The sequence below is a fragment of the Netta rufina genome, assembly GCF_964035555.1.
Source record: "Netta rufina genome assembly, chromosome: 10".
Lineage (NCBI taxonomy): Eukaryota > Metazoa > Chordata > Aves > Anseriformes > Anatidae > Netta > Netta rufina.
The window spans coordinates 19241093-19529450 of NC_140133.1; the positions used below are offsets into that span (position 1 = coordinate 19241093).

A 288358-nucleotide genomic window follows, 5' to 3' on the forward strand; every position below is an offset into this window, starting at 1 on the left:
TCAAGCCATGGCATGTTGGTCAGAGAGAGCCCCGAAATACTAAATCTGACCTATCTGTACCTGCCTGAAACCGCTTTTGGAGGCAATAAGAGACTTGTCCTAAGCTTCCTCTGACAACACAGCACTCAAGGGCAGCAGCTCCGTGCTCCTTGAGGTGCCTCAAGCGAGCTGGCCCATCCCTTGCAGCTGCTGCTGCTTTTCCCTCTCCTTTGGACCAGAGGCCCAGGGCATTGCAGTAACTCCCCTCTGTCTGACCACTGCCTTCACCAAGGGCCCCAAACTTTTTGTAAGGTCTGTTTGCTTTCACAATAGCATGAACCAAGGATTTTTTTTACAGTATGGCTGTGAGTATGAAACCATAACTACCTGTATTATATATAGAGTTCCTACAGTCAAAGAAGCCTGAAAGGTTCTTGATGTTAGAAGGCATACTCTTAATATATTTTTCTATATGATGAAATTGCCAGCAGAGACCACTAATTCTACACCTGTGCTCAATCCTGACTGCTGAAATCAAGACGAGGGAGCACAGCAGGTTGCTGGCAGCAGGGCTGTGCTTGCCACAGGTGCCAGCTCTGTCTTTTAGCCCTTGTGGTCCCCGAACCAGCTCGTCGTGCTGTGATGGATGCTAGCTGTGCTTCCACCCAGGGCAGCTCTGTCAAAGGCTTTTTGCTTCGTTGTTGCGCTGCTCTTGAGAGGGAGGAGAAGGTGCCAGGGGCCTTGACGGAGAGACAACATTGGGACCCCTCTGGGCATTAGGATCCCTCTTGGTCAAGACTGGAGCAGGAACCCTCTTCATCCCCAAACCCAGCCCAGCTCTGTACCAGCATTTTACCTCACAGCACCCCCCCGCCAGCTCCCCTACGCCTAGAACAACAGCCGGCATCGCTCTTTGGCTACCTTCCTTCCAACTTTTTGCCCAAAAACAAGCTTTCCCCTTTCCCCCTGACACAGCCCCGCTCCCCACCGCCCCCACCCCAGCCTTGAGGCTGGAGGCAGCCGCCCGCGGGGCTCCCTCCTCCCGGGGCGGGGGGGGGGGGCTCGGTGAGGACGAAGGAGGAACCCCCGCTTCTCCCAGCCGGGCACCGGCGTGAGGCGAGGCCGGTTGGGGGCCGGTTCCCTCCCTCAGAGCCGCGGCGGCCCCGCCTGGTGGCGGCAGGAGGAGGAGGAGGAGGAGGAGGAGGAGGAGGAGGAGGAGGGCGGGCTGGCGGGGCCGCGCACGGGGACGGCCCGGGCGCCATGTTGGAGGCTTGCTGAGCCCGGGTTGTGTGTTTGTGTGTGTGTGTGTGTGTGTGTGTGTTTGTGGGTGTGGGTGTGTAAGGGCGGCTCTGTGTGGGGGTGTTTGTGTGTGTGTAAAAGCGTGTGGAAGAGCCTGTGAGAGACCCGGCTCCTGCGCGGGGTGCGGCGGGGCCGCCGGAGGGCAGCGGCGCCGAGCGCGGCCGGGGGGGAGAAGCCCAGCGCGGATCATGGATGTCGAGAGGCTGCAGGAGGCTCTCAAAGGTGCCGCCGGGGCTTGTGGCGGGGGGAGCGGGGTCCGCACGGGGGCGGGAGGCAGCGGCTGAGCCCTGAAGGGGGAGATCTGGGGAGCCCCTGCCCCTTCTCCCTTTCCTCGGGGTAAGGGCCGGGGGCTGCTCCTGAGGGGGGAGACGGGGGTCCGGGGGCGGCCTGTGGGGAAGGAGGGGCTGAGATCCTGCTCTGGAGCCCCCCATGAAACCCCCACGAAGCCCCCAGGGGCTGGGCGAGGGGCGAGAGGCGGCAGGGGGAGGCCGGGGGCCCCCCCGTTAGGCCCGGGGCTGCCCCTGCCTGGGGCCGTGCCCTGCGCCCCCCGGCCCCGTGCCCAGCCCCTCGGCACCCCCAGCCCCTCACCGGCAGCCCCCCAAGCCCCCGGGCCCTCGGTGCTCGCCGGGGGCCGCTCCAGAGAAGTTGGCGACCAACTTCTGCTGCTCGGCTGCGCGCAGCTTCTCCTGAGGAGAACGCCCGAGCGCGGCTCAGGCTGGGGGAGTTGGGCTGGTTGTTAAAGCAGTTACTGTGGGTTTTAACTGATTTTTTTTGTTGTTCTGTCCTGTTTTCTTTCTCCGTTCTTCTTCTGTCATCCCCACGCCAACAGACTTTGAGAAGAGAGGGAAGAAGGAAGTGTGCCCAATACTGGATCAGTTTCTTTGTCATGTTGCTAAGACTGGAGAGACCATGTAAGTGACTTCTTGGCGATCCTCAGCTGTACCTTGTAGGATTCCTGCCTTTTAAGTGAGCGAGGTGCTACCTGGATTCTCCTTTTTGTGTCTGCAGCGTGATTTTTGAGCTAAACAAGCTCGCCTTGGTTCTCACACTAACTTTGGCCGGGTTAGTTTTGTGTGCTGGTAGGTGGCTTGACCCCAGAGAGGGGATTTCTGTGCAGGCCATGCTGGGGGTACCTCAGGTTTTACTGCTCCTGCCCCACACGGCGCAGCTGCTGCTCGCTGCGTTTGTGTGACGGGTGGGGGGCTTCGGGTGGGAAGTGAGCTGCTGCCTGCCGGCTCTGCAGCAGCCAGCAGCACGGCGTGATGAGGCTCCGTGCTTCCCTCGCAGCTCGGTGTGACGAACACGCAGCCTCAGCCCCTTGGGCCAAGGGGGGAGCCGCCAGGAGGGGAAATCAGGCGGTGTTTTCAGCTGGGGGGGCACCAAACTCACTCCCCGCTCAGTGCTGGCGCTTGTTCGCCTTCCAGCCTGCCGTGACCCTTTGCGGGGCCTTCCCTTTCCCCTCCTTTTCCCCTCTTTTTCCCTTTCCCCTTCCCTTCCCCCCCCCTCCTGCTTTGCCCCCCCCCCCCCCCCCGCCGCGCCGTGCTCGCCCCGGGCCGCCCCGGCCCACTTCCTGCGGCTCACTATTTGGCAGGAAGCGGGCGGGCCCCGCCGGCTGCAGCGTGCCTGTGCTCACTATGTGGCAGCCGGCCTGCCTCTGCCCCCGCGGCCTGGGGACGGGGACAGGGGACAAGGGACGGGGACAGGGCCAGGCCCTGTGCGGGCTGCCCCCGCCGTGGGGCTGTGCGCTGCCTTCTGCAGCCCCTCCAGCCCGTGCCAGCGTTGGTTCTGTTGCTGGCCCTGTGCGAGCACCGAGCCCTGAGCTGCACTTTGCTCTGGGAGCAGAGGCTCAGGCCCTGGCGCTGGGCCTGGTGCCGTGGGGCCTGCTGGCTGCGCCCTGTGCGCCCGCCCCGCTGCCTCCTCGGGTCCCTGTCACCCACAGAGCCTTTATGCTCGGAAATGTTTTTCAGGCTGTTGTTTTTTTTCTTGTTTCTGCCACCAATACGGGTATTCCAAAGCGGTTTTAAAAAGTAGCTGTAAAAGAGCGTGTCCTTTACAAAATTCCTCCCCGGGTAGAACTTGGAGTTTATTTAAACTTCGTTTTATTTCCGTTGGGAAAATCTAGATTTTTTAAAAAAATATATTGTTTGATTATTACAAACTGTGGCTTAAACCTCAACATAAGTCAGCAGGCGCTCCATGCAGGCCCTGGCCTTTTATGTTTTCACTATTTTCTTTAGATTTTTTTCCTTTTTTTTTGTCTGTACCATTTTTGCAGCGTTCTCAAACCTTTCAGTTACATTAAATTGTTTTTAAAAAGCGTCAGACATGAGCAGCAGCAGCGTTCAGTGTAATCTGGAGACAGACATGGAAATGCTGTTCCAGTACATTTGATTTGCTTCCCATTACCTGTTAAATTCTATTTCTTCAGATAATATGCTTCTGTTTGCAATAACGTGTTGTGCGTCAAAGTATCAGGAGGAAATTAGTAAAAATTAAAATCTCATCGTGGACATTCGTGTAAAGACTGGTGGCTGGTAATACACATTTATAACAGCCTGCTGTATTTTTAAGCTAGTACCTCTTGAGCACTGTAATAGAAGTGTTGTAAGTGTTCCTGAACACAGAGCTACTAGATGTGTCAGTTCAAAATGAGCTGAATAGTCTTTATTTCATGTTATGCAAAAATAATTTTATTTAATAGAAATCCAAAACAGTAAGGAGTGGATTGTCTGGGAAGATGAAGTCTAAGAACATGATTTGTAGTAATGTTAGTTAGGATTTTTATGGATTTCAGAGCTCAGTTTGGAAAAAAAATAGTGATTAAGTTGGGTAATTGCACAGTTTGCAAACTTACTGAAAAACAATGGGTCTTATTCAGCCACAGCCTGTTCCTAGAGTAACAAACAAAAAAGTACCCACACAAGTGAGGACCAAGGCAAATAAGGACAAGTGAAACGTGAAGTATTTTTGCTTTGAGTTATTGTTTCTGGAGGCGTCACGTAGTGCTCGGGGAGGTTCGCTCTGCTCTGTAACTTGCTCTGACGACTGCTGGTTGTGTTTTGTGGGCTCCATCCTGGGTCAAAACACAGCGTTCTCACTCCCAATACCTTTTCCTGATGTAGTTGCAGTGCACCTTGTAAAATAATTGATAAACTTAGGCTGAAAGGATGCTAACAAAGTAAACAACCATGATTTTTAAGGTTCTCCCAGCAGCGCGATCACGGCATACCGAACTTGCTCGACAGACTGGAAGCCCAGTCTGACTGCTGTAAGGCCACGGGTGCCTCCCTGCCCCTGTTTGTTTCAAGGTGCTTATTCACCTCCGGGAGTTAAGAACAGGTACATGCAGGTTCAGGTTAGGCTGTAATTTTACCCTTGTTTCTCTTGGCAGCGGTCTTGGCGAATACAGCCCTTGTGTCACTGCGGCGCTTGTGCTTGTTCAACTGTTTATGTAGCTGCGTGGTAACCCAGAGCAGGGAAGTGCTCGCAGTTGTAACTTTCTTCTTGGCACTAGGGCTCGTAGCAGGGGTCAGTTCCCAGCCCCAGCTCGTCGTGCCCGTGTTGGCTGGTATGGCAGCACCGCAGCTGCCAAGGCGGTGCAGGGGAGGGACAAAGGGTGAGAGCCGTGTGAGCCAGCAGCGCAGCCGTGATAAGGCTCTCTGGAATATCTTTACGTATAAAGCCTTTTCTATTTACACTGAAGATTTGGAATAAAAATGTTGCTAAATTTGGTCACCAGCGTAAGCTTGGATGTTTTATCAGTACCTTGCAGTAAAAGTGCGATCATACAACCACCTGTGTTAGATTCATCCGTTTGAAGTCTCAGACTATCTTCGTGTGCATAGTTAACCATTCACCTCATTGTTTGCGAGATTATGAGCAGCATTTACAAAAGCCAGTCCAAACTTCCTTTGTTGTATCTCAACAGAAGCAAAAAATGGATCGCTTGACTGCTTTGCAGTAGTTGGTTGCTTGACTACTTTGAAAGTTTGGTTTCTTCACAGTTAATGTGGTAAGACTTGAGCCTCAGGTGAAATGTAAGGTATACAGCTCAAGCCTTTTTAATCCTGTGTTGAGTTTTAGGATTTTTTTTGAAGGAGTTATATATTCCTTAATTGACGTGACTTTACTGAGACATTAGCATGGGTTTTCCTTGGCGAGACCAAGGAGAGTCAGGGGAGGATCATTACAACGTGCTTTTCTATAGATTGTAAAGGATCAGCATGACTTGCAAAACCAAATAAGGGGAAGAGATGAAATTTGTTACTCTTAATATCTCCCTGTATCTGAAAGACTTCTTTAAAAACAGGATATGTTTTTTTGCTTTTATTTTTTGCATAAAAATTACTTTTTATCTTTCTATCTATTATTTTTAAGGTATAAACAGCTTTAAAAGGTGGTACAAAAATTCACATCACTGCAACACTAGAAGCAGAATACAAAAGTGAAGTACAGTTTTTATGAAGAATTATGACAAAAATAGAAATGAAAATCACTGGCCAGTGTCTTGTCTCTAAAATGTTCTCTTACCTTTTAGGAAGTTATCTTGGATGTAAAATCACTCTGCCCCTTCAGGAGCTAAAAAACATTTATTTTCATCCTTCATGAAGAGAATCCAATTTGTTTCTTACTGAAATTTTCCTTTGTTTCTAAAGCTAAAAATAAAATGTAGAAAACAAATGAGATCAAAAAATCATTTGTCAGTTTTCTTCCTGAGTTTCCCCTGTTCCTGCCCTAGGGCAGGCAGCTTACAAAGCACAGCTTTAACGTCTTTCTGGAATGCAAGGTGTAATACAGGTCCTTACTGACAGCGAAGGAGTGCAGAAAGGAGTAATAAGGTACCAAAATCTGGAGAAGGGCAGTGTATATGCAGCAGTGATGAGCTAACATAGTTCTCTGTTTAAGCAGAGAATACTTGGCCTGGCCAGAGCGTAGGGTAGTTACCCCAGCTCGTGCCCTGGATGCAGAATAAAGCCATCCAAACACACTGACTGCACATTCCTTTGTGTAGACAAATTCTTTCCTCCGAGTTTTCCTAGAAGATGTGAAATCCCAGTCCGTACCTCCTCTGAGGCTGAGGAGACAAGTTGTCACCTCACTGGTTCCCTGGAGGGTCAACGTAACTGCGGTTCTGCAACGTGTCTAGGGTGAAGCTAAGTACGTGTGGTTGTAGAGCAAAGAGGAGCACCTGCAGTGTGGCCGTGGGCTAACAGAGTTGGACAGGGTGCTGCAGGGCAGCCGGTCTGACCCAGGGGAGCCAACTCCAAGGTCAGACCGGGTTGCTCAGGTTTCATTTCAGGTGCCCCAATGTGGCACGGCCTTGCTCCGTTCTAGAGGCAGGATTTGAGGTTCAGACCCCCCCGACCGCTGCTCTGGGGGCCGGCTGCCCGCGGGGCCTGGAGCTGGTAAGGTGCCGAGGTGCTGCGAGAGACGGTGCTGAGTGTTTCGCTGAGGTCCCGTGAAGCAGCTCTCTGCTGAGTCGTTCCGTCACAGTCAGTTCTCTCCAAGGTAACATCACGGGGCCTTTGCAGCCCTTTGATGCCATTTCACGTGCCCTGCGTAGGGAGCTGTATTTTCTGATGGTTCCTTTCGAGTGCAGTTCTTCGACTTGGGTCTCTCCAACTTTTATTTTGTTATGGCGATGAAATACTTGCTCATCTGCTGAAGAGGTGCGAGTGGAGATGGTAGCAGTGAATGCACACGGGAATAAATTCCTAATAAATTCTTAGCTTTAGTGTTTTAGGGATGTGTTCTGACCTTTTGTGCAGTAATTTGTTACAAATATGTAAATGTTTATAGCCATGTTTCCTTTAGCTTATTTAACATGCTGAAGTCTGATTTTCTGCGAAGAACGTTGGGCTTTATTTAACTCTTAGTTTTGTTGCTTAATGTGTGAATGATAGATTTTTTTTTTTTTTTTTTTTTAGTAGTTTGGAAATCATGTTCTGATTTGGAAGCAAATCATTATCTAGAAATCTTTAAAACTAGTGGGGGAATATAATTCCTTATGAACTCTTAAAAATGACCTAAAGCGATTCTCAGTTTTCTGCTGTAATGAACAAGGTAGTATGCTCTGAGAGGAGCCCGTGTGCCGTTGTGAGCGTTGGCCTCTTCCATTTTCCACGGTCACCAGTGAGGCGAGAGGTGTGAGTAAACTTCCTTGTGTTGCTTCCTGCTATTATTCCCCATCAAGTCCCACTCCACTCATAGTGCATTTTCTTCCTTGGAATCCGCTCGTGCCCCCAACGGGCTGGAAATCTGGTTGAAAAGCCTGCTGGTTGTCTTCCTAAACGATGAGAGACAGGGAGCTGAACCCAACCTGTGTTATACCATTATGTGTACATCAGGTGTGCAGTCGGGGTGCTTCACAGAAATCCTTGCTAGGTAGATGAAATCCCTCGCTCCTTCAGGGACTGTGTGCTGTTCTGTTTTATTTTAAATGCTGCCACCCCTTACCTGTTGGGAGTGGGGTTTGTAGTGCAGAGGTCAGACTCCCAGTGTCAGATTTGCATGATGAACTGACCCCAACAAATTCAGTCTCAATGAACTAGACATGAAAGGAGAAACAAAAGGCTAGATCCTCATCGTGCTGACTTTCTGCAGTGGCTGGGCTGTTGTAACTGCAAATACAACTATGTGCAAGCAGATTTTCCTTGGTGCATCCATCGTCGTGTTCTTAGCAGCAGGCTTTGTGCAGGCAGTTCACTGCTGCTTTGCACAGAAAGCCACCCCGCCGTTATTCTGCAGCACTTAGCACAGTTGCATGTGCTTTTGACCATCACCTTTAATTATTTTCTGTTGTCTTTCTACTCAAGCTCAGTCCTGCACTCCTTATTCCTCTCTCAGTTCATACCTTTACCTCTTAGTGCTATTTCATCACATCTGCAGTGCCTCTTTTATCTCTGTTTTCCAGTGAGCCTCAACTCGACTGTTTTGTGGTGGCTTTGCTTGTTGTTATTTGATGTAAGCACTTCCCGAGACCACTGGGGATTGTCCTACTCTATATTACACTTTGCAGAAGCAGGGATGTTTATTTCTGGTTTGGTCCTGTAACTGATGAGCCTCGCTCCTCCTGCCTGCAGGTTTTGGGAAGGCTCCTTCTTGATGGCACCCATTGTGGGGAGGGAGCAAGGTGCTGGAGCCTGCAGGAGGGAGGGTGCAGAGCAGTCTGGGCGGCTCGGTGGTGTGGTGGTTTATCTGGTTTGTGCCTAAATGAGGCTGATGCTGCTTTTCTGCAAAGCTGATGTGCTGGGCAGGTCTCACAGGTTCAGAACTAATGCTGCCTGAAGACAGCTACGAGGTTTCAGGAGGAGTTGAGCAGCACCCTGGTAAGATGGCTGTACCCGATGAGGCTTTACGCTTGGAAGTGGTAAAGCGGTGCAAAAACACCTGCTGGCTGTTTACTGGGTCAGAGGGAGATGGCATACTCTGTCTCAGCCTAGGCTTGGTGTGGGAGCCAGAGTGCCTCGTGTAGAAGTCATTTGGGTGTCTTCTGTTCTTGGTTTTGGAAGGAATTAGCACCAGAAGCACAACTCACTTACACTGCTTCCAGGCCTGAGTGAGGTCTGTGTTTTTGTGGGATGAAGCACAAACTGACGAGCACTGCGCTACAGTGCAAAGGAGGTTCAGCTCCAAAAGCAGTTGTGCAGGGCAACTTTTCCTTTATCTGTTTTCTGAGCCTTATTGCTCAATACAGTCCAATTTTGATAGTATTATCTCAGTGGGATCTGCTGCTTTTGTGAGCAGTAACCTGTGGATCTCTACACGTCGGTCATTTGCAAGTTACACTTACTGGGTAAGTTACAGAATTTTTTATTTGCTCATTCTATGCAAACTTGTGAAAGCTGGAAGGATTTCAGTGCCCTGTATTACTAGATATGCGGAATTTAGTTTGTTTATGGAAGGGGTGATACATATGTGATTATCCAAATATTAAAGTTACATTACTCAGAATGATTTTACTTAGGAGGCAGCTTCTATGGAGATAGTAATTTTAGGTGCAAATTCAGGAAGACTTTAAAGTACACTTCGGTTGTTGCATAATAGTTTGCTTAAATTTGACTCCTGGCCTTCTGCTGAACAAGTTTATTGAGAAAGTGCAATCTCTTATGTTCCTGTACTCCCTGCATCAGTTTTACACTCCTGTCAGTGTGTTGTGCCCTTGCCTGATGGATCGTTCTCTTGCAGAGTGTCTGTTGTATGGGGTGCACTCTGAAGTATGGTGTGGGAAGAATCTTGATGATACAATGCACAGCATCACTTCTGAAACGTGCCTTAGTGAACATTTATCTTAAGTGAAAATTTATTTGAAATAGAAATGAGGAAAAGCTGGGAACAATGCAAGGAATTGTTAGCATTGACATCATTATGGTTGTCTAAATTTAAACAGAATGTCCAGTCGTGTTAAAGGCAGGTCTGGGCACTGTATAAGTGGTTCTCAGGAGGTATTTTGACACACGGACAAAGACTGACTGCTGTTGCTGCTCTGCTCAGCCAGTGCTGCTCACATGCAGCTGTGGTTATTTGTGGAAAGCAGCTGAATATTGGCGTCCTTGGGCTGCGAGGGACTGGCACTTGGGAGAGGGAGAAGTCGGGCACACCCCAACTGCAAACCTCTGTGCTAGGTTAAAGAAGAACAACGAAAATTCAAAAATGGGGTCACTGAAATCGTGCCTTTTTGAAGCAATTATTCATGGGGTAGACTGCTGTAGTGATAACGGAGTCCAAGTCTTGAAAAAGAAAGTAGCTAAGTCATAAATATGTTAATATACGCTCCGTGCTGCTTAGATGGCAGGACTTTGCTGGTTTTTGATGCTCATCCGAAAGTCTGGGTGCGTAAGACTTGCAGCACTGTGTAGTTGGTGAGTACTTCATAGGAACATCGATATCTGAGGTAATCGTTCTACTTGTAATAAAACTTGAGATTTATAATAAATTTTATGTGAATATGTGCATAACTGAAATTACACGAAGGAGAAATCAAAGCAAGGTCAGAATTTACACAGTGCAGAAACCCGTAAGTGGAATGTTTTAGCAAATATATCAGTTTATTCCTATCAGCCAAAGAATACTTAAAATTTCAAGTGAAAGAGGGAAGTGTAATGAAAATATCATCTCCTTTTACTTTTATCTTCATAGATAAGCCACTGCCTGTGGCTTGTGGAAGTTTTGGAGGCTTGCAGTTACTTTGTGTGCATTGCTCTCAACTCTGCTCTAAGGGATTTGTTTCCTAAATGAAGAACAATCAATCAATTTTTTTTCCTCTTGTTCTGTGGTCATTTTTTTGCCTTTAAAATAAAAAAATAAGAGGTAGTTTGGTTTGTTTGTCTTTAGATAACTGTATTACGAAATACACTTTCCCGAGACGAGCAGCTCAGGCTTTCTGTTGTGCACAACAGCTGTATTCTGTTGGAGTCAGTTGAATATTTATCAGCAGAGATCAGAATTAGTCCCTTGATGATTACAGATAGCACTTTAATGCCTTCGTCAGCTGTCTGTTTCCACAGCTAAGTTTTAGTCTCTGTTGTTCCTGGCAATAACAGTAGTAATTCGTAAGTAGTAGAGAGGTGAGCGCTCACCACCAGGGTAGGTGCACCTCTAATGTATTCCCCTTTCTGTGGTTCTGGAGGGAGCTTGTCAGGCTCACCAAGAAAGAAGGCAAGGGCTGTATTTAGGCTGCCAACAATGAGTGAATGGAGATGGAACAATACCTTTTGTGCTTGTGGGAAATAGCAGTTTTCCCTCTTTTGAGCTCTTCGGTATTTTTTTTCCCTTTAAAATGAAAGGTAAAACGAGGTCAAACCCTACTGAAGATAACGTGAGAGCGTTTTAATTTTACAAGAGTTAGGAGGTGGGGGTGCTGGCTGGACACTCCCCCATGAAGAGCGTTTGCCAGCGTTTTCCTAACAGCAGTGTGCAGCAAAGCACCATGTTCCAGCACATTCACAGTGCCCTATCACCTACAGCTTAAAGCCTACTGCTCATTCAGGAACACCAAAAAATAACCCAGCACTTTGGGAACTGCCCTGTTCCTTCTGCTCACGCTGTTTCTGTTTTGGTGCACGTGTCCCCAAGGCTGTGGGAGAGCACGCCATGAAGTTTGCTGCTGGCACAGGGGTTTAAATTGGGTATGTGATTGCTGGGAGCACTTCATTTTCTGTGCTTTTTGGCTTTTCAAATAGTTTCCTAGAGCAGAATAGGAAAGGAATTAACTTGTCTTGGGTGAGAATTTAATTTTACTTCTGACAGCACGGGAAGATTATTGTGTTCTGCAGGGTGTCTTCATCTTCTATGAGCTCTGGAGCAAAGCATAAAAGAGAAGAAAATTATTGAAGTTGGCAAGTTATTTCACTTCAAAAAACACCTGTTTCCTACTAGCAAATCTCAGTGGGAATGTAATCTAAATCAACAATAATTGGGGGAAGCTAATATGAGAGAGATGTCTCTTGTTAGAAGTTAAGAGAAGTCCTCTGAGATTGCCTGACGGTTCTTTAATTCTGTGTCTTGGGAACTTTATGCTGAAATCAGTTGAGCTGAATAAGAGGGGTTTGAGTGCATCCTAAATACAGCATATTTAGGATGCCCACAATAGAAGAAGGATGGAGAGGGAAGTGCTCCTCGCTTCTGCCTGGTACTAGGCTGTGATGTTTCTTTATGGCCTGTTCAGTGAACAGAATCGGTAGTGGATCCGCTTTGGTTTTTCTGTGCATATTATGTACGTGCTGGTATGTAGCATCTCTCCAAAACATCTGGCATCCTCTTAAAATTTAAACCAAGTGAATTTGCAATGAACTTCAGCACTGTGTAATCTGAGGACAGCCATCCCACCGGGACTCCTGGGATTCTTAATGTTTTAAGTACGTAGTTAAGTCTCCAGAAGCTTAACATCCCTGCAATATAATGGTGTTATTAATTACACCTATAATCTGTGAAGCAATTCCAGCAAGGTTTATGCAATAATTGCAGCACCTTCGTGCCAGGGGGTAGCCCTATTTCAGGCAATACTGAGTTCTTCCTCCTCTTCTAGTTAATTTTAGGTGTTGTCCTGACTTACCTTCCATGGCTCTTACGGAAATTTGTAACTTAAAATCCTGTAGAGCTTAGAGAAAGTGTGTAAGCCATGTGTAACAGCTTAGTTTTCAATCTGATGCGTTAATAGAGGTGCAGAAAAGGGAGATATGTAGCTTTCTGTAGTTTTCTTAGGCACTTCTGGAAGCTTTCACTCCAATCTACATGTAATATCCAAGGCATGTAGCACTGGTGGGGATCCCCTGAGTTTTTATGTATTTTTTTCTGAAAGCAGCAGGGAGAGCTCTGTGTGCCTGGAAGAGGCAGGGGCTGTGCAGGTGCAGCTGCCCTCCTTGGCTTGGTCTGTGCCCTGTCAGTCTGTGTGTGTGTGTGTGTGTGTGTGTCAGCCTCTGCACTGCCAGACTTTAGCCTCTCCATTTGAGTTTCCCGGCAGCCTTTCAGATTATCTTGCTACTTGCTTTTTAGTATTTGTCAAATCGTGCCTGAACAACTCCGCTGAACGTTTCAGTCTTCCTGCTCTTGTTGAAATTTCGCATCTCCCGAAGTGCCTGTCCCAAAGGGCAGCAGAATCGATGACAAAACTTGTCCAGCGCTAGGAAGCAAATAGCAGCTCGTTCTCTCACCTCCAAAACCTATCTGAATACTGCAAGCTACTGACAGGTGGTTCTCCTGTCTGACTGTAAGCAGGGCAGTACGGGGGAAGGCTGCTTTCTCAGGCTGATCAGCACAAATATTTTAAGTACGTGGGACATAAGGGAGTTGGGGGAAGTCTTTTTGCATTTTGGCTGCTTCCCTTTCTCCGTTCCCAGAGAGTGGGAGTGATGGGATTAGATTATTTCTGTGTAAAATGCAATTGTGTTTTTGCTGTGCATGTTTGGAAGGATGAGTTCTGCACAAATCGTGTTAGCAGAGAAGCAATCTTATCTTGCAAGGAACTTCGTGCTAGTAATTCCTTTAAATCAAGGCCCAGCATCGGATTACTCGAGCTGCTTTCTGTCTGAGGTCACCTCTGTCCCTTGTGCTGTTTATCAAATAGGTCTGGTGGATTTTTAAAGCTGGGTGATTGGCAAACTTGTGTTGCTCTGTGGTAATGGATTACTTCCAGCAGATAATCACGTAGTTTAAGGCCAGGTGTGAAATAGTTTGCTTTTATGAGAGAAATGCTATTTGGGGTTCTGTTCTCCTTTGTTTAAGCTCGGGTGCTGCGAAGTTACATCCTTTTGTAATTCTTCCTTCTCAGTGCAATGGACATCTGCTGCCTCATCAGCTTGCAGTGAACAAGTATGTTATTGTCCTGCTGCTCTGTTGGGTTGGCTTGCACTCCTTTGTGTCGTTCTTTATAGGACTTAAACTTCTTATCTTTACATAATTTGTCCCCATCAGGGGGCTGGGTGTGTTTGCAGGGGTGTGAGGGGTGGATTTTTTAAATAATATTTTATTTCTTCGGTCTCTTTTTGTCTCCCCCACTGATTTTTAGCCTTTTCTCATGCTTCCTCTCAAGCCACACGTAAATATTCTCAAATCTTGCTTCTGTTTTTCATGTTATTGCTTCTTGCATCAGTTGCTGCCTACTTTCCTGTTTAATTTCTGTGAAACACAGCTGAGTATCTTCAAACACGGAAGTCTTTTCCATCCACATTTCTCTGTTATCTTTCTAATGTAAACTGCAAGGTCAGGGGCTCCGTAATGGTACAATATTACGGTGTGAAACATCTGGTAGTACCTCGCAGTGTAATTACCAGCAAGCCTAGGACAGAGCATCTTGTATTTAAGGGATTTGCAAGGACAAACTAAATGGTTGCACTGGGTTAATTTCTATGCTTTCATCTGTGACCTGACTATTACACTATTTTTTTAAAATTTAAAATTTTTGAGTGTATAATATCAGCATTTGCACCCCTCCTGGGAGGGTTTGAGATGCGTGGCCCTGCTGCGATACAGGTACTGTACAAGCTGTAGTTCTGGAAGCTGCCTGGGATTGCTTCCTTTCAGCCTCATTCTTGCTTCTGGTGGCTTCTTTCCTGGCTGCCTGTTTTGTTTAATAAAATCACTTTCCTTTTTTCCCCTCTAATTTTCTCTCTGTCAGAGCAAAACCTTTTGGCTGACGTGAGGGAAGGCTGGCGCAGGAGCTGGTGGGAGGGGAGCAGGAGGAGAGGAGGCTTCCTTTGAGCAGAAATGCCAGTTTGCAATGATGTGGAGTACCTGTGAAGTTGCAGGCTCATTAGCCCAGGGGAGCTGTCTTTGTACAGATATAATCACACGGGATGACCCAGATCTTGTAGTGAAGGATGCTTTAGATGTACATAAGGTGTATATAACTTAAAAGTTGTTCCTTCTCTACAATGTGAATACGCTGTACCAAAGCATCTTAGGATAATCTTGTTTTTTGAAGTATTCCTCCTGAAGGTTTTTCCACAGATCCTTCAGTGCTCACGGGGAGATTTTTGTATTTGCAAATTGCTGTAAAAGCTCTCAGAAAAGTTGGTAGCACAAAATCACAGGTTAGTGGACAGGAAAACCATGGTTTAGAAGCCTGGGTGTGCGTTTAGGAGAGGCTGTTTCTGTACAATGCTGAGTGGGAAGAACAAGTTTTTATAAACAAGTCTGCTCAGAAGAATGCATGAATAGTGTTTCTGCCATGGAATTCCTTCACTTTGCTTTCCTGACAGAGCTTAAATTGTTTGCCAGTTATTTTCCAGTGTATAAAACTTAACGAGGTTGTACATAAAGCTCTGTGGAAGTTTTGCAGTTCCACTTGGCCATTAACTATAGAAGGCATTTAGCAAACTTTGCTCATTTTTTAGTGTCTCCCATTTTAACAAAGCAGCTATAATAGAGATCTTGTGTAGTAATGCCAGAGTTATGCTCAGGGAGCACGTGAAACAGGGAATATATGTCCTTTTTTCCTTGAAAACCGATATTCCCTCTTTCTTTATCTCTTCTCGTTACCGTTGTCTGGCCAAGTGCCTGGTCTTTGCAAAGCACTGGGATAAGCCATTTGTAATCTTCGCTGTTGTGTTGTCTAAGGTAACAGACTTCTACCCAGCATTCAGGAACCGATTGTGTTTCCCCATACGTGAGCTGCAGGTGAGTTTCAGGAGGTTAGGAGCAGCGGACACCAACTCCTACTTATCAGTTTCAGACTGGTGAGACAGGAGAGCTAACTTTTCTCCTCTGACACTCATTTTCAATCACTTTCACTGAAGTAAATAGATAGTAGGGAAAAAAAATCTACTGCCCCTGCAGAGATGATGCTTTTGTCAAAAGGAAGTTAATTATTTTAACAGTATTTTAACCCCTTCCTAGTGGCCTGGCAGACACAATGTTAGGCTGGACGAGGTAAGGAAGAGGGGAACTGAGTTCTGGACATTCCTTATCCTAGGTTAAGGGTAGAAGAGCAGGGCCTAAATGAAACCAATGGCCTGCACTGCATCCCTCAGGAACCATCTTCCTGCCTGCTAGGGATGCACTGTGCTGCCCTGCAGGACTGAATGCTGCCTGTGCAGTTGAAGGCTCTGGAGCTCTGTTATTTGGGGTGTAGATGGCACTTCTACTGAGTGGGCAGAGTTCTCCTGGAACTTAATGGTACTGGGATAAAAATGTTCATTGGAAACCAGTTGCATAGATTGAAAATGATTTTTGGTGGGAGCATGTTTCAGTGCTCATGGGACCATCCTGGGGTTCCCTGAATGTCCAAGGGGCGACCCTGAGCTCAGCAGGCGATGCTCCAGAAGCAAAGGGAGCTCTGGGCCTGTGGAGCAGTGGGTTACATTGCTCTAGCCTTGTGATCACAGAGGCAGCTGTGGTTTGTGCCACTGGATTTAACCAGTTGGCTCTCCTGCTGCCAGCAGTGCAACCACAGCAGTGTTGAAAAAAAATCATTTTGAGGTAGCCGAGTACATGGCTGCTGCCAGTCTGCCTGGAGCTTCTGCTGCTGAGGTTGCCCTGCTTCCAGCAGCAGCTCAGGGTGAGCTGATCCCTAACCTGCTGCTCCTGGCTGTAAGCTGGGCCTCGTCACCTCATCGGCAGGCGTTTATCATTCATTTGGTCTGAAATACAGGACGAAAGATGCTTTTTAGGTCAGTATTGCAACGGTCAGATCACAGGGTATTGCAGCAGCGGGTTCTTAGCCTTTCTATGTAATAGAAATACTAATTAAATACTTGAATTTAGAAAAAAAATAACATTTTTTCTAGACTTCTTTACAGGGGTAAAAGGTTGCTTTGTTTTCATAGAGCTTCAGCACTGGGAAGAGGAGGTGGTGGATGCTGCCTGCAGGCAGTAGGTTCCCATTTTAAACATATTTGCTGTTTAGTGTTGGGTTATTTCAGCAACACGATGCTGATGGGTTAATCGTCTATGAAAAGAGGTGTTACTATTCAGCAAGAAATAAATAAAAATAAAATACAGCTTAAGTTGAAACTGAAAAAATACCTGAACAGGCTCATCAGAAGCCGTAGCAGAATAGTGGAATCCCTTTTCATGAGGCAAGTACAGCTCTTGGGGTGCTTGGTAGGAAGTAATCCTTCCTTGGCATCAGGTTATTGACAGCTTTGTTCTGCCTGTGCTTTGTGATGTGCTTAGGTACTAACCGTGTGATTTGGTGTGAAAGCTTTGGTCTCACGGTGCTAGCACTGTGGAGCTGGAGAGCTTTTTCATCTCAGCTTTGCAGGAGTCGTGTCTAATACTGCACGTTTGAAATGTTGCTGCATTTTGTATTTTCCTGTATGATGCTAATTGGAGCAATAATCCCATGAGAACCAGTGGTTCTAGTTAATCTGCCCAGGACATTCCCTTTTGGGACCTTACTTCCTTCTATTTTGCTTTCTGGTTTTACAGTCATTCACCAAGTCCTGCGTTCCCCTCTGCAGCAGAGTGCTTAATGATTTCCTGGAAGGAGAAGGAAGGTTTGCCTTTCCTCTCCAGATTTTCTTCCCCCATTCTTGCCAATTTATTACTTCTAATGAAAGACCAAGGCTTTGTCTTCCTATCTCTGGGTAAATCTGAGCTAAATTTTCCTGTTTTCATCTCATGAGCAAGCGGAAAATTCAGGTGCAGGTCACAGGGCACTGTTGTTTGCTGGATTCGCAGAGATGTGACAGTGCCCGTGTGGTCGGAGCCTGTTGGTTTCAGATCACACGTGGATAAATGTCATCCGGTAGCTGCGAGAGCTCCTGCGCTGCGTCAGCGTGGACGGACTGCAATTGGTAGTGACCGAAGGAAACGAGCTGCTGGCACGGTGCTCCCCGCGCCGCTGAGACGTGCGTCAGCGGTAGGAAGCCCGGAGTCACTTCTGGGGCTGCTGCGGGCTGCTCGGTGCGGAAGGGCACTCAGATATCCCTACTCTGCTGCTCAGGAAACCTATTTTCTTGCAAATGTCATTGTATAGAATCCTATAAATGGCAAAACTGGAAGTTGTAAGGCAGAAGGTGGTTGATACAAAATGGTGGTTGTGATACAAAATGTATTTGCCTGTCCGAGAACAAGAGGTCCCATGAAATGCTTTGAAGGTGCGTGGATACCCAACAGTTGATTACAAAAGGCCCAAACCAGAAAGGTTTATAACAGAAGGCAGACAATGCTGGGTGGTTTCCAGACTTGAAACTTTTTTTTTTTTTTCTTCTGTAAGCTGAGCGAGAACTTCAGGCTGTGTGTAGACTCTCTGGTAATGTGATGTGCACGTACCCTGTGCAACTTGAGGTTGGAATTGTAATGGTTTGTGAAGGAACTGGCCCATCCTGTTACCTTGTTAATGGCAATTAACTGGTATAAGATTGTTTTACTGTAATTATTTAAATAGTTATCGTGCTTTAAATTCAGGAAGAAAAATAATACTTCCTTAGTCGCCACATTTATCTCAGGATTGCCTTACCAGCCTGAATTTTGTTTTTACAATTGTGAAATTACACCGTTTTCCTGTGGTTTTGGGGCTGACTTGTATACCTCTTATTTCTTGTGTCCTATGCAGGGTTCAGTGGTCTCAATTTAAAGGTTATTTTATTTTCAAACTGGAGAAAGTAATGGATGATTTCAGAACCTCAGCTCCTGAGCCAAGAGGGCCCCCCAACCCAAACGTGGAGTATATTCCCTTCGAAGAGATGAAAGAACGAATCCTGAAAATTGTCACTGGATTTAATGGGTATGTAACATTTGTTGCCTAAAATCAGGATAAGAAAAATACTTCCTTAATTTTTACCCTTAGTGTTCTGCTTGGTGACCATTTATTCTACTTCCTTAAATTGATGAGCAGAAAGAAATTTTTACCTTGGAAATATATTGCAGCAGTTTCAGAACTTTCTCTTATTATATATCTGTATTAGATATATGATTTCTATTAATCTATATCTATATTAGAATAATTTATAATATTTGAATGTAAATATTGATGTCTTGTGACATGTCAGTCATTTCAGTTTTTCAGCACATAGGCAGGTTTGTATTGATACCCTTCAATGAAGCAGGATAGCGTTACCTGCACGTAACAGGTAACAGGAGCTGTTAAAGTCAGGTTTCTTTCAATGCATTTTAGAATATCTAGCTGGAAGAACTCTTTAAGTGTCCAGTTCTTAATAACTGTGCCAGTTCAGTAGGCTTTGAACAACTAAAGCTGTGGTAGACACGGTGTGACAAGGAGGCGAAGTGAACCTGGTTTTGAAGTGTTAATTCCACCAGACTCAGATTTATAGTTCAGGGGATGCTTGTCGAGAGATGTGTGATATTCGATCTGTTGCTGACTGTGTCTTGAGTGTGTACCCTTTGTTGGTTTTGTAATCCTGGAAGTTTTGTTTCATTTTAAATAAAGCTCCTGATTTGTTTTTTGTCAAGGGTGTCTTTTATTTGCTGTATTGCTTTAATAGCCTGCGTAGTTATTTTTCTTGTTTCTAAACTGCATTATGTACTTACCATAAGCTGAGCCGTTCTGTTCGAGTCTCGATACTTGTTTATGAGAGACTTATTCTGCCTTTTTCTCAGCTTGTCAGTAAATGGTCATACTGTAAGGCTTACCTCCTTGTCGCTTCCTTATTTCAGTTTTGGAGGTACAGCTGACACGTCCTTAGCATGTTATTTTGATGTTAGCTGAATAATTTTTACTGTCATTGTTCCATGCAATGTTATGTACTTACAATGTAAGCATCTTTTATAAGTCAGACCTGGTTCCCTTTAAAAAAAAAAAAAAAAGTTGTCTCAGGTTGCCCTTATATAAGACAATCCAAAGAATGTAAAATTGAGTGTGTTCTCTGCTGCCCGTTATTTATATCAGGCTGCTTCACTGGAGGAATTTAAAAATAAACCTGTCCTTTATGCCAGTCTGTCTCTCTCCTGCCTCCCCCAGCTTTTATTAATGCTTCACTGCCCCAAAAATCTGTAATGTTCTCACGTTGAGACAGCTCATGAATGGGCTGCTGTTATCTGCTGTTTTTCAGAAGAGCACTAAACAAACCTCTGGGTGACCCAAGCGTGCAGCTTGCTCTGTGGCTGTGCTGTTCTCAGCTGGTGCTTGAAAAGTGTGCCACTTCCTCGTTCTTTCAGCTAACCACCTGCTCTTTGAGGAAGCAAGCTGTGTACATCAGCTGCCTTTAAGAAAGTCATAAATTAGGATGTTCCACAGTCTGGGGTTGTAGAATAGTCCATTAGTGAATACCACAGTTCCTACAGGAGGATATGGATGTGAAAGTTGAATCAAGTGAAGGTGTGTCCTGAGGGTCTCTCTAGATGAAGGAAGAGAGGAAACTCTTTGTGTTTTAACGTTACCGTGTCTTACCGGACTTAGTGTAATGTGCTTCTGGGGCCAGGCTTTAGAATTGCTTTGGAGTAGCAGGTCCTTGAAAGACATGCTCTTTTCTTTATCTTTTGCTCCTAAAGCAGAAAGTTCCAAGGTAAGGTACCCAAGATCTCAGATGGCAGAGGCGTCTTCATAGCACCAAAAAAAAAAAAAAAAAAAAAAAAAAAAGGAAAAAAAAAGATATATTAAAAATGATTATTCAAGGTCTCAGTTACGTGCTTTGCATTCTGGCAGGTTCGTTCTGCTTGCTGTGTTTCCTCAGTACCACGTTTAAAATCTGTGCTATGTCCACTAATTGTCCTTCATTTTGAGTAGGAACTTTTAGTTATAACAGCTGAGTTCAGGATTTTAAACTTAGGGGGTCCGTGCCTCCCTGTTACTTCTTGACTGCTGTCTGTATGAAGAATTTGTGGTTTGAAATTCATTCTGAACAATCTGGCTAGGAAGTGCAGTTATGAATGACTTCATGGGGAATTTTAGGCAGTTACCTTAGGAAGGCAGGTAAGGGCTGACGCTCACACATTGCCCTGCACCAGGCATTTTCCAAAGCGTTTGAGAAGATCAGCTCTCACATTGCCCACAAGCTTTCACATTGGTGTTTACATACGTATTTGCACCAATTTTGGTTACTTTTATTTTAAAATCATAGTTAAACTTTTTTTTAAATTTATAGATTTATATTAAAGACTTTACAATTAACTAGAGGTGAAGTTAACTTTGGTTGGGTTTTGCAAACTAAAGCATATACAAATGTTGAACAAATGATATGCAGAGGTGATACCGTGACACTTGGTGCCATCTACTGCTCGGTAAACAAAGTTCAGTTTACTGTGGAAGATTCTGGAGGAAAATGAACTGGTTTTCCCTTTCATTTGAACGTTTTATAACTGAGTAAATTAGGGGTGTGACTTCAGGCTATGCATTTTCTTGACTATTTCCCAAGAAACCAGAACTCTGTTGATGTGCAAAACTACTTTGTCTTTGTCTGTACTCCAAGTGCCCAGTTAGATGCAGCTAAATAGGAATTAGCCTGGGAATGATTCTTCAGAATGTTTAATGTGTTTGGTTGGTAAAAATAACTTCAAATTCTGTATATTGTTGTTTCTCTGAAATAATTTGATTTTGCACAGACAACTTAGTCTACTACAACTTTACAAAGACACTTGAATTAGGGACTTTTAAACCCAAAAGCACAGTCACCATCAGTGAGAAACAATAGCTACAAGTAGTGCTGTGCCTGCATGGAGAGGTTAACAGATCAGGTAAATTTGTGTGTGTGACTGAGTCACAGAGGTGGGAATTTGGTTAAAAGAAGCTGAGCATTCAGCCTCACAGAAGCTGAGCATTGTGAAGAAGTTGGGTGTCAGAAGGATTGCTAGCTCACCAAACACTGCTAAAGAGCAGCAATGTTTGAATACTAAGGCAGCTTTAGTGAAATTAAGAATGAGAGGAGCATTGGCAAGCCCAAGAGCTTTCATGTAATATACTGAATGAAAAAGAACCTTTATTCCTGGCTTGTTCTTATCAAACTTTGGGGTTGGGAAAGAAACAACTTAGGGTCAAATAGGGAGGTGAGGTGTATTTTGCTTGTGTGCCAAAATATTACGTTTCTGCCATTTGTCTTACTTGCTTTTAAGCAATCGTGTCAAAACAAATGCTTTAGAAATGGCCTGCTTTAGCATTGCTTTTTGCAAGTATTGAACGTATTTAATGCTTTGTCAGCTGTATTCTAACTTGCCACAGCTGACTGATGGAAATCAGTCCTGACCATCTTCCTGTTCCTAGAAGTCAGGTACAGATAAGCTGGTGTGGTGTAACTGGGGCTGAGAGCAAGGCAAGGCATTGGCAGGGTAAATGTGGGATGCAGTCTGGGTTTTTTTCTGGTAGCAGCTTTTGAGCTAGGGCTGAGGGTGATTGCACAGTAGCATATACCCGTACTGCTTTCAAGCTGAGGGTTGTGGCTTCCTCAGTGACATAATACCCAGTTCTGGAAAACATGATCAGGTTGTTGATGCTTGGTCACTCTATTTCTGCTCGCTGCTTGCGTTGAAGTGAACTGTCGTGTAGTGTGAGGAATCACAGCTGTGCTGACATCTTCACTGACCCAGTGGTAGATTTGTGCATCTTTAAAATGTGGCTTTTTAGCTAATGGGATAAGCTTGAGGTGCTGTGTTAGCTAATGAAACAGCCTAAAGATGCTGTGTACCGAGTTCCTTAGAAAATAATAAAAGTTTAATTAAAAAAAACAAACAACCACAGTGTAGTGCTGTATGTATATGCAAATGTGTATTGGTAATGCTCTGGATTTGGTGTATCAGTCATGTTCTCAATCAAGAACTGGTGCTTAAGTATTATTGTATCAAATATTCTTTGAAATGTTAATGGCTTCGATTTCACATAGTCAATTGTAAAAATATATAAACGTTCATTATTTTATTGAATCAACCTGAAGTATTTAATTATTTTGTCAGAAGTCATAGAAATCTGTTAAATTGTGACATTGTATGTGAATTTTCAGTGAAAGTGTATGACATCTCAGGTAACTGATTGACGTATGTAAATATTGCTTGCTTAAAAGGTCAGTTTCTCATTTAAGTAGGAGGAAACTGAGTGCAAAATTGTCAGAAAACAGCGTGAATGTGATGCTATGGATCTGTGTAACTTACTCGAAGTTTAATAATGATTTTATGGAGGTGTTCCATGATAGATAAATATCCTGTCCAGTTGTGGTAAAATACAGTGTGTGTAACAGCTAACGTTAGTAATTCCACCATTTAATGCTTTTTCTGTAAATGTATTTTGTAAAACATGAAATAAACTACAAGTTGAGATTTTTTTTTTTTTAGTTCTAGCGTGTATGACTCAAATTTATTTTGAATCACTTCCCATTTTTGTTCTATTTGAGTTACCTAATAAATGCAGTCTTAAACTACTTTACTGTTGATGATCTGGTTTCTGAATTTAAATACCACTTTCCCTTTCATCGTTTTAGTGGATTGAGTTGTGGGATGATGCCTTTAGGATGCTACTTAAGAGTTGTCATGGTGAGCATAGAAGACAGTGCCTTATCTCACTGTGTGAAATAAGGGAAATGAGGCTTTGAGTTACTACCCTATATTGCTAATAACAAATTTCTGTACTATTTTCTTTCTGTCCTCTCAATAACGGGAGGAAAGCAGTAAAGTTTTTGCTTCCTAGCAGTCATACTCATAAAAAAAAAAATTAAATTGTTATAAATCTATTTCATTGCAGCATCCCCTTCACTATTCAGCGACTCTGTGAGTTGCTGACAGATCCTAGAAGGAATTACACAGGAACAGACAAATTTCTAAGAGGTGTGGAAAAGGTATGTATTTTGCTGACAACATGCAGCTCAACAGTCACCATTTAAATAACTATTTAAATAACTTTGGAATTACTACCAAAAGTCTGTTGGTTTCCTTAAGGTTCACAGTCATGTAATAGCTAATAGCTACTCTTAACCATGTGAGTTCCTTCCTTTATTTTTAATGTTGTAAGAGCAGTTTGAAATAACTTATTTAAACTTGAAAATAAATTTCAGGAATGTAATTGATGTTTCCTAATTACTGTGCAATACTCAAGCTGTAGTTTCTGGAGGGTATAAGGTCATTTTAATACTGAGTCCTAACTAAAACCAAGCAAATAATCAGCTGAAATAATCTGAATTTTTTGGTTTGATGCTTGCTTCCACTTTCGGGTTCGGGTGAGATCAGGAAGAGAGGAAACCTCCACCCAGTGTCTTTTGTGTCAGTATTGAAATCCTCTTGTATAGAGGAATGTATCTTCATAAAAGCATACAGATGGCAGTTACTGGTCTATGTTAAAATGCAGTTCCACATAGGATTTTCTTGATAACAAAATTAGCTTGAGATTCCTACTTAGACTATTCAGTCAAAAAAAAAAAAAAAAAGTTTAACTTTTAAATGGAGCTGCTTTCACTGTTATAGGGCATACAGTCAGATAAATTCTTGCAAGTTTGGCAAAGGAAGACAGCAATAAAGGATGAAACAGGGATTTCACAAAGCAAAAATCAGCCAGAGTGAGAGCTGTGAAACAATACTTCAAATTTTATGGAGATCCTTCATTAAAGTTAGTCTGGGTTAATTTAAGCAGTCCTGCAGAAAAGGTTGCATTGATAATTTGACTAAGCATTGATTAAAAAAAAAAAAAAAAAAAAAAAAAAAAAAGGAACTTGGCTCCTTTTAAAGCGAGGTTTCTAGATATTAAAACGGATTTTGTTTGCAGTGCCATTCAAGAGGAAGAGGGGGCTAAGCAAAACACGTTGAATTAATCATTATTTCTGCCCATTTTTTTATGCAGAGGCCAAAATAATTTAGCAGATGAAATATGGCTGTGCCAAAAATAGCTAATAATGCTTGCATGCTTTTCAGTATAGGACTTGTGCAAACAGAACATTTCTTCACCAGTTCAGGAGTTTTTCAGCATTTGAGAACATTTTGTTCCGATTTCCAAGGATATACCAGTTAGAAATTACAAACACTTGGGCCTGGGGGTTAGTGTGGTTGTCTTGTTTTGACCCACTTAGGAAAATACTGGCTTTTAATGTAACTGTGGTCTGATCTTGTTAAAGGGGAGCCAAGATGGTTTTTATGTTTTTAACATCTTGATATCTCTAAAGAAAAATTATCTGAAAGCTACTTCAGCAGATACGACCAATATCCTGTAACCCTTTAAGTTTTGGACTGTTGTCAGGTACAGAAGTTTCTGTTTCTGAACTCTTAAAATGTGTATTTTTGTGTATTACAGAATGTCATGGTTGTCAGCTGTGTATATCCATCTTCAGAGTAAGTATAATCTCCAGTTTCTTGGAACTTCAGGATTGCATTAGTAGCCAGGAGGATGTGTGTCTGCATATGGAATGTATTTCGCTTCCTGACAGTAGTTGAATCCCAAAGTGCAACGTGCAGAGTTCAGTTTTCAGTATCAGTAGTTAAGCCAACAGTAGTGGTAGTGATCTGCAAGTGTTACGTGTAGTAGTTTGGAAACATTCCTTTATTCCTAACATTCTGATTCTTACTTTATTTAATAGGAAAAATAACTCAAATAGTTTAAACCGGATGAATGGTGTAATGTTCCCAGGAAATTCACCAGGCTACTCTGACAGGTAAGTTTAGCTTCAGGAGTTACATTTTTCAGGATAAAAGCAAGGTTGTTATGGAAATGGCTGGCTCAGATCCCTTATTTTTGCCTATTCTGATCCTGAATAGATAGGCTCAAAAATGGAATACAATACGGAATACGAGTGAGGGAGAGGAGTCACGGGGATACGTCATGTTCATTTTTAATGTTTTTTGTAACCTTGTGTAGAATTTTCTTTAAAGTTTTGGTGATACTTGTTCTATTGGAGGCAAGGCATTTTATTTATTGCAAAATCGGAAGTTACACTCCTCCACCCAGTTCTTTTAAGAACTAGATTATAGCTGCTCTTTGTTGGGAACAAATTCCTTTATTAAAAGGATGGGGTTTATTACTACTGTTGTTGTTATTAACTTTGTTATTATTTTTTTTAAAGATCTAATGTAAATGGTCCTGGAACTCCCAGGCCAGTAAACCGACCGAAGGTTTCTTTGTCATCTCCTATGACAACAAACGGTTTGCCAGACAGCACGGAACATAAAGAATCAAGCTTGCAGCAAACGGACGATAAGAAACACAGGTTTGTGAGGAGCAATGCATTCCAAGTTTTTATTATTCTCATGTTTTTTCACCTGCATTTGAAAAGCATTTTAAAAGGGAATGGCCTTCCAAGGTATGCATAATTAAGCCATAACAGAAGAATGTCTGCAGGAGGATTCTGTTGCGTGCTTCCTGCTGTTTGGGCTGTCTAGGTAAATAGTAGCTCAAGTTTTCAAAGTTGTAGTAACGCAGCTTGTAAGTGTATGGCATATATAGTAAAACTGTGGAGTGAATAATAGAGTTCAGAAATGGACAGTTACCATATTTGTGCCAGGATGATGAAGTCTAACCAGACACGACATTTCATAAATGCTTGCCATTAATGCTGACAGTAGGAGCGGTGTGTAATTTAGACCCTCCAGAGCAGTGTGATTGCTGTTTTCATCAACAATCAGGTGAAGCTGGAGTGATGATTTTGAGGTTTTGTCATGTAATGAAAGAAGCAAGTTTTACCGTTTTCTTGTAAAGTGTTTAATTTGAAATAGCTGCTTTAAAAAAGAAGTGTAACAAGCTACAGAATGTTTTTTCAAAAGCAACAACAACAAAAAAAAAGAAAACCAAACACCCTACAGCTGCTTTTGTTGTTTATAGTGAATCACCAGCATCTGAATCAGAAGGTGCTCAGAGCAGTCCTGTAAAAAATAAGCACTCTGAAGATGACCCTGCAGAAGCAGAAGAGCATGAGGTAAAAAGACTTAAATTTGACAAGGAAGGGGAAGCCAGAGATGCACCTAATCAAACTGCTTCCAGTGAAGTTTCTTTAGGCATGGGGGAAGAGACAGAAACATCCTCTACATCTCAGGATAAAGAAAAAGATGCTACTTGTGCCAGGCAGCACTGTACAGAGGAAGAGGAGGAAGGTATTTCACATTTCTTGTTACATTTGTTTGGTGCATTTTCCAAGAAGGTTGGATTTTCTTTGCAGGAAGCCAGTACTGTTGGGATTGCTGATTGTCTGTTGTTCTGCATTCTGCTTTGTTGTTTTTTTTTTTTTTTTTTAACATGTTCTCCCAAGATTTCTTTTAATATTTATTTTTATGGATCCTGTATTTGTAACGTGTTCCTTTAGATGACGACCGATGTATACTTGAAGCAGTAATGTTTTCAGCATTTCCAGAAGACTAATTCTGAGGACAAATGAGGAAATGTGTGGAAGCAGTAATTTATTTATTGGTTTTTAAACTGTCTTTTTCTGCTGAAGTTTTATTAAATGAAGCTACCTATTTAATCCACAATATAACTTTATTTTATGGTATATTAGTACAGAGTGGCTATCCTGATGAGGTTGGCTGATACTTTAAATTTTTAATAAGAGCTGGGATTGTCACTTGGTCTTGTCTTTGTCTGTGTTGTAGAAACTTTGCTCAGCATAGCCACGAATAGAAAGTAGAAGGAATAAAATTTTCAGGATAAAAAACTGCCCTTGTAATACTGTCCTTTTGCTGTTTCTAGAGTCCTTCATGTCTCCCAGAAACTCTGGTCCAGACAGAAAAGATCAAGAAAAAGACACTGAATCCTCAACTGTGAATGAAGAGACCTCTGAGGAGAGCAATCAAATGGAGGAGTCCGATCAGTCTCGATCAGAGAAGGATTCACATTCAGACAACAGTGAAATTAGTGGATCTGGCAGTAGTGGAGCTGACTGCAGTGAAACTGAAGAGTTAGGGTCGTATGCTAGTGAAACTCCAGAAAATTCGTCAGAGACCCCTATGGAAAACAGTGAGGAAGCCACAGAAGTTGCAGATGAACCTATGGAGCAAGACTAATTTAAATACACTTAGATGCAGTATTTTCCATAAGGCTCCGGTTTTACACTGTATAAATAATTTTATGTAATAAAGTGGACCTTTAGTTTTACAAAAAGAAGCAGGTTGTAAAATAAACTTCTCCATGGATTGAACCTTGAAAGAGTTGTACATGATAAGAACTGTGAATACCAGCTCCTTCAGGTCCTGCTTACCGCTGAACTTTCGTTTGGTCAAATCAGTGGTTTGTGTATAGTTTTTTTTATTTAGAATAAAAGTTTTTAAACTGGAAGGTAATTATAATTTTGACAACTTTTTTGGAAATTACCACACCTAGTTGTATGTAAGCAAGAAAGCTTTTTGTCTTGTCTTTTTCTGACAGCTATAGCAGTTACTTCATATTTTGGTTACAGTTTCAACATTTAACATGTGAACTATGGGGTTTCATGCTGGTTTCCAGATTTTTATTTGAATACACACTATGAAACCTTACGTTGTGTGTTTAAAATGTGTTACATTTCACACACACATATGCACGCATGCACACGTACGTGTACCCTCACTGTTCTAAGGGGGAAATGTTATATTTTTCTGTTTCTATACAAGATAAATACAGCAAATACTTTTTCTATAGGAAAAGACTAAGTTCACCTCTCAAGGCACTTTGTTTTGCCTCTGGGGAAGAAAAAAGGCAAATGAAATCTGGCCCATATGAAACCCTGGAAATATGAACGTTGTTGAAAACACCAGAGTAAACACATTCCAAGAGAACTGTTCAGATTACAACACTTTTGTATACTTCTGAGGTGCCTGAGTGAAAGGATTTCATTTATTTATGAGAAAATGTGCTTTATGTTGAGAACGTTGTAATCAAAACATTAGCTTAAACTTTTTGTAGAAGAAATGTTTGAGAGTATGGTAAGAAAGTATCTCGGAAGCAATTAACAGGTACTTGCCTTCTTGAGTGCTTCTCAAAGCATTGTGAATATTACAGAGAAGTCTCAGAATTACTCTAAGGTATGCAGATGGCATTGGTATGATCACATCACTGTATTGGAAGAATTAATATATGACAGTAGTTATGTACCTGAGCTAAAAATCTAAAAGGTGTAGAGGTGCATAGAAATCGCCATGATTTGTATAACATTTTGGAAGTGAACTAAATATTTTTGAACATGCTACTTTGACAGCCAGTGTTACATTTTTTTCAAACCAGCTCAAAGCACAACTACTGCTTTACTTTCGATATTTTCCAGTTCCCATATTTAAAGACATGCAAGCTGCAACCTCCCAGTCACAATTACTGGCTGCCAAATTTATACCTGTTTCTTCAACTGTACCTTTTTGATATTTAGGATTTTTAAATTTCTGTAAAGTAGATTTTTGTAGATTGTAATGAGTGCTCACTGCCATTGTGAAACGGTATATAATTGTATAATTTCTGTGTGTAAACTGAATGCTTGGGCTTTCAATACAGTATTCATATAAAGCAATAAATATTAATGTTATGAAATACCTGAGTACATTTTTATCAGAATTGTCCCTTTTTGGTTTTAAACGCATATACCTGAAGTACAAAAATGACCTCTAAAATGCATGCTGATAGTTTATTGTACTACCTGATATGCTTTGTATCATTTAGGAGAAATCTAGGTTTCGATTACTACCAGAATAATTTGGCTTGGTTGGAGTATCATAAAGTTGTTTCTTGCAGACTTTATCTATCAAGTTCTAAGCAGACAGAGGATTCAGGGAGACGCTTGCCAAAAAAAAAAAAAAAAAGAAAAAAAGAAAATCCTACTGAGATTCCCTTATAGAAGGAAAATTGTACTTTGAGTCATTTTCACTGTGCTGAAGGGTTGGATGTGTATTATAAAATGAAAGGACTGAACCAAAATGTTGGAATTAGAGAAGTTCAAAAATGTAGTGACATTTTACATTTCTCATTCATTTCTTGGCAGGGAATATTTTGCCAGTGAGAACAAAATTTTAAATTTTCTAAGCTTAGAGATTTCTGAATTTTTCTTTAGAATGTTTATTTGTGGAGATATTGTCAATAAAATTGTTCTTAAAGCACCTGTGACCCACTGATAAGTTTGTTTCGGCAGCACTAGTGCCACAGTCATAAAGACTTGAAGAACTTTGAGGTATGGATCCATTTGTGTATCTGCCAATATTACTTATTTTTGTTCAATAGCTAATAAAAACTGAAATAGTGATTTAATGTCACAGTAAGCATCTTAATACTAAATATGTACCTACATTTAAAGGCTGCATATACTATTTTTTTTTCCCCAAATTGTCAGAAGCACTGTGTGCCACTAAATATACAGGCAGCTGCTTCTCAGGGTGAGTGGAGCCGTGGTGTTGAATCTATTTTCTAAATCTGGGTGCTTAGTTTTGTAACTACATGTACAGCAGGTTTCTGTATACAGAGATTTAGACAGACTCGGTCATTCTGTTTCCATTCATGAAGGAAGTGTGTGGTTAAACCCAAGAAACCACAGAGCAGGTGCTTTATATTGTTCACAGGTGTATTTCCTATTTAAAAACAAAACTGTTATGTGGAGTTAGAATATAAATGTGATGGAGTTTACTTCTCAGACTGCAAGGTAAAGGTCAGCCCTCACCTGGGCTTTTGACAGTAGAAAACAACAAAACCCACAGCAACTTACTTAGAAAAGTTCATTTCCTGAAAGTATCTGTGATTTCTCTGTCCGCCTTGATTTCTAACCCCAGGAAACGCTCTGAAGTTTTTAGTACTCATAGCTTCCCACTAGAGCATATATTTGGTGTTTTAAGTATTAGGATGCTTATGGTGTTGTAGATACTAGCACACTGAAGTTAAAATGTTCAAAAAAGTCCTGGAGTCCGAGTCCTTCAGTGAGGGGAGCAGAAGTTGCTGCAAATTGGGGCTAATTTATTCTGCCAGGCCCAACCTGCTGGTGGCTGCCCCGCTGCTGCCTGGCGCCCATCCCAGAGGTGGCCGGGGTCCTGCTGGGGCCATGGTGCTGCAGGAAAATCTCACAGGCTGAGGTCAGAACAAAGATTTATGTTCTTGTGCACGGCTGTCTGAGTTTGCGTGAAGTTCTGAGGCCAGGATTAGCACTTTTTTGTATAGCTCACAAGGCCCTGGACAACTTTGGATTGCTTTTTTAAACCTCCTTGGGTCTGCAGCTAGCTTGAACAAAGTGTGTGTGTATATATATATAATTTAAAAACTGTGTATAGAATTTTTTTTAAGGCTAAGATAACCTCTACCTGTAGCAAAAGTCTCTGTTACTTTTTAAAACCTCTTAGGAGGAAATATTCCTTGCTGGAAAACTGACTTGGAGTTGCACTTCAGTTTATGCATAGCCTAAGGGATGCAGAAAACTGCGACCTGAAAAATATTTCCTGTTCTGCTTCAGTCTGTGAGCAAGTTTAGGATTATTTATGTCTATCCTCCGGATGGGCCCGGGCAGGGCCCCGCCGGCTGCAGCCACGGCCGGCGCCACCTGGCGGTCCGGGGCCGCTCCTCAGGGCCCTCAAACACGGTCATAAAACAGAATTAGGATAATTACCGAGTCCCTGCGGACCCCCACAGGGAGAGGCAGCCCCCGGGACCCCGCAGCGAGGATTTCACCGAATATTTAAGATAAATTATCCTGGCAGCAAACTAAGCTGATATTCCTCTCCCACACTAGCGAGAACAAGGCTGCTGACAGACTTCCTGCCAACAATTCTCCTGCGTGCTGGAAATCCTATTAGTTTAGCCTGCCACCCCAGTTTTCTGCCTGCGAGACTAAACAAACCCCATCCTTCCAACCTTCCCTGGTATTATGTGTTGTTCTGAGCCATTGCTCTTCTCCCAGTTGTCTCCCCCTTCCTTAAATTGCCAAATCCAAATCAAGACACAGGATGCCAGCTGGGGCCTCCCAAGCACTGTGGAATAATGCCTCCCCTGTGTTGTATATATGTCTCCAAGTGATATTTGACTGTATTCAATTTGTGGTCCACCATAATCTCCAAGTCATTTTCTGCCCAAGTTATTTCTGAGCCATGATGTCCTGTGGTGTGTATTTGATTTTGCCTTAAGAGTCCTGTTCTGCTCTTGTCTCCCTTCAGCTGTCTTCCAATTTTTTGTACCCTTTCTATTTTTTTTTAGATTTCTTTGAATTCATGTTTCATAAGGTCTTTATAAGTGCCTCTCACTTCATTGTGCTCTGCCTGTTCTCTGGGATATTTATGCTACACCATGCCGTCTTCTCTGTAACACAGCTGAATCCAGAGCAGATACCTGCAGGAATCAAACTGACCTTAAACCGTGCTGGGAATAAGGATAATTAAAGGGCTGATGAAGGCAGAAAGTCTGATCTTTATCTTAACAATTGAGCTCTACTTTTGCATCATTAGTTTGTATTTAATCAAAAAGCACAGTAGGTTGTGTTAGGGCCTTCAGTGACAGAAGTGCATGTTGGTATTTGTGTAGCAGAAGCAGGGCTCACTCTGGTGGGCTATGTGTGAACTGTGGCAGCCAACAGCTCCAACTACAGCCGTGTCACTCCTGCTGCCCAGGCCGGTCTGATCCCGCACTGTGACACTCAGGTTTTCAGACAGTTTTAGCTCCATTCATCTCTCACTGTCACCAGCGTATTGTAGCAATCTGGTAGAGAGATGCCCTGGGACTGCCTGACAGCAGAGCTACCAATGCTTGTGAAACGGGCCTTTGCAATGTGCTTGGTGATGTGACATCAAATGAACAGAGGTAGGCACTAGAAATGTGTCGAAGTCAACACAAAAACGTGTCAGCTGAGAGGTGCTTCCAGAGGTGTCCCAAAAGTCTTCAAGGTCCACATGTTAATGTTCACATGCCTCTGAACACTGGTCACAGAAGAGGGATGAGGAAAGGGAGCTCAAAAGCAGGATGGGGAAGAGGGCTTTTCTTGTGCAGTTGCTTCTCAGTTCTCCATTTCTGTGCAGTTAAACGATTCTGTTTTCTATCGGACACCCGATAAAAGGATTCAAAACAGGCTGCAGCCTGGCAAACAGCACTTCTTGAAGTTTTTAAATAATCCTGTGGAAAATAAAAGGAGTACAACGAGACACCCGAGAGAGGAAAATGTGGGGTTGCTCTCTGGAACACGAGGGCAAGCAGGAGGAGGAATGTGAGGACCTGAAGGCGAGAGGCCTGCCAAGCCCCGCTCCCTCCGGGCCAGGCGCTGCCGGCAGAGGGCGCTGCGGGCCGGGCGCGGCGCCGCCATTTCCTCACGGGGGGCAGCCGGGCCCCGGGGGGCTCCAGCGCGGCGCTGAAGGCGGCCGCTGCCGAGACCCTGTCAGAAATTACCCTCTGAGGAATTAAACCGACTCCCCCCCGATCAGGGGTCGGCTTCCGAGCTTGTCTCGTTTATTTATTGATTTGGCTGTGTTTTTTTACCTCACAAACCTGGGGCGCTCGTGCCGTCTTAAATCTTGCCCCAAACTTTTAAGTTTCACACCTTTGCACACTTTTAGCCTGCACCTTCCTTCCAAGTGAAGGATAGGCGGCCTCGGTACTAACCCATGCCTCCAGGAGGTGGAGCTTTAGAGTAAATAAACGCTCCGATGCAGCATTTACAACACAGAACATGTACCGGGATGGTACAGGGGTACCGCCCTGCAATGAGCATTTCGGGGGGTTTTGCTCCTTCCCAGCCCACAGGTGAAGGTGCTGTGTCTCAGGCTACAGCAGGGTGGGAATTAAATTCCTCTTTCTTCAAGCTGGACCAGTCCCGGCAAGGATTCATCAGCAAGTGTGCTACAGGAAACTGAGGGAAGGGACACGGTGCGCCACATCGGCACCTGTGGTCTTCCTCTTGACAGTCCCCCAAATTACACAAACCGTTGCAGCAAGTGGAAGGGGTCTCGTGAAACCACTTTGAATAACAGAAAGCTTCTCAGCACGAAGTGCTGCCAAATGAAGGTTATGATCTATTCTTTCTGCCCACAGTGCTTAGGAAAAGGAGTTAGGGATTTAGAAGACAACAGAGAAAGAGGCCAGGTGCCAGGGTAGTTGTAAGTGATGCAGCTGATGCTGTCCCAAGATAGTTCCTTTTTTATCTCTTATTTTCCTTACCTAAAGCATTTTCAACTCTAGTTTCAGAAGAGATGTGATAAAGCTCAGTTGCTTGAGATGTTTTAGACAATTCTGTTCTCTCAGGTATTTGCCTGTCAGGATTGTTTTTTTCTTTTCCTGGTGTTCTTCATAAACTATTTCATCGCATTTCCCCAAGATATACTTAAAAGTTTCCTGGTTCTTCTAGCATGCATTTTTAGGTGCCAAATCTTTCCCCTTGGAGCCACTCCCCTCACCTGTTTCATATTTACTTTTATCTTTGCTTATAAATCAGTCCCAATTACTTTGGGTGCTCTTTTCTGAACTTGTGGGTCTGTGTTCTGCTTTAGTACTAACTTGTACAGATGCTAAGGAGGCAGGCTAGGTTCTCTGTCAAGGTAAATGACTGTTTATGTGTAAGACAGAGAGCGACTCTTACTTTCCACCGGCACCAGTTATCTCCTTGGGAACCTTAGCGAGGAAGGACTGTCTGTGTTTACATGGGCCTCACTCCATGCAGTTTCCACACCTAGGACCCTGCCTTCAGATGTGATGGTGCCAGGACCTCCTCACCCCACACCAGTCCCAGGTGAATGACTGCGCTCCATGTTTTTTTCTAGGAGTGATTCATATAAATCCAGAACAACCTGGGAGCAGGATGTTGACATCTGTCATTTCCCAACTGAAGTAACTGCTCTGATTGCTGGGCTTTTGGGTGATGCCCAAACTTGCTCCTTTTTTTTTTTTTTTTTTTTTCTTGTTCTAAATGCATGCAACTCTGATTCTCCGGTTGTATAGGGAATAAATTAAAATTGTGTGGAAAATACACAACTTTTGTTACTACGAGGCATTTCTTTCTATGTAATACTGTAGTTTACAACAAAATCTACTTTCAACAACAGAAGAAATGCCTTGCTTTGTTGGTGCTCTAGGAATATCAGAATACCTCTGTACCTCTCAGAGTCTTATCAGCTTCTCTCTACTTCTGTTCCTTTGATTATTTATTCCTTTCTACATTCTCTTTGACTTTCAACTCAGTCAAAGAGCTGTGCTTCATGTACCAAAGGCCCTCCTCTTCAGATCTCTCTTTCTAACTGCAGGTCTTGGCTGCCTTGTTTAAATATATGTACTCAGAGGGGTCTGTGTGTGGCAAGGACTAGAACTAGGTGCAGAGTCTTTGTTTGGAAATCTGGCTGTTACGCTGCTAAAATAGAAGTCTTGGCTATGTGATCCGCGCGTTGTTCTCTAAACACAGCAGTTCTGCATTACTGAGGTACTCCTGCAGGACTCCGTTGTTTCACAGCCCTTGGGCAGGCTTTCTCAGAGTAAATACCCTCTGTAGGCACATTTAGCTGTCTCGTGTCTTTGTGTCTGAACCTGGAGAATTATCAAGTTATTCTGTAGTTGCTAAGTTGCTAGCTTTTAAACATGATTTTTTTTTTTCTTCCCATCCATTTAAAATGTTTACAGTGGAAACGTCAACTTTAATATTACTACATTCTTGCATGATTTTTGAATAATAAAATTAACTTCCAATTTAGGAACATAATGAAAAACATTAACCTAATCTTTGCATTTTTTTCAACATCTCTGTAACAGGGTCAGTATTTTTGTAATGCCTAGCAGTATATCCTCAGGCACTTATAAAATAGGCTAGTCACAACTTTCTACAGTAATACAAATAAAGCTAGAAAAATAAAATTGTTGATGAGAAAGCAAAGACTTTGAAAGCAACCCTTTTCTTCACATGAGTATGTAGAGAAGATCTTCACTCCTACCATCTAATTTTCATCAGCTGGGAGTGTGCCTGCCAGCTGGTAGCGATAGAAACTCGTCAGCCTCACAATACTGGAGAAGGATAGAAAGAGGCTGGGCTTCTGCAAAAAAAAAAAACCAACAAAAATTTCTCTTGTTTCTGTAGTGGTAATGATGATGATGTCTTGTCCTTGACCTTCTTAGTGAAAATCAAGCTGCTGTTTTCCATTCAATGAAACCTGCCTTTTCTGTTTTTGCCAGAATGAAAGCTGTGAGCTGTGGTGCATTACTAAAATGGCTGGGATGCTGGACCGAGCAGGTGAGAGATGTGGGTTTGGAAAGAGAGATGGGAGTAAGACTTCTAATAACAACACTTTGTAATCCTGGGCACAGGGTTGGGTGCCTTGTGACCAAGGGGGGATTTTAACTGTAGGCCTCATCTCCTTGGTCATGGGGCACCCTGTGGGAAATGAGAGGAAAGGTGCTCTGACGAAAAGCATCTGCTCTTCGCTGAGGCTGGGGAGGTGCACCCTGCTCTAATGGGAAGGAGAAAAGAAGTATGGCTCTGAAATGACCCCAGCTGAATTGGGGCTGAGTAGTTCTGGTCTGGCCAGACCTTCAGATCACAGAGAGATCAACAGCCTTCCCCTCAGTGTTATTTGAAAATGGCCTGTTGTGTGTTAGCTGTTTGGGTGTAAGCCACTGCTGTCTTTTAGGAAGCTGCAATAGCTTAAGGAGTGCAACATCTTGAGGGAGCAGTGTGGCTTTGATCAGCTTTTGTTAATGAGAGAAGGAACACAACTAGCACACTTGCTTCCAAACAGAAGTATATTTTCCTCATTGCTCATGAGTCATTAGCAAGCAATTTTGCAGTGGTTTCTCAGGCCCAGCACAGGATTGTTGTGTTACCATTGGGTTATGCAGAAAGTAATGAGGTGACCTTGGGGAAGTGGAGTACATTTAAAAAAAATAATAAGGTATGAACCATGTGGTTCATGGAGCTTAAAATAAATGTTTTGATGTTGTGCAGGTGAACTGAAAAGCACAGGCAGAGGAACAGGTGAGCTCTCTTGCCAGCCATCTGGTACATCTGTGATCTCCAAAAGAGCCGTGCAACAAGTGTCTGAGCTCGCTGTATGTGACCTGGTACGGCTGCACAGCCAGGAGAAACAAGTGTCCAGCCATCAGGTGTGATAGCACGACCTACCCTGTGTGCTCCCCAACTTCTGCTGCTCCGTGTGCCTTCCTGGCCTGGGCAAGTACCGTATGGATTTGTTCTTTTTATGTGGCATTTTGCTGTCAGACCTGGCTTTGATTTTAGTGTTATTTTTAACTGTGACTTTGGTTGGTTCCTAGCATGTAGGAATAAATAACCAGGTTTTGCTCTTTCCAACTGAGCTGTGAATAAAACAGCTCATCTGGGATAGCAGCAGCTTCAGCTTGCTTGTACATCCTGAAACAAACTGGGTTTGATCTGTGAACCCTAGAGGGGTCTTAGGTGTGAGTCCTGAATTCTTTTTCATGGGGTTAATTAAAAAGTCTGAGAGAAGTCAGCCAACCTCCTGTGGCTGAAATGATTTCCCCATGTAGCACCTTCTGCAGGGATAAATCTCTGTTGCAGATGTATCATTCTTCTGCAATTAGTGGCAGATCGCTAGCTGCTGCGTCTGGCACTCCTGTGCGTGCTCTCTGTCTGAGAATGGAGCTGAAACCACACGAGCTGCTCACATGAGGCTCTGGCTGCTTTCATGCCGTAGGTATTTGCACTCGTGGGTGCCTAATGCTGCTGTGGAAACTTGCAGGGTGATGCCAGGCACTGCTCAGCTGCACTTCTGTAGCAGTCTGCTTGGGGCTTACACTGCTACATTAGTGAATTTCTCTTCCTCCAGCAGGCTGCTTGGTAGAGAGAGTGCTTTAGGCAGGAGTCCGTGGGACACGTGTTGCTCTATGGTCTCTGCCCTTTCCCACCAAGCCCTGGAGTTCTCCACGCACACAGAGCTGGAGAGAGCAGGACAGTCAGCACTGGACAGATGTTAAGAGCAGCTGGTAGTAAACTGACACTTTGAGTTAACACTTGGAGTGATCGATGGACAAAATCTGAGAGGTCAACCGTAAGATCTTTGATCAGACAAACTCAGGAGAAGGACACACTTGACAGGAATGCAGGATTAAGCCCAGTAAAAGCAGTTTCTAAAACTTTATCTTCCTAGCAAACTTCTCTAATGCAGAACTCTGAGTCTTGACATGTTTTATGATTTGTGATTTGTTCTGTAATACAGAGCAAATTCTTTCCCCCTTTATACAGCTGTATTTAAGAGAATTTTATACTGCAGCCTCCTGGTTTTAGAAGTGATAATATTTATTTGATGGGGAATTTGGCTGCCTGTAGCAGCGCAGCCTCCCTTTTGCTATCTAGCTGCTATGCACAGCAATGCCAGTGCCAGGGGTTGTGCTCCTGATGAACTTGTGTACATCTGGTACTTTTTAAGCCTCTGGGAAGACTGTGAAACTTTTTTTTTTTTTTTTTTTCTAATGGCATTATTTAAACTAAGAAGTGTAAGAGAAACTTCTGATGTGGAAAGCAGTGAGACAATAAAAGGGGAAACTGGAAAAGGGGAGAAAACGCGTGTAGATCAAATAGTTTGTGGTGGAGTAGGAATCCAAACCTCTTACTTTTGAGGAAAGAAGGCTTTGCTTCCCAGAACTGGGAGAATAAAATACTGTTACAGCATTACCCTGTCCTTAACCGTCAACTGACACGAGGCTGTTCAAAGGATCTGAATTTGTGTGTGGTGTTTGCTAATCTAAACCTACTGCAAATGGATGAAAGAGCTGGTTAGCTTCTTGTGTGAAAGGTTACTCTGTAGCTGAAATTGCTTTAGGTGGCTCAGCTGTATTTTGTCAATAAAATGTGCCATCAGTGGAAGAATTGGCAGTAAAGTAGCTTCTGCGTGCTTAGCAATGGAGAGCACGTTTGAAGGGCAGCAGTAGAGTTTTTGGTAGATGCAGTCAGCAATTGTATCATTACAAAGTCTATTTTCTGGGATTTAGAGTTTGAATGTGTTTAATTGCAATGGGCTGATATGATTTACAGCTTGGATGTGATTTTCTTCATCTATTTTGGCTACTTTATAGTGAGCTCTGTGCTGCATATGAGTTGCTATGCTAGAGGGAGTTCGGTGGGGGGAAGAAAACAATGTGTTCCTAATATATTAATGTGTGTGCTAGGAATGCGCCCTGTAATGTCTCTGTAAAAGTTTATTGAACGTGTGGGGGGGCTTGGCATGGTGCACCATGTCAAATCTTTTCCATTTCAGGTAGATGAGACAGAAGGAAGGCTCTTGCCAAGCAGTGAACTTCTCAAAAACTCAAGCAAGTTTTTGCCTTGGCTTCTGTCCCCAGCTCAATCCCGTGGGCCAGGTTGGTCTTCGGTGTAGCTCTGCCTTGCTGGGAGAGCTGCCTGACAGTAACGCTGTGGGCTGATGCCTTGCTTCATGTAGTTATTTTTTAGAGTGAGAAGGGATGGCATTGAATGTAAGGGACTGGAAATCAAGAAGTCTGTATCTGCTTCTTTGTTCGGACATAAACTTTCTATGTGTCCTGGGGCAAGTTATTTATTTTAATTGCCTGGTCCTGCTTGTCCTATTTATTTGGGCTGCATTGACAGGAACCTAAAGGCTTTTCTGCATGGTGTGGCTAGTGCAGTGTAGCCTGATTTTAGGGTGGGGTCTTCTGGTATGATAGGACAAGTGATCAAGAGCAGTGTTTCAACAGGTCTGGTCTTGTTTGAAAACTGGCCTTTAAAATCAGATTGTCCCACTAATTCTCTGTCAGTTTATGAAATGCTGTCATTAGGTAATGGAAATATTAACAGTAATTTAGCTGGGCCACGTGAAAAGTGCAAATGGGCCATCCCAATGGTACACGAGGGCGTTTTGTATAGAGTAATTCAGGGTCGCACTCGGATACCATTTTAGTCATTCTGCAAAGGGTTTGGTGGGACACCCAAGGGTGTTGGCCAGCAAAAAAAAATAAATGAGTAAATGGCTTTTTTTTGTTGCTTTGCACTGCTGTACAGGGTGCAGAGTTAAGATGACCCCTTGCTAGCTCTTTTTCACAGGAATACAGATGTGCCCAGGCTGTCGTGACTGTGGGTTTGCTGATCACTTCTCTCTGCCGTGGTGGGCAGTGGGTGACTTTGATCAAAAGGGATGTATCTGGCTGTGGGTGGATGTACTGTTCCCACCTCTGGCTTTATCTGCTCTTCCTGCTGTCTCTGCTGAGAGCAGCAGCAGTTCGGATAATCTGTGATGGAAGATTAGGTTATTTAGCATTCTTAGACTTAGCTTTTTATTGAAGAGTCCTGAACATGGGTGTACTCTAGGGTATGCCATCCAAACATCAGTAAGGGGAGTGTTTGTGAAAACTGCATGTGGGTCTGAAACTGTTCAATTCCAAGCAACTTAAAATAAGAGTGATATCTATTTAGACTGAGGAACTGATTCAAGGAAAATGGAGAGCCCTGAAACAAATCTGAATTGCATTTTTGCATGGACCTCAACAGGAGATAAACAGATTTCATTCTTCGCAGTTTACAGGTGTGGTACGACACATTCCTGACGCGATACATACTTTTTATGATTTTCCTATTGTTGCAGTAGAGTGTTGGCTTGGTAGCTTAAGGACTGAAAGAATTAATATATTTGGTTTATATTCATGAGGTACCTAGCAGCCTCAGCCAGCAATCGGGGCTCTTTCATATAACATTATGCAGGTTTCTAAAAGAGTAGTAAAAAGCCTTTTGACCACGCTATGCAGTTTATCAGTTTCCTACAGCTTTAAACCCAGAATGGTTCTGAGGGCATGTGTTCAATGAAGGTTTAAATCAAATATGAGTGATATAATGTAGGAATATTAAAAGAAAAACTAGTTTGATGTCAGCAGTTTTGACCAATGTAGAATCATTTTTAGCTTTTCTACAAAAGCAGCAGCTGGTTTAGTACTCTGGGGCTAATCAGAAGATGGAACACACTCAGAAAATGTGGGCAGGAGAGCTTTGTAAGTAAATATTTCCCCTCTCACAAGGCAAGATGTTTATTGTTTAACAAACATAATGACAGGAAAGGACTGACTCTCCTAAAATCATGAGATGTGTTTGCTTAGTCTTCGATGTACCACAGAAGTGGTGATAAAGTAGGTGTGGGCAGAAGGAGGAACGGGCACGTTACTTGTGGCTGAAGCACCAAACTGCTGGAGGAGCGTGTCTGGGTGCTTGTGGAGAGCCATGCGTGTGGGTCTGTGCTCAGCACGGGGTGCTCCGTGGCGCCCCGGGGTGTTTCCCCACCGCTCAGGGCCTCTCCCTCATGGTGTTTGTGGCCCAGTCTCAAGCCCTTCTCATACTGCTGGCAAAAGACCCAAGCCTGGGCTGGAGGCTGGTCTCAGTGGTGTTCTCCTGCCTGCCTCTTGAAAGACACCAAAATGTTTCTGGCCAGAGGGACCCTGGCTTTGGAGCTTGTGATGAAAGGTGCTTTGGTTTTAGCTTCTGTTTCTGTGGTGGTCTCTCCCATTAGATTAAATAAAATAGGAATTAAGGAACAAGATCTAGAGCTCAGGGTTTGAACATCTCAGGTGAAGGTCCTTCTAGCTGACTGGCTAGGGTAATTTGTCTTGTGTGTGTGGAAGGGTTGTGTGTTCTTTCTGGTCAAGTGAGCCTTACTCGTCTAAATTTAGACAGAAAAGCTGAGGATCCATCAGACTGACTCTGGGTTTCATTCAGTGTATCAGGATCTCCTGCTTCAGTGAGTACGTGCACCATTTTTTCTCAACCGAAAGGTGATGCAAGAATATAAGCAAGAGTCCTTCTGTGATCCAGGAGGAGCTTTTTGGCCCACTCTGCAGGCAGGTCTTGCTGGTTTTCATTTGTCCTGGAGACAACGCTGCTAGAAAGATGAAATTTGGTATTGTGGAGCTCACAAAATAGATTTTTTGGCTATATCTGTTCCTGTTGCTCACTTAATTATAGGACCTGAATAAGTGTATCTTTTGGTATAAATATTACTAATGTTGGCAGTAATCGAAGGTGAAACTGGCAAATGTATCTACTAAGCCATTTCACCAAGTAATCATTTATGAACATAGCTCTATTAATTTGTTTAGTCAGATGCAGAGAAGCAATAAAAGTGATTGACTAAAAACAATTAAAACAGTAAAAGTAAATTGTTGTGTGCATTAAAACCTGCTGAGCCTGTCAGATGAAAATTGTAGGTTTAAATGTGAAAATTAAAGCTATTGATTTTAGCTGGTATGTATGCGGCTATCGGAGTCCTAATTTGTTGTAGCTTTCTTAGCTAAAAGTTGTTGAGAGAAGAGTAAAGATAATCCTAAAACTCATTCCCCAAAAGACTTAAATGATCAGAAGGGCATATATGATAAATACTTGTGTTGTCTCAGGAAGATGGGAGGGTGTTTTTTTTTTTTTTTTTTTAGAAGACTTATATTAACTGTCAGTATCTCAATGCTGCAGAACTGAATATAAATATTTACCAATACTGGTAATTTATTGCACTTCAAAGGAGATGAAGAATGAGACATTGACATGAAAGAAAATACAGCATTGATACAGACTAGATTACAGGGCTTCTCGCCTAATTTATGTGTATGACTTTATTGTCATTTTATTTTTATGTGTTACAGTAAATCTTGCATTCAGTGAACTATTATTTTTTAGTATTCAATTAAAATGATAGCACAAAAAGAGTGTCATATCTAGACAGGTATTAAGGGATAGTGCTGGGGAATAAGACTGCAGTCTGTACCTGAGGGCTTCAGCCACTCAATAAGGGCGACTGTCAGGAATCGCATGAACCAGGGCTTTAAACAAGCATTATGTGTGTTGACTTGCCAGTGTTAAGCAATAGGTCAGAGTATTATTCCCTTTTATAGTTTCTTTAGGTCTCTTATAAATCACCCCGTTACAGTGTAAGTTGTAAGTTGACGGTTAACTCTTTGATCAATAGAGATTTTTAAATTTTGCTTTGGGGAGCATAAAGCACATCCTCCAACAGCTCTTATTTTTTCTCTTTAAGAAGCAGACCCTAAGTTCTGTTACCTACAGACTCTGTGTCAGTGCAGACTAAATTCCTAATCCTGAAAGCACAAGGAAAAGACAATTGTGCACAGCCTTTTCTATGTTTCTGTGGATGGAAGCGATGCTCACAGTCATTGAATCACTATGTGTTTCTGGGGATGCTTGGAGGCTGGGACAACAGCAAAGAAAAAGAAAAGTTGGTAACTTTTTATATATGGAATAGCTCTAGAAAATGCAGAAATGCTGTCCCACCTCCCCCCCATGCAGGCTCTGACTTTTGCACTGGGATAAGCGAGTGATGCAAGTTCAGTAGCTCTTCTCAGGAAAGAAGGAATAATAAGAAAGAAGGAATAGACTCAAATTATTGGGATGACAGAAATGAGGAGACAGAGGGGAAATCTGAACCTGTCTATGTGCATGAGTGGCACAGTTCACAGACAATGTGTGTCTTGAAATGGGATTTTTTTAAATGAAAAAATTCTGATACTAGAGCTGATTAGTTTGAACACTGTGGAGAACTTAAGTTCTTGGGAGTCTGTTCTACCAGATGAATGCTCTCGGCACATACTTCCAGTAGATAACACATCAGAGAATACAAATAACTTGCAGTCAGTAGGCAGCTAGTTGAAGTTTCTCTTTCTGCTTGTCAAAATAACTCCTTCTGTCAGCATGCAATAGGGTAGGCAAGTCAATAGTGGTGTTACTGAAATGCTATCAAGGGAGAATTAGACAGCTTTCATCTGTAAGGCTGTTGTTTATGGGCCTACTGTTTAAAATCACTGTTTACCAGTAAGAATCATGTTTGTTTTCAGCTGGAGCAGACTGTGCTGCTTGAAACAAAGGGGAAGAGCCACATACATCTGCTCCCTTACGCCATTTGCAAGTAGATGCTGTTCTCCAGTAAGGTGTAAGTCCCCCAGCACTGCAAGGCTGTGTCATACCCTGTATCTGTTCCATCATGTGTGTGAGTAGCCAAGGGCAGGGAGAGGGCCCCACAAGACGGTTAATTTGCTTCAGTTATAAGGAAGCTGTCAAAAGGGGTGTCACTTCTGGGCTCTGTTTCAGCAAAGCTCACAAGCATATGCTGAAGTGCTTTCCTGAATCAAGCTCTAGCAGAGAAGCATGTCAAAAGTATTTTACATCTATCCATGTAACTGTCATGCTAATCTTAAACCTTCCAGAAACTTCTGTGTAAAGTATATTTTCTGATAGCAACTCACAATTTGAGGGAAGGGTTCATAATGTTTTTCAGCAGTAGACCCCAAGATAAGCAAAACTCATTTTCCCATTTATGACTTTTAAATTGATACTGCTTTCCTAGAAAAATAACAACATACCAGATCCTCTATCAGAATTAATATAAAGCCCTTGTGGCATGTTAAAGGAACAGTCTGTATCATTAGTGTTTGTATAAAACATCACCTTGCATCCCCAGAGCAGATTGCCTCTTAATATTTGCATCATCTCTCACATGGCCATTACCTCTGAAGAATTTTCAGTTGAAGCAGAGATTGTGAGGATGGGGAGCTGCAATGACTTGCACAAGAGGCCACTTACAGAGTGAAAATTAAACTCAATCCATTTTCTGCTACAGCCTACGTTTCCTTTGTTCTAAATTCTTGGTAATGCTGCAAGTAATGACTGGGAAATGTGGTCGTCAAATGCAAAGGAAAAATAAACAACATTCCAGTGTTTGGAGCAGGTCTTCTCACTGTACTTACTGCAAATGGACAGCTTACTCCAAAAGTAGTTGTATCTCACTTCCTCTTAATGAAATAAGAACACCGTGCAGACAGTGGTCCTTCTAGATGATAAAGGACAAATGTATCAGGACAAATACAAGCACAAATGGGCAGTAGTTTGCATAAGGCCGCTGTAGCAAAGTAGTGAGACGGTAGCAGATGTCTTGACTGCGCATTTTTTATATAAATAATCACTTATTCACACCAATTTTATTTTCAGCAGCATTAAAACTCAGCGTGCTTTATGTTTAGCATTATCACAGGAGGAAACTATTCCCTTGATAGCAGAAACCTAGTGAATTTTCACATAAGTACCATGCTACCATTTTGCTCCTTGTGGAGACTGTAGCATTCAGCAATTCCAATTCTGCTGGGAACTGTAGCGTGGCACCATTATAGCAAATAATTTGAGCAGTTATGTTTCTAAGTACTGTTACTGGCAATACCACGCTGAGCATTTCAGGCAAAGCAGGTGTGTTTTTTATTCTTAAACCAGAGATAAGAGTGTTTTTTTTTCATTTTATAAAGACATGACTCAATCAGGACCCACTATGTAAATATATTTAAGTGAAGGTTGGTTTAATAAATAAATAAACCAGGGTTTTGTCTAACCTTTAACACAATCGTGTGTGTGTGTTTGTGTGTGGTCAATGTGAGACAATTTCTCTCTAATATTATCTCCTTAGCAAGGATTTAAATTGAAAGGAAGTCCACTGAAGATAAAATAAATAATTTCAGCTTTATTTCAGTATGCATTTAGAGTCAAGTCTTGACTGAAAGCCTACCAAAATCCATAGGATGCTGTCCCCTGATTCCAGTGTAGTTTAGCGTTGTGCTTTTAAGGCACCCCTCTATCTGTAAAGGGAGGAAGAAGGTGACATAGGAAGCTCCCATCTCTTCATACGAGAAGAGGAACTGTGCAACCAAACCCCAGGATATCATTGAAATAGGTGGCACTGATAATGACTATCAGTAAGTGTGCTATTAATATGAATGCAAACTCTTAAGGCTTTTGCAGAGAGAAATGTCCATCCTGAGCAATGAGAAGAGGTAGAAACAACCGTTTTGTTTATTTATTTATTTATTTTCCCACCTAAGTGGCTTGCTGAAGACTAGTCACCCTGGTCTACTGCAATGTAGTGCTTTAAAATGTGAAGCTGAAATACCTTAATAACATCTTGTATTATTTATCTACATTTAGTATGTGTTTATAGACTTTGGTCAGGATTGAAGAACCTGTTATTGTAGGTACTGAAGAAGCTCGGTTTCAGTTCCCTTTTCCCCTACGTATTTATGTTCTTTGTTACTGAACATTAACATGTATCTTCGACTGCAGTTTTAAATGCCAACTCTACTCAATATATATGCAAATCGCCGTTTTCAGAGGTAGAATTTTGTATAAATTAAATAGATAATTAGTAATTCAACTTCTGCTATGTAATACATTATGCCATTGAACTGCTAAACAGATTTTGGTTTGAAAAAACAATAAAGACTCACAACTTCTGGCAGCATGCTGTGAAGCAGTATAATGAAGAATCATCTTAAACATACAGCCCAATTCATACTGAGGACATTTTTTTTATAACGATTGGAGCAGGCCCTAAAACCAGGTTATGCATACCATCACCCCTAAAACTTGCTGGCTGGTCTTAAACTCCTTTGGGATATTGAGTGGAGGGTTTCAACATGTGATTAGCTGTAATTTACATGTTAAAATCAAACCTGAAAGCAGGGTATTTTTATTTCTGTCAGTGTACCGTATGGTACCTCAAGTTGGGGATAAAAGATGAGGTATTACCAAAGCTGCTAAAGTAAAATCTGCACAGGAGCTAGTAGTGTGTCGCTGTTTCGACAGCACATATTGAACTGATAAGAATGCCCCTAGTGCGTCCTGCCCTGTCCTATCCTATCTTGTTTCTTTCAGTCTGGAGGGTCCCTTGGACCCCTGGAGGGACTGTTTTTGTGACTCAGATGAAAGTTGTTATACTCAGTGTCCTTCAGGTTTGATTCACTGTGGCACTGAGGACTGGAGAGGCAGTCAGAAGATGTAAGACCACCTCTGCAGTAGGGGTAAACTCCTGTTCAACAGCTCTCCATTGGTTTAGGTTAGTGCTCACTTCAGTGCTCTATTGACTGTTCCAGCTGAGCATCTGGTTTCCTGTGAGTTGCACCTCTTGTTATCAAAGGGGAAAAATAAAATAGGAATGTTGCTGGGAAGCTGCCTTCCCAGGTACCAAACCTCTTTATCCCACAGTGCTATGCTTAAATCTGAAGATTGAAATGTGCACTTCTCTTGAATTGGAATATTAATCAGGAGAAATGCAGGCAAAGCTGGTTTTCTGTGTCATATCTTGACACTTGGGCTGAGCGCCATGTTATTCTTTATTGTCTTTGGATTCTCTTTTCAGTCATCTCAATGTACAATGGGGAAGCTCTATTCACCCCTGCTTCCTTTTACAGAGTGCATGCATTGGGACTCATCTCACTGGAAAAATGAGACCGCTTCACTGAGTTGCACTTAGTTTTAGTGAAAACCTTTCTTAATTATAGTTTTGGGCATAATATCAAAGTATAAATCAGTCCAGATCTGCTTGAACTAAAGCCCGAGTCTGCCTGGAGAATTTGCTAACCTTAGAAAACACAGTCCAAGTTTTATATATTATATTGAAATCTAAACTTGCTAGGATTTGGGCATCTTTACAAAAACTTTGTCAAGCTCCAGTGAGACACCTCTTTCAAACATTTCATTTAAACTCTATGCCATGAAAAGACTTGAACTGCATCTTTCTCCAGGAAAAAACACCGCAGCTATTGTGGTGTTTGGAATTGGATGTGCGCTTACAGGAAGGATTTACAGAGGAGCACGGTTTGTTTTACCTCATGGCTAGAGGAAGAAAACACTTGTCAAGTATTCCAGTTCTAATTTCACATGTGTTGCAGTGGATAAATACAGTACTGCCAAGAGAGAAAATTTAATAGGACTTGATGTAGAGCAAGATAGCATTTCAAGAAATGAGGAGCCGTGTTTCTTCTGGAGGAATGCCTGTGGACTGGGGGTCCCTCCACAGGAGTGAGAAGATTTACAATTAAGTAATGTAAACTTCAGGTTGATTTCATGAAGTTCTGTGGTTGTGCAGTGCTTCTACAGAGAGAATGAAGATGGAGAAGGAACCCAAAGTTTAATGCAGGTGTTCCCAAGGACTTCACTGCTTTGGGATTTCACCTAGCATCTCCTGATCTTGTGATGATGTTGTGATGGCGTTCAGAGGACCCATTAGTCTTCTGAAGTACATACAGACATACTGTGGCAGAGGTATTGATGCAACCCAGGTACAGCTGGCCGTTTTCACCACCAAGGCACACAGAACGTTGACTCATTTTGAGTATTTTGTGCATCAGAAACAAATGGTGAAGTCTGTGAAGAGCTAGGGAAGATTCCACCTCCCCCTGGTAATACATGGCCCTGTACTGGTTAAAAGCAGTTTGCCTAACTGTTTTGTAACAAAAAAGCTTGAATACAGAAAGGCAGTTGTTGTAAAACATATCTCACTGTCATTTTCTGCTGGTTAATTATTTCACTTCCTAGCTAATATTGGAAAAAGTTATCTTAGAGAACATGGTTTTATTTTTCCAAATCTAAGATTAGTGATTTTCTGATATCAGTTAGTCATTCAAAATACGCTGTATGTTATAACTAAGCTTTTATTTTTTTTTAAATATTTTTGATGTTGCAAGTTTGAAAAAAGCCTGTATTTGCTAAATGAAGTTGGTTTTATGTATCCATATAACATCAGTGTCTTAATTACTACAAATGGATAATGAACGCTTCCCCATGTATGAGAATAGGAGACGCATGGAGTGACTGTCATTAGGAACAATTGGATTTTCTCTTGATAAGTTGGTAAAAAAAAATGTAAAAAGTGCAAATAACTGCTATCTAATATGCCCACAGGCAATACCAGAAAGCATGCACCAAAAACGTTTTTTACAGAATTGCTTTCTCTCCGTTAGAGTTGAATACGGTGGAAACTGAACACCCATTCATGCATGAGTTGTAATACCATTTTTTTTCTCTTCATTCTTTATGAACACTTTGCATTAAGGGTCTGATACATAGTTTTCTTGCTGACAAGAGCAGAATATTGGCACAGCAGTGGTTAGGATTCATTTTTCCCTAGTGAGAGACAACCTCTTGCCTTCAGGCAGTTAAACCAATAAACCAACCCTGTGTTCCACAGAACAGAGTCAAAACCAGGAGGAGTTGCTTCACACCGAAAGAACAAGACTAAGAAATCTCTTGTGATCAACAGAGAAGAGGAAAATTTGCCTTTTTGTTTCACAAGCTTGATAAGAAAGAAGCAAATCATGGCCCTTGCTGGCTGCAAATGCCACCAGCCAAGATCCCAGTTTTTCAAATGAGTTAGAAGAAGCTGAGTTAACACTGCTCTTGATTTTTTTCAAGAGCACAAACAGTTCCACTGGGGAAAGGCTGGAAGAAGTAGTTCTCTTTAGCTTTGATTTGGGATTTACTTTTAATTAATCAAGAACTGGATTCCACCCCCAATGAAAGGACAGCGTGTTGACCCCAGCTCCTGGTTTTAGCTCAAACATCTTTGAACAGTTAATGTAAAATTTCTTCATGTGTTCGGAGGGAGGAAAAATTGCAGCTTATGGGCTCCAAGACTTGGTCCTAGAGAGTCAAATCATTAGTGACTGGAACATTCAGAGCCCTTGCAGCTTGCTGGAAGGTGACGTGTTTGGTGCATGATCAGCAGGGCTCTGTGTTGATGTGGTGGGAAGTGGTTCCTTTTAAACTCTTCTCTTTGCAACTCATATTTGCACATCCTCTTCTCATTCGAGATGCGGTCACTTTGCGTCATTACTATTCTCAGCTGGAGCTTTGTGCTGCCCCTTGGCACAGCCTCTCACCATAGGCCCTTGGGCCCTGTTTCAGACGTCCAAGGCCATTTAGCCAATAGGAAATGTGAAACGCAGGGACTGCAGTGTGATTTAGGCTCTGTGAAGCTGGGCTTTTGTGTTCACCCTACCTTAGTTGGCTGATGCTTGTCAGCTAAAATGTGCAAACAGCACCCCCGGGATTTTGTGAATCCACAATAAAAAAGATACATTACTGAAGCAGATACTCTTATTTTGACTGGAAGCAATTAATGCTTGGAGGATGGTATTTCCTGAGCACTTTATTTTGACACTATTCTAATGATTTTTGCCTTTCTGGTAAATCTTATTTTTACCCCTTCTTCCCTGGACTCTTGGTTACCTGTTGCAATTGTTCTCCTCCAGGCTTTCTATGGTATTGGTGGTGATTCTCCAGTGGAACAAAATCCAGATATTTACAAGGATTTGGTATACTTTCAACAGAAATTGAAAACCTTCCTTAAGAATAGAATACCAGTTCATGAAGCAATTAAAATAAGCCTTAAACACAGAGGGAAATGAGAAAAAAATATTTTTGAGTAATGCATGATCATCATTTTAAATTGAAACCAGAAGGAATCAACTTCTCAAAGGGTTGCTAAGAAAGACAAACACCCAGATTTTCAAAGTTGTTTCCATGTAGAACCTAGTGGTACTGGGAATTTAATATCTTTTCACATTGCTGTTGTCTTTGTTTTAGGGTTTAATGGCTACTTCTAAGTGGTGCTTGGCTGTCTACAGTTTTATAACATTTCAGATCAGTAAATTTTTCCACAGGAGATGCACAGCGGGCTTTTGTCTGTTATCACAGCCTTAAAAAAGACTCTGTCAGCTGGACCATGAAGCTGTTCTCTAGGGCTGTGTGGATCTAATGGAGTTTCTGCCTTTCTAAATCTGCATGGATGCTGTGAAGATCCACTCTTGATCTCACATTGCTTTTTTAATGCATGACAAAAGCGTTATTTTTCTGTAGAAATGCCCAGCAAAGACCTTTGAGAATTTAAGAACTGTGAAGAAATGGGGGAAAAACAGTGCAGTCCAAATCATGGGTTCCCTACCAATTTATAGAGAATTTCAGCCCTGCTGGACTGTTCACTGAAGGCAGGGTACCATCAGAAAGGCCCAGGGAAAGGGGAACAAGACAGCAGAGTGTGATTGTGGCTAAAGGGTTGGAGGTGTAGTCGTTCTCACACCCAGTAAGGAAGCACTGGGAGTGCTGGGCAACCTCATCCTCATGCCCAAAGGGGCAGATGGGTTGCTTCAGCCCTGTTGTTATCACTGTAGATGTGTCTGTGTGTGGTGGTGTGCTGGGGTAGAAATAGCTTTGTGCTTTGCTGTTCTGTCTCCTCCGGCCTTACCGTGCCGTTTGCCTTTTTTCATTCATCAACATGACGAGTAGATCTTCTGAGGACGGTGCTGAATGTGAAGGCTGCTCTGTGAATGGCTGCACTTTGTTCTGCTCTTGCATTAGATTGTGAATCTTCATTTTGTAGAAAGCTGCCATGCCATAAATTGAGCAGAAGGCAACAAAAGATAAATTAGCTGTACCATCCTGTATATGGAAGATTTCATGATATATTCTTCCCCATACAAGACTCCCATCATACCTACCTCTTAAAATCAAGCCTGGTGAATAATGGCTTAGCCAAGCAATAAATACATAATGCAATGCCACCTTTGAACCTTGTAGCTTGTGTGTAGGTCAAAGATTATATGGGTTGTATTCATGATTTATGCTTTCAGTCTTCTGATATTTTTTAGACCATCTTTGCTTGTCTGCTGGTATGACTAATTATTTAATTATTCTATTTATTTTTAGGAGGCCACAGTGATCCTTCTGGTACAACTACAAAATACATATATTTTTTCCTGAATATAAAGTAATTCAAACTGTGTAAGACTCATGGTGTTGAACTAGGCAAGCTTATTCAGAAAAATGTGAATGTTTATGTGAATAAATATGTCTATTTAGGTGTCTATCTTCAAGATTAACACACTGTTGAAGAGAAAACTTGTTTTATTATTGGTAGCAGACTTAGCAATTATCTATCTTAGCAAATAATGTAAACTCACTTCCTAATTGCTGCAGAACCATAATTATACAAAGAAATCTTGACAGCTTCCAAATTAATTTCTCTCACACTGGTTGATCTGAAAATTTAAGCTTTACTGATGAATGATGACTACGCATCTCAGAGAGCTTCCAAACTTAATGCTATTTGATGTTAAAGTGCATCAATCAACCCTTAAGCATAACTTGACAAAATAATTTGATAGTGGCAAATGCTTGTTTTCCTGTCTCTGGCTTTTGTTGATTCTTTGCTGTACCTGAGGCAGAAGCTTACCTAGCTTGTGGCAAAGAGCTTTCTGACTTGATAATGAAAGCAAATGTTGTCATTAGTTCCCCTCTTCTGTGTTCCTGCCTTCTGGCTTGCATGCTGTCACTTTCCTGCAAATAAAAGCACGTGAATTCTTCTTTCTCCTTTGTACAAAACTGCATTTTTATTCTTATGCATTCAGACTGAGCAGCCACATTTAGTGACAAGTGAGAGAATTCTTTCTGCTGCCTCAAAGCAGCTCCACAACCTCCATTCAAATGCTGCAGATGGGTTGGTTCCTCTTCTTAGTTATTGCCCCTACTCTGCAATAAGAAGCTAATCGCACTGCAGTGCAGAGCAGTAGGTGCTCTTGCCTTGGTTTAGTTCTAGAAGGACTGCTGTACTGGGGTGGCGTTAGCATGTGGTACCAAGTTAAGTTTTTAACCTGCTGCCTTTAAGACGTGTGACCGAAAGGTTTCAAAGCCATGCTGTTGGTCTGTGTTGTCAATGACGTGTTAATCTACTAGTAGCTATTTCAATTAATATCGTTTTTACTTTGTGTTTCAGTTCTAATTATCTGGATTATCCCACCTACTGTCTGGGAGCTCAAGCATGGCTCGTCTGAAGAAAACCTCAGAGAACAACAACAGTCAAACGTAAGTGGAACTGAATATATACAGTTAACAATCAAGTGTAATTGCAAGGAATATTATTTGGATTAGATGACTATACGCCAGCCCCAGGGCACTGTGGCAGATGCAACGCAAGGTCTAATAAACTATAGGTCCCTGCTGCCGGTATTACTCTATAGGAGTAATAATAACACTGTGAGAGTGAAAACATCCATCAAAAGCTGACAAATCTGACAAAGATTATACATACCCACGTGCATATACTAAAGATGCTAGTTAAATCTGATGGAACTGCTAATAAAATTTCTTTAGTGGTTTTAATGAAACATCATTTTGTGCTTATTATTCCTTTCATGTGAAGTTGCTTTTAAGAAACAATCATCTGAGTGTTATTGGAAAATGTGCTTGTAATTGCAAAAGTAAATACCAATATGTTGTCTGATAAATCACAGGTACAATAGCTCTATTCAGAGAGGAGCTCTGACTTAAAACTTTAAACATATAGAATATACATGTGTGTTTTTAACACAGAGACTGCTTTTCTTGCTGTGTATTCAGACAAATGACTCTTGTTTCAGATTGTGGGTGGCCCAGTTGCAAACGTACGTGTTTACTTTTAAGAACTAAGAAAAAAATGGAACATGTACGGATTATAGAGCTTGTGTGGGGGTAGATTTTTTTTAAAGTCTCCAAACAAATACCAAGAAGGACATTCCTTTGAGGTGCCTGCCTAACACTGCTGTTAATGCCATGAGTACCCTATTTAGAGGTTGATCTCTTTATTAGAGCTGGTAGCATTGCATATAGGATACAGCCCTGACTTATGATTTAGGCAAGCATGACAGCTTTGGCTATACCCCAATCTGCTACATCATCATTCTCCCTCCTGTAAAATACCCATTCAAATCAAGTATTCTAATATCTGTTGGTGAAAATAAGTATATGGGGGGAAGCCGTACACATCGCTTAATTTTTATGGCAGGATCTAAAAAGTGCCAGGTGTCCTGGTTAAGTAAGTACATAAGTACAGCAAGTTGCACATTACATGTGATTTTAAAATGTTAATGTGAATTAAAGAAAAAGCTCATGGTTTACCGCAGATGTACCTGCAGCCATCCATTCTCTAACTGTATTTATTCTTCATTTACACTGAACACACAACTTCAGAGTTCTGTGATGTTTCTGGCTTGAATTTTGAAACTGAAGGTAAAATGTAAATGCTGTAAATTACTCATGTTGTGTGTCCTCCCCAAGGCTGGAAGCAGGTGTGTTTCACTGTAACTTGCATCCTCACAGGTCTCTGCCATGCTTTCTGCTTTTGATTGCGTAGTCTTTTTTTCTCTCTCTTTAATTCTTTTTTTTTTTTTTTTTCCCTGGCTGGGATCTGTGTGTCAGACGTAGCCACTGGCCCACTGAGCAGGGATACCTGGGTTGCTGTGAAACTGTGCAGGAAGTTTGGACTGTTTTCTTCCAGCCAGGGTCTCAGACCCTGCTGCAAAGCATGTGCCCCCTGTTTTGTGGTTTGGGTAAGGCATTTCTCTCTTGTCATCAAACATGCTGGCACATAATCTATATGGTTAGGATTTTCCTAACCATAAAAAACCACCTAAAACCACCTTTCCTAAAATCACCACAGCATGTGATTCGTTATTTCAGTGCAAAGCAAGGACAGGATTTTTCAGACCAAATCTGAATAGCTATTTTCCTGATGACAGCAGTGGGAAGCCCAAGGAGGCTGGGCACCAATGTGTCTATGCCTCATCAAAGTCAGTGGAAGTTGAAAGATTGGGGTTAATTCATTTGGAGCCTGCTGCACAAAAATTGCACTCAAATTTCAAGCAAACATCCTGTTTACATTCAAGTGCAAATGCTAACATCTTTGTAAACCTGTTGCAGGTGCTAAAAATTAGCATCTGCTCCAATGGAGTTACTGACATAAATAAAAGAAAATCTAACCTTAAGGATTGCTTGATATTACCTTAGAAACTGGGTTTGTTCCTTTGGAAATGGATGCTAATGAGTAGCCAGACAAACTCCCATTTTTCTTCTGTGCAGAAAAACGTCACGGTTCTGTTCATGAAGGTGTGTTCTTTGCGTATCTTATTAGACATAAATATAGCCTATGACCAATAATACTAGTGCCAGATTTCGTTGTTTTTTCCCAAATGTGTGTATTCACAGTTTCTGAAAAGGGAGGGTTTGTTTATGTTGCATTGTTCTGCTCCAAGAGCCTAATATATTAAACATTTTCCCAAAGGATAGCAGTGGTCTTTAATTAACTTTTTTTCCCATATGCCTATAATATATCATTATACAATATTTGGTCAGTACCCTGCTCTTCTACTCTTGTGGAGGACTTATTGGTTCTCATTTCCTGGGGGAGCGTTATGAGTGCAGACAGGAAGAATGCATCAAATGAAAAGTTAATTGTGTTTAAGCTGTGGGTGAGAGAGAAATAGGAATGAGACTTCCATTCCATTGTGCCTCTATAATAAGAAGAGCTAAATATACAGTTTCCTAAGCTACTAAACCAGGAAAACAGAAAAAATACCTCAGTTACAGAAAGGACAAAATACAAAATATGTGATTAACCACGGAAAGCTTCACACTTCAGTTTGAAAGCTGTGTACAGGATGATGGACGTAAGCACGTGCTGGTGTTCCTAGTGATTTCTTCATCGGGAAGGAAAAAATCCTGCCCAAAAGCCTCTCTGATCCTGTTATCCCAATTCTGTCGTGCATGAAAGCAGAGATGATGAATGGCATGGAGGAACTTAGGCATTTATAGGTTCATCGTAAATCATTGCAGTATTTGATGGTCAGCCTGTGGGCAGTTTCATGCCAAATCCGTGGCTGGCATGGGTTCTTCCAGAGGAAACCAAATGGGTCACATCTGAGCCTAGACTGTGAGTCACTTCCACTGTTCTGAGTGCTCCAGACCCAGCTCCGTGGCTTACTCATGCAAAATCTGTTTTGTGCAAGGACATGAGTTCCCAAGTGGGTGATAACATGAGAAATAGCAGCTGTTTCAGCGCAGGATTTCCAATATCCTTCTCATTTGAGATGTCCCTATTGCTTATAAGACATTTTCATTGGAAAAGCTCCAACTGTCAGCAGCAATTTACCCAGCAAGGGTCTGTTAGTTTCTGCCTTAATATGGTTAATGGGGCTTTGTGAAACTGGGTCTTCAGATATCTGCTTGATCAAGGTGTTTTTCCGCTGGTTTTGGTGAGATTTTTCCATAATCTCATTTTTGAGTTTAAGGTTTTATCTGAACTAAAATTCAGTGGAACTTGCTGGGTCAAAAAAAAAAAAAAAAAAAAAAAAAAAAGAGGCATGGCTTCTGGTTTAGTTTTGTGCTTTCTGCCCAAACCACTTGAAATCCCTTGCACTGGGATTTCAGGACAGCTTTAGTCCATGTTTCTTTGAAATTTGGCCATAGTTTACTCAAAGATTCATAAACCAAAGTAAACGTGGCCTGAGTGTCAGGTTTGTAGGGGCAGTGAAAGTGTGTGATGTTTATCTAGAATTTGTCACAGAAATTTTGCCTGGTCATATTTCAGACTGGAATTGTAGGGGCAAGGTCTGTAGAGTCAGAGCTTCGTTAACTTCTAATCAATGGAACGTGGAGTGTGGGAGAAAATGGGAGCAGAGAGGGGAAGGCAGACCAAAATGCTACCGTATGATATTTCATTTGAAATTTGATTTGAATATTGCCACAGCCTATGAAGTGCACAGACTACCATTCATTCAATAAGGGCAGCTCAAAACCCTTCCCAGTAGTGAGCGTGTGTGTTCTTGTAAATCAAAATAATTAACTGGTGTGCTGGGATCTAACGTGCCAACTGCACATGGCAAGCTACATCACCATTGAGGCTTTATTGCTTGGATGTTTCTAGTCTCTAGAGATCTTAATTGAGGTTTCATTGCACTGTTCACACACTTAATTAAAAAAAAAAAAAAATCATCCCCTATCCCATGAGTTTAGTCTAGTGTCCAGATTCTGCAAATACCTGCGAGATTTTAACTTTGTTAATGGGAGTAACTTTGTTGAAAATTAGTGAGATCATCGTAAATGAAACAAAAATCAGCTTATTATGAACTCAGCTGCTTGGGGAATACTTGTATGTGCTATTTGTGGTAAGACCAATATGCTGCTGCTTGTTTGACCAAGACAAGTGACTGGTAAACGTTCACTTGGTAGCAACTGATGTACCTGGTCACAGCAGGATCTGAGAAGTTCTGCCCTGTATTCCTTACTATCCGCTCTGCATTTTGTTATCGGTGGGACATGGCAGAACATGACTGATGCATGGTAAGAGTGAAAGTGACCTTAGCTCAGGAATCCTGACAGACAATGCAGCCAAATAAAAATAATTTTTTGAAAGTAGCCTGGAAAAAAAAATAATAAATCCCATGTGCATCAGTTCGCTGCTTTTTTCGAGAATGCATTGATGAAGTCCTGAAATGCAGTAAACCTTCTCTCTCCTCCAAGACAATGGTTTCATTTGGAGTGTTGCTGTGCCTCACTTTAACAGGGCCCTAATTTGAAGACAAGATATCTAGTAGAAGCACTCAGGCTGTTTGTACAGAACACATTAAAATTCATGTAGAGGTGGGATTTTTCATTGAAATGGACAAAAGTAGGCAACTCTACCTATCCACCCTACTACTGAGGAAACTGAAATATCTCATTTCACTTCTTTGTAAGCACATACACACAAGCTAGTAATTTTCTTGGATGTTTTTATGAGATAAAAATTTCCTCCATAGCCTAAACACAAATATAAAATTGCTGCTACACTTCTAATCTTGGTGACAGCATGTTATAAAAATCTCTTCTGACAGCTGATGACATTAACTGTGATTAAAATAACTGGCAGTGGTTTGATGATGAGCTATAAAGGGGTGTCTTTAACTACTTTCGTAACCTTTATTCTTTTAACAGGATGCTGTAAGATCAAATTCAGTATCACTACAACTGAAGTATACAGTTTCAGGCAGAATTAAATAAATATGATCTCAGCTCATGTTTGTTCATCTTAGAAGATATCATAGGGTTTTTTATTCACATTTTTGAATGGGATTGTTTTCTCATGTAGATGAAAGAGATGCTTGTGAGATGAGCACAATTCTGCATGGATGATGGGGGAAGGAGAATCGTACACATTCTTTGATTTATGAAGATCCGTAACTTATGATGCTGATTTAATGGCCAGTCTTATTCAGGTCTTATAGGGAAACTCAAGCTATCAGCTTAAGTACATGGTATGGATACTGGATGTACAAGTTCAGTAGTAACTAGACGTGTACCTTTTTGCCAGTTGGATGTCATGAGTGCCATGGAAACTAAGACTGTTGCCACTCGTCCAAGTAAATGTGGTGTTAACGTTATGCTGAGCTCCGTGGGCTGTTGTTGCTTGGGCTGTCCCTAGGCAAGCCCGCCTGTCAGCAAGGCAGTTGTGTTGATCAATCTCCAGCGCTTTGCAGAGTTTGCTAGTGGTCAATGTTAAAGTCCCAGTGGAGGTTAATTACTAAATATGTTTCTTCCCTTGCTGGAGATTTATAGTGTTTTGTGAGAGAACGCCTAAGTCTTTGGAGAATGGTGAAATGCCAAGTGTCAGTTTTGTTCAGATCCCTTACAAGATGAAGATTCATAGTGTGGTGCAAATGGTACTTGAAGTCTCCTGCTACACATGTGCCCGTCTGCAGCTAAATATCCCTCTAGAGGCTGGCAGTCCAGTTGCTACCCTGCTGATGCAGCTCGTTCCATCTGTCACTGATGCTTCAGTAGTTATTAAGTGGCACATTCAAAATAACAAGGGTCTGAATCTAGTCTGACCTGTCTAGAGTTTATCAGAACTCCTCCGGCTTCTAAATTTAAAATTTTTAAGTTTGGAGAGAGAGGCTTTGTCCCCTGCTAGGAGACTTTGAGTACTAAACTTAGTACAATAGCGGTCTGAAAGCAGCAGAGCTCTTACTGTAAAGGAGTTTGTATATTGGTTTCTATATGGATTTCTTTCCCAAGATTTTTAATCTCAAGGAGGATTTAAAGCATCTGAATCTTTCATTCTCTTAGCTCTGGTAAAATATGAAGGTCTTTATGCTGTGGCACACTGCTGTTTTATTGCAAGTTATTCTTCACTAGACCTCAGGAAGCAGAAGAATTGCTTTCAAAGAGCCTAATTTATGGTCTAATATTTATATAGGACTGATTCACAAGTAATTAAGTGTCTGTGCTTGTATTGGATTTCCTTTTAAAGAGTAATAACTTAAATCTAAAGCAAACACTGGAGCTTCACCCATTCCAAAGTCTGAAAGTGTTTGTTTTCTGAAGTAACCTAGGGATGACACTTACTTCCCCATGTAAAATAATGAAGAAACCTTTGACTTTTTGAATATAGAAGAACATAGGAACACTTATTCTAATGTTCAGCATGTTCTAATGTTCAGCAGCCACCGTGTCCCACTGCAGTGCTAATGTTCTCAATGCTAGCTATGTTATTTGGTACCTCCATGAGAAGCTGAACTCCAGTTAGAAAAACTCAAGTTAGAAAGGCTGGCTGTGGCTGAGTTTGGTATTCCTTAAATCCTACCCTTGGTACTTTTTCCCCTCCAAGTTACAAAATCCAAGCACTTCTCTTGTGACTCCTTTGTAAAATCTACCAGACTTGACAGGCATTCCTTTAAAATGGCAACATGAGAGCAACCAGGGCTTCTAAATAAACCATTGCAGAGCAAGAAATGCCGAAGGCTGACCTGTGGCTTTCCTATCCCTGCCTGCTGTAGACTTTGCAAGTAACTATTCATGTCTGTTGGACTAATGCGGTGCCAGTGTCTGAGTTCAGTCAAGAAATCTTTTGTTGTCCTTCATGATTCCATTGCCTTGGCTCCTTCTTCATTTTTATGTCAGAGGGGAATGGAATATAGCCAAATGAGGGCATTTTTTGAATTTAGTGTATTGTGCCATCAATCAATACCACTTTCCTGTGTTATTGCTGTATGCTATTGGGCTTTTGCCCTTTGAATAGATAAAAAGCAGCTGGATTATTTCTAGTGTGTGCTGGAAAGTACGTGATAACACTGTGTATAATGAATGCAAAGAACAAAAAAATCATCCTTCTGAAACTGAAGGCAAAAACTGTTAACTTAGTAGCCTGGACCTGCTGCTATGTTCTGTGTATTTTTTTGTATTTTTTTTTCCTTGTAGAATTTTTCAGGTTCCCTTTTTGGGCTTCAAAAGCATTTAGGGCATTTTCAACCTGAATATTTTCAGTTCCTGTTACCAAAATTGATAATTAAATGGTATTCTTCATCTTTTATGTATCTATAAAGGTGAGGAAGGGTATCTAAGGGGAGTGAAAAAGTAGCATGACACAAAAGCACAAAGGATACAATTTGAATTTTCATTCCATGATTAAAAATATTTCTCTCTAGATTTACTTCATTTAATGTTCTACAAACTGTTGGCACTTTCTTATTCCTTGCTGTACAAGCCTTTTCAGCACCCTGGACACCTGATCAGCCAACGCCTGTACTTCTGCCAAGTTGTTCAGCCTGTGAGCTAAGCTAGCTGCCCAGTTCAGGTATGCTCATTCCTGGTGCATGCACACTTGCCATTTACCGTACAGGTAATAAGTTTAGAAACATGAGATTAGATTTAGTGTGTTCCTGGGTTGTGGATTGCTGCACCCTGAACATCTTCTGGCTCCTAACTTGCACATTAAGTGGTGCCCTTTGTGGGGCATGTGTGGTGGTTGCGCTCTGCCTTTTTTGTGCAGAGTCCTGCTCAGTGGAAACATTGAGTCAGAACAGAGCTTCTGGGCACTAAAGTAATGCTAAGAGTAAGCAGTGAGAGAAAACAGATTTGAGTATCTGTGCCAATTATAATGCTCGAAGAATACAGAAGCAGTGTAATGGTTTGGGCAAGAAAGAACAAAGAAAACCAGCACAGCAAAAGCCAGAGGCCGTTCCTCACCACGTACCTTAGCTCTGCCAACCCTTAGACACACAGATGTGATAGTATCTCTGCATCCAGCAGGCTTGTTCATTTTCCTGTCTGTCATTGCGTTTGTTACTCTTCTGGCACTGTTCACATTCTAATGATCATTTTGTTGATCGTTACCCAAGATCAGATATAGAGTGAGAATAAAAAGCGATGTTCAACCCTTTGAATGTGGTTAGGGAGAAATCCTTAATCAAACATTAACTGAAATGGTTGAATCTGATATTAGGAAAGTGCTTCTTAGAAACTAAGTTTTAGGGGTCTGTCAGACATGATGGGGAAGTGTAATACCAGTGGTGGCTTTAAAAACAGACAAACAAGATCATGAAACAAACATAACAGAACAAAAACCACTAGGGTGAGGAAATATGTGGAATTTAGGGTAAGACAGATCCTCATATTTGGAAGGATTATGAAGACTGGTCATGTTTTATCTTTGCTTTTTGTGGCACTTGCAGGCAAGGGTCTTCTTTCTGTTACCCACAGTGCTGCTAAATGTATAATTACACGTGAAGGATGTTCCTCCTGTAGGTGTCTGAGATAATAGTTCTTGCTGCTATTATTTAATGCTGGGGAGAGCTTTACTCTGTAAAAGACCTCTTACTAGCATGTTTTGCTTAACTTAATCTTTGTTACCAATTTGCTGTCCTGCAATTACTGCAGAAAATAGTACCTTGAAATTTGCTAAAAGCATCTCTTGCTATAAACTATCTCTACACTGAGAGCTAGCACAATTAGCACGGAAACAACACACAAGCTAAGGGGAATTATAAAAATTTTGTAAGAGGGTAGTGTTATCTGGCTTGCACATTTTCCTTTCAGATAATAGTATCTAAATCCCTGTCTCGGTGTATTTTTGCTAATTTTAGTAATGTCTTGAGTGAAGATTATTTTACTAAATATCCTCAGTCTTTGAGTATGAAATTGAAGATCGTTGTGTTCCAAATCCAAGTTGGGATGCTACCAACATGTGAATGAAACGTTCAATAATACTTGAGTTGTATTGACTTTTAATTAGTTTTAGGCTTTTAACTGCCAGATAACTCCTGAAAACGGAGTTTCAATTCCCAAGCTACTGAAATGATTTTCAAAACTGTGTTTTGTAAGAACATGAACTCAAAACTCATCATCTAAATACTGTAGAACGCTTGGAAACCTGGACAGCGTTGTTGGTGAAGATGATTTTCCTCCTTAAATCATATTAGGAATACAGCCAGAGTGAAGACTGATATTCTCAAAAGTGCTTGAGGTAATCACATCCCCCTGAAATTCAGTAGGAGTTGGGTGCTCTAGGGTACCACGAAAACCTAATCTATGGCTAATTACTTTGGTGCTGTTGATAACTCAGTTGTTATTTTTAAAAAAATCAGCCATAATAGAATATACACTGGTGTTAAGAAACTTTTCCTGGGTAGAATGAGTCACGTTGTGGCTGTCTCTAGCAATGTCATTGAGGATGAGGTAAGGTAGAAAAAGGTCTGAGTTTGTCACGGAGTGGTGGTTCTGCGTCTTTAGTGTTTTCATGCTTTTCAGGTGATTTACTCCTCCGTTGGCAGAGTGGGCTGTGGGAATGAAGCCAGTGCAATTAAGCATCTCCAGTGTTATATTTCTTACATAATCATAGGACTCTGCCATCTCTTCAGAGCTGTTATAACCTACAAACTTTATTTCATCATTCTGGCTTTTTTGTAATTAGTATTATGGTTGCGCTCTCTGGAAAAAGCTAATCAGTAAAGCTTGGGAAGTCGCTTACAACTGCACCAACAACTCACCTATTATCTTCTGACCTCTGAGTGACAAAATGGTGATTTCATGCTGGTTTTCAGTATCACGATCTTGGATGTCATCATGGTAGCGTGATTGCCATGGATGATTTTCTCATTGGCAGCCACCTGTCTCTGTACCTTCAGATCAAGCTCAGCAGAGCTTTACTTGGATACAAAGAAAAATTAATAGTGCAGGATAATTTAATGGTTGTTTGGCTGTTTTAGTTATGAGTGATAGCATGAAGTACATTATCAGCTCTCCTTTTCCTAGTGTTACTTTTTCAAGTTACAAAGAATAAATAACCGTTTTTTTTGTCAGTTCTCCGGGTTCTAGCTGCAACCTGTTTTGAGGCTGCAAATCTGTCTGGACAGGCCACTCAGACAAACCAGTTTGTTGTCACATGTAAGGTGTGAAAAGGCTTTGTGGGTTACAGTGCCAGGGAGATGGACTGTTCAGGTTGAGTTTCTAGGGGAGGATAGATATATATTTGAGAGTCTTGCTTGTTGGAGCGCTTTTGAGAAAAGAAACCAGAACTTGAAAAGAAGAGGGGAGGGGAAAAAAAAAAACAAAAAAAAACAAAAAACTATATCTTTCATGGAAATCAGTAAGGAATAACTTGTGTGAAAAAACAATCTCACAGTAAGTTTCCGTACAGAAGAGCACACATGTATGGGTTGATGTGTAGAGGCTATTCATTTGCAAACTGCAGTGTTTGCACAGCTTCCATGGCTCTCAATGTGATCTTGAGAAAGTTTAGTTTTCACCACAGTGGTAAAATGGTGTGATCTGTCGTTCATTCCATAGTGCTTTATTTAACAATTTACAGGAATTTTAAATTATTCTTGGCAAACACAAACAGCAGATTAGAAAGGCCATGATGGGGCCAGAATGAGATCTTTGGAAAAACAAAAAGATTTGCACTCTTTCCTCTTTATGCAAATAACCATGATATATACAATAAAAAATTGCATTGACTTAAATGTTGAAGTATACTCCCCATAATCTGGGATTTACAGTAAGAATCTGCTAGTTGTGGGTATTAGGCTCAACCTGCTAAACTCAGGGGTGATGTTTCTCAGGAATTAGGGTTGCTGCAGTACACAAGAGGCTGCAAAAGCTAGCTTCTCTAAACAGCTCCAGGTTCCTGAATATTTGGTTCTATTTCTGACACTGCTGAAAACGCAAGGTGAGCTGATCTGTGATCTCAGCAGGCGAAGGGAGGATTTGGGTTACGTGTCAAATCATTTTGTCCTGTGAATCATCAAATTCTGCGTAGATCCGGATCGTGGGTTGCGCAATGCAATTACTCAATTTCTGGCATCCAAGGATGTTTCAGAAAGGTTAGAATTGCACAAAGAGGTTCAAATAGAGTCTTGAAGGAGGAATAACCTGTAAGAAGGGACGTTAGTTCCAGAATAAAGTAAAACTACACCAGCCACTTGGGCTCTTGCAAAGACAAAGGAACAGCTTCTATCTGCCATGGGTTTCCAGGAGGGGAATACAAACATTCAAGCTGTGCACATGTAGCAAGTCACCATGCCACTTTGGGAGAGGGAGATGAATGGTTTTATAGCTGTGTTTTTCTGTTATGTTAACATTTTTTCCAAGTTATTTCCCACTTTTTGCTGGGCTGCATGCCAAAGGTGCTGCTGCACAAAGAGTGGAGTTATTAAGATGAGATTGCCAGTACAGCATTTTGAAAAGAGAATGTGCAGAGTGAGACATATCTAATTATGCCCATCAGCAGGTACTTAGCTGCAGTGTGTGTTTTACTGCTTCTGTAGCTCTGCTCAGGATCTTGGACAAAAATCAGGCTTCTTTGAACAATCAATATCCTATGAGACTTAACATCATGGTATGTGTTCTCCACTAGCTGTGGATTTCTCCTGTACTAAGTTCATTTGCTGACCTCTAATTTAATTTTCTTGATAGTTCAACTGATTTTTTTATAAAGAATTTGTGTAGACCACTTCTTGTGTCAGCTCAGAGGTCTGAGATTGTTTACCTGTTTACATCTTGTTCACTCTTTAAATACTTCTTGTCTTTGAATGTCTTATTACTTACCCCATAGCTTCGTTGCACCTTCATTTTGGCCAAGACAGCCACGTACATGTGGCCTTTGCCATAAATTTTGCTTCACGGATCAGCAAGAGGGAAGTTAAAATCTGCATGTAACCACAGTGTTCTTAGCATAGGTTGCATTTGGGGTCTGGCATGTCATTTTAGAATCCAGCCTCACATTCAAGACTGCCAAGGAAATAGAGGTTACTGCATTCTTGGGTGCATTATTTTCACTGTTACAATCTTTAGGTTCATATAGATATAGTCCAAAACCACCTATGAAGGAACAGAGACAAACATTCAAAGTCACTCAGGTAGGCATTGAGGTAACAGAAGTAACAGCAATGCAACAGTATAGTAAGAGTTACAGTAAGAGTTTTCAAGGCAAGAACAAGTAGATAGTTTAGCAAAGCCTTGACCAAAGTGCTTTTAAAAAAAAAAAAAGCATGTTGGGGAGGGGGAGAAGTTTGCTAGAGGCTCGCTGTACAGAATTTTGGTGCAATGTGCCAACCAACATGTCTTTCCTTCAGGTTTATTTAGTTAGCCTCTTCAAAGGCTGAAGATTGTTTGAGATGTTATTTTTGTCAAGTGGTTTGTTCTGCTCTTCACTAATTAGGATCCTTTCCCCTTGAAGGATTTTTGCTCCTCTAGAAGGAGAATGGCAGACGTGGCTTGGCTGTCCCTGCAACATCATACTTGACCTTTGGAGAGGCTTTTGTGGTAACTGCAGCTTCTAAGTACCTGCCAAATCTTCACTCTTCAGCTTCTTGGTCCCTTGAGCTTCTTACTGCACCTGGTTTGCTGTTACTGTGTGCTTTGCAGCAGTGTGGTCTGGCTCTGTGAGGGGTGTCTGGCAGAGGTAGTTCTTGCTCTTTCCTGGAACCACGCGTTGTATCCTTTTTCATAGGCATGCTCTAGTCTGTATTTCTGTTGTGAGAAGCAGTACCAGGCAAGTTCACCTTGTGTTTGAAGTGCAGGCTATTACATCTCCTAGTGGCATTTGGTTTTGCAAAAACTGACCACTTCTAGAAATATGAAAACACAGGTGTGTCTCCTCCACAAGAGTGCCTTTCTGATGGAGGAAAGAGTGGTGGCTTCTCTTAGTCTGGTAAACTTCTACCATGGTTGGTCATGTAGGAAAACATGCAGGTAATTAAACACTGGAACAATCAGGTAACGTGTTCATGTGGGGGCTTTAGATCAAGACAAGGTTTTCCTAAATAATTGCTTAGTTTTAATTTACAGGCCTGGAAGAGAAATGACTGCAAGTTATTTGGAACGGCCTAATACATGGCAACATCGGGTTTTGGCTGTATAAATGTAATATCTCAGTATTATTAGAGAGGTATAAAATGTCTGTACAACATCTTTTATTTAAATAAAAAAATATTTCACATTTGATTCCAGCATAGATGTATCACATGGACAGTGATACATTTTTCATGCCCAATGCATTATCTTTGTGACTCTGCCATATGAGATCTACATGAATAATATATCTAAAAACTACAGAGAATATAGCACTTCTTGATGGAGAATTGCATAAGAATTTTCCTTTGTCTGTCCTGGATAATGTATAACATAACCATTCAGTTGATGAATGACCTTAGGGTTAGCAGGGTTTGTTGAGTAAGTTGAAAATCAACGAGCAATAATTCCCCCCACCCAATGATCCATGAGTATTAAATCTTTCGGTTTAATTATGCTATGAGTTGAAGGGAGAAAACGCACACAAAGAAATCAAATGAGGTCTGTGAGGCATTATCTATCCGTTGGCAGTCAGCGAAGGAGGCTCTCTGCTGTGTTTGTCAAAGAAGGACGTAGGTACGTGTGCTTGTAGGTGTATGTAGATGTTTAGCAGCCTGTGTCCAAAGGCTACTTCATGTTTCATATTACGTGGGGAAGACAGTGAAAAAAAGATAATATGGTGGGCTGTGAGGTACAGAGAGGTTGGGTCTGGTGTACCTGAGCCATGGAGAGAGGTAACCAGAAGTATCACTACACACACGTCGTACATTCTTCTTTCCTCAGTGTCTGTTGATGGACAGGGCAGAGGACTCAGTGGATTCTTGCCTCACCCCCTCCAGCCATTATATAACCCCGGTAACCTCCTGTTCTTTCTAAATCAAAGTTTAGGAGGGTCCTCAGTCAATCACAGACCACTCCGGCAGATCAAGCTGTATTTGCAATAAAGAGCAACTTTTCCTTCTCTTCAGCGCAACAGAGGCGTCACTGAGCCTAGTTAGAGAGGATGTCTGCGTTTGGCTTTCATTGTGCTTTGTCATTGCAAAATCACCTTGGGCAGTGAGATTTCCCTGGGGAGAGCAAGTATATTACCAGAGCCCTGGGGATGCTATAGAAGGACAGGCATTCACAGAATCACAGAATCACAGAATTTCTAGGTTGGAAGAGACCTCAAGGTCATCGAGTCCAACCTCCAACCTAACGCTAACAGCCCTCCACTAAACCATATCCCTAAGCTCTACATCTAAACGTCTTTTGAAGACTTCCAGGGATGGTGACTCCACCACTTCCCTGGGCAGCCTGTTCCAATGTCTAACAACCCTTTCAGTGAAGAAGTTCTTCCTAACATCTAACCTAAAACTCCCCTGGCTCAACTTAAGCCCATTCCCCCTCGTCCTGTCACCAGGCACGTGGGAGAACAGGCCAACCCCCACCTCGCTACAGCCTCCCTTGAGGTACCTAAAAAGAGCGATAAGGTCACCCCTGAGCCTCCTCTTCTCCAGGCTGAACAAGCCCAGCTCCCTCAGCCGCTCCTCGTAGGACTTGTTCTCCAGGCCCCTCACCAGCTTCGTCGCCCTTCTCTGCACCCGCTCAAGCACCTCGATGTCCTTCTTGTAGCGAGGGGCCCAAAACTGAACACAGTACTCGAGGTGCGGCCTCACCAGAGCTGAGTACAGGGGGACGATCACCTCCCTCGCCCTGCTGGTCACGCTGTTCCTGATACAAGCCAGGATGCCGTTGGCCTTCTTGGCCACCTGAGCACACTGCTGGCTCATATTCAGCTGACTATCCACCATCACTCCCAGGTCCTTCTCTGCCTGGCAGCTCTCCAACCATTCCTCTCCCAGTCTGTAGTTCTGCTTGGGGTTATTGCGCCCCAGGTGCAGGACCTGGCACTTGGCCTTGTTGAACTTCATGCAGTTGACCTCAGCCCATCGGTGCAGCCTATCCAGATCCTCCTGCAGAGCTTTCCTACCCTCGAGCAGATCGACACACGCACCTAACTTGGTGTCATCTGCGAACTTACTGAGGGTGCACTCGATGCCCTCGTCCAGATCATCGATGAAGATATTAAAGAGGACCGGCCCCAGCACCGAGCCCTGGGGGACGCCACTAGTGACTGGCCTCCAACTGGACTTGGCTCCATTCACCACGACTCTTTGGGCCCGGCTATCCAGCCAGTTTCTAACCCAGCGAAGCGTGCGCCAGTCCAAGCCAAGAGCAGCCAGTTTCTTGAGGAGAATGCTGTGGGAGACGGTGTCAAAAGCCTTGCTGAAGTCAAGGTAGACCACATCCACAGCCTTACCCTCATCCACCCAGCGCGTCACTCTGTCATAGAAGGAGATCAGGTTCGTCAGGCATGACCTGCCTTTCATAAAGCCATGCTGACTGGGCCTGATCGCCTGCTTCCCCTGCAATTGCTGCATGATGACTCTCAGGAGGATCTGCTCCATGAGCTTTCCTGGCACTGAGGTCAAACTGACAGGCCTGTAGTTTCCCGGGTCTGTCCTCCGGCCCTTCTTGTAGATGGGCGTCACGTTTGCTAGCCGCCAGTCGATTGGAACCTCCCCTGATAGCCAGGACTGTTGATAAATGATGGAAAGTGGCTTGGCCAGCTCCTCTGCCAGTTCCCTCAGTACCCTTGGGTGGATCCCATCCGGCCCCATCGACTTGTGCACATCTAAGTGCCGTAGCAGGTCACCAACCAGCTCTTCATGGATAATGAGGGCCACATCCTGCTCCCCATCGCCTTCCACCAGCTCAGGGTACTGAGTATCCAGAGAACATCCGGTATTGCCGCTAAAGACTGAGGCAAAGAAGGCATTGAGCACCTCCGCCTTTTCCTCATCTCTTGTAACTAAGTTTCCCCCCGCATCCAGTAAAGGATGGAGATTCTCCTTAGTCCTCCTTTTTGTGTTGATGTATTTATAGAAACGTTTTTTGTTATCTTTAACGGCAGTAGCCAGATTGAGCTCCAGATGAGCTTTGGCCTTCCTAATTTTGTCCCTGCACAGCCTTGCTACTTCTTTAAAGTCCTCCTTAGTGGCCTGCCCACTTTTCCAAAGCTTATAAACCCTCTTTTTCCTCCTAAGATCAAGCCACAATTCTCTGTTGAGCCAGGCCGGTCTTCTTCCCCGCCAGCTCGTCTTTGGGCACGTGGGGACAGACCGTTCCTGTGCCATTAAGACTTCCCTCTTGAAGAGCGCCCAGCCTTCCTGGACCCCTCTGCCCTTCAGAACCATCTCCCAAGGGACTCTACCAACCAGTGTCCTGAGCAGCTCAAAGTCAGCCCTTCGAAAGTCCAATACAGCGGTTTTACTGGTCCCCTTCCTGGCCTCGCCAAGAATAGTGAACTCCACCGTTGCGTGGTCACTCTGCCCAAGACAGCTCCCGACGATCACGTCCTCCACCAGTCCTTCTCTGTTTGTGAAGAGAAGGTCTAGCGGGGCACCACCCCTGGTAGGTTCACTAACCAGCTGCATCAGGAAGCTATCTTCCACGCTCTCCAGAAACCTCCTAGACTGCTTTCTCAGGGCTGTGTTGTGCTTCCAGGATATGTCAGGGAAGTTGAAGTCCCCTACGAGTACAAGAGCTGATGATAATTCCATACAGAATGGCCGTAACACAGCTAGCCAGGCCTTTATTCGCAGCTAGCCAGGCCTTTATTCGCAGTTATTATTTTTTTAAGGTGTTAAATTAGCTAATATCAGATTCTGCATTGGATTTCTGTAGCTGGTCACTTTTGCCTGAAATACCTGGGGCAGGCTCAGATCCAGACATGGCTTCAGAACTTGGCTTACCTGAAGCTGAGCATCGCGGGAGACCTCAGTGATGTGCAGCCAACAGAGAACAGTGATGCTTAGGAGCCCCATCTCTAGAGGGTCTGTGCCAAAATAATTCCAGCTATTAGCCTAACGCCAGTTATCCTGAAGACCACAAAAAATAAGCTGAATGGCTCAGATTTGGTTGACACACTGAGTAGGCTCAGATTGAGGCAATGACTCTCTTGCGGAGAATTACTACAACTGATCTGTGCTCTGTGCGGGAGCTTGGCTGAAGGACACTGACTTCCTTGGCTGGGTATTTGGCGAGGGTGGAATGGAAGTGCTACGGGCCAGACACGGATGTCTGGCCATCTGCACAATTTTGCCGTGTGCCAGTTGCTTGACTTAGGCTGGGCTGTCGGAGCAGGTGAGATGTGAATATCAGAGCTAAGCCTCCTTGTTTCTTACCACTGCTCTTTCACCTATTCCCAGGTGGCTTCTCTGTATGACTACGAACTTCAGGCCTCGCTGCCGTGTTTTGTAGTTGTTGTTTCAAGTGTTGGTGACCACTTATTCACCACACAATTGTATTGCTGTGCTCAAAGAGGTTGTAAACTTGGAGCTGGTAGTTGCAGGTGTCTTACTTGCAAGTGACTCAAAGAGATGAACGCGATATTTTAACTCTGAACTGACACTGGAAAGGATGCTGGGGATAGGGAGGAATGCACCAAAAAAAAACCCCAACAAACTCTTTTTAAAGTTCTGAATTAAATATGAAGTTGAAAGCTAACTACTTCTGTTCTCACTGAAGTGGAACTGCTCCTGTGCTTCAAGTAACCTGGTTGAGGTTTTATTTTTTATTTATTATTTACCTAATTGCTCTTAGGACCCATCATTTTGTCACCTGATATCCATGTTTCTTGGTTGGGTCCTGATTCTATATTTCTCAAACCAAAAATTAAAATTTGGTGCCCTCAATATATACAAAATGTAGTAGAAACAAATAGAGCATCCGATCAAGTTATTTTTGTTTAAATGTATCATAGATAACTGTGTCCTTCAGATTATTATAGTTGGAAGCATTCAAATGGCTTGATAGCCTTTTCATTAGTGTGCTGCTAACTGCACAGTTCAAATGAGAAGCAAAGTCTAGGCTGCTTCACCTTTGGTTTTATTACTTAATTTGTACCTTCATGCCTTTAGAAACTGGTGAAAGTGAATGGTGTGCAGGCCAGTGTTTAAGCCAATATAAAGTTTTTGTATTGGGCTCTGTGAAAGCAGCTTGAAAACACTTCTGTCTGGATTAGGTATCTTATGTTGAGTTGTAGTGATATTTCCATCTAGTATTTCATGTATGGTGCTTATTTTTTTGCCTTCTCCTTAGTCAAAAATAAAATCCTAACACAAATCTAGAAATTTATTATTGTAACTTGTAAAATATTCTTTGTAGCTAGAGACGCTTCTTGCATAAAGTTTTCTTTCAAAAAGCAGGAAGGAATGATGACTTCTATACAAGACTGGCTTTTTTTGTTTTGAGCGAATCACTTGATTTTCCATAATTGCCATGACTCCAAAGAGATGTCTCCTGCCGAACATAGAGCAGCCAGTGGCTGATCAGCGAAATTCAGCGGGGCTGCTTAATGAGGGGTGAAGACAATACGAATGCAAATCTCGTGAACAGTTGCTTTTTCACAGTTGGTAGGCTGCGTTGCAGGTGCATTTTCTTAATGAGGGTTAATTTGTCTCATATTTTAATCTGACAATACTTGGCATTGTTAGTATATAGGTTTACTTAAAGAAGTAAAATGAAGCTTTTTAGTGTAAGATTGGGATTTGATTTAAGTGAACTATTAGTGCTGAATAGCAACTGACGTTACTCAGAACCGACCTTTTACTCACATTTTTATGAGCTCTTGATTTTTTTTTGACAAATCAGAGAAAAGTAACTAAGACTGTTCTTTTAGTGGTGTTTTTTGTTTTATTTTTATTTGTTATTTACAAATTCTGAGTGTCTGAGACTGAGATAAAACTGAAAAGGCTGTGATTGATCAAGATTTACTGAGGAAGAACCAGGAACAGAAATGGTGTTGAGTACCACAGAAAGCAGTAAAATGGTCGGGTAGTGCTGTTCCCAGTTAATAAGTATTCTCTGACACTGAAACACATGGCTCAGTTGAAGAAAGCCTCACTGTGGTGCACAGCTTCCCTGCAACTTTTCCATTTGGGCATGGGGGAATCTGTTCTTTAAATTGGGATGCTGAACCGAAGGAAGTACAGCCCTTCCCTAAAGAGGAAGCTGTCAGATGAACCCAACCCACTTGAATTCGCAAAAGCAAGCTTTACAAATTTTCTCTTGGATACCCCTTGGTTGCTGCTGTTACTGGTTAATAAAAGGCACCTGTAAGAATAAATACCCCATCCTAGTGGCTCACAACCAGAGGTGTGTGCCTGACAGTTTGTTGGTGGCCTGACTTAGCTGTATTGAGATCACCCTATAAAATTAATTTTGTGCCTCTAAAAAAAAAAGGAAAGCTGCACTGGGCACAGGCAAAAGGAAAGAGTAGCTTTTCTGCAGTTGCTTATTAAGCATCATGCGTAAATTATCCATTGTTATCCTACTGTACTCTGTAGCCTTTTAAATCTCATATGCCTCTCGTATCGACTTGTTTTCATCCAGTATGAGCGCTCATGAATGCGGGATGCTGAAGTACTAGGTCAGAAATCAATTCCATCCTTCTGAAATATTACCTCTATGCCAGTGACTTCTGCTTCAGGGAATCTAGTTCAATATCCTATCTTACGCTCATATAGATTACTTCTTTAGCTTCCTTATATCTGGAACATGCAAAGGGATATTCCTACTGTTGTAAAGTAAATAACACCAAAAAATCAATGTGTGAAAAAGGTCCTTGATATCTCTGACAATTGGCAAAGAAATTTAGAGGTTTTTTTTTTTTTTTTCTCTCACTTGAGATCTGATCCTGGTGAATAATGGCTGAAATGCACCGTTACCATGATATTTATACAGTAAGCCAGTGACTTTAGTTTGGTCCCTCACAGCTAGGCACGGAACCAAAAGGGGTTTGACCTCTGGCATCAGAGCTGGGAGGCTCAGCAAAAAAACACTGAACTGCTTCTCTTGCTTTAGACAGCACTCCTGGTTCAGCACGTCGGTGGTATGGGGCTCTGTTTCCTCTGGCATTTTCCATTTCTTGGCAATTCTGTATCTATGTGATTGTACAGGGATTTCGTGCTCCAGCCCCATTTAGCAGCTGAAGGTCTCAGTTCAGCACAGAGACCTGAGAATAGTCCCAGGCAGAGTCAGAGCTTGTGTGAAGACTAAAGATAAGGGGAGTTTTGATCGCTGTGCAGGGATTAAGGTGGAGGAGGCTGTTTAATAATGGTGAGATTTTGGAAGTGTTCAGTGCTGCTGTTTTGCAGAGATTTGTCTTTTTAGCTTCAGAGCTCCTCTCCTCCCCCAGTCTCCACTCCCAGCAGTTTCTATGGTCTGCCGCCACGAGTTGGAGGCTTAAAGAGCTGTGAGACAGCAAGGTGCAAAGGTACTCGCTTTTAAACAAGAATTATCTACCAATTCCAATTTAACTTAAAAACCCAATAAAACAGAGCAGCAACATTTATGAATTAAGAGCAGTGAAGTGCTCTGCCTGTGCCCGTAGCAGTGATGTGCACGTGAGCTGAGCACCGAGCTGGGGCTGCGCACCAGGGACTGGCAGGGTGCACCCAGGGGTGCGAGGAGAGGGCCCAGAGGGCTCTGGGCTTATAACAGAGCGGCTGCATTCATGTCCTGCCTCCAGCTTCAATGCACCCCGATGGGATTGCCCTGCATCAGTGCAGAGCCAGCTGGGTCGGGTGTTTTGGTAACACACTTCTCTTTGGGATAGACAGACCCAATGCTCACGTGGGGAATCAGCAGTTCTACAGAAGCTAGTTTTGTAGACTCCCAAGTACTGTGATAAGTTAATTTATTTCTGTCTAGTCAGGAGAATGATATACACAAATCTCACTTCTGACTGAAATCAAATAAAACTCATTACTCCCCTGCAGCATTTGGGATGCTGACAATAATTTCAAGAAGCAGATCCATCAAAACAAGAGCACGACTCTAAAATCAGATTATGAGGAGTTTCCTGCTCAGAATGGTACTGGTGCTCCAAACAAAACAAGTGCTTTTGATTTTTAAGCAATTGGGAAACGTGGGGTAACTATTAAAGTACTCTCATTTAATTTCACCTGGCTTTGAGATATGAGTTATAAGATATTTGTCTAACCTTTACTTTTCAGATGTAAGAGCTAATGTTGATGCATCGTATCTGTGTTCTGAAAAATTGATGTATCATATATTATGGGCATGTGTAAGAGTTGATGCTTCAGGTACTATACTTAGCCTTAATGTTTCATGTAACATTCTTAAGCTACATACTTGTTCTTTATTTTGATTAAATTTCCAATAAAACTTGCTTGTGAATTGTGATTTTAGTAGGAAGTTCCCAGAGCTTATTTGATGTATTACTAATAGCACATATTGCACGCTGGGCTGCCTGACTGCTCATAATCTAGCTTATCTTGATTAAATGTGGAGTCCAGAGTTCTCTTTTAACAAAGATCTGTCTTTCTGAATTACAACCTGCTTAGCTGTTTTCTTTACCTTCTCATTTGAAGGAAGCTCAGATGTGGCTTAGTAAACAATGACAACATTATCTGTAATCAGACACCTGTCCATCCCATTACAGCTGTCACTTGTCATATTTTTCAGCCCTTGTATGGGAAATGTTGGCACTGCAATGCAAGGAGGGGAGGGCAGCATGTGCTAATCTTTTTATTAACCCATTAATAGATGGTGTGCCAGCCGGCTGATCAAAATACTGTGCTTTGGAGATCTTCACAAACATGGGGCCATGGCAGAAGACATGGAGGTTATCTTCTGAAATGAAGGGGAGTTTGGCTTTGTGCTTTGGTGGCTATTGAAGTTGCTGTTATAGTCACCATATACACAAATGGATCATCATTTGTATTAGGCTATCTATTTTATTTTATTTTTTAAAGCAACTGCTTAGGGAGATACAGTACCAGATTTTTAACCCAGCCATTTTTATTGTTGGTAATAGGAGTTTTTATACCCAAATCTGAGGAATTTGTTCCTGCAAGTCATATTTCTGCCATATTTTATTTCCACTGCTGTTGTGGACCAAAACGTGAGTTACTCAGTGTTACAGTTCCTAACTGAGTTGAGGGGCTGAGTACTATGGGTTTGTTTTTTACAAAAATGATATTTACATTCAAAATAAAGAATTCCCAACCAGCTCTTTTCGGGGTAGTGGTAGGGTCCGACTGAGCCTTGCTGTTGTCGTGTGCCCCTTGTTTCCCTCCTGAATTTCTCCACACCTGAATGTTTTTCTGGCTGATGCATCCTCTGGTACTCGGTGCTTTTCCGAAGCATCAACTCTACGGTGTCACGCGCTGCGAGACAACTGTTACATTGCTTTACCTCATTGAATGCAGGAGGTGCAATAAGGCTGTAAATCTCCTAGATGACAAAACATAAAATTTACATGGAAGATCTAATCAATCCTGTTCCGTCCGATAAAAAGAAGGGTCGCTAGTGGGTAGTAAATTAAGGGGCAGTATAAAAGTTTTACCTGGACGTGTTAAATCATTCGACCGTCTCAGGCTTATGTGACTGTCTTTGTTAATAACTACAGTGCAGATTACCTGCCGGTGGGTTATGGAGGGAAGGTCAGTATTTGCCAAGCCTTTCCCATATAAGTGATGTCTTTTGCAGATCCTCGTGGATTACTTTTGTCACTTTTTGTGATTACACAGTTTTTCATCGGGTTATTGTCAAAGTGCCGGGCAGCGAGGCGGTGCTGCGTGCCTTTAGCAACAGGACACTGCAGGAGATAGGCGAAGGAGGGCTTTCTGCACGGTGGAGGAGAGAAGGCTGCTTTCTGTTTGGCTTTCCTGAATGCACAAAGAGAATCACTGAGCTGTGGAAACGGATGGTTTATCTGTACATACGAGTCTTTGTCACAAAGTCTATTTTGAACTCTGTGCTGGGTGTCTTCTGGTAGCTGATATATATATATCTCAGTGTTTGTTTTTTGTTTTTTTTTTTTTTTGGTTTTGGTTTCCTAACTTTGGTTGCAGAAATAGGTTAAAGAGTGTCGCTGTCTAATAGGCTTGTTCCCCCAGTTGTAACCAGTGCCACAAGGCAAGTCCCCGAGCTCTTGCTATGTGTGCAAACTCACAGGTGCAGGTACGTGCAATGTGCTGCTAATGGCTGGAAGCTTGCTTCTCAGTAGATCTTGTTTATATTTCTCCCTCTTCACTTCAGATTGAGTTGTAGCATTTGCCCTTGCAATTGTATTGAAATCCTCACTGCAACAGACTGTTCCCTGCTGAGCCCAGGCTGCGTGTGTAAAAGTAAAGCAGGTGGTGAGCGTGCTGTGACTTGGAGGGTTTAGGCAAAGGATGGATTATGTATTTCGTTGAAATTTTAAGCTCTTCCTCCCTTCTTCTCTTTCAGAAGCTAAAAAAAAAATAAATCAGATGAACCCTAACACTAAACTCTTAAAGCGTATGTCTGAAAATCTCTACTTCAACTCATCATTTTAACCTGGTATTTTAGAGAGGATTTTGTTAAAACCCGAAATCCAACCTGAAGATTACTGATGAGGAAACCTGCTCATTTAAAACAATGCTGTGTGTACAGGGGCTGTATGTTACAGAAAGACCCAGTGTTTTGGGATGCAATTAGGCTATAGCAGTTGAGGAGGGTTAATCCAAGCATTTATCCAAATCCGATGCAGAGTGACCCATCAGAATAAATAAGTTCTTCTGTATGGTATTACTTTTTGACTCAAGGAAGCTTCACAGATGCCTGGGAGTCAACAGCCTTCTGAGTTTGCCAGTATTTGCAGAGCTAATTTAGGCCTGGATTATCAAAGTAACTCACAACACTGACTTAACTCTGTTCCTGCTGAAATCAAGAGGGATAGGCCAAAGCTCTGTGTCTTCTGAAAAAATCGCTGCTGGGCTCCACCTGCCTCCATCCACCTGCAAAAAGAGAGCCATCGTGCTGTCTGATGGGCAGCTTGCCTGGAATTGGTGGTTGGGTAGTGCGTTACAGAAAAGCAGTGTGCTAGTACTGCTGAGAAGAGATGTAAGGTTCACTTTAGCTATCAGAGTAGACAAATTATTCCAGTTTTGGTGTTTTCAAGGTAATTTGGGCAAATTATTTTCATTGGCTCTGCAAACTGTGGAGTAAATATGTTATTTTGACCAATTTACCTGCAGAAAAAAGCAAGGAAGGAAGACCAGAAATTTCAGAACAGTGGGGTTTGTGCTGTCTGACGCTGTGAAGGCTCAAAGCAACGTGAATGACCAATGCCACCTTGGGATAGGGAATGAAACTCTGGCCCAGCAAAATGCAATGGGAGAAACCACTGTAGCAGTGCAGCATCATAATTTTCTGTGAGGCTGCATGAGGAGTTGTTCATGGCAAGAAATCAGGCAACCAACAGCTTTATGAGCTTTTTTGTTGCTGCAGGCAGGAAGAAAGTGTGCTGCTTGCCCTGCTGAGGTGAGAGCTGTTAGAGCTCTGCCGGGAGGTGTCAGGGATGCAGCAGGAGGATTATCCTCCTGGGGCTGTACCTTGGGCCACAGCCAAACAGGCTGATGTGAGGCACGGCCATGGTTTGTCAGGAGGATGGCCAGGGTTCCACTGCACAGATCTTAACTTAATTTGGGGTTTGCAGCAGAGCGTGCCAGCAGGAGGGTTTCACTGGGGATCGATAGGAAAGATTTGGATCGCTTTGGGGGCGTTTTGCTGCAGAGGAAATGAAAGCTGTGTTTCTAACTTCAACAGTGTCGTCTGCTTGAAATGTCTTGTGGGAGAAAAAAAATCATGGAAAAGTAGATAATTTTATATATATATGTACACATATAAAGCAATGTATTTGGAAATTCACTTTTTTAGACATCTGCCATCATTTTTAAAAATATAAAGATTAAAATATTGAAATTAGAAAAGATAAATATTTCTTTGTGCTTATGTAGAAACTAAAACTGAGAGGTATAAAGAGAGTAAATTAGCTTCATCAGCTACTTTCTCCATCCCTTCCTTACTCGCCTTCATCCATCCATTTGTTTTGGGGTGGGAGATGCCTCACGTTGGCTGCTTTTTTTTGTAACAAATCAAGGGGAAAGAAATGAGCACCTACAAAACAACCAGCTGGTGCCAGGTCAGGGCGATCGTGTCAGCTCGTGTCATCGCCTTTCCTGGAAAATGAAAGCAGTCAAAGTGAGATGCTCCTTGGCAGCTTGTCTGATTGATCTGCGGCATCCAGTTGAATTCTGGCCTTTTACTGACCTGCCATCCCCCCGCAGCAGCACTGGTGTCTCGGGTCAGGAGCAGGCACCAAGCAGCGATGCCAAGCCATGGCAGATAATTTTTCAGGTGGTGGCAGCTGGTGGGCTCCTTGCCCCCCTTTGGCAGTTGAGCTGATCCCCCTGGAGAGGTTCATAGGGCCGTAAAGGGGACGGGCTGCTCTAGGGCTTGCTGGCTGATATTAACACCCAGAGCTCTCTTTTCCTCTGCTTTCCCGTTTAAATAGACTGGTATTAGTGTCGTAGCTGTGTTTTGTGCCTGGTAGCACTGTTACAATGAATGATCTGTCAGCGTTTTCGGGAAAAGGTGTTAATTTCAGGCAATTACAACTCAGCAATAAAAACTTGCTTCAAGCAGGAATATGAAATACAAGTGCTTAGTAGTGGTGTTAATATTTATGTGCAATCTCTCATAGCAATGGTTTAGCAATTCAAAAGCGATTTGAGCTTAACTCCTGTGTTTGACTGCACTTCAGAAGCTTGCTTTTCCTACTGGCTATGCAGGCACCAGGTTTGTTTTGTGCTAAGCATGGCAATCTGTCTACAGGGGACCCTCATCTGAATTAGCTGAGAATCCAAAATTATGGGCACCAGCAGTCACAGCAATAATTAACAGTTCAGTGTTACGACTTGTTGCAGCCTTTATCACTGCTGTATCTTCCTGCTGTGGCTCAATGAGGATTTGTAGAAAACAAAACATAAACACGAACAACACGAGCACACGCTCCATGGAATAAATCCCGAGCTATCCCCTTTTTTGCTCCAGTGAGGAGTTTGTTTGCCTGAGACTGAGATTTGCTTTCCTTGGGAATTTGCCAAAGGCCTCTGTACTTATTCTTTAGTTTGCACTGCCTTCTCCAAGTTGGTAACGCTGACTGGCTGTTGCTTCATGTCAAAACTGCAATGTTTTTGCTGTATTCTTTTACAAAAATTCTAATCTTTCGATCTCTTGCCATTTTGAAGAAAATGGTCTGCTTTACCTTGACCGTCTTGTAAACGCTTCCAGGGGTGGCAGCAACGCTGGGTGACGCGTGTGGTTCATCTCCCACAAGTCTGTAGGGTTGGCAAAATTTGCTGAGAAGTCTCTTGGCCAAATCACATCTTCCAGTTTTGCAGATGACTATTTGGGGTAACCTCCGAACTGCACAGCAATCTTTTTCTGTAGCCATACGTTTTCCATCAGAGAAGCAGCTTCCAAAGAGCCACACACCCACAGGTAGCTGCTCTGGCTTTGATGGGATCAAAATCCTGTACAGATAAATGCCCATGGGGTAACTGGGGCTCTGGAGGCTGCTCTACATCTGTGTGGCCTCTACCAAACCTGGGGTTGGAAAAGTATCTTGTAACCTTGTATATTTTTGTACTTTTTTCCTTTTTTTTTCCTCTGAACTGCTTGGCACATTCCTTTCTCTTTACCCTTTCCATGTAGTAAATCGTGTTCTTGCTGACAGCTGTGGTAATTGCTTTATGTAGTATGAAAGTCTTCCATTCTCTCTCTCTTTTTTTATAGTATGCAACCTTCCACAGCTAAGTTTAAAAGGACAGAAAAATTCATGGTGTTTGCAATAAGAGCATGTTTTATGCTTGCCTGCTGCTAAAGCAGGGAGAATACTGCCCTGATATGGAAATGTCAGGGGCATAGACCCGTATCTAAGGCAGTAAATGTTTCTTTTATTTCTTATCCTACTTTATTCGGGTTGATATTAATTTTAATCTTTTCTTGGCATTTGGAGCAATAAAAAGGGCAAAAATCCTGAGGCTTTTTTCTTATGTGGCTTTGTGCTTATGAACCAAGCCTTCAGACTTCAAATGAGGCTTAGGCCCATCCTGCCTTCGGAGACAGCTGGGAGCTCTTACAAATATATGGAAGCATGGGGACAGCGCTGGCTGAAGGCGTTGTCTGGTGAACTCATACAGAGCCTGCCCACTGTGGATCAACAGAGGAAAACATTCAAAATCACTACATAAAAATCTACCTTCCAAACTCCTCTTGTGCAACTGGCCAAGTGTGGTCTTAGTGCTGCTTTGTGGTTTCAGCTGCAGCCCCCCGTGCTCTGTAGCAGCCCAGGAATGTGCGTTGGCTGCAGGCCCCAGCACTTCTGTGTAATGGGGTGACAAGGATGTGCCCTCGGTGAGCAGCCCCAACCAGGACAGGGTTGTGCTTCATGTCCTGTGATGTGCCACATCCCTGTTCCCCACCACTTCTGCCAGAGGTGGGGACTCTCCCTGTCACGAGCAATGTGGTGGCATAAGGTTTGATGCACTCGTTCCCTTTCTTGATGATTCGTTTTGAAGCTGGCCCGACTTTCACCTCCAAGCCCAGGGAAAAGCCATTACGTGCTTTCTGGTCTTCAGCTCGTGGATGGATTCGTGCATGGTGAGATTCCAAAGACTTCGCAATTGAAGTTCAAATTAAGGAATATGTGGTGCTTGGCACGGGTACATACGGCTGGAAAGATAAATTCAATTGTGTTTAACTGCTAGACAAATTTTCACAGCCTTTGATTTAATCACCGGAGCATTAACAAGAAGGTTTGGCCCAGTGCTTCCCTATTTAGCTGTGCTATTTGGTTACTAGACTGGAACAGAAAACAGCAGGTATTGTCATGTTAGGGAGAGGCATCCCACAGCACGTTCTGCCCTAGAACGAAGCCTGAGCAATGGAGAAATAGCAATTTCTTGCCTGATCAAAGACTGCTTATAAAATCGGGCCTGCTGGAATGCAAAAAAGTTCAGTATTCATCTCTTAGGAGTAGATAATAAACTGCTCTTCTGACGGCGAGAGTCCCCGTGCTGCTTAGGGCTTAGCACACATAAAGTTTTCCATGAACACACTCCAACCTGCGCTGCAGGCATGGCGCTGGATGCTGGGGCTCTCTACAGGACACCTCCCTCAGCAGCTGTGAGCAAGACCCAGCTCTGTGTTGTTCGTGCTCTACTACTGTATTAATCATAATTATACGGTAAATAAATATAGAAATAAATAAATATTTACATAGCAGTGCCAATGAACATAATTTTACTGCCAAAGTTTTTGGGAAACATTTAGCCAAGACGCTGCTATATTGCATCTTGAGAGGAAAAGGGGGGGATGTGGAACTTTTCTGAAGTGATGTTTCCATTCAGTTCTGTACAAATAGGCCAAAGAAATGCATATTCCCTTTCTGATATTACTGCAATGAGATTTATATGTGAAATAAATATTCATAAATCTTTGTAAGGGTGCCTACGTTATTTATGGTTGGTTTGGTTTGGTTTGCATGCCATATTGCTCTCTTCTGTTAAACAGTTTTTACACCATCAGGCTTTTCCCATTAATCACTGCAGCCTGTGCTCGGTTGCCCCGGCTGAAGAGCCATCTATTACATTCCAGCAGCCACAGCCAAAGTGATCTAATTTGTCTGTTGGTGGTTTTATCCAGTGGTTCATAAACCCATGGCTGTTATTGCACTAGTAAAGATAAAGTTTTGATGTATCAGACTGATGTGTTTGCCATGTTCCAGGCAGCGAGGGGTTGGAGCTGCCAGCTGCGAGCACCAGGTTAGAGGTAGCTTCAGTCCCTAAATCTGATCCTGCCTAGCCCAGACCTCTTCACCTCGCCATTGCAGACATGCAGCTCTTTTGTATTCCTGTGAGTCTGTTCTAATATCTTGCTTTTCTGTTTGCCTTTTCTAATACTTCAAATAGACCCTTCTGTGGGCCTTTAAGTGCTATGATATCTAGCCTTGCTTTATGATGAGCTATAGATGGGGCACTAACTGACACATGCACGCACAACAAGACACATCTGGCATCATTGTGTGTGTGTATGTGAGCTAGAGATGATTAAGGAGTAAAAACAAGTGTGGGTGAGGAAGCCCTGCAATTCTGCTTTCCTCGCATACAGCTGAGAATGTCGATGGGTCTATTTTGGTAGTCTCAGGGGAGATTGAGTTACTTGCCTCTGTGAAACCAAGCTGTTGGAAGGGATGGTGTAGCTGTGAAAGGTTTGTCCCTTCATCCCTCTTTCCCCAGCAAAGTCCTGATACTTCTCTTCACCTGCGAAAAGCAGCGCACGCGAGCTGTAGTAAGGATCCTGCCGCGTTAGTTATCCTCTCAGCAGCGAACGGGTTGTCTGATAATGAGGTAATCTACAAATACCACATCCAAGGGAACTTTTGTGTGACTGAATAGCCAAAGCGATTCATTAAAAATACATGAATGCAGATGGCTGTAAAGTAAGAAAGTCACAGCTGTTCGTTCTCGTACGATTCTTGCGAGCATATTTTTAGCTGAGGTGCCTGAACCACCTTCTAAAAATATGGGAGGGGGAGGACAGGAAACCTCCTGTCTTTAAGAGAAAAGCACAACAGGAGCCATGTGGCTGTAATTCATGTGGGGTGTTGCTCTGAAGCCATAAAGCACAGCCATGTGCTCATACCCCAAAAGGGCATAATTATTTCATGATAACAGTTCTCCCTAGAGCTGCCTTGCTGGTATTATAAAAGCATTTATTGTGGAGAAAACCTATATTTGTGGTCCTGGCAGTTAAGAATATTGAACAGTAGTTGCAGCTGAGATAGTGACTCACAGAGATTAATGCAGCTCCTCCAACTTCTCATTAGCTGGACACCGCTCCTTCCAAGCCACGGGGAGAAAAAGGGAAATCTTCAGAAAATTGCAGGTGAAAGTACAGAACAACTTCGAGTGCCTTCACGCAAACAGTGGTGTTTGTATAAGGTCCAAAGAGCATCAATTCACATTTTTCTTTTAAAAGGCCAAATTGTGGATCAAGCTCCTTTTGCTCACAGGAGCTGCATCAGTGCTCTGTGGGGTGTTCTGTGTTCATCTGCTCCTGGGAGAGGGAAGGTGGGCAAAGCCTCTTTGTGGTGGGTAGAGAGCTTGCCGTTCTTTAAACAGCACATGAATACACCATCAGCACATGAGACACCATCAGATTTTGGGTTTGAACATCATCTTCTGCATGGTGCTTTCAGCCACGTGTTTCCAGATGTTGACAGCCCATTATACAACACTGGTTCGGCTGTTGTGGTGCTAGAGGAGAGTTGTACTCTGGTCTGAAAACACATTTCAAAGCTCTGAAATTATCCTCGTGCAGCTATTTGGGGCGAAGAATTTGTATGCACATTTCCTGAAGTTGTTTTGTGTTAATTCTTCAGCTGTCACTTAAGCAATAACATGGCTTTGGGAGTGTCCAACAATTGTAGTATCTCTGGGAGGCTGCCTGGCCTTCAGCTTTCCATACTTAAAATTTATTTGTAAAATTTTCTTCAACACAAATTATAATCACAAAATGGAAAAAGAGGACGTGGCAAGCTATGTATTTTTCTGTTTTAATACTGGCAATCAAGACCTCCAAAAGAAGAACAGAAGAAAGAAGTCTCTGTCAAAACTACCATTAGGGCAGCGTTGCTGTTAGGAATGCAGTTAGGGGTAGTGCAGAGTGGGAATTCTGTAGTCGTGGTGCAAGCGTATACACTATTCAGCTGAAAGATTTATAATGCACATGAAATATAAATAAAAACAGGTTTGCAGCATATAGTAGCATCAGTGTGATGAGCCTGTCAACACAGTGTTCTAGCAGGCAAAACATATTAAAGTCGGTCTGAAAGAAACTGCTTGAAAAGTCCAGGCCCTTGTCCAAACCCTCCTAAACTGCAGCTAGTGTGTCACGTATAGGTTTTGTTTGCTTGTGTTTTTCTTCTCCATTTCATTGCTGGTAGAAGAGTAATATCTCTCCAAATGATTTATTTTCAAGAAAACAAAGGCCAGCTGCATCTTTCCTAAATTTACAAACACTTAAAGAAAAGAAAATCCATTTATCTCCAGACACCAGCTTTCCGTAGTCCCTTAATTTATAGGATTGTCCATTAAATGGCTGATTAGCTTTGTGTTCTTTATATGTGCTTCAAGAGAAGCAATCTCTTTAAAGTTTGCAGAGATTTGTGTTTGCCTGCTATTATCCTTAGTACTTCACTTGATTATTTTTATATACCCGCTCTCTTGTTCACTCCATTTATTGCCAGCCTAACCATGTCACATGCCTGGGGAGCTGCTGGTGTGCTCAAAGTATTTAAAAATGACTGCATGCTTGATTTCTTTGTGTAAGCAAGGAAACTGTTTAATTTCCAGCTTTTTAAACCCCCTTTTCCTCAGAACCTCCCTCCTCCCCTGCCTTCTTCTGCTATTTCCTCCCTTTCAGGAGGAGATGGAGCACGGTGCAGCAGGGCCCAGCGAGGTGGTTGTGTTTATCCGTGTAGCTCCTCTAAAATCACCAGCAAAGTCCTGGAGATCCTGAGGTGCCAGAGTTTTGGAGGTAGGCACGTGTTGACCTCTTGCAATATGACCCCAACAGCAAGTTGCTCAAGAGAGGGACCTCCCGCAGCCTGTCCTGCTGCCCCCTGGTAATTCCTTCAGTTGCTCCCAAAGCAAGCACAGATCTTCCCTTCCTTCCAGAGGTAACCACTGGATCTGCCCAGTTCTTCTGAAGGGAGCACAGCACCAAATCATGGACAAATGTGTCAAGCAGTTACTGTACATCACTGTCCTAGTCACCTACCCCTTAGTGAGGCTGCCTGCTAGAGTTAGTTAAGAGGTTTGGATATAAATGCAGAGCATCTGTGCTCGCCTGAGTTGTTGTAAAGTTGTGCAGGAGGCTTGAATCCTGCGTGTGTCTTTCACCACTGGATTAAATTGCCCTTCCATTCTGGAGGAGGTGGAATCTGGTGTGGTGCAGCAATTGTTTTTGTTTGTTTTTAATAACCAGCTTTAAAGCAATAACAGGCACATAGTGTCAGGCTGATATATTCTGGTTTGATTTCAGGCATTACACAAGGGAATAGACTATTTCCACATCTCCCCCTAGAGCTCTTTAGCAACTACAGCAGCAATAATAATAACAATCTGGGTTATTAAAAAAAAAAAAAAAAAAGATAAAGAAAAAAACATCCAAACAGTTCCCTTAAGGAGTAGCACAAAGCCATAGGCCCATAGCGAAGGTCCCTAGGATGGGGCGCCTCTGCTCCCTCTGTAAGAGCAGTGCACATCAATAGCAATACACACCAGTGTTGCATGATTACCATTTCTGATGTTGAGGAGAAATAAGTTTTCTTTCAGGTAAGGAAAAATATTAGGCTTTTGACCAGAAAGGTCTCCTCTCTACCCTTGCCAGTGTAAGAAAACCCATTTTTACCTGAGCTTGTTAGAACGAGTGTTGAGAGAACTTGTGGAATTGCAGTGTCAGACCAATGCCCAGGGTGGCTGCCTGCAAAAAAGCAGCAAGTTATGCCATGGGGGCTGGATAGGTCTAACCCGAAGTTACGGGCTTGGAGGCTTGAGGAAGAGGAATGGGAAGTGTCAATGGAGGGAACAGCTGATGCCTTTTTAATGGGAGAAGGGTCAGTGGGTTGGCAGCAGAATTGATGAACTGCCAGTGTAATATTCTGCTTGTAGCACCGAGGCTATGCCATGCACTGTGTTTTAGGAGCATGGTGCCTGTCCTCAGGAATTGGCACAGGCTTACCTCTCTGCTGGGTGAGTCTCAGGCATGCCAAGTTATATATATTTAGTTAGATCGTTCCTTTTCTTTCTTTCTATGTTTCTTTTTTAATCTAAAATGATTAAAAAGAGAACCTTTAGGCTCTTTTGTGCTGGAATCTCAAGAGGATATGATTTTGGATTTGCTTAGGTGGTTATCAGGTGGTGTGGTTGTCTGGTGAGAGAGAGGAGTTCAGTAGATGGGGAGCAGTGCTGGAGGGAAGAATTGGGCAAATCTTTTGTGCTCTCTCAGCATAAGTTCGTGTGAACGTTTCATCAGAGCAGAAACAGCAGAAGTGAAACTTCTCTCTTATCAGATTGGATGAGGGTGGTAGTGTTGCAGAAATGTTGAGTGTGTGACCTTATTTTTTCCATTCAGAACCAGATGTGGGCATAAGGCTTGTGCTGGGAACATGTCATCCTCTGAATATGCAGCTAGGTGGGACATGAAAACATCTTCTGATTTAAGTTTTAAGCTGTCATCTGCATCTGTGATTCCATCAGAAGCATCAGCTATTTTTGTATCAGTAGTTATCATGATGTATTTCATTGATTGCATGTTTTTGCCTTGTTTTGCCTGGAAAGTATTGGGTTGACTTTTTCTCCTCAAGGTTTTTGAGGCAATAGTCACCGAAGAGTTAAAAAAGCTGTATTTTGCAGTGAATACATGGTGGGTATGGCTGCACTGTCAGCGGAGAGTTATGCTAATGGAAAGGACATAAGAAACAAACCTGAAGCATGTACCTTAGTGGGCATGGTCAGTGGTTAATCGGTGTGTTAACATGCACGGTGGTACAATTCAGAGCCCCTAGAAGGTCGCCCTCTAAGAGTACGTCCACTTCTGGGCATTTTGCCTCATATGAAAATGTTCCAGAAATGCAGGTTGCACCTAAAATAGCCAGTGCAATTTTTCAGATGGAGAGAAGCAAACAATCTCTTTGTTTCTTTTTCATTTTCACCTTCTCCTTGTTCTTCAAAACAAGGCATTAATCAATGACAATAGAAACTGCTACTCTTAGGGCTGTCAGTGTTTATAGCTCGGGGTTTAATAGCAAGGACATAAATATATACTTTTCATTACAGTTTTGCTGTTATTTGCTCATCATCCGCAGTATCTGATATTATCATAACTCTTTGGTTGAAGCTATTAAAGTTATGGTTTGCAGCTCACACTGGCATGAAGCAGACAGAGAGCCATAAAAGTGGGGGAAAAAAAATAGATTGAGATTCAACTATTAGGCAGTATTGGTCATTTTCTCACTATTCACGTAGCAGCAAATCTAATCCTGGTAGCTTGTATTTTAAACCCTCTTCCTTCTTCATCCTGCACACCTCCACCCCCCAGGAAAATTTCTACTCTTCAGGTAAGCTGAAATCATGTTTGCCATTGCAAGTGCAGGAAGATGTTTGGCTCATCATGGCCAAGTATTACTAAGCAAAGAATGTTTGTATTTCTGTTAGACAAAAGAAGAAACTCGATTAGGGCTCAAAGAAGAGCTGACTTGAAGCTGTGGTTGCCATGAGTCATTGTGGTGCCCACCCCAATTCTGGGCTGTGAGAGCAAGGATCCCTTGGAGCATTTGTTTATGAGAACATTCTCCAATGGAAAATCTTCACAGGGAAGCTTTCCATCTCCCTGTAGTCAGCATTGGCTGGGAAATTCCTCCAGTGGGTCCCTACCCATGAGCTTTTTGTCTGCGTTTGGAGCACTGCTCGCTGTCAATACTTTGGCCTGTTCACAAGTGAGTGGGTAGAAAGACAATGAAGCAATAAAACTTGTCTGCTAATTAAGGATGGCCAATGAGAAAATAAAGCCCCAGCTGAGACTTGTCAGGATAGAAAATATCTGAGACGGTGACTTCATGAGTATAAATCATTCATCTTCTGGCAGAAAAACTTTCCTTCAGCTACATCTTGAAATTACCAGCAAGAAATTCTAGATCAAATTGTGGTCTGACTTGTAACTATGCCGAATCTTGTGCTGCTGGGCTCCTTTAGGATACATACTGGACTTTCTAACATACTGGGAAGAATCCTCAATTACATGAGCCTGATCAAAAATCCACTACCTTTACTGGGTTTTGAATTAAATCCTAGGGACTCCTAGCTATTTCATACTCTGTATTGGTTTAAATTTCTGTTCACCCACTAAATCCTAGAACGCAAATTTACAAAGACTAGAAATGCTCTTTCATCTGTCCCCCTTCTGAACTATTCACTCAGATGTTGGCAGAGACTTATTTTTGCTGGGTTTCCCAGCTTTCTGCTTTCCAGGCTTATCTTTAAATAGCCTAATTCTGTCAGGGTATTTTAGGATTTGTTTTAGTCTCTAAGATTTCACGTGACTTTCAAACAAAATAAAACATCCTTAAAAAGAAGGCTTTATACAAATCTGGTTGTATTCCTTTCCAAGAAGTAGCACAGAACAAGTTTGATTTTGTTTTCAAGTAGGGTATTATTCACTGTAAGCTACTCACTGCTTGTAGTAACTCTGCTTCAGACAAACGAGCCAGAAGTGAATGCATTTCCCGTCTCCCTTTCTGGCTGTTCACTTGCTGAATGGTTCGCCTTCTCTTCTAATAACTGCCTGCTGAAACTTGTTGGGTTCCCTGTGCCCGTGGTGGGTGAGAGTGGACATTGGCAGCTGAAATCTGTGGAAGTGTATTTACGTGTATCTGTAGCATGAGTACTGATGTGAACAGAGTTTTTCAACAAAATGTTTTTCTCACGTAAATGGCAAAACTGAAGCTTTAGGCTGGGGAGGGAGGCACAGCTGTCCCCAGCTTTCACTCGGAATGTTTTAAGATTCAGGAAGGGCTTTCTAGCTGGAGAGGAGGGGAGGATGACCTGTGAAGAGCCTGAGAAATCTGAAAACTGAAGTCTGAATTTCCAGTTCGTGTTCTGAATGAGGCATCCCAGGGGGATCCTGCAGCCCCTGCGCAGACTCTGTGCGGACAGGCTCCTTTCACACCAAAAGTTAATGCTGTCTGGGGCAGAGGGACTATACAGCAGTCCTGCAGGGAGAGGACTCGTATGGATCTGGTTTCAATCCTTGCTCAGCCAAGTTCTGTCTGCTTTGGCCTCTGACCTGGAGTTCCTCAGGGGCCCTTCCCTTCTCCTTAGCTTACTCATGCTGGGCACATACCTGGTTCAGCAGGTGCTGTTAATGTAAAAATGAACACAACAAAAGCCCCAAACCCACTTTTCTTTCCCATTTCCCTTTTCTTCCAGCAGGACTGCAGCCCTGGGTGGATTCACCCGTTCTGGAGGGCCCTTGGCTCTGTGACGTGCCGCTCAGCTGCAGCCCAGGGGCTCCCCACTGCTTTTCATATGCTCACCCGCGGTGTTACTGCAGAATTTGTGTTTCAGGACCACTCAGAGGATAACGTTTGCTTTGAAAGACACTAGCAATGTCTCAGAAGGGAGATGAAACAGCTTGCTGTGTGTCCTGGCACGTGTGGTGATACTCCTGGGGTCTGATGTGTCAGCAGTGCCCTTCTCTTCGCTCCTTTCTTCATCCCTAAGAAAGTAGTGAAAGGGTGGAACCTGTGGTGGCCTTGTAAAATAACCAGCTGTAGTGTTTCCATATGGCCTCTGTGAGTAAAGGCCTTTGTGTCACAGTTTAAACAATCTTATTTCTGTAGCCCTGTGTGCGAAGGAGATGTTTGGTTGTGCAGGGAGGAGCAGACAGCGACGGGAGCACGGCACTCACTGGCAGCACGGGAAGGCTGCAGATGCTTCAGTCCGTGGCAGTGTTTTTGTAGCTGGCCGCCTCCTGTCCTGGCGGAGCTCCTCTCAACATCTGACCGCTGGCTGATGGTCCTGAGACCTCCCACAGCACCACTGCTCCTGTCAGCCACAGCCCTCAGTCAGCCCAAGGTGGGGAAGGATCACAAGCCAGAATGCCGACCCTGTGGGAGGCTGGCAGTCGCTGCCTTCCGTAAATGTGTCCTTCGGCACTGCTCCCCTGCTAGAGACCGACTTGAATGTCCTCACAGAGAGGGAACAGAGATCTTCCCTCTCACTGTGGGTGCTGATTTCTAATCCCTGATAACCCTTCCACGTGGTACAGCCTCATCGGGCACAAATTGCTCTGGAGCAGCCAGGAAAGTGAGAGAGGCCTGAGAGGGTTTAAGGTGCTGGTCAAATGAAAACTGAAAATACTGAGGAGAGTATCAGGAGGTAGTGTGCTGGGGCCCATTGCTACTGCAGGCTGGCAGAATGGGGAATCTGGGGCTGAAGCAGGTCTCCTCTTCCTGCAGTGGAGAGGGCAAAACTCTGAACTGCAGTTTTAAGGCAACCTTGTCTCAGATGTTGGTGATAACTTGAGGTTTAAAGCTGAGCTGGGAATATACAAGCCCTTTGGCAGGCACTTGTTATTTAGCAGAATTACTGCATTTTGGGCTCATGTGCCCCTGCTGATGGCACTAATCTCCATGCTAGGAGACAAAGTACCAGCTGTGCCTGGTCCTATTTGTACTATTTTAGCCACATGGATGTTCATCCATTTAATTTGGAAATATTTCTCTGCACTCATCAGCAGCCACATGCAGGCAACCGAAATTGCCACATTCATTCTGACTTAGTTTTGAAAACGACAGATGCTACATTACTGTAAAACATGGTGAAAGGGTTTTCTAGCTTTGTTTTTTTTTCTCGTTTGTCTGTGAATGTTTGATATACAAGCCATTAATGCTGATGAGTGAAGCTGCTTTTCTTCAGCGAGGTCTGCTCCTTCTCCTATAAAGTCAAGCAAAACTTCCACTGGGGGACCAGTGCCATTTGTGCTTAGAAAAAGGACTTAGAAACTGCACTGGGACTCGGGAAGGAGAAGAGTTGGCATGAGTGACTCACAAATATGCGCAGATGTGTTATGTGGCGGTTATTACTTTTTCTTAATAATGTGACTTTTTCTGCAGCCTGAATAATTCAAATGAACGATGCTGTTGTGAGCATGCCTAAAGGCATGTAACCTCCTCCGTCCTCTAGGTGTGTGGTATGTGTTCTACTTCCACTGCAGATATTTTTAAGGGCAGAAATACGAAAACATCTGCTAAACCTCCTGTATCAAGCGTGAGCCTTGCACAACTGATTCTGATTTGATGCCTGCTCAGGTCTGGGGCTGTGTCACAGAGCTGCAGCGTGGTGCTGCAGCCACCTTGACACGAGCCAGCTGTGCTCGGGGCACTGGTGGGGACAGGGACTGTGCTGCTTGGCTGCCCACCGGGGCCCCGGGACCCACAGCACCCTGCTCATGCAGGCACTGCCTGGTCCTACACCCCAAGAACCACTCACACAGCCTCCCACAAAACCCGAGACACTGCCGTGGTTTGCATTGGAAGGTGGTGATCTGGGTGTTTAAAGACAAGTCTCAAGACTTGCAAGACTAGGACGTAAGAGGCTGCAGTGTGTGTCACAGTGATGCTTGCAGAGAAGAGAAGCAGAGCCTGTGCTGAAACTCTTGACCCTCTTTTAGTGGCTGCTTCTTTGTGCTTCTGGCCTTTGCCTTAGGTCTGCATTCCTTGTTTGTTTGTTGTGTTCAGCAGTGCTTGATCATGTGTTTGAGTGCGGGATTGCATTAGCTGATCTCCAGGGGTTCCTTCCTGCATCAACAGAGGCACAGAGAGATGCCTACAAAGACTTCTGGCAAGACTCAGTGAAGCACAACTTGTAGTTGTGCTGATAAACGCTGACACAGGAGAAAGCCGTGCGGTTGTCTGTATAGGAGGGATCCGTCTTTCCTTCCTAGATAGCTTTTGATGACTTTGGAATGGAAATGCTGAAAAAGGCTCATCAGGTTATTACCAACCACCATGTAGTGCTTGCCTCTGCCTTGAGTTCGGGTTGTGGAGAGAAGCCCGTGGAGTTTCTCTGAATGAGAGCTTAAATGCAGTAGAGCAGAGAAGCCTTCTCTGGAATAGCTTTGTAAAACTGGCTTTGCTTTTTGTTACGCTTGGCATCTGTGCTTGCTGGATCTTATGGCGTAACTGAGACTTGTTTCTTGTGGAAATTATTTGGATGTGACCTTCCTGCTTTTATTTTGGCTGCTACCTCGAGCCCTGAGGACTGGTAAGTGGTGGATGCTGACATTGAACTGGAGCTAAGCAGAAATTTGACAAAACTTGGGTCCCTTCAATTTGCAGCCTTTAGGTTTGCTTTTATTAAACAATTATAGTTGGATTTGCCTTTTGGGGAGTCTTTGTTTATGGCATTCTAAGCTAACAAAGCCCAGCTAAGCCAAAGGCTGGATTATCGGAAATCAAAGCAGGCTCTCCTAATGGGGACAATGGAATCCCGCCCGGTGCGAGCTGCGCTGTGACACCTGGGAGGCCCACGCTCCAATATGATAAAGTATTTTCTTTGAGAGAGGGTCACCAGAAGTTCACTTTTACAGAGAAGTTCTTATTCTCGGTTAATGGGGCTCCCTGTTGCATGGTCCCGCAGTTGCCTAACATAAAAAGGATGGATTGTCAAAGAAATTACTTGTAAAGCTCCTCCCTGGCAAACTTATCTGAAAGGACAGACCGAGTGCTCTCCTGGCCCAAATGAGCGGCCCACGACCCAGCCACCCAAGCTATTGTGCCCTTTTGCACTTCTGCAGTGTAGGATTTGTCAGCAGTTTGGTTTCAAACCTTTGTTCTGGGCCTGTGCTGTCCTTTAGGGTTGCATTTTATAATAGACTCTCCTACCTGGCTTTCACAGCAAGCCATATAATCTTTTAAGCCGTGGAAATGAAGAGATTTTCAGTCCTTTGGGGATTTTTCTAGCTCCAAAAGAGCAGAATTATAATGTAATGTGAAATATTATATGCTGATTATATCATACGTGAAATGGACTTTCTGGTCCTTAAGATCTAAACACAAATTCAAAACATACAAGCAGAGCCAGGTTTGGCTTTTTGTGTGTGTGCTTTATGTATGTAATTTCCTGCATATGTAAGTGATCCCTAGTCATAGCTGGGCCCAGGCCCAACTGAGAAACGGCAGTGATTATTCGTTCTGGTCCCTTTCCGATGTAGCTGACTCATTTTCCCCAGAAAGGGGAGAGATGGAAGTAGGACGTGAGAAATGCATGACCTAAGGCCAACATCATCTGCTGGGAGGACTAGGTAAGCTGGTGGGGCTTATTTCAGCTTGACTTTTCGTGGGTAAATGCAGGTGCTGGGAGAAGATACTGGAGAGGTTTAGTTATCTTTTTAAAATTACCAAAAAAGTAAGAATATCACACCAGATTTTTATTTGGGCTTTGACTTCAGTGGAGCTACACTGACTTTTATAATATTGGCATTGTATTTCTGTAAATTGAACCGCTAATTGGAGCATTGTTATCAGGCTGTTGTTTGCATTATTCATTGATTTGATTAAATCTTATCCAAGAAGCATTCTGCGTTGCAGAAGATGACACAATTTTTCATATTGAACTCGTGGAACTTGGTTCCCATTTTGGACTTCATCAGTAAAGAGCACTGTGACTGTGATTAGATCCACAACGTTAATATATTCATTTAGGTAACAGAACTTGGATGAAATATTCAAAACCAGCAGATTGAATCCAGTAGAGTAGGCAAGTGGCTTTTCAATTCATTTTGTTACTGTGTTTTCCAGCTAGTTTTCAAAGTAGGCGATTGCATCTCTTTATGTTACAGAAATGAGGGTGTTTCCAGTGTTTTGGGCATTTTACGATTCCAGGAAGAAGGTTTAGGACCCAACTGAGAGGAGGAGTTAACACAAGAACTCTTCTGGGCATTGCATGCTGTCTTGCAAACCTGGCCATTAGAAGGTTTATGGCCAGCCCTGCACCAGAAATAGCTGCATAATTTATTAGCATGGATCTGCTGGAGCTTTTGGGCAGGCACAGCTTGGGAGGGCATTATGTTAGCAGGGCTGCGGGATGATTAATGTCTTTTAAACAGTGACAATTAAAAGGTATTTAGGTAGCTTTCCCCATAGAAGCCCTGGACTCTAGTACTGCTTTGTGTCCTGCCGGACGCTCAGAGAAAAGTGGCATTAATTCTGCATCTCTGCATTCGAACAGCGAACGCATCTTCACTGAAACCTTGTGCTGCTGAGCTGTGCTTGTGCAAAAAGCTGCCACTCTTCCAGATTTAACTCTGGCTGGAAGCTCATAGAAATGGTTCTGATAAAGAGAAAAGCTGCTGGGATGAAAACCCAAGCCGAATCTTTGCTATTTTGTTACATTAAAGAATTTACTTTTAATAAAACCGGAGGCCTCTTGGCTTTATTAAAGATACCTCTTCAGTACCTTGGGCTGGAGGTACAGCATCTGCTGTGACAGTTTCTGCCTTTTGTTTTTTGACTTCTTTCTAATTAGTTTATGTTCCAAGATGTCCTTAATACAACAACTGATTTAAAAAGAATTGGAAATAAAACAAAAATAGGAGTTTAAATCGCTTATGGCTTGCTTTGTATGGCTTCCAGGCATTTGAGCAATTTTGCTAACAAGTATCCTGTAACCTATTTCCAAAGGCCACTAGTAGATAATTATATTTGGTTAATTTACATACTTTCAGTTTATAATCCTAATTAGTTCTCCAACCAGTATTCCCTAGGCAATTTGGAGTCTTACCTCATTTTATTTGCCATCCCTAATGTGCAAGTTCTCTTCTTTTAATTTACAAAAAAACGCTGTTAGGTTTGGTTCAGGGCTTTCCCATTTCAGTGCACATCCAAGCTGGGTGATTCCATGCTGATTTAAACCCTATTTGCAAATAAGTATTTTACATTTTTATAGATCTTACATCTGGGAGACATCCTCCAATTTAGGGAAACTGCCCTGAGTTTGACACGGAGCCTGTTTTTCTGGGAAGAATCAGGCCAAATTTGGCATCAAGCTGTACGCAGGGATTCCTGCTCAAATCTCTGGTTTGCTGAGGGGGTGTTGGTGTAGGATGGGGACAGAAGCACCAGGTGTGTGACGGCAGCATGCCAGCCAAAGCAGAGATGGGTGTGGGTGGCAGGAATGAATGAAGGCTGCGTGCTGGGGAGCCTCGGGGAGCTGTGCACACAGGCTCTGTAAGGAGACAAAATCTCCCCAGCTGCTTGGCAATTGCTTGTTCTCCTTTCGTGTATTTAGGCTCTCTCCCTGTCCTACACCGGGCTTGGCTGTCACCCAGGAGGAGATTACACTCAATGAAGTGGCCAGGGAGGAAGGGAAAAGGAGGAGGATGGAAATGAGTATCTGTACTTCCAGGTGTAAATGAGAAACACTCCCTTTAGCTCATTCCAGGCTCAAACGAAGTTCAGGAGGTGCTTGGAACCAGCCTCCCCAGCACAAGGAGCACACCCGGGGGTCCCTGCAGCAGGCAGAGCAACCGGGGCTGAAGCTAAGGGTCAGCCTCCTGCCGAGCATCGGCCCCGCTGAGGCTGGCTCTGCTGCTCTGCAGAGGTGGCTGAGAAAGGCTGCCAGGTGAAGCCTCAAGTAAGTCAGTTCTTGTTATCTTTTAAGCACTGAGGTACCTCCTATAAGACAAGTTTTTAGAGAAGCTGTTATATGACGTATTTCCACTTAGGCATCAAAGGCTGCTTTCTGGGCCGATTCATTTCACTGTAATGAGGTCAGGTTTGGACTCACTTTATAGTAATTTCCACTATTTCCTTGCGATCTATTAAAAGAACCCAAATCTCCCTTTTCAGTGTGGCATTAAGTACTTCTACAAGGCAATGAAAAAGGGTGTGAGATAAGGTAACTAACGAAGCTAGAAAAAGTTTTGCATAACTTTTGCCCAGATTTGCAGGATAACTGATGGATTCTGTGAAATTATGTTAATTAACAAACCATAATACTACAGCAGACGTGATTTTTAAGTGACCAAAATAACAAATGCTCAGAGAGGAAAAACTCAAAGGTATCAAAGTAATTCTTGGCCAATAATTTTATTTCAGCATCTTAACAGAATGCAAATCTTATACTGTTGATGCTTTGGTATAATTTCTACACATTCCCAGGTACGTTTCTGCTGTTACACACATGCACGTAATGCTCAGCATTTATCTGACTGATGCCTTAAGAACCCGTTACCTGTGAAGTTTTTCCAGAGGAGCCTATTTGTATGAGGAACAACTTGATTATTTTTCCTCATTAGAGCATTTCAAATCCTACTCTAACATTTCCAGGTAGAATAAAGACAGCTTAAAGGCCTTTTCATGCCTGTTTAGGGATTGTGATTCCACGCTAATTATAGCTCTGCCCGTCCATGTGGATTTCTGAGCTTTAGAAGAACCAATATCCTGCTAAGGGTGCTCTCCTTGCAATTGGGATGAACAGAACAAAAAATCAGAGTAAAGCCGATGTGAGACAGAGATAGGAAGCACCTTATGTTGAAGGCAGCGTGTTGTGAATATCGTACATTATGCTTTTCCTTCTGTGCAACTTGTGATGGTAACCAGCTTCTAGTATGTCAAGTGAATTCCTGGCTCTAGCAAAGTCAATAGAAAATCTTCCACACACTACAGCAAGACCGGTACGTTGTCCCAAAGGTAAATATCATTCAAAGGTAAATGTACAGAGGATTACTGTTATGAGTGTCAGATTTCAAGGGGCAGTGATGATTTGCAGTGGCTTATGACATATTTTCCTGTATGTAAAATAGCTGACTGTGGAATATGGTAGATATACATTCAATGCTAATTCAGTGCTCAAAGAGAATGGGGGAAAAACCACACGTCTGTTGCTTGCTTCCTGATAACTGGCAAAATAGGCACTGAGAAGCTGTTAATTTCTCCCCTTCCAGCTTTTCACCTCTATCATTCAGGTTATAGTTTTTGCTCATATAGTTATGGTGGAAGAGTTCAGAACAGAGATTTAGAAGGGTTTGGGTGAGAGCTTTTTGTGGCAGCAAGCAAAAAGGAGAAGGGGTGAAGAATCTGGGAGCTATTGATAATGAGTCTAGTTTACCATTTATCCATCAAAAAATCCAATTTATATTTGAATTCTTAATTAGAAATAGAAAAACAGAAAAAGAGTAAGATGCCTTTCTGACATTTACTCTGTATCCTTTTCCCCATCTCTTCTGTTTTAATTTGTATGTTTGATTTAAATCATATATTTAATTTATATATTTGTCTCTTTTTAATGCAAACCCATGCTGTTGTTTGTAGGTCAGTTTAATAAATCATGAAACAAAACAGAAGAGTTGAAGTCCTGTTTTTTTTTTCTCACTTGCAGGTCATCTTAAATGCCTTGTGAGTTTATTATCTGCATTGCTTCATTCTACTTTTCATGTTCCTCTTACTTCCCTCTTGCTTCTTCCCTCTATGTCTCCTTCCCTCAAGAACACCTCCATCCAAAATCCCCCCGAGGTCAGGATGCAGATTTTCCTGCTAGGTGTGACTCAGGCAGGCAGTCCTGGCAGCGCAGGAGCTACGCTCCAGGAAAGGAAACTCAGCATGGCGAAACCAGAAGGGAGTCAAAAGAATGTAAAATTGTTTGAAATATAAAACAATAATTTATTTTACTTCATTTTACTTGTTAACGTTTGTAGCTAATGATGATTTCATGAAACTGCTTTTATAATTCAGTACATTCAAATCTATAAAGCAAACAGTTACTACCATGGGCTTTTCAAATTCCACAAACTGTCTTATATAAACAAATTAGCTGTACATGCACATTTTTCAATAGGTTGCAACATTTGCAAGCATGCTTTAAAATCCTTTAAAGCTGCAGTATACTGTACTTTGCTTCAGGCTTTTCAGATGAAACCTATATACTTTCTTTAGAAACCTTAAAAGGAAAAATGTTTAAATGTTGATCATAACTCTAAAGACTGCTGTTTGATAAATGTTAAATATTACAAGAGAATGACTCCGTTAGGAATTCAATAATTCTGAGTTTAAACCTTGAGCTAAATATTGATAAACAGCACTTGGTGTAGAAGTGAACAACAGCAAAATAGTATCACAAAATATGGTTTCACAAAAAATACATATGTGCAGTTGCTCTTGTGGGGTTTTTGCATTTTTTTAGGCAAAGAAAAGCACGGGTACCTTTTATATGAATATAGTTTAAGCAAATTACCTGTGTAAGTATGGTTAATACATTTCTGATAGTTAAACGCTTTATGTAAAAGGTAACAAGTAAAAAAGTACAATCAGTATTCCAAAAAGCACTGCTAGTATTGCCTTTGAAGGAGATGGGCAAACTTTCTCTCCACTTCACGGCGGAGATCCTGGCACCCACAGTTGTAGAGTTCAGTATTTGAACTATAAACTCGATGACCGTATCTTATATACAAAAATCTTGCCACATTGAACGAGGCATTGATTTCTACCCCAATGGTAGCGTTTTATGTACATAACTTAGCAATGGTGATTATACAGTAGTCACTGACAGGAAGGAATTGTACACTCGTGTGCCGTCCGGTGACTTTGTTCCGTGGGTAAGGAGTTCCTGGATTGTCATCCAATTGTCAAATATTTTTTTATTTCTTTTCTTCATCATTTTTTTGTGGCTCAGTTCAATGATATTCATCTCTTTCTTTTCTTCTGCACCTTGCTGTTCCTTCAAACAATCTAGCCTGCTCTGCATCATGAACTCACGCCTCCTCCTCTGCTCCTTCGCCTTCACTAAATGCTGCTTGCGCTCTTCCTTACTCCAGTACCGGCCCATCTTCATTTCACTTATGGCATCGTCATCGGTAGTCATTCCGCTGCGCTCTTCCTTGATCTTGATGGCACGTTCTCTCAGCAGCCGGTCCCTGACCGGCCTCTTTGTGATGTACCGCGTCCCGTCGCTTCGCACTTTGACTTTCCACTCCATCCTCGGCTCGCTTTGGCTCGCGTTAAAGTCTTTACACATACTCACCAGGCTCATTTGGCTCTGTGCGTACTCCACGGCTGATTTCTGTTGGATCAGCTGCATGTAGCTCTGGTAGTGCTGTGCATGGGCAGGAATATGAGCATGCTTATATGGGGAGTGATGGTACGGGGAGACGTAGGAGCCAGAAGGTTTTTGACCATGCGTAGGGCTTTTGCTTCCATCACTGGCTTTTCTCTCCTTGCTTTCCAGCTGCTTGCCAAGGTCGGGATCTTTAGCAGAGGAATGGCATTTACCAGTGCTGGATTCGTGGCTTTCTGAGCCAGCCAGTAAATTCTTTTGGGAGACGTTGTACGCCACTGCCCCCTCATTACCTTGACAGTTGACGCCTTCCGCAGTTCTGCGCAGCGAATTGTCAGGGGAAATCTCCAGCGTGAGCGGTGTGCTCCGGCAGCTTTCCCCTGTGTTGTACGCGCTCGAGCTATCCTTGTCAGACTTCTCAGGGAGCTCTGTAATGTCTGAGAGCTCGTGCCTGCGAACGTCGATGCTGGTGTTGTAGTTGCGGAAGCCGCTGTTATGCAGCATCCAGGGCTCCCGGTACTGATCTTTCAGCTGCTGCATTTTATGAGCTCTCACAATATTCAGGCACTCCAGCTCGATATTGCGCAGCTCCTCATTCAGCATCTCCAGCTCTTTGTCAACGCTTTCTTGGTCGCTTTTGCTCATATCCAGAGTGCTGTTATGGTAGTACAGGCTGTAAGGGCTGGCAGACTTCACCTGGCACTTCAGCTCCAGCAGTTCCCGGAATCGCTCGCATTCGTCTACAGGGATGCCAAGGAAGTCGACGTCTGTGCAGTCGGCTGAGATGAACGACTCGTTGCTGAACTGCATATCGCCACTTCCGAGGGTGTCGTGACTGTAAGTCAGCTTCTTCTGGCTCCCTAAAGTGTTGGAGGAAGTGGTGTGATCATCAGCATTGTTTTCCTGCTCAGAGCTCTCATCGTTCCGAGTGCTGTCGTCTGTGCGCCCCACGCCGCTGTCCTTCTCGTGCTGGTTAGATAAAATGGTGGCTGTGTCTGTGGTACCCCCATCTTCCTCGTGCTTCTTCTAGCAGTAAAGATCAAAAGACAAAGAGAAATTATTGCAAGGCCATAAAATATCTCAGGATGTTTATTAAATAGTTTTCTTTATGCATCACCTGTTAGACTTTGTGTATCTTTGGCTTTTACTTGTAGGGAAAACAAGCTCCATTTTAATAAGAACACATAGAAATGGTGCCTGAAAACACAGCATGCTGTGGATGGCCTTTTCAGCAGAGTTTGAGGTCTGTTTTTCATTTATTTAGCAACAACACTAGAATTCAAATGTTCAAAATTGTACTGTTCCCATTTAGGTGCACAAAAGTATCCAGTTCTACTGTGGTGCCCAGGTAAGAATACACAGATCATGGCAGAACAACAGGGAATCTGGGTCCAAATCTGTGGCCCTGCACAAACTTTGCTATGCAAAGACTTTTTCTTTGCCTTTCTCCCCGTATATATAGACCTCACTTCAGTCATTTGCCTGAGTTCTCCATTTGGATTTTATGGGTTTGGGAGGCAGGCTGTTTTCAGTATGTGTGTGCATATCAGATCGGATGTTTTAGAAGTCAGCTCTCTGCCTGCTCTCTCTATCATATACCTAGCTGCTTCTGTCACTGACCACAGCCAGATGGTGGATTTCTAAGAACTGTGATCATGTTGTCTTAATGGACAAAATAAAAAAGGTAACATTTTAAAACAATTGGATCCCCAAGAAGGTGTTTGTGGATCATTAAGTAATATCTTGATTTTTGCAGGAAGTCTTTTTGCCTTGATCATCATTTGGGACACTAAGTATATTCAGTCAAGCTCAATATTGGAATATTGAGTGCAAGGTGCCGTTTTGACACCACTGCACAACAGAACAGCAGTACCTGCTGGAGCATGCTGGCAGTAAATTGCATTGCCTGGTGGTGCTGCTCCTCTAACATGTCCATGTGCAAGTCATCCAGAAAATCATTTCTGTCATCATCCATCCATCCTTCATCCAGCTATGTGAAAAGGGAGGGAAAACCAAACCAAATGTTATCAAAAGAATGAAGACTGATATAAATTATGTTCCTTTTTGAGGAAAGAGATTGGAAAACCTTAGGGGATTCTTTCCTGTGATGGCAGTGCTGTGTCCTGTGAGGAAGCACGCATCCCCTTGTACCAAGTGTGGGCATAGACTGCCCTACCTCCCCCCACAGCCACCTCGACTTCCAACATCATGGTTTTATCTTCATCAGCCCTTTATATGAAACAAAACCAGCCCTTTCATCCCTGGAAATACTTGTAAGCACTGGGGCTGTTTTGGTTTGCACATGATTTCATTAGGATGTATAAAATACTCCAGGGCCCAACGCTTTGAATGCACCACTTGTGAGGCAGCATAAAGGGCCAGAGTGAAAAATGCTTCCTGTGGGTCTGCAAGACTTTTTCCTCCCAACCTCAGCCATCTCCAAGGAAAAGATCAGAAACGTTGAGGCTAACGAGACAGTCATGGGCACGACCCCGTGTCTCTGGGTGCACTGGCGAGGGTTGCTCTCAGCACATGGAGCAAGAGACAGATCAAACAACAGTGCTTGTGGCTGTTTGTTCGGCACCTTTGTTGTGCTAATCCCAGCTTGATAAAGGGATCTGCTTCAACCTTTTATTACAGCTGAGGATGCTTCTTGACAGTCTTTAACTACATTAAGAGACGGCATTATAAAGGACTAAATAATAGGTGTTTTAATGAATGAATAATCAATAGCTATAGGATTTAGAGCTCAGTATATTCTTCATAGCTATGGCTTGAGACCATCCATAATACCGCACACCGATGTTTGTAATAGCATTGCAGCATACATAAATCACTGAACTTCTTATAAATTGGATTTTAATACAAAACATATATAGAAGTATTGTGACTGCTGAATTCCATTATTTTAGACCATATATATATTTAGTCAAGATGTATAATAGGCTTTTAGGTAGACATGGTAATTTAGGTAGGTTAAAATTCTTCAAAAGATGGGAACAACTTTTTATAAAAAAGCTAGTCTTTAATTAAGACTCAAGAGATTTTATTTATTTATTGCTGTTGTTACAGTACCTGAATTTCTGGTCTTGCAACCAGCAAGGAGATATTCTTGCTCTCTTCACTGGTGAGAAGTGCCACAGCTTCTTCTCGGTTCTGTACCTCTATGCCATTGATCTTTAAAGGAAAGAGCAGCAGAGCGAAATCATTTCACGTGGATAGAGAGGGAGCAGAGTCAGCTCTGGGTGGAAAGGAAGATCCTCGAGTGGGGCAGGTGGGCTGTGAATACCCTTCCCAAAGGCTACGTGGGATGAGGACCTCTGCTTGCGTTAGTCTCTGTGCAGAAGACAGACTGCTTCTGCCAAAAGCCCTGTGGTGTAGGGCTGCACTGGGAAGGCTCCTCATCCTGGCATACAGGAGTGGGGCTCAGCCTGCTGAACAACTATCAGCAACCCCCTAAATTGGGCTGCCCAGAGAGATTCTGCAAAGGGGAGCAATTGCTTGGGCCAGAATGGAGTGTTCCTGTTTCAGAAGGAAGGCTTAAAAGTGGCAGTGTATCAGAGTACGTGACGAAAGCAGATGAAGTCTGCTGACAAAATGATTAGCCTGGAGAGCAGGGCTAACACAGGGCTTTACCTGGCCAGGAACATCAAAATCTGGCTGATTTTGATCTGACTAGCAAAGGAAAGGAAACGTCTTCAGAAAGGTAAAAGGAGCTGTATGAATTTTGAACGGAACTGTAGGAGCAACCTGCTCTGGTGGGAGGTGTCTCTGCCCTTGGTAGTGGGGTTGGAACCGGATGATCTTTAAGGTCCCTTCCAACCCAAACCACTTCATGAATACCAATTTGAAAGGAACGATTTGTAAAAATACAATAAAATAAATTAACAGAATTTAAATGGTTGCGGCAGGTTATAGTGTGTCAGCAGGCTTTTGATCATTTACACACGTACTTGAATAATGCGATCCCCTTCTCGGAGCCGACCGTCTTTTGCAGCAATACTGTTGGGATCGATCTACAAAATAAGAGAAATGTAAACATTTTGGAGGTTTTAGAGCTCCGTCTTTTACTTCCCATTGTAAATCCAGTATTGGTACTATGACTGATGTGATAAACTCATTAGTGATTACAAGACTTTTCCTTGCTTATGTAAGGCAAAATGAAATGCAGATCAAGATAGTTAAGTTAAAATCAAAACATTTCTTCCTGAGCCTTCTGAAGGTTGTGTACTTGAACATTTTTTCCACTCTATTTCTTAAGAAGCAGGGACAATTTTTAATTTTCTTTGGTTCTAGCATTATAATCTGGTGCAGAGTTTCTTAATGTCATTGGAGATAAGTTGTAATTAAGGAAAAATCATGCCAATATGCATTACATCACCCTTAAACCTATCATACCATGTCACTCTTAGAGAAGAATGGTGAGAAGAGAAATAAATGGGAAACACTGTAGGAAAATGCTTGCTATTTCAGGGGTCAAACTTATCTTTTGATGTGCTCTGCACTGAAATCTAGGAAAAAAACAAAACGTGTTCACCCTGCTTCTTCTGTCTTTGCTCTCTCCACCTTCTCATTGAAGTCAGTAGGAGTTTGACTTCAATGGATGCAGGATTTCATGCAGTTTGGAGGAAAGGAAAAATAATTAGATTTCTTCCAAGTACTGCATGCTGGCTGTTTTTTTGACTATGGTACAAACAGAAGCAGGGATGTGTCTTAAATGCCCAGCACTGCAGGTCAGAAGACAAATTTTATCTTGTGGAGATCATCTCAGTCTTACCTCACTCACATAAATACCAATGTCATCCTCATCATCCGTTCGGTAACATACAGTAAGGCCAAGCTTGTCCTGGCTGTTCACTCTATGCAAATCTACTTCCTGAGGTTAAAAAAATAAAAAAGAAAAGAAAAAGACATTGTCAGTGAGACACCAGTGACTGATGGAAGCAATTTTTCAAATACAATGAAAATATTTTGCTTAAGTGATATAGTAGATCTCTTTTCATTTTATTGTGTAGACCAGGTTAACTTACTGAGCAAAACGTGATTATATGCAGACAATCAATGCTTGGGGCTTTTTTGACCCTCCAATCAATATAAAGTCATTTTGAAAATAGACCTTTTATTGATCTTAAAGAAGAAAAATTGCCTATATTTCATGTAGTGGTAAGACTTCAAATGCTAAAATACTTATAAAGTATGATTTCAATATTTGCCACAGCTGATATATATTTTCTTATAAGCAGGGAAATTTTCTTGCTTTTCAGAGAGAAATATAATACTGGATTACCTTAACTTGTGTAATTTTCATGAAATGCTGTAATAAGTTTCTCCGAGGTGTGACTGAAGATCAATATATTGTCAGCAAAGGATTCAGCATTGTAAGAGAAATACAGTAAGTGCTTCGATATCTTGCAAGGGTGTGGTTCGAGCAGGTCATGCTTTATCATTCCACTGCTCTGTGGTGGTCGTGTCAGCCTTGGGGACATTTAAGTCATCTTAAAAATATATGTTTTTCCTCTAGGCTTTTGCCTCAAAGATCTTAGCTGGGTTACTTTTTTTCCTGTTTCCTGCTGCTCTGTGATACTGGATGGTATAAAAGGGCTGTAAAAGCCCTGGAGACACCCCACAGAGCTTTGGGATGCTCCTGGCTGGCGTGCAGTCCACGTACCCATCCACACCATCAGCTCTCAGCTCTGCTTTTCCCTTCGGAGGGACATCCCCGCACCCTAAGGACCCTCGGGAGCCCAATACACTTAACCAGCTTATTGCATCGGTTCTCAGCATGCTTCCTCGGGGAAGAAGGATGGTTTGTCATAGGTAGAGGAGTTGTAGCAAGAGTAGTGTTTTTTATTCCCCTTAAGGATTGCCTGGCAGCGAGCAAAGCTTTGAAAAGGGCCCCACGTTGTGCCTTACACCCATCAGAACGCATTACTGGGAAGGGATGGAGTGGGACCAGGCAGGCAGGGCAGAGGGACATGTGTTGAGAAAGGGGACACAGCCCCTGAGCGAGCCTGGGGCCATCCTGGCTGGGGCCAGACCCTGCTGCACTGCGAGGCACCGAGTGCTTGTGCTTGGGCCTCTGCTGCAGCGGAGAAGTCCCGATAACACGATTCATTATTTGTGAACGTCTCTTCTGTTTTGACCCGAGCTGTGCCATTTGTACGGGGCGAGACAATAAAACAAGCTGATATGAATAATTTATTGGCATGTCTAGATGACAGCTGCCAAGATCAGCAATCTCATGTTATTTACTTGTCAACATGTGTAATTTCTTTTTTTCCAAGAAACGTAGCTGTAAATGTCAGTGACATTTCAGATGGTATTTAAATGGTTTCAATCAATAGTATCCATGGTGAACTGCTGCTCTTTTTCTCCCTCTTTTGTTACTTACTGCTTGAACACAATGCTTTAATAGTGAGGCTTTTTTTTTTTTTTCTTCCAGATTTCTAAAGCTTTTGGGGCTTTCTAGAGAGGAGGTTTAAAAACTCTTCAGTAGAAAAGATGAGACAAAGTGGATTGACAAAGCGATTCTGATCTCAGTTGTTGTGTTTAATCCCTGGGAGTACCACTGCAATCAGTGCGTTTATTCTGGATGAAATTGTGGTGTGAATTAGGGACGAGTTGGGAGTGTGTTGAGTTGGGCCTAATTGAGGCCTAGAAAGAATCCTTTATTTCCTGCACGCTTTAACAAGAAGATTTTGGGTCTTAAAGAAGATTTTTATAGAGATTACTCATTTGAAAGCATGACAGTGAAATAGTGGCAAGAAACTAGCGCTGTAGCTCTTTATGACGTTTGTCAGACTGGTGGTGGTAGTGTCTAAAAAAACAAGTTGTGGTGGCTTTGGTCGTTACTGAAACAGATCCTGTTTAAACACAAACACTTGGAGAGGACAGAGCAAGCTATTAATTTCAAACCTACCTGCAGAATGTTTTGGAAAACAATAGGTGTTTTTTCCAACAGTGCACAAGTACGAAGAGTGTTATAATAATTGAACATTAAGTATGGGTTTACATTTAAAATGCATCAAGACACACATGCTTTAAAAACGTGCTCACAAATGAAGCACCAAAAAACTAAAGCAAACAAAAAATTGTTGGAGCAGGTGTTTAGAACCTGAATTTTTATGAGCAACTCGTTGACGTACTTACCCTTGGGTACAGTCCTTGGGTAGGAACAGAATAACTTGGTTTGATACTACCCTAATATGATAATTTTGTGTACTTGAAGGTAGGAACAGCTGCTTTCTACAGGTCTTTGCGTCAATAGCGTTTTAATATAATCATAAAGGTTTGAAATATTTGAGAGATAAAAGTGAGCAATTCCAGTTGGAGTTGAAGAATCAGCTCCAGAGTCTTCAAAGGAAAGGTTATTTCCCATGTTCAGAGTGGGATTTGTATAATGCACAGATACATGAAAGGGAAAACCAGAACAGACAATTGGCATCTGCAAGTACAGCTACCGTGGTAGCTTGTGTAATTGTACCAGGAATTAATTAAGCTCTAGGAATTAATGTGGGCCTAAAGACCGTTGAAGGGGTAACCAGACTTGCCATTCCTTACTCCTCACTCTTTGGTGTTGCGCTCCAGGACAGCCCAAGGACCTGATCCTGTGAGCCCGTAGCCTTATGTGCTCCTGCTGCAGGTGAAGGCACCACGTGCACAGCAGCGGCCGGGCTGTGTCCAAAGCCCTTGCTCAGAACCTGCTCTGTCAGGTTAGTCCACTGCGCCATCCATCCAGCATGAGATGAAGGAATATCAGTGCTCTGCTGGGGCTCCAGAACTATCATAGTGAGCTCTGCACAGGATCCTGACCGCACTATGAAATGCATCAGCCACCTACCTCGCAGGAGGGATACACTGACGTTTGTCAACACCCGCTCCCGATCTGCAGAAATTAGTGAGCAGACAACGGTGGTAATGCACAAAGTGTGGCAGTGGCAGAGGCTGTGCTGATACGACTGATGTAAAAACTTCACATATGATTTAACTTCTACACACACTTAAAATCTTCTGCTTCTTTAGATCAGGTAAAAGGACATCATTTTGAGAGATGTCCAAGAGAAACATTTGTATGCTATTCCCAAAACAAGTCTGTGCAGGAGAATTGTTTGATTCTCAGCTGCATATCAAATGCAGCCCAAGAGGGCTCGAGGAGCTAGCAGTTGAAATCCATGTGGCATTTGTAGTGAGGCAAGAAGAAATGAGCGTGCACTGTGGCATTATACCTGCAACTGCTCAGGAGAATAGATTAGGAGTAAGTGGTAATAGTAAATTCACCTCTATAAACTCAAAAGATCCTTCATTTGCAACAGATTATTAAATTATTGTACTGATGAGTTAAAATTATGGCCTTCCTATAAATTTATAAAAATCAAAGTCTTTTCTCTAACAAGGCAAAAATGAGCAGTAGAAAATTGGAATGAGTGGACAATGATGGGTAAAAAAAAAAGAGTTCAAACATTCAGCAAGCATTGTCCAAAGCTTGCACAGTAAGTACTTTGCCCTTTTGTCTCTCTCTATAAAAAGCTTTTTATTTATTTATTTATTTTATTTTTTTTTCTCCTGCGCTGACTTCTGAGATACCTGGCCCACAGGGCCTACTTTTCATCAATAGGTTTCACCGAGGAAAGAATGGCAGAGAAATAAATATTCCACTATTTCCTTTTATACTGGGTGGGGGCTTCTTTTGGTAACTGTCACTTTTATAGCAGAAGGAAAAATCTTGTCTTGAATTGAATCAGTTCTCTACTCAGAAAGGAAATGGGACCGATAGGCTGCTTGGGTATCAGGGGGGTGAAGGCAGCAAGTCGGATGTGAGAGGACAAGTCCCCTTCTTGATTTAGAGTGTTCTTCGTAATCTCAGAAAATGAGCACACTGAGAAAGTCCTCACTTAGGGCACATGCTTGTTGGAATAAAAATATTAGTGCATAATGCTGCTGGGGAAGCCTGGAGTGATATTATTCTTCCTTTATGAAGCCAAAATGACTTCTGGCTGGGCCTCTGTGAAAAACAAATGTACTTTTAATTTATAATAGAATCTAGGAATGGAATAGAATTCAGGATTTAGTCCTTCTTTCCTTGTGGCATATAAACTTGAAAAAAAAAAAAGAAAGTATTTATTTATTTTTTTGGAGTAGGGAATATATGGCAGTTACCTCTGAGTCCTCGGTTTTAAGATAAATGTTGAGAGAAAACTGAGAACACAATTTGGTGCCTTGGCAGTACTACCAGCATAAATTCCTTCCTACAGACTATTTACATTAGCAGCTTGTTGTGAACTCGGGTGTTTCGCTGTTTTTTGTCTTGTTTATTCGGTACAAATCACCAACCAGTCAGTTGTAGATCATATAAGTTCAGATGAGGTGTTTCTGATTTAAATTCAAAGCACATTTTATGGACATAGAGACCCAGAAGGCTGCCTTGATGGCTTTCTTACTTTAGGCATTCCTGCTGCAGTCAATGAAACAGTGCCTTTGTGGTCTTTTAAAGCATATCTATCAAAAGGCAAACAAAAAGCAACTAGCCAGTTGAGTCCCTGTTAGCACTTTGACCTTACCATTGATCATAGTCGCTACAATTTGAACAAGAATCTTTAGTGGTTTTTAAGAAATACTATTAGGCTACAGAGACTTTTCTAATGTTCATCTCCCTGTGTTACTGAGCTGATCACCTTTTGCCATCAAGTACTATATCAATGTCAAAATTATTAATGTTGTGGTTTAAGCCATATTAACGTCTGGCTACTGAAGTGCGTGTGTTTAAACTGTTTTCAGCTCAACTAGTTGACCTTCTAATGGAGGCAATACAATTTATCCACAATACTAAATTTCCTAAAAGATAGGTTTTGAAAAGACACAGGCAGAAAATACTAATTTGGTCTGCATTTTCCCTTAAGACTGAAATCTATATTGTATTTGTTTTTATTTAAGGAAAAAAAAGCACTTGTTTGTAAAGGAAAGCCTTGAACAGGGCTTGTTTTACTGGCACGTTGATTTTGTCCTGACTTCTATTTGGGTTTGTATACAGAGATGAATTACTACCAGATCTGCAGATTTGAAGGCAGCTTGCAAACCGTTTGTGAGGATTGAGGCCTTGATCCTGCAAACATTTTTACAGGAGGGAACAACTTCATGCTCATAGAATGACCAAACCTTGCTCTCATTGAAGCTGTTGATAAATGTGTTGCTGATTTAAACAGGACTACAGATAGGTCAGCATCACTCACTCTGACAGCGTCCTTAGCAGGACCAGGATCTAAGAAATCAGTAGTGCAAGCAAGCTAGGAGTAAACCATTCACTTACTGATAACCATGAATGTATTATCTGGATCAGACATTGCTGGCAGTATATAGAAGTAACGAGATACTTTACTGTTATTTATTGTAAACAATTAAAAGCATCTGAGTGGGTCAGTGCTGCTCAAGTTGCAGCACTGGTTGCAGAGCTAAAGCCAACGATTTGTGTGTTGTACTCTGAAGGGCTGGGGACAGGTTATTAAAATTAAGAATGAGAAAACTGAAAATGAACTTGCATGTCTTCATGTCTGGTTCTTTCATTATCTATAGTTTTATACGTATCTTTATGTAACTTTTGTAATGAAAAAGGGAGGAACAGGTTAGGATAGTGGCAGATCTATTCTGGTCTTGTCTTGCAAACTTAAAATACTTCTAAATAGTATGATCAAGAACATGTTTCTCAGCTAGGGAATATTTAAGGGAAACTCGCACATTTTTACTGTGAGTGTGTGGAATAGGTCCTGCCATTCAGCAAACTTGCAAAGTCTTCGAGATTTTTGGAAAGTCGAAATCTGCATAATTTTACAGAATTTAACTGATGGAATTAATGAATTCATTATTTTAGTTTGTTAGCTGAAGATCTGGCTCATAGCACACAGTTAAGTACATTGCTAAAGGTATCAGTATGGTTTGCAGTCTGCAAAGTAACCGAGGAGCAATGTTACTACAAATAACTGCTTTAAAGTGTCTTTTCGCTTACATAAAGATATAAAGACCATGACATGCACATGTTAAACTTTCAGTAAATGAAGTGGTTACTAAACATGACCTACCTCCAGTTCTAACTCATCTCGGTCCATTTCTTGATGAATTCCTCCCATGTAGTCATTTGGATCATAGTACTCGTGCACTGATGGATGGCTGGGAAAAAAAAAAAAAAAAAGATGTTTTAGGATAGCACTCAGTGCTTTAGCTAGGATAATCCCTTCCAAGCTTATAGCAAGTTGTCATGAAACAGACTAACAACTAAACCAAGAAGTTGCATGGGGTTAATTATATATACTGTACTACTTTTATACCAATAAACGCATTAGACAAAACTATGTGTATTATAAGAAGTATATGAAACATTTGACACCTGATGATGAATGAGAAACTTGTAAAGAGTCTGAACAGTTGCTTAGGGATTTTTCTCCAACTATAGAGCTGACTTGGGGAAAAATGTAGAAGGAATGGTGGCAAAACAGGATAATGGGTATGAGGTGACACAGCCAAGTGGGTAGGTATTTGCCAGGGTGCAAGATGAGAAGGAATATGGGATTATTTGTGAGCTCAGGTAATTTGCAGAGATGCACACAGAATCATCCTTGCCTGCCTGCATGGTATTTTTTCTTTGCCTTACAGAGACAAAATTGTATCAAATGAAGTATTATAAAAATAATTTGCCACCCAGCTATTTGGATTTAAATCAACAGCATTTGTTGATTGACTTGAATGCAACAGGCTGTGCATAATGATTTAAATAGTACTTAAATATGCACCACTCTTTTCATGCTGCCATTCATTGTTGGCGTGATGCTTTTTACAACTTGAGCTCTCCGACAGCTTCACTATCTACACTTTGCAAGTTTAAGCAGTGTAATTCTTTTGTGATCTCTCTTTTATATGCTGCAATTTTATATCTCCTTTTAATTCTCTGTTAACTAGATACATGCTTCTGTGTAAGTGTGAGGCTATTTAAGTAACAGCATCTGCTAAGTGGTTAAGTCACCCAAGTTGCTCTATGCAGGCTACATTTATTTAAATGGAATTTGGAAAAAAATGACATGAAACGTTAAGGAGGCTTTAGGCACACTCCATAAACCTGCATTACTTTTTGTTTGCTTGCACTTACTAGGTAAGAGAGTGCTTTAAAAGCTGTCTGACTGCCCTGGGATGGAGGGATGGCAGTGAGGCAGGCTGCGTGGTTAAGACCAACACCTAGAGCTCAAAGTGAGGCCAGCAGTTGGAACCTGTGTCTAATGGTCATGGGGCAGTACGAAGCTACTTGATAGGACTGAGCTGCTATTATGCACGCGTGTTGCAACCTAAATGATTTCTCATGAATTAATGTTTGCCATGTTCCTAATGTGTTTGGTTTCACAGCTGGAAAGTCACAGGTAGCTGACGAGGTACTGAAAACCCCTCCTGCATATATCTTTGGGGGTCTGCAGGGTAGGTGCTCCAAGAATAAGTGTCCTCTCCACAGTGCCCTAAGCTGCACTGCCTGTTCTCTGCAAACACGCTCAAGTCTAGCCATTTGTCAAGCATTTCCACTAATACATGCAGCTGTGCTTGAATTTTCAATGGGCTGGGAATAGGTGGCAACGCAGTGATGTGATTGAACCACCTTTCAAGTAATCAGCGCTGGGAGTCATGAAAGGAATACACGCTGCACACAGAGGCTCAGCTCCCAGCTGAACGTGCGGATGTTAACATGCCATAAAAGTCACCCAGGAGCAGCACAGGGTCGGTGCCTGTTTGTAGTCAGATCCTATTTCCTAGGAGCACTGACAGCGATGTCCGGAGGGGCGTGCTGGGGGGTGTTTGTGTGCTGCTGCTCACAGCTCAGGCTCCCGGTGGGGCTCTGTTCAGAGCCAGGACGTGCACGGCTCACAGGCTGCCACGCACAACAACTGAGAGACGCTGAGAATCTTTTCAATTACTTTTGACTTTGTGGAGGTATGTGGCAAGACAAGAGGCAATTTGCATGGATTCCTTGGGGAGCTGTTTTCCTCTGGAACAGCATGTGAGGGCGTGGTGTGTGTGCGCCAGGAGATAATTGTCATTTTTATTTGTACGTACAAAAGCATCAAGCTACCATTAACAATAATTAAAATTTGATTCTAAAACATCCATGACAGCACTGGTAAGTAATTTTAGTCCTAGAAAATAATTTATTTGAGTAACATCGCTGCAGGGTTATAATAAAGTAATTAATACACTGGAACAGAATGTAGCGACTCTTAGCATTACACAATTTATGGCAGCCATAAAAAATAAAGTTAAAACATAAGCAACCCAAAGAGGCAGTGAGAGGAATTACAAGAAGCAATAACTTTATCCATCAAATGCCAACAAAAAATGAGCTTTATGAGGCCGTGTTGTGACTCAGTGGCATTACTCATGTGAGTAATGGCTGGCTAATGTGTAGAAAAAGTGAAAATGCTTTGAGTTATGGCTCAGTGGTGTATGGATTCTGGCTACTTCTGGGAGTACATGGTCACCAGCAAGTAAAGGTGAGTTTGTGCACTACTTCTAACACGCCACGTTAAGGAACGCAAGGATTTTCAAGTGCTTCATGAACCGTTACTTACTCTTCAGGTAGGAGGTACGGGTCCAGCACAGAGACCGGTGGCGTAGGTGAGCCCATCTTGCTTAGAGCCATGATGTGTTCAAAAGTGATATCGGTCTGCGTGCCCACATCGACCAGCTGGGACTCATGAGGAGTGAAGATCTTGGTGCGTGGGGTTCTCCTCAGGACCTGCACCACGATGGGCTCCTTGGCGGTTTTGAAGGCTTCCACTGCCTGCTCATGTGTTGCCTTAGATAAATCCTTCCCATTGACCTACGGGAGAGAAAAAAGCAGAACATGGAGAGAAACAGTCAGCAAGTGGAGGATAGCTTTGTAGTCCTGATAGTTTAAAAGGCTCAGCTTCACCTAAGCTTACATTCAGCAAGTACTAGGAACTATTTATGCAATGTTATGCATCTCTTTTTCCCTTGTCGCAGGAATGACTTAACAAATCCCGTGCTCTGCTTTTTGTTTGAATTGGTAGATTTCACTGGGCTCACTCTTTTAGCTAAAATACAGACCAGCATCCCATTTGTTTCTTGCAGATTAGAAATCCCTCAGTCCTTGCTCAAACAAAACAAGTTCTTGATTCTCCTGTAATATGTCTTTGTAAAAAAAAATTAATTACTATTATTATTATTTTTTAAATCATTTAACCTCATTACAGAACTGTTGGGACAAGAACCGCAATTACAGAGCTAGATATCAATGTGTACCAGTGTATGATAAACACCTTTTCAGATGAAATGTGATAGAAGTACCTGGTATCATCACAATAAAACCTGCATTGAAGGGTGGGCTTGGACATCATACTGAGATAGGCAATAGAAAAAATAAGAAAGACCCAATCATGGATGCTTTTTCAGAATCACTTTTTGTCTCTGTAGCTTGGCCATTTCCCATCCCCAGGTCTTACCACCATTACCTGGTTGCACGAACACTTACACAAAGCAGAAGGCCTTTACTAAACACGACTGAGAGACCCAACCCAGAAGTACCAGTGCTAGGCATGCCAGACTCTGGAAGATGGGGGTCTGAGGTGAGAATTTGAACACAGACTGCTCATATCTCCAAGGAGTAGTGAAGGCCCTGGTCATTGCACCAAAACCCAGATCAGGGTCACATCCTTGGCAAGCAAAGAGATCTTTCCTGATCCAGATCCAGATTGCTGATCCAGACAGAGGTCCTGAGTACTATACCACACCAGCTTCTAGAATATGATTTAAAACTCTAAACAAAACATCCTGCTGCTGGTAGCTTTGCTTGTATCAGAGAGCACTTAGTTCACACCGTGCTCTGCCACGTTTAGTCCCATTACAGTAAGTGGGACCACTTGCAGAGCACCATTACTCAGTGCACTAACTGAATTTAGCCCATGCTTAATGTTTCGCTTGCAGCAAGAAGCTGGGCAATAATAAAGAGGGTTAACTTGAGTGCAGAATCGATTGAAAAGGCTAAATTCCTTCTGAATTACCTTGTGCACGTAACACTTATTATGCTGTCATCTTTGGTTTATCTTAGGGGGGCGATGGCACCATTTTTTTTTGTTGAGCCAGCTGAGAAGGGGAGGTGTTAGCATTGCATTTGCATTGCACAAACAGTTGTATTGACCGCAATCGCTCACAGTAATGCACAGCATGTAAAGTTTGGCCTGGTCAAATTAAACATCATTAACTTGCCCAATTGAGCAGATTACTTTAAAACAATTTGTACAGCTGTAAAATTAAGTTCAGCGTAATGTTTTGTCTTGAAAAAGGAAATGCTGATTATGGTTCCAGTTTTATTATTTGCCACAAATTAAATGTAGCACATTTTACTGTGTGCATCCTAATTATTTGGTACAACTAAATACAACAAGCAATCAAAGCAAAGAATCTAAATTGCAGCGAGCATAATGCTTTCCAGAAATGTGCTAAGAATAACTCTTGCGCAAGAAACTTTTCATGTGAGCTGCTTTCTATGCCTTTACGTTACAAGCTGGTAAAATCATGCAAAGGATAGCTTCCAGGTTATCCCCTGGTATTTCCTATTGACTTGGGTTATGTGCCTTTTAGTATAGGCCTGTTAAGAATCCTTAGGACACTTCATTGCTCCAGATCCAAGGACTGGTATTGCCTTTGTGCTTTCATATGTGATTGTTATTTAAATAGTCAGACTTCAAAATCAGATTGATATAATGTAGGGAAGAGGCGGTAGTTGGACTATATCATAAATTGTTACTACCAGAGCTCTTTCCAAGTATTTCTGTGATATATGGCAGCATCTCATCGTGCTGGCAAGCAATTCTCTGGCCAGAAGCCATGCACACAACAAATGGTTTCTGGTCAGTCTGAGGATCCCTTACAAAAGACTGATTTCTTAACTCAGACTGGGTAGGATCCTTTTAACTCTGCAGGTTTCTGTTTTCATCTGCAGTCATAGCCAGCGTGGTGGACTGCTGACCTACCAGGCGTATCAAGAACTGTGCTAACACAGCCAGAGGTAGTCGCTGCACCGAGCTGTCGCTGCTAGCTGTTTGGGTTCTGAATGGAGAGCGATGGAAGAGGAAGCAGTGATGGAGAAGCATGTTTTAAAGTGATTTGCGGGAGGGAAATTACACTGTTTAAGCACAGGTCCTTAAAAACCTGGATAACAGAAACTAATAAGTCTCAAGTCTGCTTCTGTGTACCTGGCCAAGTTGCTTTTTGGTCCAGAAAAGGCAGCAGGTGTTGGTATGTGATTTCTAGTGGCACAACATTCATGACAAGTATCTCAATGGCCTGATTCTGATATCTATGTGGAATTAGCACTCGTGGTTACTTTTGAGTTCTTATGAAACTTTAGCAAATAGATGATACTGATTCAGGTGTTCTGCTGCTATCTGGAAGATTTGTCACAATTGACAAATTATTCCTGGTGCTTAAAAGCCACTGAATATATGAATATATCCGTGCAGTTTCACTTTGTTAAAAAAGTGGTTCTGTAATCATAAACGTTATTCCTAATGCTGCTGAATTATACTCAGCAAAATTCTCCCTTATAAATAGTTACATCTGAAATAACACAGAAGGAAAAAATCCATGCATATGAATGCTTCAGAAGACTGCCAAAAACCTACAAATATGCATAATTTCTTAAGAACCTTACATGCCATGTGACAGAGACAATGGGATCTTTCATGGCAAAAAAAAAGATGGATAAATTAACTTGTCTGAAATGTTGAAATGCTTAGCTTTTGGGCCTTCTTTGCATTGGGATTAAATTGAATATGGAGAAAGCTGCAGTTAAACTCAAGTGTAAGGAATGGGCCTTGATGAAATTTGTGGTGGAGCCAGACAGTAGGCTCAACAACTGCGTGAGACACGGAGAAAGATAATGAGAATTAAGACTACAAGCTGAAGAAGGAAGGGATGATAGACTTTTTAAAATAGAAATTATGTGATGATTATGCACTGAACATTTATAGTGTATGCTGTACTTTGTACTGCTCTGTACAAGAGTAGGCTGCAGAGGGCATGCTAGCTAAAATCTGCCTTGTAAAGGCAGCAAGAAATCTATGGGTACACCTGGCATAATCCTGTCTGGAAGGTCAGCATCTCCTAGAAGTTTTCTTTCACTACTTGGAATGACAATAAAATAGTCATGGAGTTTGATTTGATGGTCACTAAAGTCACTGGGAGCTTTGCCTTTGCAATGCGTTAGGCTCTGATTGAAGCAAAGTACTACAGCAAAACAAAGCAAAATGTTACAAAGCCAAGTAAGCCACCAGCAGTTGACAGGAATGGCAGAAGTCTGACAGTGTAAAGGAAAATGCTGTCAAGGTCCATTACAGCACACATGATGTATATTTGTAATCAGGAAGGGGAGATCTGATAGACAAGATGCAACAGAGGAGACCTGACACAAATACAAATGTCCCACCAACCAAACAAATGGAAATGATGTTGGAAACTCGCATTTCAGTCATGGGGCGTTTATCAATTTCTATTTCCAAGAAGTAAATTGTGATAAAAAAGCAAACAGTAATTCATAAAAGGGAGGAAAAAAAAGTCAATATGCCATATCTGGCCCAAACCAGAAGCATTATATGATCTTAACTATGAGGCTGTACCCTAAACATCAGAACAGCACGTGACAGGAGATGTGAAAGCAACAAGTATAATGCAACGATGCTTCAAGATCAGACTTCTAAGAGCCATGAAAAAGGCTAGAAAATTTTGAATGCTACCTTGGAGGAGACAAACGCACAGCAGTGTGCAGTAGGACTTTGCTGGCTGTAGTCTTGGTAAGACCCAAGGGGATTCCTGAGTGTTTTCAAATCGCTGTTGCTTGGGTAACTACCTATTAAATAGTTTGTCAGCTACAAGATTTATGAACCCACATCATCCGATGTTGGATGCATACACAGCATTCTTCTGGAGTACGGGATGCTGCAGTACAGATGGCCACTGGTGCTGTTCTGTCAGGGGGGTAAAGCAGGCTAGTTGCTACTTGGTAATGGCAGACATAAACTGGGGGTTTCATAGGTATATCAAAATGCACCGCTTGTTTATATAGACAACCAATTCTTATTTTATTTCTTTCTGATATAATGCTTATGAAAAAAAAAAAAAAACAGCTGTTATTCTTTTTCTTTCCCTGTGGTAGAATTTACACCACTGGGTTATTTACACTGGGTTATTTGCACATGTTTAAGGTAACGTTTTCTTGAAAATGATTCCCTGTTTCCCCCCCTTGCAGGCGCAAGGATGCCATGGCCACGAGTGGCTGGGAGCTGTGCAGACTTGAAGAGAAAATGAGAGGGCTGCAGGACAGGGACATGCTGGAAGGAGATCTGCAGAGGGGAATGAGGCTGGACACTCAATGAAAGCAGGTAAGGAGCCTTGCACTCAAGCATGTACAAATACCAGTTACAATAGCATAGATGAAGTAGCTCTGGATGTTTGCAAGTAGAAGTTAACTGAAAGGTGAGAAAGCCAGAAAATCCCTTAGTATAAGAGTTTACTGGCATACTTATAATTATTTTATACCTCATTCTTGCTTAAATAACGTATAATGTTTGTTGGGTTTTCGAGTTATACTACAGAAACTAGAAAGGTTTCTGTAAAAGAAAAGTATTTTTCCATCCATCAAGTTAGACCGATTTTTATGGGTTTAATGTCATGAATGGCAAACATTTGTATGCATTGTACAGCTTGTTGGTTCTCTGCTTCACAAATGTCACAGAGGAAAACTTTTTTGCTTAAGAATGAGTAAGCAGCTTTTCTTTGTAGAAATTCATGCAAATCCTTGGGAAGTGCACTATAAAAATGCTAGTTCTGTTCGGCTACAGACGTCTGTGTTCCATTTAAAATGCTCTTTATGGTCTGATTCACTTCTTTAGCAAGTTCTTAAGAAGTCTGCATATTAAGAAAAAGCAGCAGAACTTTAAAGATTTTATAGAAACTAGAGCAGCAAAAAGCCTATTTTCTAAACCTCCTTTTCCTCAGGAATTGGAAAAGGAAGGTTCAAAATATAGGTTAATTCTTCTTGCTGCTCCATCTAATCCCTCTTTTATTTCCCTCATATGGACAGTCTCTCTTTTTCAAAAAAAAAAAAAAAAAAAGAATTGTTTAGTAATAGACTGTTTCCATGTGTGTGCATTTCCCTTCTGCCTTGTGAGCCATCCATGACAAAATAGTTAAGACCAAAGAAAAATTCTTTACTTAAGAGTACAGAATACATTTGTTCTCTAAACTGTTAACTTCCAAATGGAAAATCTTGGGAAAAAGACCACTGAAATAAAGGAACTTTTACTCTGTTAGTAATTAGCACATTTACGAATTAATGTTACAGCACCAGTACTGCACACTGCATACTGAACTGTGCCTGCTTCTGGTTGGATTATCAGGCTCTGCTCCTATGTATCACAACTCAAAATAAAACCACAGGGAACTTTTATCAGTTGCTTCAGTGAAAACAGTTTTAGACCAATGCTGAGGTGTCTGAAACTCTTGGACTTTCTCTAGATACAAAGTTTACTTGGAGCCTTTTTTCTTGCATATGCATTTATCTTGTTAAACGATCTTATATGAGGGCAGAAATACTTTAAGGTATCTTGTCACCATTAAAAATGCAACCTTTTGCCTATCTGTTCATGGCTTAATAGCCCTAGTCAGTATAAAACATGGAGACAAGTTTACAGGCCCTCCCTTTTGAATGCCTCTTTCTGCCGTCTCAGTCGCATGACCCAGAGGGAGCCAATCAATTATATTTATGAGCGAGGGACAAATGACAGCCGTAAATACTCATGACTTGCTAATGAGCAGAATTCAGTGACTGCACTTACCCACTTTTGCTCATTTTCTAGATTTGCCCATGGTTGTGGCAAACATGGGCAAATGTTCAAAGAACTATGCTTGTGCAGTGATGTTACTTGGAAATGCTGCCCCCCTCCTCAAGCGTGCTTTCACAGGAGGCAAAACTTACATCTGTGTACTTGTCTAGTACAGCGAATTGCACCTTCTTTGTGAATGAGAATTTTCTTTAAAAAAATAATGTGTGCTTCTGTATTTACCTTTAAAATACAGACTCCCATAACAAGGGTCCCCATGCAGGTACAAGACCCAGAGGTGTCTGACTGATGTCCCAAGTTGTCTCCTGTCATTCCAGCACAACCTAACTGCAGTCAACATGGGTGTACACCAAGTATATTGCACAATGATAGTAAATAGCATCAGAGCATTAATCTGATTACACTATAATGTTGCACAGATTTCAGCTATATCTGAGTAATGTAAGAAACCAGCTGTGTTACTGAATCGGGTCAAAAGTCCCTGTAGAACAGTAACTTTTCCCCAACAGTGGTATGTAGAGGGTGCTTTGAGAAGGGTGTAAGGTGTACTCGGAGGGACCTTTCCCCTGCTATGTCCTCCCAGCATCTACTGCTAAAACAGCTGACAGTGTAGCAATCAAAATACCTCAATTAAAATCAGAGTAGTGCAAGCTGGCATATAGCTTAGGCCTTAAAATAACACTAATATTATTTTAGTAGTGTATCAGAATATGCAAGCACAGAACAAAAGGCAGTGCCTCCTCTGGAGAGCCTGCTCTGAGCAACAAGTCACAAGGAGTATTGTACGGATGAGAAGATGAAACAGAAAACAAGTCAGTGTTTTACCCAAAGTCACCAGGGTACACCAGAACCAAAACCTGCACACTGAAATTAAAGGCACCCTGCTTGAGAACATTCAAATTGTCAGCGTTCCCGTTTCTGCACTGCTGCTCACCATTTGGAGTTCCTGAGTCCATCCTCCCACTCCCCTCCCTTCTTCCACGAATGTCCCACTGATGTAAGACAGGGCAAAGAGCACTTGAGGACAGCTCTGAAGAGAGCTGTCTTGAGGTTGCTTATCTTGTTATGGAAGTTGCTGCCAGGATGAGATGGAAAAAATGCCCAGTGCTGCTCTCTGGGAACCCAGCAGGAGTGACAGATCCATCTGGGGGCAGCTGGGGACCTGCTCTTTCAGTGGCTACCTGGTGTCTGCAGGGCAGGCTTTGTGATCCTGTGCCATCTGCCTCCAGAAGCAGGGCCGTGCGTTCAGCTGAGGAACACAAACCTCCAAAGCTGTAGTGTTGGTTTAATTCCCACCAACACCAACTCATCTCTGCCCTTTCAGTCCATGCTCCTTGACCATGACCTAGAACTTCAGTAGTGTGCTACTGGTGTACGGAAGAAAACCACCTCAATTTTCCTTTATTTGGTTAAAACTGATAGCAGTTATACAGCTACAGTAAGGTCAAGTACAAGGGCTTCTGTTGCACTCTGCAAGCAAGTCTGCTAAATTCAACAAGGCTTTCTTATCAGCTGTGATCTTTTAATGTTTGGATGCTAAATTTCTCAGAGATGGTGCTGTTAGGTCTAATTCAGTCAGTGTAAATGAACATGATCCATGAAAATGCGTTAGCCAAGTATTGCTTTAGCCTGACTGTACAGATTGCCTTTCTGTGAAGCATTTATTTCTCAAGTGTTCCCAGGGAGTCTGATGGTGCTGTTTGGAAAATGCTAATGAGCACAGCTAAGGTGGTTTCTCGGGGTAAAGCCAGGTGAAATTTCAGCAATTAGAAATGAAATCAGAAAGTGCCCAGGTCCTGTGCCAGTGGAGAATGTGTCCCATCACCTCCAAGGCCGTGTCCAGAGTTATCACCTTGCTTCAACAGTCACTGTTTGGAGACTATTGAAGGGTTGTGTATGTACGTAGACAGTGAGGTATAAGCATATTTTCCATTATTTATTCTGCCACCCTCCTGTCAAATGCCTACGTGGCCACCTGCTTCAGGAGGACTAGCTGGCCCTACCTCCAGTCTCTGAGATGAACAGTGCCATTTCTGTAAAAATGTAGAGTTGTACTGTCCTAGTGAAAATGAAGCGTGACCTTTTGTTTCATTGTTAATGAACACAACAAAACACATTTATTAAAGCTGCACTTTTTCATTACTCCATATGTTTCCTCTTTCCCAGCCCATGCCTGACATGTGACAGTAAGGCACAGAACGATTGTCCCTGGTGCCTTCTCCCTTGTGGTTTCTTGCCACCTGCTTCATAGCATTAAACAGATGTATAAGTGTAAAGCATTACAAAACCCATCTTTTCAATCATTTATCACTTAATAATAATAAAAAAAATCCAAATAGAGTTACGCTGTGGTTAAGCATTTTATCTGCTAAATGTAACGAAGAAAGGCACTGCAGATTTCAGGAAGATCATGAAGCAGTAAGACATTTCAGGTATACAGTAGGTCAAATTCGCCACTTATATCACAGGTGACCATAAGGCATTTTGTTTATTTCTTATCGCATCTTGTTTATGTTCCTTTAATGATCAAAATATTCCTCTAATATGCAATAGAGAGTATCTTCCAGAGAAAGCCTAACAGAGGCATTGCATTATTCATCGTCAAGTGAAGAGGAAAATTTCAATTGCCAGTTTCTGGTAAATGTCTAATTAAGAAAGGGGACTTCTGAGCCACAGACAGGCGCCACAATCATTAAAGGGCAGTTTTCTGAAGATTATGAGTCTCCAGTCTGTCAAGCAGAGTTTTTCTACAGCTGAACTAATTCAGCGGTAGAAAACCCTGTCTAGAACAAAGCCCTTGGAATTAACATCTTGTTTAAGCAAACACATGCCTACTTTGAAGTAAGTGTGATAGGTTCACAACTGTTATTGAGGTCAAGTTTAATGGTAGCAAAGTGACAGAGTCTAACTTTAACACTATCCTTAATTTCAGCTGCAGTACAAAAAATGTATGTGAGAAGTATTTGAAGCCATACCATGTATTTCAAGTAGACCAGTTTACTACAGTTGGTGCAACCAGTTCAGTTTTAGCGTTGAAAACTACTGAAATGTAGCCTGGCTAATTCTCTGGCTGTGCAATTAAATCTGAGGGTGTGAAAAGCCTATATACAGATGCAATTAGTTGTGTTTCCTGAATCTTACAGTTGTTATTAGGATTTTCTTTGAGACGGGTAGTTGCTTTGGCAGGCTCCAGTTCGGCTCTGATTTGGGATAACATCATAGCTCAGTGAGGTTGAAGTCTAGTTAGACTGTGTCCTTGAATCAGTCTTTCTTAACAACTGATTGCTTTAGTTTAATTTTTGCAATTCCAAGTGTGTGAGTGGAATTGTAATGGCAAAGGGAGCTGCATCAGTGACAGCTCAGTGCAACCGCCTTGTGTTAGTGCTGCTGAGGGAAGTCTCCTTGCAAGTGCTTCTGCTGGAAGCTGCTGATGAAATACAGCGTTGGTTATTTCTTCATTGCTACCATCTTCTCATTAGCACAGCCATTTGACCTTGGTGTTTATATTACTTTGGCCACATACTATCTTAGTCATGTTTAAAGGACAAACCCAGTTTGCCCGCTATTGTTATTACCAGTGCTGTCGTTTACTTGTCTCAGATTTGTGCCAGGCCATGAGCATGTGAGCAGAGCTTTCAAGTTACTGAAACACTAAAAGGTCATTGCATCAACTGTTTATTTATATATGAACTTTAGTATTTGTGGAAGGTGCCAGCTCAACAATCACGGAGGCAGAAGTCTTCTGACCTCAGATCATTTGAAGCAAGGGCAGTGGCAATGTGAGCTTGTTTCCTGCCAGTGTTTCTATCCTTATTCTGGAGGGACAGCCTGGAGGAAGGATTTGGTCACCGTGCTCACTTAACCCATGATTCCTCAGCTGGAAGTGTCAGTTTTGATGTTTTTATGATATCTTCCCACCCTAAGACCTGGATGAGCTCCATCATCTTGAATCTCAGGGAACACCTTTAGACACTGCCTGTCCAGATAGAGGCATGTGAGTTAAAATCCTACGTCCTTGCCCTTGGAAATATTAGGTGCTTATTTAGGAAATGGTTTCACTGTGTGCTTACCTCCCAGACTGTGTGTAAATGTGCGCTTAGGGTGAAATAGGTACTCAGAAAACAGAGGTCCTAATCACTATTTTTTATTTTACAAACTCTAAAGCTCTGCCTCACATGACTCACTCTTCTGTAAGTTTCCTTCAGTGGGATTACTTCCTGTTCCCCAAGGAATTTCCCTGCAAAGGGAACACCCCTTATTTCTGCTGTTTGTATCCAAGTTAGAGACATTGAGAAAAGCCAACTGGAAAGAAAACTGGTCTCAAACAGCTTCTGAGTTTCATGGTTTCACTCTTAAGAAAATTCTCCCCCCTTGTCTATTTTCACAAACTTAAAAATGTTCAGAAGAAAATTCCCATTTAACTAGAAAACCAAACTCTAGTGGCACATAGTTACTTCACTTCACACGCTGCATGCAGCTGGGAAGTGAACCTGAGGGTACGTCGCTGATACACGCACAGCGCAGTGACACTGTTCTGCACCAGGAATCCAAGCTGCCCCAGTCCCCTTTGTATTCGCGATACAAAGCATTGATATGCACGGCTACAATAGCCTTTAATGACTAGGTGTCTTAATTTGCTTTTTATTATGTGATTAAAGGTCCAATAAGGTATGTGTTCAACAGGAGGAAAGACCATTGTTCTGCATCATTAAGCTCACAGCAGCCCAAAAAGAAATTGTAGGCAATGTGCCAAAGCCCTTAATGAAGAGGATCTCTTTGAATTATCTATGGATGAGGAAGGGATAAAGCCTGAGCCCTGGTATATTTGATCCTCTTTGTGCTCTCTGTTATGAGGACTTACGGAGCCAGACGTACCAGACCTTCTGGAATTGTAATTTATTGAAGCATTATTTTCCCAGCCACACTAAAGCTCTTGGCCTAATAGAGAAAGTGCAGTTATGTATTATTATTAATTCTTGCAAGTGTTTTCTGAATTCCTACACCTCGCAGTCATTAACCTTTTAAAAATAAGGCTAAGAGGATTTATCTGTAACAATGCTCAATATTTCCTAAAACCAAATTATGTAAATTTTGTCTACATCAGACTTGGAAAAAAGCTTCTTTTAGTTTTCTCCAGAATGGCAATGTCAGCTTATCCCATGATGTTAGGGTTACATGGATGATATGAAATAAAACCTACTGTAAGAGGTATTTATCGCTGCTAACATGTTTTAAAACTTTCATCTCTTATATCCTGTTATTTTAAATGAAGATGATGCTTCATCTCCTTTACCATTAAATTTTTACTGATTGTGCTTAAGTTGTATGAAGATGCTTTCTGTAGTTCCAGTGACATTTAATTATCTGGACATAGTCCCTAAGCTATAGCATTCCCTCCCACCTATCTTGTGAGATAGAGAAATCGAAGTAGTATGCTGTTAAAGTAATTTTGCACAATAATTTGTATTTTGGAATAATCAGGGATTATAGTCTTAAATAATTCAGATTTTACTATGTTAGAAATCCTGATTTTATAGGATTACATGCACCTTTCACTTCTGTGGGAGCTGAGGGTACTCCGACCACATTTCCCCAAGGGTCTCTCTCTCTCTCTCTCTTTCTCTCTCTCTCATGCCTAACGTTAATTGCTGCTGCTGTGCACTGAGCCACCCCCCCCTGCACAAACGAGGCTGCAGGACTTTGCAGGTTGGTTTCTAAATCCAAACTCCTGCCAGGGAGCTGCACCTGCAGTCAGCACCGGATAGTTTAGTCATCTCAAATATCACTAGGACTGTTCCTGCGATGGATTTTAAGGGCACGTATTTAAAGAATGGTGCCCTGCATCTGTTGGGAGATGTTAGTAACTTCCAAAGGTTCCCTGCTTCCATCATTTCGCAACAGAAATTGTGCAAGCTCCCTAAACAATTAAAATATTCATAAATTGTTACTGTCACTGTCTGCTCTGGTTGTTGCACTTCTGATTGTGATTCACTGATAGTCATCAAACCCAGACTGCAGGAAAACTTGGTGACCTTGGGGGATAAGTGACTATTCCAGCAGCCCCAGCAGGATGCGAACGGAGGGCTCACACAAACGCTAACTGGCACCAAGTCTGCTATTGTGGGCAGCATCTGAAGCCCGTTCTCAGTACGGAGCCATGTCCAAGAAATCTGATTATCTCTCTCTCAAATTCTTGCCATCGTCACATGCATAGCAGCTTAGCAAGTGGAAGTGAGTCGGTATAAATAGAAATGACAGTAAGCGTGTCTTCCGATTTGTTCTCGCAAGTTTTTTTTTCCCTTCCACAAAGCCCCAGTGTCCTTTGGGTGAGCGACTGGGAATTAGATCAAAACTGCGTGTTTAAAATTTAATCACTTCCCTGCTAGCATTACACACAAAACACATATATTATTCACGGTGTTGTCAGTGACATCAGGATCTGTGATCAAACGCAGGTAGCACAGCGAGGAGCCCTGGGTTTTGCTGTGCTGCGACGCTGAGCAATACCCTCTGCCGGCAAGCGGAAAACATGACAGCACCGGGACGTGTCACCCGCATCAGCCCTCGTGTCACTTGGTGACTGTCACACACTCTAACCCACATTAGGAACGGCGAAGTAGTAAAGTACAATGTGAGAGAGCTGGGAGTTTTCTGTTTGTCTGGAGTGTTCAACTTGCTTCAGTTTTCAGAGGTTTACTACCTGCCTATGTATTTCAGATCACTAAGCATATGTCCCTTAAATACCTGGCTGTCACTTTACTTGGTTCCATCAAACTTTTGGGGTCCAAATTATGTTTAGATTTGACAGAACAAGAAATTTCAGAGACAGAAAGGAACACAGAAAGATAGGAAATGGGGTTTTTGTAACAGAAGTTGGTGTTATCGCATTTTTTGAAAAGTTATCAGATGCTTAATCACAGAATCACAGATTATCCCAAGTTGGAAGGGACCCACAAGGATCATCAAGTCCAACTCCTGGGTCCCCAGAGGACCACCCAGATCAGATCTGCAGGGTATTGGTTTTAATCTGCTGTCAGTTCTAGCTATCTGTTAGCTGATATTTCTGCACACAGAGGTGCAAGAACTGGACATAAAAACTTACACTGACAGGAGCAGTCACTGGATTCAGCACTGAATGAAGGCATCGCACAGAAAGTGTCTGTGTGTACTTGTAAACAGAGACAAAACCTTTTGAGCATTAATCATTGCCCATGTCTTTCCTGACTTGTTCAAAGAGTGTGTGACCAAGCCATGACCCTTGTCAAGAAATTTTACTAATGCATGCTAGAGAAATAAAGCACAGTGTCCTATTTCACGCCACAAAGTTCTGTGAAGTTTGACATATAATAGCATGCATTTACATATTTGATGTTCTACAAGTGTAAATGGGAAGGTAAAAACATGATAATTATCTCACACACATCAAATAAGGCAACAGACACTTTCATTACCATTTGTATAAGCAATTTTTGCTATTCTATTTTCCCTGTCGTCAACAGGGCTCACAAGCCTAAAAGAGAACATTTGCTTTTAGAAATGAAATCTAATGCTTTACCTGACAAACTTCATACAGTAATTTGTACTGCTCTTCTTGCTTCTGTAGAGTGCACAAACTGCATCCCATGTTTAAACAAGTGGCAGAAATAATCTTCCTTATTCAGCAGGGCAGCCACAGAAATCTGTTAACAAGCATGCATGCAGAAATCCTTTGGAACACCCAGGTGAGTCGGCTGGCCTGGAACAGTTCACAGTGCTATCGCACAGGGTGCTGCCGAGCAACTGTGCTCTTTTCTTTAGAGCTTTCCCTCTTCCCTGGCAGTACACAACACTCCCTCTGCTGCTGCACTCCGGCTGCCGTGCTGTGCTCCAGTGCGCACGCTATATACTGCTCCTCATGCATATTAATCAGCTCTCATTGACTATTCATAACAGACAGTGATACAGAAGCTATAATTGCCAACTATGACAGCTGAAATTTCTCTAATTAACAGGCAAGTGCTTCAGTAGCAGGCATAATAAAAGACACTAACAATTTTGTAAACCATTTTGTAGCAATTACAAATAAACATGACTACATTTTACCATGGTCCCTCAGGATAATTCTTAACATATTTAAGCAGACTAGAAGTACGTTTTAAATGTAAGTCACAATGCAATGAATCCAACAGCACAGAGCTCGGCAGTGGCTGTGGCAGAGTTGAATATGCCCAGTAGCATTTATTTTTCTCTCATACTGTGGTGGCATCTGAGAGGCTCAGTTTTATAGCAGGAGCTGACTGAACTAGGAATTTACCAAACAACACAGAAAGGCCATCTCTATCCCTAAAGCCTATGCACAGCCTTAGGACTTCGCTACAAAGCAATAGAGATGTTACTGGTGGATGTATGTGGATATAGAAGAAAAAAAGAGAGCCTTAGTTTAATAGTTAGAGGTTAGCCTTAGTGTAAATTTATACCAACTGAAAAATGGCCATTCATGCTGCTTTCTCTGTCTGAATAGTGTAAATGACAGGTGTGCATATTATTTGTTTGATTAAATATCTAAATGTTACCAGATTTTAAAAAAGATAGACAATAAGTGTGGTGTGTGTGACTGTTCAGTATTTGAGTGCCTCGATCCTCATTAAAATGGTGCCATAGATGTAAAAGGAAAAAAGAGCAGCGAACTGCCTAACGAACTAGAAAAGTACCCACAAGTGTAAGCTTTATGGATATTTCCCAGTCTGTAGGAAACACTGCATTGTGATATGAGTCGGATGGACTATACTCTTTCAAATTGTTTAAACATTCAGAAAGCGTGCATTTTTATAATCCTTATTTCGATCTATTCTGCTATGAAGATGAAGCCACAATAGCACAAGAATGAGACAAAGAGTTTAAATTCAGACATGGGTGTTTATGGCAGAGGGCCTGGGTCTCAGACTGTGGTTGTCTACCTGGTTTTTGACTGTTGGCTCCGCAGATTTCTGTAAATGACAGTGGAGATTTTGTGTGAGGACACGTTCAGCTTTATGTCCCAACGATCCAGAGGTATCCTGCTGTAGGATGCCCAGCCATTGCCACTATGGTACTCACTCACAATTTGCATTGAAATTATCAGCTACTGAAATGCAGTTTAGGCTATGCTAGATGTGACCAACTAGAGACTGTGCCAGGAAGGATCCTAGACACCCTTGCACTCCAGAATGTGTTTGGTGCCTTCCCACCTCAGGGAAACAAAGAAGGGAAACATCAGAAAGCAGCTAAGGACTCCAGCCCTGTGCTGTGACTGGGATGCTTCTCACTCGAGGTTCCTGCTGCGATAACTTCTAAGGTTAGAGCAAGACAGAGACTGCCCAGATCCTACTGCTGGCCCTCTGTGCTGCAGAGGGGTTCAGGGTTTTGCTGTTCGATATACTTCTATTCAGCTACATACTAAGGGCTTTTCAAAGTTGGTCAACAGCCAGCAGCTGAGAATTTCAAACAACTGGAAGGCTCCTGCAAAAGGGAATTAGTGCTCCCTAAAAGCAGAAAAAATAATGATAACTGAATTAAGAAAACAAGGACCCTAGCATAATTGTAAAGATGTTTATGGCTTTCATTAGATAACTTTTGGTTATGCAATTTGATAAAGTAACTTAAGGTCAAATTTTCAAAGATGTTGCCTATGTTTCTTTCTTTTTTTTTTTTTTCATGCAATTTTGTTTCTTCTTAAACACTAGTTGCTATTTAAATATTAAACTTTAGTTCAGGTGGCTGGGTTCAGTCAAGAGTTTTTCTCAGAAACAGCACACAGCTGGATATGTTAAGAAATAAAACAAACATGCATGATATCTCAATTGCAATTTCAATTGAAATGCACTCGTTTATTATTTTTCTGTGGTGATGTAATGGGCTGTAAGAGATAATGTTCCATTGTATCTAGTAAATGCCACTGAGACCAGTAATAATCTGTTTGCAGAAAGATTCATCTGATTTGAAAAGATAATCTGTACATCAGGCCAGGAGAGCAAGTCCAGCAGAAGACTGTTTTGATGACCGAGCGGAGCTCTCCCCTGCAAGTGATGCTTCGGGTTCTTCAGCTAGCAGAGCAAGCACGCTGCTGAGCAGCAAGCAGGGTGGCTCAGTGGTGTGGCTGGCTTTGTTGCACTGTTGCTCTGGTAAATAAGCCAGCCTGACAGTCAGGCCAGCATTTAGCTCAACAAAGATGTTTTTCATTATCGAAATCTAATTCATGTTTCTCTGTTCATCTCATAGGCAGAAACTGTGGCACTGCCTCATGTTAGTATAGCCTAGTTTTTTATGGTACTTTGCCAAACTTCTAACATTTGGGCTGAAAACTTCTATTCTGGGCATCGGCCAAGGCAGATTTTTGCTTCAGCCGTAGTGCTTTAGTCATTTCCAAGAGTAAGAGTACAGAAAGAAATACACTGCCTGCCCATGTTAAGAAATTCTGGATACGTTTCCTTTGAGAAGGTTTTAGTATCGGTGTAACTTGAAACAAGAACTTGAAGCCTGGCACAGGGATGGTTTGTGTTGTCCTTGTTGAAAGCTGCTAAATTTGGTCAGCTTTTCAGCTGCCGCACCGTGCATGTTCTGGGTAAAAAGCTGCTACAACTTCTCAGTTTAACTTCTATGAGACTTCTTCGATGATGAACCAACTCTATAGGAAACGCTAGGAGGTACGAAGAGGCCCCGGCACTGCTATTCCCTTTCCTAATTGCTCTTTGTGAGGTTCAGGAGCTGACACCAAAACCAAAAAGGTCTTTTTGGTGTCCCTCACGGCTGGACTCAGGCAGCCTGACAGAGCCACCTGAACTGCACAAGGTGGGTGCAGGTGCTTTATGACACACACACGCACCCAGGCATGTCTGGGGGTTACAGAAAACCATTAAACACGTGCTGTATGTGGTGGAGGTAAACTGGCCTCCTTCGGTTTGTCCGGATAAGGCAGCCTGTCACTGGATCTGTCACCTGCGTTAACGACGTGTCATGTGTGGTCTCGCCAGTGTGCCACAGATAATGAGCTTAACAAAATGGGGCTGCAGAGGGGACGTCTTATATCACATATCATGTAAATATTACAGTGGTCCCAGCTGAACCCGAGCAACCCAGACTGAATGGGAAGTTAGCAAGCCAGCTGACTAGGAACAATGGTAAATAGCCTCTGAATGCACAGGGTGCCAGGAAGAGCTTTCATTAGCATTTATCTAGATTACTTGCTCCCTGACTGATTACATGTGACCAGCGCTGCAAAATCCTTTTTACCAAGATACCTGGCTCCAACTATCAGGCATTTGCTTTGGTGTCCAAGGGCCAGTTTCCAAGGAACTGGAGACAGCAAGCATCCCCAGCGCCTGGCCCAGCGGGAGCAGCGGGGTGTCCTCAACAGGGTGCGGGTGGCGGCTGGGAGGGAATCCTGTCCCAGCACACAGACCCGGTTTGCTTTTTGTCTTCTTCTTAGCTGCAACCTACAATCCCTCAGCTCATAACTACAAACCGAGTTTAAATTTTGCTACTTAAATGTTTGATTTATTTTTTAATTAAGCCTGTCAGGTGTTGGCAGGTAAAGGGAACGCACAAAGCCTGTGCACTCGAGGTGCTCTGTCTGCACGGGTTGGTGAATCAGAATAAAGAGGGAAATAAAGCGCCCACAGGGGACCGGCACCCTGGAGGGGAACATTATGAGGGAACTCAAAGGCTAAAAAGCACTCTCTGCCAGCTTTTCAAGGGTAAGGACTTACGCTGCCAAGTGCTGGCTCCTAGACAGCAGTTCCCACCAGCAAGAATAAACTCACGTCCTTTGTGCGAGGAGCAGATGGCACATAGCTGCTCCCCAGATCTGGGCAAACACCAAACCGTTGCACTCAGTTCTGGGAGTTCCTAATGTTTGAGCGGTTGACTGCAATATTAGTAATGGTTTGGCATTGTTTATTTTGTTTCTTTAAATGCGAGTTGGCTTTGTTAGCATGTAGTAACTATTTAACATTGTGTTTTTGTACATATACTTAGCAAATTCTGTTTCAACAAATGATTCCTATTTAAGCAGTGTGATTGTGGAAATGTTTGCTAAATGTATCAATACTTTAATTACTTTTCTTATTTTTACAAATATTTAAGACTTGAGAGAAGCAAAGGCTAGGAAAGAGAGCAGCTGTGACTTTATAAATAATTCTCGCATTCGCATGTTACATAAACAGAAGTCAGGAAACTGTACAGATTCTGATTACATAGGGTGGTGTGAAAGAAAACTGTTTGTGCTACACAACTGGACTTTAAAGCAAGTATCTGGAATTTTTCAGTGTTCCAGGGTGCTTTTTAATTATAGCCACTGGGTTGCCTCTATTAAAGCTTGAGTGCCTTTTTGTTGAGAATGTGTTGAAGTTCTGTTTCCCTGTGTTTATTTGCAAATTTTAAATACCACAATCCACTGATAGCTGTGAAGTGTGTGATTCTTAATACTACATTTAATTAATATGGCTCTACTTTAAAAACACCTTTCTAAAAAGTCCTTTGTTGAATACTTGAAAGCAGACTAGGATTTTCTATGGCATTGTGCAGGCACAAAAATTGAATACATACTCAAAATGTAATAGCAAAAAGATCTCAATTCTGCACCGTTTTGCATATGGGCAGAGCAATCTGCCTGTGCACTGGAAGCTTCAAGACTTGAGCCAAAATATTTAAACTAAAACATACCACAAGAGAGGATGTGAAAGCAAATGTAAAACGTTGGCTTTATTCCCATCAGTTAATGTTGATGTCTTGAGATCCTTATTTGCTCTACTTAGCTTCTCTGAAATAGTTCCAATTCTCAGAAGTAACTTAAATGAAATGATATTTATTGTTAAACCATTGAAAGAACTGTTCTGTCCTCTAAGCTCTTTAAAGAGTCTGATATCTTCTTAATTCATGCCACTTGAGAAAAACAGGAACGTTACAGAAAAATCAGAGCAACATCACCGTAAGCACTTCAAGGCCAGCACATATGAGAACGCTACCGTGTTAACTCAGTCTTTCATGAAGCAGAAATGATGAGGTCAGAACAGGGTAAATAACTGTTTAATATGCCACTGAGACCTTGTGATGGAGAGAATGAGGATGCTAAGAGCTGACCTGTGGACTACAAAACTCCTCCTCCTGGGGGCTGCCTGTCTGAGTGTCTGTTACTGCAGTGCCAAGAGGTCTTGGTCAACGATTAAGATAAAAGACGATCCCTAAACCAGAGATGTACATGCTGGATTTACAGTCACACAGCGTTGGGAGTGGGTGAAACAGGGTTTTAACTACTGAGGACAGAGACTGAACAAATTAAAAAAGAAGTGCTCTTTCACCTTTTAATAAACCAGTTCCAAAATCACCATCTGCAATACTCAGACCTAGCAATGCCTGAGTGAGGGACCTGGAAGCAGATAATGCTTTAAGTAGTTGTTCTTTAGCCCAAATCCTTGACACGCTTATCCTTGTCCATCTTTGAAAATGTGACAAAATGTATTCAGCCACTAAGAACCACAAGCCCCAAAGTACAGAAGACTGGCAAGGAAATGAGAAAATCTGATTATAGGCTGGATTTGTGCTCTAAAAGCTTCTTCCATCTTACAAGAAACCTCAGCTTCCTCTCAGAAAGCATCTTTGATTTCCTGGGTTTGATACTGGAACAGCCAAGTTTGTCTCTCTAATTTTTTACAGGTGGTTTAGCTTTCTACTTAAGAAGAATGACAAATATAAGGATGCACAAATTGTCAGTTTTTACATGGTAAAAGCACCGTGGTCATTGCTAGCACAGTTAGAAAAACGTTTAACAGAAAATTAAGAATATTTAAAGGAAGAAAGCAGATCATGAAAGAATATGAGTGTAGCGTCAAATGTTATACACTGGTGTTTATAAGGTTCATGCGCTGTCCAATCTAAAATTACTTCCAGAGCTCCCATCCCCATTTTGCTTTTGCAGTGAAGTATCACTTCAGAGGGATAGCGCTGGTAAGCACAGACTGCGGTGAGTGATAGTTCATTTAAAAATAAAAATGTTTTCTGTAAAAGCGATAATACTCTTTTAATAATCTCAGAGCAAGCAAAATGACTCAGTGTACTCGAACGCAGCATAAAAACTATTGACATAATGCTTAATCTTTGAAACTGATAGACACGTGCCCAAAAGCTAATAAAGTTCATTCTAATACAAATGAGCAAGTAAAATAGTATATCACAGCCTGTGAGAGCTTTGGATCCCGATCATATAACGGTAGCCCAGGGACAAAGAAAATTGAAGTGATTTAGAAAGGCAGCAAATAGGATATATCTGATATTAGGCAGTTTGCTGAAGCAAAACAGTAATGTCAGAAAGATACAAAGGTGTAAAATCCATTTGACTGTGTCCAAATGCTTCTACTCTTTGACCTTAACGTCTCCAGATGAACTCCCCTTAGGGTCAGCAGAATAGTACTTAATAATACATGGTCAGAAACTGCCAAGACCTGCTAAGTATTACAGTCTTCTCTTGGTTTTGTGTTTTAGCTACTTCATTCATGCTATGAATTTTAAGCCATTTCTATTTGAAAAGATTTTAATTTCTCAGTTTTCACTGCTCCACACTTAATTTGAAACAGAGCAAAACAGGAATGCCATCTATGGTTCATTAGGTTTTATATTAACCACCTGATGAAAAGGATATGTGGGAATATTAAGTATTAACAGTAAATGGCAGTCAAGATGAAAAAAGTTGCTGATATGTTTGCCTTTGTAATCATTTCTAGGTTCAGGTGCACATTCAGAATCTGATTTCTAATTCCCAGCGAGAAGTCCTGAGCAAAAAAGACGCAGAAGATGAGCAGATCTTGAATGAAATGGGATTTAAGACTCCTAGGAACAAAGGAAATGTAAGTGTTAATTTCTGTATCTGAAGCTGGGAAAGCTGCATTTCTTCTGAAGGTGATGGGCGTTATTTCCAGAGCTGCTCTGTGTGATTAATTCCACTGTGGGCACACAGAGAGAGCCCAGCAGTGGCTGAGGGTCGGGCACGCATGAAGAAGCCGTCGTCTCTGCTTCAGCAAAGTACAGTCCAAACAGACCAAACGTACAGGGTAACAGAGGCACACGGTGACACCCACTGGTTTACAGGCACAGAGACAGGCTGTGCCAGCGTTGGGAACTTCACCTGTGTTTTCCTAGTGCCAGCCAACACGTAATCTTGGAATCACCTTCTTCTGAATATGGCAGAACACCAAAGATGCTGAAATCCTACAGCGTGCTCTGGTGCAGTCAGTTACCTATTGTCCAGTGTATAAAACACATCAACGGCTTAGCCTGGTGCTTGCTTTCCATTTATCCTGGTCCCCATATCTTACAGCCTCACCAGCCTATGAAATTGCGACTACACCGGTTCATTTCTTGTTTCGTTACAAAATCAATACTATTGTGATAACACTGATTTCATAAAAGACAGTCTAAGGCCACAGTCCCTTCTCTGCCACAGGAAGGACACTTCTCACATCTAACGTGGCTCACTTTGAACAAGGAATTCTAGTCCAGGGGGTAAGGCCCATCGTTGGAAACCACAGAACTCACAGCTTTGGTCCTTCCACAGTTATTAACTTGATCTTGCTCTGCCTTAAATGGTGATGGAAGCCATTTCCACTTGTTATTAGCGCTGTGTTTTTGTGCAGCACTGTGAATCAATGGTACGTTACATGTTTACTTTAATGAAAAAAATAAATTATCTACACAGGTTATTGTATTGGCTAACTACGTAGAATTATTATGTAGATATACTTCCTCTGCAATTTCTTCCCTCCAAAAACATATTCCGAGAACCAGTATTGATTAAGCAGTATTGAAATGAATACAAAAATATAAACATTTGATAAAAGAAATGTGAAAGTACACAGGCAGACACAATGATGAATACCAATAATAACCCAGAAACGCTCATTCCTATCGGAACACACATTTACCCGCTAATCTTGTAATTCACAATGAAGTCCCATAGCTGCAGGCTTTCCACAATGCAGAAACTGAATTCAGTTGTTCCTGCAGACTCTTTAGACTGGCAATCCTACCAAGGAAGTAAGATGCATGTGTGTTTGATTCACTTACACTGCAGAAACAAACCAACATCGTCGATAAGGATTTTACAGACAGAATGTAACTTAGAAGACAAGTATTAATTAATTAGATTGTCTAGTCATATGCACAATAAGTGGTTTTTGTTCTGCCAAAATATTATTACACGTCCAGAATTTTTGTCCTGATGGCTACCTGCAGTAGGACGCTGGGCTCTAAAGTGCTAAAGTTTCTGCAGTTTACTGTGTGATTTACAAATTAATGTTTTTATTTTTCTGTTTTGGGTCGTGGTTCATCTATTTTGGGGTATCAGGTATAGTCAAGAAATATGTAAATGTTTTAGTGAAATTTATTACCCACTGTCCATCTTTGTAACCCTTTGCTGTTCCCCCAAAATGAGAAGGCTGATGCATAGTTCAACACTTTCTGTTCAAATTATTTTTGTCTGGCTATGATAATGATAGAAAATTCATATTTATTTTTTTAAGGACAGTGCAGTGCAATGAATGTACTGGATTCCAAGTACATGTCTACAGGCACAATCAATTCATGGCTGGGGGGAAGAGACTTTAAATTTCTGAGAAATGCACCTATGAGAGCATTAAATAACTCACAAATAAAGCACAGACAATGGGGGCACCTACTTAAAATAATAGCTTAGTTGCCAATATGATGATCAACATGATTTTCTGTGCTACTTAAAATCCTTTTCTCTTTATTGGCTGTATTTAGCAGGTTATAAACTGCCAAACATGTATTCCTAAGTCTTTGAAATTCAAGTTTCTGTATGCTTTCTTTGAGTTTCATGTTCTTAGCAGAGGAGAAAAATCACAATAATTAAAGCTTAAAATATTCTCATTTCATGGTGTGGCTAACAAGTGAAACTACAAGTAATGATGTAATCTAACATGTCAAAAAAGAAAATGAAAAGAGGAGACAGAAGGCAGGATGGAGCCAAGGGATGCGATGTGCCATGTCATCTTCTAATTAACTAACTGATCCTTTAAACTGTCAAAATCAGCAAGGAACTCCATGGCCCAGTGTCTTATTAATATTCATACTAGGCCACTAGGAGCTATGATTCCAGTCCCAGTGGTTATAGTTAAACATTTAAAAAAAAAAAGCCAGGCTAGCCAAGGCTTCAGCAGCTCCACATTCATAAGGAAATGAAGGCAGGCCACCCTGCTTTCTGCAAACCTCTGCTGGGGGAAATTCTCTGAGGATGCATATTGATTTCTGAATTATTATGGGGGTTGTATATTGAAAAAACAATTATTTTTTTCTTGCTATGAGCTGCCACATTGTTAATCACATTGAGATCCGTGTTGTCAAATGAAAGAAAGATGCATGTAACGTTTTGTAATACGAGCCCATTTTTAATTTTGAACACACCAAATGAATACGCAGTTAATAAAACCCTGTCACTTAGAGCAATGGCTGAATTCATTTTGCCTTGTAGGATGCAATTCAGGATTGTTTTTGCAGAAATCTGGGGCCTGCAAGAAAAATAATCTTCCATAATCTTCTTAGAATACAATTATTCTCTTACATTTCAGCCTGCCAGTCTTTCCCCACTCCCACTAAGTGGAGTTTCCTGAACCTTGAAGTCTAAGGCAGCAGCTGACATTTGGTTTCTCCATTCATTTTCTGTTTAATTCTTCATGGCAGGGAGATGCTTTTATTTTTTAATAAAAAGAAATCTGTTTTCTCTGTATTATGGAGTATATTTTGGGGCTCAGTGCAGGCCGGCCACTGACCAGGATGTTCCTGTCTGCAGTGGAAGATGGGGACGGGGACACCCATCAGCAGCACCCGCTGAAGTCAGGGGGAGTTCCTGCACTGGCCTTGTGTAAGTAATTTCAAGACCAGACTATTTTGAGGATAGTTAATCCCATTTTACACTTGCCATTTCTATCTGTGCATGGCATAGTCAAAAGCAATATATTATGCAGCACTTTATAGCAGTATGATCAGTAAAGGAGTAGCAGGGCCATAAATCACATGCTATACCTCCCAATGAAAAAATAATTAAATACCTTGAATCTCATCAATGTATTTAATTGAGATACTAAAGAAAAATATCCTAGGTTACCACCCTACTCCTTCTGTCCCCGTTACCAGTTTCAGAAGAACTTTTTAATAAGTTCACACAGCCCCTAGAGGAAATAAGACTTCACATCAGCCACTTTTGCAGCTCGCCGTATGTCCTCATCCCCCACCAACACGCAGGGCCACGAGGAGCCCTGCGCCTCCTGCATCCCGCACCACCCTCCGGCATCATCCCAGAGGACTGATTTTGGGCTCTCGGCACAAAGTCCTCTAAAGCCTGAGTCACAGCAGAGCGATTGTAAGTACGTTAACTAACTGCCCCTGGGACTCTTCCACGGCTGCATCACCTGGCCAGGCCCCTGGCGCTGCCTCTCAGCCCACCGCCGTGCCAGCGTAGCCATGCGAGGCCCTTGCCAAGCCCTGAGGAGCTCTGAAGTCCTCTCCCATACGGACAGACTTCCCAGACCAATGAACACAGAAACCTTGTGCCTAAAATGTGCATAAAAACGTCCACACTGTGCCTATGAAGGTCTGAGATTTGTCTGGGTGGCCTCTCAGTGACAGAAAAAAGGAATCTCTGAGCAAAGATATTAAGCCAAAGCTATAACATCAGATGTTTTATTGCCTTAAGTTCTATTATGTATGAAAGACAGGCTCAAATAAAACAAAAAAAAAAGGAAAAATTAAATACTTTAAACTGTCTGTCAGCTAGGTTAACATCAGGCACTGAACTGCCAGACCACAAATCTTGAATATGTTGACTCGAAATGTCTACCAGGAGCATATGTTATGGATCAAAGAACACACTGATTAATCCAGCAGAGACAAAACTCTGTCACTGTGGTCATGGTGGCATGATGCCACAGAAGACAGAGCTAAGGAAGCAAATGAACAGAAAACAAATGCCAATGAATAAAATAGCTCTAAAAGGTAAACTCCCAGAATACCTACCCATAATCTCCCGGTTCTACTAGCTCAAATATTTCTACTTATGGGTGCACCTTTTTAATTCAACATGTCCTGATTTTTAAAAATAGCAAAATTCTTAAGAATTTTGTGTACATTAATGCATACGTTTCTGTGCCATGATTTATTTTAAATTTATTCGAGCAGTTTATAATTTTTATAGTGAAAGCTGACTACATGAAGCTGTGTACATTGGTGTGGCATTAGGAAATAAGAATTTGGAATCACAGCAGTGCTGTATTCAGAGCGAGGTTGTTCCTCCTTGGTATTTTTAATGGTTTATTTTGCATTACCGTCAAACCTTTAAGTAGGGGAGTGTCTTGTTCCTGTGCAGTTTTACAGGGTTTCCTCATCTGACCAAGTTAAGAAAACTTTAAAACTACTTTAAAGGAGAGATAGATAATGGCATCTTTTTTTTTAATTATATTTTTTTTTTCCAGGGAGCTTCCTGTCAGCAGGAAGAAGGGAAGGCTGATGGTGGCTGTGCTTGATACAAGCCTACAGCAAGGTAGGGTTGAAGACAGCCCTGTCTGCCTGTGCTTTGTTTCCACATTTATCACTACTCTACAACCTCTCCCTCTGAAGTAATGCCTCAGACGTCACTGCATAAAACAGCAGCTACTCAATTTTTTTTTTTTTTTAGTAATTTCCAATATTTTTCCATACAGCATCACAAGTATAGTCATGAACATTTCCCTGTCTGGCGTGTCTTCCTCAGAGCATGTTTCTGAAAACCTTTCCCATAACTTACACAGGAACATTTCAGATATTTTTCATTTAGTTTCAGTGTTTCCTTAAAAGTGTTTCTAACATTCTCCATCTCTGCACTCATAGTTTCTTCCTTACTGTAAGTTTAATTTAAAAAAGCTTTGGATAAAAAGTCTTCCCTAAATACAAGCTTTAATACTGCAAATATTTCTTGTGCATGAGGTACCAAGGCCAAGAGTCTGTGGGGATCCTCTGCTTGTAAACCAAGGGATTTGTACACAGATTATACTCAGAGACATCTGATTCTTTGGAGAGAATGGGACTCCCAGCACTCGTCTTTTTGCTTCCAGAATAGTCTCTGATTAAGCTCTGTTGAAAGGCTCCCCATTCTGCTTGTCATTCAGTAGTGTTTTAATGTGTCCCCGACTTTTTGAAAAGATAGCTGCCTTTGTCATAATAATATCCTGTCAATGCATGCATGTATAGTTGCTAACTTAATGCATAATTTATGAATTAGGTTTTTCAAAGGTATTCATTGAGCGGGTATATTAACTATACACGTTTTGTAAATTTTCTGTCTCATTTTGGCAAAGGATAAGTTATCAGTAATCTTAGAATAGAGAGCGTATGTGAATGTATGTGCATATTTTGTGTTTGGTAATACATATTTATACCATGATATCCAGCAAGCATGTCAGAAAATACATGCACCTCCACTTTTACCTGAGCTCATTGCAAAATGATACTATATTTGTGTTTTCTGGAGGAATAAACATTGTTGTATTAGGTAGATTCCTTTAACAAGCTACTGTTCACTTACATTTGTCCCAAGCTGCTTCTTCTGCATAATTTAAAAGACAGCTGTCACAGCTACATGCTATCTTGTCTAAAATCTGACATTTGTACAGTGTTAAAAAAGCCACCTACTGTGCTCAGTGCTCTACACATGAGCGTGTCCATTCCCCTCAACATCAGCTGGAGCTGGGGACACCCCTGCATGGCAGTGGTGCTCAAAACCTTGCAGGTTTGCTTAATGCCAAATCCAGTCGTGCTTTGGGGAAGGTTTAGAAATGAAAGGTGAGAAGCCATGAGTCTTTACAGCACTGCTTGCCGTGCCTGCTGCACTGCTGGTGGAGACAGCAGTCTGTCTGCCAGGCCATGGTGCGTGAGGTCTTGGGATAAATCCCCGTGCCAGATCTGGGACCTTCAGGTAGCACCCAGTGACTGAAGCTAACCCCTGGGAAGCGGTCTGGGATACTCCACAGCCTGAACATGGCTTGGAAAAACAGCATTAAGGGACCTTGAAAGGGACAAAATGCTAGAAAAGCATCAGGAACTCATCAAATCCTGTTACACTACCACAGCGACTGGGAGTTTCTTCAGAAAAAGAGTTCAAGTTACTTGCACGGTCAAGACTATGAGCTCAGGGTCCTTGTGACTCAGGAACTGATTTATGGACTGCAAATATGTATATCCTTCTGAGAAAAGGCCATTTCCTGTTTAAAAATTTAAAAATACTTGATTAAACTCTGCGGTTACCAAACCAAACACATTACACTATTTAGTCCATTAAAACTCCGAAAGCCTGTTACTTATTGTACAGTGAAGCATTGATTGCATTTAATCTTTCCTCCTTCTGCTGTTATTTTCATTTCCTGTGAGCAGCGTGCACTACTGGCAACAAACACTGCCAGCACTCGCTGGCCACTGCTAGAGTTGATTAAAAACACCTATTGTCACTATGACAATATTTATAAGAAAATATCTGCATTTTATGAACGATTCTTATTATTTCTATTGTAACAAACATGAAAGCTGGAGCCAGATGATAACAAGGATACTTGAGCAAGCTCCACAGAACTCTTATCTTTTACGGTTAAATTAAGTTAGTGTCATAAGCTTTGATCCATTCAACTGTTTGATATATTACACGACTTTATGAAAAGCACTTTTTAACTGAAGCTAAAACCAGCACGAGCGTGTTTCTTAAAGGGGAAAAAAAGAAAGCCGACTTTGACCTTTACTATAATTGTCCAATAATAGTTTGTTATTTACCAAGTAACAAAGGTAAATACTATTATTACTCTAACTTTCACTGCTGTGGTTATAAATACACAGGGGAAATGATGCAGTCAGACCCTTTTTTTTCCACACTCCTACTCATGGGCTTTTTATACAGCTGAGGCTGTCTCAGAAGCGGCAGTCAGAGCAGTCAGAGGCACTTATAAAAACAGAAACTCTAAGTTGGAGCACAGCACCAGGTATACATAGATAATGAAAATCCATAAAGATCAAGTTCAGAAATACTTTTCTACAGAGTTCATCAGCCAGTGCTAATTTCATATTCTAGGTCTGTTTTTCCATAGGTCGGTGAAAAATGCAAACTTCTAAAGGCTGCGTTCCAGGTCTGTGGTTCCAGTGGCTTTCCTTTCCCCCTGCCACTCACACCTTTAGACACAAAGCTGTAACAGCACAAAGATGCTAAACTGCAGTCTTCAGAAGTCTAACTCACTTCAAAATCGTGGAATAATTTTTGAAAAAGAATGTGTTCTCAAAAAGGTATAATACATATAGTACAGGTCACGTCTACTGAGCAAAATGGCCTTATACTGAGAAGTGAAACTTTGCTCCTGGTTTTGGCTTTCATTTAAAATCAAAGAAATTATTTTCCTCTTATCTCCTTATGTATAAACTCCGTTGTGAACTTTCTCTAGCAAATTTCAGAGAAATGGTGATGGAGAGTTACTGACTTTGCAATTCATGGAACAGTTAGTTGGATGTTTTTTCCTTTCTCTTACAATCACTTTATCTAAAACTCAGGATTTGCATTAGTGCTTTTTCAGCTTAGGGTGGTGATTCAGCTTAAAGATGATTTTTGCTGTCGGTGAGCAGAAATGAAGAGATGACTTCTCAGATCTTCTGCAGAGTCTGAATTTGTCCTTGTTTAGCTATGAGGAGTGGAAATAAAGAAGAAAGGGAAGACTTACCGTTCTTCCAAAAAATACATCATCTCTGAATGGTGGGGGCGCAGGAATTGCTATTATAAAATACAGTGTTGTCAGAAACTTCCAAAAGGTGTGTTGGGATTTTTAAATGCCCAGCATCAATTTAACTCAAAATGCTGCCCCAATGGAAATAGGATTATTATCTCTGTTAAAATACATCTTCGAGAACCTAAAAAGCTTTGACTCATCACTCAGATATACTTAACGTTACATCTTTAAGTTGTTGAGCAAGTCATTTTTAAGATAAGTCTGTTTGATTTTGTGGCTTTTAAAAGTGACCATTTGTTAGAGAAAGCATATCAGCAGGAAGAAATTGTGTGATTTTTTTTTCCCCTGCTACTGCGGATATAGCCTTTCGGTTGCTCTAGTAATTACTTGGATCAGACCACAGGACTTTTCTGATTAGCCTGCAAACTTTCCTCCTACCTGGAAGATAAAGGATTAATCTTTTCAACTGTCACAGCACATAGCCAGCATTGTACTCTTGGTCATGATGGTAATTTCTTAAGTCACATGCTTAGGGTTAAAATCTTGCTCTTGAGTTGCAATATGTGACTAGGATTTAAGTATCTGTTTTGTGTGATTAAGAGTAATTCTGAGCAATTAAAGAAAACAGTTCACTTGTGGCAGGTGGCAGAAAGCTAAAGAAGATAATTACTCTTTTTAGCCATCTGTGTTAGCTGCCATTAGCAGAATTAAACTGAGATTCACCACTTTGAAATCCGAGGCAAAGTTCCTTTCCCTTAACCACATAATATAACATTGTCTGAAGTCTAATTAGGGGGAAAAAAAGAGGTAATTTAATCCTGCTTGCCATGGGGTGCCTATTTATTAATTTTATTAAAAGTGTTGGTACTCCAAGATAGGATAAATTGAACAACGGCTTGTATTAAATGTCTTTGAGTTGTATGTTGGCTTTGAAAAACTGATCAGCTTTGAGGAGTTTGTCCTGGAAAGTCCTAATCTATACAACATCCTAATACAACATAGTCCTAATCAACAACCGCAGAAATTAATGTCTTTGTAAAGAAGAAACATTTCTTATGAGGACTATTTATATTAGGATTCTGGTAAAATTCATGTTGTCTCACACTACAACTGTAGAAAGACACAGACCCGGCCACTGTATTAGATGGACAAAAGGTTACTCTGGAACAACTGCAAATATCAGCGATGCTTTTGAGTACTGAAGTACTAGGGCTTGGGACTTCTTATGGTAAACATTAAGCTTAATCAATGGTAGGAGTTTTTGTGTCGGTAGAATGATCCTGGATGATTATGGCTCCTTCCTTGCTGATTAATACCAGCAACAGTTCACTTAAAATAGGTGGATTATCTGAAAGGAATCACGTTGGACTTTAATGGCTGTAATGACAAATTATAAATTTGAGAATATATTATGATTCCTCTCTTGTCTGAAATAGTTGACGATTGTATTTTTCAAAACCTGAATCTGCATTTACTGGCCCTCCTTGTGCTTCAAGCATCTGTGAGGAAGGAGAGACATAGGATGCCTGGAAAATGCTATCCAACTGACTCAGATCTGGTTTCAGAAAGTACCTTTCTGTAAAGGCAGAAAAAAAGGGGGAGATGTAAAGATCTGAGATGACCTTTAAATAAAGCAAATGCCTAAAAACTGATATAACAGCCATACTACAAACAAATGACTGAGCTGACAGATAGGATGGAGGACATGGGAGGATCTGCAGCCCTTTCAAGCAGTACCTGGAGACCAGGCCAGATACTCCACAGTGCCTAAATGACACTAAACTTCCGTGCTCAGGCCACCAAACCCCAGTTCAGGTGTGGTATAGATGCTGTGCCAAGCTGATCAGGCAGTTGGAACAAGCTAACCTGTAGCTACAGCCAGGTAAGTGAAATAGGCATTTCCATAGATTCTGTACAAAGCTTCTCACTGGGTTTATTGTGCTTTGATCCATAAACCACTGCGATGTTCCTTTAGCTAGGGAGTTGTCTTTAATTGAAATAAAGAAAATATTTGCTATGGAGGAAATATAAACAAGCTGAATCCAAGTGAAGAGCTGTATGTTACACAGACAAGACAGTTCTTCAAACCTCCTCTAATGTACCAGCGTCCTGCAAGTTGTGTGCTAAGTTTGTTTGGCTGTGCAGCCGCCTGGCCTTCCTCAGCAGAAGATGCTTCTTACATCTTCTTCCCTTTCTGGACTGTGTTCTGGGGCTTCCATACAAAAGGAAGAAGGGAGTGGGAGGCAGATATTGTGCTGGAGAACAAAAGCCCTTCAAATAACTCTTTTAGACACATTTCATGCTATAATTGAATGAATTGTACAGAAAATCCTATGTCTGTAGAATACAACTCCCCAGGTGCTCTCAGCTACTACATCCGCAGCTGTTTATATTCAAACTAGGTAATTTAATACACTTACATCTGTGTATATTGTACAGTGTATTTTAAAATCAAATGGCTATGAATTTTGATTTGGAACAAAGCAAATGTCTATGAAGAGACGCTGCCTTTCTCCTTGGACCTTGCTGTTCATCTCCGAACATTTAAGCAATATTAAAAATAGAGCATTCTGCTGAGGCATAAGCTCTGCTTTCAGGGACTGCGTAATGTCACTGACATGACATACATGCACAAAAAAATGCATGTGTCACGTCAGCTGGCAAATCAGCTACCGCCTGGTATTCCCCAAGGGGCGGATTCATGCAGGAGGCTGCCAAAAGAAGGGTCATGATTCAGTTTGGCAGGGGCATAGCCTGGACACATTTTCATTTAATTGTTCCTTGTCATGTGAGATGTGGTCCTGGGTGACATTGTGGCTAGAGCAATACAGACAATAAATACCCAGAGTCTCTAAATGCTTTGTTTACGTTACCAGTGATCATTAGAGATAACAATAATTAGCGTTTCCTTTTCTACCACTTTGTTTCCATCATTTCTGCCTGACTGATGCAGAAGTCAGCGCACAAGACCTACGGTGCATTAAAATGGGATATTCTCCCTGGTTGATCTCTAATGCTACAGTCAAACTGCTTGTGCCTCACTTTGTAACTTCATCAACACAGGGAAGAAAGGCTAAAGATACTTCTCAGGTCTCCCTGTAAAGCCTGATGGCTATGGATGTCCTACAGTTTATTCACAGCAGGAAGCAGTGTAATTGTCAGCTCCGTATTTCTCTCCTAAAGAGCTGTCTTTGGCTAAAGGGAGAAAAAAAAATGTGAACAAGATTTTACAAATTTGGCATATGGTAGAGTAACTGAGGAGGCTGAAAATGTCTCAGCTGCTACACAGCACTGGACAGAGAATAAACACCCTTCTGGGGTGGGCAGCAGTAGGTGGCTGTCCCGTCCCGTCCCGTCCCGTCCCGTCCCGTCCCGTCCCGTCCCGTCCCGTCCCGTCCCGTCCCATCCCATCCCATCCCATCCTGTCCTGTCCCTTCTCTCCATGGGAAGCAGCCTTGTGGGACAGCAGCCTTGGCCAGGCTGGATGGACAATCAGAGGAGCACCTCACACCCAGCCTGGAGGGAGGGAGACCCCAAAAGTTGCAGGGGACCCGGGCAGTGTGCCATAACGGCCCTCAGCTCCAGGAACCCCTGGTGAACCAGAGCCTGATGACCCCGGCTCTGGCTGCTCATTTCCTGGCACCAAGGGAAAGGTCTTTGTTTCATTTGCCCACAAGAAGCTCTCCGACTCCTCGTGCAATTAGCATTTAAGAGTGTGTCCAGTGTTTGAAGGAGTCAGTCGCCCATTTAATTGTATAAAAGCAAAGGTTTAACCACAAAAGCTGCCAGGCACTCCTGCAACGAGCATTTATCAGCCACACAGAATGTCCTTGGGCGATATATTCATCAAATGTTTATTGACTTAAGCTTTGGGCATTTTACAGGATTAGAAATTATTACTTCTGATTTAAATAGTGTTTAGAGGACAGAAATAAAATACGAATCACTATTTATAAAACAATAGATTTTTTAAGGAATGCACACCAGAAAATTGGAGAGCAGGAGCCTCTCTCCAGTGTTTCAGAGCCAAAGAAGGGTCTCTCTATACAGCCACCAGCCAAGTATTAGAAATAAAGTGGGCCCATTTTTCACCTTAAGTGAGACTTTGCTCTTCCCAGTGACTGTTCAGAGGAGAGCGTATCAGGTCCCTGAAAATGTCTGCAATTCCGTGAGAAACACGGAGGGCTGCTTCTCCTGCTCATTTGGTTCTGATAGTCCGATTGTTCATAAGCATCTGAAAAATGACAAAACTCCTTCCTTTTTAATCCTAAACCATTTCCAAATGCAGGCAGCGATCACTGGATATTTGAACTCTGCTGAAAATGCTGTTTGGTCACTCAGGAAAGGGGTTATCTAATTCTGAGGGGAAACTTTCCACCTACTCAGTCAAAGCTGATCAGCACAGATGCGTTCATCAGCACGCAGTCTGCAGTAGAAGTGACGCACTCTTTGGGGGGAACAAAACACTCACATACTCTGTGTCCAAGGATATAGATATAAATACATCATCTGTTGAATTCTATCTCTGAAACAGCTTTATCCTATCGAATAATCCCCTGAACGTGGTGTTGATCTTCACACAGGGCTCAGCAGCAATGACCCACCCGAGCCGCTGGCCCAGCCCAGGACGGTCCCTGCCACCAAAGTCAGGTCTGAAGAATTTGCTGTTTCCCATCTGCAGCCTTCATCTTCCCGTAAGGAAGTTCATTTAAGGGTGTGTTTATACATATAAAAGGTATTATCATTTAATATATTATCTTGGCCTTTACAGGCTTGTCCTATACGTAGCCACGAGAGTGTGACATTTGTTTATAGCTGAGACCTGCTTTCAGTGAAGGGCATCTCACACAGCAATTTGTCAGTGGCTAAAGAGCCCGGGGCTAGGAGTAGACATTCACTTACAGATTCTTTGGACTATTTTAAACAGGCCTTTGGGACCTCCCTGCTGACCAGCCCATAACATGCCCTTCTGTAGCATCTCACTGTGCTATTTCTTTTAATTGACTAACCTCAACACTGGCTGTTCAAAATCACTTTAACCCAAACATGCCCCCGGTCTGAAGCTCCTAATGACCTTCCCCTGGCCCTAAACACATATGGCTGAGACAATGCAAACATCATTTGGAAGATGAGTAAATTCAATAACTCAATTACCACTGCACCAAAATAACATTTATCAAACACTGGCCACAGCGGTTTGTATCTTTAGCTCTCTGTGTTTCAGTGGCACGGCATTTGGGTGAAAGTAACTAATCGATTTAGGAATGATTAAATAGAAATTTGTAACACTTGGCATTATTAAACCTTCAATCTTCATTACAACTGCTTAACGATTACATCATGGGCTGTGTAAAATAAATTAACAGTAGCTGGAAACAATCTCATCATAAATAAAGAGAGCAAAGGTATTAGACTAGTGTTCAATAGCAAGTCTAATAGAAATACATATATTGTGGCATTATTAGTGGATCGGACATACTGAGGTTTGGAGAAGTTTTAAGACTGAAAAAACGTGAAAAAGCTGAACCCTGTTTTACAACCCCCCATTACCTACCATTGAACTCCTTGATTTTAAAAGGCCTAATTTAGTGGCAGAGCCAGCAGCCCGAGGGCTAGAGATGACTAACGGGTCACCCCCTGCATCCTCCTCTAAAGCAGAAGAAATGCTCTCCTTACAGGCAGCCTGGATCCCACGTCCTCCTCGTGGGCTCCCACACCCTCACCCTTTGTCTGAAGCGCAGTGAGGTTACGTACTTATTTATGAAATAGCACAACGGAATTTTTTTTTTTTTGATCTATTCTAGCAAGAATGAGGAGTCAGGGGTGTGAAAGAAGTCTGGTGGGTCCAGCCTTTTGCACTGTCAGCAGGACCATGCTGAGATCAGAGAGGACTTTCCAGGTTGCTGTAACCCCTATTTGCTCTTCCCTCTTTGGGCTTATGCCAAATTCAGTTTGCCTGGTATTGGAGAATGGGGGCCAGAAGGTTCCAACACCAAAGCTTTAATCTCCGTCACTAAAATGTAAATAGCCTCTACCTTTACATTCAGGTACAAAAAAATAAAGCAGCCTTTTCTTTCATCTCCTACTGCCATCTCTTCTAGGAGGTGAAAAAGAAAGAAGCAATAAGCCTGGTTCTGAATGACTAATGAAGTTAAAACAAAACAGCAATTAAAAAGATTTAACAAATATTTATCAAATATTATTGTCCTATTTAGAAAGGGTTATACAACACAGACTGTTTTCCAACACACCAACCATTACCATTTCAATGAAAAATAAGTTAAATTACTACTCTCCTCCTGTTAAAACTGGAATGTAAACTTAAGTCACCAAACCCAATTTCTATGCCATGACATATAAGAAATAATATATCATATATTATCGACAATGATAAATACATGTATAGTCCCTTGCTTATTTTTCGGAAATGAAGCAAGATGGCTGCATCAAAATGGCTCAACCCTATCTTCCCTTATCAACCCTTTCTTCCAGGCTCAAGCATGTAGCAAGTGCCATCATTATGTGCATTGACTTGTGTGTGTACTGAATCAGGACTAAAACAGCTCATTTCATAAAATGGCAGATATATTGTTACAATAAAATGTTTGGACCCTTTCTGTAATTCCAAAGTAGTTTTTTTTTTTTTTTTCAATGGTATATTTAGAAAATTTAAAGGTGAAATTTGTGTAAGTTGCTATTAAGTGTATTGCAGTCATTAACATGAAATATATAAAACACTTTCCCCCTACAGATGGAGGTGTGTACCACACATCTTCTCATGTACAAAAGGGCTATGTTATACCAGTTCCATAAATATGATTTTGGAAAGTTCTGCTCCTCTTACAAGAGAGTTTTGCTAATCAGTTGTGAAGTCCCACATGTTAAATGCAACGGCAGTAAAAATGTGTATTGATTGGTAAGCCAGCAGCTGGAAAGGGTGTTTTATCTCAAGGCTCTGGGTTTGATTTATCCCAGGTCGGTGTTCCAGCTGCTGAGCCAGTCACTGACTGTCCTGTGGGACGGCGGTGGGTGGGCCTAGATCAGGATCTGGGAATGGCATTAAAATCCCACAGCAATCAGTATCCTAAAACATAGCCAAGATGCTAAACAAACTGTGGCGGTATTAGGCTGTTGCTCCAAAACAACACGTTTCCAAGTTGTATTGAGTGATAAGGGAGAACATTTGCTGTGTTTCTGGCTGTTCTGTATTGTACTGTGCTTCTCTAAAAACTGAGCTTTTCCTTTAAAGGCAAGGAAAGCTTATGACATTGATCCAGAGATACGAAGCACATTTCTACACCCATCCCCTTAGAAGCCTACTCCAAAGCTTTATGAAGTCAATAGAAAGATTTCCGTAGACTTCAAACGCCTTCACATGAGGCTCTGGGGAGCACACACATCCCATGAGAACCTGAAGAAAATATCAAAGAGTCTAGAAATTCAGATGTTCCCCTCGGTTTATTTTGTGACCACACCACACTACATCATAGATTATCTCTGTGGCTGATAGGAACATAATTTGTGGAGGGCTGGGTTAACATCATCAGTGCCACAGCCTGAGCAGATTGCTTCCCCAGGCTGGTGTCTGAGTTCCTCAGCCCCCTGTGAGACAAATTCCTTTTTCATTAGTTTTCCAAAGAACATTACTTTGACCAGGAAATATGAAATATGCTTTAATCTTGGATAGCCTGGTGAAGTGTATTTGCATTAACTCTCCAAACAAGAATACAAATTTAGGGTTCAGCTGGTGGCCCGACCTAATTCCCATTTTACTGCCAATGTTCCTCAGTATTTGAACATCAGTGACGCTAATAAGAAATATTTCTAGCTCCATTATCTAGGGTTGATTCTGTATTCCATTTATATGGGCTATATAAATTCACCATTATACCATACACCTGTGCTGCAGAAAGAATGAATTTTGTATCTGACTTTCTGAATCTTCATTTTGGCCAATATATTTGCCGTTATAAAGACGTTACAAATCCCCTGGTACAAGGGCGTCTCCCCAACAATTCAGGCACTTAACCAGGCAGCTACTTTTTAAGCAAGATTGCAGATGTGCTACAACCAAGACTAAAGACTGAATAGCTGAGCCTCATCACAAGCCCTAACCGTACGTATTCCTTCTTTGCTCTGCCTGGAAGGTGCTGGGACAGTCACTGTCTGCTCCGGCTTCTCGTTCAGTCCTGAGATGCCCGATGCTTGGACAGACAGCTGAGCTTGGTTCTTGGTGACGATGACTGGGTGTCTTTTCAAGTGTTTAACTTTGTTAAGCTTTGTTTAGCTTCTGCAGACAGTTTTAAGACTTGCTACTGACATACATCCCACCACGTTTTGCACTAAGTTAACTGCAGAATAATTGAGAGCAGATGTAGGGCAATAATGGAACAAACAGGATTGTCTTGTTATCAGTTCACAAGACAGCAGACGATCCTTTCTATCTTCTTTGAGGAAAAACACTTTGAAATGATTACTCTAACAGCAATGTATCCATCATGGCAAGGCTGGAATGATCTACTGCTGCAGGGCAAGCACACAATCGTTGGGACACTGAGAATAGGCAGGACTCAAACACAGGGATGTGAGTTCAGCTCTCTGTGCTTTCCTGTGGTAGTTCTTTTATTTTTGTTTATTTATGGAGAAATAAAGAGTGTAATGTGGAAGAGTAACACTAATCTAAAATGTTTCAGCTAGATGTGTTTTAGTTGGCAGGATAATAATAACTTAGTAATAACCTCACAACGGCACTGGGTGTATCAGAGAATGAACGCAGCCTACGCTCATAAATGTCCAAGTGTTTATGGAGGAGGATAAATTTATTCCCAGAGATCACCAGCTGCTACTGAGCAAGTTATCACTACTCTGTTTCAGGTTTTCTCCAGGTATTTGCTGCTGGGAGCTGTGCCTAGTAAGGCATTACATCCTCAGGGTGCACCAAAGGGCCGGGACAGAGACACCACATGCTGGTTGCAGAGCATCATGAAGCTGTCAGCCCTCCGAACGCCAGATCAGGCAGCACCAAAAGGTACACGTTGCCATGGGATAGCCCAATCAGTTCAACAGTAAAATTAGCAAAGTAATGAAAACAGAGGGAGAACTAATGACCTTTCCTTAAGTTTCAGCCTGTCATGTTTCTCCTTCCTTCTGAACTCTTAAGGCTGGGTCTCAAAAGAGAGGAAGGAGAACAAGTCAATTTAGATGTCATGTAAATTGGCAAATCCAACTCCTTGATTTCCTAGAGCCTATTTACTGAGTGCTCTTTAAGAACATAAATGGTCAGTGGTACACGCAACCTCACTTGATTTCCAGTACATTAAAGTTCAGAAGACTTCATCTAAAGTTGTGATTAAATGAAGACAAGCCTTGTGTCACCAGGTGAACTTTTGAAAAGCGCAATTTTAGTTTCAAATGTACTTTTTTTATTAGTGTCTTTGTTTGGCATTCTCAAACTAAAATTTCTAAAGCTGAATTACAAACCCACAAAAAATGCAGTTACCATTTAGGTACCAAAACAGCCATATGTGTGTTGGTGCAAATGATACCATTGTAACACAATAATCAAATGAGTTTCTCATAAACTCTTCTGTAATCCAATAAAGCAACAGCCTTTTCTTAAACCTTTATCAATCTCAATCTGTAATATTCACATACATATCACAGATAGGGGATGAAAGGGAGCTGGAATAACTGACAAGCAAACTGAGATAAATGAGAAATAGCCCATCATTATGGCAAAAAAAGCAAAAGGCAGCATTATGTAGAAACTTTATCGAGTAATTAATGATCTATCTGGGAATAATTACATGTGACTCACTGCTCCCATTTTCTTAAATGAATTTAAAAGCTATTAAATATCCCCTTAACAATAAACAGCATGTGAGATACTGCTTTGCAGCTTTTGTCCACAAAATTTTATCTTAATCAGTGAATATGGATAGTCTTAAGGAAGAGCGGATGAGCGGATACAGCTGCCAGGTAGTGACGGATATGTATGCTTATAAGAAAAAGGCTGAGATAATGGATAAGAAGACACACAGCCTTGCATATTAATGGTGTTACTATTACTTGCATTGTATGAATATAACTAGATGATGTCTTTTTACGGCCAGTCTAATATGAGTAAGGCAGGCCCAGTGAATACATGTGACAAACACCCTGTAATTGCCGTTTCTGTCCTGCAAGCACAGGACGGGGTGGGAGGAGGACATGGGTGGGAGGAGGACACACAGGGTGGGAGAACATCCACCATGTGCATGGGTCTGAGCGAGCAAAACAGTCTGAGGGGGACTTAACTGAAGATGTCTGTACACAATCCATGCTCCCCAACACGTTCAGTGCAAGACTCATGCCATTATATTACTTTTCTTTTTTTTTTTTGGTTAAAAAATAAATGGAAATGATGTTGAGTGTAACCATGAGAGAGATGCAAGAAGATCCAGACTAGGAAGAATCTGACCCAGTCAGAATCACAAGTTCAACGGGACAGAGAGTAATTTTCTTTCCCTTGACCTGTGCAACAGGATAAGGCATTTATTAGGTGGATAGTGTGGATTTGAGGAGAGTACTGCGCTTAGATTTCTTTCTGAGTACCCTAAAGACTAGATTATTATGCAAGCATTAGCTGCAGTATTTTTAGACTAGAGCAATTCCATTACTAATTTCAAAGCAGGTAATGTTGTCTGTACATGTGGGGATGGAATGAGTCTACCTACCAGGCTGAACGGCTCAGGTTGGGCCATTCAAGCAAGCAACACTTTGCTTTTGCAACTTAGGTAGAAGGAAAATGCTGAATTACTTGGGGTAGTGATGACTATGGGCAAAAAGAAGTTAAAGCTTCTGGGGGGTTTTAAATTGAAGGAATGAAACGAACCATTTTACAAAGTTTGTTCTTTTAATACCAAGTCCTGTATCAGTTCTATTTCTTCATCATATTTTTGCATATTTTTTCATAGGAAGAGATCATTCTGCCTCTATTTTAAGATTTCATCCTACTTATCTGCCTAGATTTTAATCCTTCAGGGCAAAGTCTGGTTCTTATTCTGTGTTTGTGAAGGTATGCACGATAAAGTCTTGTGTTTTAGCTACATGCTCTAATCATCCGTAAAGAATGTTGCAGCACAAAATCAAAGAATGACAAAAAAAAGTCCTCATGAAGTGAAACGAACTTACAGTGCACAGCTGTTTCACTTAATGGGTACAGTTGTTTATATTCCCAAAATAAAAATTGCTCAAAACTGTACAGAAATTTAACTTACAGAAGTTTTTATAGAAGTTTTTTTTTTTTTTCCAGTTCACTTACAGGCTAAACATCCCACAAAAAATAATTCTATCAAAACACCAACAACCTTTAACTACTCTGTTTCCAAAGATAAAGCATTTGCCATTAAATTATTTTTTTCCACCAAAAACACTCTATTATGCTAACAAGCTAAATGTTATATGAGATGATTTAGTGTCATTATTAGTGTTCTGTATGAGCACTAATGACCTTGCATAAAGCAGACATAAATTATTTTCACATACCATCCCTAGAGTAGCTTTATGAAAATTCATGCAGTGATTGTGTACTCAGTTCTTCAATTAAATGCCCAAGAAGAAGTGACTTTGGTAAGATTTTGCCACTTGATTTCTTGGGATGATCCCATTCCCCAAAGTGATAATAACCTACTTTTATGCTAAAGGGCAGTGATTTGAAGGAGAATATTAAAAATCTATAGCTGTTGTATTTAGCATTTCATTTCAACTCAATTAAATTGCCATTTGATTGGGAACACATTTGTTTTAAATACCCAAATGAGAACATTCAAAGACAATTTTTTCATCCAAGACTACATTTCATGCAAAACTTTACCTTCTCTTGTATCAAACCATAGGCAACGTTCAGGTTTGAATTTTCATAGCACACATATATGAGGTATACAGAAAATACGTGCTATGAGTTAGTTTGATCCTGACAAACTAAGAGCGATGTAGTGCACAGAGACTTAACCAATTCTGTAGTTATTTCCAAGTCAGTGTGCATAGACAAGTTTTACAAGACAGTTTTACATAGTGAGGTACTTTGTATTCTACAAACTAGATGTACCTGTAAAGATGTATGTTATGAAGACATCAGCTTTAATCGTAACTTCTGGAACTAGATCTATATTTGTAAAGCTAGGACGTCCACAGCTGCAGTGCTGGTTTTAGCCATTCACTAACCTTTCACTTGAGTTGCTTGCTTTTGAAAGTTGTTTCCATAGCACGCTTGATCATCCTCAGATAAGCTTTCTGGAGCTAACATGCTGTGTTTAAGACATTCTCAATCAGTTAAACAGAAATGCAGCACAATGGAGGAACATGTGTGCAGTCCTGTTTGTGAAACTTCGTACTCCCCAGATGTTAGTGGATTAAGTTCTCTCACCTTCAGCATTTTTTTTTTCCAAACAAAAAATAAAAATTCTACACTGAGTAATAAAGATGTAACAACTCAATATAGATTATTTCAATTGCTTCATATCCTAGGATCAACAAAAGCATAAGAAACATATGGATTTTTTGGTTTGCATTAAACTTTTTATGATAGGCAGCGTTCTGGCATGTCCTCACAAGAGAGTTGGTTTTAGTTAAAGAACTCCTCTTTACCTCTCAGTTTGAGGGAAAGCAGCCCTACGGTGGCAACAGCACCTGAGCTGAAGGAAAGGATTGCACAAGCAGCTTGTGAGCCTCACTAACACAAGCTGCTGCTTGTGACACCAGACAAACAATGCTGCGCTCAGATTGCAAATTAGCGTGTGCACGAAACTGAGACGGGACAGCAAACATCTGAGCTTCCATTTGAGCAGCCAAGCTGTAACCAACATGCCACGTGGGGTTGCGTGAGTGACGAGCAATGCGCCTAAACCAGCTAACCTTGCCCGCGTCTTCCAGCTTCAACTTGAACGCGCTTCCCTGGTTCTTGTCTGACTTTGCAGCTCACTCTGTCTGGTGCCAGGTTTTGCTAGCCAGGAAAAGTAGGTTGGATTGCAGCATAAGTAAGCTAGAAGAGGGGTTATTTGATTTTATTTCTGTTTCTCCCACATAACCTAGTTTAGTAATTGCATGGCACTACTGATAAGCACCTCCTAAACATGTGTGGTTTTGCGGATGTATGAAATAAAAGAGCAATCTTGAAACAGAATTTCTTTTTCTTCCTTCCCAGCATATAGTGGAAAGGCAGCTAATTGTTATATTTTGGCTTCTGCATGACTATATGAAGACGATGCATAAAATGCATGTTGACAGAAATTTGAAGTGCCCTGCTCTTCTTTTTGATCATCTAAGTTTAAACTCAATGCAATTCTTCCTTTCCACCTAATTTGAGGACTGAAGAAGTGAAAACAACTGTTTCCAGAGATAAAACCAAAGAATTAAAATTATATTGTCCTTTAGTTCCTGGCTCCTATGCTGGTAAATTAATTCATAAATGGGAGTACTTATGATGAAAATGCATTCTATAATTGCCCTGCTTAATAGATTAAAGGCCCAAGAGAAAGACAAATAAAAATAAAAATTAGTGTTTTCATTTTGAGTATGAAGTTTTGAGTAGCAAATGAAGATAAAATGATCTATATTTCCTGTTTATGTTACCAAGATTCTCATTAAGGAGCTTCCTCTTTGACCTATGTTGTTACGAGAAAGAAACTACGGCGAGTAGGCTTATACTAATGAGAGGCAAGAATATCCCTGCTTTTTCACAATTAGAATAAATGTATTGGGGAGCCAGATGGGACCTTTAAAAATTTCCACAATTATATGCCTTCCACAGATAATGGCAAAGACCCCACAGTGGCTATTTTAAGGCAACGCACATGAACACATTAGCAGACTTCTTGTTAGATTCATTTTTCTCCCCCTCATTTGTGTTTTGATGTTCTGTGAGTTCTGGGGAAGGGGCAAGCTTGGGAAAGAGGTGATTTACTGGAATGTTTTCACTTAAAATGATAAATTTCATACAGCCTAACTAGAAGCAGGTTTTTGGTTCATGAAAGGAAAGCTGAATAAATTAAAAAAAAAAGAATCCTATGGTGGCTTTCATAAGAAGCAACTAATTCTGTCAGTTTTATCTAATTAAAACACTGGTGTCCTTGCTTCTTCCACAACCTGCATTACTGCTTCTCTGCTTATAATTCCCCTTCTCTCCTCATGTGCCTTTCACATCTATATCCTATGCTTCCGCCATGCCAGCTACTCCTATGTTGTTCTTGTTTTCCAGGTCTTCCTCTATATTGCCTCTGTTGCATGTGTGGCTGTGATTTTGTATGGCTGTACCTTACTGATCAAAGAACATCCATTTCTTGAATTGGTTTACTTGTGATGTTTGCAGAAAGTCTGGGAAAGAGCATCAAAAAGAGACAGAGCACTTGTGCTCCAATATACCATTTAAATTCTGCGACTTCAGAGAGACTTGTTCATGTACATTAGGTATCAGCAATCTCTGGAATTCAGACCTCTTCAGCTTATCTGAAGCTGGACACTACCACGTGAAGTGAAGTTGGTTCAGTGTACAGATTGACAGAGCATCTTTTAATTGTACAGGCTAATGCAGCTCAAATGGTTCTCCAAACCCCACAATGCCTTCCCAAAGACCTCACCTGCTCTTGTATCAGCAAGCTTATGCCAAGAAGGTGGTTATCTCGGCGAGTCTGGCTGACCATGAGGAGGAGAAAACCCTGCACAAGGAGTCTGTCTTAACATAAGTGCAAAGGAAAGTGGTGAAATCTGAAAGCCATTGTGCCTCACTTGCTGTAAATGTGAAGATAATGCAGGAAGCAAATAACCAATTCCAATCCTAAATCTCTCCGTGGTACATGGACCATGGGTTTGCTTAACTGCACTGGCTGCTGAAAACAGCCCTTCAGGAAAACATATTTTGGCACTATAAACAAAGTCCAGTTATTCCATTTCACTGTGGCATTCAACAAAATTACCAATAAATAAAACAATTGGCCAGGCTTTAAGATCCATGAGAGTATCCAGCAGTGTAACAAACCAAACAAGCCAGTTATGACTGTGTTATAAAGTGGGTAATAGACACAGTGGGCCCAATTTTCCAAACTTTACAATGATTTGAAAAACCCTGCAGAGTGCTTGCTTGTTACTTGTTCATCTTAATTCCTTCACTAAGGCTTGTAATTATGTTAAATTGTATAATTCAAGAACGGTTGTTTCATTGTGTAGTGAACTTTGTAGAGATTTTAAATTACGGAAAAACAGCACCTTGCTTGCCAAGCTAGACTGTCCCTGTAGGTGCACCTACGTGCCATCTACCCAAATGTGCCATTGCTGTCTTTGGAGCCTCTGCATCTCCAGATCGAGCACACCCCAAGGTCCTGCAGCTTCTTTTCTGAAGACCACACTAGAGGGCTAAGCCCCTAGCAAATACAAGGCAAAACCCTGCAACTATGTGGAAGGGGAGCTTACAGACGAGAAGTTATTGAGGGGCAGCTGATGAATGGTCACTCATTAAGCTCTGGTAATATTATTGCTTGCAATGCTCTGTCCATACAGTTAATCAATTTTCTAAGTGAATGAAACTGAATTAAGGCTGCTTTAATTCCAGATGAGAATGTCGACACAAGCATTTAGTGAAGTTCAACTAATGCATTTAAAACAAACTTGAGTTTGTTTCTCTCTGTAGCTGTGTGTGGGTAACTCTGGGACGGGCTCAACTGCTTCAGGCTCGGCACATCTCATAGCCCTGGGGGCTGCAGTCCCACCCTGCAGAGAGGGACATCCCACGCCATGGGACGAGGCTGCAGCGCTGACTGGCTTAGCTCTAAATCTATTCGGCTGTGATTTGGTATGGCAAATATTTAGGTACTTTGTATCAGCACGGCAACATAAAACATTAAATGCAGAAAAAGAGAACTAATTGTTAATGAAATCAGCTTATACATTTGCTTTTCATGTGTCATCAGCATCTACCTCAAGCATGCAGGGACAAAGAAAACAAAGTTGTTTGTAAGAACAGAGTGGATCTGGCTAAGAAATAGCACTGATAGAAATATAGGAAGCCATCATATAGGAAAAACATCAAACAAGCTCTTTTATCAGTGCTTCAGAAGGCACACTCTTCACTCAGCCTTCCTTCATGACCACTGACAGAAATGCGTGCAGCTTGTCTCATTTTCACCCGCACGGCAGAGAAAGAATAACAGCGACATTGAACGTGTTCATGCCCTTTGAACCACCGCTGTGCCTCAGAGTCACCGTGCCGTCGCGAGGAATTGTGCCATTCCTCATCGCTCTGAAAGCTTATTTCACCTTGGTGTCTTCTAGATACGGCTCCGAGCGCCTGCCCTTCAATTTATATGTTGAAGTTTTACTTCATATCAAAAGGGACTAGAGACCTACTTTGTCTTCATGCTTAATGTGTTATTTTATTTGTTGTTTTAGTAAAGGGGTAGATGGAAGCACCATAAAAGTGAACAAAAAAAAAGGGCTTAACATAGAACAATAGCTGTTGTATCAAATAAGCCACAGCAAACAAAGGAAACGCAAAGTGCTGGCACAGCACACCAGACAGAAGAAATACCACAGTGAGCCCAGAGACTCGAGAAGGCACCCTGGTCTCCTTGCAGGTGATGGGAATTTTGCCACTGAATTAATGGAGACGGGTTTACACCTGCACTGTCTGAAAAGCAAATGCTTAGCTGCTGAGGCACAGGATGGCAGCCACCCCAGAAAAACACCAGCTTGCTGAACCCTGGCACATGCTGACTCAACCCGAAACCTGTTCCTAGCTCAAGTTTTTGGCATGACTTTGTACCTACTCTTGTTTTATATGCCACAGCCTTAAGCAGGGATTGGACACAAGCTAAGTGAGACAAATCGTCTAACAAACATGAAAAGAAGATTACAGAACAGCCAGGACGCAGTCTAGTGGCAGGACAAGAGGTGATTGGAAGCAACTGGAAGATTTATTTCCTGCCTTGAAAAATTCCGAACAAGATCAATTCATTAAACTTTATTCATCCCATGAAAAGATACAATTTTGGGAAGGTAATAAAAACTAGCTGAAAATGCTCAGCAGCATCTCCCATGTTCAAAATTTTTTGTATACAGACTCAACTCTTTTTCTCTGTTGAATTCCTTTCTGCAGAACCATGCTGGTGGGTTCAGGATGAGCACTGACTTGTCACTGACTGCTGGGAGCTCCTCCCAGAGGGACGTGCCTCAGCCACTGGGTTTGTGCCTCCCTGGTGTGTAAGTTATCCCCTCAAACTATGTGGTCATTCCGTTGGGTTAATATGGATTTGTGTAACAAAAGCATCAGGTTATTTCAAATACTAACCTGTCTCCAAGTAGTAATTACAGTAAGAAAAGAATCAAGCACCTGGACACAACTGGCTACCTTTGCTGTCTTGCCCTGTTCACCAGCATCTCCCTCCCAAAAAAAGCCAAAAGCAACAGCACTTGTTACTTCCGAGCCCTCCTGTGTTCCAGCTCATAATGAATCTGTTAACCCTCTCACAGCAGACTTGGTGCACTTCATCATACTTGCCTGGCCAAGAATAGTTCAGTACAAAAATGCCCAGAGATTTGAAACAATTTTGAAGCAAAGTAAACAGGCATTCTGCATTGAAAGAATAAATGCAGCGCCCTGTGTGGACTGCAGGGACTCCAGCTGTGGGCAAAGGAAAGATTTTCCAGAGGGATACTCCTTAACAAATGAGAGGTAGTGAGAAAACCTCGTAAATGCCTTTCACTTCGTTTTCTCTAAAGCAGTCTCTACAGAATACATTTCAGGCAACCTTGTCATTGCTCAATGTGAAATGGGCCAAAAGGTGAAAGACTAGTACTTCCCTCGGCCTCGTGGGATTGCCAGCCACTTACAAAGACTATTCAAATGATCTCATTAACTAACAGCCCTGCTTCCAGAGATCCTTTCACGTGCCCGTACAAAGACAATGGTTCCTGTTAGGCTGACATAATTTCCATCTGATTTTTTTTTTCCTTAAAAAGAAGTTTACACAGTTGGCTGAGAGCTTCTCGTGCTTACTTAGCAGGAAGAATTCTGAATACCATAAATTTGGAGCTTAGTGATGTTTTTGCTAGCTATTGATGCTCATTATGACTATTACTGACATGAGGAAAGACATCTAATTTTAGAAAATACCTGCAATTTATTTGATACCGTGCATGAAATAAACTTGCACCTAACCTACAGGCATAAGAGAGTCGTATATTATGGAAGAAAACATTTGCTTTAAGGTGATATATTACTTTTTGGGCTAGGTTTTCCAGCTTCACTCCCTTCTTGCTGTTTTGGATACTGAAGAGCTATCTGTCTTTGCACTTCTCTGGCCTGCAAGCATCCCTTTTCCTGGGAAGCCGATGGCATTGATTAAGAAGAGAACAGCCTAGTTAGCCACCTATCCATTCTTGAGCAGGGAGAGACTTGACCGTCTGATATATCCTAATCTCTAGTGTTACAAGCAGGTCCTGGTTTTCCTAGAATTAATGGTTACAGACGTTATCGATCTAGGGATGTGAGAAAGGTCACACTCCCAAAAGCCAGACACATAAAAGAGAAAAATGGAAATGAAATAGCCTTACACTTCCAACTGTCTGTTATGGCTGCTGAGTTGTAAAGGACTATGCACAGCATCTTTCCAAAACTATGTTTGTCTGCTTACAGGACTATGATGGGGAGTTAAAATGTGCCTAAGCTACAATATCCCAGTTTGCAACAACCCAAGTACTACAAGCCTCACCATCATCGTAACAATAGCAGGTTTTAATCACAGAGAATGTCACCTTCATGTTGAAATGATCCAGATATTTTTCAGTGTATGTGATCAGCAAAGTCCTCTGAGGCTGAAGTATGCCCATGGTATTATTCATTGTTTTATACAGAATGAAGAGAGAAACTAATTCACTGTCCTTTTGTACTGGGAATAGAATAATGCATGTGATTTTCCACTTTGAAAAGATATTTAATAATCCCATTTAATGTTGAGTTAAACATTTCATTGTTTGCCATGACTAATCCACAGGTTTGAAGGGAAAATTCCACTTTAAAATGTAACGGAGCTCCTCTGTTCCTTCACTTTTGAATTAGTACTAACACAATTTTGAAAATAAGTACCAATTTGGGGAGATATTTTCCAGCATGTGTTCTAATACACTTATCGTAAGTACAGTGAAATAGAGAGTGCTTTGGATAACAAATGCAAATTCGGTCAGACTAGTAAAACCAGCTCAGTCTTCACTTAGAGATGCCTTCTAATTAAATGAATAAACTTATTCTGAAAGACATTCAATGAAGGATGCAGAATAGGATTATTCTACTCCATCAAGCACCCTTTTGATGTCTAATGAAACTACAATACCAGGTAAATTATGGTTTTGTGTTCACTGCATACTTTTTAATGAGATTATTAAGAAAAATCCAATACGTAACAAGTGGGTCAGATACATTTTTATGAATCTGTCAGGAGAGACAACCTCCAGAATGATCATTCAGAAATAGGCAGCTGACTACAGAAGAACACTTAAATAAGCACACTGTTATTAAAACATGGAAACCACAAAACTTTTGCTATTTACTAACAGTTTCAAGCGTCGGACTGCTTTTGAATTTGTTATGGCCAGTGAGGAAGCCAATAGAATTACGTGAATATTCATGGGTGCACAGCAATAAACTCTAACAACAAATTTTATTACAATATTTTTAAAAAAACACAACTATCCCAGCCATTTTTGGGTATTTCAGCAACATTTTAAGAAATAGCAGTGTATGTATCACTGTGAGGGGAATGGCAGACACGCCTGATGTGCCATGAAGCACAGGCCATGCTGCCCGGGGTTACAGCCTTGTTAACAGCCCCAATCAATGAGGCTTAGTATTCAAATACCTCCATTACAGGAGCTCCTTCTCACCTTGAAGTAATTGTATGTCACACGCAGGAAGGTGATGGCAGCACAGAAGTGCTTTCTGCCTAACTAGCACTGCTCCCTGTGACAGCAGCAACCAAGCTCCTTTTGACTTCCACAGGACCCCAATTAATGCGACTGGGAGCGCTGTGGGAGCTGCCCCCGGCCCACGCCACGGCACCGCGCCACCGATGGATGTCCATGGCTCACCGGCTGACTGAACCCGCTCCCGAGACAGCCCAAACCACCGAGCCACTTCAGTCATATCTGCAAAGCTACATTGGGCTCTTGTCTGAAGCGGGCCAATATCCAACTTAGGCTTGAAACAGAGATTTTATCACACCAGCTTTGCTGTAGTGAGGAGCCCACAGCGCTAGGCCCAGGCGCTGCGCGGCTCTGTGAGGAGCACCAGCAGCTGAAGGAAAGCCAGATTAAACTGAACAACCTGAACCACACAGAATTCATGCTGCATTTTCTCCTGAGATCAGGGCGTTTGATGGCTCCAACCCTTCACACGTTTCAGGACCTGCTGGGAATTGTGACTGGAGACAAACACGATACTATTGGGCCCAGATTTGTGGAATTTGAGAAAATTTTCACTTCTCTCTGAACCCTACAGTACTGAAATCAAGAGTCGTGTGACAGTCGTGTGACATAAATTGAATATTCATATTCAGTAGTTATGATTTTGATAAAAGTTGTTCTTTACTCTGAGAGTTACAGTTGGTAATAACATCAGTTAAAAGGCTAAAAGCATGCATCATACAATTAAACCTGAATGTCACATTAACACTCTTTTTCACTGAATCAACAGGAAAAACATGATTACCAGCTCGGAAGTGTTCAGTAAGTGATATTCTTCTAAGAATAGGAAGATTATGCTTCAGAGTCATCTATAGCCCACCCTACCGACACTTTCTTGTCAGTGCAAAAGGATGCATGCCTTCACGAGGTAGGTCTTTACCACTGTAAATTAATACTACTGCACCACAGAATGTGATAATAATGTGATAATGTGATACTGCAATAATGTCAAAAGCTATAGAATTATAAATAATTTCAATAATAAAATAGAAGAAAATTATTTTAGCTTCTAATTCAGAACTGACAAAAAGTTAGTTGGTGAATTTTTAACAGGCTTTAGTTTAGCTTTGAGATGTCAGTGCAGTTGAGAAGGTGCTCAAGGGTTTTGTTAACAGGGCTGGATTTAAGCACGTAGATTTGTAGGTCTGCTGATGCCTTTGGCTCCCAGTGTTGAGCTCTGGCAGATGCAGCTGTGGCAGCTCCTGCCCCCAGCTGCCTGCTCTGTGTTGATGATGATCGCTGCTGTCGTAGCAGTGTCTGTACCTTGGTCCAGTTCACGCCTGTCTTTCACACCACCCTCACCGATGCTTTAGGCTGAAATGCCAGGCTGTGAACTGGGGCACTGGAAGTGCTGACACATGTCCCGTTCTGTCACCCCTTCCAGGGGACGATGATGCTGGAAGGCAGTGGTGTTAGGTGAACAGCTTGGGGTGGTCACGTCTTAAGCCACTGCAGCTAAATCTGCCAAATCGCATCTGTCAGAGTACGCAGTTTATACTTTTAGCCTCATGTGTGTGGAACCATAGGATTACCAAATTACTACTTTAACTACAATGCATTAGTCTGGATGAGATCAATTAAAGAAAAAATGCAAGTAACAACTAGAACATCTGCATACTCCCACGAAAAACATATTGTTAATACAATTTAGAGAAAATATCAGATCCTAAACTTTGCACATAATTTAATATTCTTTGGATAAAACCCCAAAACCAAAAACTAAAAACAAACAAACAAAAAACCACAACAAACTTTCAATAGAAGATGTCATGTGCTTGCTTGATAAATGCTTCAAATATACAGAGCTCTGATCTTCATATGTTTTAAGTCAGAGAGACTTCACTTAAGTCAGAGGAGCCACAAAAGCCAACAGCAGATGAAGTCTGGGCCCTAGTTTGCTGTTCACTAATCTTCAGGAAATTCGTAAGATTATGGACAGAACATTTTCTTTCTCCAAAACAAGGAAATATAATATCCCTAGAGTATCTCTTATCTACCCTCAAATTCAATCTGGAAGGTCTTTCTTCTTTCCTAAGCCTTTTGTAGAATTTCAGTTCTATAAACATAGCCTTTCCCAGTTTACTGGTATTTTTAATGCATTGAAGCTGTTGTTCCAGTTTTGGGCATAGTCTCCTCTCAAAACTTTTGAAACCTGTTCTTTTGCTGCTCCTTTCATTCTTTATAGATGCTTCTTCTCTCATTTTCTTTTGTGAACTGAAATGCTTCCTCCACTACAGTTCCCCTCAAGTCTCTCCATTGCGTTTTAGCCTTTGACCTTCTCTGTGCAGTGTGTACGTGTTTGTGTCCATGTGTGGGAGAGAGAAAACCAGTGTGTATGAGTTTGTATCTCAACATTGGCTTGCTTTATGCTAATACTCATCACCATTGCACCTAATATGTATTATAAAAGTAAACTGAAGTATAAACACTCACATGCAGTAACTGAATTATATGTTCTTCCAATGTTTATAGTACTCTAGTGCCATCTAGCGAAATACATACAGTAAGTATAATAATGAGAGAAAAGTTCATTTTTGCATTGATAAATACATTTCTAAATATATTGCTGAATAGATATACTGTTTTTCTCTACAAGTGTGCAAAATTCACTGACAAATAGTGTAAGAACATATAAAATGCTTTTTTAACTAGGGTGGTTTCTTAAAGTACCCCAAAGCGTTGTGTTTCCAAGGCACTCGGGTTGCACGTGATTTAACATTCCATTGCACGTATAAAACCTGTTTCTTAAATCTTTGATAAATCCCTTCCAAGTAGAAACAAAGGAGCTTTAGTTAACTGTATCCAGTTTGTAGACTAAACATATAACTTGTATAATCGGTCTCAAAAATCTGTTTACACTATTTGCCACATTTGCAAAGGAATGTGTAAGGGCCTGTTATTTACCTAGAATATTTTCTCAAAATCTTAAATCCTGCACAGTTTGTTATTTGTAGCAGATGCTCAAAACTGCCTGGAAAAGCAGCTCAAGAGCCAGTGGCTTCGAATGGGAAATTTCACATTTAACCCTTTCTCTCCCCTCCAAATGGGATTCAGAATTTCTTTCTTTAGGGCTTTTGAAACCTTTTGAAGTGAATGGTACCACGGGGCAGCACTTTGCACAGCCTGGGCTGCTGAGCTGTAACCTCGTGCTCAGGACTGTCCCCAGCCCACCTTGTGGAGAGCTTCTGACGTTTCGCCACTGAGCACTAAGAAGTATGAGGTAGGAACTGCCAGTGCCCTGCCAGTCTTGATAAATCTGTGTGGAGGTGACACTGCTATCCACTAACCTAAGAAAAAAGTGAAAAAACAGTGTCCCCTTGGCTCCAGTTGATTATGGATGTCAGTAGTCTCAAGTACAAGTAGTTTGTAAGATGCCAAGGAAATCATATGGGGATTGCTTCAAAAACTCCTTCATTGTGCCCTCCTAGTCTTGCTTAACATTCCTGTAGAAAACACAGTAAATGTACAAAAGTCCTTTCTTTTGTCTTAATAGCCACTTCCAACTCCCTTCTACTACTACTACTTGTTTTTATGATACTGTAGAAAAGCCAAAGCAGGATTAGAAACCAGCTCTACTGTGTGGTGTGCTGTCACAGACAGAGGCAACCTCTGCCCTAAGGACCGCAAATCAAGGGTTTGATCCAAAAAACAGTTAATGAACATCTTTTCACTGATCTCAGTGAGGTCTGGAGCAAGCCTAACAGCAAAGATGTTGTTTATTAAGTTAAATTTTCTTTTGGATGACATTTTGGAACTGTTAGCATAGTTCACATTTCAGTTTCCATTGTCTGCAACCATATGAACTTGATATTTTACAACAGTTTTACGTACAGATTGGAAATCTGATTTCAGTTACTCCTACTGCTGCTTTATTTCATTTAAGGAAATTGGTATTAAATTGTTGGATATATTTATGTGTCCCCATTTGTCATTACTTTAGTCTGTCTGAAGAACCGTGCAACCTACAGTACTGCATTCTCACCATTAATTAAAACTCTTCCAAGGTTAACACACCCAGGAAATAGGATTGGTGAGCAAGTGTTGTGTAACAGAGGAACTCATATAAAATTTAAATGTGATTTAATTAGTTGATAATGGACCATTAATTACAAAGCCAGTGAAATGAAACACATTGTTGTGGGAACACATAATGGAACTATTGAGAAAGAATAGATTTGTTTTTACTAAGTACTTGTCTGCTAAGAAAACCACCTGTGCAAATAACTGGCTCAAATCAGATGACAAGCAGATTTTTTATTGCACAAGAAAGATTTCGGTTTCCATGACAACGCACCTAGGTCAAAACAGCAAATTGTATCTTTTTCTGCAATAAACATTTCATTTACTCTAGCAGGTTTAACATCCAGGTTTATAATGTGTCTAAAATATATTTATTAGCTAGCAATTATTTAATACAGCAGCTTCTGCCCAGAAATTGCTGTTCAGTGACTAGGGATTCAGCTAGAAGTGTATGGGATCTATCCTAAGCCTTTTGGCATTTTAAACAAATGCTGTAATGCTGTTTGGCTCACAGTAACCTACTGTGAGCTCTGGGGAGAACTAAGCAAACAGTTTAAATGTTATACAAAAGTTTTTATTTAATTGAATTCAAGCATTTATAAAATTATATTAAATTAGGTCATATTCGTAGGTTATACAGTATTTAACATTTTCACCAATAATTGCCTGTACATCTAATTTAAAATTTAATGGCATTATGTAAGAAAAAGGTTTTCTTGATCTGAGGGCAAATACGCTTTATTTATAGGCCTTTTTCTCAGACTGAGAATGGAAAGTACAAATGTGTTACTCATTAGGGCCCACGTCGTTACGAGATTGGATGACTACATCCCGCTTCCCCAGGGTGCCCAGGCCAAAAAGAGCTGCAGTCAGCAAAAACAGAAAAATAGGTGTTCTCATTTCCAGTGTTCCAAATTGAAAGAAACAATCGGCAAGCCCCTGAAGTAATGAGGGGTTTTGTTCCCAAGAGCAGGACGAGGGCGGCCTGAGACCACCGCCACATGGAAGGTGGTGGGGACAGGAGGGCAGGAGCGGCTCGGCCTAGCGGTGCCTGGTGTGTGGGTCACAGCGACGTGAGGGAAGGCTGGGCTCTTGTGGTGGAGGGAAACAAAGGATTTAGGAAAATCCTGTAGGAAAAAGGACTTCAATGTGAAGAAAAACGGTTTAATTGGCTGAAGGGCATCACGAGTGAAAATAGGCAGCTGTAGCAAACACCTTTTAATGCATATCAGTTCCTGAATAGACACTCTTCAGACAGATGTATATTCCTTGATATAAGGAGGAGTATGCTGTATATAATACTGCTCCCAATATCCACTATTCCTAACTGAAGAAGGAACAACAAATTCAGGACTACAATGACTGAAAAAGAAGTAAGAGGGGAGAGCTGGTAGAAGTGAGGAAAACTCCAGCATGTTCAAACTTCACATGTTGCCTCCTACCCTCAAAGCACATCTTTTAGATTGGAACAGCAATAAATGAGAGACGAGTTCTTAGGCTGAGATATGCCCTACTTCTCCTTCCTGCTGCACCTATCCAAACACCACACAAACCTAAGCAGAAAGCATCTTCTGTTTCACTATTCTCTAGTGTTTGATTAATATTCTTATTCAGTGTGCTAATTACTAAGCAAAATAAACTTCAAATTCTGTGAGCACTGACGTGTGCCAATAATCAAAATAACCAAAGAAAAACACATTTATATGAAAGGAGGCTTCCAGGCAACCAAAGAGTTGACTTGGCGTGTTAGGGGTCCCTTTGCTTACTTTTGTGTGCCACATCTAGACTGAAATCGTGGCGTACCCACAGGGCGTGCTTATGCCCGAGGAGAGGAGGCCACTAGATGGCTTCCGAGCTGCGGCCTTCAGCCGCCAGCCCTGCTGAAGAAAACTCAGCTCTTGCGGTGCCAAAAAGTCTCCAGAAGAAATCTTCCATGTTTTCTTCTGCCAACTGCACAGGGAGCACTTGGTGCACTGCTATGAATATTGAGGGGAGCAGAAGAGAAGGCATCTTTAGGCTAGAAATGGTATTAACAATAAAATTTAATACACTTTTTAGAATTGGGATTTGAAGTTACCATAGCCCTGCCGACTGATGCCACACTGTACTGGCATAATGTGTCATTTCAAAAGGACTTAACAGTCCTCTGCCGAACTGTGTCCTCAGAGCAACAACTTTTCTTATCACGTAACAAGAACTCTACAAAAAACTTTGTTCTGGTCTAGTCCACCCAGCTTTAAAATTTAATTTTCACTAGGTGCCTGAAGAAATATGATGGTGGTTGTTTTTTGTTGTTGTTGTTGATTGTTTCCTTGATTGTTTTGTATTTTTGAAATTGAGCTTTCTAATAACATCTTCACTTCCTGGCTGAGGATTCTGTCCAAGTTTTTTGTTCCCTCCTACTCACACGGTATTTTGCTGGTTTTTGAAGCAGAAGGGACAAAACAGGACTCGGGGGTGCTCCTGCCATAGGGCTTAAGAGGAACTGGCTGGAACAGCCGGCACTGCAGTCACAGGACAGCTGTGGAAGACGGAAGCGTCTCCTGACTTCCATCAAAGCATTCACAAAGGCTTGCCGAACAGAGCCAGCTTAATTGGCACTAATTGGTTTCCCTCGGCTGGTCATGTCTCTTTGAAAGGCATCTTCATGCTGCTTTTCAAGGAGAAGCACTTATATTTGGTCCTTCTGAGAAAGCGACAGCAACCTGAAGAAAGGCCCGGCCCCTCTGCTGCCAGCCTGTCAGGAGCGTGTCCTCGCCTCACGGAGCGATGTCCTCAGGCCTGTGCTCTCCATCAGCCTGTGTGTGTGACTGTCTGGAGGCACCAGATCGTACCAGAATATAAAAGGTAAATCATTTAGTGGTGTGTAGACATTCTGGTAGTTTTCAGTGAGTTTTGGTGGAGTTAAAACAGGTTAACTTGTAAAGCCTTGTCGGGAATATGTGAAAAAAGGGAGCAGGCCTGGCTTTTATACCACAAGACAAATGCTCAGGCTGGTGGATGTCTGCTCGGAAAGGCAGAGGTGACAGCAGGGCGCTCCTCTGGAGGACCTGCCTGCTGGCTGAAGCCATGGTGCCCTGACCCCAGTAAAGAGCCGAGTTGATGAAGGCAGATTGTTGGTGTTCTTTTAATTTCTTCTTATTAGAACAAATGTAGACTGATGGCCAATGTCTCTCAACAGTTTCCCTGCTGATGTTCGTCTCCCAGGGAAGCACCCTTAAGGAAACCACTTTCCATTGCCCTTACCTAGTCATCCCAATGAACATTTGCAGACAGCTCTCATCAAGGTTAGCCCTTCAAAAGAAACTGACTTTGTAAGCGACTGAATGCTCTTGAAATCGTCTCCTTGTTGTGATGTGGTGATCACATAGAAGTACAACTGTTGACAGAAGTACAGCTCTGAGTTCCTTAGAAAATCTACAGACTGAGAGATTTACTAGCCTATCTGCGGTAAACAGAAATAAACAAAAACCTAATTTCCTCTCTGTAAACCAACAGACAGGGGAGCATGCTTTCTAAACACGGCACGCACTTATAATCCTAAGGTAAAGCTTTCCATCTGGGAAGCATGGAAAAGTAGGTCAGTTTGCTTATCGTTGGATATGTATTCAGTGGCTTGGACACAGACTCTGGTAATGAGGAAATGCTGGCGCACTACACTCCAGAGTTCAAGCTCTATAATGACAGGTTTCAGATGTAAGTAGAATTCTGTTAAGATTAGAATCACTGCAAAAAAAACGAAGTTTCCAACCCCTTAATGACAGCTACATGACAACTGTTGGCCTTGGGAGCCTTTTTTGCTCCCGGAGCGTGGATGCTTCGGCTGCTGACCGTCAGGCCAGCATGTGGATCATCTCAGTGCGTGTTTCTGTCCCTGCCTCCCGGCTTCTCCTGGAAGGAAAAGGAAAGCTGCTTGTGAGGGCAGAGGGGCCCGATGCTGGGCTGGCAGCAGGACTGCAGTGTACGGGCATGGCCTGTTCAGCTCACCTCTGCTGCCAGGAATCCATGAATTGCAATTGCAGTTCTCTGGGTAAGAAGTGTGTAGCTGCAATCTCCTACAAGTACGGTCATAGCTAAAATTCTTTCTGGCTACGTGGGAAGTGAGTATTTTACAGCCCAGGCAGGTTGCCTTAATAGTGGAGGAATACTTTGCTGAAATGCAAGCAACTGAAGAGTCCAGTATGCCCTGATGGACAGCACAAAAAAGAACAAAGCCCCAAGTCTGTGGAATTACCATCGACATAAATGTAAGCAATTGTTATAATGGAAGCATACATGTTGATGGAGGTACAACGCTGAAAAACTCGATTTCTACTGAGTTCTTCACTTTTCCATTCCATGTTAGTGAAACTCTTTACATAAATACAGCAGAGATGTTGAAATAAAGCGCAGTGGCTGTTCCTTGCGCATATTAAATAAATTTTCTGAAGTCCATCCTCCACACTAGATTGGGCAATACCAGCATTTAAATATTCTAACCATTTGCATTTCCAGGGATGAGACAAAGTATTATTTTGCTGCACATTAAGCTTACAACAGCGTTGCTCAGTAAACCTATCAGAAGCTCGCAGCCTTTCCAAACTGGGACAGGAAACACCTGGACTTCTGTGGTAAAACATCACTGTGAGTGCATTGTACATTTTGGAACAGATCATTTTGAATTGTTAATAAATATTCATCTTACTGCAGTAAAACACTGTGTGTCCAGTGCTATAAACATTGGTGGAGCTAAATTAAATACATGCAATCTTAGTCATCTTGATTTTTTTCCCTAAAATGAGAACTCGACTTCCCCTCCAAAAACATCTTAAGTTTTAAAAGCTTAAAACCCAAGAAGATAATTCTATCGGATATACAAACGAAATATCTCAGTTTCTGTTATATTTGTTCTTTGTTAGCACATTCCCCCATCTTTTCTAAATGGCTCACTATTAAGTTAACTAAAATGAAGGCTTTGTTTCCTTTCCCAGGAAAAGCCTTGCACCTTGGCAGACGCAACCCTGTAGGCTCATACAGGAATTCACTGGCACTCCCCTAATGGCCTCAGTTTGAAAAACAAACCTAGAGATGTCCCTAATTATGTGAAAGCCAAGGGGCAAAATGCAAATTATATACAAATCCTCAGGCTTTTTCCCAAGAAACTGCACAAATTGTAACTATCAATTTTTGCTACATTGGTAGAGCTTGCTTTTGTGATGAAGAGCCCCGGAGCCATGCCCTGAATTGGGAAGAATTTCCTAATTTTAGGAATAAAAATTTAATTGTTGCAAATCAGTCCTGAGCCGAGTGAAGACCTGAACTTTCTGCTATAGTGTGACTATCTAGCTTGGCATATTTGAAAACAGGGAATTCTTATGAAGGGCACTAAATTTATTCCTGAATCATGTAATGAACAAACACAGCATTACTGACCTGCCAATAAAACAACAGCCTTGAACATACTGAGCTACCTGCGACCAGAAACCTGAGTATTTTGTTCCATTTTTGGCACACTCCACACTAAAAGCACAAACCGTACACCTCAGAAAACCCAGCACAGGTGCTCACGGTTGCACTCGGGCGCATCTCTGAAGAGGGGCCAGTGCCCTGGGGGGCCAGATAATTCTGTCGGCCCCTACACCATGGGGGCTCTCCAACTCCCCTGCAGACTTTGGGGTCTGTTGCATTTACAGGGACAGAAGATGCAGCTCGGTCTCGTTTCCAAATCATAACACAAATCCCTTAAAGGTCATCATAAACAAATCCTGCGTGTATCCTGTTGCATATGCTTAGAAGCAAGGTTAATCTTTTACAGGTAATTTTCTCAGGTTTGGGAGCTGTTTCCATGTTTCTCTTGCCTAGCTATCTTTTGTGAAGCTGGCTTGCTAACGCTGTAGTTCTATGTCCTAACAGCTTTCATTGTTTAGGTTTAACATAAGCATTCACCAATTTTCTACTAAAATATATTGGCCATGGAAAATTAATATATTTTTCTGTCTTTTCTCGAAGTATTTTAATACTCAGGAAAACAAGATATCATAAATCTAAGGGAAGAAAAGCTGCTTTCAATTGAGCAGAAAAAAATAAAAGGCAAAGTCTGTTGTGCATGTGTGTCAACAGCTTTCAAAGCTGCGATCTGAGCACAAAAAGCAATCAGAAAAATCTCACTGCTCATACAAGAAAAATTTCCCTTGGTGAGAACTACACAAACACTGAAGCAGCCTTAAAACTTGGCTTATTGTGTCTGTCTGTAGCTCTACAAAGAAGACTACTTGTTTCTATTTTCTGAATGTGTTGAAAACTAAAACATGGCAGCTGTAGTTCTGCTGTAAAGCTCCCCCAAACAAACACCAAAACAACCCTGACCACCTGTTTTGAGCAGACTTCAGCTGTGCAAAATGCCTCTCCGAAGGGAAAGTGTTGGAGAATATTTACGGGAGCCAAAAAGCAAGGGGGTTCTAACTAAGATTTTCCCGTGCACACAGCATTGCATTATTAAATCGCTACTGCTTTGTTTGTCACACCCCAGGTAGGACATTTATTCTGAGCTACCATCACTGCTGTAAAAAGGAGCATTTCTTCACGGTGCGGTGCATGATGCACAAGCAGCAATTTCAGCCTCTTCAGTTGCTTCTGTGCTGCAGGGACAGCTGGAGGAGCTGGTGACACCAGGCTCCTTCAGGAGCTGGCCCTTTGGCTGGGCTCTGGGGTTTCTTTGCTTCCTTCACCTGTACTTGCCTCTTGAGGGTTCGCAGGACAGCTGGAACCGGAGAGCTGGGCGCTGCTCACAGGCTCCCAGCCCTTGTCACCGCTCAGTCACCCTGTGGGAACACACCCCGTGTGCTGGGCTGAACGATTGCTATGTCAGAATACCCAATAATATAATAAATAAATAGAACCGCACTCAGTGCAACATCTGGTTTGCAAACTGTCTCTGAACCATCTTCTCCTTTCCCAGCAAACAGCAGTGACTCTTTCTAACCCTGCTTTTGGGGTGCTGTCGTCCATTTGTCAAAAGTTTCTCTTTTGTGTCAGCACAAACAATCTTGCAAAGTTGCAGGCATTTGGGAAGGCCGTTGTGTTTGGCACATGGTCATATGTCCACGAGTAATCACGCAGCCTGGTATTTAATTGACACAGAATACAAACGCTGTGTGAGATACCCAAAGTCCTCCAATAAATTATTGTAATGAGTGGCTCAACAACCAGAAAGGTGCATGTAAAGGATTATCGGGAAGTTTTTAAACCTGTTTATCAGCACTGCCTATAAACTAGTAGTATAGAGTAAGAACACCAGATACCAAGCAGCATGGAAGGGATACTCGGATGGGCAGAGAAAGGAGGAAGGGCATCGGTGGATGAGATGCTATTCCCCAAGCCACCTGAACTGAAGCAGTCTTCCTGTAATAAATACACCATTGCTGATTTGATTGTGTTGTGAAGTGGTAGCTTAGCAAAGCATTCAGTAGCATTCCGTCTTTTTTTTTTTTGACCAATGCAGGGGAAATGGATGGAGTGTAAGAAGATCATCTCACGCACGATAACAGACTTAATAATTCTCATTATATTTTTTGTCAGCTCCCTCCTCTAACCGGTTAAGAAGAAGAAGCTCCTGCTAATAAAGTACCACTTAATGTCCCAGTGCAGCCATGCCAACCATCACCGGTGCTGGGGATTCTCTGGTTTTTAACCTCCTGCAGAGGATGGCTGCCAGGGCACCGCAGTGACTTCACCACACTACGGGCGTTCATGCCGAGACCGATCTTATTCTCTGTAACCTTCAAAACACGAATGGTCTTACTCGCTATCTTGAGACCTTTCATTTTAGAATTTATTCCAGCTGGACTGCAGAGCAGGGCTGACATTTCCTTGGTAGTCCTGCCCCACACTGCAATGTTGAGAAAAAGCTCAGACTGTTCGTGAGCTCCCTGCTCTCATGAATGGCTTGTTTGTACGGGCGGTTTTGCCACCAGTCTTGGTACTATGAACACTCTCACTGTTACTGTTTAACTATAGTAAATCAGTTAAAGACTAACCGTGGTGTTCCGGAGAAATATTTTATTTCATGCAACGAGACTGGCCTACAGTCATGTATCTGACTTCCAGACTGGAAAGACTATAAAGAACAATGATTCCGAACTTTACGGCATTTTTTCAGTGACTTATATGCACACAGAGTAAGGCAGATGAAGATTTTTATGCTTTAACAAGCTCAGATGTGAATACATCTTCCTTTTGAACCATTCTACTGGCAGGGGGTCTAAAAAAAATTGCAAATAGGTATAACTGTGGAGGTATTTTTTATGAAAGACTTCACTGTGCATTGCTCTAGCTGACTAGTTATGCATAAAACAACTCAAAGCACGCATTATTATGGTAACTCCTAAGTGACCAGTTCAAGCAGGCAAAACACGATAACTGCGCTGGAAAGCAGACCCTGCTTGGCGGATGTTAGGGTAAATGCCTTTCCAATAAACTCTCCAGACTCTCAACTACGGCATTTCATTTTTCCAGAAGCCTCTCAAGTATGACCATGTGGATTTTCAATGGCAGAAACATCCTGCTCACAGCTGATGTTTTGTCAAGCTGTTTTCTTCCCCAAGCCAAGTCAGGAGAAAACGCATAAATATTCTCAGAAGCAGGTCACTTATTTTCTAGCTGACATACATTTTATACTCTGCTATTTTCACTCTATTTTCCATACATACAGAGCCCATATTGTTGTACGGGAAGTAGTTTATATGAGAAAATTGAACTGGTACAACTTAGCTTCTTCTAGCAAAAGTTGAGCAAAAACCTGTGCAGTTACTCTTTTTTGTTGAAGATTGGAATATTTAGATTTAATGTAAAGCTACTAGGAAAGGATTCACCTCAACTAAATGAGAAAATTCAATCCAAAAGTGGAGTTTGGCACCAATCAACAATGATTTTTTTTTTTTAAATCAGATTCAGATTCTGTCACTGTGACTTTTTCATCCAGACAAACCCATAGATTCGGTGTCGTTTTGAGATCCTATGCTTCCTGCAACCAAATTGATTGGTTTTAGGATACAAAGAGACAGTAAGTCTGTTTTACATTAGACACCATCTGAATAGGCACTAATTCCAGTAAAACACGTAGGCAGAAAACAGTCAGAGATGAAAATCAACTCAGGCTGATTTGTAGTAACAGGAAAAGCAAAACCACTGATGCAAAATATTAGGAGAAAATAGATTTTAAAACCCTGTATGAACCGTCCAAACTTCTGACATCTGAAGCATGATTTATCCTCACACCAGATGTGAATGTATTTTGTGTTTTAGGAAAGCACATGACAACCCTGTATAGAATTTTTGCTTTAATGATTAGTGTGTGAAAACAGCATTCAGGAGGTGATCACAGCAAGTCTGAAGCTTTGCTCTGATTAACAAATTAGCCAGTTCTAAACAGATCAAGTAACAGTCAGAAAAGCCGATGACCCTTGAAAGCAGGCTTAAACTTTCATTGGGCCACTTATTACAGACCACTTGCTTTGCATGCAAACAATATCAGGTGTGCCCCCTTGGACCCGAAAATCTCTTTATTAAAAATGAAAGAGCAGTTGGTTTTCACTAGCTGCTTTGAAGTAACAGCAGTTATTTGTAATAAGAGGGATTTTCAGGACCCAAAGAGTCTGTATTTAGAAGGAGATTGCTTTCACTGGCATACTGCTATTTAATTAACTCAGATTTATAAGGAGAAGATCTACGTTAGTTGTATTCATAATAGGAAATGCAAAATTAAAAAAGAGTTTGTAATCAAATGAAATTTGTAAAAAGGGGCCAATACTTTAAAAGTCACCATATCAGAAAACACGATGTTGTTTAATGCCGAGTCATTATTTTTTCATAATGGGTGAGACCCTTCTTGAAAGCTTTTGCTAACTGCTGCATGGATCTAAACTGATGTTCAGAGGAGCTTTTCCTTGGACTCTGATGGGTGCTGAGTTTGGCAAAAGCACCCTGAATAATGAAGAATTTTCCTTTTAATTCTTTGGTTTCTTCAAGAAGTTCTCTCAAATTTTCAAATGCTAAATACCACAGCTTCTGTTCAGCATTTACAGGTGTTACTTGTCAGAAAGGAAAATGGTTCCTCTGCTGGTGTAAATCAGTATAATCGAGGACCTGCTCAAAGTATTTATGTGCTCAAGTGTGTTCTCCTGGAGAGATTTAAATGTGTATGATTTAGGTGGGATCTCACGAACTGCATTACCTTGACAGTGCAGCATTAATAAATAAAGTATCTAACAAACCATTTCAGTGACAGCATTTATCAAAAATTCTTTGGCAGAGTAAGACTACTAAGGCAGTTCAACAAATGATTCCTCATACGAAACTTACAGCTGTTCCCGTGATTTCTGCTCATTATCTGTCTCATTCATTACAGATTCCCTGCTGAAATGGCATTCCTTTTCTCGTGCTGTGCTATCAAATGCTCTAACACGAACTCAGGAAGGCAGTTGCACTATTAGCATGCAGCTCTTATTTGCTACTTGGAGACAACGTAGGTCCTGACCTTGTGGGTACTTTCACATGGGAGTAACTTTATACATCTGAGCAAATGCACTGCACATATAGCTCTGGAAATCCGGAATGCCTTTCTCTGAGAATTAGAGACTGGATTGTCAGTAAATACCATAACTAGGGAAGGGCAACACATGACAGACCCGCTGGTCTTAAAGCTGGAAACACGTCCAGAGTTCACTTCTGTCGCCCACACATGCCAGAACACACCTAGGATGGGCAGCATACTCCATGAAATGTTTTTTCAAGGGTAATGCTTACAGACAAGAGGACAGAACATATTTTCTCAGTCATTAGGTTTCAAGCTGCTACAGCATTTTGGTTCCAAATATGATCTAGTCTAGCTTGGGAATTTTCATATGAAGGCTGTTAGTGCATCTGGTTTGATTTGTTTCTAATCAACCGATGTGGATTTGTAAAATGTACTCCCTTGGAAGGTTTAGCTGATATTTTCAAGGAAAACAATCAAGAAAATTCAGCTTTGACATGCACATTTTTTTTGCTTATGCAACAAAAAACTTTTGCTTTCAAGTCTGTGGTGTTCCGGAGACGCTGGGGAACAGAAATAGTTTTTCATGCCAAAATATGCATTTCTGTCCTAAGTAGATTATTTAAAGAAACCTGTCCTGCTAAATGAAAATCCTCGGTTCATCAGCTCATAAGTGAAAATTGTCAGTATCAAATTAAAAACAACACCACCGACAACACGGAATGAAGCATAAAAATCTACTGCAGATCTATTTGTTTTTACCAGCTACTGAAATCACTGGTGGGGATCTCAGCTCCTGGCAGGGCCCCGCACTGGGAACAGCCCCTCGCCGCCCGTCTCGGCTCTGTGGCACGCTTTGGTGGGCCAAAATCTGCCTCTTCTGCCTGGGCTCCCACTTGGCTTCAGCACCAGCCTGCGGGTTTCCTTTCCTGCGTCCCATCCCAAATCCCATTCCTGTCTGGGTATCTCTCTGCTGGTCGACCTCCAGTCTCAGTTTACCACTCTAATTAATGGGTTTGATATTGCCCTTACTTCATCCCCACCGCTTTCTGGATCACTGAAATACAGACTGCAGGAACATTTCTCGATGTAAGTGAGCTTTGTCCAAGGCCTGCCTGCAGGCTGTGCACTACCGAGCTGAATTTCCATCCTTCCTACACACACAACATGAATTGGGGAGCTTTCAGAAACAGTATTTCACACCACCCTTTTGTCCATTACATATTTCAGGCGGGATTGGTAAAGATACCTGCAGTTAGTTATCCTTGACACCTTTTCAGATCATTTTACAGTCACTTGCACTTTTCCAGTTTAATCCAGGAGGCTGGAATTACCATGCAGGGTATCTGCTTCATGTTTGATTTTGAGGAGAAATTTTCAAGAAAAAAAAAAAAAGAGATGCTCGTCTGTTTCTGAGAAGGAATATAGGAGAAAATGTGCTGTTTTCCATAAGTTTTAGGACTCTCTCTTTGGGGGCAGAGGCTTCAGCTGTGCTCGACATGTCCCCAGTCCCCAGGGCTGCTGCGGCCAGGAGCTCGCAGCTCCTCGCTTATGCCCTGGAGACAGGTGACAAAGTGGCTGCGCGTACAAGGAAGAAGCAGCCCAGCTAAAAGCACAGGGCAGCAGCGTAGCCTGGGGTGTGTGGCCTGCAGGGAGACGTCTGTAACTGGAAGGTGATCGGAGCTGGGGGTCCAGGAACAGGGAAGGAGTTGGGGAAAACAGGCTGCAGGAGAAGGCAGCAAGACAGAGGATCACAGTGGGGCAGGTTTGGGGGGAATACAGCCTGATTTTTATTTTATTTTATTTTATTTTTTTTTGAGCAGTTGAGCGCTGCTGTGGTGGTTCTGGTCTGCTGCTATGCATATCACTCAAAATGAGCTTTCCACAGGTGGCCACAAGCTGAGCGTTTCCCGATGTGCTAATGCCCAACTGCAGGCACCTAATCTGGCTGACCTGCGGGAGGGCTGGCACCCCACAACTTCACTTCACATTAGTGTCCCTGCTCGAACATTCAAACTGACTGTGCAGCCCCAAATACCCCCTGAGATCGGGTCTAATGCTTAAGAGCTGTCAGCTCCAGCCCGTCACCCAGCGCAGGATGACTTTTTCCCTGTATTTCAGGTTCCTGCCTCCTGGTATCCTCTCACTTTGTAGCTGGGATGATTAACTGAGGTTTGGGAAAAAGACACAAAAAGGAACAACCGTGGTGAAATTAGCGGTTCTGTACATGAAGCAAAGTTCAGCCTGTCAGTAAGGCAGCCCCGCGAGGCTCTGCCTGAACAGTACTGTGCCCTGTGTGGGGATTTCGGTCTGATCACAGGAATAAAGAAAAGTATCTACAGCTCTCCTAGCTGGTGAGCCTTTCCATGTACAGTTCAACCATCTCTTACAGAAATTTGTCTGTGTAATGTGCGGCGTATGAATTAAAGGTGAAAGCCCTTTGTATACGTAGCACGTTTGTAGCTTCTCACTGTTTGCTTTAGGAATTCCTGACTGCCCAGCTGCCTCGGACCCGCACACACAATAACCCCTAACAAACTGCCCTTGCTGATAATCAAGGCTGCAAGGGCCAAGGTCAGAGTTCAGCTCCGTCTGATGCCGAGGGCCTTCCACCAAGGCCCGAAGGAAGCAGCACGTGATGGGGCCGTGAGGGCCGCGGCCGTTCATGCTCTGCTGGGAGCTGCCTGGGAGCTGCCTACACGAGTGGCTGCGTTAAAGCTCCTGTTAGTTAATCCCTCAAACGGCCTGGTGACTGCTTTCATGAAGTACACAGGGAAGATTAAAACTGCCTGATTTTTTTTTTTCTGCCCTGAAGTTCACAGGAAACTGCCGATTTCAGGCTCTAAGAGCACTGAAAATGCATTTGAAGCAGAAATCAACATAGGAAGAATGTGGACACAAGAATTTCATGACTTCCAGAGAAGCTTCAAGTGATTATTTAACAAGAATTATACAAGGCATTAGGACAATATGGATTATATCTCTTCAGCAGATGGGGTAATACCACAAAGCTAGGAGGAAAAGGCTGGTCTGATATTCAAAGTGTTTCTTCTCCTTAGCCAAGCTTTCAGGTTCCCTACAGAAAGCTGGCATGCCTAAACATATTACAGGGTAATATCTGACACTTTTTTATTGCCTTTTCAAGAAGAAGCTAATATTCAGCATGAAACAACACTTTCTCCTTCAAACTTTTAAAAACCAAATGCTGACGGTGATGTTTATAATTTTGACCTCAGCAGTGGAAGTCACGTTCACGTGTATTAAAGGTCGAAATCACGAGGAGCCAGAAGGTGGCCTGCCCATCAGTGCTGGGCTCTGCAGAATGCTCTGAGGCTCCTCTCTTCTCACTGCATGGAAGAGGTAGCCGGGTGCCTGCAGTGGGGGTCTGGGTTTCATCACACAGCAAGGATCTTCATTAGGGGCAGCAGAGCTCAGTTTTGCAGCACTTGAGATTTGTTTTGGGATCTAAAAGAGAATTTGGCCCTAGCTGTAAGGATATTTTGTCTAATCTAAAAAGTACCACAAGGTTTTCTGTACCGTCTCCCCTCATCTGTAGCTGCATTCCATGTGATCTGCTGTAAACATGTAATTTGGGTAATCTTTTTTGTTCCGTACAGATAAACATGTTCTTCGTGTCACCATTTCTTATGATGACCAAGAGCTAAAATACCTTATTCTCATTCTTCAATTCTCCAGTTAATCCAAACACTTTTTGCTACTAAACTTGGGAGTTAGAAGTAACTATAGGCAAAATAAGTTCCTGAACTTTCCATCCATTGTAATCCTCTCTCTGCATCCTGATTACTTCAATCAGTGGGATAGCGTACAAAGTAATACAAATCAAAAGGTGCAATTATGTTCTTAATAAACTTCAAGATAATGGGCTCTGCACTTCCCATCTGTGGTTTCTTGCACAGTCTTTATTGTGGGGGTCTTCAGTCGGATTGGATACAGAACATCAGAAAAGCATGCGTTTTGAAGGGATACAACCTGCAATTATCCTCATCACAGAACTGCTTAATATGTTTTATTCTGGTGGTTTATGCATTCATTTATACTTTTAAGTTCATGCTTTGCAGCAACATCTAAGATTCATAGCTAAAGCACTTCCACTGATCAAAACTGCAGGTTCAGGGTTGCTTTTTAGGGTTACTGTACTTTACGAAATTTTGGGGCACACACTTTCTTAGGGGTTTAACAGAACACTTACATATGCTGATGTTTTAATCCCAATGCCCTTCCTAAGATGTAAGAGTGTAACTTCTGAATGTTGCTGAGCTTTTCTGCACTGGAATGAATGGCTGTCTCAGGGACACGTGGGTACTGGAATTTCACTTGGAATCTCTGCCCTGAACTGTTACTGGTATTTTGATGTGAGCTTGGAAATTTTACAGCTTGCTTATTCATACATATTTGTAAGTGGTCCAGAGAAATAAGCCAACTTCTTACCAACACATTGGCCATTATTTTCAAAGTGTGAAAAGATGACAGCATGTTTTTTTACAGCTTGAAGTATTTTTCCATCTTAGTAGAAAATGTCTTTCACAATGTAAATATTTTTGATGAAACACACTTCTCTTTTTCTACACTAGCATCTTTTCTCTTCTTCAAAGTGCAACTTGAACTATTTATAACTTGTGCTGATTAGAGATAGCATATTTTTTAGTTTTAAGGAAATTTTCTCGTTGCCAGTCAATAGCTTTTATCACTTTGTACTCCACTAATATATTCACTAATATTTATACTATTGGTATAAATAGCCAGTAATGAAGAGTTTTGAACGTATGCAGAACACATTAATGCAATTAGAAGGTAAGCTAATGCTACTTTTCCTACTTAAATCTGTAATCAGTTCTTGTAAGAAAATCATATGGGAAGCCAATCTAGCCTGCTCAGAATTGTTTATGGGATTTGATTAGTCTTCAATAAGTCACAAATGTGAATTTATATTTTCTTTTGCACCCAAGCAAGGCCACAAGTAAATATTATATGACTTCAGAGGAATTTAGCATATAATAGTAAAGCAGATCAAAAAACTAGCCAATTGACTGGGCAAATAAACAGTACCCATAACTCCACAGATCCTTTATTGGAATAAGAAAGTAAACACTCAAGCAGCTTTCAAACAAATTAAACTAAGTAATGTGAGAAATGAGAAATCTCTTTAAATTCCGTTATAACAAAAAGGAAAAGAGGAAGCCAAAACAAAAGAAAGACTAGGACAGATCTGGTGTGACTGCTCCTTTTCCACTGGGCAGAAAAAGCAAAGATTTACAACAACTAAAAACCAAACCCATAATTTTTTAAACTGACCATATTTTTTTCCAGCAAACTGATGACATGATGACAGCTTTTCAAGGCCTTCCCACAAATGACACATATGAAATTTCTTCAGCATTTTCCTAACACAGTGCTGAACTATTATATTATTCCATTCATATGAATCAATCGCTATGAATTAATCTCATGGCTGTGCTTTACTCATTTACCATTACTTCCATGCACATGCACATATATTCCATTACTACTTGTTGTAAAGGAATAGGGTTCGTGTTTTCTACATAAATATGTACCCTTTATGTCTCTCATGACTTACTTGCATTAGCTGTGTACTAAATGATGTTAGACATGAGACTAAGTATGTTGATTCTGGAATGCAGCAGTTGCACGTGGTTGACTAGCCTCTTTACTAAGGTTTATAGCGTAGTTTTGTAGTTCATAACATAGGCAATTTTTACAATATAACACCCCTGCTAATAAAAATAAAATTGTTACGTAAGGCCACTACTAAATAATGAAACCACTACTATGCTTAATTTCCCTATTAAATTCTGTGTAGCAGTAAACGTTGTTATAGAGTTATTAATGTGAGTAACCTCAAGACTGCTGCCAACACTTCAAACATAAAATTTCTGTATAGATGTTGGAATCAAATGATATAGTGCCTAACAACTTACTGCACTTTACAAAACTGGGGTAAGACTCCCAGTAATTCTGTGAGATTGCCAGTAACAGTATGTACGGCACAGGAAGGGAGCGAAGGACAGAAAGCTGATCCCACCTGCTGGATGATCTCAGGTGTCACTTCCACGTGTTTTCGCCATGCAGATGATTTGTTTCTGGATTAACTCCGTTAAGCAATAGCTTTACCTTTCGAGTATACATGCAATGCAAGGAAGTATCAAGATTGTGAAGATTTATTTTTAACCTTCCAATTATTTCCATTAAGAACAGTGTAGGAGCTCCAGAGAAGATGCCAGAGGGGCTGTCCTCCCGAACACAAAGATACCGTGACAGAACATAGCCCTTCTAGTCCCAGAAAGGAGGGAAGATGGATAACAAATAGCTTCTGGTTACATCTAAGAAATATCTGACTGTAAAATTATTAGTAGTATCAAGCATCATAATTAAAGAACTCCAGAAAATAAACTTTGCTGGGATAAGAAAATCCCCAGACAAGCTTTTTTGTTTTTCTAAAAGAAAACAGTAACTAACAAAGTTCTGCCTTAGTGAATCTTCACTGTGACCTCAGGATTCAATTTTAACAAGTTGATTTTAATCCTGTTAGTGTAAGATCAAAGAAAAAGATTCATTGGCAGGGTTAAATGGAGCAACATTGAAGGATTTAGAAAAGTAAGGCCAATACCCACATCAGTCCTTCTGTCCTAATTAGGCTTATATTTTTTCTAAGTATTGCTGGCAGGAATTAATGCTCAGAGGCCTATGCCAAAGTAGCTCACTTTAACTCGAAGATACTTTTTCACTTACTTTGACAGTATTTTAAGGTTTCCATTTTGAAGTATTTAGCTTAATTTCCTGTTTTAGAAAGCGAAGGTCTTTTCAGCAACTCTTTAGTAACTACCCTTTTCCTTTTCTGTTCCTATATCCCGGGAGGCCGCATCACTAGGGGTGACAGCAAGGCCTCGCAGCCTGCTGGCCTCCTGGTGCAGGACACCTGCAGTATGGTGTCCCCACATCCTCTGTCCATAAAGACACCCACCAAACAACACTGTAAAGTTATTCCCACAAAACAGTTATTACCTTTTCTGTGGCTGCTTTACCAGTGTCAAAAATTGCTCAGAAAACTTAATCCTAATAGGAAATGGTCACTGCTACTTTGCTTTATAACCAAGGGAAGGCATTAGAGCTACCAGGCCTTGTAAAGTCTGAAAGCTTTGCACACAGGAATGGGCCCCTCATCGACAATGCCTCTCAAGAAAGGACCTACAGAAACCTTCTTCTTCAGACCCTCCAAGGAGGAGGGAGGTGTTACAGGACACTCAGCCTACGTGGTGAAAGGAAATGGGCAAGGCAAATGTGGAAATATCTGAAAGATAAATGAATACATAAAACTATCACTGGATATTTATAGCTACTGAAGTAGCTATTCTTTTGGATTCACAAGATACACGACTACTTCAGTGAAAGTTAAGCACTTGTTAATTCTCCATCCTTTTTTTACCTTTGGCTGTCTAATAAATTCTGCTAACTTTCACTGATCTCATTTTATCCAGTGGTCTGAACAAATGTTACAGGATCTGCAATTTTTATTGCCTCTTTGATTAACCTAAGATGAAGGATAGTTTCCATTCTTCTGAAATGATTTTCCTTGGCTCGTATGCAGCGCAGTACACAATGTAAGACTGTCCTGAGACAAAACGAAGGGAGAGGCCAAAATGTGGTTACCAAAGTTTCGGTGGTAAAATATCTGATGCCATCATGTCATTTCTTTGTGGCCCTCCTGGAAGTCAGGCAATAAACAGTTAACTCGGGGCCATCCGTTTGTGCATCTGTATGTATATATGTAATGTATAAACTTAATTAAAACCAATTGTAACTGCAGAAGTGTAACATTACTGAGCATAACATGTATTTTGTCATGGCTTCAAAATGCAAATGTGCTTTTTGACTTGTTATGGAAGTCTTGCTTGCCAGACATTTCTAAATAAAGCCCAGGAGACTGGATTTTACATCTTCCCCCTCTTAACCCTTCTCTTAATCACTTCCCTCTAATTCCACTTTTTTCAATGTGTGTGGCTTGAGCAAAGCCTCTTCTCTATAATTGTCTTCTAAATTGGCAGAAGGACAGTGCAGGGTGTGACCCTCCTCCAGTTTTTTGTACAGAATTGTATTCTCCTGTGTCTCATTCTCCTACAAGCTCTCCCACGTCTCTGTTAAGTAGCCAGGATCATACAAAGCAGTCAGATTCCTGTTTCACATCTGTGTCTTCCTACGGCAATCGGATCCATAAAATGAGTTGTCATCATGGTATTCGATAATATTCTGAGCCAGAGGTACTCTATCTTCACATCTGGAAGTGAGCGGTTCCCTCCTTTTAGCTACAGAAGATGGTGTAACTCACAGCACAGCACTAGCAATAGCAGGAGGAGAAGCTGCTGAGAATTTCAGAGGAGCAGAAAAAGGTTGGTACAAAAGAAGACAACACAGTTGCAGGAGAAATACTGGAGTAGAAGATTGCCTAAAATACTTCTTTTCATCAGGGATTCATTTTGAACTGTTGTCCTGACTGTGTACTTCGCAGCCACTGGCAGGATTTCACTGATGGAAGGTGTCTCAATTCATGCAGCTACAATGCTTTCCGGCACACCAGTGCATGCTAGAACATTTATGTGTGCACATCATACATTGAATGCTACCCTTGTTAATGAGATTAACTCCATAGTATTATATATGAGAGCGCTGCTCCTAGGCAGTACACTCTTTCATTCTTAGAAGAATGAAAGACTCTAGAAAAAATGTGTCCTTAAACAGTCCATATTATGTTCCTGAAGACCAGTTTTATAGAGGAAACATACATTGTGTGGTAGTCTTAACGTTATTGCTTTTGCCTTAATTCTCTTCTGTTTGTTAAACACAAATGTTTATGCCACCCTTTATTCAACAGTAAGCTAGTCTGACAGCTTTTGGCACACACCGATTTTTTAATAACTACCATCCATTGGCATACACTTACTTCTTTAATAAGTACCATCCACTAAGCACACATACCAGAGATGTAAAACAGTTTCATTAAATGAAGCAGAGGCACAGACCATTAAAATTATTTTCTAACTAATAAAAGGCAAATGTTTACATTTATTAACACTATATTGATTTCAAACTATACAAATGATTGGCTATTTTGCAATACCACCCACGCCACTTTGTATAGGTGCTTAGACTTAAAAGACGGTGTTTTCTTACCAAACATAGCGTTTTCTAACATTTTGACTGTTCCTAACTGTTCTGGTCCTAACGAGATTCATCATCAGCAGCTGCCCATTTTACATGGGCAGGGACATCCATTGGTGTCCCCACCTCCATCCCTTGCCCATCCCTGCTCCCAGGGCTCTGCTGCTCAGCAGGGGCTGGGTTCACCTGCAGCAAAGACCACAAGCTCAGCAGCACCACGTACTCTGGCTGCTCGGTCTCCTGGATTCTAGTTCTGTCTGCTCATAATCCGATTTATTAGCTCAGTGACTGAAATTACCTGTCAGCAGAAGTAAGCTGGCCTGAGCTGTGCCGTGAAGCCCAGCCTAACCGCTTCAGAGACCAGCTCAGTGTGCCAGGCCAACAGAGCCACGCGCTTGGCTACCTTACTTGTCAGGGCTGTGTAAATCTCTGCCTGTGAACCTAAACGTGAATCTAAATGATGGAAAATCTATCTAGGTACTTGGCTATTGAATTTTCTTGGCGTCACAGCTGCAACAAGAAAAGCTTACAGTCTTCAAGGTGTGTTATACAATTCAGTTTTATTTCTGTTCTTTAATACAAACTTACAAAAAAATGGAAAATCGTTATTGCTCACTATTTACTGTGCCCTGGAATAGCAACTGTATCTGCTTTACATGGAAATGATCATCAGCTGTTGCATATTTTTCCAGCAGAAGAATCTCTTCAAAAGAACTAGCCAGGAAAGTATTCTTACTATCTACATAACAAAATACTTAAAAAAAGTGGGTAAGCTAGTAGCTTTGAAACAAAAGAATAGAAGAATGCATTAGAGCAAGACAGCCCATTTTAAAAATGCTCAAGGAAGACTGGGCTGAATCACAACTATGCCAGCTGACACAGTCCAGCACTTCAACTCCCTGGGAGCTGTGGGAATGCAAAAAGGTGCAGGGCTGCTGTAGTAAAAAAAAAAAAAATGCAGCAGATATTCTGGTCTTCAAAATGTCTGGAATGAGTTGAAATGTGTGGCTGGCTGTCTGGAGGGGTCTGTGGAGCCTGCAAAGTGCTCGGGCTGACTGTGATTTATGTCTGCTTCCAGGTACATGTAAATTTTCCATCCCCCATATAGGCTCGAGCACTGTGCTGCACAGTCACGAGAGATTAAAATTCCTGCGCATTTTCGAGAAGCATCGGTCGAACCGAGGAAGAAGCGCAGGAGGGAGCATTTGTTTTGTGCTTACAAGAATACTTTACAGATACACGTGTTTTCTTTGCATTTCATATGAGCATGAATTAAAATATTCCACTTGGGAAAAATGTTATTTTAGTTAATTTCCTACAGACTGTTTTCAGCACATTTCTAAGTGAATGGTGAATAAGCCTTCAGTTGAACACAGCACTTTCAGATCCCGTTGCTTAGAATAGCTCCCCACTTCTCAAGTATTAATTGTATCTGGTTATGTTTAAATGTCATTAAAATATGCAGCAAGTGATCTACAGGGATTCATATTTCCACCAAAAATTGAGCCTGCACCTTCACGTCCCCATGCAGGAATCCTGGATGGGTTTATCCTGCTGTGCCTGTTGCAAACATCTGCCGCTTTTGAGCACTGAACAGAGTACTTCTCAATGCCGATCTCAGCATTGTAGCTGAACGCTTTTAGGAGAGAGTATTGCCATTTTATTCACAAACTGTTTCAAGAAAGGAAAGGGGGAGAAGAGGCGAGGAAGTAAGCCAAGAGTGCTTTGACTTGCTTTCTGTTTTAAAGTGTCTCAGCGAGCGGCGTGCCAAGAAAAACAAAGTCCAGCGCAGCGAGCAGCGAGGAGCTCCGGTTACAGCCGTCGAGCACGTCGAGAGACGGCCGCCTCGGGCAGGGGGAAGGGGAAGGGGAAGAAAGCGAGAAGCGAGCCCACGCTGCCGGCAACCGCACGCTTGTGCAGGTCTGCGACAAGGCACCCATTCTGCTGCCTGCCCTCGGCCGGTCTGAAATCAGTGGGATCATTCATACAGGCAGGACAAGCCGGGCCTGGGCTGGCAGGAGAACTGCGCGAAGGGACGGGTAAATGGGAACGGGCAGAGCCACGAGCTACCAGCGGAGGTGAACGCACACGTGTGAGCACAAACCTGGTCACTGTGCCCACTGGGCTTTAGGGCTTCACCAAGGAGCTTACAGCAAGGGAGGGAAAACAACAACAAGCCTCCAGAATTTCTGTGTTTTCTGTTCTGGTTATATTTATCAGTCCGGCTTCAGAAAGCAAGCCTTGTTAAGGTACATGTTGTTGCATATTACTTTATCAAGGACAAGTCAGCAACTTCTACAAACTTGTACATGGAACTGGAGCAAACAAAGCTCCACTTTATCACCCTTTTAAGAGGAAAGCAGGGCTGCTAGCCCTTCCAGGCAGGCAAAGAGAAATGCATGGAGCACATCTGAATCAGCATAAACTGCCACGGGTCAACACCAGGCTTTTCCCCCACACTTTTCTCAGACAAGGAGGAAACTTTGCTCAAGCTGCACATGAAGTCTGGGTCCATTGTAAGAGGGAAGATACAGTGGCAGGAGTCGACTTAAACAGCAAAACTTGTGAACTGTTATAAGCAATCACGTTGGATGTGCTTTTGCCACATACTGTCAGTGAAATGGGGAGAGAGCTGCAGGCCTGTGAGCTAGGCCTTAGATGTGTTCCAAATAACATTATTTCATTACACCGACTGTGGCAGGGCAATCCAGGCAGTGTGTGAGCTTTCATGGTGCTGCAGTGCCCTGCAGCCACCCTGCTGGTGCTGTCCTCCATTTCTGAGGGGGAACGGCCCATCTCCTGGTGACACAGAAACTGCACGGGCTGTGACACCACCAATGGCACAGGTCCCTTTCAGAAAGATTGGTACCTTCAAGGAGTGCTTAGGAAGAGGGAGAACTAGGGAAGTAAAGCTGTGCAGCTTCTTGACAGTGCAGAAAACATGTGGCACTTCAAGGGTATTACAACTGCAACAAATTCACTCCAGATTTTTACTGCAAAACCTGCGAGAGCTGAATATGGCTCGGGGACTCTGAAGTCATCCCAACTAAACAAGAGGAGATCTTTGTCCTGCTCTGGGATAAACAGTGACAAGCGTAGGATGCCCAGAGGCCTTGATGGCCCTGACCAGCCTCAGCTGGGGCCTCCACCCACCCACCCATGGGCCCAGAAGCCCTCTTAAGCTCAGCCCGGGGGGCCCTGGCCCTGGCCCTTCCTGAGCCATGCTGGAGGGGTACCAGTCCTCAGCTTGTTTCCTGACTTGACCATGGACCTCGCTTGCTCTCTTGGCTTTGTCTGGTGATCACTGCACTGCTGGTAGGACACGTTGCCATCACTGGCCTGCTTTATCACTAATTTTTTTGTTTTTAATATCATTTTATATTGCTATTACAGTTACCTTTCACATGTAGGTTAAGAATCGTTGTCACTGCTTGGATGTCTCTAGGCTTGGGCTCTTTGCCTGTTAGGGTAGCTGCACCCCAGTGAGCCTCTCTGTCAAGGAAGGCAAGCAATAGGCATAAAACTGACTTGGGAAAGGTTATGTTTCAGTGGGGGTGAAAGGCTTGCTTGTTTTGACCTAGTTCAGGGTCTACAGTTGAGTCTTGTCAAAGTCTTTTTAGTAGATGTTTATTCTTATGGCTAAGAAGTTGAAGACTTCTCTTAGAGGTGGAAGCTAAACGTGTATTTTCATATTCTTTGGTTGAGAAGACTGAGATCTGTGGAGCAATTCAGGTTTGCTCTTACTTGTGCCCAGCTGCCCATGGTCCCAGGGGGCCACTCAAGTTGCCAGATCACTGTGGAAGGATGAGCGATGGCTTGCTGAAGGCATTTCTGTGAGGTTCCAGACTACCAGCTGCCCCTTGGAAACTACTAAAAGCATTCTCTTCCTCTGCTCTATTTGAATGAGGGAATTCATTATGTGGCCCTTGTCACTGACTTCTAGATGAACCAGTTTGTGGATTACTGACAGCATTGTCAAATATTCCCTGGAGTTTGTAGCTAGCACAGCCTAGTCTGAATGCATGAGTCTTTACTGTGGTGTCCATGTCGTTATGTTGTTAAATACTGTCACTTATTTCTGAACATAGCAAAAATAACCAGTGCAACCTGAATGCATTTTATGAAATGGACTTATTCTACGTGTAATCCTTTAAATCTATATGGAGACAGTAGAATCAGGTGGTTGGTGTATGTCAATAAGATCCCAGAAAATGGCTTCTAGTGCTGCCTTCTTGCACATATGTAGCCTCTCTGCACCTATGGATCCCCATCTGTAAAATCCCAGGCAACAGCACTCACCCACCTTTACAAACAGCTGAAATCTTCTGATGGAAAGAGTTCTCTACATATGCAAGACATTAATACAATTGCATAGATAGTTAAAGATACCAGCCAAATATCTAGTTTATGCCATGATTCATTCTGAAATACAATAAACTGTAATTACTTGCTGCTGGCCTTCTCACACAGTACTTTCCAAGACAAGGTACAAAAATGTCACGAAAAACAGTCCAGAAACAAAGATGAACCCTTATTATCAAGGAAGAATCAATTATTTGGAATTTTAAGTTACTAAACATCAGGATCAAATAAGCAGGAGTATTCTGATAGAAATCTGTAATCCAAAATATTCTTATTTTTCTTCTATTTTAAAAACCTTGTATACAGTAGTATGAGGAAAGCTTATTGTGTGTGTGTGTATAAACTCTCCAAATTTGCTATCAATTACACCAATATGAATCTGGAACTACTCCAGTGATATTTACATGTGTCTAAATTAAAACAGAGTGTGGTTTGTTAATGAGGTATATATGTTCCAGTGCTGTATACTGCTCTACGGCAGCTAAGACTTGTTGAAGTCAGCTTTTCATTCTTACTCGTGATATTAACACATAAGGGATGTTTTCTGCTCCGTAACAATGGGTGCAGCTGTAATGTCTCTGCTTAGGAATATTTAAAATGATCACCTATGAAATCTCTTTCATGGTTTGAATATGATATATATGAAGTTCAACAAGGCCAAGTGCCGGGTCCTGCACCTGGGGCGCAATAACCCCAAGCAGAGCTACAGGCTGGGAGAGGAATGGTTGGAGAGCTGCCAGGCAGAGAAGGACCTGGGAGTGATGGTGGATAGTCGGCTGAATATGAGCCAGCAGTGTGCTCAGGTGGCCAAGAAGGCCAACGGCATCCTGGCTTGTATCAGGAACAGCGTGACCAGCAGGGCTAGGGAGGTGATCGCCCCCCTGTACTCAGCTCTGGTGAGGCCGCACCTCGAGTACTGTGTTCAGTTTTGGGCCCCTCACTACAAGAAGGACATCGAGGTGCTTGAGCGGGTGCAGAGAAAGGCGACGAAGCTGGTGAGGGGCCTGGAGAACAAGTCCTATGAGGAGCGGCTGAGGGAGCTGGGCTTGTTCAGCCTGGAGAAGAGGAGGCTCAGGGGTGACCTTATCGCTCTTTTTAGGTACCTCAAGGGAGGCTGTAGCGAGGTGGGGGTTGGCCTGTTCTCCCACGTGCCTGGTGACAGGACGAGGGGGAATGGGCTTAAGTTGAGCCAGGGGAGTTTTAGGTTAGATGTTAGGAAGAACTTCTTCACTGAAAGGGTTGTGAGGCACTGGAACAGGCTGCCCAGGGAAGTGGTGGAGTCACCATCCCTGGAAGTCTTCAAAAGACGTTTAGATGTAGAGCTTAGGGATATGGTTTAGTGGAGGGCTGTTAGCGTTAGGTTGGAGGTTGGACTCGATGACCTTGAGGTCTCTTCCAACCTAGAAAATTCAGTGAAAATTCTGTGATTCTATGATATGGTTAGAGGGAAGAAAAATAAGACCATTCTGTATGTATAATTTAGCAGTGAATCTCAGTATTTTTACCTCTGTACTGATGATCCTCTCTATCAGTATTATTCATCCTGTTTCTTAGTCAATATTTCAAGAAGTTTATTGCTTTCCATAGTAAAATATTGCCTCACACTGTGTTTGCCTCTGAATGGCTGTGTTAGTTTCTATTCTATGTGTTGTTCAGTGAAGTCATTTGGAAATGTCAATGACAAACAGTTGGAAATATTGCCTGCATTTTTTAGAATCCTGAGTTAGTGGGCTACCATGAGCAGACATAAGCATTGATAGATCTTTCTTCAAAGAGGAAAATAAGGCTTGCTATACCAATCAAGTGTCTTAAATATCATTTCTTTATCATTAATAACAACATCAGTGCTGCTTCTATATTCATTCCTTTCGTTCAGCCAGAGCTGTCTGTGCTTTGCTATGTTCCAGTGGCAGTTCTTCAACCACTAGAGTATGGTTGGTGACTACGTAATGAATTAGTGTAGTAATGCTAGGACTATGAAGCTGTGTAGGTCAGGCAACATGAAACAGCATCTCAAAACCAACTTGTTACAGAAGCTCATAGAGGTGAGTTGAAAAGCAGTAATAAAGGCTTTGGGAAATATTTTTTTTTTTTACTGTAAAATAGTATTAATTCAACTATTTTATTGAAAAGGTGGAAAGACAATGATATTTTCAGAACAAGCTACATTACAAATAAATGTTCCTAAGTTTGCCATGCTGGTGTAGGACTTAAGAGCTCTGGGCTGACTTGCCAAGTCTCCTAGATTGCTCATCACCTGGAGGTGCATAGATCTCCATTCTAAATCTCTTTAAAATGGTTAAAAATCTTTCTCCTACTACAGACCAATGCAAACTCAATGTGCTTTGAGCAGATTACATGTATGGTGCCTAGCCTAAGGGAAATGCAAGGAACTAGGACACACCTATGAATCTGACTAAAATAGTGCACACAACATGCCAATTTGACTATTTCCTTGAAGTAATCTAAGATACAGATCTCAGCTACAAACAGTATCTTGCATCAGAAGATGTCACCCAGTGCTGGCAGCGGAAAAGCAGAGTTGAATGGCAAGCTGAATGGAGCTCTACTCATGCAGAGCAGCACAGTGGTTCAAAGCTTCACTCCTAATGGAGAGTCTGAGGATGGACCAGAAGGGCTCTTTCTTTAGGGTTGTGTAGCTGCCCATTCTTTTCCTACAAAGAAACTTGTAAGATAAACTGATACAGGAAGAAGGGAGACATACCAGCAGTGGAGAAAAGTTTTTTGCATTGCCTAAAGTAATCTGTATCTCGGAAATCAGAAGAAGTTGAAAAAGCACGTTAGGGTTAGTAATCATGATTAAATTTTCTAACAGCCCTATATTGTGTGAAAGCAGAGTAATTGAGATGTGTATATTCTAAAAAAAAAAAAAAAAAACAAACACCAACACTTCCTTGACAACTACGTGTGCACTAATGATAGCACACAAGTCCATTTAACAGAGTTTTAAATGAGTAGATTCAAAAGATTTTAAGCCTTAAGCTGCAGTGATTTTTAAATAACAAGTTCACTACAGATAAATTAGTCACTTCAAAACTAACAATGCAAACTCATTCTTCAGTATGCTAAGCTCTCTGGCCCTTTTCTCAAAGAAAACATGCTGATTTAAAGAAAGCAGCTGTTTTGTATTTATAAAATTTGCATTATCTTTTCTTGGAACTGGGTCATCAGCCTTGGGTTAGGAAATCTGGAAATATTTCAGTAAATATTTCTGAACTGATTTCCGTCAGCATGTTTCCTCATTCTGACTTCGGTAATAAAATTGACCATGTGGTCACAATTTCTCCGCAATTTCTATTAGTAGAGGTGAATACTGAAAGCAGGACTTCATCTGTAAAGGTTCAAAACAATTCTCAAGTATTAACTAACGAAGTGTTCAACATCACCTAAAATGCCTTGTATTACATTAAGAAAACATCTAACTGCCACAGGACAAAAGGATTAAGAGCGCATAACTTCTTATTTACTTGTGTTTTTGCTGTAGATCTTTCCCTTGCTGCTTTTATTTCATAACATTTTTGCTAACAAGGGTCCTTTTCCCCTCTTAACAATTCCTGCTGTCTGTCTGAACTGCCCCTCTCATTCTCCTACTGATGCAGATTGCTCACTAGAAATATCAGTTGTTACCAATGGAAATAAATTGTGCTCACAGGGCTAGAACTGCAGGCCAAAGCTTCACCTAGTGCAGAACAGCCATGGGTGTTCACCGAAATAAAGCAACTCTGTGAAGCTTCATCTGAGGAGAAGTGCTCCCATGAGATGTAGCACCCAGCAGATAGCACACTGCAGATTTAACCTCAAAGCATAAACATGATTTCTCTGTGCATCCTTTTTTTTTTTATTCTTAGTTTGCCCTTGGATTAAAAATAGAGCTAAAAGGACAAAACGCAGCCTGTTGTAAAGTGAATATCCTTAAATCAGGAGATTAATGTTAAAGGGCTGAAAATGTACATTTTATATCATCGCAATATCAATGCAATGTTTTGAGCCAGGACTGAAGAGGGCTTTTGTATAAAAACAGGACTCCAGTCTTCTGACTCCTCTGTGCCCCTGTATGAGTCACGGGTTAGCCTCTTACAGGCTTTGAGTGTTGGAAGGAAAAACATTTACATGGAAGCATCAGAAATGCACGCTGAGGTCTGCATTCTTCAGATTACTGTTCTGTGCAATCATGCAGTGTTAATCAACACCAACACCTAATGGCAACCCCATCAAGGCTCAAATACAGGTTAATACAATCTAAGGTTATGCTGATGACACTTAGGTTTGTAAATGGTCCCATTAAAATCAGTGGCTGCATAAATGAAGCAGCAGAACTGAGTTGAAAAAGCTCTCTGGAACTACTTACAGATGTCAAACTATGCCCTGGTAGAATGTGCACTAGCAGGGTTTTATCAGGCTACCATGATCAATAAAAATCGCTAGTAGCGTAAATCCCATCATATGCTAAAACTGGGGTGTTTACTTGTGAGATTAAACATACCTGTTCCTCAAACATAAATTGTGAATTTTTTTTGGATTTTGCAAGTACAATGCAACTGAGCCTTAAAGTATATATGGTGCAAGGGACAGACCTCTGCCTGCAAGATGATTCCTTATTTGCATAAGGAACTGAATGGACTTAAAATCAAGTATCATAAAGAGGTTTTGATGCTCAAAGTCCTAAGAGACAGTTGCAGTGATTATTTCCATCAAAATGTTTGAAAAGTTCAGAGTTGTTTTTTAGTTAGGCCATGTATTTGCTGTGCACATGTGGAACTTAAAATGAGAAGTTCTGATTTGCATTACTTGACAGGAGCTTCATATGCTAGGAAAGTTAATGCAATCAGTTTCTCTAAATCTTAATTTTGAAAAACCTGAAGTGCTCTGTATGAAATTACACATTGCGTTTACATATTACATGTTTTTAAATTAATGAATAATATAACACATGTAGGGGAGTATGTTCAGCCAACAGTAGGATGAAATACTACACAGGTGATAAAAGCTAGATTGCAAGTACAGCGTGTCAGGCAGATAATGAAAGCTAAGTCTGAAATGTGGCCTTCTGTGCTTTTCTCAGATACCTACCTGGCAGGGTAAAGCAGCTGATTATTGTATCTAGCCACATAGCTTGTGTAAGCTGCTGTTAAAATTGGTAAATCATTTTGTTCAGCACTAACAACTGTTACATGAACCAGGCAGTGCAATGCAGAGTCCAATCCAAGCCTGACTTAAACATGATAGCCTTGCCATTTGCCTTCATAGAAGTTGGATAAAAGCCATAATTTTTATTTCTGAAAACATTCTGGCCGTGTGTCTTGATTGAGTCAAATGGAATGTTCTTACAGCAACAAACTCCCTTAAATATTTCAGCACAATTGGATTACAATAATTTCAATGTGCTTAGCCCTGGAGATATTGTTGTATCCATAACAAAGTTGAGTGCAATGAGATCCCAGAATAGGAATGGCTTTTTCTCAAAAACATGGCATGATTATATTTTTTTAAACCTCCTAAGGGTAAGATACTTCAAATCTAGATGTATGCATCTGTTTGTGAAGGCACTAAATCATAAAAGGTTGTTCTGAAAATCTCATTCAAAATGTATACGCGACCATTTTGATGTGTGTGTATATAAATATATTTAAAAGTTAATGTAATATCCTGTTACTAGCTGGCTTATCTAAGGACAGTCATGCAAGTGGTTGAGGGACTCCAGAACTTTGACAGCATCCAGATTAACCTTTATTAATACAGACCTGAACTTGACTCTTGGTCTTCCATGAGAAGTGGGCAGTGTGAACATTAGGATGCTTATTGTCACACATGGGTTATTTCCATGGAGCACTATGGCTGCACAGTATTATTGTATTGGGAATATTTCTTCAACTTTCCAATAAAAAAGGCCAACAACTGGCTGTTTTTAAAGCCTGAAACATCTGATGGCTTTGCTTGAAGGGACTGTAAACTTCATTTGATGTTTGCTAGCAGGAGAGGATTAGAATAACTGGTGTATACCTGTCTGGATGACTTTTTTCCTGATGTGTTTTCTTCACTGGCTTAAGCATTTGGTATTTCCAGGTTTTTACACTAGTTAAATAGTACCATAATTTGCAGCATGCAATAGTAATCACAGATTTGCTCTTTTTTGTTTGTTGCTGTATTCCTTCTTTCCCCAAATACATAAGTCTGTTGTTCAGAGGGGCAGCTATGAAACTAAAACCAGTATCTTTGGCCAGTACAGTTCTAAAACTTAGACTATGGCCTGTACACCTGAAGATGAGCAAAAACCCATTGGACTATTACATTTGAAACATCACTTTCCATGTTCTGTAGTAACTGTGCGAAGTCTGACAGTTTGCTACCACCTTCCTGGGACACTCAGGATGCTGGTACCTCATCCAGATATTTTCCACAGGTCCAGCTTTGTACACAGTACTTTTTTGTAACTTTTGCTCATTTTTAAGAATAGTTGAGGAGAAATAATTAAAATAAACTGAATGTTCTGGATCACTAACAAAGTATTCATGGCATCAACATAGCATATTTGTAAGAAAGCACTGTGGTGTTATTCTTTCACTATAATATACTGCAGTCAGCAAATGGACAGAGTGGCTACAGACTGAGCTGTGTCAGATCATGTAGGCACACAGCTTCACAGACTTCAGCTGAAAATGCTTTCAGTCCCTGCTTGTTGGAAGTCAGAAGATTTGTATTTTCCAGCTCAGTGCACTTACTGTAAATAAAAATATTCCTGCTCACTTCTACACTTGAGGACAGGACTTGTTACATGGCTTTGCTCATTGATCTTCCCAGCCATTTTTCCAGGGCTCTATGAACACAGAATTGTGCAGATTTTTGAGACAAATCTAAATGTCCCATAGCGTCATTTCTTGCTGTGATACCCTCTTTTCAAGTGTCTATATGAAAATAGGGAGCTTTGCTACCACCTGTTTCATTTGGCAGATGACACCTAGCAGCCCAAGAGGATGCCAGCTGTCTGGCCGCACAGCAGCAGCTTTCCCCATACTGCTGCATGCAGTGTTAGAGCTGTGCAGGGGATGAACTGTGCTCCTCTCACAGGCCTCTGATCTGCAGGATTAGCAGGTGGCACTGGCAGAGATAAGGGTGCACACGTCTCTTACTCTGGGATTTTCTGTTCTACTGCAGGGTTCTGCAAGAGACTTCTTCCAAAAACATAAATAGGATACTTAATTATAGAGGCTCTAATGGGGCCCACACTAATAACAAACTTAGTTCTTCTCCTTTTGCATCAGTTTTATATTGTCATTGATCTTTAGAAGCTTGGAGTTATGCTAGTGTAAACTCCTTGCAATTAATAGAAAAAAGATAACCAAATATTTACAGTTAACTAATATCTAGTGTTTTGAACCATTGTACCAATCACAGGCATGTTCTGTAGAACTTCACACAGAGATTCACACTAACTTTGCCTAGAAAGGGCTGTACAGATGCCTCAGTGACTTTTGAGGATAGTAAAGACCAATAAATCAGGCTGCTTTGGATTCTGTTTTACAACTGGAAGAGATTATGCTGATCTTCACCAAAAAGAGAGGATAGTATTCTGATGCACAGCATTTGATGGTTACCACTCATTTTTGTCGCGAAGAAGAAAGGAGCAAATTGTCCATATGCTTTTAAATAGTACTGTCAACATACAGTATTTCTAAATCAGCTTAATCCATTTTGCTATAAATGGAAACCATGCTTTCTGTATTTCTGGTGGGAATTAGTTAACTAAGTGCTAAAACTTGCCAAACTGCATTTTATATTAAAAAAAAAAAAAAAGGAGCTTCATGAATCAAAAGCAGTGTTCAGCTGCATATAAATAGGCTTCCAGAAAAACGTATGCCTTGTAATCACATCTTGATAGTCTAATACCTTGTATAAAAACCAGAAACTATTTTCTGCATCTGACAGTGTTTACAACACGGAGCCTGAAGTCTGCCCTCCTATAGTTACTATTTCATACAACAATACTTATGGCCTAAAACTGAATGGGCTTCCTATTTACAGCTAAATAATACAGGATATTGATCTGTTCAGGTAAGCACCCAATTCCACTCAGCCTTTGTGTGATGTGAGATAAAATGTAATCCAAAGTAGAGTGGAAACTGTGCCATCAGATGGCTCAAGGAGTCCAGTCCTGCAGGGTCCAGGCCTTCGGTCTGGACAGACCTTTCCCATTTGAGGAGAATTGAAAAGGTACAAGAAGGTACACTTATTTTGACCTGGCTGGGCAGAGCAGCCTGGGGTTTCAGCCTTTAGCTTCCCTGTGGCTGACCTGATGGACTGCAGGTATATTTATATCCCGCAGGGTTGCCAGTGGATTATCAGGTGCTTGTTTTGCTTTCAGCTGGAGAGGCCCTTTAGAGGGGCTGATGCCTTTCACTGTCTGCTTGACAGAAGTAGGTTTGATGGATGGGACTTGCAGAGAGGGAAAAATGGAGTAAGTGCTTGGAGATGATTGACAGATGCAGTAAATCTAAGCCAGCCTTTGAAGATCAAGAACTAATGGTGGAGCACATGCAGCGCTATCCTTTCGCTCTCTGTTGAGGCCTTTCAGCTTATGAACAGTGCCCTTACTTTTTCATGTTGTTGAAAACAGAACATATGGTTACATTCAATGCAAACAAGTCAGAATCACTGTCAGATGAACACAGATTAAAACCATAAGAGAAATCTGACCTGCTCAGATGCTGTGGCACTGGTGCCCTCCCACTCAGCTGCGGGCACCACCGTCACTAAAAGCCTCACTGCTGCTCGCAGGCTCTGCTAGAAGCACGCTGGCAGTGCGATATCAGGAAACATTTGTGCTAATGATAATGTATGATTTCCAAATGCTTTCCACAAGAAAGAATCCAGTATTAATGTGATTATTTGCTGTGAATAATAGGCTATCACCACATGGCTAGATGCCTTGCCTTTTGTCAGGAAGATGTGGCGCTGGCAGACTGCTCTTCAGGAGTTGGTAGCTTAAGTCGTGCAGCACTCCTGATAACCAAGTAAACCCTGAATCAAGCATTTTGTTGAGTTTCCTCCTTCAGTGCTTGCTTTCCAAAGACAGTAAACCATACCTCTCTGGGAGGTGATAGTCAGCCTGCCTTCTGGTTCAGAGCTCCTCCTGCCAAATGCATTAACGGGGAGAGCTGACATCTCTGCAGTATTCGTGTTCCAATTCCTCTGCCAAAAATGGAATTCGGGTGTTTTGTGGGACAAAGCAAAGACTGCCAGCAAACAGTGAGCATCTTGAAACCTAAAAACCTTGTACTTGGCATGGATTATTTAAAACAGTAGAATAGAGATCCTATGTACAATATCAAGTGTTGTCCAGCCCAATGACTGCAGCTTTTGTCTAGGTGCTAAGCTTTTGTTGACACATCTTGAATTTGCTGGAACAGCCGCAGCTCTTAAATCCCACAGGAAGGCTGCTTTTGGGTTTCAGGATAGTTTGAGACCAGACTCTAACAGGCTGCTGACCTGCTTTCCTGTGAGACCTACTCCTTCTCAAAAATGAAACTTATTTGTAATAATAAACATATATGGGGATGATTGCATTACAGTCAGACTCGAGGTTGCAGTGCTTTTGAATTTTTACTTTTTAAAATTTAGAAGATCTTGTTTTGTACACATGCAGTAGATTATGGATCCGAAGCTATTTTCTAATTCTACATTCTGCTATTGGACACTGATAAACAGGATACAAAGCAGCGGCCAAGATTATTAGTATACCAGTTCAGTGCCAGTATGGGGCTGATGTTATCATCTGATACACTTTTCCCAGCTCTGATTTCGATGAGTCTGTGATATGTAATATGTGTCATGCTTTACTGTGTTAGATCACATGTTAGAGGGCTGTTGCAACATTTGTCAGCATCTTTATAGAGGAAAAAGAAACCCTAGGAAATGTACTGATTCCCAACTAATGGTTAGCCAAACATGTAAAGCCGATAACATTTAGCAAGCACTATTCTAAAACCCAAAGGAAAGCAATGCGGTTGGTAGAAAATCTGATCTGAAAGCTTATTTTTACAGACAAGTTGCAATTTCCATTTACAAGAACCAAATCTTACTTTTCCTCCATTTGTCCGGGCAGTTAAGATTTGTTTGTTGTAAGAGTAATGATACTACCTAAAACCATCAATTAACATAATCAACAGAAAGCAAAGAAGGAACTTAACTATTCTTAAAGAAAAAATTCCAGGAAGAGTTGAAAAACGTGACTTTTTTCAACAGCTTTGCTTAGGAGGAGTTATGAGTGAAGCAATTGAACTACTTTAGTAGAAGTATGCAGTGCTGCTCTGTGCAGAACTCTGAAAGGTTAAGTTGTTCGCTGTCACTGTTGAGTTACACATCATGTTACTGCTGGGGGAAGGGAGCACTAACTACTCTATTTTTCCAGCTCTGCAGCCAGACTCTCTAAACAATTTCCTGCACTGGGTTCACCTAAGAGACTAAATTGTTTTTAATACAAGGAATGTAGTAAACCACGACCGATAGACAAATACCTTTTCTTATCACTAATGGATTACAACACTTGACTGCAAAAGCAATTTAAACCTTACAAATGGCATATTCAACCCCGCAACAGTAGTTACGCAGGGAGAACTGTTGTTACAGCAGCTTTTCATTATATCTTTGAATGTTTGCACTGAAAATTGATTATGTATTTTAAATTCAGCAGTATAGCTTTGTTTTTATCTGCTGTACCTCTGAAAACGATAGCTTCAAGAGAGTATCTGGTAGGCCTTCAAGCTGTGGACAGTACTTGGTGCTTAGCAGTTCATATTGCCACTCAGCAGCAAAGCAGTGATGGCTCAAGAGCTTATACATTTAGAGTGGGGGAAAAATGTTCACTCTATTTATTGAAACACCTGAGACATCACCAAGATCAGGGGCCCAACAAGATAAATGATATGGGTAAAAATTGCATATGTGGATGTACATAATAGAAATCCCCAAACAGCATGGAAGTCACAAACTGATTTGCCTGGCGGTACTTAGCTCAGGGAAATGGGGCACAGAAACCTCAAGGGCAGATTGAGATCACAAAACTTTCATGGGCTATGTACACAGAAGTAAGGCAGCAGAATTACTCCCTCTTCTCCTTTCGGACCTGTCACTTACATTCCTGCCAATGCCCCTTGTGTCAAAGGGAAGGAGCTACTCCAGTCAACATGAGTTTTGCCTATTCCTTTCATGGCCCAGGTAACCCTCTACTACATTCCACTTCATGGATATAGAAACCTCTCATGGATAAAGAGACCTCTTAGTTTCTTCACCATATATTTAGTAAATCCCTAGTTTTGATAACAGTGTAACTGTGGATGACAACCCCCTTGGCATCCAAGTACGTCAGGCAGGCTCAATGCACAAAGATGAGATCTGTCTGGGCACAGACCTGGGTACCCATCTGCCTATCTGTCCGGACATCCATCCATCTGTCTGTCTCTTTCTTACAAAGCAGACTCCTTGAGTTGTACCCCAGAGGCCTTGCTCAGGCCTACATGCCCACTGGCCTGCCCGAAGTTCTTGTTTCTCTTTTAAGGCCTTGCTTCTAAGAATGGTGGTCTTGAGTGGGAACATCACCTTTTATCACAAAATCTTGAGCCCTCATGACAAGGAGAAAGGCTTGAAACTGCAAAACAAGTTCAAAGAAAAATTGAATCCTCACATTTCTTAGAAAACTTTGAGTCTCCCTGTGACTTGTTGCAGTGTTTCAACAACAGAGACTACAGTTCTTACATTTTTTTTTTTCTTTGGGGGGGGGGTTAAAGGAATGAAGGAATGGTTTTGTGATGAGTAAATAGGATATAGGATAGTCTGTGTTTGTCCCTTACAGTGACAGCACCTACAGGCGGTTTCCTTCAGGCACTGGAATTCAGTGTGAATCATCTGATATGATGACATCTGGTACTCTATGGGGATTTTCTGGTATTAATCAAGTCCCATTTGCAAGTTCTTATACACTAACCTGTTAGTAATTAGGATTTTGGGGAGAATATTTGAGCAACACAATTGCATCAGTTTTACAGTAAATGTCCTGCAACTGTATATACCCACGCAATATTTCTTTTTCCATGTAACCTTGGTCATACAGAATTAACAATAAGCAAACCATCTCTCTCCGTGTATCTTAACCTATGTATTAGGAATACTATGTTCTTTACGAAATTATACATGGTTTAACAGACATTTCCCGAAGTCAAAGCATTATTTCAAACTGAACAGCTGCCCTGTTTTTCCTTTTTACCCACTGAGAATAAGGGACAGTTTGCACATAAGCTTGAGGGATTGAAGGTGGGGTTAGCAGCGGACAAACTCCTCACTGAAAGCTAGGATCTGGAGTGTATCTGCTTGTTACCCCAGGTTACTTACAGCCATATCACTGCAAAGCCATGGTAACTGCCTGCATGTGCGCTCTTTACATTCACCAAGTATGATGTGAAAGTACCTGAGCCAAAATCACCCTGGAAGTGATGATTTCAGCACAATGAAGGAGGGGAAAAATGACCCAAAAAGGAAGTTTTAACCCAAATTTGTTGCCTTGACTCCTTGTTCAATGATTGCCTAATAGTTTGGGGTGAAATGGATTGCAAAGTTCTGAATGTAATACTACCATATTGAATTTTTTAAAATAGAAAATATCTTGAGTTTGTCAGAAAGGTAAGTAGCTGGGATCTGGGGATTCAGAATTCAGCTGAGCCTCCATCTCTGTTCCTGATTCCCTTTGTGGCTTGGAGAAACCCACCCACAGCTGCCCAGATGCACCTCTGTCAGCTAACACTGCTTCTGGGATGCTCCTACCCCAGGTTACTTCTGTGACCCCACAGTAGCATCTGTCCTCCCTCTGACACCACTTTCAGATGGGCCACCTGCAAAAACAGTGTTTTTTCAAAAAAAAAAAAAAGTTAAAATGAAATAGGTGGTGCTCTGCCCCCCAGTTTAGGACGGCACTTCCAGCTACCATGCAGGAATGGTAATAAGTCCTTACAGTTTAGATTTGCTATATATACAAATCTTTGAGGAGATCTTTGAATATATGATGTCTAGCTCCGTCAGCGCTATTATTAGTAGGCAGACTGGAGTAATGAGTCAGCTCCCAGGTTTTGCAGTGACACAAGTCAAAACACTGAATAACAATGTTTTCCCGATGTTGCAAAACAGCATGAGCGTGAATTGCTGGGTTTAATTGTGAGACAAAAAGGTGAAGTATCCAGGGGCAGAAAATTTGCCAGCATCTTCTCTGCACAGATTTTCCATCTCCTTTGGGTCTCTCTCCTCCTACCCTGTACTGTGTGCAGTCACATAAATTACAGCGAGTGTGAAACACCATCAGTGAGAACAATTGTTTTACATGCTTTTCACATTAAATAAAATGACCACACAAGGGGCACAGTAGTGGAGAATATGGCCCATGGGGAAATTTATCTGAAATAATGGTTTCTTCTGCGCTTGAAAATAGCTGAGATGGTCTGAGAGTTAGATTCAATTTAATGACTCCCAGACTTGTAGAAGTGTCTGGTCTGGATCTCAATTTCTCAGCTGGTTTCTGCTCTCTGGAACCAGTATCTGTCCCAGAATGGGGGACTAATTAGGAACTTCAGGCCCTGGATTCATGTGCATTTTAGCTATCATCTTATCACTCTTCTGCAAGCCGCCTTCTCAAGTATAAATACTACATACTCTAAGTGTACTATCTTTGGTTGAAACTAGCAATAATGTGAGTGCTATAGATTATATATGTCAACAGGTCCTCTCTGAGTAATGGTTTAGTGTTTATTATACATCCCTAAATATTTCTACAAGCATTTTAATGTTGGTTCATTTTGCACTGTAAAAACTCACGTTTCAGCACAACTGTTAGACATAACACTGAAACCCTTAAACACTCTTTTGGGGGTAGTTCTGTTAAAGTGCATTTTTCAGAAGTTGGTGCCATTTGTTGGAGCTTGCCCTGAACTGTCAGCATACCTTTTCAATCAAAGCAACAGCTGCCAGACTGATATAGTCCTGCACCAGAATGAGAACCCTTCAGAGCCTACATGCCCTCGACTTATCTCGGAAGAGTCTGTAGCCGCTGATACCAAATCACTAAAAATGGCAGCAGGACCAGTAATTTGGGGCTAATCTAATATCATGGGCTGAAGAGAAGCCACAGTCTACCCCACCCGACATTCCTCAAACACTCAAATCTCCCCCTGGGAGCCTTAAGTACACCAAAAATGAATGCTTTATCTGTAAACTGATTCACATGTTGCTCTTTTTCAAAAGGACATTATTAATTGCTGTTAGAAATGGTCAAATACAGCAAATCAAAACTGGAGTTAAGTAATTTATCACTTATTGATGCTTTCTATTCATCATGAAAGTGTAGGTACAGCTTGTACATACGTTGTATGACTGCAGGTGGTGTAGCTATGGCTTAGGAAGCATTCTAACAACTTCAGCTTTTGTTTTCGTGTTTTTGGAGATGGCACTATTGCCATTGGGGATTCAGTTTCAGTTTGTGACCCCAGGCATTACGAGGGTGGTAAGAATAAAAGATGACCTACAGCCTTGGATCTCGTGCAACTTCCTTACTGTGGTTTAAAGGTCGTGTAGGGCAGAAAATCCCTACTCTCTGCAGTGGAAGGAGAAAAAATACTCCTGATTACACATGAAATAAGCCCGCTGAAGCCAATGCAAGCCCCTACCTTAATGGACAGTTTCCTTTTCTTCCTGGTGAACTGCTTAAATAAACCTTTGGGATCGACTGTGATAGCTGAATAAGTAAATAGCCTTTCAGAGGACAAAGTGGAATTAACACAAAGCCTTGGTTCCTTAGCACATCCTCCAGGCATGAGTAGTTTTGAGGGTGTGAGAAAGCCAGAAATGGAAAGAGCAAATGCTCTTTATCCTAATGCAGCAGTTGTCGGAAATAACAAGCCAGTTGTAAAACTGTCAAATATTTGGTGCTTATGTAAAACAGTCTTGCATTATCTACCTTCTGTTGCTTAAGTCTGTTTTGTTGATGATATTCAACTAACTTCTCTGTTTAGTGTACTGGTTGTAGGAACAATTAGTTTTAGTAGGTTCTTGAAATCACCATATTTGATCATTTTCCTTTGGTCTTCTATCTAAGGCCTCTTACCATGGGAAAAAATAGTGTCAGTATGACCCCATGCTGACTGCAGCAGGGAACATGTGAATGCACTAAAAGTATGCTGTGAAGGAACTGCTATGTAAACAATTACCTAAATAAGTACAACTCTGCTGATAAGGATTTCAGTGTTGAGCTCTGTCTCAGAACTTACAGTGGACACCGCAAATGAGAGCCACGAACCCTTGGTATTTGAAGGTCTCTTTGCCTTTTGTTACATTGAAAAATTAGGAATGGAAATGCCTGAGACCATTCTGATGCTGCGGAGCTGACAGGTATGCTTAGTTCAGCTCTTAAGCAATGCTTGTGCTCTTGCTGCATCTTGGGCCCCAAATTCTGGTCTCATTCAGAGGAAGAAGAAAGCCAACAGACATGGGAGCTGACCTTAGAAAATCATCTGCTATCACACCAGGCCATGAAATATTTTTTTGATTTCTTTGATGCAAATACAGAGAAAAGAAGTCCATATAATGCCTTGCTTACTGTTAGCAATCAGCTGTATGAGATGGTGGCTCATCGAGCTCTATCATTAGCAACCTTTTAACAGCCCAAGTGCAAGGCATCTTCTAAGTGGAAAGAACTTCTGCCCCATGGGCTTGAAAAAATGTACTTTAAAGCTTAAGTAAATCAACTGGTTATTGTGCTGCTATTGCATATTAGATGAGCTGTTTTTGTCCATGTGCATTTTGAAGCAGAAAACTAAACTAACGTTTGTCCTGGTTGCTTACTATAAAAAGCACATGAAAATTGAGTGCAACTTACTGAGACTCCTATCTAGCTACATAAGACATAATTCATGCAGCTAAAATGGAAGTCTTGGAAGGACTACAACTTTTATGCAGTGCAGTTTGACTCTAACCACCTGTTGCAAGGATTCAGACTAGCTTCCAGTGTCTTTCCACATCCCTAGGCTCTGTGCAAGAGGTCTCTAAAAGGGGCACTGGAAACAATAACACTCCCCACCTGGAAAGGAAAGGCAGTGTCAGCCTGCTCAGCAGCCCAGCAGCTGCTGATGTGAAATTCTTCCTCCCCTGATACAGGGAAAATGGCTGTGTCAGGTCATAACCAAAATCTTACCTTGGTGTAAGTGTGTGAGGTGAGAAAGCTTCCCCTGGCACCTGTTAAAATGTATCTGGCATTGCTCTGCTTTACTGAACCTATTGGACTTTGAGAGCTAATCACTGATGTCTGCAGGGAGCTGCTGCCACAAACATCTGTGGACCAAGAAAACTTCCAGCTCCATCTTTCTCAATCCAACTTCCCTCGTGTCCTCTGCAGCTGTCCTTTGACAAAACAATAGATGGATTCAGACTCACCCCAAAAGAAGAGAGCAGGAGTAAAAATTACATTGCTCCCAGGTTTACCAAAGCAGGAAGATTGCTTGGCTTCTTGCAGGTTTGCAGCATGTAGGATGCATCTCCTGGCCTCCTGCGCTTGTGCTGTGAGGCTCCCGAGTGATCGAGGCAAAGATAAATGTGTTTGGGAATGAAAGGTTTCAGCCCGCTCTATGTAAATTCCTATACAATGTTATCATCAGGGAAGCCAAAGAGCCAGACAAATAGCAGTGAAATGTTACCGTTGTCTCTGGAAAATATTCAGAGTAAAATTAAACTTCAGCTGACAGATTTTTAACTTCTTCATTGTTTAAAGTTGTTTCACTTACACTAAGCTAAACTCCTGTAAACTAATCTGTGGTCGTGCTGGCTTTGAGCTGGGCAGTCCATACCAATCTGTAGCTGTACAATCAGATCCTCTGATTTTGACAATTTCTTTTCATGTTTAAAGTCCTCATAGACAACAAAGAAGTTAACAAAGAAGCTAAGTGCTGAACAATGTCCCTGACATAAACTATTTAAGGGTGAATAAGTAAGGAAATATTTCACCGAAAAGTAAATATTAAATTTAATTTCATTGAAGAGGTTTTCAAGTTTTATAAGGAGGATGAGAATTACATGTTCTCAAGTTGTATGCAATGCACTGAAAGATCTGTCTATTCTTTGTGCTAACTTCCCCATTTTCTCCAAGTAAAATACTTTCTAAGTAAATTGAGTTCCCAAAAGAAGTACAAAAATCTTCTTGCCTTCTGCTTTTTTTTTTTTTTTAAAAAAAAGCCACGTCTTGGGATACACACTTTTTTTTCTCCTTCCTTACATGCTTGCTATATAATCATCTACTCTTAATTGTAAAATAAAGGAATTAAAGCAACATTTGAATATATATAGCTCTTATCACAAGATTGTTAGGAATGTTAAATGTATCAGCTCTATGAAGTCTTTATTTTCTAAATAATATAATATTTAAACTTAATCTGAATAGCATTACAGTGGAAGCCCACAGGATGTAGAATGGATTTAGCCACTTTTCCTCTAAGTGACTCCTTTAGCTTTATATCTTCTTACATGTAGAATTAAGTACCAAACTGCTAACAAAATGCAATTATATTACTTTATTGTTCCTCTAATTTTCTGCTAAGTATTACCTATTTGTTTGTTGCTGGTCTTTAGCTTTTTCTTTAGAATTTCAATTTAACAAACTCTCAGCCTTTGCAGAGTAGGTGGTCTGTAACATTAAACCATCAAACAATTAGTTTTATGCTTTCCTTTCTAATTCCAGCCCCAGCTTTCTTTTCACAAGCAATGGTAGGAAATCCTCTGTCTGACATAGTAAAGGATAAAGGAAAACAAAAATCAGGCTCACTTGTGATTTACAGACACACTTAGTCCTTTTAATGCCCTAAATGTTATGTTTTCTAAAATATAAGTGTACTTTAATCCCGAGGCTATTCAGACAACAAAATGGCTATGTGACAACAGTGATAAAGGTTTTCTCAACAAGCTAACTGTAGACAAATTCTAGATCAATTCTAATCTGTACATCCAACCAAAAGGAAACTTGTACCTCTGGAGCTGAACTGTAAGCTTTTACATAATAAACCTAGTTGTTGTGACACAGAAAACCACCACGACCTGAGTTTTTTCTTTCTGAGAAGAAAAGCCATTTTAAACAACTCAAACACTCAACAATATAGAAAGCATGATGTCTCTAAATCACAAAAAGCAGTGGTAGAAGTTTTTGTCAAGTCATTTCAGGTTCCAATCCTGTATCTACTCCAGAATTAATGGTAAAAAAAAAAAAAAAAAAGTAAAGCAAGGAATAGAAGTGTACTGTAACAAAAAATGCTATGAACATGGAAAAGTCTTTACAAACTGAAAGCCAATACTGCATTTTTACTGTAAATATGTAGTTATCTGTAACAAAAACATCAGTATGTGGTGGTTCGCTATCTTGTATCAGAAATTTAGTTTGGAGAATAAGAGCAGCTAGGAATCTGCTAGCTAAGCTAGATGTTACCAACTAAAGGAAGCAAAACTCAAGCAGTTTATAATAATTGGGTGGTTATAAAGGAGTTAAGTAACAATTTGCTTTATAAAATTCTTCCTCAAGTATCATAAATACCATAATTTGTATTCTTGAATGACTAGCTAAGGTTTTACATAATAAAAGGAAATGTAAAATGAATTTGTCTCCTGTATCAGTGGATATGCCATTTGTTGATTGTTTTCATATGCTTGTAGACTCTGACACTCTTGAGTACTAAGACCCCATTTTCCTTATTCTAATGTATATGCTTAATTTTAAGCAGATGAGTAGTCCTTTTAGCTTTAGTAAAGCAAATTCCATACTTAAAGTTAAGCATTCCCATACATGTTCAGGTTTTTTCTGCAGTAGACAGCTTATGGTAATGCTCGTTTTTATCCCAATGAATTCACTTACAGATCGTACTATATGCTTGCATTGAACTTAGAATAACAGAATGAATACTTTTGAATTTACTTTTTATCATCAGATCAGGACAGATGTGGCCATCAGATCTTGTAAACTCACTACTGCAAGCGGGCATAACCTCTTCATTATGGATCTGCACTTGGTCCAAAACCTCCTTCACCACTGACTTCAGCTGGCCACGACTCCTGCCCTAGAGGAGATCGAATTCCCTGGGCAATATGCCTGTACTTTCAGGCCAGGATTTGTCTTTTGATTTTTGTCAGCTTTTAAAATACTGTCCTACTATCTTTGGGCTACTTTACTTAAAGACAATTTCCTTTGGGAAAGGACTAGCATAGTTTGAAATGTTGTGACTTAAAGTTAACTTATTGGGTACTGTATCAACAATGGATATAAACAAAGGCATTTATTGTTTTAGCATCTGTTTGATGGTGTATGTATATAGTTATTCCCATAGCACTACTTTTCCTGGCAAAAGATGTACATCATCTGATTGCCTGAGAATATGAATGACTAAGTGTGATTATTAGTCCAGTGGCAGAAAGCATTGAGACCTTTCCCAAGACCTCCATTTACAGCCTTAATTTGCATTCTCCTACAAAGATGAGTAAATTCTACCATGGTTTATTGCTTCATTGACAGCTCACTTTAATTAAGTAGCCATGATAATTGCATTTCTTCCTGAAACTGCTGGAACTTTCTAAGTACTTAAAAGCTTTTGAGCTTATGTTTTTTTTTTTCAACCCTTTTTTAAAGGGGGGGAATTAAAGCGTTGCAATCGGACAAAAATAAGCAGAATGGGCCAGACTGCAATGCTTGTTCATATGGAACAGAACCTCAGGGTATGGAATAAACCAATAGTACAGAAATTATTTTTAGAGTCAACTGTTACTCAGGGCAAAGGGACAGAATTGGGGATACATGTATCATCTTGGCCCTTACTGTGGGGTTTTGGTTCCTTTGTTCTATAAAGCTATTCACATTATAACTCATTATGCAAAAAGAAGCATGAAGCCTCATCAAGAGACCAGTATTGGCCAAGAGCAAGTCACGCAAACACAGAGGAGACTGTCAGGGATGCTATTTATCCTGATTTCTTGGCTTATGCATGAAATTCATTTCATCCCAACAGAAACTTCTCAGCATCTCCATGAGCTTCCCAGCCCCCCAGACTTCCCTAGTTCTGCATGAGCCACGTTACTAAAATGCTTCTCATAAATCTAATGAATTCAGGTATCTAACTGCAACAGAGTCTGTGGAAAAGAAGCCAGGAAAACCGTAGCTGAAATGCACAGCATCAGCCCAGTGAAAGTAGCCTCTAATCATCTATAAAACGTGGAGATTTGCTAGGCCTGACAGGAGGCTAACATATTATCTATCACTCCCTGACACCCCTGCTCATTCCTATGTTTATTACTTGCTTCGAGTCAGCAGCTCTGAAAGTCTGCAAAAGTCTTCTGCAATGTGAAATCCATACGGAGGGCAAACAAACTTGCTTTTTGGTGAATGTGACGCAAAGCGAGACAGTATTTTAATTACCAGCAGGGGGTAAAACTGGCTAAAACTGAAAGAAAAGGTTCCAGTTGCTAGAGGAAGGTTTGTAATAGAAACAGCAATTCCCCTGCCGCAGAGGGAGCTGCCTACAAAGCAAGAGAAAAGAGGGAGGCCAAAATGAAGGGAAAACAATGAAAGGTTATATTAAAAAAAAAAAAAGGCATCGGTATGTACTGGCTTCTTCAGATACAGGAAGGAATCAGAGTTGGCTGTGTGAACTTTTAGATTAAAACAAGAGTTGCTAGCAGGACATCTATCAACTGTAACTGCATCTGAAGACTGCTTGTTGCTTTGTTCCAAAATATTTGATGCTTACCACTGCTGAGGAAATGCTTTTAGAAGCTAGCTGGTCTTGTGTCTGCGTTATGAAAGGTGCCAAAACTTTTACTGTGAAACAAGAGCTAGGGGTTCTTAACAAACCAGCAGGAAAAGGCAAGTCCTACTGGCAAAGAAAATGGGAAAACGCAAACGTAAAAATTGAATTCATGTAATTTTCATTGCAAGCTTGTGGTTAAAGCAACTGCTTCAGCTCAAGTGGGGAAAGGGATCTAAGTGGTACAAAGCAGTGACGGTGCCCTTGTGAAGTGCAGGTCCCAGGGCTCCCTTGCCTGAGAACTTGCCCATTATTTTTAGCAACATCTCATATTCTGTGACATTACCATTGCCTTGTTCACATTTGGGATGAACTAAGCTTTAAAGACTTTGCAGTCCTTTCAAAGAACACTGAATGATTTAATTCTTTCTAACTATAGACATGAGATTTCCTTAACACTTGCAATATATGAATGTTAGCCTTAATTCCAAGTGCGCTAAAGGAGAGACAAAAATATGCAGTCAGTGAGGTCTCCTCATAAAACAAAGATTTCATTTTTTGTAAGAAATCTGCATCAGGAAAAGCACTGTACAGGAAAGGGGGTTATTTCTCCTTAGGTTTTGGCAAATGATTATAGACTTCTATGCCCAGTATAGGCTTAGAGGCTTCTGTAAGTCCATCAGGAGTTTCTTTAAAAAGAAATAAAGCACTTAAACGTTGGTGAGAGAGTTGTGGTGTCAAAGTTCTTGTTCGGTGTGACTGCACTGCACCAGTGTGACTGCCCTATGCCCAGCGGGGTCAGCAGAAAGTCCCGTTGTGGAGGAAGGGTGCAAAGCCATGCTCTTGGCCATGCTTATCCATTACCCAGTGGGTTAGCCCGCATCTTTGCATGGGGCAGCACGCCGTCTGCTTTGGGATCAGTTCCCCCTCTACGCTCCGCAGCAGCCTGCATAAGCAGTACCACGCTGCTGCACTAGCTCAGCATTTAATTTTTTTTTCCCTTTTTTGCTAGAGGGAAAACCAATTAGCCAGAAAACAATGGTCCATTTCCACATGCCACACAGGAAGAGTAATTTAAACTTCCAACTGTTCTGTATTTGTGGATCAGGTTAAATACTCTGGGATTTCCAGCGAATTAAATGGGACCCGGACTGAGCCAACAGTCTGTGTTCGGTTTACATCTGTTATGGCCATAGGAGTCTTTTCTGAGTCTTTTCTTTCTATTATCTTCCCCTTGTCAAACCACAGTGTATCTCCATCTGACTCTCAGAAATACCACTAGCCCTAAAAAGCCACAATTTCCGCAACAAAATATTTCTTTGAACGACTTGAGGCTGACATTAGCTTTTGACCATGACATGCCCTGTTATTGATGAACACTAATAGTTTGAGTAGCAATAAATAAATCACCCTATTTATTCATGGGCTTAACTCAGGAAAGCTCTGCCTAGGGCTCGTTACTATTTACAGCCAGATTTCGGTCTTAAAAAGAGAAGACTGTTAAAGGAAAGAAGAAAAAGATTTTTGTTTAGAAATGAAGTTAGAGAAATATACTTCACAGAGAACATTGCAAGGGAGGGGATCAGATGATCTCTTTGTGTGCTTCTTTAGAAGGAAAAAAGTTATGCAATTCCAAGCAGTCATGTGGTATGGCAGCTGCTAAAGTTACTGCTAATTTTTATTAGAGCTGGCCAGAGCCAGAGAAAGGTCTGCTTTATAAGCAAGACCTTTTAAGAAATAAACCAAGTCTTCCTGAGCTGGGAAGCCTGCAGAACTGAGAGAGATGAAAAAACACTAAATTCTTTTTTTCAAATGATTTAGGAAATATTTTCACTCTCCCTTCCTGTTGCTGGTTTCTTTCTCATGTTCATCCAATCAATCAAACAAATGTTTACTAGTTTTCAGCTCAAATTCCTGCTCAGAGCCATGGCCCAGAAGGACTATTCATAGGTACAATGTGTTTGTGCTTTTATCCTCCCACGGAGGGAGCTGACCCTACTCAGAGCACAGGGCTTGGGCTGGATGAGCTGCAGAGGTCCTCTCCAGCCTCAGCCATTCCCTGCTCCTGGGAGGTGAGATATCACTCGGTGGTAAAATTGAAGATGAGGCTTCAAAATTACCCATATCCCTGTGATATTTTATAGGGCTGGGTTCCTGTGGGTCACCTCTTCAAAAATCTGTGCATAAATTGAAGGGGAGCATGGGCCAGACTTGATCACCAGAGCTTTAATTTGCTGTCAGTGTTGCACATGTATCCAGAAGTTATTGGGATTTTGGCAGAAAAAAATACTAAAGACAAGTGCTTCCAGATAAAACTCATTACAATTAAAAGACCAGTCACGCCTCTTCATATGTCATCTAAACCCAGTTTAAACAGGATGAATTTAGTACTGCTAGTAAATGAATCATAAGTCAACTGTGGATAATATACTGGGGTTCTGGATGCTAACTCTAAAAACCTTGCAAGTTCTGTAGTTGCACTTCGTAGTGGAATATAAAATAGTAAAATTACACTATTTTAAATATCAAAACATCATGTGAAAAGCAGTCAACAATGTTGGGATTAGTATCACAATGCTGGTAAGTTGTCATCTTTTAGTGCTTAAAGCACAAAAGCGCAGTTACTTGTGAACAGTTTTAAATTTTTCATGGTGTAAATGAGTAAGAGGGAACAAAACTAAAACCATACCTCATATTGGAAGATGTTTTGTTTAATATCAAGCAGTAATAGTCTTATTTAGACACTACAAATGCCATTGTTCAGAAGCAGCTTTGTGCTGTATTTGTTCCCAGAACTGATTCCAGGATTTTATTTCATTTTCCATAATGTATATGTGGGGGAAAAAGAGGAAATGTGGTACTGTGAAAAACAGACAAGTGAGGCTTGCAGGTGAGACAGGCAGGTTTGCATGAAGCAATCTTCTGAAGAAAAATCCCACAACCAGTACAAACTGGGCTAGAGCTGCAGGATTGGCAGCTCTCGATTCAGGGTTCTTGGGAGGATCTGGTCAAATCTGGTCACCCTCACACATCCTGCTTTATTCATTTTTGCTGGACAAATTCCATTTTTCTTTTAATTCCAAATGAATAGTTATACAAATTTTACTTAAGTGCATTTTGAATGGCAATGGTCTGAGCTGGCTTTTTTTCTAGTTCATTTGCTCTCACTTTGTGCCTATCTTTTAGTACAATTGACATGGTAATGTACTACATGTGTCCTAAATTAGGGATGATTGCATCTGATTGCTCTATTATTGCGATATGAACAAAATGTGTGAAAATAGTTGATAGGACATTCTGTGTGTTTTCTCTAAAAAGACTCAGCGCATTCAGAAATCTAAAAATAAAATTTAACAGTTAATCATAATGGTTTGGCTTCAAATGTGGAAAACCGAGCAGGAGATGATTTGAAATGCAAAAAATTGTACCGCATGCGAAAAGATTAAATTGTCTCATTGTTATATGCTCTATGTGCATGCTTTTAAAAGAGTAGTTGTTGGAGTTTGACATGTTGCTGCGTGCTTAGCTGAAGAGAATACGAAATGGCTATATTTCACTTCAAAAGGGTGATTGCTTATAAAACCAAAATCTGGATCTCTCAAGCTGTATTTTCTCCTTGGTGCACATGTCCTGGCCCAACACGGGTGTGCAGCATCACCGTGGCTCCTGCAGCCCACGAGGTGACACTCCAGGCTTGTCTCCAGTGAGATGTTACTGGGGTGAAACCACCCCAAGCATGGATTGGTTTACTGGGAAATGGGAAATACGACTTGGGGAGAATGGAGGAGCTGCTTGGCAAGTCTTGTGATCCACAATATTTGAGTTACTCGTGTGAGTCCAGAGGTGTGAAAGGCCTGAGAGCTATCAGAGCTCTTTGCATTTCCTTTCTGAGTCCTGATCCTTGCAATACTGAGCAAGTTAATAACCAGAGCAAAAAAAAAAAAAAAAGTAGGGCATGGGGCAGGTGTTGTACAATCTGGGCCTTACGCTGTTTGGTTTTTAAAGTGTTATGAAAAGGTACCATAGTGCTTTTGTTTTTATTGAAGGTGGAAAGGGGCACAGATGCTGTAATCCTGTTAAAGTGTGACACAGAGGGGGTCTATTCCTGAGTTTAGGGAGCTTTTTTTTTTTTTTTTTTTTTTTTTTGATAATTTAAGCTTAGGGTCAGCATGCTGTGGGTTTCTAGTGACAGGAAGGCAATAAAATGGTGGGGATACCTGAGGGGAACATGAAGGACTTTTTCAGAGGTTACAACGTGAAATGTGCTTAGAACTATAGCTCTGCTTCAGTGAAGAGACAGGGCCCAGAGGTCCCTAAGACTAGGAACAGTTGCTAATTTCTTTGCAGCACTTCAGATTTTCATCCCCTCAGATGGATTTATCTTTTTTTGTTGCCTGGGGGAAGGACAGCGGTGCAGTATTTAGCATAAATGTCTGTTACACCTCTTCAGTTCACTGTTTGCTGTCTGGTCATCCCCCTGCTTCCCCACCTCCCTGCCACAGCTCAGGCTGGAGCGCTGGTGTGGAATCAAGCAAAAGCATTCGAGATGAAAAAACGCAGTGATAACCAAGATCTTCTGTTTTCATTTACATTTTCCTCTTAAGCTTATTATTACTCTGTTTTAGCAGTGACCAAGCTGCAAGACCTATGTTTTAGCACAGACGTAACGCTGCTTCGTGATACCATTAACAGATAAGGACAAAGGACTTGGAAAATCTTCCATAAGTACGATCTCCAAAAAAAGCTGGCTTTGCTACAGCTGTACTCACTGCCCCGTTGTGTTCCCTCTCCACAAATTCTCCACTGTTCTTGCATGTCCTGGCAGGAACACGAACATTCAATTTTAAGTTGCTGTCTGAAAACGTTTTCTTCCAGAAAATTAATTACCAAGTAAGTGTATGTATCTGTATAGTAAATCTTGTTTGCAGAGCTGAACTCTGCCGTTCACAACAATGAAAAAAACTCTGTTTAACCTCTGTCTATGACAGTTCAGTATGATTTTTGTAAGTAGCTATAGGCATAGATTTATCATATTAAAGCTGGTGTGATTTTTAAAAATCGCTCACCAGCAGATGAAAAATTGTTTGGTTAATAATTTTATTTACTAATTATTTGTGGAAGCCTTCTGTGAGCAGTGATAAGTTGAGCTGGGTGTACTGCTTAGGGATAACTGCAGGCTAGCAAGAAAGCTGGGCAGGCAACACAGACTCAGTCCAGAGACTCAACCACGTTGAAAAACTAGACCCCATCCCATACCAGCAGACCACATGAAATGTTTCTCCATTTACTCCATTTCAAAGCAGCAGATCTTCCTTAGCATCTATATTTCACTGACATGGAAACATACGCCACACTCCTGTGAGTGCTCCTCTCCTTGCCCTTCCTGCCTGGCCGATGTGCTTTCTCTGTGCAGACTTGGCTTTTTGGAGGCTGTGCTGTTAACTCAGAAACCACGCATGGGTTGCCAAAAAATCACCTCACGTGAGCAGAAAGTGGCTCTGCTAAAGCAGCCTCTATGCTACAGGGCAAACAGAATCCAGAGCAAATTGTAAACTTTAATTGCAAGTATATAGGAGAACATTTGCTAAAAAGTTTCATTGTTCCTATGTGTAACCTGTGAAGAAATCCGTGTAATAGAAAAGCAGCCTATAATTTGTAGCAAATGAGCGTGCTTTGGGGAAAATCAATCAAATGCACTAAGACATGTTCTCAACTCCTAAACTAATGATCCTTCCTGTGAGCAGCATGAAACACTGGGCAAGTCCCAGGTGGCATAAATCCTGGAGGTTTCAGTGCAGCTATGACAGTTTATACTACCTCAACAGTACCCTAATTGTACTTAAAATGTTTTAAGGTGGCAAGCAGTCAGCATTTCAAAAGTCTCCTTCTTTCTAAACAGTCCCGAAGCTAAACAAACAAGTTTACTAGTTAGTGAGAAAAGAATGCCATATTTAATTTATAACCTTTCAGAGCTGATGTGCTTAAAAATAAAAACTCTGGAAATCTAATTTTGTCTTAAGAAATGCCAGGCAGCTGCGTAGAGGAGTCATTCATGTCTGGGACTTGAACCAACTTCTGTTATAAGGGGAAATTAGGACCATTTTGTTACCCTGACAAAAATGTAATCTGTGAGAACAGTAATTCCTCTGCATTAAAATCAATAGTTTCAGCATGTTTCTAATACAGTGATTTGTTATGGAGCATCTTAACAATAATTCAGTGAATTACTAGTAATGGATTAAATCAGCTGTTTGCTTTGAAGTCAGAGCAGTGCATGAAAAACCTGCAGTCGAATCAGAGAAAATCTCATAATATCATTACTTTGCTTCTACAGTAATTGTGAAAGACCTGGAAACAGACATAGGTATGAAGCATTGGTTTACATAAAGCAATAATGAATAGACTGAGATCTGAGTCTTTAACCCTGACCTGACAAGAACTTCTCAAGATATTTTCCTGTATACCTCAGACTACCCATTTGCAAAATATGGATAATATTAAAAAACAGCGAAGGGAAATAATTAATGGTTAACAGCCATAATGCATTCTTCATAGTCCTACATAAACACTAAATATATTTATTATTTAACAGATTTAGTAAAATGATGTACAAGGGAAAAAGATTTTATTTCTGTTGCGTGCTTTGCAGGCTGAGTAGCACGAACCACACATCATTCATCTTGATGATGTATGTCATTTCACAGTAGGAACACACCTCACAGTGGCACTGCTTATGTTAGTGATATACAAAGGGCCAAAAAAAAAATGCTTTCACTGAAAATTCAAGACAATTCTTAAACTTGATTTACTTTTTTTGCATTTAACCTTTTAAAAGGTATAAAGCAGAAAATCCAAACCCACACTAGAGTGGGAAAATATGTTTAAAAACTGTCTCAGACATAATTCAAAGTTTATCTCAGTATCAATTTGTCAGGGGGATTGAATTTGCAAGCAGCATTTGTTATCAGCTATAAACAGCACTATGTGTCTAAATTTTACACTGCCTAATCCTGCTAAGTAATAAGAAATGTTTTGACAGTTTTGAAAATGAAAAACAATGCTTTTATTTTATACATGCTCCAAAATGCATCTACTGTAAGATCTGAGCGAAATGTTTTCAAAAGGAAATCAAATAATTTACATTTCACTGCATTTTAAGTTCACTGTCATGGATTCTGGAATGCTCGATGTTATGTTCAGCAACTTATACTGGAATAAGAGTTCTTTGTGAAAGGGTCTATTTAAAATCACACTGGTGATACTTACAACTGTAATACTACATGAGCAAGTCGCGCATGTCCCTGATAGCCAAACTCTGTTCTAGATAGTTATCTTTCTTTACCATCTTTCACGCTTCTCAAAGCAAATATGACCACTAGTATGCTCTAATCTCTATGTTGAATACCATCTGAGTCCACAGTTAAACCTGTATCCGTAAATGGGTCTGGCAATTCAACTGAAAAATCAAATATGGGTTGAAGTTTCCTTTTGGAAAGGCAATAAAAACATCTGCCTCTAGAAGGACGTTATGATTGAACATCACCTAATTTTCATCTAGAAAACTTAAAGGATATTTCAATTAACTAATATAATAGTATGATAAAGCTGATTTAAATGCCATGGTGCAGGAGGTATCCTCTTTCTTTCCTTACCTGGACTAGAGTTAAAATACAGTGCAATAAATACAAATTGCACAGAGTACAGAATAAAGCAGTTCTTTTCAGGTCCTGATGTCCCCAGTGCACGTATTTTTAGGGCTTTGTAAGATCCTGGTTAGAACACACAGAGTACTCCACAGGGGGAACCAGAACACATCAGCTGGGCACCATGCAGAGATTTGCTTCAAGATGACATTTCTAATCCAAACTCATGCTCCCAAGGTCAACAATTCAGTAATTTTGCTAATTTTTCATCAGCATTTAGCAGATATTTAAATGTGAGAAGAGTGCATATGAAAATTAATTTGTGTCAGCATAACGAGAGTTGTCAACACAGGTTCCTGCACAAGGCTTCTTGCTACCTTTGGTGTGCTATAAACAGGATACATTCCCCTTGTGTCTCTACTCTGGACTTTTCTGCTATATTAAAATGTAAATGAGGGAAAAAGCCTGCACAAATGCTACTCATAAAGGCACCACAGCACTCAAGAAGAGACACAGAAGCACAGCATGAAATCCCACCCTGTCTGCTTTCTTCTGTGTTCTTCTTGGGTTCCTACTGGCCAATACAGCACAGCAGTATTTAGCTGCTTAGCCTGCCCTGTGCTACCACTGCCAAATGCTGAACTTGTGGAAAAATGGAGCAAAGAAAAGCAGTAAGGAGGGAGGTCCCTCGCAAGAGAGCAGATGCTGTAGAGCTCGTGGAGGTCAGCCGTCCCTGTTCTCCCCCGCCAAATCCTACTGACAAAATGCTGCACGCCTGCAGTTCCAGCCTGAGTTACAGCGCTCGTTCTCAAGCAGACTGAGCTGAGCTTACATAATGAGACCAAGCCATCTCCTAACTTTGGGCTATTTGATTTTTCCAAAGTTTTGTTTTTCATGGCTGTTTCAATTGTGTGACCAAACACTGCTTCAAAAACAGATGTCAGCTTCTCAAATATGCTTTAGGGAAATGTATGCCTATGGGAAAATTTTTCAGTTCAAACAAAATTGCATAGTTCTCACAAAATTGTCCAGACCTCTTCAGAATTATGTTATATCATATATATATAGTCTAAGCAACTCTGGATCACTTCAGCTCAGCTTCTTATCTTTTTATAGTTGTGCTACTGTGGCTCCACTCTTTTCCTTATGAAGAAACTTAATTAATATTTTATATCCTTACTAAATTGTGAATACAATTTACCATAACAGTACAGAAAATAGCAAATACACATTGTCTCCTGCCAACAGAAAATCCTTAACAGCTGTTTATTGCTCATTTGCAAAACATAAGAGCAATGGAATTCCATTACTTAGAGAAACTGGCTGTTCCATGATATCCTTGGCAACAAACACTGCACTTATCTTTTTGAACAATAGACTCTCAAAGCTTCCCCAGCCTACAAAAATAAGGCAGTGAAGAATACTTTTCCTAACTGTAAAATGCTAAACAATGGAAACTGACTCACAATCAGCTGCGTTTCATGAAAACTAACCTTTCCTTCTCTTTCAAAAAAAGAAATTTACTCACTGCAAATTACGACAAACATTTCAAGCAACCATCTCTTTCACAGAAAGGACTTTTTATTGAGGTCAAGACTGGCAAAATGAGAAGCAATTCAGGCTGCAATCTGAATAATAGAAGGACTTACAAACAACATTATGGGAGTTATTCGGACAGGTTTACAATAAACCCTATGGAAACTTCAGAGTAGATTTTTGTCTAACTGTTCAAAACATTTATTTTCCTTGGTCTTAGAAACCAAGATAAATAAAATCATGGTTTACGCTACAGCTATTTCACATATGGTTTTAACTAAATAACTTACAAGTTTCCAATAGCTTTAAAAAGAAATATCTATGGCATACCAGATAGATGCTAGCTCCTCAGAAAGTCAGGACATGCACATACCATCCATAATCTGGTTTCTATATTTAGGTAAGGACTATACCTAAAGCCATAAAGGTCAGCACTGAGTCAAGTCAAGCATATTTTAACAGGCATGTCTTCTAGACAGTGTTTACCACGGTGCATTTCTCCCAAACCCACACTAAAACATCATGCCATTTGAAGACCTGACACGGAACTCATACTATTAAAAGAGACTGGACAGTGTATTCGCATACCTCAATAATCCTGTCGTGAATTTGCAGCCCTCCTTCCTTAGCAGCAGGCCCCGTGTCGACTATTTTCGATACAAAAATTCCTTCGCTGGATGAACCGTCTTGATTGTCCTTTAGGGAGGAAAAGAAAAATATAATATTGTACCTTGAACTAACTCTAATTTTCCCTCAGCTAAAACTTGTCTGTGTCATAACAGTGTATGCAATTTAGAAGAAATATTCGTAGGGATGTTTTAATATGGGGTTATTTGTGCTAATGAGAACACCTGATACTCCCATTCTGAAAAATTGTACAACCAGGAACGGACTTTCATTAGGTTCATTAGCTGCATGGTAATCATTTTCCTCTGACTTAGGCCAGCTCAGTAGTAACTGTCATTATAATTATTCTTAATGTAAAACCCAGTGAGACAGCAGCCTGCTTGCACATCAAACGTAAGGCAACAGTGCATTTTTATTTTTAGCTGCACAGCTCTTCCTCTGGGGGCTTACAAACAAAACTGTGGAAATCAAATTCTACCTAACAAGGGGTCTCCAGATTCTGTGTACTGCTAAATCAGCTTCTATCGGTGCAGAACCGTGTCTCAGAAAAGTAATTGAAAGACGTTAAGTATAAAGAATAACTTTCAAGTGAATTTACTAGGCATAAATCGTGATTAATGTCACATTTCCAAGAGGCCAAGAAGTACTTCTGAATACTTTCTAAATTACTAGGACAAGGTATAATCCACTCCTTCATCTAATTAAAGTCATATGCAGCAGCCCTGGCCAACAAGAATCAAGAAAAAATACATTAGTGAGTGTGTGGTGCAGGAAACATCTGCTGAAATCGTGGAATTCAAAAGTAGGTTGGTTAAGTTACATCCCTTCACCTGCACACAGGGCTGCCTAATCTTGGGTGGAGAGGAGAGTAATGTTTTCCTAATGAACTGTAAAGGGCTCAAAGCTCTGGGTCCTGATCTCGTTCGCTATCTTCAAAGCGGAATGGTCTGAGGAGGAGATACCAAAGGGTTCCCCGTTTGGGGAGTTACACTCCACCTACATCAGTGTTCCTAGAGGTGACCACATGTAAGATTAAATGTGTTGTGAGGGAAGAGACAGTACAGACGTAACAGCCATCGTACACATCCAATACAACTCTGACCATAAAATTTGCTCTGAAAGAATCCCAAGAGAACCAAATGCTTGTCAGCAGCATTTTTCCTCTAAGTGTTGACCTACGTGCTTTTCCCAACTGGAAAGGGCAAACATATTTTAACAATTAACATACCACGCATGGTCGGCCACCAATAATATTAAATCCAAGCGAGCCTGAGTCACGATGGAGGACAAGAGTCAGCGCTTTGGTTTCCTCGCCCTGCAAAGAACAGATAAACGTATTCAAAACATTTGTGCGCATCGGTGAGCAGGGCAGATAACACTTCCATGCGGGTCTGCTGGGTTGCTTTGTTGCTTTCTTTTCCCATGAAGTTTGGAGAAAAACCACATCTGCGGGAGCGCTCTGGCCTCCGCCGTGGTGTGCCTCTGCAAAAGCCGCCCTCTGAGATTTATGCGTATTTTTTATTGAGATCCACAGAGACACTTAACAGCAACAGAAGATATTTATATGCAATGCTGTTCCTGCAACTACTTGACCCAGTCATACGTGATGTGTTATGTAAAATACTCCATGTTTCCAGTAGTCGGATTCTTGACTTTTCCAGTGCTTGAGGGTGTCTGAAGGACTGCGTTTTTGTTGTTTCTCTCCAGTGCTAGCTGCAGTACATTGTTTGAGAAAGTATCAGATATGAACTGCTATACAACAGCAATTCTCTGGTGAGTTTTAGAAAACAGCTTTAAAGAAAACTGCTACAAATTCTGTAAAAGGCCTGTGATGCTAATGGCTATCCACAGTGCCTGCTGTGAAGAGATTCGTAATACATTTTTCTTTGGAAAAAAACGACCAGCAAATTTGAAACTAGCAAAACAGAAATCCTCCACGACTGAAAATCATTATGGTAATTCCCTAAAAGATGAAATTCCGCAGTGAAGAGTTGTCTGATTAGGCAAAAAATGCACCACAAAGACAGACAGGACAGATGGGTAATACTGGAGCAGCTGCGCTCTGTTATCCTGCCCTACCCAAGCTTGCTCCTAACTGCACATTTGCTCATGTAGACTACAACTTCTATAAAAACGTACACAAAATATCCTTTGTGACACTGTGATGCTACTCAAGGTCTGTAAGTTTCACAAAAGTTAACAAAGTTAACTAAGTAAATTAACAAAGTTTAGTGCATGCACTGTTCAATACAACTAAATCCTCACAATACGCTAATTTCAATCGCAATCAGGTGGCTGTCATTCATCACACTACACCACAAAACTATACAACAGTGCATGTGGTGCATCTACAGATCTCTATGAACAATGCTACCTCCAAATTTTTTTTTTCTTTTATGGAAAGGGTGAAAAAGTTATGAACACAAGAAAGTTTGAGGAAGTTATCTTACGAGTCTGGTTTTCATAACTGATTAATGACAAAAATTACAACAGTTACACTGTAATTTGGTGCAGATGTTTCTAGTTTGTGCATTTTTCTTCTAACGTATCAATTTGAAGTTGCCAGTCAAATACTAATGTCAATTAAACTCATCAAGAATATTGAAGTGATCCTGGATTACTGAATTACTCTTAGATTTGGGGGTGATAACAAAGAACAGTTCCCTCCCAGCGTAAACCAGCAGAGCCCCACTGACCGCATGCCCAAGGCTCCACCACAGGGCTGCTGCCCCAGTGGCCTGAAATTTTGGGTTGCAATTTTCTTGTCAGTTTGTGATCTTATCTTTCCTGTAGGTCCCATAAGCAGACTTGGACCTGTTACAGAGAAATAGGAATGTGTTCCAGCCAATTTTATTTGACTTTGCCTACACTCTGCACTAGTAAGGATCAGGTACCCAGAGGAGGCCTGGAAAATGAAGTAAAGGCTATTGCCCTGCAAGTCGTCAAACCCAGACGTCAGGCAGGATTTCAAGGAGCAGATTTCCAGTCCTGGGAGGCCACTTTCAGGGCCTGGTAATTCAGCATTTAAAGGACAAGGACATGCTGCTGTCACTGTTGGCTTCCTCTGTTAGGCCTTTTTAAGAAGACAAATCAATTAGAACAATCAAGAAACAATTTCAATGTTGCTCTCAAGACACCTTCCGTAATTAAAGCTGAATGCTTTCATTAAAGCTTCCTTACATGGCTCTGATTTGATGGCGTACGCCTAGCAGAACCAGTATTAAAGCAGGTAAGCTTGAACCAGTCAAAGGTTGTGGGAAAAACCCACCCTAACGCAGTGCCTTTCTGAAGTACTCCTGAAAAATGACCACAGGGGTTTTAAGAAACTTTCCAGTCCGTCCTGACAGGTCTGTGTGCTGTCTCCATCCTCTCTGGGGCTGCAGAGTGGCGTTGCAGAGCACAGCCCCACGTCACTGCCCAGCGATAACTCCGCCATCTGGGCTACCTCACCCAGGCACAGGGCAGGCAGCGGTGCTCCAATGTTTGGGAACTTTTGTAGATTCATGCCTTGGGCTCTGCCTTTCTTTTCTCCTCTGCTGTATCTAGTGCCTCAGAGCAGCAACCATCAAGCAGTGAGGAACTGGAGACGCCGCGGCCTGCACCTAGCCCTGCCCCACACCTGGCTCTGCAGCAAACCCGGGGGTTACCGGCATGGTGTGTTCCCGCAGCCGAGTAGCACTCTTACAGGTAATTCTTGAGATGAGTGTGCTTGCCAGCTGGGTAAATCTGCCTTTTGCTTCCTCGATTGGAAGGCTGATCTGTTTGGTAATCGCGTGGCGAAGCCGCGCTGCCTGTTCCAGGAAGCACTTCAGCTCCTTGTTTATTGACCGAAGCCCAGCTGAGCCTGGTTGGGGACAGCCTGAGAAAAAATGCAATCTTGTTTTAAAGGGCTTCGTTTGGCTTTTATGCAATCAGAACTTGTGTTGCCACCTCCATGGAGGCATTAAACCTCGGGTCCTAAACACCAGATCATGAACTGGCTCCCGTATCTGTCTGATGTATTTACTGGAAGTCTGTCCCTGCCTTTGGTCATCAGGAAAGCAGAAGGGCCTAAGACCAGACTTCCAAAGATCTTGCTTTGGCAGGCCTTAAAGCCTTTACTCGCCCTTTGTAGACTGACATCTGTACAGTTTAAAATGCCATCCTGAGAGCAGACATTGCCATGCACAGCCTTTACATCACCCTGTGCCGTCTGCTCCCCCTGGGCTGGAACCAGCTCCATAAATTGGTTTTGATTCCCCCCTACTCACTTCTTCCCGAAGGACTTTGATGGCTGTGTACATAAAGGACCGACTAGATCGGCTTATCAATAGGTGTGAACAGTGGTATGTTTCAGCAAGGATTAAGCATTGTTTGAATAGCATGAGGTTTTTCTTGCTTATTTAGACTTTGATGTTTCAGGATTGACAGGGCTGATCAAAGGCAATACTAATTTTGAGAAAGACACACTGCCTTCCCTACCACTCCCTCCTCAAGCTTGCCCACAATAAGCCTCACCTCTCAACCAAGGAGTAAAGTTACCCTCTAAATAAACCTTCAGATTCGTCTTTTGGAACTAGCATGGATCAGACATCCAGTAAATACACTGTAAAATTAAAGCATTCCCTCAGTGGCTAAGAAGATGGGGAAGAGTACACATGGAAAACGCAACTGGAATCACTTAATGCAAATCTAGCTATTTAATGGACTTACAAAATTGTGAGGTATTTTCAGATAACTCTCTCTGTGTGTATAAAATATATATTTTATGTGTGTCTTTATATAGTTGTGGCAGTGTTATAAACTCACTTCAGAAATGGGAGATGGAAGCACAGAAAAGCGAAGTGATTCATCTGGTACCACAAAGGGAGTCTATGCTAAAACAAATCCAGACCTGGCTTTCCAAAATTGCTCAAAAACAGTTGCCCCAGCCAAAAGACCACAAGTTTGGGTCCTTCGTGATGGAAATGGCCTGACATCCATCACTATCATGTTTCCCCTGTACCTAAGCATTTAAACAGAACTGTAAGTGGGCACTTTGTCTGTTTTGACTAGGGTATACGCCCTCTGATTTATTCTAGACTGGCTCTACGTCTGCAGCAACAAGCAACCACCCATCAGGTAAGTGAGAAGATCCTTTTTCTTTGCCTACCGAGAAGCCAGAACATCCTATGGTGAGTTCTGGAATCATCACATGTAGCCAGAAAACTCAGTTCATTAGTGCCAGGTCTGTGTTTTAACAGGGAACAATTACAGTTTTTAACAGAACCTACGAAGTATGAATATCTATGACGGTAAAATAACGATAGCAATGGCGCTGCACGCTTTGAATAAGCAATCACTTCTGAAATTGAAATCTGTTATTCTGTATTACCATATGTGTAATCCCGGCATTGAGAGACCTAATCCTTAGGCAAGCACATAACGCCCCGCTGAGTGTTTATAATCCGCATCCTGCACCGCACAGCCTGTGCGAGCGCCTCTGAGAAAATAACCCCTGAGTAAAAACTTGGAAGCCAGCCACATCCCCAAATTGGTAAAGCATCCCCTGCGCTAGGTGATTACCAAGGGTCTTTTAAAAAAACTCTCTGCTGCACAAAGATGCAAGTTTCCTGATTGTAGTTCTCTGGGAGCTGGGCAGACTAAAGCTGTTGGTGTTGGAAAGCTGCCCGAAATGCTGTGAAAGACATGTAATTGATTGACCGCTAGACCACAAGGCTGTGGTGACATGACACCTTCCAGCTTTCTTCAGATCAGGCACTGCCTCAGAAAGCTGCATAACAGCCTTTTGTAACGCGGCTGGAAACCAGCGCAGGCGTCTTGGGCAGCTGTGTCCATAAATTTGATAAAAAGTAGGGCTGGAAATTATCTTCCCTGCATGCTTGCTACATTTTGTAGCAGTGCCTTTCGTGCTAAAGCGTGCTCAGCTGCTATTACGAAGCCAAATAATGCAAACCAACCCCAGCCACCAACAGAGGTGTGCTGTTGGCATCAGGTCAGAGGTGAGGAGGGGGAGATGCAGGGGGCGATTCCGTCACACCCAGCATTGAAGTCAGAGCAGTATTGTCAGTATTGGGATACTTTCTGCTTGGAGCTAGCAGAACACGGTGAGTTGTGTGGCCCTGTGTTTCTTTAAGGGAAAAATAAGAGAGAAAACTTAAGTTTTGTTTCCTTTACATAGCTTTTGGAGCCCCAGCCTTTCTCGAGGTGTGCCTATAGATGTCTGACAGTCTCAGGCCCTCTAATGCTGCTGGGTCTGTGCTGGCACAGTCCAGGTCATGGGGAGGACTCCAAATGTCTTCATTTAAGAGAGAATTGGCTTCCAGCACTGCCCTTGCTGGGGAGCCTCATCCCAGTCAGAACTCGGTGCCACGGCAGCTCTGCCTTTTGGTTCTGGCCACTTTATAAACACTTTATTTCAGACTGCCTGAAATCAAGGCAGTTTTTCTCCTCCTGAACCACGTAAAGAACCCAGTGCGGGTCTGGAAAAAACGCCAAGCATGAGACGGGTGCCTCGCACCACGACGTGGCTGCTCCGGAGCCTGAAATGGCTGGCGGGGGGCATGGGGGACCCCACAGGGGTGGTTTGGGGGACGTGGAGGCACAGCCTCACCCGACGGGACCCCGGGGAGCCCCCTCCAGCCCCTCGGGGCCCCCTGAGGGAGCGCGCGGCCCCTCGGGGAGCCTCCGCACCTCGCCCCTCGGTATCGCGACAGGGCGGGCGGGCTCCCCGACATCACCCCCCTCACCCCCCCTCCTCCGGCTCGTCCCCCCCTTACCTTGCCGGGCGAAGCGGCGCGGGCGCGGGCCAGGGCGTCGAGGCGGGCGCTGTACTGCGTGAAGCGCTTCTGGTAGCGCAGCGCCGTCACCTGCAGCTCCAGCTGCGCCGCCGCCAGTCGCGACAGCAGCGACTGCTCCCGCTTGCCGGCTCGCAGCGCCTCCTTCTTCAGCGCCTTCTCCAGCGCCGCCGCCCGCGCCTGCAGCGCGGCGCCGTGGGCTCGCAGGGCCCGCAGGCAGCCGTGGCCGCCGGCCCGGCGCTCGCCGTGGGTGAGCACCAAGCCGCAGCCCTGCTCGCACAGCCCGGCCGGCCTGGCCTCGCAGCGCTCCCGCATGTGCTGCTCCACGTCGCGCAGGTTGAGCACCTGGCGGCAGCCGCGGTTGCGGCACTTGGCCGGCGAGAAGTCGCACGTCTCGGCGTGCTCGCCCAGCTGCTGCAGCGGCACCACCGCCTCGCAGCCCCGCGCGTGGTTGTCGCACTTGATGTCCAGCTTGAGGATGAGGCTCTTGAGGGGCAGGACGTGGTTGAGCTCCTTGGTGGAGATGCGCTGGCAGTTGACGGGGCAGCTGCCCTGCTGCACCACCCAGGGCAGCACGCAGCCGGCGCAGAACACATGGCCGCAGGGGGTGGTCAGCGGGTCCTCCAGCACCTTGTTGCACAGGTTGCACTTGAAGTCGGGGTCCACGTCCCCGCTGAAGCGATCCAGCTCGAACCCCATCCTCCTTCCGCTCCGCCGGGAAGCGAGCGGAGAGATGCACGGGCGTGAGCCCGCCCGAAGCGGCACGGGGACGGCACGGGGCGAAGCGCAGAACCCGCGGCAGCCCCGGCACAAAGCTCAAGCCCCGGCACAGCCCCGGCACAGCGCCCTGCCCACAGCCCCGCTGCCCCCGCCGCTCCCGGGCAGCGCCCGGCCCGGCCCCGCCGCTGCCGCCGCCGCCGCGCTCCCGGGCGCCGCCTGCGCAAAGCCCCGCCCCGCCCCGCAAAGCCCCGCCCCCTCTAGGCCACACCCACCGGAGCCCCGCCCCCTCGAGGCCCCTCCCCACCGGGCCCCTCCCACCTCCGCGCCCCCCCCCCCCCCCCCTTCCTGTAGCGGATCACCTCACGACTTGGCTGTGCACAGCTTTAAGGGGTTTTTGCCCGTTTTTAAAAGAATTATGGCAGAATTGGGGATTAAAGTTGTTGGTTAGCTGCATCTGGACACCACACGCAGCCCCTGGCCGTGGCGCCGACACTCGCTCTCGCTGTGGGACTTGCTGGTTATGGGGCCACGTTGTTGGGTACGAGCGGTGCCCGGGTGTCCTCCGTGTGCTCCCCAAGCCTTGGGGACAAAACATCAGTGTTTGTGCCACTCACCGTGCCACAGCGCCACATCCTGCACCCCTCACCTGGCCGCACGCCTCCCTCCTGGGCACCCACGCTCTGGTGGCCATAGCCAGGGCGCCCGTTCCTCTCTGTGGTCCTACATGAGGCAGAGCATATGAGAGCACTCTCTGTGGACACCTCGTCTGAAATAAAGCCCCAGGCCACACGGGCTGAGGGTGCACGGAGAGATCTGAGTGCTGCCACCCATCAAGCCTCTGTCTGTGGCTTGTGTGACGGGGCAATCAGTCAGTGCAGCGGGGAGATACCTGCTCTGGGTTGGAGCCCCTTGTGACCACCGTCACACCACCCCTGTTACATTAGCATATAAAGCGCCTCTGGTGCTCAGGACCATGCTGGAGTACATAGCAATGATAATACGGTGCTGTCTTCAACGATAGCTGACGCAGGTGAGGCTTAGTGATTCAGATCTGTTGGTACAGGATCCCTGAGGCCATTCCTGTTGGAGCCAGAGGCAGGGCTTCCACCGATTTCAGTGAGTGACACCAGTACCGGTGTCCTCACGCTATTCGGAGCCCTACAAATATTTGGATGGAAAATACAGGCGAGACCTCTCATAACGTTTTCATTTGAAGTCATGGCTAGGCAGCTGCTGCGCTGAGTCCTGTGACAGGCTTTAATGGGATGTTTATGGAGGAATTGATTATTTACAAATGAAACGTGATGGAAGCCTTTGAAGGCCTCTGCAGTGCAGTTGGGCAGGGGTTGGGAACACTGACAGGGAACCGAAGTTCCCCTCTCCCTGCTGCCACTATCCATGGGAGGAGGCACAAATGGAGCTTTCCCTGCTGGAGGCACATTGCAGTTCCCCCTTGGAAAAAAGAAATTTTAAGAAGCAGTGTCTCCGCAGGAGCCTTTAATGTTATTTTCAAAGGCTGAGGTTTGAAACTGAAAGGCACTTTGGTTTCCAGGGTATTGCCAACGGGGCTGAAATTACATTGCCACAGCCAAGGAAGGTCAATCGTGTTTAGTCAGCTCTCCTGTCACCAGGGCTCTGCCTCTTAACTTTGCTGGCCTGTCATAGGCAGGGTAAGGGCACGTCATTTTTGTACTTTGCTATATAGCATGGACACAGTGACAACTCTGGAAGGTCTGCAAAACTCCTTTTTTTTATTTTTTTAGCAGGTTTCATTCAGTCTGCATTTTTTCTGCTGCTATGTTTTTTTACATCAGTTTACCTTTAAAAAAGTAGAAACCAAATAAACCCACCTCAATCCTTTCTTTTTACTGCTGGTGGAAATATAAGCTTGCATTAATAGAAGAGTTGGTGAGAGAGGACCAAACGAGATGTCAGTCTTACAATGGTAGAGCACAGTCAGCATCACCCACTGTATAGATGCTGTGTAGTGATAATGACTGAGATGACACTCTCATAAAGTATTTGGCAAGAGGGTAGACTCTGCCTTGGCAGTTGAGCTAGGATTTCACGGTACAAGCTGAAGGTTGATGGAACAATAGAGCGGATGCTTAGAAGGTAATCATAGACCAGCAACAGATCACGCTGCCCCAAAAATTTGAATCAATCACCATCTTTCAGAAGGAGTGTTTGAGTAAGAAGTAAAAGATAGCACCCAGCAGAAACACAAACATCCTTTCCTGCGGTTCTATACGTACTTTTGTGGAGCTGATTAGCAGCTACTTACCTGCCTCAGAGATCTGGCTGTTCTCAGACAGGTAGGTGAAAGACTGGCATCATTTGAACCAGTCTCATAACTTGCTTCCTCCTCCTCATCTCTTCGCCTAACTAAGGTCATAGTAATGTTTGTATTTTATTTATGAATGATACACAGACAAGGCCCAGAAGAATGCTGGCTATGAGAACCCATTCCTAAATTAAAATGGAAAGAGAGAAATACAGGATAATGCTCTTATTTCTGGGGCTTTTTAGGAAATGCGTTCAATCAGTCATGTTCAGTGCTCTCTGTCCACACCATTATCTTAACTCACCACTACCATATCTGAGAGTTTTGAAGTTATTCATTGTCCTTTTTGTTATGAACACTCCTCTGTGTGGTGAGGGAGAATTAGCTGTGTTCTAATGGCTTTTTTTCTGGGCCATTCTTCACTTGATGTTGAGCTAGCTTTGGTGAGCAGTTGCTTTTTATGTGCAAGCCTGTGATCTGAGTACATGACCGAGGCCCAGATGTGGCTGCTGCTTGCCTGAAGCTGCACAATGATTCCAAATTTCAGCGGAGGATACATCCCAGAAAGCATCCAGTCCTGTGCTCTGGCCTGTGACCACAAATTCTGCATCTTTGAAATTCCCCAGCAACACAAAAACGTGCAGCAGGTATCAAATTATGATGTAGACACCACATTCAGTACTATATAATTTCTTTGTCTTTTCCTCCCTTATTTGAACATTTAGAGAGAGAGAACTGTCATTATATATGCCTAATTCCCTTTCACACATCTTACACGCTGTAGCTAATGATAATGTTTAAATCCAGCCTGTAGTTAACTCGATGGTAATGGGTGGGACATAAAACACAAGCTGTAATTAAAAGGCATGTTCTGGAGGAGTTTGTGCAGTGAGTGCAGTGGTAGTGGAGATCAGCCAGCGTCTCGGAGAATGGGTGTCCCGGAGTACTAGTGATTGCTCAGCATCTTTTCCCTTTCTTCCATGCTCACGGATGTTGTGAACCTGCCAGGTAGAGCTAACGCGTGGCATTTTGCATGGGTGTGTTTTGGACCAATTGAAGTGGCAAATCCAAGAGCATTTCTACTCATTTTCTTACATTTCTGAAAGTCCTGAAGTCCAATCATTTGCTCTTAAAAATGTGAAAAATATTCCTATTTTCAGTAGGGGGAATGGAAATGGATTTACTTTTCATACTGGCAGAGTGAGTGTGAATAATGTGGAGCGTTCTGTTCTCTCCACTGGATTATTGCAAGATGCTTTTGTACAGCTTCCAAAATAAACAGTTCTTAATACTTGCACAAGGTGTATTTGACAGGCAGGCTTTTGTGATCATCCACTATTTGTTAGGTAAGCAGCTGCCCTGTTTATATATTTACAGCACTGTTGAAATTTTTATAAGCCAAGGAATAATTCCCATTTAAAACATACGTGTTAGTTCAAAACAAGAAGCCTTCTGAAAATCCCAGTCTGTTAAGTAAAATATTCTTCAATTCTGGTCCAGGTGAACCCCAAGAAAAAAAAAAAAAAAGAAAAAAGTGTTGGGAGAACGTTGTTTTCCCTGATGAGCACTACTGCAGGGTGTTGTAGAGACCAAAGCTTTATGTGGGTTCAGGAAGGGGGCAGAGCATCTCTGGATGCTGAGCCCAGCTGTTGTTGCTGGCCTCTGTCTCAGAAGTTTCCAAATTACTGATTGTCAGGAGCTAGGAGAGAGTCCCTGCAAACAGACCATGCTCTTATCTGTGTAAGATGAGTAACCCCAGCTGAGCGCTCTTAGAGACAGGATTCTGGGCTCTAATTTGATCCTAATTGAGCCTTTTTTTTTTTTTTTTTTTTTTTTCTTAAATAGTAAAGGTCTTTTTGAAGGTGGTGGTCACTTACAGAAGCCTTTTAGTTTCAGGGCTCTTGTATTTTCTGTGGAATTTGTGTTGCTTTAGGACACGCATTTATAAAAAAAAGGAGGTTCCAATACTGAAAAATACCAAGTACAGATTTTAAAGAGTTACTTCGCTGGGAATGGAGTTGGGATAAAGTGAAGCCATGGGCAGAGAGGTGTAACAGGCATTTGTGAAGTTAGAGCAAGGGCATGACAAAGTTTGCCCAGTGAAAATGAGCAAATATGGTGAGTACCTGAAATGTACCACTTGAAAAAGGTTGTGTGCACTTTTAGAAAATTAATTAGAATTAACGTTTATGGTTTTAAATATTGTAATAAAAATAAGTTTACTCTTTTTAAAAATAAACCTTGTACAGTCAGGCTAGGATGAGCATCAGATTGCCTGTGCAGGTCAAAAATGGCTTGTTGTGGTCTGGGAAAGGTTGAGAGCCGCTCTCTAGTATGTGTAATCTTCATTCAGTTTTATTTGGCTGCTGAATGAGAGCTCAGAAAAGTTACATCACTTAACTGGTAAAAGATTTCATATGAAAAGATTTTACATGACTTCTGTGTCGTGTGTTCCAACTGCTTATCTCTGCCTATGCAGAGTTGCACAATAACTTCACGATGACACTTTGGAGAAATAGTGAGCTTGAAAGATCACAGATTTGACGTGATATAAACTGAAGATGTCTGTAGGAAACTTCCCACACCAGAAAACCTGAATATGGCAAGGGCTCTCATCCCAAAAACTAATGTTTGTATTTCGGAGATCTTACATCAGTGACATTCTTGCCAAGGAAGTGCTGAAATCAGACAACTGTTAAGCCATTGTGGAAACCCCTATGTGCAAGTTACGATTTTCAAAATGTGAAGTTTTCCTTGCTGATTTTCACATGGAGTTGATTCCGTACTGCAGGAATCACAGAGAAAGCCAGAACATCCTGGAGTTGTGAATCTTTACTTTCCAGAAGGATGTAAACCAAACTGTTTTAAAGAAAAACAAATGAACAAAAAAGCCCTTTCAGGCATGTGAAGTGTGTACTGTGTTGTTTCATGTGGAAATACACGCCCTCACAAAACATGGGGCTGCGACTGATGCACATTTGTCTACGCTAACATGTTTTTTCTCATTAAAATGAGCCAACATTTACCCTTATTTCAAAATGGTGCAAGCGAAGGGAGCTGTGTGTAGTCTGGAAACCAACCATTCAGTTTAGAAGAAGGAAGCAGGTACATCTTATCTATTACACAGACCCAGTTTTGCTGCTAGGAGACAAGAGGTACTTATTTAAACAGGATTTGTTTTTCAAGGGTTCGCTGCCCTGAAGGTTGGAAAATTTTTCCACTTGGCACGATCAGAATCCTTTGGGAGCCCTAAAAGTTTTGAAGAGGCAAGGCTGGGTAGGTACAGGGACCCCCAAGACCGTGGCAGTATGGCTGGCTCATGTAATTTCCTAACAGTGCAAAAATGTGGAGCGTCAGAAACCTTTATGTTTGCGCTCTGAAAATCACCAATCCTGAGCGTAGTCCTACTGCACAAGATGCTGCCACCAACTCTATTCAAACATATTGTTAAATGTTAATATGCATAGCAGTCTAGCTGTAATGAGAAACATTTTCAAAACATTTTCTGTGGCCCTCATAACTGTTTCAGTTTTAGCCTTATTTTTGTTTTCCAAATGTCTTGATCTAGGTAGACAACTTCCAGATCCTTTCTTTTATTCTTTTTCCCTTGTGGTTTTACAATACTAAGTATGCCCTGAAATTACATTAACATTTTAGACCAAGAACAGTTTAGAAGTGGAGTTGGTGTTTCTAAGATCTTTTCTGAACTGACAAAGGTTTCAAAATGAAGAAAAGAAGAGTAACATCTTTATATTTTGTCAGTCTCTGCTTCATTTGCCAGTGACAGAATGTGAGCCTCACAGCAAAACAGTTTTAGAGATAAATAGTAGATCTGACTGAAAAATAAAGGCAGAATTTTCTGAAAGCTCCTTGAAATGTCAAATCTGTTCTTAGTGTAAGAAGTTAGATACAAATCATTATGAGTAGATATTGCCTACAGTTTATTTTACAATTTCTAAATTTTTTTCTTAAAGTTGTATGAAAGTAGTTACTTATATTTTTTCCTTCTGAGTAACTAGGTTTTTTAAAGTATTGTTACCCAGGATGCTATGTAAAAACATATGGAAAATATTTTATCTGGAAAATGAACAAATTAATTATGATAATAAAGATAATGCTATGTTTGAAAATTGTCCTTGTTTTGTTTTGCTTAATTAAAAGATATTAAGATAAAAATTGTCTGAACATTTTCAGTCACGTCTAGTAGTATGAAGGACAAGTCACTATGAGAGTTCAGGAACAGTTTTCTTATTTTTGTGTTTTTAGGAGGACTTATGCATGAGGCTGAAATTTCTGATATCAGAGGAGAGACGCTGGTTTGGAGCAGAGGGCTGGAGTGGATAACCAAGTAAGTCAATTTTGAAATGAGGATTGTGCTCCACACTCAGCATGTGACTAGTTTTCCTTATCTGAGGCATGTGAGTGGGATTGGCAGCCATGGTCCTAAGGTGCCAATCTCCCAGGCCTACTGTGTGCCTCCTCTGGAGCAAGCCTTCCTCCCGAGAGGTTGTGGGGGTGAATCCTTTTAGTTTCACACCTCAGGTTTTCCAAAAAATGTGCTGACGTGGCTGTATCCAGAATTAATCAGTTAGAAAAAAAATTAATTGCCCCAGTTTTATACTTATCTGTGAAAATTTCCATTAACATCACAATGGGAATAAAATTTTGAAAATGATCTATGTAGCATTTCCACAGGTCTTCCCTCTCTCCTGCAGCTTGTGTTCAACAAGTTGTAGCTCAACTAGGAGGCTGAAAACTTGGCACTTTATTTAGGATAAAGGCTCCTCCCAAACTGCAGAGAAGCCTGCTAAATATTGGAAGAAGATCTAACTAGCAACTAGTACAGAGTGTTATATGATTGGTAACAAATCCCTTTCTGTAGCTGTTTGCTGCTGCAGGCTATTTTAGGCAGATGATTGTTTTCAGTATAATGGCTAACGCTGTATGTTTGTACATCGCTTTGAAACAATGACGACATTACGAGATTGCTCTCATACCTACTCTTTGTTTTCCGCAAATTCATTTTCCATTACACAGCATTTATAAAGACTACAGCAAGAACTTTCCATACTCTATTTAAAATATTTGTTCTTATGAGAGGACCTTGTGCACTGAAGTCAGGGAGACTTCGCCTATGGCACATATGGCCAGGGCAAGAACTTCATACCATTTACAAGCTGTAACTGTGACACCCTGCATCCTGCATATTCAAAAATTTGCTGTGGGGACCTTCTTGACATTTGCTACTTAACCGGCTGTATATTGGGGATGGGAGGTGCTTTTCCATCCTTGTCTGCTGTTTGCTCATCGGAACCGTAGCTGAGAAACCTTATGGGAAGAGCAGACGGGTTGTGTCTCCCTGAGACATGTTTATATAAAGCCACTTTTTGTTCTGCATTGTGTTTCTGGCTATAAGCAGTCACAGTGGATGTATACTGCTGCAGACCCAAGTAACTCCAACTCCAGTGCCTGTCCCTTTAGCCCCAGTCTCTGATGACTGGATTTATTTGGTTCTGAAGGCAGGTATTATCTCAATATGTGTTTTTATTTTGCAATAGCTTTAGGTCTTCCGATACATTTTTCATTAACCACTGTGGAAATTGACTTTTTTTTTTTGTAATGTAAAGATAAATTTAGTAAAGTTCATACTGAAAATTGGACTGTGTGGAAAAATCATCAGAAAATCATGATATAGTTGCTTTATAGATTAAATTTGACAAAGTAGGCTCTAGTGACTGATTTAAGTCATTGAATAACAAGATAGAAAGTAATGGAAAAAGTCAAAGGTAACAGCCTTGATGGTCGAGTTAAATGATTTATCTGACTATAGCTTTTCTAAAGGCAAAGGTTAGTGTACTGAACTGGTGGTAGGAATTATTTCAAGTTACCAAAATTTGTTTAAGTTGCACATTTGCCGTTCCCTTAATATCATGCTCAGTCAGTGCAGTATTGACCCATCCTGTGTAAAGTTAGCATGTGGGCAATTTTCAGGAATTTACTGGAGACAGACAAATTGAAATAGGATGGCACCATTCAGACCAATGGCAAAAGTAAGGGTAAAAAATAAGGGTAAAACCCTTAGGTCATAGATTTATTTTTTATGTAGTTGAATACTATGATTCACACTTCTATATTTTTCCCAGCATTTGATAAGGCCTGCATTTTTGAGATCATGCAGTCTTGTCTCACAGATGCTAACAGCTAAATTACTTCTCATGTAGTAAACAGTATTACAGCTAGCAATTATTTGGGCATACAGATCTAAAAAGCATTTTTCTCCCTTTTACACTTATGTCTGCCTTCCTTTACCTTCCTGTATAGCCTGCCTGTAGTATGTTTTCTCATACTGCACTAAAATGTCACTTCTCTCCTTGTAGCTCTTTTCTCTCTCCCTTCATTTGTCCACTCATTTCCTTGTCCTCTCCTTGTTTTCTCATCTCACACTGTCTACCAGTGCACTCTGTATCTTTCCAACCCACGGCATCTGGTTTTACTTGGCTGTCCTTGGCAGGCCTTTTATATTGCTCAAGGGGTTGGCTTCTTACTGGAATATACACCCTTCTGGGGCCTTGGATGGTAAATGTTGATGCTCAAACTGTCTGCACGCTGTTGGTGGCATTTTGCAGAAGTTCTGGGTCTCTTAACTTATGCCTGCCACAAAGGCAAAGGCTGTGTCTGCTCTCATACACTGAACTTTCTGCATAAGAGACCAAAATCAAGGTGACCTGGGAAAAAATAGAGCAGAGGAGCCTGCAACATATGGCCTACATACCTTTGAAAGTGGTGAAACAATACAGAAAACTTCAAAACAGGGAAATGGAGAGGGGTAGAGGCAGGTTCTGCGTTGGGGAAGAGAGGTGTATAATTATATTTAAAGTAGCTGTGAAGAAGAAATCTTTCTCAGGTGATACAGTCTGAGGAGACAAGTGCAAATCTAGTGAATATGAATTGATTGAGTGCTGCTCAGCTCCGCACAAGAGAGCGCAAGCAGTTTTCATAAAAAACAGTGATTGCATTTTTGAAAATTAGCAAAAGCTGAATTTAGTCAACAAGAGGCCAGGAGAGAGGGAGGTAGGATACTGGCAGAGTTCTTGGAATGTGTGCACACAGTGATGCCTCTCATTTGCAGCTGGAAGCCTCAGCTTGGTGGGAATAGTAAGGAAGGGAGCTGATTATAGAAATAACACACAGCTTAGTTGTGCTTTCCTAGCAAGAAATACTGCTACAGACAGTGTAATTCTGCTTTAGCATTGATTTATCTGGGAAATAAATTAGCTTCTTTCATTATTATTTGTTGTTGATTTTTTTCATATGGCTCCACTACTTCACTGTTATTTTCCCATACCATTTTCCCAGCATGCCTTCAGAAATATCAGAAAATGCTCACAAACAGTCCAGAAAAGTGCCAGCTAAATATTCCACAAAGTGCTTGCGGATCTTGTGCAATGTTTCCCCTGGTCTCTCCCAGCTGTTTTTTAGCATTGATCTAATATTTCCCCCATGAGCAGTTAGCGTTTTTGTGACATTAAACGTAGGGGGGAGGTTGTGTTTCTACATATGAATAAAGTAACTGCTTTGGCTTTCGGATGAAAATAAGGGTTCACTGTTCCTCTCCACCAAAAATTTCTGCTCCATAGTGCTTCTTAAGGATTTGGGGTTTTGAGGGGTTTGGGGGTTTTCTGTGGCTTCTCCAAAGGAAATAAGGTACAGTTGGTATTGTAACTCAGACTACTCCAAATGCACTGCATACGTTGCCATTCAGATCTTACCTGTCTCAAATTATTCCCTGACTATTGTACCATTTTTATAGGGCTAGTGGATCTCATAAAAGCGTTCCAGGTAGATTTCATATGGTCTTAATGCAACATTATAAGGAACTATCCCTTATCACATATAATGAGCTCTTCCTGCTAGAATACTTGTACTTCACTCAAAGATGTCACTTCTATTTGGACTAGATGGGAAACTAGATAAAGACTTGTATGGATACAGCATGCAGAGGTAATAAATAGAGACTGAAAAATGACAAACCATTATAGCTGTATGTGGTATTTAAATAAAATGAGAGGTCAGGGTGGAATCCCTGGCTGTAAGTAGTATCTGCAGACTCATTAAAAAAATCTTTATGATCAAGAATTAATGTTGACTTTAAAAATGACTGGTACCAATGCATGATCTCTTTTTGCAGTCATCTTTATTTTGGTGATTGGCTTTTTTGTTTTCAGCACAGATTAAGCAGAGAGAAATAATAACAAGACAGGCTTCAAGGCTCAACATTTGAGTTACTTAAATCAATCGAGAGAGACCGTTGCTCCAAATAGAACTAACTGCACACATATATCATTGTATAAATGTTTGAGAGATACTATTGGGCTGAAACAGTATCTCAGACATTATTTCTAAGATTTATTGTCTGGAATCTGAACAGTATTCTGTAGAATTTCCATTATCTGTATCGGGCCATGATCAGCTTTAATTGGCTGACAACATCTACTGCGGCATGTTTTTCTTGGTATCTACTTAATCCTAGCAAGAATAAACTAGTCTCTGGAAATGGCAGGCTTGTGAAAGAAAACACCAGTCTTTACACAAACCAGACTTAGGGTTCATAGAGAGGGGCGCCCTTGTCCTCGCTAAGTGAAGTCGTGGTTGCAAGAATGACCCATGCCAGCACAGGGAGCACCTTTGTTGTCTTTGTTCTGGGATGAGCTGAAATGAGACTTCAAAGTTCATTTATCTCCTGCTGTGCAAAAAATGAGGAAAGAAGTACCTTTTTGTGCTACTGACAGTGTTTGAATGTCCCTGGGCTTTAAGAAGCACAATGTATTCCGCAGCAGTCACTGTGCATTTCTTGTTCGAGGTTGATTTAGTCCGGCTTAGTTTACTGTTTGCATGTTTTGACTTTTTAATTTATTCATTGAGAACATACAGCTGAGAAGATCCAGGTTGCAGATGATACTGGGATGCCTAAATAAGAAGGCATCTGTTCTGTACAGCTACAGGGCAATGGCAACTTTGTGAGTTCACAGTTGGTGTTCACATTTCACATAAACGAGTTCACATTTAGATCCTCCCTTAGGGAGCTGTTTGGCATCCTTATGTAAATAACAAGGCCTTCCTTGCCCTGAACGGGCTTCTATCCCAACCTGGCAGGCATCTTACATGATCTGTGGAAGTCCAAAACAACCGTGTGAAGGACCTACATCCCCATATAGCTCCTCTGCACCTCGCCTAGAGCCCTACAACTTCCCTCTCATCTCTGCTGCTGCCCTCGCGGGTAGCAGCCGTCCGCGCCTTCCCGCTGCTCGTTCACTGTGAATACACTGGGGCCAAATGATGACTGGTGATGGGTCAGAGTTCCTGCAAGCAGTTCAGCAGTTTAGTTACTTAATAATTAACTGGCTAGACTTGCCCTAAGGAAAAAGCCTGTATGACTAATTATTTTAATGGAAAAAAATACAGTCAACAGGAAACAACAGCATTAGTTTGGGGGGGGCTGCCCTTGGCTGATGTATTTTAGGTGGTTTGAAAAGCAGGAGGCAGGAAGGAGGATAAAAAAATAAATAAGAACAGATCACCGTGCAGAAATTACGTTATTGCAGAATCGGAGCGGGAGTCTGTGAGTGGCTAGTCCTGGGTAGTGGCTGCCACCAAAGCTTGAAGGAACTGTTCTACTTCTGTGAAATCCTTGCACTTTTAGTGCAAGCCTGAGCAAGGCAGGCCTTCCTACAGCATCTCTTGTTCCTTATATGAGTCAGCTAAGAATTTTATGTGACAAATGCAGAGTACTTTGGTATTTTTGAGTATACTTTTAACATTTCTACCGGAGCTAAGGTACTGTTCCTTCAAACAGATGCTATGTTCATATCTCAGTACTGCAAAATAATTAACGTCTTGTTTCACTCACTGGAATCAAGGTCAGGCACCCTCACAGACTGGGGGATTTTTGTTGTACAGAAGAATACATGCGTGCATAGTCCAAAAGCACCATACTGGGGTGCAGTGATACTCCTGGAGAACACGGCTTGCAGGAATGGGAGAGCAGCACCTGAAGAGTGAGAACTCAGAAACAATTTTGTTTGTAGATCTGGATAACAAGCTGTGATAGGTATCTTTTAATAATTCAATGGAAATTTCTCATTCAAGTTTTCTGACAAATGTTTTTCATGTAGGCATGCTTGTGGTGATTAAAGGATGCACTGACTCTGCTTGGATGTTTGTAATGCAGTTTAGGTCCTTCTGTTGCTGAAGGAAATGAATATGTTATCATTTACCACAGGTAACTGACCACTTAATTGCTTCTCCTGAGCGCCTTCACTGAGATACCCTGTGACTTGTGAAACACTTAAAAACGGCATGTATACTGCTTATCTTGTCTGGTGGTTGTACACCAGCGTTGTATAAGTATATATGTGTTCCTTTCAGACTGTTTGGTGTAGTAGGGAGTGATTTTAAATTGGGTTGAACGTCGTATCACTGTCCAAGTAACCAGTTTGTCCAGAGTGGCAAAAGGCAGTAACTTTTAAGGCAAAGTTATTTTCCATCTTTTATTAGATCAGTTAGTTAGAAAGAACACGAAGTTTTCTGGCACACAAACCCTTTTTAAAAAGTCTATGTGGGATTCTTCAGTGGTTCTTCAATGACACGAAGAATGACTTATGTGCCCCAAATTTGTGTCTTTTTTGCTGTATAATTTAGTCTCCTAAACTTTATTACATCCTACAGACCTTGCCTCCTTTCTATTCTTAGACAGTCATGCCTACAGTGATATTTACTTGGAAACTTTGCAATTTGAACTTCTAAACCATCACTTGGGAATTACAAAACTTCACACTACATCTCTTATTCATTGCAGAGTTTTAAAAGAATCCCTGGAGTCCTACTTGCTATGTTTTCATAATGTTTATATCTGATTTGTTGTAAAAGTCTCCAAAGCTTAATTGAAGAAGTTTTAAATTAGGTGGAGAGAAGATCCAGGGATTTATTTTTAAATACATCTTGGAATTTGCTATATTTCCTCATAAGAAACACAGAAAATTGTGATTGGACATGAGCCTGATCTTTCAAATAACAGTGCCTTCAGCTCAAACATGGTAACAAGATTCTAATCTGGTGTTTAGTGACCACAGTTATTAGATATAGCATAAAGGATCAATTTGATTTGCCAGTCATTTTTTAAAGTCCCTATTTGATGCTTAAAAATCTGTCTTGGAATAAAATTTTTTATCCATTCAACTGTATTTCAGTAACCTGAAACTTTTTCTTGGACTCAGAGCTACTCTGAAGGTGCCTAGGATAATACGGGTCCGTGATGAGTTAAACAATAATGTAAGTTTGAAAAACCTCTGGCAAAAAATACCATTTAGAAACAATTCATTGCATTCTTTTCTTTGGCCTTCCCATCTACCTTTAGATAAACTCCTAGGCTATATCCACGGTGAGAACATACACAAGTATTGCACTTTTAGTGCAGGTTGTTCTCTAGGGGCACCAATACCAGGATCAGGACTGCCTCTGACAGTGCACAGATCCATCTCACTGTGGAGTTTATCTTAAAAGGGGTCAGTTAAATGGTTGAGGAAAAAGCAATTTTATGTTAAGTGGAACCTGGTTATTTTAAAGATATTAAATGTGCTATGCTAGGAAATTTTTCCTTTCAAAAATCCAAGAAATAAATTCTGAGATAGATTTTATGGCTGCAAAGAACATTGTATTTTGTATGGAAGCTTATTACATTTTATGTGACTTTGTGATACTTTACTACATTAAAATATTCTCTTGGCTCTTTTTTGTTTTTAATCTGAGACGTGTGTGCCAAGCTGCTGTGACCACTGAAGTCACAGGAGGCTATCACCCATTTCCAAAGTTAGTAATGCTAGGAGAAAGCTGGAATTACAGGGATGTTTAAGGACATTCCTTTTAAAAATAGTACAACACTAAATGGAATTGATCTGCAGAGGTTGCTTACCAAATTATTGGAGAACATCAGAAAATCAAGTATATGTATGGAGGCAGATATGTGCTAAGCTACGTAGCCAGGATAGTTTGCATCCTCATAGTTGCTATACCAATGAGCCAGTGATTATTTGTTCTGCTAATTTCCTCTTGAGCTAAGTCTTGTACCATAAGCCTGACTGGGATCTGAAAGATGTAGTAGCAATTTCAAAAATATTCCAATTTTAACCTTCTTATAACTTGGTAACAATAGTTTTCCTAGAATTGTAGCCCAAATTTTTAGCCCAAATAAAACCTGAAAATGAAAATAACAAGTTTGTTAAAGAAATAAGAAAAAATAATTAAACAAAACCAAAAAACCCAGACTAGAAATAATCCCAACCTCGTTGCATAACTTGATTGGTTTTCCCTAAATGCCGCAGGATAAAAACTCTTTCCCTGGCTTATTCCTGTGGAAAAAGCTTGCGGAGTTAGCCTGGGATGTAAATTAAAGCGGGAGAAAGTCATAGGAAAGCTGACAGCAACTTGGTCTGTTTTAAAGAAAACAAAGTGAAAGTCAGTGGGAGCCTGCCTGCGCTGGAATGCCTGCCCCAGTTGTGAACTGTGAAATCCAGATGGTTTTCCTCCCACCGAACGGGGAGCACTGCCGCAGCTCGGCCGGCCGCGGCTTGCCGGCGCTGATACCTGGGTGCTGGTCGGGCTCGGGGCCTGCCGGCTGCAGGAGAAGTGTGAGGTATGGGATTTGGCACATTGCTGTCTGTGCCCCCAAACCAGGGGCACACCTCAACATTGTGCTGGTTTGCCCGTGTTCAGCCCCTTCCAGGATGCTGCTCTGGAACGGGAAAAAGAAGCAGGTTTTGAACCCTGTCCTTTTGTCAGGACATCCTGGGAGAAATGGTGATAGTGGGGAGGCGCTGGGTGGTGGGAGCTGCCTGCTGTCCATGAGGTCTCTTCCAGTGATGGAAGATGACTGATTACCACAGGCTGATGTTACCCTGGGCTGCCCCAGGCAAAGCTGCTCGCAGGTCGAGGTGCTCCTTCCCCACTGCTCAGCGCTGCTGAGGCTGCTCCTGGAGTGCTGGCTCCAGTGCCGCGGTCCCCACTACACTGTGATGCTCAGCACAAGAGGGACAAGGAGCTCAAGAGACCAGTGAGAGCCCAAGGAAGGGCCACCAAGGTACAAAAGAGCCTGAGTTGTCTCGGCTACATGGAGAATTTGGGAGAACTGGGGCTGCTCGGCCTGCAGAAGATGAGACTCCCCCATGGCCATAAACACCTGAAGGGAGGTGAAGAGAGGACAGAGCCCGACCATGCTTGGTGGTGCCCAGCACCAGGACCAGGGGCACTGGGCACAGCCTGGAGCACCTGAAGGCACCATGGTGCTGGGTGGATGCATGAGCGTGGGGCTGGGCACCCTGCTCGGGGGGGCCCTGCAGGGGCTGGGGGGGGGCCTGGAGGCACCCGGAGGTGCCTCAAGCCTCAGCTGGTCTGAGATGTTGTGATCATAATCACATAGGCCTTGTGTTATATGTTACTTATGTAGTGAATTCTCCGTTAGCAAAACTAAATAAATCCTTAAATGAATTTTGAATCCAAATGAAACATGGTTCTATGAAACGCACTAGCTTATGGCTGAGATCAGGTTATTTTTAGGCCGTTTTTATGGTAAACCTTTTTGGAAAAATAATGTTGTGAAGAAAACTTTGACAAGCCCTGGAGTTGAGTCTGGAATTTCTTTAACATGGAAATAGTTTGCTGAGGAACATCAAAAACATTTGCAATACAAACACTGCAAACATCTCGTCTCTTCTAGAGGCTTTTTTTGCAGTGCACTGTAATTCACTCTTTCTCTAACTTTGATGCTCTTTTTGCTATGGGTTTTATAGGAGTACTGGATCAGAAATACATGTTGAACTCTGATATTTTCAAAGTAGCTACACTGAAATATTCCAGCTATTTAATAGGTGTGAATGTCCTTGCTCTGCAAGGGCTGCCTCTGTTAAGTAGCAATATAAACTTTCCTATGTTGCCAGTATGATTCAGTTTACTTGGATGCAACACGTAAGAGTAGATGATTCAGGCTTCCCCGGTTTCAGGAATCGGATTATAATCTCTTTGTTTGCGTTGACCCACACTAAACCAACATCGCTCAAAGTGCAGAATTCATCAGGATTGAATTCAGTGGATCAGTGGGCAGGTTCTGCCTTTGTGCTTCCCAAAATTGGGGTCCACTGTCAGAATTGATGCCTTGACCAAAGCGCACTGCACATGTGGATGTCTTGAACCCAAGTGGCAAACTGTGCTCTACTTACAATTAGGAAATGAGTGTATCATTGTTTTCATAGGCATGTTACCCCCAAGCGTGTGTCCTCTTTACTGATGGGAAGCAGGAGTGAAGAAAGCAGCTTCCTAATTTTGGAGCCCTCTAAAAAGTTAATGGTATTCATACCATAATTGAAGATTAGAGAACATGCTCAGAGGACTCACTGCCTTCTGCAGTTGCTGCGTGCTGCAGTACTGCAAGGTCACATCTGATGCTGGAGGTTTTCCAATGTTTTTTCGGAGGTGTCGATGTTAATCAGCTTTCAAGGGCAGAGTGACATGTTTAATGGTAATGGAAATGGCTAATACTAGTGCGTTTGCTAGCTGTCTCTTACATGCCTTGCTTCCAACCCATCCATCAAGATTAACTAGAATTTATTATATTCAGCTACCTTTCAAGAGGTATCATTAGAGGCATATAACCATTTGTAAGATTTACTCATTCACCTCAGGGATCTTGGAAAGGTGTGCAAGCTCAAAGAATACACATATAACTTGATTTGGGATGTGATGAAGGCTTCAGCTTATCAGAAGCATTACTTAATGAAGAATAAATGTTAGCCCACAGTGCCATTCCACCCAACATCAGTCTCCTTCTAAGGCAGCTTCTAGCAGGCCCTGATGTAACTATGTTTATACAACTGCTTTTAAAATAAATTTGGTTGCCACCAGGTTGCTCAGAATACCCCCAGAGCTGCCAGCAGCACGTCTTTAATCTCTCTGTGATGGATCTCTTCTGAAAACTTGATCCACCGCCACCTTGACCTGAGTAGCTCACATCCCGGCAGCATCCGCTTCTGGGAATCCCAGCAACATCTCTGCTTCATTTCGGTAGTGAACATACACCAGAACTGATGCTTCTGTAAATGTTATACTTATGATATACAGTGTGCTATAGAGATGATTTGCACATGCTCAATAAATCCATCAGTATCCGTTTACCCATGCATACATCATAGGCCTGGCAGTCCCAGAGGCACTGGGCTCATTACAGGTGCATGGCAGAGCTGATCCACATGTGGTCAGACAGGGCTGCTTGACATCTGGAAATGCCAGACAAATTTACAAAATCCTCCATTTTTTTCCCCAATGACATTTGTGGGCAGGAAAGTGGGATGTTGGCTCATTCATTCATACCTGCCTACACTTGGAAGTAGGCCTAAAGAGGAAAATGCATTAGAATAAGACAGATTTTAGCTATATTTTCTGAATGTTTTCATAGTGCTTTGAAGGGGAGTAAGGAAATGGAGTATTAGTAGCTGCTTCCTTTGTTTCCAGAACTTCACAGAGGACTGAATTTAATACAAGATGCTTAAGTAATGTAACGACTTCTTAGCTCTGTGAAGGAACTCGGCAAATAAAATTCAGGGAAGTCATGGAGTGCTTAATGTCAGCATGATTGATTGGAACATTCTCCCATAAAATTCGGGTTCATTAAACCAGATTTTGGTGTTGGGAGAATTAAGACAGGGCCTTAATGTTGCTATTGATAGTCTCAAGTTTGAAAATCTGCATACCTGAATGAAACTTCGTAGAGCTTAAACAGCGTCTGCATCAAGACCTCTAGAAGGTTGCCTGGAGTCCATATGAGTCTTATTAAATGCTGCTTGTAGTGGAGCCCAATATTCTTGGAACATGAAGCAGCAGCTAAATGGAAACTTTGGCTATTACCATATTCATGTTTCATGCTAAAATATTTTTGAGATCAAAGTTTCTGTTATTAAAACAATGGGTGTAAAAATAACAAAACTACTTTTTGTAAAACAAACAGACTCTTTGTATCTGAGAGGTTTTTTCACATAGATCTTTATTCTGAGATGGTAATACATTGCAGATTTTTTTTATGCTATACTACTTTGATTCATTCATTAAAATATTTTTTAATTTTGGCATGTTGCAAAGGTCTAAATAAAAGCATTTTAGTTACATAAATACAGACTCTGTGGACTCAACAGTAATATAGTACGTTTAGAAAACTGTCATTTATTCTGAAAATATACAAAGAGCAAGCCACAGACAGAATTTTCTATATATTGTAAACATTCTCACAGTATGGGTATAAATATCCCTTCTTTGATTCATTGCATGCCAGATCTTCAAGTAAAGAGATAGAAAAAGAAGCTAGAGGAAAGGGATTATAAATTCAGCAGGACGCTTAGAGGCAGCGAAAGCCAAACAAGAAAAGAGCTTGCAAAGTTTTAAGAAGCTGTATACAGACAGGACCATAAAATTATAATAACAATACCAGATAATATAATCTCATATTTACATCATTTTCAGCTGCCAGGTCCCCTTGAGCTGCGGTGTATTTAAGGAATTGTTCTGGAGGCAGTGGGCTTTATCTGCTGTTCCCTGGGTAAGTGGGGCAACTCTTGGATCACTGAGAAAAGTTTAGGAACAGTTTAGTAGGGCTGGTGAAGAAGCTTTTCGGTATGGTGCACTGAGGGTAGGTGTTTGAAGCCTGGCTGTGGTCCGGGGAAGGAGAGGGAGGAAGGTCTGGGCTCTGCCTGTCCTGCCACAGATAATAGGTTAATAGGTTTTGGTGCCTTTTTTCCTTTTAAAAACACGTTTTCATTGTCTTTTAAAGCCGGGTAAAATGCACTGTTCTGTGCTCTGTCGAGTAAATCCTGAAGCCTTTCTCAAGATGAACTCCTCTTAGGAGACTTGTTTGCTCTTTTCCTGGCAGAGCTCCCAGCGCCTTGATAGCAGTTTTATCTGAGTAAAGCCTTGAGCATTTGCATGACACTGAAGATCTAAAATTATCTTTAAATGGAGCACAAAAAATTGCCAATATGTATTGTTCTAAAAAACATTGCTCTTTGGTTGGCCCAGAGGGGACGTATTGTAAATATGATTTAAAGATGTCTCTGCTACTACTGTCTGATCTTATCATCAGAGGTTGCTGTGGAATTTGTCTATGCAGATCCTAGAAAGGAAAAACAGATTGAGAACATTAGCTTGTGCTGTGAGAAAATACCTCCAACTTGCTTTGTCTGGAAGGAAAAAAAAAAGCTCATTAGAAATATGTTATAAAAAGGGAAACAAACATTAAAATGCTGTCTATCTACTTTTATTACTCAGAACTTAAAATGTAAGTGCTGCTTATTGATTCTTTGATGTCAGGAAAGTGACATTTTTACATTTTTCTCCAGTTCTGTCAGAATGTTCTGATGAACCTCAGATTTCCATCCGTCTTCCTGACACTAACTGTACACCATGCCTCTGAGCAGAATGGCTGTGTAGGGTTTGATTACAATAGAAAAGAAGCAAGCTCTTTTCGGGGCCCTGTATGTTAAAAATCTTGTATTTGTCCAATAAATCATTAGTCATCTCCCAGACCAGTCGAAGGAGAGGCTGAGTTTTTGTGAGTGGATTCTTTGGTCATCATCAGCTGGTAGCATATTGCACTATATGTGGTATCGCTTGGATTTCTATATTTTATTTTATTTTATTTTATTTTATTTTATTTTATTTTATTTTATTTTATTTTATTTTATTTTATTTTATTTATTTTTTAATATTGAGCTCAGTACAACAAAAAATAACTTTTTCTTATTGCCCTCATCTTCCTCAAAGGTTTCAGTCCATTTTATACATGTGTGTATTAACTCAGTGCAAAGTGTTACCTCTCCGTACTGTCCTTCTCGTTATTTACACAGGCAGCCCTTATAGCTGCATGATCTTACTCAAACAAGCCTAATCAGTCAAGTCATCAACCAAAAATAATATCAGAGCATTTTGTATATAGAAAAGGCAGAAGTGAAGGCAGCATGAAATCTGCAGATACATGTAAGTGTTTCTCACAGCCATCAGGTGGTGGGTGCAATATGTAGGCTTGACACAGATGTGGGAGTGAATGAAAACACAGGCTGGAATATGTTTTAGACTTCAAACTGTGAGACAGGAGAAGTTACGTGGAACTCCTGTGACCAGAACTGTGGAATTTAGGAAAGTGCTTAGCTGCAGTTGGCATGGTTGGAAGAAAAATAAATTTTAGCTCCAGGAGCTCTTAGTGAGAGTATAATTGAAAGGAGATCTGAAGGTACGTGACTATGTGAAGAACAATAAGTAAATGAATGATAAATCCTTACAGATTATATGTAGTCCTTATATTTTTATAGAAAAAATATTTATGGTAGAAGCAGGCTTGCACTTGTGTAAATAGAAGCTTCCATATGGTACGGATACTTAAAAAGGAGAGAGGTTTGTCTATTTTGTATTGTCTCAGCTGCTGCTTTGCCTTCTGTAGCTGCTGCTGCTGCATTCTGTAACTCCACTTTTTTATTTTCTGTGACTTTGTTTGCAGCCTGTACGCTGTATGGAAAAAATGTTTCTGGAGTGCTTCTCAATAGTGCTGTAACTTTAAACAAAATTTGTATGAGCAAATATTTGGAAAAAACCTATCATCACTTTTTCATTGATGATATAATATATATATATATTTTTTCTTCTCTATTTTTTCTTTTTTTACTGTTTAATCTCAGGAAAAAATGGCAAAAATAAGTGAAGTTGATATTATTTCCTCCCAGAGAGAACAAGGAAACAGAATAAATGGCAATGGGAAGAAAATTTTGTATATGGTAACAGCTGGTGTAAGGACATCTACAAATTTATCTTCCCTAAATTCTGTTTTCAAGTTATTCTGATAAACTTAACTAAGTTTATTACTAGTGAGAGAAGTAGTTTTGATGTCAGTCATAGTCAGTAGCTGCATATACCTGCAACTCTTTTAGTCAGATTATTTTATTGTATTTCAGAGCTTATTCAGAGTAATGCAGAGTTTATATATAGCATAGCTCAATAAATACCATAAAAAATGCTCTTTCTTTTACCCGTCTGCCTGTTTTGGAGCAGACTAGAGAATACCAATGGTGGGGATGTGTCATTTTGCCTTTGTTTTTCTGACTATTTGAATTCCAAATAGAACATGACAAGGGCAAACTACACTTTTGAACTCTGACCTCTAATTTAAATTGAATGTGAAGTCTAAATATCTTCCTCTTTGACTGTATCCAAAGAGAGGTTTTTCAGAGGCATCTTAAAACCTTGTGTCTGCAAGGGTATCCTCTATTAATTAAAAAAGTTTTCTGAAGAAGTTCTGACTCAGTAGAATAGTCAGGGGGCAAATGTGGAAAAGAAAGGCACATTGTTCTGGCAGACAAAGACAGGGTATCAATTTTCATAAATCTGCATTCCCAAGACAACTGTTCAAATCTGGTAAAAGGTCCATTTCTTTGAACTTACATACCAGAAAGCTTTTATTCCTCCACTCCGCAGCAGACAAGAATACAGGTTAACTGTGTCTCATCAATGTTATGCTTCAGATGATTCAGTGAGAAATTCTTTAGCTTAATGACAGGAGGCACTACCTAGTGCAAGAAAAAATAAGAAGGAATGAAAGGGTTACCTGTGGTGTCAGACAACATTTTAGAAGATTCAGTTTCTCTGCATTTTCAAAGCTCAGCTTTTAAGCTTCATGGTTGTAAAGTCCTAGATGTTATAATTAAAGACTTACATTACTGAAAAAGATGCTTATTTATTCCTGGAATAGCTCATACCAAAATTCTAACCAGGAACGTCCTGCCTAGCCTAAAATCGTGGTTTACAGATCCAATTGCTGTTTCATCTCTCTTGCTACAGTTCCTCAATGAGACTGGATGACAGAATAAAATTGGCATTATTTAACCACAGGAGAAACGGGATACAGAGTCTCAACTTCTGTTATTCCGTACTGCGGTATGAAGCTATCTGTCACTGCCAGCACAAAACCCACACCAGTCTGCAAGTTCTCAGCAGCACTGCACCAGAATTAAGTGCTCCGCCACTCGTGGAGGGAAGAAGCATATTTCACCGATTGTTCCCAGTGCCTGCAAAGTTTAAAAATTTCCCCCAATATTCTCTCCAATCGCTGTAACATATATTGCATATTTTGTTAGAAGAGCCTCCAGACATCCTGAGTGAAAAGAGCCCTTTAGGTACCCACGTTTGTATATGTACCAATTGCTTTCTAATATAGTGCTTATTCTAATGCAATTAAAGGGTGGAAGAAAAGAGTTAATTCCTGGGCTGGACATTATTTTTATCTTACATAATGCTCGCTCTGTCGCAAGCAGTACATGGCACTTTCTCTCTTCTTATGGAGCTTTGGGTACAGAGAAAATATGTTGGGGTTTAGGTAGTGGTGTAGCTATAGCATGTGGAGGACTGTGAGAGAAGGTAGAGAAAGGTAAGTAGGGGCAATTAGTGCCTGGCTGCAGAGAGGACAGTCTTCTATTTCTTATGTGAATTCCTCCTACTAAACACACCACTATGGGCAGAGTTATTTCCATATTGCATTTTCATTTTCTCAGACATTCAGCTGTTGTTTCTGTCTGCCGTTCTGTTCCCTGGACACAGTCCCCAGCTGAGATTCCCACTTAACAGCACGTGTCGTGCATCCTCACAGTCCTGCCTGTGTCCCGAATTTTGGTGAGGGAAGAGCATGTTGCTGTGTCTGAGGCTGTGAGAAGGTACATACAATGGTAAATAAATTTTCTGGTGAAAATGCTCAATGGGTTGGTGAAGCTTTGTTTTCTGGTTGCAATGCATGGCTAATCTACAGCTGTTCCAGGCATGGCTCTTCAGCATTTTGTTGATTAGCAGAGCTAGTTTTTAAGTGGAATTCCTGGAAAAAATATACAGCCTTGAAAGTGGTCTTTATTGTGCCAGTAGAGAGATGGCTGTACCTTAACTTATTCCCATTTCTGTTTTGGAATAGCTACATGAAGGTAAGCACAGCTAGATCATTCTCTATTTGCAACAGCATTGTGCATCTTCAGCTTTAGTGGTATAACTGAAGTGGTTTAGTTTCTCTTTGTTGATTAGATCTAAACTCTGACGAGGCTATCGTGTAGCTATCTGCTCTTGTGAAATAACCCACACTGAGTGTCCAAGCTGGTATGGCGAAATTGTTAAAACATATTGCTAATATCCTTAATATCTAGCTCAGCCACATCCACTCTACACTCATTCTGCAACACTGTGAATTTCAGCAGTGTACAATTTCAGTTATGTCACTGTACCTGGCCTGACTTACAAGAATCTGGGAAGTTTTAGCCATGGGAAAAAGGTTACTAATAGGATAGCAATGGGCTTTGTGGGTTGAGAAACCCACATTCTTTTCATCTTGCTTCATGAGTTCTCTTTGCGCTCTTTAGCTTAAACCCTAAACATTTTCTCTCTCTCTCTCTCTTTTTTTTTTTTTTTAATTTTATTTTTTAATTTATTTTATTTTTTAAAATCTGTTTGACCTATCTGTTTTTGTCCTCTTTGATTTTTCTGAAATCATCTGCTCAGTGCCTGGCTTGAACAGCTGGGACAGGTGTGAGAGAATGGGAGGATCTGAAGAGATCATCAGGCACTTCACGTCCTGATGGAAGTACTTTTCCAAACAAGTGAGAAAAAATTTGGCTTGACTGATGGGAGACCTGAAAGGCCTGCACTAGAGTTAATGGCTGAACTGCCACAGTTTTCTAGGGTATTAAGGCTAAGATATGTCTTGAGCGAGGTTGTAAGCATCTATATGGGCTGATGATTCTGCATACTTGATGCATTTTTTAGTATCTGTCACAGACAATCGGGTCTAATGGTCAGTGACTGGGGTTTCTCAATAACAAAGAGTTGGGTATCTTCTAAAATATTGTGCTTTAATTCCTCGAGATGTTTGAAGCAGCTCTGAAGGTTTCCTGAAGTGCTGCAGTGTTACACAGTGAGGCCTTCCGAAAGCCCTTGTGCTTGTGTTTACCTTCTAGTTTTCAGTACCTTTTGTTAAAGAAAAGTTTTTTTTTTTTTTTTTTTTTTTTTATACCACTGAGACGGCTAGCAATGTCTACACCTACAGTATCCTTTTCTTCTATAGTTACAGGCAGCTGAGCTGAGTAAATTGTTTCATGTTTCTCTGACATGTTTAAAATGAAGACAGAATGATATCCAGCTTCTTTTGAAATGAATGTAGAGACCTGCAGAGGAAAAAGCTGCATGCCTACTCTTTTTTAATTACAGTGCCTGCTTGTAGGAAAAAGTTCATATATGTATAAGCACTTATTATTTAAAGACCATTTGATAAACAGAGGAGGGGCTCAGAATCGTTGCTGTTATGAACAGAAGGAGCTTCTTTGGGTTACTGAAATTTTGAACAATTACACAAGCAGTTAATTAAGCCCCCTATCCATAAAATGGTTTGCCATCAGTGACAGTTATGCTCTGAATGTATATCCCTGCATTCCTTCCCCACGGTGCTGATAATTGCAGATAATCTGTTTTAAGGGTAAAAGGGCACATTTGTGTAGTGTAGCTAAAATTACACTTCTCGCCACTTCAGCCATTTGTCCTTTTATCCTTGCATCATCACAGACTTCGCACAGCACTCCAGGCAATCATCTTAATTGTCAGAAATTATTCTTGGGCACTTGTACCTCTGCATTTGCCTATGCCTGTTTTATAGCCTCTGCTTATCTAAAAAATCTCAAGAATCTTTGTGGGATAAATTCTCTTCTTTGTGGCACTGTCTGCACTTTGGTGTCCTCATCTCTGCCGTTTCTCCCACTGAGTGCTGAGAACTAAGCCATCCGACCTCTTGCAAGGTATACTCGGCAATGATCAAAAGGATCATCATGGAAATTAATTTAAATAAAAAGAAAAAGAAGAAGAAGAAGACTATAAGCCAGGTGTCTGAATGATAGACATTTGGAATACTCCATGGGAAAGAAGAAGCTCCAAAGCAGAGGGTTTGTAATGTCTGACTCAACTATTTGTATATGGCATTTTTATAAATGTTTTTCATCGATAGGAAGAGTTGAAATATGGAATTAACTCTTAATGAATCGGACGAAGGTATGCGCTCCCAACCGGAGAATGTAACCTGAGCTACTGTAGCCCTTTAATCTTCAGGTTCATAAAATAAGTAATGTGTTCCTGGCTTCCCATGCTAGGTCATCTGAAAGGCAATGATTATTTTGTTTTTCATTAGAAAACACTGAGGGAGATAAAGACTAAGTGAGATAAAAGAGATTCATAGGCCTTGTAGGCTTTAAACAAACACGCAACTGATTTGTTAAGGGAATATTTTTTTCTTTCTGGACAAAGCAATAAAACTGCAGTTAGGAGAAAGGAAGCACTGGTCTCAGGAAGTACAAGATGTGTGAAATGGGCAGGTTTCCAGTAAAAGAAGGTGAAAGATAAGGGTGTGCATGGTTGCCGATTATTTTAATGTGCTATTGGATTTCATTATGTGTTATGCTATATATAATAGGTACTGATGGGTTATTAAAGTAGCAGGAGGCTTGCTGGCAGATCTAGGCTGTATTTATGGCATGGCTTGCGTAGGGAAGGCACTGGATAATGTACAGTAAATAAAGAGTAAATTGAATTGGAAGAAAGAAAGGTCATTCATGTCATTTGTTGCCCAAGGACTAAGTTTGAGCTGGTGGCCAGGGCTGGCACTGATCAGAAAGCAAAGGGGAGAGCTGAGAAGAAGTTGAAGTGAGGCTCCGGGCTGCTCAAGGAGTGTGGGAAACCCAGCGGGCTGGAACGAAGGGTTTTGTAACAGCAACCATTTTATAGCTTGTGCTCTCTGTGCTTGGGGAGGACGGTCAGCTCAGGGCTGGCACAACTGGTTACGGATTTTATCTTTGACCCATGCAAGGTCTGCTGGGCAGAAATCCCAAGCTCTTTGCCAGGAGTGCCATTTCTAGCTTCTCCTGCAAGTCTGGGGCAACGTGCCGGTACCCTTGTGTGTCCTCGCGGGCTGGTGGGAGGTTAGCAGGGTCGGTTTTAGTGCACGTCCTCCCTTTTCTACCGCCACTCCCTGCTGCTCCATCTGACATTGTGGTTTGGCTCTGAATATGAGAACCACCTTGCAGACAAAGCCTCCAACAACCACCATTGTCTGCGTGAGGCCAATACATCACGAATCTGTTGAGAGGGTCAGGGAGGGAGCTTCGCTCTGAGACAGACACGGGCACAATTGAAATGTTGAAGACTTGTCAGAAATCCTCTCGGGTCTCTGGTACAGCCTTCTCTTTTGGGACAGAAGTGATTATAAATATAGCCAGTATCTGATATTCACACTGTGTTAGAATGGCAGCTGAAAACAGGGACATAAATTTGGTTTTGAGGAGAGCTCTGTTCTGGGGGGTCTGCTGGCAGCCTGCTGAACTGATGCTCGGCACAGAGCACAAGACACGAAAAAGGGTGGGTTGAAACTGGAGAAACAGTAATGGAAGGGAGAAAAGAACTTGAGGGAGCTTATCTTTTGCCTTTGAAACTGAAAACCCCAATTTTGTTGAATATTTGCTTTCAGCTGTAATTAAGGGAAAGAAACTGGGGCAAACTGGAGTTGAAGCTATGGGAGGTGCAAGTGGATGGCATCTCTCAAGCTGAGCATCCAAATTAGAAGTCTGTGGTGAAGGCATAGCTGCGATCCCTGAAGCTCAATACCATGACTGAGAAAGCACCGAAATAGCTGTGGAGGTAAAGAGCTTTGAAAGAGAAGGGTTAGCCTGTTGGTAAAAGAGAAAAAATGTATGGGCTGATGTAGAAGGATCTAATTAAACATTTATACGAGGGCCAACCCATGGGTTGGTCATGCCTCCGAGTTCAGAACTGGTTGTTAACTCAGTGTGAGCATCTGTTGACAGTGGGGTCCTCTTTGTTCCAGCAGACTGAGCTACAGCTACCACACAGCTATGGCTGTGAGCAATCCGTGCTGGCTGCTGCAAAGGGCACGATTCTTAATTCTTAATTATTAAATTCCACAATTTTAACCTACTTCTTTAACATTTACTTTCAAGGAATTGAATTATGAGAAGTATTTACCCCAAAGATTGATGTTCTTGCAGTCTTATCAGAAAAGGCTTGACTGACCCATCACAGTTATTAGTATTTGAACAGTGGAAGAATTATGAAACTTGTGTATTATCTGGAAGTGTGGTTTCCTTTGCATGATTTTGGCAATACACTTTCCTTGTTTACAGAAAACTTGAGTTTTAGAAAGTGATTTCATAATTCCCAAGGAGAACAACAACATCACACTTCTGTCCAAGGGAAAATAGATCAAAGGGGTTTTGTTTAGAGAGCAGTTACATTTCTTCACATTGGTTCCAGTTGTTGCGGGGCTGTTGTTGCCACATCATCAGTCCTGGATGTGCATCAGGCTTGGAATGCCATTAAACTTTGTGTTGTGGCTTGCAGAAATGTGCTTGGTTTTTTGCTCTGTGTGTAGAGGAGGGGCACTTTTTCTGAATCTATTGAAAATGTGCTTGAAATGATATGAAGAGGTTTGCAAAAGATGTTTGTACAGGAGTGAAAGTCACGATCAGAGTGGCTTCCTTCCATCTCTCTGTCTCTTTTAGGAGTTAGACGATTTATATTTCCCTGAAATAGGGCAAATCTTCCTGCTCGCTGAAATTTGTCCTTCCTAACTTATGTTCCAACACTTTCTTTTGCAGAGGGGTTAGAGAAATGGTGAAGGAAACGCTGGCTGCGCAGCACTCTCTCTGCCCCAGCTCCAGACCATTAGTCACAGGAGAGGTATGCAGCATGCACAGGGAGTTGGACTAACTGGGTCTGCCTAACCACAGCCCTTGGCCTGCCTGTGGCTTTTCTGTCTCAAGTACGTATTGGCAGTCTGTGCCAGCCTCTTCAGGGCCAACGCAGAGTCCCAGCTGTGGGATGCGGGAGCCCTCTTCAATTGGTGTGAAGCTGAGCTGGACCCGAGTGGCAGGAAGGCTTTGGATTAGCTTTTGCCCTGTGCAATTTGTTCCAAAGACCAAGTCAGTCGAGCAAAACCACTGCCGATGCTGCAGGACTGCCTCATGGGCTTGCTCCGCATGGACTCCACAGCAACAGCCCTGCCGGCTTTTCCTTTTATCTTCATACACACACACACAAAAATGCTTTATGAGGCCATATCTCCAGCTACGGAGGCATTTGGGCTTGTAGGTGAGGTAGAGAGTAGCGTGTCAGCAGAGGGGCTGCAGGCTGCTGGTGCTCCTCCAGATGCAACTAAACAGCCAAAGCCAAAATAATATTTATCCTATAAAGACCGTGAGTAGGTTTAATGAAAGTTGCAAGCAATGTTCAGATTATGTGAAACAGGATAACCCTTGAGGTCATGCATTGGCCTGAGTTTTGCTATGAGTGCAACAAAAGCATGTTTTTAAAATTGAAATAGTGATGACTTCTACTTTTATCATCAATGGAAAATCTTTTAAAAACTGGACAACATTATGTTTTGTTTGCTGCTTGTTTCACAAAACCTAGGACTATTTTGGGAGGCCAATAAAGATTCACTGACGTCAAAATGGAATATTAAAGGCAGATGTTTCTAGTTAGCTTATTTATCCCTAACCACTTTTCCTGTTTTTTTTTTTTTTTAAAGATAAGTCTAGACTAGACAGAGCACATTTCTAAAGCGTGCTTATTAACTCATTGGTTATTAAATATTTTCCAGAATAAGACTATCAATTTTCTTTCCTCTCCCTAATATCGTTATTAATTAAATTATTATGTGGTCTTTAGAAAAGCCAATGATATTACTGTGATGGATCCAAAAGAATTCTCCTTCATAGCAGCAATTATCAGTAACATTATTAGATACATGTGCAATATGCCACTGGTATGAAAAGCCAAACATCTGGAGAAGACGGATGTTCAGGTAAGTGATATGGAAGAGTTTTAAGATGTAGAGAAAACAGCAAGATTAATATATGTGGAGCAGTTTGTCTCTGTGAACTGTTTTTAGTTCATTCCCTGCCATAACCCCAAATATATTGTGCATAGATTAGTTTTTTGGAAGAGGCAGGCTCGGGTTGGATGTAAAAGCAATACAGACTTCAGCTGAGGGGAAGGAAAGCTGCGCAGCAGCATGACACTGCTTTGCCACAGGACCCAGACTCTGCAGCAGCCAGTGCTGATAGGAGAAGAAATATTGCTCCATTAGCTCTCATGGTAAATATGCTCTGGATCGGGAGAGCAATAAATATAAATATAGACATTGGTTGCTGGAACCAGTCTGGGTCTTTTGCAGAAGTAAAAGCACTCAGGGCTGCTTTCAGTTATGCCACCTTTTTTTAGGCAACTGGTACGGGCCTGTCTACATTTCTTTTTCACCAGAAAATGGATGTTGCCTCCAACAGAGGTTACAAGAGATTAAGGCAGCAGATGGAGGGATGACAGACTGCATACTTTGCCTTTGCTCGGGGAGATGAGGATCAGCTGTTGCAGACTTAAATCTGTGTCTCTGCCTCTGCTGTCCCGCTCCAGAGCCCTTCCCTGTGCTGGGGGGTTATTGCAGGGCCCCACGCCGGCTGAGGGTCCCAGGCAGTGGGAAGAGCTGTTGCTGTTATCAGGGGGATGGCAAAGGGGAGAGAGCTGGAGGGTGGGAAGAAAAGAGCAAATGGGGGAGGCTCGTCCTCCCCGTGCTCACCCTCCAGCCTTCACGAAACGCTTGATGCTTCATGGTCTCCTTCCCAGCATTAGCACCCGCTCGTTCTTCCTTGGTGCCTTTCCCCATACACATCCCCTGCCTCTCCAGCTACTTCACATCTCACTGACCTCCCCCAACCTTCCTTACCCCTTTTACCTTCCCCAGCAAAACCTCATGCCAGTGAGACTTTCTGATTTCTTCCCTCAAGCCCTCTATTCCCATCACCCACCCTGGAATTTGGACTGAATTTTGCTGGCAGCCTTTGCTCTGCTTCACTCCTCAAAAGCCCATTGCCTGCTCACAGCCTCTTTTCTCACAACCTCCTGACACATCACATTTCTCAGCCTCTCCTGCCCATCTTCACCTCCTTTGATTCCTGCTGGCTCTTCGCAGTCTCTCCTTCTTCCTCACGCTGTCCCCAGACCTGATCTGTGACCAGCACAAAATTAAGTTTAGCCAATGTTTCTGGGAAGCCTTTAATTAGCTCTGGGAACAGAAACAACAGTGTCAACTTCAGACTAGCCAAGGCTCCTTCTGCACTTGGCTCTAGCACTGCTCATCTTGCCAGCATGCTACAACAGCACCCAGGATTTGGCTGAGGATATGGCTTGGTCATGAGGTTTTTGACCTTTTTTTTTTTTATTTCTTCCTAATTTATTGCTATTTTTAAAACTCAGCCAGATTTTTTTTCCCTTGACAGCTGGATTTGGCTCAGTATTTTGGTACGATTCTGTAACATCTTTTTGCAGTATTATCGTATTACTTATTTTCATTTTTAGCCTAGGGCTTCATTTGAGGGCGCTGAAGGAGTTATTGTAATAACTAACATTCCACCAGATGTGTAGCACAATAGCCAATAGCTTCAGACAAATCTTTTTATGTTTTTTCTATAATAATAAAACAATAAACTTTCAGTTTATACAAAGACACATTAATGTAACTTTCCACATGTAATTCAGCTTACAGGAATCTTAAACCTTCCAGAAAATAATGCTTAAGTAGATTACCATGAGCCTTACTGGACATTTAAGGGAATATATTTATTAAAATGTCCTTCGGTCATGAGAATGTGCTTGACTTTAAACAATAATTGGAACCACATTGGACCGGACCCTGCCAGCCTTGTTGGACGGGGAATTATCCCAGCTGAAATCCATAGGTGTCTTCAATGTCAGGGATTATTTTACCTGAATGAAGGTGCCACAACTGGGCCCAGTATTTAGGCAACTTCTTATTAAGAATTATTTGATTATGTGGAATGTAAGTAGTTGTGTCTAGACACGACCTACGTAATTCAGGGGGAGTTATGTTCTCGCAGGACTTACTCATTGCTTTGCTATGAGCTCTTTGTAGGGGGCTCTGCTACCCCACGAGCGAACAGAATAAGGCTGTGGCTCTCAGTCCCAAACTTTCTCCATTTTCCAGTTGTTCAAGGGCGCATGTGGTAATTTAGGAGTGGGTAATAGCCATTGCCTAAGTCAGACAGTAAGAAAGCACCGTGCTGCTGCAGCACTCGAGTGAACCAGTGAGGAATTCTGACCTCCAGAGTGGAGATTTGTTGAAAAAGGTAGTGTTTTATTAGGAGTTACAGAAACATAACAGGAATATCTTCGTAGGTGAACTTGACTTAAAGATCAACTAGGGTGCTAACATTAAATAGTAAATACCTTTTTTTAGGCTCCCTGAATTCTCACTGTCATTAATCCCATACAAACACCTGTACTAAGACTGTATTGTGACTTCACAACCAAATGCTGAAAATTCTAGAAAGAGCATAGTTAAAGTTTTCCACGTGATCAGAGCTTCCCTGTTCCGGGTGTATGCAGAGCGTAGAGCTTGGGTTCATATGGCATGTAGAGTCAAGGCCACAATTCCTCCTAAAATACTCTGCAAATGCTAAGATGGTAACTGAAGAGGTTACTGAACACAGACCAGCCCCCCCCCCTTTTTTTTTTTTTTCATTATGCTGCTAGCTACCTATCGAAAGTTTCTGTCTAATGATGTAGCAGTTAATTTAAGGTTTATCTTTAACTAGTATATTATCTATAGATGAGAAAGCATTGCTGATATTATGGTCAAGATAATTTAGATGCTCTGATACTTTCCTAGAGTCTGTAATTTAACCTTTTCCATTTCTCAGGACAAAGGGGCTAATCTAAGGAGAACACCTTGCTGTTCTCCTGCAGCCTGAGCAAAGTGCAGTGTTTCTCTCTGTCCAGTTTTCCCCACCTGCCCTCATGCTTATTTCACTGTTTTATTGGGTTGGGCATGAAACAGGGAGTATTTTCTGTGAATTATTATTATTTATATATACTTTTTGTAATTGATGCCATTTTTCAACTCTTTCAGCTTTATCATAATTCAGGGTGTCAGCTCATATGTGCCTGCCTCAGCAAAGCAAGCTGATAGCGATTACTTTCTGTCTAGATCTTTTTGAGCAGGCTGCCCCCAGTGCCATACAGATAGTGTGCAGCTGAGCTCTAGTAGGGCTATAAATATTGCCCTCATGCACCTATATGGCTTTTCCTTCTCTTAATCCTCCAGTCAAAGCGACTGCCTCTGCTCAAGCAGTACCTTCCTTTCCAGTATTACCTCCATTTTGTAGCTCTTTATCTTTACGTTAGTAGTGCCAGAATCTGGAAACAGTCTGCTTTAACCGGAGCAACAAAGAAGCTTTGATTGCAGTAAAGCTTGGGCAAAACGTATAGCATGAAATTGTGGGATGATCCAAATAAGTGGGAATTTTGCCATTGGCTCCAATAGAGTAAAGATTTCACGCTTGTTTAAGTTTGAAATCTGAAATGCTGAAGGAAGTGAAAATGCCATGAAAGCTACTGGAGGGAAAAAACAACAAAAAACATCCAACCCAAGCAACCAAACAAAAAACCATAAAACAAAGCAAAACAAAACAACAGCAACACAATCAAACAGTTTAAAAGCGCTAATTTCCTTTGAAGCTCATTTCTTGCTAGCTAAACGGAGACTTGGATGAACATCAAGATCTCCAAATAATTAGGAGTTGGGCTTGATAGGGGAAGATCCTTCCAACAAAAATAAAAGAGCTTGGATAGCAGACCACGGACCTTTCCCACTCTTTCATTCAATGATCATTTTAGCTATCCCCCTGCCAGTTCCCCCCCCCCCATTTTCTTACCTCAAGCTCTTCCTAAAGGACCAAATGTCAAAGTTCAGTGCTTGTGAAAAAATACTGTAGATGCACAGTTGCTCTGTTGAAATCCAGTACATTCCTTCGGATTTCCTTGACAGCAGAATTTGGCTTTGCTTTCTAATCCATCATGTCGAATTCTCTGGCACTCACACATAAATAATCACTCCCAGGCAGTTGTTAAAAGTGGGCACTGCACGCAGCATTTTCTTATCCAATACTTCCACTGAGCCTTCTATTCAGCTGTAAATTATTAGAGAAGAACAGATTTGATGAGCTACAATAGCCAGTTCAGCTCGGTCGCTGTTGCTATTTGATAGAGCCTTGCTCACCCTCCAGATCTACAAACCCTTCAGCTTCACAGTGGCTTTGTACAACTTAGAGACGGTCTTCCAAAGGCTCTTTATTGGTTTGTGTTCAGCTAGCTGGGCTGTAGTCTCCCAGTTTCTTGCTTAGAGGGAGAGCCAAGGCTCTCCAGGGAAGAGGTGTTAGCAATCGATTCATTACAGCATTTTTTGGGGGGTCACAGTACCAGGTGCCAGCCCGGGGCTTTGCGTGTGGCTGACCCAGCTTACACCGATGTCTCTGCTTCCTCCTGTCTTGGTTTTGGCAAACCTGTGTTACAATGCAGAAATTTTAACCTGACTAGATCTGAAACGAGGTGGGATTTAACACCTTCCTCTTCCATCCCCAACTGTACAATTTTTAGAGAAAGTTTTGGGGTCTGTTTTCTGGATGATATTTTTAAAACGTTTTTCCCCCACTTTCCTGCCCTTTTTGGTGTGCGTGTGAGGCGGTGCTGTCTGTTCCCTCAGATTCACCAATAAAAATGGTTCCGTCAGTTTATCTTATCTCCAAATTGGCCTGTTTAGTCTCCTTCAAACCACTCATGTTCCCTCTGCTTTCTCCATTCTCATCAATTCTGCCTGTTCCTATTTCCACTAGAGACTTCCTCACCATCTGCCCTGTTCCCGCAGCAGTAACTGTGCTCATTATGGGATGCTCTTGGGCTGGAGGAGCAGGAGGGATTCATTCTTTCTCCAAGTACAGCTGCAGCCCCATTCCCCTCCTACTCTTTCAAACCAGCTTGGGTGGAGAAGAGGAAGAAAGAGCTGGCAGTGGAGGGGGAGTCCAGAGGAATTGCTTCTTGTGCTTGAAATCTGATCCTATTTATCTGTTGATCTTTCTCCATCTCCATTCCCCCCTCCTTCCTTGTCAGCCCAGTGTTGGGTTACCGATGGGAGCGAGGAGAGCATTGCCTGGTCTCGGGAAGTTTGCAGCTGCATCCATCCTGGGAGGCAGACACCAGGACAAACAGCTTGTCAGAAAGGTTGGCTGAAAGTTCCCCTTAGCTTGGCTAAAATTTCTGAGAAAGCTGGAGGTTCTCATGTGGTCGGAAGAGCAGCTCTCACCCTGAACAAAATCTACCCCTTGCCAAAAATTCACAGGACTTGGCAACCTGGGCCAGTGTTAAAAGGGAGAACGCTGATACTGTGCTACGCAGGTGTTGAGTCTATGTGATCCCTCCTGGCTTTGAAAGCCGGGTAATGGCAAGAACACAGCCATTTGTTAGCGAGCACGGCTTGTGCTCACCGGCTCTCCCGGGTCAGAGCCAATGGAGCAAGGAGCAGAACTGGGGCAGAAATGTCTCAGGATCTTTTCAGACCTTGAGGGGTCTGAACACTGCTCTCTGCCATATCATCTGTAATTAACCCTCTATACAGATAGCATACCCGAAGTCTACAGCTCTCATTGCATTTCAGACCAGCTGAGCAATTGCACATTTTATTCCAGTTTTGAATTTACCCAAGAGCCATAAGCAGAGGCTCTTCCTCTGCAGGAACAGAGAGGGATCCGTTTCACAGGATTTTACTGTGATTTCAAATCACTTTTCAAATCACTTTCTACTGTAAAATGAGAGCTTTACACACAGTTTTGGATTCTTGTGGCATGAGTTTTTGTGGGGGAAGGATTATTTTAAGACAACAGAAACTTTTTACTTTAATGTAATTATGGTCTGAATTTGATTTTTCTGTTTTATATTGCATAACATCAGATTAAAAGGATCAAAAGTATCCATTTCCAAACAGAAAAGTTCCACTCCAGGAAAGTTTGAATGTTCAGCCTCAATGTAAGCCTTGCTCCAGCTCTTTTTCAAACATGGTGTCATTGAACGTGACACGTTTCTGAACACATTTTGGATTCAAGGAAACCAAATTTCCTCCTGGAAGAAGGTCCTGTTGGAAAACTTCTCACCAACTCCATCTCACATTACGTGGCAGATTTCACGTTAGATATTGCTTGTTTTCTTAGCACTATTTAATACTTTTCTTGGAACTATGGCCAATTTTGCAACCCAAATGGGGAGAACTATAATGTGATAAAATTCACATCAATGCTGCCCAATAAAACCCCTCCTGAATGCAATCAGTTTGTCTGTGGCAAGTTGTAACTGAAAGACTGGAGCCCTCAGGTAGCTCACGACACCCTGAGCTGTGGGTTTTATGGCACACAGCTACGTACTAAATAGTAGTGTACTGCATACTACTACACTATGCACCCCACTGTCCTTCCAGTACTGCTCTTTGTATATTTTTTTCAATGCTGTCCTTGCAAGAAGGCTTGTAGGACATCCAGAATAACCTGAAACTCTTGAAAGGACTTAGGAAATGTGTCAGTAGTGTGGGTACTTGGGGTGGTGGTCATACATTGACTAAAGCCTAAATCTCATCACTCCGTAACAGCAGCAGCCCCGGTGCTCTTGGTGTGATCTGTTGGTTGTTCTCTTCACCTCTTTTATTTTTTTATTTTTTATTTTTTTCCCATCCTTAAACTATCTTGTATCGTAAATGATAATTAAACTTTTGCCTTCACAATGACCCACAAACTAAAGTTGATCCCCATCAGTGCAGTAAAGAGCACACTCTCTGCAAACACCTACACTTAAGCAAGAAAATCTTTCTCCTCTTTTCTGTCAAGTTGGAGATCTGGCCCCAGCAGAGGTGAAGAGGAAAGTTTGCCTTTCCCTGGTCTACAGGGACAGGTGAGTGTGGGACGTCAGTCTGCAGGTCTCTGAGCTAGCTCTTGCTCTTGTGGTGATCTCTGTACGTTGTTCCCCAGTCACCTCTGGCTCCTGCAGCCTTCTGAGGCTTCAGCGGTCCCTGCACATCCCTCCCAAAATGCAAGTCAGCTGGCTGTCCCTAAACGTGCAGTTAACACGCACGAGCTAAGAAAGATTAAAGGGAACTCACGTTCTTCCTCTCCACATGAAAAGGGTTTGTAAACATTTTCAATGCCTATTTTTTTTATACTCGTGGTAAGGAAATCAAGCTGAGTCAAATGGTTTTCCAAGATCTAAGGAAGAGGGCTCAGGGTTGTTTTGCACCCTGCCTCGGCTAACATAGCTAATAACTCTGATTTCACAATATGCGGTGCTAGGAGAGAGCGACAGAAAGCTGTTGTCATGGAAGTGCAAAGAAATACAGGAGACTTCAAGAGACACCTTGGGGCAGAGCTGTGAGCTTCTCAGCTGCTTCTTAGCAGCACCGGGAGTGAAATTCTGCCGTGAGTGTTAATGTCATCACCTCCACAGACTTTGCGTATTGTAAAGTGACACTTCCTGGAGCACTGGCTCTAGCTGTCTGCCTCCATTTGGGCTTTTAGATGTTTGTTTTGTGGTTTTGTTTTCCTTTTTTTTTTTTTTTTTTTCTTTCTGTAGCTTTGAAGCCATGTTTTTTGGTAGCTGATACATTCTGGAGACCTTTAGGTGAGCAGAGGCCTTGCAAGGCCTTTCTAAACTGCTTGATATACATTATAATGCCCAGTGTGTCTGTGTGAGCATAGGCTATACCCCAGCACCAAGCTGCACCGCCCCTATCTCTGGCTGCTCCCATGCAGCTTCCCTGCAGGTCTGGGGCTTGCTTGGCCCTTACTTATCCTCGCAAGGATGTGCCAGGTCTGTGCTTCTTCCCTGCTTGAGCTGGTCCCCATTTGCTGGATCGGAGCCGCGCAGCCCCTGTGCACCAGCCTCCTCCGTGCCTGCTGCCGTGTGCGTGTTGGCAGCACTGCCCATGCTGTCGGTGCTCACAAGTGCTCCCTGCAGCTGAAAGTGCAGTCATGTGCTGAGCCCTTAGCCTGCACAGCAGCAAATGCAGCACCGGGAGTAATATAAACATTAGCAGCAGCTTTGGTGCGTGTCGGGAGCCTGTGGGCAGTCACTGCGATTTTGCTTATGGGCCGTGGAACTCATGGGGGTTTGTGGCTAAAGGCCTGCGGTGTAAATCCTCCTCTACAGGCAAAGCCTAGGTGTGAGCGTGCTTCTCAAAACTTCCTTCAAAGTTAGATTCAAACTGGAGCGAACGTCTGAACTTCAGAGCTAAACGCAGTGTGTCTTGGTTAAAGGACACATTTCAAGGTGATTGTTAAGCAAAGTGAATCCCCCGGCTGGGTCTTTTAGGGGTGGAAACCAAAGGCTCTTGCAGCAAAAATTTTCCTTTTTAGAAAAGTAACTTCTTCAGACAGAAAAAAGAGAGAGAGAGAGAGAGGAAATGTAAGTTGGTTAAACAAAATCCTACTATTTTCCGCTAGTGCTCAACATTCGCTGTTCCTGTTAGGTCATCAGCCACCATGAAACCAACATTTAACTTGCAGACTGATTGCAGCAGCTGCCCGAAGCCCTGCTCATAACCTCAAAAAGCAAACTAGAAAAAAACCTATTCCAGATGAACCTAGTTTAATTTGCTCAATAGATTTGTAATGGAACACGGTATCGCAGATGGGCATTGAAGTTTGACATTTCATCTGCGTTAGATAAGGGAAGAAAGTGCTACTTTACACAACAGAAACTATTCTGGGTTTAATTCAATAAATTGTAATCATGTGCAGCGTACTTATGTTCACAACAAATGTCCCAGATATCCTGGAGAGAAAGACATAAAAGGCTCCATGTCTTTCAGCTTTGGAGCTGTTAATCTTTTTTAATTCATTTGTTTGGTTTCACTTAGTGTAGCACTTAGTGTATGTAGAGCATGACAGTTGGTTCACCGAGCACGGCTCTGCTAGGTCACTGCAAGCAGTGTTTTCCTAGTTTTAAGAAAAATCCCCTCTGTCCCTGGAATACAGGTTCTGCCTGATGAAGGAGGGGAAAAAAAAAAAAAAAAAAAAAAGCTCTCTTGTAGCTGCTGTTGTTGCAGGTCTCCCAGGTATGTATCTGCCTGCACTTGGGTCATTTCGGTATTGCAGTGTCTGAGCACCTCTCTTTGTGTTTATGTCAATAAAAACAAAATGAGGCACAGCCAAATCACAGTGGGGGAACTGGGGGGACTGAGGTGGAGAGGGGTGATGCAGGAGGTGTGGATGTGATGAGCTGAGGATTTAAATCTGGGCCTGACCTGCTGAGCTGCCTGCGGGACTGTTTTGTCCCTTCCTGAGGCCGGGCAGACCCAGCTGGAGATCTGTTGTCCCTCAGCTCAGAAAGGGAACGGAGCTGTAGGAGGCAGATGGGAACTTTTCTCTGTGTTATTCCAGGAGAGTGAAAATAGGCAGGCTGTTCCTGTGTGCTGGCCGTTGGACAGGAGCCACCAAAAACTCTGAGCAAGTCCTTAAAACGTGTCCCTGTCTCACTGATTCTTTCCAGGAGACCCATCTGGAGAAATTACCCTCTGCCACTCGTCCTTGCCAGCAGAGTGCCCTGCAGACAGCGGGTGGCACTGGGTGGCACCCATGGGTGGCACTGCCACCTCTTGTGTCCCCACTGGGGCAGAACAGGAGCAGCCCTGCTGGGGAGGGAGGCTGGATCAGGGCACGGGAGGGATCTCCTGAGCTCTTTCACTGGGGTTCAGCATCCAGCAGCTGCTGCTGGAAGACTGGTGAGCGCCCGAGTGGCTGGCCGAGAGGTGCAGGGCTCAGTGCTCTTGGAAAGCCCTTCCTCAGCCTCTTCCTGCCCTGGCTGTGTTACAGGGTGAGGTCAGTGCTGGGCTGCTGGGCTCTGACTCTCCTTAAAGCAAAGAGCTCGGCAATTCGGAGGATTCCAAGTATTTCTCCTTGCCTCATATGCTTCCCATTATTTACTGTTTATTTGCCTGCATGAAACACATTGATATTGTTAAGCTGCTCATGGCAGGAAACATTTGCATGAGCAAATATTTTGCTAGTTGTGCTCCGATCAGGGAATCACCCAGCAGGAGCATGGATTCGAGCTGCTCTCTCTCCCTCTCTGAAGCTGGTTTGGAGCTGGGTTCCCCAGCATGGGGTGCCAGGCGTTGGCATCGCGGTGAGGAATTTCTAATGATAACCGAGCAGCAGTTGGCTTTCTATTGAAAGTCCTTGAAACATCCCACCTGTCACAGCGAATTTACACATTCATATGCTAAAGAGCCCCGAATCAGCTGGTGTTATGTTTCCTGTCGGAGCCAGGCTGTTTGCCTGCTCCTTTCCCTGGCAGCAGATCCTTCCCCTACGTCCAGCGGCGTGGGTGAGCGAGCGCCTGCAAGCTGCTCCTCGGCACCTGAGGCTTTCAGATGGGAGACGAGGTAGAAGTTCACCACCTGGCTGTGACGTCCTGTGGTGGAAGGGGAAATTGGAGTGTTTCTGTGCAAACCCCGAATCCAGTGGTGGTGTGGGGACTGATTTTGCCAGATGGTGAGGTCTTGGGGCTCGTAGTAAGGCTTTTCAAGGACACGGCTCCATTTGCAGTTCTAAGGTTTAACTGAGTAAGGGACACACATCTCATCTGCAAAAGGCCCGTCGGGCACGGTCTGGGGTTGCTGTCCTGTAATTCCTCTGCTTCATTCTGTAGCTGGGTCTGGACGATGGCACAGAAGGGACCTGGTGATACTCCTGTAGCCCCCACAAAAAAATCTCAGCCACAGAAGCAGCGAGCCCAGGTCCGGCTGCCCAGGGGACTGCGTGGGCACAGGCGCCCTGGCTCCCCCCTCCCCACTTGTGTTAGTGGGGTGGGGGTTTAATTATTATTATTATTTTAAAAACAAACCCGATAATTCCGAATTAAGGACTTTGACTGCAGCCACCTGACAGAGGAGGGGATCACAATGTGACTGATGACTAATTGAGCAGCGGATGTGTAATTTGTCATTATTAAAGGCGTTTGTGCTGCCAGCTGCTCCTGCTGGAGGCTCGGCTGCGGCTCAGGGAGATGGTGGATCCAACACTGCCACCTTCTGCTAACTCAGCGCCAAGGTATGCGTGGGTTCACGGCTGGCGATTGCAGATTTTAGGTACTCTCGAAAAAGCTGCAGGCAACTGGGTTTGCCCCAGGCTCTGCTGCACGCTTTGGGGGAGCTCCCCTAAAGGAGACCTCTCGTGGGATCCCCATGTTCCTGCAGTTCCCCAGCTCAGATGTGAGATTTATAAAGTTCCTGCGGCGTGTCAATGTGTGCGCACATTTGCTGGTAACTCGTGAGGATAAAGAAAACTAGTTTTAGGTCTTCACATGGTAGAAATAGGGATGCTTTCAAATGCTTCTGTTGAAAAATGCTATCAGGGAATCTTGCTGGTACACAAATTCCAGTTCAATGTGTAAATCAGCTTGGCTTGCATCAGGCAGTCACTGAACAAAACAGAACAATCATAATAAAATTGTAAAATAGTTGCAAGTGAGATTTTTTCATCAATTTAAATGCACTGTTGAGATGCTTAGCTGTAGGACGGAGGGGGCTGTGGCTGGTATTTCTTAGGGCTGAATCTTTGCATCAGCTAAAAGGACCAAGAAATGTTTGGAGCTTAATGGAGCCTGGAAAGCCTTGTTGCATCCTAGGTTATGTACGCTGATAGAATAAAGAACTTTGTACAGTTGGGGCTGATAGACTCTAAAGGGGACGTCCTCCGAGGAGCTGTGCCTGCACGGAGCAAGGAGCTTCTGGTCCGACACAGCTCCGAGCAGCACCAACATGCGAAGCCTCGACCCGCGTTGCCTTCCGTGTGTGCGAGGCCTCTGCAGAGGTGGTTGTGCATATGGGCTTGTGCACACGGATTCGCTAATCTAAAGATCCCTGTGCAAGCATTAGCACTTGAGAATGTATGTAAATTTATTACATTCCCCAAAGGATTTGGGTTCTATAAATTTAAAATGCTGGCAGACTGGGACAAATATAATCCAGCTTCCATATGTTTCCCGGTATATAAAAAGGAAAATAAGCATATTTTCTTTACAGCCGCACAAGGAAAACTCAAGCCACTAAAACATCTCCTTTCCATGTGAAGAACAGCAATTCGTTTGCTATCTTCTGTTACCATCAGGCCAGTACAGCGCTAATTAGACCTTCAGCCTACGAGTGAGATCAGAGCAGCATGCGGAACGGGGAGGGATGGGGGCTGCTCTTTGTGTCGCGCTGCTCTCTCCCCAGCCTTCCCCTTGCTCTGACTCCAAGGATAATGCTTTCTTTCTTACTGGGAAGGGTCCTCTGCCACTGAGACCTCTCTTTATTTCCTCCTTCCCCAACCTTCCTGCTCTGTGTCAGCTTCAGACCCCGTCGGATGGCAGTGAGTCAGTTCACTCTTTTCTGCTCTTTTCGATGAGTAGCGATGGTCTGTTCCTGCTGGCTGCACGTGGGGAGGAAGAGAAACACACAAGGGACAGTAGGACCCTCCCTGCTCTTCCAAAATAAGTTATTAATTGATTTAAAATTCTGAAATCAAACAGTGCCCTCAGCAAGCTTTTTCATCGCATTTTATTCATGTTTTCCTGACAGATTCCTGTGCCATTCTCCATTGTGTCCTTCCATTGGTGTTCATCACTGACTTCCCTTTCCCGTCTATCACCTATAAATATTTTGGCTTTGCTTACAAGGTGTTATGAGGCCTGTTGCAGCCTGCCCAGCTGGTTGTTTAACCATCATTACCAAAAGGTTGCCTCTCAAATGCAGCTGTCCCACGATGCCCATCTCCATTCTGTACTGATCAGATTTATGCTTACCGTGCTCATAGGAGGAACATCTCTTCCACATTCACAAAGCGTATATTTTCCTTCAAAATTTCCATAAAACTCCCTGTGGTTGTTTGATAACCATCAGAAATCTAAATGCAGACTATACCGGGGCTTGTCAAGATGATCATGTTTGCCTGGAAAGCTCCCCAGGCTTACCCGTATCCCTAGATTGTCTCTTGTGCTGGTTTAATTGCAAACTGTCTCGCATGGGTTGTGTCTTCATGTCCTTGAACAGTCAGAGTCAAAGGACTTGGCCAGAGCTCACAGGTCCTGTGGTAGGAGGAACAATAAGAACATTTTGGAGGTCTGAAGAAGGGTCTCCTTGGACAGAAAATATCTCTAAAATTGCTTTCAGATCAGCAAGATTTTGCTTCTTGTGTTTGCTTTTATAACATTAAGCTCTTTTGAAATATTTACTGTATTTCTGAGTGATTAAACAATAGGGTTTTGTCTGAGTCTGTTTCTCCCCCCAGAGCCCTGTTACTGGAGCTGCTGGTGTAAGGCAAGACACCGCTGCTGAGGAAAGCAGTGCAGAGCTCAGATTGGAAGCAAAGTCATAACATGCTGCACGTCCCTGAAGTGCTTTGCAGGTGAGTTTGAAGCTGAATAGCTGGCTCCTGGGCATGTGTTTTAAAAGATGAGGGATGGTTCAGCCCTGTATTTAAAAAGGGTTCAGATTTTGTTTGTCACCACTCTGGCAAGGAAGGTTACAATGCCTTCCCATAACTGCAGTGCTCACAGTTTACATAATATGAAGCAATATTAGCAAAGCCAATGTGATGGCAAACTCTATAATCTTGTTGAGGTTTTAATTTTCATATTTTCTGGCGCTGGAAAATAGTCACTGAATGACTCGGTGGGGCTGGTAGGAGGACTGCGGGACCGCAAGGACTGGATGTTTATTCTAAGCTATTTGATGTTATATCTGACGTGAGTTGCCCAGGCACAAGAGAGTATTTTGATCACTACCCACTAGGCAATGATCTAAAAAAGCCTGTCTTCCCACAGCTGGAGATGCCTGTTGCTTCTGGCATATCGCAGGAGGACTGGTTGGTGAGAGGTGTGGTGTGTGCACGTCTGTCCTCGCGTTATCAGTGATGTGAAAGGCTCCTAGGAAGTTACCTGTCTCCCAGCATGTTTATGAGACTCAAGACACACAAGAGCCTTATAAACACCTATTTTGTATTTATGCAATATTTACACATCAAATTTTTCTAAACATTTGTCCTTTTCACATTGAATTTTCAGGGTCTGCAGTGAAGATCACAGATTACTGTGATTACTGTGAATGGTTTTGCTAAATAAGACTTGTCTATTACTAAGTAAAAAAGCAGTTAGAAAGTGATCCCACCACAGTATTTGCTGCTCAGGCAGTTGTGACCAGCCATCCACCAAGGGCTGCCCTCCAGCTCCTCCACAGATTTGAAATTCAAATCGCTTGGATGGCTCCTGCTGCTGTTAGGCAGCCAAAAACCTCAAACTCCTAGTCTGCATCCATCCATCTTTGAAATTATGAAGGGTGTGTTGGTGTGGGAAGGGGAAAGAAATACCCTGACCTAGCACTGCCAGGAGCTGGTACGTGCGGTGGGTCGGGCTGGGGTACTTGCTGCTCAATCTGTCCTCAGCTCACCTCCCTTGCAGGGCTGTGGAGCTGGCAATCAGAGCTTATTTTTGAACTGCTTGGGTTTTGCTGTGTATTTGCAATTTCTAGGCCATCCTGTGGCTGCTGAGTGGAAGATCTGCTACGTTGATGCACGGATTTCCTATAAAAAATTAAGAAGTTGGTGTAACTACAGCTGAATGCGCTTGCTGGCCTAAGCCAGATGCCAAAAGGTACTGAAGGGCACGAAAATTAAACACAGGAATTGGGCCTGAATGCTGCTTTGGGACTTTAAAAATGTGACTGAAATTACTAAGCCACTTGGGCGTTACTGAACTCATTCCCTTGGAGCTGTGTGAATTCTGTCTGGCCAGATTTGTATTTCATTTTCGGGCAGAGGTTGGAACGCGCATTACCGTGACCAGGAAAAAGAGAATTGCATTAAGTAGTGATGGGGGCACCGGGGCTATTTTTCTTGCTGTATGCCAGAAGGTGTTTGAATAAATTGATGACATATTTTTGTGCTGTTCTTCATCTTGATTTATTTCCATTCTTGAACTTTCCTGCTTTGGAGAATCCATTTACAGGTTTTCCTCCTGAGCTGTACACCGAGGGCCAGCCTTCTGTGAGTGGTCTCTAAGCGTGTGTCAGCAGGCTGAATCCCTGCTTTTTTCTGTTTGTGGGGAGCAGATAAGACAAGCAGAGCTTGCTCTGAAATGCTGGATTTTGGAAAGAGGAGGAGGACGTATTCAGAACAAAGACCACCCAAAACATTTTCAAGTTCAAGATTTCAGTGAAAACAATCACAATAACAAAAATGATGTGCTTCGGATTAGTTGCATGAATTAGCTGGTATTGTTCCTCTTCCCAGGCCAAATGATTTATTGGTTTATCCCACACAATGTTAAATGTAAATTGGAAATGTGTAAAATATTGTTTGACAGCGGAGCACATAATATGTACTCGGTGAACAGAGTTAGCCCCATGTGTTCTATACATTACGGGTACATCGTTACAGTGTTATGGCATGAAATGCCAGCTGTTAGGCCACGATGTGAATGATCTGCAGATCAAGAGCTATCAAATGTATGAATCTGTGGCAACTGAATAATGAACATATTGAAAAGATTGCGACATTAGTAGACCAGCTGTAGGGTGTCCAACTGTTTGGTTTTCCTGTTTGCTGTGTAAAAAAGCAAGTTATATCCCTGCTTTCAGAAAGAATAGGGCCAGATCTGTGAAGTAAAGAAAACTTCTGGGTGTTTAGGTTCCAAGATCCAGGAACAGGACCCCCAGGCCCCCACCTGCCTGCCCTCCAGCTCCCCAGGTGTCTGCAGCTTCCCAGCTGGAAGCACGGTGCCTGCTCCCTTCTTGGGCTCTGCATGTGGGGAGGGGGTAAGAGGGCAGCTCCGAGATCCGTTTGGCCAAAATGACCATTCTGCTGCTCAGTTTGTGGATCCAGGCTGGCCTTAGGCTTTAGGGAACTGGGCCTCTGGGAGTTAGGACGTAGCCTGGTGCACGAAAGGCTTCAGCCAGTTCCCACTGGAGTGAAATTGTGGCCCTGGTGTGTGAAACAGGCCTTCACGTGCTGCTGCAGCCATTCAGAAAGGCAGAGGGCGTATAAAAATGCGAAATTCATTGCTTGGGATGCAGCTGTCATGTCATATGCCTTTAGATTAGCTTTGCATTTATTTCCTGTTTTAACACAAAGCCCTGTAATTGTGATGGAGGCAGCTTGCTGTACCACTTATTGCACTCTGTGTTTAACGCAGAACATCGGGAGTTCATGCTCTAGTGTTCCTGTGTGTGTGTGTGTGCATGTAAACGTACACAGACACGTGTCCTTGGGTGTGTACATTTGTCAGTGGTAGCTGAACAAGTCAGGCTATTACAACACTACCGCACAACACCTGCACTCATGCAGAATGTTTACTGATTGATGACAGCTCTCAAAACATTTCTCTTTCCCACGTATTGAATTTGTGTAGTATTTGTTTATTTATTGTATAATTTGTGCCTCTTCCAATTCATTCTGTCTCATGTTTTTCTTATCGGTGTCAGTTGTAGTCAATTACTGGCGTAAAAAGATTGAGGACCTAATTTATTGCATGATGACATACAGTAGATACACGGCTCCCATTAGAACCTGGTGAAACCTCTCTATTAATTTTCTCAGTGTGCCAAGTCGAGTCACAGAGGGTAGACCTTTGATGAATAAAGCATATTTTGTTACTTAGCTCCATTCCTAACTAGCTCAGCTTCTAGAAATAACATCAGTTGGCCAATGAAAACACTTCTTTGATAGTGGTAGGAATTTAAGATAAAAAACAGCTGGGTAAGTTTTTTTAGATGAAGGGAAACAACTTTGAACTCTGCAGACAATGTAGTTTAAACCCAAACAGATGTGGTTTAATCTTGTTTTTGATCCTCTTGTAGATTTTCTTTTAAAATGCATGCATGTGCACAGAAATGATGACTTTCAGATGTCTTGACATAATTTATTAGAGTATCACCTTGGTGCATAAATCTTGGATGCCAAATACTTCATGTCTTTGAACAGGGACTGAAAGGTACCCGAGAGAATTTATGCTGTTCTTTTGGTGCTGTCCTACAACTGTGTACAAGAAACAATGCCGTCATATGAGTGCAAAGTCTTAGTGAGGAAGGACGCAGGTTTTCTGCTTCCCAATAAATCTTTTTACTGTGGGGGCCTGAATAACTCTAAGGCAGAAAAGACAATATCAGATTATTCCAAATTAGCAGACACATTTCACTGGAGCCCAGTCCTGTCTTACTTTGATAGCTATTAGTCACATCTGGCATTTTCATATGTTAATTTCCCTTTCCTTTCCCGATATTAACAAAAGTGGAAGTAAACACATAAACAGACTTCCTTTCAATAGATAATCAACTTTTGATATAAATGTGGCAATGACACTGTCTGTCAGCACATTCAAATCACTGTTAAACTTCAAAGGTCTGTGCAATCAAGGCCGCCTTCTCCACAGCCAAAGCAGAGGATTGAACGCAGGAGGGCTGCCTGCAGATGTGGCTCTTCACAGATGTGAACATCTTTCTCCCGGTCTCCTTTCCCTGCTAAAATCGGGGATGTGGTTTGGAAAAGATTCAAAACTGCATGAGGAGATCAGGAGGCAGCCAGCATAAAGAACAACCTCTTGTTCTTGTGCTTGGCAGAGTGGAAGAGCACTCAGGAAGAATAATGGTGATGTGGTGCTTGAAACCGAGGGGAGTTAGTCATTCAAATACCTTTTGAGTATCCAAGCCTCGTTGTGTTTTCTTATAGTCTCTGTTTCTGGGATGAAGATGCCGTATGAGACACACCAAGGGAAAAATGAATTTTTCTAATCAGGGTGGTAGGAAAAATATTGAAGACATAATGCAAATGTATCATAAAACAACAACGAAACACTCCAAAACAAAACAAAGCAAAGAGGAAAAACAGAATCATTATATTAAAAGCAAACTAAAAAGGACTGGTTTTCTGACTTCTGGCCATTCTTTTTAGTGGATGGTGCAGTATGTACAGGTATAAATGATTTTTCCTGCAGAGCCTGAGAGTGCTCTTGGCTTGCCCTGTGGCTGCGATGTGTTGGTGCTATCTTGTCGGCAGAGCTCTGAAATTAGCCAGGCTTTTCCTGCCTCCCCTCCTCTAACACAGCCACGCAAAGCGCAGGGATCTGTGGAGGTAGGTCTTCAAAGCTAGAGATAAAGCCATCACATGATTTCTTACAAGACTAAACCCACAGCTTGTAATAAAACAAATACAGCCAGATATCCTGGCTTTTTACCATGACCTAACCCACCGTTGGTTTAGCAGCTAGCAGGAAACTGTTAGTAACCTGCTGTTGGTGCATGAGAGAAAAACGGGTGAAGCTGCAGTAGAGCTAATTCTTGAAGTTCATCTGGACTCATACGTTATTATCTACCTTGCTAGAGGAGGCATCTGCTACTGTTCCATTTCCTTCCAAAGCTTTAGGGTAGCACTGTATTTTATCAGGATTTTCTTTTTCTTCTTTTTCCTTCCTTTATCAACAATAAGCAATTTTCATATACAATGAGATTTATTTTAAGAGCACACAGGGTAAGGTTTACAGCAGAAAATACTTGCCTGAGAAAGCTGACAGTCCCAGCAGCTGAATGGCACCCGTCACCTTTTGCACAAGGACACAGAAGCGCTTTGTTTATGGCATCTTGAGGATAAAGCACTCCAGATTCACATAACAGGCTGGTACAAAAGCTGTGCTGTGCAAAGCATGGCTCTGCATTGCACATGTGAAGATGCCAAAATACCCTTGTGTTAGTAAGTCAGGTCTCAAAAAGGATGTAGCTCTGTGCCTAGTGTATGTGAACAGCATCATGTTTAATAATCCCGTATCTCCAGAGATCCAGCTATCCATTTTACCTTATGTACCTGCAAATCTGACAGCAGATACGTGAAGAACTTGAAATTTGTTCCAGTTTTTGACTTCTTGCTTACAGCTGCTATTCACGCTGCACAGAAGCAGTGTTTTATGTTGTGCACTTTTCATAGTTTCTTCCAAAAGTGCTGAAAAAACAGTGAACATCGTGCATCCCAACAGGCAGCATCACGCCTGAGAGGCTACATTCCTGTTGTGCGGGCTCCTCCTTTGTGCTTTCATTTGAGCCTTGGCATTCTGCAAACAGCACGAGCGTGAAATGTTATTTTGGCATCACCAAGAAGAGCTGATTGACGGACAGGTGGAAAAGGAGGCAGTAATGAAAGGCAAGAGCAGTCATTTACACAGATGACTATGGAAAACCTGTAATCAATTAATAATTTGCATGTTCAGAATAAAGATGAGTTGAGAGGTAAATTATTAACTGCAGTCTAGTAGCTTCAGCTAGATGATAGCAGATAATTTGTTATGCTTACATTAGCAAGTAACTGAGGTAGGAAGGATACATCAAAATCCGAAATTGTTGCAGTACAATTTGTGCAAGAATCTAAAATGTACCTATTGGGACTGAACAAAACTTCTTTATCGGTATGCCTTTTGAAGAAGAAGATTTTTTCCGTCAAAGAAAGTTTTTACCAATTATGTCTCTTACAAAAAGTTCTGTCTTTTCAGAACAAGGAAAAGAAGCCAATCTTCAGACTTCCTCCCAAATCTCTATTTCCCCCAAAGTCAAAATAATAAAGAAGATAGTATTAAAATTTTCCTTACCCCTTGTCTCCTCATATGCACGCAACAATTCTACGGTTTGCTGCGTTCTTAAGTTTTTTAGTAGCATCCAATGTTATGACAATGAGACCCAGTGATGCTGGAAAAATTTCAGCAGTCAAATGATGAGATCAGTAAATAAATTAATGGGACTGGGAAGCAATTAGCTGGTGATTTTCTGATAACAACTACTTATCCTGCATTCTGGTCGCTGCTTTTAATTCAGCTCTTCCCTGCCAGCTAATCAGAGCCAGCATGAGGTTTGCTCTCTGATATAAAGGGCATCAGGAGTTGCATTTCATGGATGAGTTTCTCTGGTAAAACTTTCCAGCCCCTGCTATGCCCTGAAGGAGCTTTGCTGCTGCAACATGTGGTCCATACATCCTGTGAGAGTCTCATTAGGATGGTTCTCCTTGGATTCAGGGGGAGCGGAGCTGGCCCTTACACATTATAACTGATTAAACGCTGTATATATCTGCACCCGCATTTTCAGATGAATGATTGTTACAGAGCCAGAATTCCAGATTTTCCTAGTTCAGATCTTTTTAGATTGGAAACAAACATGCATTTTGACGTGAGCTTTATCCCACCTCGCTCTCCACCATTCACAGACGTTCTCTTGGGGATGTTTGAGGGCAGTGCTGGCACAGGCAACCTCGCTGCAGCCTGGGGCATGCAATCCACACCAGGCCTAGTTATTTTTCAAGGCAGTTAGTTACCCTTTGTATATGAGTATAGAGGGATATAAGTCATGTAATTCCATGGAATGGCTCTTAGTTTGTATCCTCGTAGCTATCTGCAGGAGCTTGTTGGCTCCCATCGCGGTGTCTTACTACGTTAGCACATATGTGGCCTGGGCACCGTTCCTGCTGCTGGCTGATAGCACTCGGCATCTGGAAAACGGCCTTGTTGGGGAAGTTGTAACTGCACTGCCCCTGGCTGACACCTTGCTGGCACTGCAGCTGCAGTTCCTGCTGGTTTTCCCCCAGCACGAGGAGCACAGCGGGCTGTGCCAAGGCTTGATCTGCCTGGTGGCCTGGCTCCTGGAAATCTGGCTGGCTTTAGCTTTTGTGTGAATAGCTGTGTTTGTGTCTTCAGTGCTTCTGCATCTCCCGTGCAGATGCAATGTTCCCAAAATGGGAGGAACTGAACAGTGTTACAGAAACAGCATTTTCTGTGTGTGGGAATCGGTTGGCAGATACAGGGGTTTTTAAACTTGGAGGCCTTTTATGACAATGGTATGAAGTGGTGCATAGTCCTCTAAATATGTGGTCAAAATTTGTTGTCCCTGTACCTCCCTTTATGAAAAATGCTCCAGCAGGTCCTGGTTCACGTGTTAAAGGGCGAATGGTCCAACACGTCTCTGGATATGCTGGTGTGGACCCAATTGTTTCTGGGGCAACTACACAGATCCGTTTTGCTGCTGGAAAACTTTAAATCTCTGACATCCTTTGCATATAAAAGTGCTTCATGATAATGATCTGGATTTCCTTAGTCAAGTAACAGCAATTTAAAAATCCCCTAGGCATCCCCTGGAGATAGCTGGGGGGGTGCTCCAGGAGAGCAAGTGAGGGGCTGGCCCAGTTAGCTGCTCCCCTGTGCTTACTGGTTTCCACCGGGAGGTGTGGAGCAGCTCAGGATCCAGCATTAACTGAAAGCCAGTTAAGAGGTAGGGTTAAATATCCTACATTTCCCTCAGCTATGAGATTTGAGATACAGCCCTGCAGCGCTGGTCTCAGTTTCTGGTCACCCAGCCTGTGCCAGAACCGCTGGAAACAGCGCTGCTTAGCTCGGGGTAAGTTAATTCAATTCGTTACAGTCAGCAGATTTCTTAAAAGTACCAAAAGGTTAAATCAGAAAGTGTTGGGAGATCATCAAGGCTGATTCTGGGGGAAGGAGAGGAGCAGAGAGGGGGAGTTGATGAGAACTGTGCATCGGAGCCAAGGCCTCTCGAGGGACTCAGGGGAGTCTGCTTTCTGCGTGCCCTTGTGCCCAGCTGCTGGGGTGGAAACTGCCATTTAGCTTCAAGGAGCATCAAATCGTGCTTGTTAGGCTAGACCATGCGCTCCGAGAGGCACTCCTCCACCTAAAAAGCTCTTACAACTCCTCTGATTAGTGAGCGTAATTAGAAAGTCTGTGTTCACTGCAAGAAAACTGCTTTGGTCTAAGCTCTGGTATGGATTAAACTGAAAACCAAAACGTCATCGTGTTTTGACTAATTGCTGTTGAAACTTTTCAGCAAAATGTCAAAACTTGAAGTGAGGCCACATCAGAAAATTGAAGTGTAGTAAATACATGGCTGGTATTAAAAAAAATAATAAATGAATCAGATGCACAGATCTAAGGGAAAAGAAATTACTGAGCACGATTGCTTGGGTTCCATAAAATGAAATTTAAGTTCAGTATATTAAAAAACATGTGGTCTGTATTTGAAAACATTTTATGTAAAGGCTTAAGAGCAAAAATGGGAAAGATGCGGCTGCAGATAAGCTCTCGTGTTCAGAAGAAAGCACAGGTCATGGTTCAGGCATGAGAAAGAAAAACTAAACTCGGGATCAAGTGTAGTAAGTGAATATTTTGTTATGGACTTTAGTAGGTTTCAGAGAACTCACAGAAGATGTTTTCCCAAATGTGTTAAAATAAGGGCTCCTATCAGCCTCAGTGGACTTCAGTTCAGGACTACACCGAGCAAGATTTATGGAGCAGCAGTTACAGTTCTCAGATTCTGCTAATTCAGGGGCCATCGGAAATTCCAAAGCTAACTGCCAGCAAAAGGTACCTCAGCAATATTTTCTGGTTTTATTAGTGAGGCTGAAGCCAAATCAACACCAGTTAGTATTGCCTGCTACACAATAAAGTAGTGCTGACCCAGATAATAGTTTGCCTAAGGAAATGATAATCTTTCCAATTTTCATTTCAGGAAAAAGCAGAGGCCCTGCATTTTTTTTTGTTTGAATTTCATGTCAGTGACTGTGCTGGCCTGGAGAAAGGATTTCATTGTGTGATTTCTGAAAGAGAGCTGATATATTGAGCAGGATATTAACCTTCAGGTCTTTACAACATAGAGGAGTGTTTCTGAAGTTTTGCTTGAGCCAAGGAAGGCAAGATCGGTAGCCCTGACTTCTGGGAAGGTTGCATCTTACACCAGTACTCACACCTGAGCAAAGGGGCCCTGAATTTCTGTAGTCATAATTCATGACTCGGTGATTTTGTGGGGAAATTTGTGGGAGAGGTATGGTACAATTGTACTTCAGCTGTATCTTTCACTCAGCTGGATGCAAACTGAAGTCATTATCAGCAAATAAGTATGCATGTATGTAATTTTATTCCTCTGTGCGATTCTGCTGCAGTAGTTGAGATAACTTAGAGTAAAAGGTGGTGGGATGGGATTTTAACCAGTTAACTGTAATGTTTTAATGCATCCAAATCGACCATGACACTTAATAACATTAAGCACGGAGTACTACGTCAAAAATAGGCTCCTATTCTACTACAGTGTAGAAGTCCTTTTATATAGAGAACTGGAAGGGAGAAGAAATCCAGTGTAAAAAACTCCCGAAGATGAGCTATCAGATACATGATACAGACATTGGGTAAAAACAACCAAACAAAAAGCATGCACAGCTTCAAGAACTGAACTTTTTGAGCCTGACCGTCATTTTTGCAGTAACGCAGATCATCCCGCAGAGAGCCCAGCTAACGTGGCTCTGTGGCGACGGGGAGGAAAAGTTAACCCTGGGCAGTTTCCTTGTAATTTGTTAAAGACTAATGAAACACAGATCTAAGTGTAACCCAACTAACAGTTTAATGTGGAACAATTGGAGGGAATTATCGAGTGATTGACTGTCTGCTGGGTACCGGGAAGGGCTTTCAGATGGTCTTTCCTGCTGAATGCCAGTCCCTCGGGATCCTTTCTGTTAGCCCTTTGTTCGCAGCCCTCTTCTCCAATATCTGCCATGACGGCTGGTGTTTTTTATTCCTTTGCTTTACACCTGCTTTGTGTTAACAACCAGCAAAAGCTGAAGCATGACAAAGAGAATTTGTCATATTATTGTGATTCTGACACACCCGAGGTAGGATGCTGATCAATCATGCACGGGTGGCTGGCTCGTCAGACAATATAGCTCGTGCACACATATCTGCCTGCTGAAAGCAAGTTAAAATCATCATCGATTTGCAGGTGGATTAAGGAATGTAATAGCATTCCCTTGCTGAAAGCAATAAAGTGGCCCATTAGCAAATGTGGTTGGATTGTTTCAGTGGGCTGGTTTAAGTCTCTATTCTTGTTATTTATTTATTTATTTATTTTTTAATAACTCGAGGAAGGGAAGAGGAAGAAAGAGCATACCACGTACCACCCAGGACCATCACTGAGACCTGTAAACCAGTTTGCACGGTTCACTGTATTTCCAAAGGAAGAGATTACCAGACAAATAGAAACAAATCTTGGCTGCTTCATTGTTTTGTCCTTGGAAAAAGTATGTCTTCCTTAAAGACTTCACTCTGTATTACTTTTCAAATAGGAATTCAGTCTGCTGGTGCTGATAGAGGTGAGCATAGTATCTAGAGATTAAGTAACTTTAATTACAGTAATACCACATACAGGATTAGTTCTCACTGTTTCTCACAGATGAAATATTGTCTATAGGTGACTGAAAAGCATATCAGGAAATGTAAAGGAAGGACTTGGGTCATCTTCTGTTTTTTAAAAAGTAAGCATAATTTCCATCTGATGTCAATTGTTGTACACTTTATACATATTTGTTCTAAACTAGCAGTACTGAAAAGTTTGATTCTAGCAGATTCTTATCTTACTCTTTTCATGCACATTATAGTCTCCAATTTAATGAAGGAAACCTGGAAGGACTTAAAGAAAGCTGGAGGAAAGAAGGACTTAAAGAAGAGAGGAAATTAGCAGTATGCATGAGATGCCTCCTGCTCCGTAGATCTGACAGAGGATGCCAAGATTCTAGTCCAATTCTTAGAAACAGCTGATCAGCCTGCCTTTGTGGGTAATTCCTCCTTAGGCAGTTGAAAATGGGAGTGCTGGGTGGGAGAAACGAGGAGGGGAAGTTGCTACAGCATGAGACAGAACAGATATCTGGAGATTTTGCTTCAGGCGCAGTGTTCAGTGCCCTGAGCTGCGCTGCTGAATTTAAGTCACAGCTGAGTACTCTGTAGCACTGTTTAAATTACAACAGTGGTACTCACCATGTGTGTTTACTGCTCCAAGGAAACACTCATACTTCACAACTCTGTAGGTAAGTCTTTGCAAGTGATGGACTTCAGGCGTTTTGTTGTTGTATATGTTCAAGTACTACATATACGTGCTGGCACAATGGAAAAGTTGAGGTGTTCAAAATCTTAAATGCTTTAACTTATAAAGAATATAATATTTAAGCAATTCCTCCTATGTTGGAAATAAACTTGAAATGTAAAAGATTTTTTTTCACAGAATAAAAAGTTCTAGAAACATTGACCTGAGCAGTCCTGAGGCCTTCAAAGTGTCCCTATCCAGGTGCTGTGCATGCAGCATACCCTGGGGGCCAAACTCCCGGGGGGCACCATGATATCCCTGAGATCCTCCCCAAAGGGAGATGTGATGGGTGATTGCCGTTGAGCCAGTCTGCTGTGGGAGATGTGCCCTGGGAGCCTACAGGGCACGAGGCAGCTCAGGTGTAGGCACAGGTGGCTGAGAAGCTGTAGGGGATGAGTGGGAGCAGGGCTGGCCCCTACTTGAGGCCTCCTGGGGCTGGGCAGTCTTGCAGCTGGGTTGCTCCATGGCTTCTGCCTCCTGTTAGAGGGCTGTGGAAATTTGATCTTTGTTTTTGTCTCCAGTACGGAAGGATCTTTTTTAGTTCTGGATGCTGATCTTGTTCGTGTCCTTATAGCTGGGTGAGTGCAAGGCTTTTGTGTGCCCTGTCTGTGCGGGCAGGCTGTCTTGGGGTGGTGTGTAGATGGCACTGTGAGAATTAGTAATGTCTTTGTTTTAGGAGGAAAAAGAAAAAAAATCCTCAAAAGGCTTCAAGTATTAATTCTTCTACAAGCTTGGCTTTGATTCCACTTGTGCAGAATATATTCTCACAGACTGGGGAGTAAGAGGGAGGCTCACTAATTAATGTTTAAAAACCTTCCTCCACAAATACTCTGAAATTGCTCTTTCAGCACAGAGTAACTGAATAATTCTAGGGCTTGATATCCGAAGGTCTTTTGGCTCTAGGAGTAATTCCAATAGGAGCTCTTTCCTTTCTTCTAGAGGCATTTAAAGGGGAAAATTTCTGAGTTTAGAGTTGTGAATCTCTTATTGGATCAGGCTTGAAATCTGTCTGTTCTTGGTCTTCAGCCAGTGCAATTTTTGTGGGGGAAATACTCCTTCTATTCAATGGACACTAATGCTTTTCTCTGGGGAAAATGGGAATAATTTTCTTTGCTGAATTGGTGTGCCTAAGTCTGAGCTCCAAACATCATCAGAAAACATTTAACATCTAATCTCTATAAAAAATGTAATTATCAGCTTTCTGCTAGTGTTTCATACTACCCAGGTGGATGGTGATATAAATGGAAAGAACTGATCCAGAAGGAGGGGGATAATTTATTTTGAGATTTAGCATTGCTAAATGGCTCCTCCCTTCTACCGTGGTGCTCACAGCTCTTGAAAAACGGAATTTGAGTACAAGAAAAAAAAACGCTTGGGTGTATGAGGGAGCTGGTTCTGTGCAAGGGGCTGGGCTCTGGGAAGTGCCAGGGTGGACGGTGTCCGCTGGCAAAGCCAAGTGCAGAGCTCTGCTTCTGCCACACAGCTGCTGTGGGGTGCCTCACGCAGGAGGGAGGGCACAACGGGTAGAGGTAAGCCAGGGGCTTGGTGCGGCCACCAACAGAGATGTGTGCGCTGCCTGCAGGAGAGCGGATAGGAAGGAAGCAGTCAAGTGTTTACAGCTCTTTCTGCTTTCAGCCAAAGCAAAGAGATTGTTACCGAGTCTCTTCTGACAGAAGTGGAGATGCTAGATAACTGGGGATCAAAGAGAGGAACTGTAACTTATCTTCTGGAAAATTAAATTGTATGGCTACAGACTGGTCAATAGTGATGTAGTGAATAGTTTTGTTTCATACCTACCAGCTTTGTCACCCTGTCCCACCCCTGTCTCAGCTCCATATTCCCTCTCATCTCCTCCACCATAAACATGGGAGATGTAAACCAGAAGAAAATAAGGTACCAAGAGACCTTTTCAAATTGAAATGCCACAAGATTTTTGCTTGTTAGCTATGCTCTGCTTGCAGCTAACAAGAAGACAGTTGTGCCTATTTTCAGCCTAATCAGCTAGATGAGGATTGTCAGGGTGTTTAGAGAGCTCAGGTGTGCCACATGCACAGCTGAGAAAGGGGCGAGGGCTGGAGGGCCCCTCAATGAGAGGGGCTGGCTGTGGGTGACAACTTGTGGGTCTCAGGGTTCTGGAGAAGGATTATATTTGGGAGGAGGCTTCTGGCATGTGTTTATAGCTTGCTGTGATGTGCTGTTGTGGGTGCTCTTTAAGAGCAGAGCAATGACGACTGTGCTATTCTGGCTCAAATTCTGCTGATCTTAAGAGCTTCTCAGCTCTTATTCTGTTATTTCCTCCCCATGGCTCTGTGACAGCAAACTTTGTCATACATCCCTTCAATGTGGGAGCCGTCATCTTGTCTGGAGTGGTGGGGAGCGAAGTGCGTTGTGTTACCACAGCAGGATTTTGCTGCTTGACTGCAGTTATCTCACAGCGTGATCTGTAACGTAGAGGTATGAAGAACTTGGTAAGATGGAGAAGAATTGAGTCCTGCTATGTTGCTCACAACACTGAAATGTTTACTGTACTTCTAACTGCTGGAGATGTAGGTGGATCTCCCCTTCCACTGCTGAGCTAGGCTGGCACTCTGGTAGCTACCATGGCTTCTCTACCAGAGTCCTCTCTCTGAAACAAGCTCTTTTCAAGGTCTGCATCTTTCCTAGCACTTCTCCCAACTCTTCCCTTGCTTTTCTCCCTTTTGAGTACAAGAATCATCCTCTTGCTGGAGGAGTTAACTGCGGCATTGTGCGAATGCCAGGCAGTTTGGTTGCTTGTGTCCTCATTTAAGGAGGAGACATGGACTTGGGCTTGTAAGCATTCATTGCTGAGGTATGATTATGCCCTAGACCACAGTAGCTACAGACATCTTCCTACAATATGCTTTGGCAGAGCTGAGTTGATTAATGAAGCCAGAAGCATGAGGAGGAAAACTCTGGGAAACTCCTATGCCACACTAAAATACCTAATCTGAATTAAAATTTCTAATATGTGTTGTCTGCTTTCCAAGCTCAGCAAGACTCTGTGCCAGGGAAGAGCAGCAAGGGGCCCTGAGCAGAGAAACGAGACGCTTACCATTTCTAGCTGTTGAATGAGGTAATAGGGCCGCAGGACAGAGTATCAGCATCTCAAAAGCCCTTCAATGCAGTCTAATGCTGTCAGCCTAAGAAGTGCTGTGTTGATGTAACGAGTGCTTGAACTCAGGACTTTTTAATGTACTTAAGAGAAACAAGACCACCCTGATTAGCTGCAGTTTGCTTTTCAAAAGCAGTTATGATTACTGAAATATTGTCACATGCTATGAATGTCTCAGTTCTGTGTCCAAGGTATTGCAGGCTGGCTACAAAGCTATTAATTTAAGTGGTTTGGCCTCAAATGTTCTTTCCCATTTTGAGGCAGCTTGGCAGCCAAACCAAGCATAAACGTATCTGTGTGTATTTTCCTACTTCAATCCACATCCCGGTACTTTCAATGTAAAGACTGTGAGATCCTATATCTGATAGGCTATGGGGCTGGTAGAGGGGATACTGCAAGGAGTCTGAGACACGTTGACATGGGGGTGCTGGGCCTGGGACTGCTCTTCTTGTCTGCCCCATCTCCCATCCCTCTTGGCTCTGCTGGCTGATGCGTCCTGATGGTCCTGAGGTGATGGCTGATGGTCTGAGGACCTGACTTGAAACAAAGTTGTTTTCTTAATATTTTCCTAGTTGGATCACTTTGGAGATCCTATCTGTGACAAAAATTTGCCAACACTTGAAATGGCACAGGATGAAAGGCAGAAACAAACTGTCGGGCATTAAGAAAAAGGGACTCTTTTCATCAACAACATCAAGCTAAATGTACATTAAATCAACTCCTCTGCCAGGCCAGTGGTGTATGGCATCTTAAACTACCCCATGTACTTCTCACTAGCCCGTGTTTTGTTCCAAGTCACTCAATAACTGCTTGGGCCTAATCTGCTTTGGAGCCGTGTGCTGCTTGGTGGAGAGGGATCTGTGCAGGATCTCCAGGCCCTACGAAGTGCGCCATGGACCGAAGGAGTGGTGCCACTGGGCCAAGGATGATTTTTCACCCTAAAATTGTCAGTCTGTGTGACTTCTTGTGGAGGGAGTCCTCCAAGAGCTGTGCAATACTTTTTTTTTTTTTTATTATTATTATTTTTATTTTTGAAACCTAAGGATCAGTGGCTAGTTTGTGGTGAAGTGCGCTGGGGCCTGTTTTCTGGGCTGTGGCAGGCCGCAGGGATGGAGATGTGCGCTGAGGTAAAATGCAAAAATGCTGTGAAATTTCAGTCAGCTTCTCTCCTATTTGGTGTTGGTTGTCCCTTTTTGGTGACTTCTTGCTGCCTTGCTTGCTCTGTGTTGGCACATGCAGCTGTGATCATCTCTGGTAGATCTGAAGTAGTCGGATACACATCAGCACTCTGGTGTGTACGCACCTCAGTCTGTACTAGCTATGGGGGCACTTCCTACTTTTGTTTTTGCTATTTTTAACGTTCTCTGTGAGATTTCTAACATTTAATCTGTGGCAGGTAGCTAGCTACAGTGGGTCTGGCTCAAGCCAAAGTGCATGGGACTATGTGTAAAACTAATGGCAAGTTGGATAGCTTAGTGTGAAGTCCTTGGTTCTGTCAGCGTGCTAACATCAGAGACCTCACTGCATGTTGGACTAAATTTTCTGAAATCGCTGGTGTGTGAAGAAAGACATGATACAAATTCTGATTTCCTGAAGGTGGATAAAAAACTTTAAAAGCTGTTTCAAGCTGACCGCACACCATTTCAGCCACCCGAAATACTGATTTTCAATTTCTTTCACCTGGAAGTGGGGGAGCATGGGTGACTACGTCAGCACTGTTTGAGTACCTGGCACTAGAGATAAAAAATATTTTGTTGTAAGAAAAGATTAGTCATTCTGCAAAAGCTTTGTAGTGAAATACTATCTAGGTAGAAATACCAGCTGAACTTTAATTCCAAAGACGGGCACTGCTTCATTATTTGAAGATGTTTGCTACTGTTATGATCAATATGAGTCGTGCTTTCATGAGCCTTCATATTGTGCAGCTCAGAGCTCAGTGTTGTGGATTTCATTGTCAATCTCCTCTAATTCATTTTCTGCTCTCCAGCATTAATCTTTTCTTGTCAATGTTTTCTAAATCAAATCCAGCACAGCCTGTGGAAAATAAAGCAATTGTTTAAATTGATGGCTTTGAACAAAATAAATCATAAATCAGTACTTAATCTTTGAAACCCCTTTTCATCTAGAACATTTTTTTTCCCCCTGGAATGTGATTATAGAGCATAGATTAGAAATAGGCAAGAAAACCATGCCACCTGCAGGTGCTGGAGAGAGGGTGCAGTTCTCAAGTGTCCAGCACAGGCAAAGCTGCTGAACTGCCCCTCACATTGGTTTGTAGGTGATCAGGATACATATGCTCAGTTCTTCTCCTTCCTTCAGCAAGTGAAAGGCATGAAATATGCTAGAGATCACTCTTCCAGAACTTCTGTGTTAATCTTGACTAGAAGTAAGTGAATAGGCTCAGATGAGGCAGGCTCAGTGGAGTATGATTTTCCTTTTTGTTGCCTTCACAAAAAGCACATGCAGCCCTAGGTCTAAGGTCCCCCATGGGCCAGAAGTCAGATACTTTGGTGTATTGGTTTATGTATTACCTGATGCTCTTCTCTCAAGTCTGATGTCTCCCAGTATGCCTGGGAGGCAAAAAGACAGAGCTGCACTTCCACAAAGGTTGAACTGGTACTAAGGTTAGGAAATCTGCTCAGGTTTCTGACTGTCCATTGTCACATTTTTCAGCTGTTTGTGACTACGCTCAGTCTGAACTCCAAACTTGTCACGTTGCAAAAATAATGTAGTAGTGTTGCCAGTAGCAAAGTTGCTTTTCAAGTTTGGAGCTGCCTACAAATAAACCCTGAAAACAATGAGAGAACATGGATGGAAATGAATTAAGGAGAACAAAACATAGCAATGGAAGACAGCATGTGTTGCTAATTACCTGCCATTCCGATTTCTGAAGTAATTTTTCATCCATGAGCTATGTGGTCAAATGTAGCAGCAAACCAGGAGTGTACATTCTAGCTTGTGGGTATGTTAAATACTGGGAATTGACATCGTGTCATTGCTGCTACAGGTCTTCCATTTAGAATCGTTGTGCTGGAGCTTGGGGAGTGCTGCTGAGGCTGGATAGTTCATAATAAATCGTAATTGCATAAAGATGATCTGCACTAGCTCTGCAGGCTTGATTTCCACTTGTAACTGGCAGAAGGAAGAAGAATCAGAACAATTATCTGGTATTTATTCTGGCAAAGACTTTTTGGCTTCTCCTCATCTTCAAAGCCTCAGTTCTTGGCGTGACCAGAGACCTGTGTGCAGGGGAAAGTGACGTGGACTTTCAGCAGTTATAGTCAGAGGCTGCTTCGTGCACCTTGCATGGTAGAACTTCCTTCAGCAGTGCTGGCTCTGGAAGTCTCAGCAGCCCCAAGTAAGGCGTTGGCTGGTCAGCAGCAGCTGGGCTTTCTGGGGAAGAAAGCACAGGGCCCAGAGCTAGGCATGTGCCGCCTTGCTAGATGGTCAGAGTCCAGCACAGTCCTGCCTGCTTATGCCCGTAAGGAAATCTAATCTTTTTGTTTAAATACTCATGCACAGCAGGCTGAAAAGTCTTAGCAGGTACTCAAAATTCAACATTGGAAACATAACAGTTGTGCACTACCTGCTTCAGTGGAAGAGGAGCAGTCTGCAGCGAAGGCTTCTTTTATTGGATAACTTGTGCTGTGAGGGTGGGAAGGGAGAATTTGACTTTAATATGGTGCAGACACCTGTGGTATACCAAGGGTTTGAGCCCTAATTTTGCAGAAAGGGTATCTTTAAGGAGTAGTTACTATTGCACATGAGACTGGAAATTAAAGAAAACCTTGTTCTGGCAGCGTGCTTTCGCGATGTATGGGAATCCTTATAACGTGTTACGTAGGAGAAACTCTAGTGTAACTATGCCCTGATGATGCATCTCCTCTGTCACGCTGTCCTGCGGTTACTGAATGGTGTGCAGGGAGGCAGTGAAGTGTTCTGCTAATCCCAGGAAAATCCTGGATCAGAGGGATGTCTGCTGGAGCTGTGTTATGAATAGGATGTACAGTTTATCTTCTGGACTTGTGTGGACTTATTCTGTCCTTACTCTGATAGTCCTGCTTTTTCCTTCCCCTTTCTGAAGTCTAGCTTTGTGCCAGCTATGGTGTGGAATGGCAAGGGAAAAAAAAATGAAATCAATAATCCCTACATTTAAAGGAACCAATCTGCAATCTATAAGGGAAAAGGATTCACCTGTCTTGTTGCAAAGCACACTGGAGGGTATCACTTGTTTGACATAAAACTGAAGCAAGCCTGCAGCCAGCAATGGGCAGAAGTAATAGCTCATGCCACAGATAGAAGTTACAAGCTTGAGTTCCCTTGGGATTTTGCACCCTAAGGTTCAGCCTGTAGTGGGTATAAGGACTGAGCCTCCCAGTATGTGGGGCATCGAGGCAGGCTGCTT

At 42.0% G+C, this 288358-nt stretch overlaps 2 protein-coding genes across 4 annotated transcripts; one reads left to right on the forward strand and one right to left on the reverse strand.

The window, feature by feature from the left end:
• The first annotated feature begins 1222 nt into the window (after window positions 1-1222).
• On the forward strand, window positions 1223-28025 carry PPP4R2 (protein phosphatase 4 regulatory subunit 2). 2 transcript variants are annotated; one of them, XM_084292873.1, is made up of 9 exons: window positions 1223-1500; window positions 2108-2189; window positions 18275-18445; window positions 23342-23435; window positions 24878-24915; window positions 25161-25235; window positions 25644-25787; window positions 26399-26667; window positions 27260-28025. In XM_084292873.1, exons 1-9 carry the CDS (start codon window positions 1467-1469, stop codon window positions 27571-27573), a joined length of 1221 nt encoding a protein of 406 aa, XP_084148999.1. In that variant the 5' UTR covers window positions 1223-1466; the 3' UTR covers window positions 27574-28025. The 2 variants fall into 2 exon arrangements, with proteins under 2 accessions (XP_084148999.1, XP_084149000.1); XM_084292874.1 differs by lacking the exons at window positions 1223-1500; window positions 2108-2189 and adding an exon at window positions 17542-17816.
• A 68296-nt stretch (window positions 28026-96321) lies between these two features.
• Window positions 96322-226768, reverse strand: PDZRN3 (PDZ domain containing ring finger 3). 2 transcript variants are annotated; one of them, XM_084292975.1, is made up of 10 exons: window positions 225826-226768; window positions 220296-220382; window positions 219029-219136; window positions 111328-111578; window positions 108805-108892; window positions 102513-102611; window positions 101689-101751; window positions 100811-100912; window positions 99609-99725; window positions 96322-98758 (listed from the first exon to the last, which is right to left on the reverse strand). In XM_084292975.1, the coding sequence occupies exons 1-10, from the start codon at window positions 226540-226542 to the stop codon at window positions 97211-97213; spliced, it is 3180 nt and encodes a 1059-aa protein (XP_084149101.1). In that variant the 5' UTR covers window positions 226543-226768; the 3' UTR covers window positions 96322-97210. The 2 variants fall into 2 exon arrangements, with proteins under 2 accessions (XP_084149101.1, XP_084149100.1); XM_084292974.1 differs by having other exon boundaries at window positions 96322-98761.
• Window positions 226769-288358: the final 61590 nt, after the last annotated feature.

What these genes read in the sequence shown, in the direction of transcription:
- PDZRN3 (XM_084292974.1), bottom strand. Translation starts at nt 226,542, where the DNA reads ATGGGGTTCGAGCTGGATCGCTTCAGCGGGGACGTGGACCCCGACTTC. An exon ending in GCGCCGCTTCGCCCGGCAAG is followed by an intron (nt 220,383 to 225,825) that starts GTAAGGGGGGGA and finishes TGTTCTTTGCAG; the next exon opens with GGCGAGGAAACCAAAGCGCT. An exon ending in TTGCAAGACCAGAAATTCAG is followed by an intron (nt 99,726 to 100,810) that starts GTACTGTAACAA and finishes CTTTTCACATAG; the next exon opens with CTGGATGAAGGATGGATGGA.
- PPP4R2 (XM_084292873.1), top strand. Translation starts at nt 1,467, where the DNA reads ATGGATGTCGAGAGGCTGCAGGAGGCTCTCAAAG. An exon ending in GCTAAGACTGGAGAGACCAT is followed by an intron (nt 2,190 to 18,274) that starts GTAAGTGACTTC and finishes TGTCCTATGCAG; the next exon opens with GGTTCAGTGGTCTCAATTTA. An exon ending in ACGGACGATAAGAAACACAG is followed by an intron (nt 25,788 to 26,398) that starts GTTTGTGAGGAG and finishes TGTTGTTTATAG; the next exon opens with TGAATCACCAGCATCTGAAT.